This window comes from Bubalus bubalis, chromosome 21, assembly GCF_019923935.1.
Source record: "Bubalus bubalis isolate 160015118507 breed Murrah chromosome 21, NDDB_SH_1, whole genome shotgun sequence".
Lineage (NCBI taxonomy): Eukaryota > Metazoa > Chordata > Mammalia > Artiodactyla > Bovidae > Bubalus > Bubalus bubalis.
Window position 1 is genome coordinate 60,311,040 of NC_059177.1, and position 251,402 is coordinate 60,562,441.

The 251,402-nt window shown below is 57.8% G+C and overlaps 9 protein-coding genes and 1 long non-coding RNA gene across 33 annotated transcripts; 5 read left to right on the forward strand and 5 right to left on the reverse strand.

Annotated features, from left to right (window-relative positions):
• The first annotated feature begins 1,956 nt into the window (after nucleotides 1–1,956).
• C21H3orf22 (chromosome 21 C3orf22 homolog) lies at nucleotides 1,957–10,430 on the forward strand. 2 transcript variants are annotated; one of them, XM_025273003.3, is made up of 4 exons: nucleotides 1,957–5,053; nucleotides 8,614–8,743; nucleotides 9,194–9,325; nucleotides 10,100–10,430. In XM_025273003.3, exons 2-4 carry the CDS (start codon nucleotides 8,655–8,657, stop codon nucleotides 10,365–10,367), a joined length of 489 nt encoding a protein of 162 aa, XP_025128788.3. In that variant the 5' UTR covers nucleotides 1,957–5,053; nucleotides 8,614–8,654; the 3' UTR covers nucleotides 10,368–10,430. The 2 variants fall into 2 exon arrangements, with proteins under 2 accessions (XP_025128788.3, XP_025128786.3); XM_025273001.3 differs by lacking the exon at nucleotides 1,957–5,053 and adding an exon at nucleotides 5,063–5,343.
• A 903-nt stretch (nucleotides 10,431–11,333) lies between these two features.
• On the reverse strand, nucleotides 11,334–18,251 carry CHST13 (carbohydrate sulfotransferase 13). Its single transcript, XM_025272998.3, has 3 exons — nucleotides 18,012–18,251; nucleotides 13,224–13,306; nucleotides 11,334–12,525 (listed from the first exon to the last, which is right to left on the reverse strand). Exons 1-3 carry the CDS (start codon nucleotides 18,106–18,108, stop codon nucleotides 11,683–11,685), a joined length of 1,023 nt encoding a protein of 340 aa, XP_025128783.2. The 5' UTR covers nucleotides 18,109–18,251; the 3' UTR covers nucleotides 11,334–11,682.
• Nucleotides 18,252–21,269: 3,018 nt separating this feature from the next.
• UROC1 (urocanate hydratase 1) lies at nucleotides 21,270–48,733 on the forward strand. 9 transcript variants are annotated; one of them, XM_025272996.3, is made up of 20 exons: nucleotides 21,272–21,462; nucleotides 25,769–25,899; nucleotides 26,202–26,295; nucleotides 27,360–27,419; nucleotides 27,679–27,807; nucleotides 27,915–27,976; nucleotides 29,281–29,347; nucleotides 29,425–29,568; nucleotides 30,232–30,320; nucleotides 31,685–31,747; nucleotides 32,006–32,185; nucleotides 33,145–33,242; nucleotides 33,416–33,488; nucleotides 34,589–34,710; nucleotides 37,728–37,798; nucleotides 38,902–39,000; nucleotides 40,284–40,383; nucleotides 43,029–43,110; nucleotides 46,896–47,064; nucleotides 47,712–48,733. In XM_025272996.3, exons 1-20 carry the CDS (start codon nucleotides 21,337–21,339, stop codon nucleotides 47,847–47,849), a joined length of 2,097 nt encoding a protein of 698 aa, XP_025128781.2. In that variant the 5' UTR covers nucleotides 21,272–21,336; the 3' UTR covers nucleotides 47,850–48,733. The 9 variants fall into 9 exon arrangements, 5 of the variants coding, with proteins under 5 accessions (XP_044790145.2, XP_044790146.1, XP_025128781.2 ...); XM_006078823.4 differs by having other exon boundaries at nucleotides 21,274–21,462; nucleotides 46,896–46,995; XM_044934209.2 differs by lacking the exon at nucleotides 21,272–21,462 and adding an exon at nucleotides 23,852–24,656.
• Nucleotides 48,734–52,956: 4,223 nt separating this feature from the next.
• ZXDC (ZXD family zinc finger C) lies at nucleotides 52,957–75,205 on the forward strand. 5 transcript variants are annotated; one of them, XM_025272337.3, is made up of 11 exons: nucleotides 52,957–54,101; nucleotides 56,329–56,481; nucleotides 56,567–56,645; nucleotides 57,424–57,554; nucleotides 64,071–64,241; nucleotides 67,698–68,344; nucleotides 69,183–69,245; nucleotides 69,759–69,843; nucleotides 73,301–73,425; nucleotides 73,941–74,042; nucleotides 74,979–75,205. In XM_025272337.3, exons 1-11 carry the CDS (start codon nucleotides 53,090–53,092, stop codon nucleotides 75,063–75,065), a joined length of 2,655 nt encoding a protein of 884 aa, XP_025128122.3. In that variant the 5' UTR covers nucleotides 52,957–53,089; the 3' UTR covers nucleotides 75,066–75,205. The 5 variants fall into 5 exon arrangements, with proteins under 5 accessions (XP_025128122.3, XP_044790077.2, XP_044790078.2 ...); XM_044934142.2 differs by lacking the exons at nucleotides 73,941–74,042; nucleotides 74,979–75,205 and having other exon boundaries at nucleotides 73,301–73,940; XM_044934143.2 differs by lacking the exons at nucleotides 69,183–69,245; nucleotides 73,941–74,042; nucleotides 74,979–75,205 and having other exon boundaries at nucleotides 73,301–73,940.
• A 134-nt stretch (nucleotides 75,206–75,339) lies between these two features.
• SLC41A3 (solute carrier family 41 member 3) lies at nucleotides 75,340–96,942 on the reverse strand. 9 transcript variants are annotated; one of them, XM_025272818.3, is made up of 11 exons: nucleotides 96,653–96,942; nucleotides 93,467–93,510; nucleotides 83,743–83,850; nucleotides 82,899–82,970; nucleotides 80,825–80,969; nucleotides 80,251–80,397; nucleotides 79,962–80,106; nucleotides 79,426–79,505; nucleotides 78,223–78,357; nucleotides 77,068–77,216; nucleotides 75,340–76,498 (listed from the first exon to the last, which is right to left on the reverse strand). In XM_025272818.3, exons 3-11 carry the CDS (start codon nucleotides 83,827–83,829, stop codon nucleotides 76,289–76,291), a joined length of 1,170 nt encoding a protein of 389 aa, XP_025128603.1. In that variant the 5' UTR covers nucleotides 83,830–83,850; nucleotides 93,467–93,510; nucleotides 96,653–96,942; the 3' UTR covers nucleotides 75,340–76,288. The 9 variants fall into 9 exon arrangements, with proteins under 9 accessions (XP_025128603.1, XP_025128602.1, XP_006078874.1 ...); XM_025272817.3 differs by lacking the exon at nucleotides 96,653–96,942 and adding an exon at nucleotides 96,614–96,630; XM_006078812.4 differs by lacking the exon at nucleotides 96,653–96,942 and adding an exon at nucleotides 96,377–96,527 and having other exon boundaries at nucleotides 93,467–93,719.
• Nucleotides 96,943–107,743: 10,801 nt separating this feature from the next.
• Nucleotides 107,744–133,111, reverse strand: ALDH1L1 (aldehyde dehydrogenase 1 family member L1). 2 transcript variants are annotated; one of them, XM_006078811.4, is made up of 23 exons: nucleotides 132,959–133,111; nucleotides 130,337–130,486; nucleotides 128,909–129,143; nucleotides 128,221–128,386; nucleotides 126,972–127,073; nucleotides 126,347–126,436; nucleotides 124,648–124,785; nucleotides 121,988–122,113; nucleotides 121,560–121,651; nucleotides 120,834–120,981; nucleotides 119,430–119,549; nucleotides 118,500–118,627; nucleotides 117,842–117,992; nucleotides 117,621–117,691; nucleotides 115,592–115,697; nucleotides 114,025–114,112; nucleotides 113,557–113,650; nucleotides 111,559–111,658; nucleotides 111,391–111,489; nucleotides 110,734–110,899; nucleotides 109,638–109,743; nucleotides 108,989–109,188; nucleotides 107,744–108,218 (listed from the first exon to the last, which is right to left on the reverse strand). In XM_006078811.4, the coding sequence occupies exons 2-23, from the start codon at nucleotides 130,461–130,463 to the stop codon at nucleotides 108,163–108,165; spliced, it is 2,709 nt and encodes a 902-aa protein (XP_006078873.3). In that variant the 5' UTR covers nucleotides 130,464–130,486; nucleotides 132,959–133,111; the 3' UTR covers nucleotides 107,744–108,162. The 2 variants fall into 2 exon arrangements, with proteins under 2 accessions (XP_006078873.3, XP_025127768.2); XM_025271983.3 differs by lacking the exons at nucleotides 107,744–108,218; nucleotides 108,989–109,188; nucleotides 109,638–109,743; nucleotides 110,734–110,899 and adding an exon at nucleotides 110,925–110,951 and having other exon boundaries at nucleotides 132,959–133,088.
• A 3,070-nt stretch (nucleotides 133,112–136,181) lies between these two features.
• LOC112581226 lies at nucleotides 136,182–138,332 on the reverse strand. Its single transcript, XR_006547281.2, has 3 exons — nucleotides 137,807–138,332; nucleotides 137,548–137,714; nucleotides 136,182–137,461 (listed from the first exon to the last, which is right to left on the reverse strand). It is a non-coding gene; the product is annotated as an uncharacterized LOC112581226 (long non-coding RNA).
• Nucleotides 138,333–145,916: 7,584 nt separating this feature from the next.
• Nucleotides 145,917–161,687, reverse strand: LOC112581173. The gene is made up of 6 exons (XM_025272384.3): nucleotides 161,655–161,687; nucleotides 155,670–155,736; nucleotides 155,355–155,520; nucleotides 149,510–149,659; nucleotides 148,629–149,277; nucleotides 145,917–146,661 (listed from the first exon to the last, which is right to left on the reverse strand). Exons 1-6 carry the CDS (start codon nucleotides 161,685–161,687, stop codon nucleotides 146,518–146,520), a joined length of 1,209 nt encoding a protein of 402 aa, XP_025128169.3. The 3' UTR covers nucleotides 145,917–146,517.
• Nucleotides 161,688–165,144: 3,457 nt separating this feature from the next.
• Nucleotides 165,145–177,533, forward strand: KLF15 (Kruppel like factor 15). 2 transcript variants are annotated; one of them, XM_025273052.3, is made up of 3 exons: nucleotides 165,145–165,303; nucleotides 168,967–170,028; nucleotides 176,505–177,533. In XM_025273052.3, exons 2-3 carry the CDS (start codon nucleotides 168,980–168,982, stop codon nucleotides 176,665–176,667), a joined length of 1,212 nt encoding a protein of 403 aa, XP_025128837.3. In that variant the 5' UTR covers nucleotides 165,145–165,303; nucleotides 168,967–168,979; the 3' UTR covers nucleotides 176,668–177,533. The 2 variants fall into 2 exon arrangements, with proteins under 2 accessions (XP_025128837.3, XP_006078872.4); XM_006078810.4 differs by lacking the exon at nucleotides 165,145–165,303 and adding an exon at nucleotides 166,044–168,015.
• Nucleotides 177,534–203,550: 26,017 nt separating this feature from the next.
• On the forward strand, nucleotides 203,551–229,170 carry CFAP100 (cilia and flagella associated protein 100). The gene is made up of 18 exons (XM_006078809.4): nucleotides 203,551–203,739; nucleotides 204,104–204,214; nucleotides 204,553–204,661; nucleotides 210,473–210,547; nucleotides 215,229–215,329; nucleotides 217,197–217,383; nucleotides 219,473–219,540; nucleotides 219,612–219,775; nucleotides 219,963–220,043; nucleotides 220,342–220,523; nucleotides 220,738–220,770; nucleotides 220,851–220,977; nucleotides 222,817–222,868; nucleotides 222,941–223,092; nucleotides 225,914–226,049; nucleotides 227,019–227,224; nucleotides 228,004–228,097; nucleotides 228,888–229,170. The coding sequence occupies exons 3-18, from the start codon at nucleotides 204,574–204,576 to the stop codon at nucleotides 228,999–229,001; spliced, it is 1,860 nt and encodes a 619-aa protein (XP_006078871.3). The 5' UTR covers nucleotides 203,551–203,739; nucleotides 204,104–204,214; nucleotides 204,553–204,573; the 3' UTR covers nucleotides 229,002–229,170.
• The last annotated feature ends 22,232 nt before the right edge of the window (nucleotides 229,171–251,402 follow it).

Genomic DNA, 251,402 nt, shown 5'->3' on the forward strand with positions numbered 1-251,402 from the left:
GGCAGCCTGGTGGCCCGCAGGAGACGCTGTTGGTTCCTGCATGTGGGCTGCCGGCAGGCGGACAGGGTGTAACACCAGCAGAGCATCTTCTCTTACTTGTTGGAGCGTTTTCATGACGGCTGTTTCAGCACCTTGGCCAGCTAGTACTGCTGTCTGCGTTGTCTCGGCCTTGGCATCTAGTCACCGTCTCTTCTTCAGGTAGATTTTCTCCTAGGATTGCACCCTGTAACCAGCTGAGATCTGTGTCTGGAATGCAAGAATGGCTCAACACGCAGAATCCAATCGGCGCAGTATACCTCATCGGCAGAATGAAGGGAAAAGAGTCACATGATATCAGTTGATGCTGAAAGAGCATTTGACTAAATTCAACACACTGTCCTGATTAAAAAGTACTCAGCGAACTAGGAATAGAAGTTTTGTTACCTCTGTGTAACAAAAGCCGTACGTGAAAGCCCACAGTGATCAGCTCACAAGGCAAGGCCGCCCCCTTTTGCACTTCTGCTCACCAGAGTCCTTATTAAAAGTTCTATGCAGAGCAATTAGGCAAGAAAAAGAAGAAGAATCGTCTCCACTCACAGATGATGGGTTGTAGATGTAGAAAATACAGAAGACGCCTCACGCCCAGACACAGAAGCTGCTGGACCTGGTGAATGAGCTCAGCAGGTTGCAGGATGCGAAATCAACTCCAGGAAGTCCGGTGAAAGCCTGTACACCAACCGTGATCCATATCGAAATGAAGAAAACGATTCCACTTAGAGTAGCCCCCAGAAGAAGAAAATTCATAGGAACTAAATTAACCAAGGAGATGGAACAGTTGTACAATGAAAACTACAAACTGTTGAGAAAAGGAAGACAAATAAGTGGAAGATCAGCCTGTGTTTGTGGATCAGGAAACTTAATGCTGTTAGAATGTCAGTTGTGCCTGAAGCAATCACACATTCAGGTTCTGTCAAAAACTCAGCAGTGACTTTTGCAGAAATGAAAGAACCCGTCCTGAAGTTCCCATAGAACCTGAAGGGGATTCTGAACATTCAGAACAACCTTGAAAAAGCACAGAGATCACACACTTTCTGTTTCAGGGTTTACTGCAGATCCTCAGCTGTGAGAACAGCGTGGTCCCAGCTCAGAGTGGGGCGTGCGGAGAACAGGGAAGTCAGGCCTCACGTGTCAGGTTGGGGGGACCGTGGAAGCAGCGCTGAGACCCTTTCATAGCAAAGCGTCCTCTTTCTCCCGCTGGCGCTTGGAAACCACGCCAAAGGGCAGCGTCAGATCTCTGCTAACATCGTATACAGACGTCCGCTGAAAGTGGGCCAGGGACCTAAACGCAAAAGCCACAGAGCTCACAAGCAAGCCCAGGGCCAAGCTCCATGACACTGAGTTTGGCAGTGACTCTTCTATGCGGCCAAAGGTACAGGAGACGAGGTAAATGGACAGACTGGACCTCAGGGGTTAAAACTTTGTGCAGTCAAGGGCACCAGGACACTGTACAGAGCAAAAGTTAAAGCCCAGAAGGAGAGGGGAGATGTCCAGACCACACGTCTGAGAGGAGATACGCTCCAGAATGCAATATCTGGAATATACTGAGAAACTTCCAAACCCAGTGACATAGAAACAAACACGCAGGTTGAAAACGGGCAAAGGACTTCAGCAGACGTTTATCCACAGAAGATGCACAAACGGCCAGCACATCATGGAGGAACGGAGATCAGAGCTCACTGAGCTGCCACCCTCGACCATCAGGCTGGTTGCTCAGCTGCTAAGTCACGTCTCTTTGTGACCCCCTGGACTGCAGCACACCAGGCTTCCTGGCCTTCACTGTCTCCCAAAGTTTCCTGACATTCATGTCCATCGAGTCGGTGATGCCATCCAGCCATCTCATCCTCTGTTGCCCTCTTCTCCTCCTGCCTCCAATCTTTCCCAGCATCAGGGTCTTTTCCAGTGAGTCAGTTCTTCGCATCAGGTAGCCAAAGTTTTGGAGCTTCAGCTTCAGCTTCAGCATCAGTCCTTCCAGTGAATATTCGGGGTTTATTTCCTTTAGGATGGACTGGTTTGGAATTGAACATACACTTTAAAATGGTGAAGACGGCTACTTCCTCGTGCATTTTATCAGGATTTCTAACTGCATGTAATTGTGTCAGTTATGCCTTAATAAAGTTGATCTAAAAAAACGAACCAACAGCTTTAAAAAAAAGCCCAAGACCAGATGGTGTAATTCTGTGAAACGTTAAAGAAGTATTAACAGCAATTTCTCTCAAAATCTTCCAAAAAGCTGAAGAAGAGAGACCACTTCCTAAGTCATCCTACGCATCACTGTCACAGGCTACCACAGCCGGATGGAGGCCCAGCCAGCACACCCCGGCCAGCACCCGATGGCCAGTGCCGGGCCCTCGGCAGGGTGGCACACCCCGGCCAGCACCCGATGGCCAGTGCCGGGCCCTCGGCAGGGTGGCACACCCCGGCCAGCACCCGATGGCCAGTGCCGGGCCCTCGGCAGGGTGGCACACCCCGGCCAGCACCCGATGGCCAGTGCCGGGCCCTCGGCAGGGTGGCACACCCCGGCCAGCACCCGATGGCCAGTGCCGGGTCCTCGGCAGGGTGGCACACCCTGGCCAGCACCCGATGGCCAGTGCCGGGCCCTCGGCAGGGTGGCACACCCTGGCCAGCACCCGATGGCCAGTGCCGGGCCCTCGGCAGGGTGGCACACCCTGGCCAGCACCCCTCGGCAGGGTGGCACACCCCGGCCAGCACCCGATGGCCAGTGCCGGGCCCTCGGCAGGGTGGCACACCCTGGCCAGCACCCGATGGCCAGTGCCAGGTCCTCGGCAGGGCAGAAGTACCCGACTAGATACAGCAGATCTCTAAAGGACTATATGCGAAGTGAGTTTTGTTCCCAGGCTGCAAGGGTGTTCCCCAATAAGGAGCTCACCCTATGAGACACCACATTAATAGAATGACAGGCGGAGACCACGTGACCGTCTCAGTTGGTACAGAAAAAGCATCTGCAAAATCCAACACGATAAAGCCCCGTGTGAAAACCCCACAGATCACGCTGTCCTCAGTATTGAGACTAGACCGAAAGGTTTTTTCCTCTAAGATCAGGAACAAGATAAAGATGCTTGCTTTGCCTGCTATTCATTCAACTCGCCCTGGCATTCTAGAGAGAGTAATCAGACAAGAAAAAGAAGCGAAAGGCGTCCACACTGGAAAGGAAGAGGCAGACCTGGGTCTGTTCACAGACGACACGAGACCGGCTTTGGTGGCCCCCTCACTGCGTCTTCTCTGTGGGCCTGTCTGGTCGTGGGCGTTGTAGGATAAATGTCCAGGTGATCGTGAGCCGTCAGAGCCTCCTAACCCGAGGCCCTCTCTGCCGTGCGCGCTCTGCTCCGGACGCGTGTCTTCAGTTCCTGTTAATGTCCCAGCGGCGCCCGCACCCCCGTCCAAGGCCAGGCGTCACGCACCTGGACCGCAGACCCAGATGTTTACCTGCCCACGTCGGGGCGGGAGCCCCGCAGAAAGAGAGGCTGACCAAGATGGGACTCGTGCCCTCGTGCAAGGCCGCGCCCACTCCCCATGGTGGCCTGCGAGCCCCTTGTGGCCTCGGTGTGCACAGCAAGTGGCTTTCGCCCGAGTGTCCCTCGGGCCCGCCCCATTATCCACCGCCTCCCTCCAGGGACCACGTCTCTCCTTGCATGAGTTTCTGCTGGCCACCGGGTCCACCCCAGGGCTCCCGGCCTGCTCGCCTCCTTCTCCGCACAGACGCCTGGTGTTTCCACGCACACCTTGTCGCGGCTGTCTGCACTGAGCACCCGGAGCAGCTGCGGCGTCCCAGGCCGCGCTTTCCCAGTGGAGGCCTCCTCTCAGCGCTGGTGTTAGACTGTCAGGCTGCCACAGAGGGGCCAGGGCAGAAGCAACCAGGAGCACGGAGTCCCACCTGCCCACAGGCCTGCCGTCACCTGGGCCAAGCCCCGGGCCCCTGGGCACCGTGACCTCACCAGTGTGCCAGGGCCCCTGGGAGTCCCTCCCACCTGGCCACGGGGCGCACACAGGGCTCTCCAGGAGGGTCGTGAGCGCCGGGCCCTGGCAGGGCGGGCGGGGGGCTCACCTGGCACCCCTCACAGCTGCAATCCCAGGCAGGTGGCCCTCGGCCCTCCCTGGTGGACACTCTCCTGCCTGCGCTCCTCAGGATGGGCCCAGCCCATGGGGACCTCCAGATGCTCAGGGTCCTGCACAGCTGTGGGCCACCTGGGGGCTCCTGGGGCTCCACTGGCTGCAGGCCTCCTTCCCCATCTTGCTCGCTCTGCCCCTCGGTTCGTTTCCATCTTCGAGAACAATGGGCTTGGCCCTGTGCGCACCTCTGGACCCCAGCAGGCTGCTGCCCTCTGCCCACCGCTGCGGGGCTGACTCTTCACTGCTGAGCCAGCGACGGGATGCCTCCCAGCCCCACCTGGAGTGGCTGCCCCGCCTCAGGGCAGGAAGTGCTGAGGGAAGGGGGTCCCCGCCTCAGGGCAGGGACGGCTGAGGGGCGGAGGGACCAGGAAGAGGGGTCCCCACGGGGCTCCCCTCAGGCCTCATCCTGCATCGCACCCCCAGCAAACCCCTGGACAGGAGCCCCACGTCAGGGCCGCACCGCGACCCTCCGGGTCAAGGCCAAGGATGTGAGGGCGGAGGCAGGCCCTGCCGTCTGCACCGTCTGCTCCCCTCCTGCCCCGGTCCTCACACTGAGCTGGGGTCCCCGCCTGGCAGGCTCCCCGCTGCTCGTCCGCCAGCAGCCCGGTCGATTCCCAGCCCAGTGGGGTCTCCATGGGGCAGCAGACCCCAGAGCTGCACCCTTACGCCTGCGCTCCTCAGCCCGGCCGCTCCTGGGCTGCAGCCAGGGCTCAGGTCAAGGTCAGCCATGAAAGGAGCTTCTCTTTACTATTTCTCCACATCGCTTGGCACCTGGCCCCTTAGGTCCAAACCAGGGGTGGAGCCTGTGCCCCCTGCATTGGGAGAGTGGAGCCTTAGCCACCAGACCATCAGGGAGGCCCCGAAGAAGGAGCTTTATTTCCACCAGGTGGGTTGTTCGCTGCTTGCAGGCCCCGTGTGTGCTCTCCTCCCACGCATGTGGCTGTGGGTGCTCCCACGCAGGGTCCTTGGAGATGGGGTGCCCACCAGCCTGGCTCCACACAGCCCCTCCCACGGCCCCTCCCTGGCCAGGAGTCACCGATTGTGACCTCGGGGGCTCTGATGCTGGGTGAGGCTGCGGGCCTGCCCCCGCATCCTGGGCCCAGAGCCTGGTGGCGCATGGCAACCAGGACCATGGCCAGCATTCGCCTCCCCCAGGTTCATCACACAGGGCAGCCAGTGAGTACCTGGGCCTGGGCTCTGCTCACCCCCACCTTTCTGGCTGCAGGGGGGCCAGCCCTCACATCAGCATCCTCCCGGGCCGGGTCACTGCCGGGTGCTCTGACCCACACCAACAGCATCTCCGCTGGGATGGGGGTGGCAGCCTGAACCCACGGGGGCCCCCCTGCCTGTGGGAGCAGGCTCCCCGCAGTACACAGGCCCAGGCCCACGACCGAGAGGGTCCGCAGGCGACCCGGGTGGGGTGTCGGGGCCCCTACCCGCCCCCTCCAGGCCCTGGGTTTCCGCGGCAGGGCCGTGTCCTCTGTGGTCACTGCTGGGATACCCTCTGTCGCCCAGCTGCTCCAGGACTGTGGGAGCCATATGGCCTGGACACCACCTCTTCCCCACACACTGCAGGGTCGGGGGCAGAGATGCAGGCAGGGCAGGTCCCCGCAGAGCCTCGGTCTCCTCACCTGAAGAGGGCAGTAGTGGCCTGTGTGCCAGCAGGTGGGGAAGTAGACCAGGGCCCACAGAGCGGCACAGACACCCCGCAGGCTCACCCGTCCTGGACCTGCGCCCCCTGCCCGCTCCCTGCATCCCAGCCTGGCGCCCCGGGAGGGGCTGAAAGCCGTGCCCTTGTACCAGCCCAGGTCCGTTGCCCAAGGCCTGCCCTGGTGCAGAGGGCTGCCCCATCCCCAGGGGACCAAGGCTCCTGGGGACCCAGCCCCTGCCCGGAAAAGAAGTGCTTGTTTCTCCAAGGCTTCTCTCCGGTTTCAGGAGATCCGACAGCAAAGTGTGGTCACAAGAACACAGCTGCTGCGACTCAAACTCAGAGAAGCAGGGGGCAGTGCCCACCCCCCAGAGGGTAGACGGGCGATGATGCCGGCCCAGGGCCCCCGGGAGTTGTGTGCAACTCAGAGAAGCAGGGGGCAGTGCTCCCCCCACAGAGGTTGGACGGGCGATGATGCAGGCCAGAGGGCCCCCGGGAGCTGTGTGCCCGCGTGTGTGTGTGTGCTCAGACCGGTGCTGGGGGCCTTCGTGGCTTTCGCCCTCAGGGCCTGTGGCTCAGCGGCTTCCACGGTGGGGATGGGGGGACAGGCCCCCACTGCTGCGAGACACCATGTTTGGGAGCCGCTGCCTTGGCTCCGTGGGGCTTGGGGTGAAAAGGCAGTGAAGAGGCCTGCCGTGCTCATCCCCCGGCCCCCCAGGCCCTCCAGGGGCAGTGTGGTGGGGAGCAGCCTCGCAGCTGTCCCAGCCGCCCCATCCCTGAGACACCAGCAGGGCCGCTTCAAGGGCGCCAGCTCCCGGGAAACCTGTCGCCTGGTGCGGTCGGTCCTGCCGGTGTCTGCACGGCCCCCCGCCTGGAACCAGGGCCCCCCACGCCAGGAGGGGCCTGGCAGGCGGCTGGCTTCAGCCCGCGATGGTCACGGGACGGTGATGTGGCTGCATGAGCACAGCCACTGGGGCGAGGGGCTCACGAGCCCCCGCGGTCAGCCTTGTGCCCAGTCCTGCTCAGCCCCAGCTTGGGTCGTCCTTACTCTTATCTTATCCTTTGAAAGAGAACTACCCGTGACTGTGGGGCAGGGAAAGTGGCCCAGCCGCTCGGAAGCCCGGGGCAGATCTCTTTAAAACTAAAACAACGGGCTTCCGTCGGCCCAGCGACTGCATTCCCAGCGCGTGCAACAGAGAAACAGGGATGCATCTTTGTGCGGAAATCTGTGCGTGAACATCCACGGCAGCTTTATTCATGATGACCCAGCCTGGGGGCTCCCGGGGCCCAGGGGGAGATGGGCAGTCCAGCCCAGCCCCGGGCAGGAGCCCCTGCAGACCCAGCCTGCAGACGGCACAGGGCAGCCCGTCTCCTGAGGGTGCCGGCTGCGCCTTTCTGCCTGTGCTACCTTGTGCGGCCACGGCCCCACATGGCCCGGAGAGCTAAGGTGGCCCCGGCTGGGCCGCATGGGGTGGATGCTGCTGGAGGGGGCAGCATCTGGGACCTGCAGGGCCAGTCAGCCGAGGGCTCCTCTGACTGTGGGGGCCACTCAGAGCCCACGCTTGGTGTAGAGCTGTGTGCACACACGTGTACACACACACATACACAGACTGTAGGGGCGACTCAGAGATGGGCATGGTGTAGAGCTGTACACACGTGTACACACACACATACACACAGATTGTAGGGGCGACTCAGAGACGGGCATGGTGTAGAGCTGCACACACGTGTACATACACATGTGTACACACACACACACACAGATCGTAGGGGCGACTCAGAGACAGGCATGGTGTAGAGCTGCACACACATGTACACACACATGTGTACACACACATACACACAGATTGTAGGGGCGACTCAGATGGGCATGGTGTAGAGCCGCACACACCTGTATACACACACGTGCACACACACACACATACACACAGATTATGGGGGGCGACTCAGAGCTGCTAATGATGTAGAGCTGCATGCACACACGTGTATACACACACGTGCACACACACACACACAGATTGTAGGGGCGACTCAGACGGGCATGGTGTAGAGCTGCACACGTGTACACACACACGTGTACACACACATACACACAGATTATGGGGGGCGACTCAGAGCTGCTAATGATGTAGAGCTGCATGCACACACGTGTATACACACACGTGCACACACACACACACAGATTGTAGGGGCGACTCAGACGGGCATGGTGTAGAGCTGCACACGTGTACACACACACGTGTACACACACATACACACAGATTATGGGGGGCGACTCAGAGCTGCTAATGATGTAGAGCTGCATGCACACACGTGTATACACACACGTGCACACACACACACACACAGATTGTAGGGGCGACTCAGACGGGCATGGTGTAGAGCTGCACACGTGTACACACACACGTGTACACACACATACACACAGATTATGGGGGGCGACTCAGAGCTGCTAATGATGTAGAGCTGCATGCACACACGTGTATACACACACGTGCACACACACACACACAGATTGTAGGGGCGACTCAGACGGGCATGGTGTAGAGCTGCACACGTGTACACACACACGTGTACACACACATACACACAGATTATGGGGGGCGACTCAGAGCTGCTAATGATGTAGAGCTGCACACACACGTGTACACACACACGTACACACAAGAGCAGGCCTTGTGGAGCAGTGTGCTGAGCACTGGGGGGCTCACAGCCCTCCTGGGCGCCCCATCTCCGTGCGCTGTCAGGGAAGCCTTGCTGTTCGAGTCCTAACCCTAACCCTCCGGCCTCTCTTCCAGCTCCTGCTGAAGGGCGCACCCCAGTGTAGCCCCCTTCTGTGATGGACCCGAAGGGCCCCAAGAAGTCCCGCCAGGGAAAGAAAAGTAAGGCCAGGACACAGGAGAAGTTTGCCAGGAAATTTCCATACAGGTAGTAGACCCTGAGCCCGAGCCAGGAGGGGCCCCCCTTCTGCAGGCCCCCACCCCAGGAGCACCCTCTGGGAAACACGGCGGGAGCGGGTGGGGGTCTCTGTCCCCTGAGCTGCTCCGTGCTCCCTGATGGCGGGCTCCACACCACCCCTTCACCCCTGAGCTGGGCCCCCCAGAGCCTCGGCTGGCTGTTTCCTGTCGCCTGTCCAGCACGCCTGCTCCTGTGGGGGGTGTGATGGGGTCTGGCTGTGGGGGCGGGGCAGGAGCCCGCAGAGCCCGCAGGCTGGGAGGCCTAGAGCCTCTGCCTGGCGGCCTGTTTCTCTGGGTTGAGGGGTCTGGGAGGGCTGAGGGCAGCCCCGAGCCCAACCTTGGGGGCCACGGCCTCCTCACGGTTGCCCGCGGCAGGGGCACCTGCCCTCAGCTCACAGCCCCGGTCTGTCACTGCCCACAGGTTCTCCTGGGTGACAGAGACCAGCTCGGAGCCCCTGCGGCCCTGGGCGCTCACGAAGATGAGCAGCTTGCTGCGGGAGCAGCTGCCGCTGCAGAAGACGCTGCTGCCCACGAGGTCCATCCCCGTCCGAGGGTGAGTCTCAGCCGCAGGCCCCCACGCGAACACAGCACGTCTGGGCCGAGTACGTCGAGCCCCGGGGAGACTTGCACTCACTCCCACACACCCTGCACACGGAGGACACACCCAGACCCCACACACAAACGCAAAGATGCACAGACACTCGCCCTGACCCAGACTGTCTCTCGGAAGGGCCCCGCCCGGCCCCCCACCCGCACCGACGTGAGTGGGCGTAGGGCCTCGGGGCTGAGGCTGTGTCTTCTCCACTGTGCTCCCGGGCCTCTGAACCTCTGCTCCCTGGGCTGACGGGCTGGGCTGCAGCTTCTCCCGTGGAAGGGTCCATCATGTCGGGCCCTCTGAGGGCCTTCAGGCCGTGTGGCCAGGTCCTTGTGTGGGGGGCAGGGGGCGGGGGCTGAGGCCTGCCCCCAGGACCGCCCTGCCTCGCACCCTGAGCCCTGGCAGTGGGCAGATCACCCAAAGCTAAAGGCCGAGTTTATCTGAGGATAACGGAGGCCCTGAGATGGGGGAGCTGGAGGGGGGAGGGTGGTCTCAGGGGGAGGTGGCCACCGTGCTGGTGGCACCCGCTGTGGCTTGCCCCCAGGCTGGCAGGCCCGTGTCTGGGCTGGGCAGAGGATGGGGAGGTGTCCGCTGCTGGACGTCTGGGCAGGGGGCAGCCAGGGAAGTGTCTGCCCTGGGAGCAGAGCCGTGGTTGCAGCCCCGGCCAGCTCCTCTGGCCTGAAGCCAGGCCGGCTCCCTGGGGCCAGCGTGGGGCTCTGTGTGATTCTCCAGGCTGGGGGCCCCGGATTTCCCACCTCCGTCCTGCCTCCAGCCACTGCCATCGCCACCAAGAAACCTCTGGGAGCTGGCGCTGCTGACCCGCCGCTTCCCCAGGCTTGCAGCACCCCTGCCCACCCCCCGAAGCCCCGCTCTGCACCACCAGTCTCTGGGCCACTCAGCCCCCAGGCGCTCGAGACAGTGGCCACTGGGCAGAGGTGACCTATGGGGAGGCAAGGAGCCCTGGAGAGGTCGCCCGCGGATACACGCTGCAGGTTCATAGCCCTGGACGGTCGTCTGCACGCCGGCCCCACATTCTCATCCATAAAATGCGGTGACGGTCAGATCTGCAGTGTGAGCGTCATTTCCTCGCGTTTACCCCCAAATACGCTCAGGCGTCTGGGATAGCCGGGTGGCGATACTCTGGAGTCCTGCTTCGGGGGAGCGCGTGTGAAGGCAAACCTCCTGGTATCGTTAGTGGGCGCCTTTTTGCCATGGCTGCGCCTGGAGGAGGAGCAGGAAGAGGCAGTCCTTCCACCCCAATCGGGACAGTCTAGGAAGGGTGCTCAGGCAGTTCTTAAAGCACAGCAGAGTCTAAATGCTGGTGCCAAGTGTGTGTATTAGGAAGTGGTGTGTGTGTGTGCGTGTACGTAGGGGTGCACGCCTGTGTGCTGCACGTGTACACGCCTGTCAAAACTTGGGTAGAAAAGCACGCACACCAGGGCGGCGGCGGCCCCAGGCACAGGGCTTGGCTGAGCTGGTGTGGCTTCAGCGCTTGGCCCAGGCAGAGTGAAAGGATGGGTTTTCCCCAGTATCACTGCCCCCCTGGAGCCAGAACGTGGCAACCCCCCCAGGGTGTCTGCGCTCCTTCTCTCGGTCCCCACACAACCTCTGACACCTGTGCCCTGATGGGAAGGTGATCCAGGCTCAAGACCAGACCACCTCAGACGCCAGAACAAATGGCAAAAGGAGACACAAACCCATATTTCACAAAGTAACAAAACACATTTATTTCAAACACATGAGCTCCCCGGCTCACCAAGGTCCTGTCTAGTCTGCTCCTATATTGCCTACTCAGCTCTGTTAATGGTGGACCACCCAGCATCTGGCTGGACTGAGGCCAAGAAGGAGCCAGAACAGGCCCCCCCCGCCCCAAGGTGCACCGTGTGGTGGGGTCCTCAGGGTGCCCAGGTGGCAGGTCACCGCTCACTGAGGCAGAGACAAGGCCGGTCCGGCCCTGGGTCTGGTCGGGGTGGGGTGCAGGGGGAGGCGTCTCTCCGTGGCGGGGCCGCAGTGACCAGGGCAGGTGAGATGGGAGGGCCCCTGGGGGTTGGAGGCCAGCACAGAGCCAGCATTCTAGTCTTGTGCCACGTTTAGGTTCAGGACAGACGACAAAACACAGACCCTTGCAGCCTAAAAGCCTATTATTCCGTCCTCCAGGGTCCTGGGGACGCGCCCGCCAGCCAGCGTGCTTCGACGAGGCCGGCGTCAGGCACCCAGGGGTCCAGCCCCCGGAGGCGAGGCGGGCTGCGCCAGGACGCGGTCCGCCCAGGCGGGGCGAGCACGGGGCCGTCTCGGCGCGCACCCCAGGCCGCGGGCTAGCGCAGCCGCAGGTAGGAGGGGACGGAGTAGTTGAAGAGCAGGAAGTCCATCTTGTAGAGGCCGAAGAGGCGCTGCTGGTAGAAGGGGCTGATGTCGCGGAAGAGGCGCTCGGCCCGGTCGCGCGCGGTGGCCCGGGCCCCCGGCGGTGGCTCTGGGAAGCGCAGGCCGGACGCGCCCGCGAGGCCCAGCACGAAGGCCGCATCCTCAGCCAGCGTCTCGAACTTGCCCACCACGTCGTAGCGCAGGCGGCATGGGTGGCAGAGCGCGTGGGCGCGCTCCCAGTGCTCGTTGAGGGGTCCATCGCGGCGTGTGCGCGGGTCCAGGAGGTAGGCCAGAAACTCGGCGAAGCGCACGTCGTGGCCGCGGGCCAGCGCGTCTGGGCTTGGGCGCGGCCGCAGGCGCCGCACGATGTCGGTGCCGAAGCGGCGCTGGAAGGCGGCGCCCCAGGGCCGCTGCAGCTTGTTGCGGTAGGCCGAGGCCAGGCGCTCGAAAGGCTCGCGCACGAAAAGGAAGGCCAGGTAGGTGCGCAGACGCCGGTTGACCTCGGCCGGGCTGAAGTCGGCCAGCGAGGGCAGGCGGCCGGGCGCGTGCGCGTCGGGCGCGGGGATGGCGCGCGGGTCGCCGGGGCCGCGGCCGCTCAGCGCCAGCAGCACGCGCTTCCAGTTGGTGCAGGCCACCTTGGGCACGTAGCAGTAGAGCAGGCCGCGCGCGTCGTCCACCAGCACGTGCCGCAGGTCCTCGGGCCGCAGCAGGCGCTGCCGCCGGGTGTGGCGGCTGCAGGCGCGGTGCAGCAGCTCTCGCCGCTGCCGATGCACCTCGGCCAGGGCGGAGCGCGGGCCCTGCGGGGACAGGGCCACAGAGGGAGCCCGGGTGAGGGGCCGTGGGCCTACCCGGCCGAGGGGCAGGGAGGATGCGACTGATCGTGCGCAGGTCCTCACTGCCACCCCCACCCACCCCCCCCCCACCCCCGCCCAGGGAGGGGTCTCCACCTACACCAGGCCCTTCGCATCAGCACCACAAGGGCAGAAGTCCAGGTGAGGCTCCTGCCTTCGCTCCCTGGCCTGGAGCAGGGCCCGTACCTGGCAGGTGCTCGGTAGAGCTGAGGGTACCTTCAAGGGCGTGTGTGAGCTGGGCCTGTGCGCTCAGTCGGCACACATTGGGAACAGCAAGTGGCCCCTCAGGCTCGGGGGTGGAGGGTGGCATGCCTGGCCCGTCTCCCTGTCCCAGCGGCACTAAGCCTGGGGCTTCCCTTTGCGTCCCTCCTGCTGTGGTTGGCACACAGCGCGCTGCTCATTATGTTCCCCACGCGGAACGCCGCAGCACAGAGCCGGGCATCGGCCACGCCTGGAGCGCTGGGCGGGCAGAGGGGCGGCTGGACGCCCCCAGGTCTCTCCGCCTGCCCCCAGCGTTTGCCCCGTCACAACCTGGCCTTCGCTCCCTGGCCAGAGCCCGAGGCGGCCACAGCCCCCGGACAGCAGGTCCACACGGGCTCCGGCCACTTTGGCTGGAGGCAGCAGGGGGAGGGGGGTCCGCCTACCTGGTCCAGGTCGTAGAGCATCTGCAAGGGGCTCCTCCTCTTCCCGCCAAGCCAGCTTGTGCCCACAGCGTTGCTCTCGAACACTGGAGGTGAGAGAGAGGTGTTCGCCGCGGCACCAGACTGACCGTGGCCCTAGGGGCTTGGCCAACTCGCCTGGGCACACTGCATCCACCCCTGGGTCTCGGTACCCCCGTGTCCCGCCTGCCTCGGGGGTCACTGACAGACTGAGTCCCTGTCACCAGGGCAGGGAACTTGCCCTCCAGAGCTTCAGGGGCTTGGGCGGGAGCAAACAATGGGAAAAGGGGAAACCACTGCCCTCTAGGAAGGCCCTGACCACCCAGCCCCACCTGCCTCCATCTCACACCCCACCTCTGCCAGCCACGTCCATGCAGCCTGAGGGTGAGGGCCCAGTGGGGACGCTGGGCCAGCCTCTCCCGGCCCTGGGGGCAGGCAGCAGCAGGGGTCGCACTGCCAAGCTGCCGGCTCTCTGGTGGCAGCGCAGGTGACCAGGTCAGGTGGCCACTGGGGACGCCTGCAGGGGTTCTCCCTCTCCTGCTGGGGTGTGCCCCACCTCCCAGTACATTCAGGTTTCACTGGCAGCGTCCAAGTGTAGCAACGCTCTTCCCCAAACAGCCACAGTCTCATATTTGTCTTAGATATGATTACACTTACCAATAAAATCTTAACAAGTTTTAATGCCTTTAAATATATCACCCAAATTGTCAAGTCTTTGGTTAGACTGATCAAGAAAAAAAGAATGAAGACTCAAATTACAAAAAAATGGAAATGAAAGAGGTGATGTTAGTACTGGACCTTATAGAAATAGGGCTTCCCCGGTGGCTCAGACGGTAAAGAATCTACAATTGAGGAGATCCGGGTTTGATCGTTGGATCGGGAAGATCCCCTGGACAATGAATGGCAACCCACTCCAGTATTCTTGCCTGGAGAATCCCATGGACAGAGGAGCTTGGAGGGCTACATCCATGGGGTCACAAAGAGTCAGACACGACTGAGCGACTAACAGTTTGACTTTCATAAAAATAATATAGCTAAGAACATTTTATGTGACCGAGGTGTGCAAATTTAAATGTATTTAATGGCTGTCAAGAATGTATTGAATTCGTAAGAATATGGAATATTCACAAGAATATCTTTAATAATTCAGGATCACATTAGAAAATAATACATTCATAATAAAAGGAAGTTTTCAATGATCCTTGGCTTTCAACAAACTGAGGAGTCTTAAAATGCTGCCAGGATTCAAGCGTTTTCCTTAAGACAAATCTTTGGCACACAAGCCAGCTTGAGCAGGTTGGTACCCTGCTGTGCTGGCCAGCTGACCACAGGCAGCGGTTCCCAGGCTTGAGCGTGCACGGGGCCTGGCCCACGTCCAGAGGTTCCGGCCCCCGGGTGGGGCCTGTGGTCCGCATGCTGACCGTCCAGGCTGCTGAGGCCTGGGAGCCCCCTGAGCACCGCTGAGCACTGCCTGGGGGACTTGGTTAAAGGAACAAGTCAGTGACAGGCAGACCGGCCTTGCCGGGCCTGCAGACCCCTCTGTGTGCACCCAGCTCCCTGCCGCACCTCTGGCAGCCCAAGGGCCCCTGCCCACTCCAGTGTCCCCAGAATAAGGGCCGGGCTCAGCTGTGACCAAGGCTTTTGGAGGGGTGAGGCCCACAGGGCCTGCCTGTGTCCTCGGGATCATCAGTGACCCGCAAGACGAGCCGCCCTCCTCTGGCTGCCCGCTGGCGGGGAGGCCCCAGGACCTGCTGGCCCCACGCTAGCCAGGCACCTCCCACAGCCCTGGGAGGAGGGCTTTGCCTCACCTCTTTCCAGTGGGGGTGGAGGCCCTGAGGCGGGACGGGGAAAGGCTGGTGTCCCCCGGGGGGGCAGGCAGAGCAACAAACCAGGCCGCCTCTACCCCAGGCCCACGACTCAGAAGCACCCAGCCTACTGGAAACACCAACCCTTGGGTGGAGCCTCTTCTTTCCCAGCCAGACCGAAGCCTGAGGGAAAGCAGGTCCCACACCAGCCCCCAAGAGCCAGTGGGTGGAAGGGGAGAGGCCCCAGAATAGCCAGGGGCAGTGATTACGGGGCTGGGCCGCCCCTACCCGGCTCCACCCCGTCAGCGCAGGAGCAGAACCCTAGTCCAGCGGGCGGGCAGGCCAGCATGGAGGAGGATGAAAGGTCCCTGGGTCCAGCCCCCCCGACCCCCCCACACAGCTGGAGGCCGGGGCTCTGAGGGTAGGGCGGTCCCCAAAGGGCCCCATGGAGCTTCCTGCAGCCTCCTCCCTGCTTGCCCTAGTCCCCCACCTGTGTCCTCAGGCCCCCAGTCCCTCCCAGAGCCTCCGGGTCCCAGGCCTCCCAGCAGAGGGCCAGGGAGCAGCCTGGGCCAGCCCAGGGCAGCCACTTGGGCAAAACCACAAGTGGGTTCTGCTTTGACAAAGGAAACAAAAATAGCAGGAGGTTAGAGAGAGAGAGAGAGAAGGGGGGGAGCGGGGAGGGACTGAGTGGTGTCAGAGACAGAGCTTCCTGGAGGGCAGGGATGGAGGCTGGGAGAAGGGGAAACAGACACACGGGGAAAGCGGTCTGGAGTAGCTCAGAGCAAACCAGCTGGGTGTGAAGGGGCGGCAGGCCGAGGGAGGGCGCTGCCCTCAATCTGGGGCTGCCCAGTGGGCCAACCCCGGCCTCCCAGGCCCGCTGCACGTGGGCTGGCATGTCCCGGGCAGCACAGGAGTGGCCGGGAGACCGGGGAGCAGGCAGGAGCGCACAGCACCCCTGCTCTGCTCACTGACACCATGCCCCCAGGGGTCGGAACTACCGTTATCCCATTTGACAGATGGGAAAACAGTCTCAAAAAGGCAAAGAAACATGCTGAGGCCTCCCAGCAAGTAGGGGGCCAGGAGCAGGCTTGACACTAGGCCCCGGTGAGAGTGTGTCCTTAGCTGCCGAGGCCTCCTGGAGCCACTGTGCCCGCACACCACCCTGCCCGCCTCACAGCACCACAGGCAGGGGGGCAGCATGCCGCATGGGAAGCCAAAAACAAGCCCACCCTAAGGACAGGCCCGGCGCAGCCGCACTGGGCTCCTTGGGGCTGGCCCTGCGGGACGCTGTGCTGGGTGACCCCCAGCCCAGGGAGCAGAGGTTACCACACAGTTTTCTGGTTAATAAGTTCTAGCCAGGCCAGTGTCGCAAGACCAGACCGGCCAAGCAGCACGGCCTGGCCGGGTCAGCACCCCTTGCTGACCTGCAGGCCCTCCAGGGGCCAAGCCCTTCAGAAGGAAACATCGATCCTGCCTTTTTCCCTTGGAAGAGTTGTGACCTCTCCACCCTGAGCTCCGCGGCCCCCGGCACAGAGCCCTGATTGGGTGGATCGCTCTGCCCGGGACGGTCACAGGCTTCACTCCTGCCTCGGGCACCGGGTGCCGGCAGAGCCCAGGCCACAGCCTCCTGCTGGCCGCCAGCGAGTCCCGTTCCCTCCAGGGCCTGCCCGGGCCCCCCGCCCCCTCGCTGTTCTGCTGCTCTGTGAACACCGGCGCCCTCTGCCCGGGCTGCTTCTCCAGAAACCTCTCCTCTGTGGGGCCAAGACTTCTTGTTAGGATCTCAACTCAAGCATCCCTCCAGAAAGGGGGCCTCTCCAGTGGCCAGACTGCTGTTAGTTTATTCATGGCACTCGTTACTGCTGAGACCATTCGATTCGTGTGGCGGGTGTCTGAATGCCCCAGGGGGAGTCAGCTTAGTGAGGAGGGGACCATCTTGTTTTCCTGTAACCCCTAGACCTCGCCTGGCATCTGGGTTGCTGTTCAGTCGCTCAGTCATGTCCGACCCTTTGCGACCCCATGGACTGTAGCACGCCAGGCTTCCCTGTCCTTCACCATCTCCCAGAGTTTGCTTAAACTCATGTCCATTGAGTCGATGATGCCGTCCAACCATCTCAGCCTCTGTCGTCCCCTTCTCCTCCCACCTTCAATCTTTCCCAGCATCAGGGTCTTTTCCAGTGACTTGGTAGTATTAAAGACTGATAGCCCCTTCCGGGCCGTGCGGAGAGCACCCCAATTCCTAGCCTGCCACTCAAGGCCACTCATGAGTGGACCTCAACCTACCTTCCTTCCTGGCCTCCACCGCTCCTCATATGCACACACACACACACGTGCACACATGCAATCATGCACACACACTGTCACACACACACCCACAGCCGGGAAAGGCAAGGTCAGGACAGGCCTCTGCCTGGGCACCTCCAGACCTCCGGGGCCTGTGCAGCCAGCAGGTCAGCGGCCCACGGCCCCTCGGCCTCTGGAGTGAGTCAAGTCGCAGCACATGCTTAGCAGGCACTCCGCACGGCTGGCACGACGGGCTGCCTGTTTCCCACACCCGACCCTGAGGAGGGTGCTCCAGACCGAGTCCTTCCTGGTGCAAAGTGTGGTGCGCGGAGGGACCCACCTGGACCGGAGCATCAGGCCGCCACCCACCCGCGGTTGTGGACACTGGGGAGGGGGGAGCTTCCAGGCGCGAAGTGGGGCGAGGCAAAGGAGGCAAAAGACCCGGGTGGCCTAATGCCCTCCTCGGCCCACCGCTCACCTGGTCCCTGGACAGAGGCTGGGAGGCCCGGACCGTCCCCCTCCCGGCCTTGGGAGACCGCATCGCAAGCCCTTGCGGGGACCCGGGACGCGGGCGCAGCTTTGAGTCTTTCTGAGCGCCCCCTCCCCGCGCCTCCCCCGTGCCCTAGCCCGGGAAGAGACCGCAGGTGCCCCCACCCGGTCGGGTACCCCACCCCCGGCAGGCACTCACCCGGACACAGGGCGCGGGGCGCGGCGCCCAGGAGCAGTAGCGCGGAACCCAGACACGCGGCCGCCAGCGCGCGCCGCCGCCAGCAGGGGCTCGCCATGCTTGCCCGGAGCGCGCCGCGCTCGGCCAGGCCCAATGGGGCCCGCGCTGGAGTGGGACCCGGGTCACGACCTCCGTCCCGCCCCTGGACCCGCCCACGGGCTCGTGCTCAAACCGAACCCAAAACCCAGGGCCGCGCTTGGATCCGGACCCGGGACCCTCCCGGCAGCGTGTACACCACTCCACCCGCGAGGCGCGGGGGTGCAACGGCTTTGCTGTCTGGAGGCGGGCCGGGGCGGAGGTGGGGGGTGGACTCGTCCAGTCTGCCCGGCCCCTACCCCGTCCAGCGGGGCAGTGAGCAGCCGCCCAGGGCGCGAAGGGTGGAGACCGGCGGAGAAGCCCTGTCGCCGTCGCGGTTTCGCCCGCTTCCGCCCGCTCGCCCGGGCGCCGTCCTCCGCCGACGCCGAGCACCCTCATCACAGCGGGTCGGGGCACCCGGTGCCCCCTTTGCTCTTTTGCTGCGTGAAGCCGCCTGTACGAGATCCCCGCTGACTCCCCCAGCCCCAGAATCAGGCCAAGGGTGCCTCTCCCTCACCGGAGCCCACCCTTTAGCCTTGTTCTCCATGGGGGTCTCCAGGTCCTGCCTTGCAGGTGGCAGCCAGATGGGGGGAGGGGGGGATGTGCTGAGACGGGGGTCTCCTTCCGCCTCTGGACATCAGGACTCCTGCTCCTTGCCTCCTCCCCACAACTGTTGCAGACCCCAAGGAAGCACTCAGAACTCACTGAGGACTCCTGAGTGCAGGCTGGTGAGAGTGAATCCCACCTTGAAAATGCACTCGCGCAGCGCCCCAGGGGGCTGGGAGAGACTCCAGACCCCAGGGTCCAGCTGCCCACCGCGTGTGCAGATCTGGGTGTGTGTGCGTGAACCAACCCTGAGCAGCGTGAGTGTGTGGGAAAGGGGTGCATCTCAACTGCTTCCAGCCCTGCCGGCTTCTGCTTAGCTGCTGTGTGTGGTCAGGAGAGCTGCCTGACCCCTCGGCGCCCAGTTCCCCCGCGCAGTGGGCTTGCAGTAGGACACACTTCACCGTGTGGTGGGAACCGAATGAGACCCAGGAGACGTTCGGCAGGGCACTCAGCCAGTGCCGGCCAAGTACACTGGTGATTAGTGTATTACTGCTAGTGTCCGGCAGGTGGCGCTGGCTTCTGTTAAGGTGGTGGCATAAAAATTCCTTCCCATTACTTAGGGGACAATATTAAGTAAATAACGGTTCTGCTGTCTTAAAGATAGGGCTCCAAATTCTATCCTAGGTCTCAAAGAGCAGAGGGCAGGAAGCAGCCCAGGACAAACCAGGAGCTCTGTATTGTGACTTTCCGGACGTCTGGGACAGAGGGCCTTGGGGAGCGTCCAGCTCACCCCAGAATAACCTGAAGGCAGGGCTGCTGCTGCTCTGGGCCTGGGCCCCAGATTCCGGGTCATCCACTCGCCCAGCTGGTTCTGAACCTCCCCTACCACGTGCTTGAGGCTCTGGGTTCTCTGCAGTCCCAGCCGCAGGCACCCTTAGGCAGGAGTCCCGGGCCCTGTGCTGCCACCTGGTGGCCACATTTAGAACATCTCAGCCCATCCCGGTCCAGGAACGTCCAAGAGGCCCCCAGCACTGCATTGGGTCTTGGGATGGGAGGGCCCACATGCCCAGGGCTGGGGTGGGCACGGGTGAAGGAGCGAGTGGGCACGACCATCACAGGCACCAGGTGCTGAGATGAGTCCCGCAGCAGACAGCCGTCAAGGAGACCCCGAAGGGAGAAACCGGAGAGGCAGACAGGGTGTCCCTGCTCCCAGCCTGTCGTGGCCACGTTGGGGCTCCTGGTGGACCACGGCGGGCAGGGAGGGGTGGGGCCCGGAGGGAGGCTGTTCATGGTCAGGAGGGGGTGGTCTCGGGGTGCAGGCTCTGTGTTGAAAGTGGACGGATCTGTGGTCAGGGTGCGCAGAGAAGGCCCCCGGGCAGGAGAGTGGAAGCGGGAAGGAAGGGACGCAGGGAGGGGCAGATGGCCCCGGGCGCGAGGTCTTGCCTGGCAGAGACGGGGGCCCAGCGTGGCCTGGGTGACGGTGCCAGGCGGGCATGGCTGGGCTTGCGGTGCTGGTCCCCAGGGGAGAGGAAGAGAGGCTGGCCCAGACAGGCGTGGGCCTGGGGGAGAATCCAGCGCGAGCACTCGATGCCAAAGAGGACGGGCCGCGTCCAGGGTCAGGGCCTGGGGCTCAGGCCCGGGAGGCATGCTGAGGGCCTGCCGGCCTTGCTTGGTGCCTCGTCACTTCCACATTTTTTACTTGGTTTGTCTGTGGAGCACAGTGCGAAAGCCCCAGAGTCCTTCTGGATCAACGTCGAGGCCAACGGCAGCCCCACCAGGACTAGCTGTGTGGCTGTGGGCAGGCCCCGCACCCCGCAGAGCTCGGTCTGCACCCCCACATGATGGACACTGAACCCCGCAGGCCACCCGCGGGGGCGGGATGTCCAGCTGACGCAGGTGTCCCCGGGCGCAAACAGCGGGACGCGTCAGGCTCTTGCATACGCACCAGGCGTGGGCGCTCACACGCTTGTGTGTGCATTGGGACAGCGCCCAAGGCCGAGGGCTGGCTGGCAGCCGAGCTGGGTCCACGCCCAGGGCTGTTGCCCACCCCCTACCTGGGGCCGCTGGGGCTCTAGGGTGCCTCTTCCCAGCTCTGTGAGTGGCCCTGGGCCCCATCCAGAGCTGGGGGGAGGTAACAGGCACCCCCTCCCCCAGAGGTGACGACGGGGTCTCCTGAGAGCCGGGGAGGCCTGCACCTCTGTGGGGGCATTACTGCCGCTGGGTGGGCTCTGGCCAATGTGTCACTCACCGGGCGGGAAGGAGGGAGGTGAGGCGGCTACATTCAGTACCCCGGTCAGTGTCACAGGCCCCCATCGTTTGCATACATTGCCCCTGATGATGAGGCGTCCCCCCGAGACCATGGGGCAGACCCAACCCAGAGCCCCCCTCTCCCCATGCTGTGTCCCAGAAAACTCCCAGCAGGCCAGCACCCCGCGGAGGGGTCACACAGACTCACCCCCGGCATCCCCAGCTCGAAGCCTGCCTCGCCCAGGACCCTGCCCCCCGGTCAGCGCTGCCCTGACCCCGACCCTCGCCCTGGCCTGGGGCCCAGAGAGGGCCGGAGGGGGTGGGCCCGCGGCCCGAGGGCTCCGCCCCGCTGGACAGGATACCCAGTCTCTCCGCGGCCCCCACACACAGCGGGCCTCCGCCCCAGCCTCTGCCAGCCATGTGCAGCCTCCAGGAGCTGTGCTCCGGCCTGCCCTTGCGGCCCCTTCCAGAGAACCGGGGCCGGTGGGCCGGGGTGCCCCATGCCCCAGTCAGGACCCCCGGCCTCAGCCCCGCTGAGGAGCAGGTGAGAGGCTGGGCCCCCCCCGCCCCGCAGGACTGCTCAGCCTCTGGGAGGTTTGGGAGGGCTCTTCCCACCAGCTGCTACCTGCCACCCCAGCTATGGGGGCTCCCAGTGAGGGTGGCTGCGGGCCAGGGACCCCTGTGCCAGGCTCCATCGCACCCGCCTTACTCCTCCCGGCTGCCCGGGGGGGCGTCGGCCTCTGGTCTCCACTGACTGAGGGTCCCTGAGGCTCGAGGTCACAGGTGGGTGCCATCACCTCGACCTTGGGCCCCCAGGGCCCAGGAGGTCTGCTGCCTGCTCCTCCCGGGAGCACCCACTGGCCTGGGACATGGGGGTGGGGGCGGGGCCCTGGGGACTGGGGAGGAACGGGTAGGTGGATCCCGTCACCTCCTCCTTCCTGCTGCCGTTTGCTCTTTGACCTGGTCTTTGACACCGAGCTCCCAAATGGGCTTCAGTTCCCTGGGCGGTGGGGGCTCCTGGCGGAGCTGGTCACCGGGTCCAGGCCCTGATTACACGCTAGGCCTTTCTGCCCCACCCCCAGCCTCCCAAGAAGGGTGGAGGCCAGGGAATGAGGGAAGGAGTCCTTGCAAGGCCGCTCCCCAGGGTTGGACCGTCCGGGTCTGTGAAACGGAGCAGGTGCTGGGGTAGTGGGCGCACCTGGGAGCTCCCCCAACCCCGGGTTCCTGCTCATCAGCTCACCCTTCGTCACATCCTTTCAATAGAAAAACCAAAGAGAGAGTGTCCTGAGTTCTAGGGGCTGTGCTAACAGATTACCAAGCCCTAGGGGCTGGGACCCCCAGTTCTCACTGGCTGTTCACGAGCACCGGTGACGACTGGGGTATGTGATCGGGGGCTGAAGTGGGGGTGTCTCGTGGGCCCGAGCCCTCAACCTGTGGCCGGGGTCTGGGGGGACTCTGGTCGACAGCACCCCAGCGGGACTGAACTGAGGGCCGCCAGCGGGGTGGGGGGAGAGGCGGGCCCTGGAGGAACCATACATCCAGTCCCCGGGGGGGACGCCTGCAGGAGGACCCTCGGGGGTCTCCTGGACCATCCCAAACCTGGCATGGCATCCTCGGCCACAACCTTCACACTTTCCTGGGGCTGCTTTTCTGTTTTATTTAAATGTCCCTTTGAATGTCAACATCAGCTTTTAAAGGTAGTTATAAGAGAGACAAGTCACGTGTTATAACATTCTATAATTTTTGGTGTCTCCCTCCAGACGCGTTCTGGCGCACCCAGATGTGTGCATCCTTCCTGACCCTCTGAGTGGGAGCTGTGCACACAGGGTGTGCGTGCTTCCTGACCCTCTGAGTGGGAGCTGTGCACACAGGGTGTGCGTGCTTCCTGACCCTCTGAGTGGGAGCTGTGTACACAGGCTGCTTTCTCTTGAGGCTGTTCCTCATCAGTGTGTTTTGATGAAGTTCATGGTCTGGATGAATGAAAATGTGCTCCCCTCTTAGTTCTTTTGTGAGTAGTTGTTGTTGAGTCGCTCAGTCGTGTCTGACTCTGCGATGGACCGCAGCACGCCAGGCCTCCCTGTCCATCACCAACACCCGGACTTTACTCAAACTCATGCCCATCAAGCTGGTGATGCCATCCAGCCATCTCATCCTCCGTCATCCCCTTCTCCTCCCGCCTTCAATCTTTGCCAGCATGAGGGTCTTCCCCAGTGACTCAGCTCTCCGCATCAGGTGGCCTAAGCACTGGTGCTTCTGTAAGTAGATTTCTGGTCACCTGCAGAGTGTGCTCGGCTGTGGTGCAGAGGGAGAGTCCTCTCACATCCGTCAGAATTGTCCCCGCATCCCTCCCCCGCCATGCAGCTGCTCTTGGTGACCTCACCCCAAACCACACCCTACCCTCGGGAGCTGTGCTGGACCTCACACCCCAGGTCCGGAGACCTCCCACACTGCGGACACAGTGCCCGCAGCTTCTGGAGAGCGGGGCCCAGGGGGCTCACTTCTGGGTCTTCGGGGACGCCAGAGTCTTCTGCCGAATGAACGAACAAGAGTGTGTGCCGAACCAACACCCTGAAAGAGCTCAGTGGGAGAACAAACCTAGAAAGGCTTGTTGGATGAGCTGGTCTTGGCGCCAGGGGCAAGGTTCCCAGACTGGGGAATCTGAGCGGGAGGCTATTCTGGAGGTCGTGAGTGACCACGCAGAGACGGGTCTGGGCAGAGCAAACTGGGGTGGACGAGCCCTGTGTAGGCCCAAGCTGGGTGTGGACCTGGGAAGCCAGGCCCGGCCTGGTCACAGAGAGGCTGAATACCACCCCTGGGCACTGCGTCAGACGGGCTGGCCCGCTGGCCACAGAGAGCGAGGCCCACATGGAGCTGGGGGTGGACAGACACCATGCGTGGAAGCCGTAAGCATGGAGACGGTCACTCTGGCATGCCTGCCAGGTGCTGCCCACCACTCGGCCGGGTCCCCAGGCAGCCCTGTGAGGCGGTGCCTTCTGCTCGTCTTCCGAAAGAGGAGACTGCAGTTCAGAGAGGTGCGTGTGCGGGTCGGGGACCCACAGGGACAGACTGGGGTGCAGGGGTCTGGGCCCCGAGGCACAGTCTCTGGAGAGGCCCCCTGCCCTGCCAGGAAGAGCCTGACTCACAGTCTGGACCTGGCGGGCCTCACTTTGGCCCGGTTCTGATGAGGACCCCGTGGGGCTGGGCTCCAGGGGTGTGGGGGCTCAGACAGGCCCAGTCTATCAGATCGTTAGAAAAGGGAACAGAGGAAGCCAGAGTCCGGCGGGATGTGTTCGGGCCCGTGTAGTAGGTCGAGCGCCCCACCGGGAGGGTGACTGTGTGCCTGTGACGTGTTGCTTTTGAAACTTCTGTCAAGCTTTGTTTTCGCTTGCAAGCTCTGATTACAGGCTGTTCACTGATTTTAAAAAAAAGCATGCAGTCTCTGTGTCATGGGCCAGACCTGACCTCGAAGGGCTTGACCTCCAGCTCACGCCGGGCCCCGCCTGCCCTTGAACCCGAGTCTGCAGCTTCCTGCCGCGTGCCCCACTGTGCCCCCGTGCCCCCCTCTGCCCCCCGTGCCCCTCCCACCCCGTTGCTGCGTGCAGCTTGCGCATCCCTCCTCGGGGCCCTCTGATCGTGGCTCCCTCCCTGGAGCGCTGGACCAGCAGTGGCACCAGGAACACGCCAGAAACTAGACTCAGAGACACTGCGGGTGGCCACCCGATGCGCCTGACCCTCTGGGTGAGCCCGGGAGCCCCCTGCGGGCAGATTCCCAGCCACCTTTTGCGAGGGAGAAACACACATTTCTGATCATTTTTCCCCAGAGAGCAGGAACAATGCGCTCTTATTCCACGTTGAAGTCACCCAGGGACTCGCCATGCAAACCTTTCAAGTTCCCCTCACTCCTGAGCTAGGGTTTCCTTGCTGCGCTTCTCGCCCTCGACTTCTTCCGGAATCATCTTTCCCCCACCCATCCCATGCACCCCTCGGCCCCAGGGGCACTCTTGATGTGTGGTGCTGGACTTGGGGCACACAGGGCAGGCTGTCCCCCCCGGGGGCTCTGTCCTCAGCCCCCCAGGCACCTGGCTCTGGCCGGCCCAGTTCTCTGTCTCCGGGGCGGCCCTCTGCCCTGCCCATAAGCTGGTGCCTCGGGGACCAGGCCTGGCTGCAGGCTCCTCTCCTGTCGCCTCTGCGATCCCCTGTTCAGTGTCTTGTCCGAGGCTCGAGCTCCCTGCCCCCTCGGTGGATGTGTGTCGAATGAATACGTTCACACCGGCTCCTTATCGCGCTCCTTAAAGGAGTTTGTTCTGCAGGGTCGGCTGGTTGAACGCATGGCCTCAGTGTCCACCCCTAACACCCGGGCGTCACCCCACTCTCCTGCCTTCAGGCCCCTGCTGGGTGCTGGGAGGGAGAGAGCAGGGTAGGGGGGTCTGGCCAGACACCCACCCTCCTTGAGCCCAGGGAAGACTAAGAAGCAAGGGAACAAACTCACTCTGGAGCATGTGGAGATGCTCAGCCCGGGGAGGGGGCCCCCAGGGAGGCAAGCAACCCCTCACACTGTAGCCCAGGCAGCAGGCCATGTCCCTCTCTGGCCCTTGCCAGGCCTCAAGCGGCCTGGTGCCTGGTGAGCACGCAGAGGGAGGGACTGGAAGGCTGCCGACAGAGAGCCGCAGGACAATCAGGGAAGGCTTCCTGCGGGAGGCAACAGGGTAATGGCCTAGGGTGTGAGCAGGGCAGTCTAGGGGCTGGGCCCTGGGCCTCCTGAGTGGAGCAGGGCACATCCGGAGGGCGGAGCTCCGCCTGGAGCCTGCACACGCTGCCACCCTCACCACTCCCCCCCACCACCCCGCCAGCTGGCGCTGAAGAATGCCCTTCGCTACTTCCCCCCGGACGTCCAGGAGGTGCTGGCCCCTGAGTTCGCCCAGGAGCTGCGGCTTTACGGCCACATCTACATGTACCGCTTTTGCCCCGACCTGGAGATGAGGTGAGTGCCGCGGGCTCGGCTTGTCCCCTTAGAACAGAGACCTTGCGGTGAAGTGCGCCTCCTCCGGGCTGGAGCCTGTCCAGTGGTGGGGAGGGGCTGGCTGGTCTGGAGCTGGTCCAGTGGTGGGGAGGGGCTGGCCCAGAGCACCTCCTGCAGGTGGGAGCTCCAAGCGGGGGCGCCTTCTGCTGATGCCAGGGCTGGCCGTCCGCACCGGCAGGGCCAGGGGCCAGGCCGGGACGAGGTGGGACCCAACATTCCAGGCGCCTGCCCCTCGACTGGCCTGGCAGCTAGACCCCTTGCAGGGCCTACCCGGTGGAGCGATATCCCTGCCGGACGAGGGCGGCTGCAGCCATCATGCTTATGATCATGAACAACCTGGACCCGGCCGTGGCGCAGGTAACGGTCCGGACGTGCGGGCGGGGTCGGTAGTGGGAAATCAGCATGCGAAGCACACCCAGCACTCACAACACTCGCAAGCTTTCTACTTGGAAGCAGTGAATCTTATATCAAATATAAGATTAGATATATACACAAGTCGCTTAGTCGTGTCCAACTCTTTGTGACCCATGGACTATACAGTCTCCAGGCCAGAGCACTGGAGTGTGTAGCCTTTTCCTTCTCCAGGGGATCTTCCTGACCCAGGACTGGAACCTGGGTCTCCTGCATTGCAGGCAGATTCTTTACCAACTGAGCTATGAGGGAAGCCCCGAGGGAAGCTGCAGAACCAGCGCGGGGAGGGCTCATCCGTCTCCCGGGCGCTCCCTCTTTGGTCGTTATGGCAGCATCGGCACCACGACACCGGCCTTGGCGTCAGAAGGCGTCGCTTTACGTCTGAGGCTTGCGTACTTAGTCGCTCAGTCGTGTCCGACTCTGCGACGCCCTGGACTGCAGCCTGCCAGGCTCCTCTGTCCATGAAATTCTCCAGGCCAGAACACGGGAGTGGGTAGCCACGTGAAAACTGGAAAGGAACAGACTGAATGCTGTGGTTGGTTGCAGTGTATCCAAAATACCACAACATGTAATCAGTATAAAATCAAGATATTTTATAGCGTTCTTTCCCTACCAAGTCTGAAACCAGCGGTGGGTGTCATGCCTAGAGCTTGTCCCGTGCGCTGTGGCTCAAGGCACAAAGGCTGCTGGCAGAGCAGGCCTGTGGCCCTGCTGGTCCACGTGGGTCTGGCCACACGTGCCTGTCCCGGCGTCCTTGTGCGCCAGAGCATCCTGCAGCAGCCTATTCGAGAGAGGACAGCCTTCAGGGGGACCTGAGAGTTTGCTTGAGGGCAGGAGGGTCCCAGGATATGAGCGCTCTGCTGAGCCCTGACCGGGTCTCCCCCCCAGCCCCCCACTCCTCCTCCAAGGGCCATCAGCCACTTGGCGGGGGGCCATGACCCCTGAACCCTGCCAAGCTGGGGGCCTCCTTGCCCACACCCCCATCTCAGGCGGCCCCGCATCCTCCACAGTTTCCCCAGGAGCTCGTGACCTACGGAGGAAACGGGCAGGTGTTCAGCAACTGGGCGCAGGTATGGACCCTGGACTGTGCGGGCAGGCGGGGGGTCCCCACCACAGGCCGGTCCACCACCTACCTCCGCCCCGGCCTCCAGCCTGGAAGCGCCTTGCAGACTGGCTCAGGGGCTCGGGCTCTGCCTCCCTGATGCCCGAGAGCCCAGAGGTCAGAGGTCCTGTGGTGGGGCCACTGGAGGGGAGTCGGGGGCCTTGTGGGGGGACTTGGGGCCAGTGTGGGGACCCCCCTCACCACCCCTGTGCCTTGTTCTCCTGCAGTTCTGGCTGACAATGTCTTACTTGGCCCAAATGACCGAGGAACAGACGCTGGTCATGTACAGCGGACACCCGCTTGGCCTTTTTCCCAGCAGCCCTGAGGCCCCCAGGCTGGTCATCACCAACGGGATGGTGGGTCCCGGGGCCGCAGGGAGGTCCAGCCGTCACCCGCCCACCGAGCCGTCGCCCCCAAAAGCCACGGCGCGGCCCCCAGCCCACCGCCCGCCCCTCTCTTGCAGGTCATTCCCAACTACTCCTCCAGGACAGAGTACGAGAAGCTCTTTGCCATGGGGGTTACCATGTAAGTGCTGTTGGTTCATGATGCAGCCTTGCCCAGGCCCTATGGTTAGGGCAGCGCAGCGATCATGACTTCAGCTCTGAGAAGCCCTCACCATCAAAGCTCCATAGCACAATTCCGTATTCACGCATTTCCCGCTCGTGTTCATGTATGTCCCTGCAGTTGTTATACATGTGTGAGTGAGCGAACATGCAATTTGAATCCTATTTTTTGCAAGGACTCAGGTCCTGGCTGCAAAGGGGGCGTGGTGATGGCTCTGGCCCCTGAGCTGTGTGAGAATGAGTGGGATACCGCCTGAGTGGATGGGACCCCGGGGGAGCACGCCCCATGGCGGGCTTTACCCGCCTCCCTGGTGGGTGTGTATCGTGTCTGCACAATCGTTCTATTCACGCAAGCTTGCACGACAAGGATAACCCATGCCCCATTTATCAGAAGAGGAAGTGGAGGTTCCCAGAAGCCCTGTGCTTGGCCCAAGTTCTGGGATTGGCTTGGAGTTTGGATGTGTGAGATCCAGGATCCGCCCTCAATCCAGAGGAGAGAAAGGACCGGGGAGGCTGCTGGGGGCTGGCAGACCGGGTACTCGCAGTCATAGGGGAGTGCACTCTCATCTCCTGTCACGTGGCCGAAGACGCCGATGCTGAACAGCCACCGCGCGGTGCACGTGGATGCCTCCTCCCACGATCTAGCCTAGAGCGCTCAGCAGGCCGGGGGCTCACTCCCGGGAGCCTTGTTCTGTGGCCCGCCGAGCCGCCCGCTGACCGGCAGAGAGAGCAGCTCCTGCAGCCTGCAGTGGGGCTCACCGCGGGTGCTGACGTGTGGAGAGGTCCCCGCCGGCCTGGTCGTCAGAACCGGGCCCTTTGTGTAAATGACAGCAGCCTCTCGAGTGCTGTGCCCCGACTCTGCCAGAAACTAGGGGACTGGCCTTTCCTACAGGCTTCTGTTTTGACTAATTAATGAGCTCATCTTTGGCTGCGTGGTGTTGCTGCGCGCGGGCTTCCTCCAGTTGCCACGAGCAGGGATTGCTCGTTGGGGTGGCTCCGGGGCACGCGGGCCTGGGTGGTGGCTTCAGGAGTTGTGGTGTGTGGGCTCACATGCCCTGAGGCACGCGGGATCCTTCCAGACCTGGGATCAGACCCACGCCCCTGCCTTGGCAGGTGGACTCCCCTGGACCAGCAGGGAAGTGTCTCCTTTTGTTGTTTAAGGAGAACGCCGACGCATGTGGGGGCAGCAGAGCTCCTTAGACCCCAGGGAGTGGGGTGGGGAGATGCCACGCCGGCACCTGCTCACGCCCCTGCGTACGCGGTCAGGTACGGCCAGATGACGGCAGGCAGTTACTGCTACATCGGCCCCCAGGGCATCGTCCATGGCACGGTGGTGAGTGGCGGGCCGTGGGGCCGTGGGACTGGGGGGCTGAGCGAGCGTGGGTGGTGACTCCTCCTCCTCCCCCTCAGCTCACTGTGCTGAATGCGGGGCGGCGCTACCTAGGGCTCCAGGACCTGGCGGGCAAGGTCTTTGTCACCTCCGGGCTGGGCGGCATGAGTGGGGCTCAGGCCAAAGCGGCCGTCATCGTGGGGTGCATCGGTGTGATCGCAGAGGTGAGCCCACAGGAGCAGCCCCCCACCCCCTCGAGAGCCCCCCTGCCGCCCTCGCCCTCCCTGCTCTTGCCTCTGCCCTCCCCTCCCATCCCAGCGTGGGTCCCCACGGCAGCAGACACCCCTGCCTTCCAAGTGCCCATCACTGCCAGGCCCGGAGCCACGCTCCCAGGACCCAGCCTCCCTTGCCTTGGGGCCCTGGGGTCCAGCCAGGAGATGGTAGACCTGTGAATAAGTGAGCAGAGACCGCCCCCCCCAGTCTGCACAGAGCTGTCAGGTCAGGGGGAAGAGTGGACAAGGGCCAACATCTGTAGCCTCTTGAGCTTCCCTCCTGGATACAAAGTGGCTTCCCCAGCTCCAGCCACCTCATCTATGTTCAAGGCAGACAGAAGGGGAAATGCCAGCAATGGCTGACTCTAGCAGAAAAATAATGCCATAGAAACTCGTTTTCCCACGTTGGTCAGATGGGCTCACATGGATGTTGTCATCTACGAGGGTGGAGAGAAGGCGTGAGAGGGCAGTGGGGATTAGCTGGGAGCAGAGCGTCTCCCTGAGTGAAGTCAGGGTTTGTTGACATGGAGGCAGGAGGCAGCTTGCAGCAGCTCGTAGGGTCTGCCCCGCCCTGTTGGGAAGGGGGTGATCTTCACCCCCGCCCCGCGGTCCCAGGTGGATGGCGCGGCCCTCATGAAACGCCACAGGCAAGGCTGGCTGATGGAAGTGACTGACAGCTTGGACCGCTGCATCGAAAGACTCAGGTGTGATGCCTGGCGCGGGGGGAGCGTGGGCTGGGAACCTTTGATCTCTGCTTCTCACTGGTGGCTCCTGGGAGTGTGGGGTGCCCGGGTGCGTCCGCGCTGCCCACCCATGCAGTCTCACAGATGTCCGTCATCCTGCGGGTGGCCCCTCAGCTCAGCCCCGGTTTGGCAAAGACCGTGTCTTGCCTTTCTCCCTTCTGTGCCTCGGTGCCCAGCCCAGAGCCTGGCACACAGGAGGTGCTGATCGGAGCTGCTGAACGTCCACAGGATCCATCCGGACCTGCAGCTTCTCCCCAGGGGGGCCAAGGCTGGTGCGGGGTCCCAGGACCCTTCCCAGCTGCATGCCGTCTGCTGAGATTTCTCGATGGGGACAGGAAGGGCCACCAGGAGGCCGCTCCTCAGATGCTGTCTTTGAAGCATTCTCTCAACTGACTGCTCTGCAGAGCTGAGCGCCTCCTGTGTGGGGAGTTCGCCTCGGCACAGAGGGCTTCACCTGCTGTGATTAGACCTGCCCAGGGGCGCAAGGGAACATAGGTGACACTGTCAAGAGACACAAAGAGTTTAGAAATACTCCCATTACTGAGACTGGAGACTCTTTTGACACAGATCTTTGAAAACTTGCTGAAAACCCTGCGTTCATTACTGGAGAAATTCTAAACTCCTCGTGTGGCAGAGAGGGTCTTAACCTGATCTGGCTCTGACCCTGTGGGTGCATCTGGAACACAGGTGCACACGCACACACTTGCACACACGCACACACTTGCACACACGCACACTTGCACACACACACACACACTTGCATGCTCATGGGCACGCACACACACACACGTCCGACCACTGTGACGTTTCTGTCATCTCTGAATTTTTGTCACTCACACAAAGGTTGGGCACTTAACTCTCACAGTCACGCACAGAAACACACACAAAGTCCAAATCAGAGTAACAAATGCTTCCGCAGCCGCTTTCGTGTATTCAGGTCTCCTGTCCCCCAGACATGCTGTAGTTTTTCCAAATCAGGGTCAGAATCATCTTTCAAACCGTCTGCAACTTGAGGATCGCCTTGAGCAACTTCTACCAAGATCCTTGTTAGAGCCCTAGGAGCAAGGGCCCTAATGCTCCGGATGGAATTCTAGGCCTCGCAGGGGGTGGGGCTGCACCTCTGTCAACAAGTCCTCAGGGAGGGCCCCTGGTCCGCTGTGCCCCTCGGCCGGGGGCCTCATAGGTCCCCAGGCGTTGCAACACTCACGCGGTGCTGTGGGTGCCTCCCGGGCCTCTGCGTCCTCACCAGCTGGGCACCGGGGTGTGGGGTGTTGGGGTGTTGCCCTGGGCAGGTGTGACTGGGCCACCTGTCCTGCCCCTTGCAGGGAAGCGAGGAAGAGGAAGGAGGTGCTCAGCCTTGGTTACCATGGCAACGTGGTGGACCTCTGGTGAGTGGGGAGCTGGCCGCCTTGAGGACCCCCGGTGAGCCCTCGGCCGCGGCCCCGATGCTGGTCTGGGGCTCCTGGCTGTCACGGCCCTGACCCTTGGACAGCTCGCAGCAGACCCCCCCACCCCCGCCAGGGGGTGCAGGATAAGCCCCGTGCCTGGATACGGGGCCTGTGGGCTGGGAGCACCTTGCGCCCTCCTGGCTGGGCCCTGAGCTCGGGTGCTGGCAGTACCCGGCCTGACCGGCCGTCTCCCCGCAGGGAGCGCCTGGTCCACGAACTGGACACGACGGGGGAGCTCCTGGTGGACCTGGGGTCCGACCAGACATCCTGCCACAACCCGTTCAACGGTGGTTACTACCCTGTGCAGCTGGGCTTCGCAGAGGCCCAGAGCCTCATGGCTTCTGACCCCACTGCCTTCAAAAGCCTGGTCCAGGAGAGGTGATGCCGGCCGGGGCTGCCCGCGCAAGGGGTGGGGGCACACAGGGCCTGCTGGGGCTGTGGACGGGGTGGCTCCGGCCTCCGCCTGGTTCTCCCACAGCCAGCTGTGTGGCCTATGCCAGACCCTTAACCTCTCTGCTCCTCTGTCCCGCCTCTGTCAGACAGGGTCATGAGTGTGCTGTTCTGTGGGGATGCTGGGGACAGGCTGCGGTGACATTTGCAAAATACTGGGGGCAGCTTCCAGCACCTATGGGTGCTAAGTAGATGCTGGTAGAGGGCAGCGCGAGGCGCTTCCAGAAGAGGTCATTGCTTGTTCAGCACGGAGCCTGGGCCCCGCGCCTGGCTGGCTGGGACCTGTAGGCACTAGCTGAGTGACTGCCTGCAGTGTCTCCCCTGAAGGGGGAGAGGCTCTGAGGAACCCCAGGGGTGGGTGGCTTCCCAGTGGGAGGCGCTGGAGGTGCAGCAGGCAGGGGCGGGGTCAGGAGGGTAGGAGTCGGGTGGGGTCAGGAGGGGAGGAGTCAGGAGGGAGGAGTCCGAAGGGGAGGAGTCAGGAGGGGAGGAGTCAGAAGGGGTGGAGTCAGGAGGGGAGGAGTCAGGAGGGGAGGAGTCAGGAGGGGAGGAGTCAGAAGGGGGTGGAGTCAGGAGGGAGGAGTCCAAAGGGGAGCAGTCAGGAGAGGTGGAGTCAGAAGGGGGTGGAGTCAGGAGGGAGGAGTCAGAAGGGGTGGAGTCAGGAGGGGAGGAGTCAGAAGGGGGTGGAGTCAGGAGGGAGGAGTCCAAAGGGGAGCAGTCAGATGGGGGAGGAGTCCAAAGGGGAGGAGTCAGAGGAGGAGTCTGATGGGGTGGAGTCCGGAGGGGAGGAGTCCCATGGGGAGGCGTCGGCAGCGAGCAGAGTCCGAAGGAGCGGTGTCGGCGGAGAGTGGTGCTCGCGCTGGCGCTGACTGCTGACCGCTCCTTTGCAGCCTGCGGAGGCACGTGTCAGCCATCAACAGGCTGGCCCGGGAGCATTTCTTCTTTTGGGACTATGGCAACGCCTTCCTCCTGGAGGCCCAGAGAGCCGGTGAGAGAGGCAGGAGGGGCTCGGGCACACTCGCCTCGCTGCAGGCCTGGCCGGCCCGTCGGTGTGGCCAGCAGGATGGGCCCTGGCATGCCTTCTGGGGGTGGCCCTGCCGGGCCTCCGCCTCTATGGGCCTCGGTCTCTCCCGGTGATTCTGGCCCCGTTTGTGCGCACAGGGGCCGACGTGGGGAAGCCAGGCGCCAACAGGACAGAGTTCCGCTACCCCTCCTACGTCCAGCACATCATGGGGTGAGTGGGGACGCTCCCGGCGTCTGTTCTTAGACACGCAGGTCAGCAGATCTGCTCACACTGCCCAGGCTGCCTGCTGAGACCTATACTTGGTCCCAGGTGGCCATGGCCTGGGTCATGGGGTTTCCACCCCAACAGGCAGGGGGAGAGGAGCTGAAAACGTGAGAGTCTGTGCAGGGCCTCAGGGAGAGGACGGGGGTGGGGGCCATGCCTAAGGTCACCTCTGGAGAACACCCCAACCTACGGGTGCTCAGGGCTGACCCACCCCCCAGGTCCTGCACGCTGTGGCCGAGGAGCTGTGCATCCCCCAGGCACGCCCCAGCCCTGAGTGGGTGGCCGAGGGCCCGATCCCTGCAGTCCTTCTGCTTTTCTGGCCACCGGGGGCCTGAACTCGCGGGGAGAGGGCAGCTGCTGCAGGGAGAGGACAGGGTGGAGTCCGGGCTGGGGCAGCCGGGCGGGGCAGGAAGCCCCCGGGTCTGCAGCAGAGGGGACCCCGGCGGGGGCTGAGGTGGGTGAGAGAGGCCAGCACCCTTCTCAGGTTCACTGTGGGAGGGGACAGGGCCAGAGTGGGGCCACGACCACAGGCCTGGGGGGCGGGGATTGCCCAGGGGGCAACAGGAAGGGAGCCCAGCAGAGGCTGGGTGGGCACGAAGCCTAGGGAGGGCCTGCGCCCCTCTGCCTGGAGCCCCCTTGAAGGTCGGCTCACAGCAAATGGGGCCGAGTTTCTGTTTATTGTGCATTCTCATTAGCACTGCCTGGTTTTCGGGTTGTCTCTAACCTCGATTTAGGAAGCTCTGCTTGTCTGTGTCCTGGCTCCCTGCTCCTGCAGCCAGAGAAGCTGCAGCTCTGGGAGGGATGCTGTGGTGATGGAGGGGGCAGGCAGGGTGGGGACCGCTGCACGTGCTGGTTGAGAGGCTTCTGGCAACCTTGCCGGTCGCCGATGCTCTGACTCACGACACAGGCCCCTGCGCATATACCCACTTCATGCACAGCCTTCATCCCATCAGTTCTGGAGCATCTGTGGCCTCCCTGACCTTGGACCATGCCGACCCCAGCCCCAGCCCGGCCAGCCCCAGGTGACGAGCCATCTGCCTTTGCAGGGACATCTTCTCCCAGGGCTTTGGGCCTTTCCGCTGGGTGTGCACCTCGGGAGACCCCCAGGACCTGGCAGTCACAGATCAGCTGGCCACGTCTGCGTTGGAGGAGATTGTTGCTGCTGGAGGTGAGGCTGCTGGTTGGAGATGCTGATGTGTGGGTGGCGCCCCTGGCTGGCAGTGCTGGGAGCCTGGACGCAGGGCCCCCCGCCTGGCGCCGTGGGCCCGGGGCACGTTCTCAGGGGTTGCCTGTCGACGGTGCTCGGGCTCCTGCAGCCGGCCCTGTGCTGCACCCTCCACGTGTCCAGGCCACTCTGCTGTCTCCACGTCAGAGTGCCCCAGGCCATCTGTGGACACAACGTGGCTCTGCCCCGCCCTGGGTGGCCCCGGCCCAGCCGCAGACCCTCCTTGTGTAGTGGACGGGGCAAAAGGACGCACCTCTTTATGGCACCTCCCCGGCCCCTGCCTGTCACAGCTCCTGCCCTGTTGCTCTGCGGCTTCTCCCTGGGCCCAGGCAGCCTTCTCTGGGGATTGTGGGTCAGCCTTTGCAGCTTGTTGTAAATCCTCCGGGCCCAGTTTCACCCTGCCGCCCACATCTGGGTTGAGTGGGCTGAGTGGCAGGGGCTTAGGGTCAGGGGACTCAGGGGGAGAGCCTGATGGGCGGAGCCAGCTTGTGGATGGGGCCACCTTGTGGGCGGAGTCACCCCTCCTTGCTCGGGAGGAAGCTGAGGCAGTTCAGTTCAGTTCAGTTGCTCAGTCACGTCCAACTCTTTGTGACCCCATGGATTGCGGCACGGACAGTCCTCCCAGTCCATCACCAACTCCCGGAACTTGCTCAAACTCATGTCCATCGAGTCAGTGATGCCATCCTACCATCTCATCCTCTGTCGTCCCCTTCTCCTCCCACCTTCAATCTTTCCCAGCATCAGGGTCTTTTCCAATGAGTCAGCTCTTCTCACCAGGTAGCCAAAGGTTTGGAGTTTCAGCTTCAGCATCAGTCCCTCCCATGAATATTCAGGACTGATTTCCTTTAGGATGGACAGGTTGGATCTCCTCGCAGTCCAAGGGACTTTCAAGAGTCTCCTCCAACAGCACAGTTCAAAAGCACCCATTCTTCGGCGCTCAGCTTTCTTTATAGTCCAACTCTCACATCCATACATGACTACTGGAAAAACCATAGCTTTGACTAGACGGACCTTTGTTGGCAAAGTAATGTCTCTGCTTTTTAATATGCTGTCTAGGTTGGTCGTAGCTTTTCTTCCAAGGAGTAAGCGTCTTTTAATTTCTTGGCTGCAGTCACCACGTGCAGTGATTTTGGAGCCCAAAAAAATAAAGCCTCTCACTGTTTCCATTGTTTCTCCATCTATTTGCCATGAGGTGATAAAACTGGATGCCATAATCTTAGTTTTCTGAATGTTGAGTTTCAAGCCAACTTTTTCACGCTTCTCTTTCACTTTCATCAAGAGGCTCTTTAGTTCTTCTTTGCTTTCTGCCATAAGGGTGGTGTCATCTGCATATCTGAGGTTACTGATTTTTCTCCTGGCAATCTTGATTCCAGCTTGTGCTTCATTCAGCCCAGCGTTTCTCATGATGTACTCTGCATAGAAGTTAAATAAGCAGGGTGACAATATACAGCCTTGATGCACTCCTTATCCAATTTTGAACCAGTCTGTTGTTCCATGTCTGGTTCTAACTGTTGCTTCTTGACCTGCATACAGATTTCTCAGGAGGCAGGTAAGGTGGTCTGGTATTCCCATCTCTTGAAGAATGTTCCACAGTTTGTTATGATCCACACAGTCAAAGGCTTTGACATAGTCAATAAAGCAGAAGTAGATGTTTTTCTTTCTGGAACTCTCTTGCTTTTTTAATGATCCAACAGATGTTGGCAATTTGATCTCTGGTTCCTCTGGCTTTTCTAAATCCACCTTGAACATCTGGAAGTTCATGGTTCACATACTGTTGAAGCCTGGCCTGGAGAATTTTGATCATTACTTTGCTAGCATGTGAGATGAGTGCAATTGTGTGGTAGTTTGAGCATTCTTTGGCATTGCCTTTCTTTGGGATTGGAATGAAAATTGACCTTTTCCAGTCCTGTGGCCACTGCTGAGTTTTCCAAATCTGCTGGCATATTGAGTGCAGCACTTTCACAGCATCATCTTTTAGGATTTGAAATAGCTCAATTGGAATTCCATCACCTCCAAAAGCTTTGTTCACAGTGATGCTTCCTAAGGCCTACTTGACTTTGCATTCCAGGATGTCTGGCTCTAGGTGAGTGATCACACCCTCATGATCTGGGCGGAGCCTCCTCCAGCTTCCGGATGTTGGTGCAGCTGCAGACCCTCAACCTGCCAGGCGACTACTGGTGTTCCCATCATAACCACCCTCCAGGGGTGATTTCAAGCAAGCGAGGCTCCACGTGGAGCCGGATCAGGGTGTCCACCAGCCAGAAAACCTCGGGGCACAGCTCCTAGTAAGGGGCAGGGACGTCACTAAGTGATGTGGGAACATTACTTTCATTTTTAATACAATGTTTTCAGTTTATTTGACTGAAACATTATAGTCATCTGTAAACCACAGGCTCACAGAATTCCTGCAGATTTAGCAATCTGTTCCCACGAGCACCTTGGCGGACCCCCCTCTCCAGCCCTCCACTCTTAACTGCCAGCCTGTCCTACCTCGAGAGGCCCAGCATCTGTCAGCCTCGGAGCCTCTGTACTTGCTGCCCCCTCTGCAAAATGCTGTTACCTCAATTCCATGCAGCTGGCTCCTCTTCAGCATTTAGGACTTGCCTTGAGTGTCATCTCCCCACAGAGGCCTCTGGTCCCCCTGACCCCCACCCCAGTCTCAACTGCACTTGTTTCCTTCTCAGCCCACAGTAGTCTTGGCTCTGGTGCCTGGCACGCAGCAGATGCTCCTTAGATATTTGCTTCGGGTCAGGCCCTGACTCACCCGATTGCTGGCACTGCCATTGTCGGAAGTCGGATGGGCTGGTGGGGAGCTGGGGATGGGGGCACCCCGACTCTGCTCGGGGTCCAGTGGTGGATGCAGATGGGTGCCTCAGCCCAGCGGCCTTGCAGTGGGAGTGTGCACCCCCATTGTGGGGCAGGGGCTCTGGTACCTGTGACACCCCCTCCCCTGCCTGCAGTGACCCCGGCTGTGAAGCTCCAGTACGTGGACAACATCCGCTGGATCCGGGAGGCTGCCAAGCACCAGCTGGTGAGGGCTCCAGCTGGGGGCCGGGGGGTGGCGGTGTGGGCCTTGCCCCAGGTGAAATGCTGCTCACCACCTGAACAGCTTGGGGAGTCCCTACTGGCCACCTTGCCCAGGGGCCACTGTACAGAGGAGCCCGGGGCCTTTCAGAAGGTAGCTTGGACTCTGAGGCACCGACCTGGGTCAGGTAGGTCCTTCCTCCCATCATTGCCCGGCAGGGCCCTGAAGCCAGGCCTCCTGATTTCTCAGTTGTGTGACCTGGGGTGAGTGGCTTGGCCTCTCTGGGCCTCCCCTCCTGTCTGCACAGTGGAGATACTAGACGTGGTACGGCCCCTGGCTGTGGTGCGGGGCTTGGAGCACGACCTCTGCAGGGCCAGGGCAGGGCTGATGGGTGTTTCTGTGCCTGTGAGCGTGACCACAGATCAGATGACCCGGGGAGTTGGGGGTGGGGGCGGTGTAGCAGAAGGGTGTCTCTGAGGAGCTGACTTGCAAGTTCAGGCCTAAGTGGGACTGAGTCGGGGGGGTGACAGTTGGGAAGCAGAGGGACCAGCCAGTGCACAGTCCTGGGGAGGCAGCTGGCCGGATGCGCCCAGACCAAACAAGGGACGGGCATTTGGTTCTGATGGCTGGACGCTGCCACGTCTGCACCAGTGGGTCCTTGGCCTGTGGTTCAGCCGCGCCTGCCCCAAGCGGTGGCCCCCGTCCTGGGCTTCCCAGTCCAACCTCACCCACCCAGACTGCCGCCGCTGCCTGTACCAGTGGTTGCACGTGTGTTTCTCCACGGAACCCCTCATGCCAACCACCCAGTGCCTGAGATGTCCACAGCGATCGCCGCTGGACTTGAAGACCTGGGCCTGGGGAGGGTGGGGCAGGAGGTGGAAATGGGGGCGGGGCCTGACGGAGACGCACAGTAAGTCACCTCCCAGGAGACGGCCGGTCAGCCTGGGGCCCCTGCGGCTAGCCCTGCGGTGACCGGTCAGGAGGGACATCTGCACTAGACACCCCCAGAGTGCACTAGGCACACGGGCCGGGCGTGGGGGCCGGACTCCAGAGACTGCCTTCCAGCGTCTGGGGGTCGTGTCTCCTGAGCACCACCCTTCTCGCCACAGGTGGTGGGCTCCCAGGCCAGGATCCTGTACTCGGACCAGAAAGGCCGTGTGGCCATCGCCGTGGCCTTCAACGAAGCCATCGCCCGTGGGGAGCTCAAGGTGGGCGCCCCGCCAGGCCAGCCCTCAAGCCCGGGCTCTGCTGTGGGCCCTGCCGTGAGACTCTGGGCAGTCAGGGGCCATCTCTGAGCCTTTGTAACCTCAAAGCGTGGCTTCCCCTCCAGTGTTTCTGGCTGTCTTTGTTTAACTGTCCCTTTCGCATCACTGCAACCCCAACCGCGTCTCCGTCTCCCTAGCGGTCAGCCCCGCCTACCTCGCTCAGCGCATGCGCACATGGCGCTACAGCTGTGGGCTGTACAGCGGTCTGGAGCTGCAGCTCCAGCGCTTCATCCCCCCTCCCTCTCCGCCTCCTCCTTCCTCGCCCCTCCTTCCGGCCAGCCCCGCCCACCTCCCTCGGGCACATGCGCACATGGCGCCTCTTCGCCCCCTCCCATCCTCCACCACCCCCTTCCTCCCGCCTCCTTCCACCCACCTCGCTCGGCGCATGCGCGCAGAGCGCCTCTTCGTTCCCACCTCGCTCTCCGCCCCTCCTTCCTCCCGCCTCCTTCCACCCACCTCGCTCGGCGCATGCGCGCAGAGCGCCTCTTCGTTCCCACCTCGCTCTCCGCCCCTCCTTCCTCCCGCCTCCTTCCACCCACCTCGCTCAGCGCATCCGCACGCGGCGCCTCTTCATCCCCACCCCTCCCTCTCCGCCCCTCCTTCCTGAGAGCCGCCCCCCACCCACCCAGGTGCAAGCCTTGCTCCCACGCGGGGCTCCGGGCGGAGCACAGGGCAGACAGGGTCCCGCCCGGTGCAGGTGGAGGGACACTGGATGCGCGGGCAAGGCCATCAGTCCACGGTCTCTGAGCGCGTGGCGCTCCGCGGATAAAGTCAGCGAGGAGCGCGCGTAGGGTCAGAACTGGGCTCCGTGCTGCAGGCGGAGCCGTGAGTGTCCCCCGTGCCAGCGCACTGGGCTGGGGGTCCCGTGCAGAGCGGGGTCAGGCCCGGCTTGTTGAAGCGCAGGGAAGCCCCTGCGACCTCCGGTGAGAGCCGAAGCCCCTGCTTGTTCTGCAGCCCTGAGATGGGGGCTCCGTAAAGTGGGCGTGGTGACTGGACACGGTAGCGGAGACTCAGAGCCAGCACCTGGGGGCGTACGGGCTCCGGGTGGACAGAAGGGGCATCTCTGGGCGGTCGTGGGGGGCGTTGGAAACCCCCTGCGCCCTCCTGCAGAGGGTCTGCTTCCCAGGGAAGTCCAAAGGGCGTCTGGCGTAGCCTGACCCTTGAACTCTGCCCCGGGCCAGGCAGTGGACACCGCCTTTGACCTTTCATGCCCTTCCACACCGCAGGCGCCGGTGGTCCTGAGCCGAGACCACCATGACGTAAGTGGCACCGACAGCCCCTTTCGGGAGACCTCCAACATTTACGACGGCTCTGCCTTCTGTGCAGGTGAGGAGGACAGAGCGTCTAAGCTGTGTTTCTTTCTTTTGGATTTGAGTTTTATGTAAAAATCAAGTGGTTCATTCAGTCTGTCACGGTGCTGTGGAAAAGGTTGCTGGCTTCTGAGGGGGCAAGGCCCAGGGTGACCAGCCCATGATGGAGGCGGCTCTGGGACACGGGACGCGGTTGTAAATGTGAGCAGGAGCCAGTGGACTGGGCCAGGGCATGCCCGAGACCTGGGCACACCCCATCACGTGCCAGGTGGTCTTCAGAAGGTCCTCAGGGTCCTCCTCTGTGACGAGGAGCCAAGAGCAGGTCCTTCTTTGTTGTGAAGGATGCACTGAGTTTGTGTGTGGGAGTCACGTCTGCTCCCCCAGGCCGGGTTCTGTGAGGGGCTGTTAACCACCACACAGAGCTTCTGCCTTCTGCTCCTGGGGGCTTTCTTGTCCCCAGCACCCAAGGCTCCTTCGGTCATGGATGGGATCCCCAGGGAAGGAGTGGACACCCAGGAACACCAATCCACATCACTTTGAGGAATAGGTCCATTTCATATAAGTTGTGAAATTGATGGGTATAGAATCATAATCCTTTATTATCTTTCTAATATTTGTGGGGTTCACACTGTCTTTCCTGATGTCAGTCTTTTCTGTCTTTCTCTTTCCTTTATCAGCCTGGCTAGGCATTTTTTAATTTTATTGATCTTCTCAAAGAAGTTTTTAGTTAGATTTTATTCTATTACTTTTTTGCTTTCAAATGGACTGATGTCTACTCTTATTTTTACTATGATCTTTTTCCTATTTACTATTTGGGTTTAATTTGCTCTTCTTTCTCCAGTTTCATGAAGTTTTCTTTTCTAATAAAAATGTTTTAATGTTAGGAATTTCCCTCTAAGCGCTGCCTTAGCTGCATCTTACTGATTTTTTTAAAAATATATTTTTGTTTTCATTCAGTTCAGAACACTTTTAAATCTCCTTTGATACATCCTCTTGGAACCATGGATTATTGTGAAGTATCTTTTTAAATTTTCAAGTTTGGGGAGATTTTCCAATTATCTTTCTGTAACTGATTTCTGAGTTAATTCCATTATAGTCTGAGAGCTTTATACTCATCCTGTTATTTTAAACTTGTGTTAAGGGTTGTGTTGTGGCCCCGAAGGTGATCCCTCTTGATGCCCCTGGGAAGAACATGTATTCTGCTGCTACTCAGGGCCTTGTTTTTTTTCCTTTTTAAAAATTTTAAGAGGTTTTTTGATGTGGACCATCTTTATTGAATGGGTTATAGCACTGCTTCTGTTTTATGTTCTGGTGTTTTGGCCGTGAGGCACGTGGGGTCTTAGCATCTCACCGGGGATGGCACTGCACCCCCTGCATTGGAAGATGACGTTTTAGCCACTCGACCACCAGAGAAGTCCTGGGGGCTTGTTCTCCCATTTCACCTGGGTGAAGCCGGTTAGTAATGCTCTTCCTGTGGTCAGGATCCTTGCTGACCTTCTGCTGCCCTGTCCCCTAGATGAGCGAGAGTGAGAGGAAGCAGTGCCCGACTCTGCGCTTGTCTGCTCCCTCCGCAGCCCTCGCACGCGTTGCCGCGGGCGCTTTAAAGCCGTGCTGTCAGCTGTGCCCTTGTTTATGTGTATTGTCTCTTCTTGGAAAATTGACCTCTTTACCATCATGTGCCGGCTCTCTTTATTTTAAAACATTTTTTGGCCGCATCATGTGACACGTGGGATCCTAGTCCCCCGATCAGGGATCAAACCCCGGGCCTGCTGCATTGGGAGCGCAGAGTCTTAACTACAGGACCACCAGAGACGCTCCTCTTTACCCTTGATGATACTGCCGGCCCTCATTCTCACGTTCTCTGACGTTAATGTAGTTTACATTGGTATTCTTCGGCCAGTGTAACAGCTGACCACAAACTTAGAGGCTGGAAGCAGCAGGAGCATGTTCCCTGAAGTTCTGAAGGCCCAACGTCTGAAATCAGTTTCTCGAGGCCTGGGTCAAAGTGTGGGCAGGGCCCCGATGTCTCAGGAGGCAGCCAGGGGCGGGTGGGTCGCTCCTTCACCTTTGTCAGGTTCTGGAGCTGTTCTGGTGCGTCTCACAGTCCCATGCTAGACGGAAGTCATTCCCAGGACCCCGCCTCTTCTCTGGGGGGGCTTTGGGGAAGAGCCCACCAGGGGCCAAGCCCTTTGTCCCTGGCCCAGGGGCGTGGGTCTCAGGGCAGCTGCAGCTCTCTCAGCAGGCCCTTGGACAGAAGTGAGGCTTGCTTCCCTTCTCTCCGCGGGCGCCTGTCTCCCTGCAGAGTCCTGTCTGGTTACCTGCCCCAGGGCCTCGCCCAGTGATGCCCAGGAGCAGTCTGCGGTGTGCCACTTGCCTGCACCGTCGGCGTGCTTCTCTGAACGACGGGACTGATGCTGTTTGTCACCTGAGCGACAGTTCCTCCACCCTCAGTGCCTCTGGGGTGCTGCACCTGTGCCTGTGCTGGGCAGGTGGCAGCGGGGATCGGGCACTCGTTCGGTGCTCCCGCTTCACTGGGCTCTGAGAACGCAGTGTCCGCGGTTCCTACAGGCGCCCTCCCTGGTTCCTGTCTGACCGCCCTCGCCCCGACCCTGGCCCAGGCTGGCTGCCTTGCCCGGGGCTGACCGCGCTCTCTTTCTGCAGACATGGCTGTGCAGAACTTTGTGGGTGACGCGTTCCGTGGAGCCACCTGGATCGCTCTGCACAACGGCGGGGGTGTTGGCTGGTAAGAAGGTTCCCGAGGGCCAGTGGCGGGGGTGGGGGCTCCCTGGAAGTCTCGGGGGGCCCTCCCAGGTCCTGCACCTGTCTCTCTGAGCTCCCTCTGCTGAGGGCTCCTCGTGTGAACTGGACGTGGGGGCCTTGCCCAGCCTGCACCTGTGCAGTCTCCTGCCTCTCGCAGGATGCCGTGAGTCATCTTTTCCCATGTGGTTCTGCTGCTGCTGTCACAGATGTTCTCCAGGGAACCCTCAGAGTCATCCTGGCCCCGTCCTTTGACGTCGCCAGGGCGGCTGGGCTGAGCGGTGGGAACCTAGATCTGGGCTCCCTGGCTCCTGGCCCGCACTGCCCAGCCAAGCCTATCTCCAGCCCAAGCCACGGACCAGCTGGGGTTCTGGGAGGCTCCCTCCTGGGCCATAGACGAGTGCCCTCATGAGGTCGTCCCTAATTCTGCACCAGGTTTCAGCCTGTGGGCGTTTCCAGCACCGGGTGTCCTGAAGCTAAGCTCAGCTCCGGCCCCATGCTTTCAGCCTGGAGATGACACCTCATCCCACAGCTGGGGGCTCAGTCCCTCAGGGCCAGCCCCCTCCGCCCACCACCCCATTTCCTGACTCCAGTCGCAGGTCCGCAGCATCACTTGTGCTCCCCCGCCCCTCAGCTGGAGATCACAGGTCCCTTTGGCCCCCTGCTCGGTTCCTCTGCTTTGCTGGAGCAGCTCACAGAAGGCAGGAATTTCTGAAAAAAATTACAAAAGTGTCAAAGGGTGTGAATCAGTAGCCAGAGGAGGAGACACACGGGGTGAGCACGCAAAGGACCACCTGATGGTGGGGGCCGCGGCAGGCACGGCCGCACGTGCCTGTGTTCTGGTTCCCCAGCCAGCCACTCTCAGGCCCCTCCTTTGGGGCTTCCCTGTAGGATTCCTTCCATGGGTGTGACTGACTCCATCACTGGCCACGGGTGACTGGTTCCACCTCCAGCCCTTTCCCCTCTGCGATGGTCAGTGGCTGGGCCCCAGGTTCCAAGCGCGGGTCACAGGGTGGCCCCTCTGGCAGCCAGCCCTGCCCCCTTGGGTGAATTCCCAAAGTCACCTCATCAGCAGGATGAAAGACACCTTCACCCCGCTCATCACAGGAAATTACAAGGGTTTAAGGAGCTCTGTGCTGGGAACCATGGACAAAGACCACATGTTTATTTCTCATTATAAGTAACGATGTCCCATTCGCTGCTGAGAAAAACAAACAACTGGTGTCCATCCTAAAGGAGATCAGTCCTGAATATTCATTGGAAGGACAGATGCTGAAGCTGAAACTCCAATCCTTTGGCCACCTGATGCAAAGAGCTGACTCATCTGAAAAGATCCTGATGCTAGGAAAGATTGAAGGCGGGAGGAGAACGGGAGGACAGAGGATGAGATGGTTGGATGGCATCACTGACTCAATGGACATGAGTTTGAGTCAACTCCGGGAGTTGGTGATGGACATGGAGGCCTGCCGTGCTGCAGTCCATGGGGTCACAAAGGGTCAGATATGACTGAGCGACTGAAGTGAACTGAACCGGTGTTTATTGCAAGTAGACACGTGGCAAGCGTTTGGATCTCCTCCCACCTAATCTCAGAGAAGAAACACCCAGATGAGAAAACTGAGGCAGGGGGCGGCTCAGGCTGCACCTGCCAGGGCGCCCTGGCTGGGGGGCGGGTGTCGCCTGGGCGGCTCTCTGGACCCCTGGGCCCTCGCAGCAGCAGGGGGCGCTGTGGCCCTGCACAGCAGGACAGCTCTCCAGACCAGCTGCCTCTGAAGTGACCTCCCAGCCTGTTTTGGCCGGAGCAAGCCTGGCCATGCCTTCCGGAGCCCAGTCCTGCACGCTGCAGTCTCCGGAGCATCCTCGTGGGCCAGCTTGGCCTTGGGCCCTCTGAGGCTGGAATTCTGAGCCTAGCCCAGTCAGGTGGCCCGAATGAATGGAAAATGTGACCGGAGCGCGTGGCCGGAGCAAACCAGGAAGGGAGGGATTGGGCCCCGTCACTGGGCGCCGGCCTTTCGGGGCTCAACTTGCTGAATGGGTTCTGGAGACGACGGGATGCCTCTGGCGGGGGCCAGAGCTGGCAGTGGAGCTGGATCTGGATTCAGATCTGTCGTCCCCAGATTCCTGAAATCGGAGCCAGGGCGGCAGAAGGCAGGCGGGGCAGGACACGAGGGCCTCGGGGCACTGCTCGCTGTGGGGGACCCCGACTAGGCTGCCCCCCAGGCTCTGATGGCGCAGCCCATGAGGCGCTGGCACCGAGGCCATTAGTCGTGACACCCTAGGGGGCTACTTTGGGAAAGTGCCTCAGGTTCACTGCAGAATCCGTGCATAATTTAATCCAGCAGATACTCCTGTAAACCTTCCCGGAAACGCAGTGGGGAAAACCACCACCCCCCGCAGTCCTCCTTCCAGCTTCAGCTGCGTCTCTTGCTTCCAAGTCATGGTTTCCCCTGACGTTTCTCGGTTCGCTCCAGGTTTCTCCACTGCATGTGGGCTCCCTGTTTCTGAGCCGATCCGTGTCAGCACTGGGTCCCCTGCAGGCCCCGTGCCCTGCCCCGTCTGTTCGTCTGTTCTGACCGCGTGCTGGGGTCTGGCCCATGCCGTCTGCCCCACAGTCCCAGCTGGCGGCTGCCGTGTAGATGGGGACCGTGGGCTGCAAAGCGGGATACTCAGCGGTCAGGCTCTGCTCCATAGAGACAGTGGACCCTGTTCCCTCCCGGGAGGGTGTGCAGGTCCCTGCGGGCGGGACCAGCCCCCAGGCCCACGTCTCTGAGGAACAGATGCACTGTCCAGGTTCGATCCCTGGGTCAGGAAGATCCCCTGGAGAAGGGCATGGCTACCCACTCCAGCATTCCTGCCTGGAGAATCCCATGGACAGAGGAGCCTGGCGGGCTGCAGTCCACCGGATCTGGGACACGACTGAGGGACTTCGCTTTATCCGGATACTAACACTGGTTCTCCACCAGAGCACATCTTGAAGCCAGCTGTGTGTGGGCATCCCTGAGGGGCCTGTTAAGATGTGGATCCCGACAGCAGGTCTGGAGTCAGGGTGCGGAGTCCGCGTCCCTGCCCAGCTGTGGGTGATGGTGCCATGGGGCCCCTGGGGGGTGGCAGCCTGGGTTCTGAGGTGACCTGTCCGCTCAAGTCTCACTGTTTCTTGGGGACAAACGGCTGCGACAGCTGCATACTGCTCAGGCTGCTAATGGTGAAGACCCGTCACGGGAGCCGCGGTTCCTGCAGGGCCCACGCCATGCACGGGGTCTCCCAGGACACTTAACGTCACTTCCTGTCATCAGCTCGATGGTCCCACCTCAGAGGCAGCTGCACCCAGAGCTTGACTCTGCAGACACCGACTGCTCGGCCACCGTTCCCGAGCGAGGACTCCCGTTTGCATAACCTCCCCAGCCCCGGCCGCTATCACGTGTCAGACCTGGGGCCGTGGTGTTAGTGGCTGAGAAGTTCCGACCCTGTTGTTTGGCCCTGAGTTGCTCGCTGCCTCCAGGGACTCGTGGCTGAGTTCTGCCCGCTTTTCTGCTCATCTCACGGTGTCGAATGTCTCCTTCGTACAGCCAGCACCAACCTTATGTGTGACCTTCTCCCCAGGACCATTATCTGGCCAGCATCTGCTCCACCACACGAGAGGGCTCTCCCTCTCTGGTCATCCTCCTGGCCCCAGGGCTCCTCCGACTGGGTTTGCAGAGGCCACCTGGAGCTGAGCACCTTTGCCCCAACTGTCCATGCCTGGGAGTGACCCTGAAACCCTTTGGCTACTTGCAGGGGTGAGGTGATCAACGGGGGCTTTGGCCTCGTGCTGGACGGGACTGAGGATGCCGAGCAGAAGGCCAGGCGGGTGCTCAGCTGGGACGTCGCCAACGGAGTGAGTGACCGCCAGCACCTCCCAAGGCTCTCCCCTGTGCAGACTGCAGACCCTCCTCCTTCCAGAAAGGTCTGCGGCCCTCCTGCCGCTGCGGTGTCTCCCCCCAGCCACTGCCAGGGTGGCCCTCCATGGCAGACAGCCCGCGTTTCACCCGGGCTGTTTCCTGTCCAGCCTGTGTCCACCGGGCCCGGGCAGTGCGCCCCTTCCCGACACTGCCTCTTTGCGCATCTGAGAGCACAGCTGCCTACGCTAGTGTGCGTCCTGACGCTGTACGTGGTGCGGGGCCCATCCCTGAGGGACCACATATCAGGGCCTGAAAGGGGAAGCATGACAGATGGGGGTCGGGGTGATGGGGGTGGGTTTACGGGATGTAAGTGAAATGGGGAGGGGGCTGGGGAGCCCAACTGCAATGGTCCAAGGGTTAGACCAGGAGGCCTAGGAGAGCCGCCGGGCGACTCTCCGGAGCCCCCAGCACGGGGGCTGGGCTTCCTCCTGGAGGCCGGGAGGCTGGAGGGAACGGGTGGGGCGGGTGGGGTGCCAGGGCCATGTCGGGGGGCCCCTGACAACACAGGCCAGATGGGAGGAAGGGAGCGGCTGGGGAGGACCTGAAGCGGAGCCGAGGTGGTGTGCTGGGGGGGCGGGGAGGGTGGGGGGCGGTACGGACACGCAGGCTGGGCAGGGCCTGGCACTGAGGACACGCCCCTCCCACCCCTCAGGTAGCCCGCCGCTGCTGGTCCGGGAGCCCCACGGCCTACGAGGTGATCTGCCAGACGATGCGGGAGGACACTGGCATGGTGGTGACGCTGCCGCACGCCGTGGCGGACGAGCGTCTGCTCCAGGCCCTGCGGCTGTGAGAGGACTGGGCGTCCCGCAGTGCCCTGGCCCCCGGGTCCAGCCCTCACCTCACATTCCCCGCCCCCTCCACTGCTCGCCGGGCTCCCCTGGGTCCGGAGATTTGCACATGGGCGTACGTGGACGCGTGCACACACACAAGCTTGCACGCACACGCACACAAGCATGCCCTCTCCGTCTCCCCACCCCGGAGGCAGTCACTGCGTCCCCATTTTACAGACCAGGCAGCGAGGCGGGGCCCTCTGCTCTCACCACGTGGCTCCCCTGGGGACCTGGAGGGCAGTGAGGGTCTCGTTCAGTGCGGGGTGCTCAGGCCTGCCGTGGAGGGGACTCCAGGGGCTGGTGCCCAGAAGCCTGGCTGAGTGGGGCGCTAGCCAGCCCCCGGAGCCGCCTGCATTCCTCTTCCCCCCAGGCGCAGAGTTCATTTGGCCAGGTTCTCATCCAACGTCTATGGCCCCCCAACCCCTGACTAACTGTCCACACCAGGGACCCACAACTTCGGCTCACAGGCCAGCCTGGCTCTGACCATGTTCCTTATTCTTTGTCCTCCCAGTCCTGCTGGGCCCATGACAGGCTTAAACTGAGAGAGACTTTGGGGATGGGTCTCCAAGGAGCCCCCAAAAACCTGACCCCCACCCCCCGCCATGTCTAGTTTCAACCACGCAATATGGCCTGTCTCCTCCCCACTGGCCATTCTGCCTTTGCCTGAGCTAACAAAACCCCAGTGTTGTCTGTGTAGCAATATACACAGAAGGAGTAGTTGATTTTCCAGCCTGCCTAGTAATCAAGAATAACCATTGACCTGGTTCCAGCCCAGCAGACTGTGGAAGTCTGCTGGATGGGTTTGCTGGGAAAGCTGTAATAAAAATGGACTGATATGGCTGTATCACAGTTTTGCTTTTGCCCCTTCTTTCTGCCAGAATCTCAGATGTGATGCCTGGAAGCACAGCAGTATTGCTGTGACCATGAGGGGATCACTGAATGCGTGGAGGCTTGTAGAAAGGCAGAGGTGCCTGGGCTCCTGGAAGCCTGGGTGCTGCTGAGCCAGTCCTGGGCACTTCTCCTCTCCTTGGTCCTCACCTGCTCAAGCCATCCTTGCAGGCTTCTGTTGCACATGGCGAGCGTGGGGTCCAGATGTGGAGGAGGCTCCACTCTGTCACCATGGGCTTTCCAGAGGGGTCCCCTCTCCTAGAGTCTGGGGCCAGAGTCCTGGGGTTGAAGATTTTTTTGGCCCCCCCCTTAAAGTTTTTTGACTCTGTCACCAATTTTTAGAAATTGGGAAATTTCACTTAAAAAAACAAACCCAGGTTTTGAGTTACTTGAAGTCAGGAGAGTAAGTGATACTTGATACAAGTGTGCTTGAAGGTCACCCTGTTGTGTGTATCTGCACAAACATTCCCTGTTTCTCGGGGGAGACAAATGTGTGTTCAGTTTGAAGACCAGGACCTCCCGTCATCCTTTCTGCCCAGCACCCTGAGTCCTTCAGGACGGCCAGGGCCCGGCCAGCCTCAGGGCAGGGTCTCAGGAGGCTTGTGGCCATGTTTGAGGGCTCCAGACCCTCCCTGGGCTCCCACCGAGCCCACCAGTGAGCATGCCCCCCCCACCCCCTCGTCTCTGCTGCCAGCAGGGAGAAGGGATGGCTGCCACCACCACCGGGCCCAGGAGGGCGGCGGAGCAGCCGACCACAGACTCGGTAGCCGTGGAGGTGCCAAAGAAAGCGTGCCACCCCCACCGGCTCTGCAGTGACTGAGTCCCTAGCCACTGACCTTCAGCACACCCGCAGCTTTCAGGGCGAAGGTCAGGACGCGTCTCTCCGGGCTCCGGGAGAACTGGCGCCGCAGGCCCTCGGTAGTCAGATATTTCCAGAGAAGTTGTTTATGGACCCGGGTTCTGGCCTCTTACCGCAGTTAGGAAAGCACTAAAAGCCACTAGCTTAGGTTCCACTCTCCACAACCTGCATCCGTCTCCTGCCAGCCTTCTGTAAGAAGGCAGGGGAGCGTCGTTCACTCAGCAATGTGTTCATCGAAACGATGAAGATAGGAACCAGTTGGTTCTGGTGGGGGTAGGCCTGGCTGCCTTGAGAACTGCGGAAGCCTCAGGGCCCTCCCTGGTGGCCTGTGCTCCCTGCCACCTAAGACTGCCCGGGACAGACTTTCCCTGCCAGCCAGCCCAGGCCAGGGCAGGAGGGCTCCACGCTGTTGCCCTGGGCTTTCCAGAGGGGACCCCTATCCTGGGTCTGGGGCCAGACTTGACTTGGGGTTGCGTTTTATTTGCCCCCCATACCTTTAAAATTTGACTCTGTCACCAATTTTTAGTTATTGGGAAATTCCACTTTTAAAAAAAATCCAGATTTTGAGTTACTTAAAAGTTGAGTTTAGGTGACAGCGTGCGCTCACCACCCCTGCTCAGTCATCACCTGGAGGGCCCTGGGGCCTGGGCTTGTTTTATCCAACTTGCCACAGTCCCCACCAGCCTCTGGGGCTAACCAGGGTGCGCGAGCGGTAAAGAAGCTGCCTGCCCGTGCAGGAGCCAGAAGAGACATGGGTTCAATATCTGGGTCGGGAAGATCCCCTGGAAGAGGAAATGGCAACCCACTCCAGTTCTCTTGCTTCGAGAATTCCATGGACAGAGGTGCCTGGTGGGCTACAGTCCACGGGGTCGCAAAGAGTCGAACATGACTTAGCGACTTAGCTCACACACATGCCACCAGTCTCTGTGGTCCAGCAGGGGCAAGGCCAAGTGTGTCTGTTGTTTATTCCTGGACAGGAGCTTTCTATTTCTTACTGGTGAGCAGGCCACCTCATGACCGGAGGGATGAACTTCCAGTGTTCCACTTCAACCTCCAGGGAGGGGAGGGGGGCTGCCAGTATTTCACTTGGCACAGGATCCTCAATGTTTATCCACGTTGTCCCGTGTGTCAGCATTTCCTTCTTTTTTAATAGTGAATAATCTGTTGAATCCATAATCACACTTTCTTGAGTTGGCCAAAAAGTCCACCCATTCTGGACATTTCATACAAATGGAATCACACAATATGTGGTTTTCGGGGTCTGGCTTCTTTCCCTTGGTGTGTTTTCAGCGTTCATCTGTGTGGTAGCATGCATCAGTACTTCATCCCTTTTTAAGGCCAAATAATATTCCTTTGTATGGATAGGCCATATCTTGTTTACCCCTTTGTCTGTTCATGAACACTTAGCTGTTTCCATTTTTTAAACTGTATCAGTATGCTACTGTGAACATTCACATACAAGTTTTGGGATGGGTTTTGGATGGGTGTGTATGGGTTTTTGGATGGGTTTTCATTTGTCTTGGATATATGCCTGGGAATGGAATTGCAAGGCTATAAGGAAATTCTTCCCAGGTGGTGCTAGTGGTAAAAAACCTGCCTGCCAAAGCAGGAGATGTAAGAGATATGGGATCAAGTCCAGGGTCGGGAAGATCCCCTGGAGGAGAGCATGGCAACCACTCTAGTATTCTTGACTGGAGAATTTTCATGGGCAGAGGAGCCTGGCAGGCTGTGGTCCATAGGGTTGCAAAGAGTCAGACAGTACTGAAGTGAGTTGGCACGCAAGGAAATTCTGTCTTTAACTTTTTGAGGAACTGCCAACCTTTTTTTACACAGTGACGTTCTCTCCAGAAATATAGGAGGGTTCCAATTTTTCCACACCCTCACCAACACTTTTTCTCTGTTTAAAAAATTGTAACTATCCTAGAAGGTGCGAAGTGGTATCTCATTGTGGTTCTGAGTTGCATTTCCCTGATGACTAATGAAATTGAGCTTCTTTTCATGGGCGTATTGGCTAGTTCTTATTTGCAAAAATGTTTATTTAGATCCTGTGTGTATTTTTAAATTGGGTCGTCTTTGTGATTGATTTAGTTTTTAAAAATATGTTCTGGATAGTAGATCCCCACCAGATACACGATTTGCAAATTTCCTCCCATATTATGGGTTATCTTTTCACTTTTTTGTTCCAGTTCTTGACTCAAGTTTTTTAATTTTCACGAAGCCCAGTTTGCTTCTTTGTGCTTTTGTTTTCACATCTGAGAAGCCATTCCCTCATCCAAGGTCAGAGAGATCTTCAGTTATGCTTTCTTCTAGCCATTTTATAGTTACAGCTCTTAGGTTAGACCTGGGATCCACTTTGAGTTCCTTTTTGTGTCTGGTACACAGGCAGAGGTCCAAACCCTCTCTGCTGTGTGTGACTATTCAGCAATCCCTGCATTATTTATTGAAAAGACTGTTGCCTTTATTGAGTGGTCTTGGAGCAATTTATTTTTGGCACAAACATAGATATATATGTAGCTTCAGTTCAGTTCAGTCGCTCAGTTGTGTCTGACTCTTTGCGACCCCATGGACTGCAGCACGGCAGGCCTCCCTGTCCTTCACCAACTCCCAGAGCTTACTCAAACTCATGTCCATCGAGTCAGTGATGCCATCCAACCATCTCATCCTCTGTTGTCCCCTTCTCCTCCAGCCTTCAATCTTTCCCAGCATCAGGGTCTTTTCCAATGAGTCAGTTCTTCGCATCAGGTGGCTAAAGTATTGGAGTTTCAGCTTCAGCATCAGTCCTTGCAATGGATATTCAGGACTGATCTCCTTTAGAATGGACTGGCTGGATCTCCTTGCAGTCCAAGGGACTCTCAAGAGTCTTCTCCAGCACCACAGTTCAAAACCATATGTAGGTGTGTTTCCTATTCTTTTCAATATTGTTGACGTACTTTTGGGAGGGCTGCACCTTGGGGTTTGGGGGGATCTAAGTTCCCTGACCAGCTGTGGAAACGAGTCCTAATCGCAGGAACTCCAGAAGTCCCTTATTCTTAAGGTGATTTTAATAATAAAGCGGTCACCAACGCAACCCACGTTGGCGGAGCCTCCAGTGCTGGCCTCGGGGGTGAGCTGTGGAGGGCTCCCCAGAGTCTCCGTCCTCAGGGGCCACACAGGAAAAGGGACGAAGAACACCAGGGCGCCGTGGACACAGACCCTGCGTGGATCCCGCAGGAGCGGGGGGCGGTGGGGCGGTGGCGGGACGTCCGGCGAGGGAAGCAAGGGCCGGCAGGACCGCTCGGGGAGGCGGCGAGGCGGCCGCGGGGTCATCGGCCTACGCGCCGGGTTGGACGACGAGCCAAGCGGCAGGCTCGCCCTCAGCTAGTGGCCGCCGGACGGCTCCGCCCCTCCAGGCAGGCTCCGCCCCGTGTGACGTCACGCTCCCGGCGGGCCCTGGGCACCGCCCGCCGGCCGCGCATGCGCGCCTGGGACGCTCCGCCGCGCGCTTGGGCGCTGACCAGCCTGCGTCGCGCACGGCGTCGCGCACGGCGGCCAGCCTGCGTCGCGCTCGGCGGGTGTGCGTGCGGGGCGGTGCTTCCGGCGAGGCGGTGGCTGGACGCGCCGCGGCCCAAGATGGACGAGTCGGCGCTGCTTGCCGCCGCGGGCCCGGACGCGCTCGGGCCCCAACTCGGCGGTGTCCTCGGCCGGCCCCGCAGAGCCCCGGGCCCCGCGCGCCACCGCTTGCTGCTGCTGAGGGAGCCCGAGGGCGGCGCGCGGGGCTCGCGCTGCGGGGAGGCCGGACCGCCGGCCGCCGCCGGCGGCGACTCTCTCGTGGTGCTGCTGGACGTGGCGCGCGGCGCGGCCGCGGCCCCGGGGCGGCGGGAGCCGGAGCCCGAGCCCCGCGCCGCCTCGAGCCCGGCCGGCCGCCCCGCGCAGGCCCCCGGCGCCGCGCCCCTCGGGGGCCCCGGGGCCGCTGGCCCCCAAGACCTGCTGGTGCGCCTGGAGCGCGGCGTCCTCGCGCTGGCCGCGCCGTCGCAGGGCCCGCCCCCCGGCCAAGAGGCCGGCAGCCCGGCCGAGGCCCGCCGCGCGCCCGCCGGCCCCGGCTACCGATGCCCGGAGCCGCAGTGCGCGCTCGCCTTCGCCAAGAAGCACCAGCTGCAGGTGCACCTGCTGACGCACGGCAGCGGCCAGGGCCGGCGGCCCTTCAAGTGTCCGCTGGACGGCTGCGGCTGGGCCTTCACCACGTCCTACAAGCTCAAGCGGCACCTGCAGTCGCACGACAAGCTGCGGCCGTTCGGCTGCCCGGTGGGCGGCTGCGGCAAGAAGTTCACCACCGTGTACAACCTCAAGGCGCACATGAAGGCGCACGAGCAGGAGAGCCTGTTCAAGTGCGAGGTGTGCGCCGAGCGCTTCCCCACGCACGCCAAGCTCAGCTCGCACCAGCGCAGCCACTTCGAGCCCGAGAGGCCCTACAAGTGCGACTTTCCCGGTGAGCGGCGCGGGCGGGGCGCGGTGTCTCCTCTCCTTCAGACCCGGGGTCGCGGCGGCTCCCGGACCCCGGCGTGGCCGCGAAATAGCTCGGGGAATCTCGGAGCCCTCCCCCGGGTGCGGGTGCGTCCGATGAGCGAGACCACAAGGCGTCTTCCCACCGACAGAGCCGGAGGCAGGTCTGGTCACTGGGAAACGCTCAGTCCGGCTTGCGGGCGCGCACCCCGGGCTGCAGGAACGCTGGGCCGCCCTGCAGCCGGGCGAGACTTTAGGGCGCCCCAGGGGATTATCGCCCGGCGCGGCGCATCCGCTTTTTATGCCGTTAAAACTTTTGTTTGGTTTGGACTTCATTGTTGTGTGAAGTTCTGAAACTCGTCTTCATCTTCAGATGGAGAGTCCCGGCGAGGTGGGTCCGGTGGGTGAGTGTCCGTGGACTCTCCGCCCGGATAGGCGGCTCCAGCAGTGGAGGGCGTGTGCCGGCGAAGGAGGGGCTGGGGGGCTGGGGCCTGCTGCGGAGCCAAGGCAGGGAATGTGGGCAGGTGGGAGGCTTCTGGAGGGCCTTCCTTAAAAGAGAAGCTGGAGTGTGCGCCCGGCAAGTGGTTGATGTGTTGTGGACCGGGAGTGCGCTCTGCATAGTGTCCAGGTTACGGAAGTGTACTGGAATGAGGGATTTTGAAAGGGCGGAAGAAATGTCAGATGTTAGGGAATTCTCTCTGATCTTCCTCTGTGCCCTGGCGGGTCCTGTGCACCCCGTCTCCGTGGAGAGCCTGGGTGGAGGGCACTCTCTCTGTTCCACACTCGGCACCTGAGGGCGGCTTACAGGCTGCTCTAGTGAAAAGCTCAGAGGGCGTCCATCTGAGCACAGTGCTAGCAGGATCAGGGATCCACCTGCTTTGGGCACGGGGTCACCCCGGGGGTTTTGAGGTGAATGATCTGTGGGTTGTCTGTCCCGGGTGGGCGGAAGGAGGAGTGGAGTGTTCCAGACCGCAGGGGCCTGAGGGTTGACCCAGGTGGAGGCTGTGGGTCACTGAGCGGCTCCAGCTGGGGAGGATTGAGACGCTGGGTCCTGCGGCTTCTCTGTCGGTCGGGGGAGGGTGTGTCTTGCTGAGGCAGACTTCCAACTTTGCTTGTTTAGATGTGTCTACCTGACCGAGGGGGAGCCCAAAGTGAGGATTGGCCAGGGCCGCTGGGAAGGGACAGATGGGTACGTGAGGAGGGGTGGGGGCCGTTTGGGGAGATTAGCGTTTCCCTGCTCATTATCACTGCAGAGAGGAGGGGCGACAGGCTCTGTGCCCATGGCGGCCCCGGGAGGGCTTGAGAGGGGCCATAGCGCCCACTGCTCACAGACATCTTGCAGACTCGTGGGTCCTACCCGGTGTGAGCACTGACCTTTTCTGTCGAAGGAGAGCTGGTTGTTTAGTAGCTAAGTCGTGTCCAGCTCTGCTTCTCCATGGACAGCCTACTTTTTCCACCAGGCTCCTCTGTCCATGGGATTTCCCAGGCAGGAATACTGGAATGGGTTGCCATTTCCTTCTCCAGGGGATCTTCCTGATCCCGGGATCAAGTCTGGGTCTCCTGCACTGCAGGTGGATTCTTTACCAGGGAGCCACCAGGGAAGGAGCTGATGGCTTCTAGCTCTCCCCAGTGGAGAGCTTAGTGATGTTTGAAGTCCCGTGGGTCAGCCCGGTTGAAGATGCAGATGGGAAAAGGCCATGTAAGCGCAGATGAGCCCGGTGACTCGTGACAGAGCAGGAAACCCCAAGGAGACAGGCCAGGGGGAGGAGGAGCTCACGGCAGGGGTCGGTCTGCCTCCGGGAGGGTGTGCCCAGGGATGGGGGGTTGTGCCTGATTCCGCAGGTGGGGGAACCTCAGGTGTTACTGCGGTGGCTGGCAGCCCTTTCAGGCTCAGCCCGACCACACAGAATCTGGTTCCTTAGTGTCTGGTTCATCTTGTTGGCTTTACGGGTCGTTGAGTTCCCGCCACGCCTGGAGGGTCTGTCGTGCTGAGCTGGGAGCTGATGGGTGCATCGGAGGACGATCGGGTGGCCACGTGGGGCAGGTGGCCTGTGAACTGCCCCGCACCGCCCCGACTTCAGCCTCCAGGGAGGCCCTCGAGTCGTCCTCCTCCTGTGTGCCCCGGTGCCAGCGGTGCCCGGGGGGTGACCGGGTTAGCTCTGTAACGTGCCTTCTGTCCCGCCAGTGAGCAGGCTCTGTGTTTCTCTGTTCAGGCTGCGAGAAGACATTCATCACCGTGAGTGCTCTGTTTTCCCACAACCGGGCCCACTTCCGGGAGCAAGAACTCTTTTCCTGCTCCTTTCCCGGATGCAGCAAACAGTACGACAAAGCCTGTCGCCTGAAGATCCACCTGAGAAGCCACACAGGTAACGAGCCCGGGACGTCCGGCCCCCGCCCGCCATCTGCGCAGTTCCCGGTTGTGATCACGAGGTGTGGTTTTCCTTTCCTAAGGTGAAAGACCTTTTATCTGCGACTCTGACAGTTGTGGCTGGACCTTCACCAGCATGTCTAAGCTCTTGAGGCACAAGAGGTAACCTTTACATTTGGGTTGAATTCTTCGTCTTGAAAAAGAGTGAGTTATTGGTTAGTAGCAGGAGCCTGTGGATGGGATAATCTGTGGATTTCTTTAAGTTATGAAAAACAAGGGTGGATAACTTGGAAAATTCAGAAAGTTTATAAGAAGAAAAACACACAGAATCCGATCACTTAAAGTTAGTTTTTTCTGTGTGTACTTGTTTTTAAATTTAGTTAGTATGCTTAACATTCAGCTTGATTTTTAGAAAAGATAAGGTTATGGACTAAGCCTTCCTCGTGCCATCATCACTTCCGTGCTTGTGGTGACCCCTTGAGGGACTGGGCCTTGTGCAGGTGACCCTTGGCGCTTGGCCTTTGTCCCGCGTCCGGCCTCTCAGCAGCTCTGACGCTGAAGCGCTTGTCCTGTTTTTCCTGGGGACCCAGAGAGCTGGGAGGTTCTGTCCTTGCACAGCGGGGGCTGAGGGCATCTACACGGAGAAAGACCGTGTGCATGTCAGGCGAGGTCCCCTGCCGCAGGGACAGCCTGTGTGGTAGCGGGTGACTGAATGGGGGAGGCGGCTGCTCCTTCCTGCGTGGAAGCTCTGAGTCTGACTGTGATCGGCTCCGTCAGGCAGGAGGGCTTCTGCCCATGAGGGTTAGGCACCAAATCCAGGCTCTTCTGAGATGTGTCGTTTTCCCCTGTGACGCGGAGAGCGCGTGGGTGGGTGCGTCTTGCAGAGCTGTGGCCGCAGCAGTGACGTGCGTGGTCACCCTCGCTGCCGTCTGTCCCGCAGGAAGCATGACGATGACCGCCGCTTCCCCTGCCCCGTCGAGGGCTGTGGCAAGTCGTTCACCCGGGCTGAGCACCTGAAGGGCCACAGCGTCACCCACCTGGGCACCAAGCCCTTCGCCTGTCCCGTAGAAGGTGGGTGTGAGCAGCCCCACGGCTGCCTGGCGCTGCGGGTGGAAGCGTCTGAGGTGCCAAGTGGGCCGGGGCGTGGGGTGTGGTCTTAGCCGGGGGCGTGCGTCTTGGGAGCAGAGTGCTAGCAAGCAGGTGCGGAGTCGGACCGCTGGACCTGGGGCCTGGGGCTGTGGCTCTGCCGAGTCCCCGCCGGCCGAGTCCCCGCTGGCTTGACGCTTGTGAGGATTTGGCGTCATACTGTGGGGAAAGTGCTGTTCAAAGGAGACACTGCAGACCCACCTGAAGCCGGTGGTCTAACCAGACACAGACCTGCGTCTCCGCAGGGCTGCAGTCGGGGGGCAGGCCACAGGCGCACAGCCAGCGTGTGGGGTGCTGGGGACATGACGGCAGTCACCCAGACTGTGCTGGGGTGGGCCGGGGAGGGGTTGGAGACAGAAGTGCCGGTGGCGGGCTGAAGACGGCCTGGGCCTGGCAGGGCTTCTCCTGGTGCAAGTGTGTGCGGCCCCCTGGGAAGGTGGGCGGGAGCTGGGGTCCGCAGGGAAGTTTGTCGCGGGAGGGTCGTTGCTGCCTTTCCCTTGGGCAGGGTAGCTTGGTAGAAGCGTGAGGACTGTGGGAATGTCTTTGTGAAGAGGTGACGCGCGTCTCGGTAGACCGCTACACTCAGGAAGAGGTGGTCGTTGACACACGTGGACACGCGCGCGTGCTGCTGGGCATCACGGAAACCCGGGCAAAAGTGAGATCCTTTGGGCTGGCCAAAAGTTTCCTTCAGCTTTTAAGTAAAAATAAAAGACACATTTCTCACATTCACCAAGAACCCTATTGAGTTCCTCACCATTTTGTTCAGCTACCCTGTGCATTTCTCAGCTGGCACCATAATTCCATCTTCCCCAGACTTTTTCCCCCCACGTAGCATTCTTTATTTCAAGGTCTCGTAGCCCAGTAAGAACACGGTTGCTGGCATTTACAGCGTTTGGGGAAGCCCTTGTATTCTCCTCCAGCCATACTCTCTGGTTTATTTGCAGCAAGAACATCAAAACAAATGCAGCTGGACAGTTCTTTCCATTTTGTTTAAAAACTGGAGCAACCCGTTTTCCCACATTCTACAGTAGCCTCATTCCATCCAAACACCAAACAGAAGAGTTCTCAGCGCGTCTTCATTCAGGTTCTGCACGCGCTCAGTCTTCCACTGGGTCCAAGGGGCGGTGGGTCATTGGAAAGCCGCTCGTGTCAGCAACTCTTGTGAATCAGAATTACATTCTTGAGATGTGGTCCCATCAGCAGGCCAGCATTTCCTTGTGCCCCCTGTTCTTTCTTCTTTAACTTTTCATTTTATCTTGGAGGCCACTTCATTAGTCCTTAGCAGCGTTGTGAGGGTTTCGGGTATATGACGAAGGGTCCGGACGCGCACACACACGCGTGTCCCTTCTCCCCCAGCCCCCCCAGGTGGCCCTGTGACCCTGAGCGGAGCCCCGTGTGTTGTGCGGTGGGGCCTTGTTGCTCACGTGTGTGAAACACGCAGCGTGTGTGCAGGGCTCTCCGTCCTGCCCCGGCACGCATAAGCTCGTTCTCCAAGCTTTTGAGTTTGTTTCTGGTCTGTGAGTGAGCGAGTTTGTACCGTTACTTTTTCAGACCCCACATATGAGGGGGTCACGTGATATTTCTCCTTCCCTTCCTTCACTCGGCAGGAGACTCTGGGTCCTCCACGCTGCTGCACGTGGCATCGCTTCATCGTGTTGAGTGGCCGCGTAGTAGCCCACGATGGGCATGTCCCACGTCTCCTTTGTCCACTCCTCTGTCGATGGACAGCTCACCCCCACGTCCTGGCTCTTGCAGGCAGCGCTGCAGTGAACACTGCGGTGTGTGTGCCCCTTTGGATCGTGTTTTTCTCCGGACACGTGCCCGAGCGGGCTGCAGGGTCGTGTGGTGGCTGTGTGTCTAGTTGTTTAAGGGCCTCCACACTTGCAGAGCGGCCGCACCGTTTACATCCCGCCAGCAGTGCCGGAGGTTCCGTTCCCGCCACGTCCTCACCTGCATTTACTGTTTGTGGATTTGATTGGCTGTGTGCCTGTGCGGGGCCTCTGTTGCCGTGCGGGCTTTCCCTAGTGCGGCGAGCAGGGCTGCCCATCGCTGCGGGGGCAGCGGCTTCTCTCGCTGTGGCGCGTGGCCTTCAGTGGCTGCAGCTCCTGGGTGCTGGAGCACAGGCTCCGTAGTCGTGGCACATGTGTGGCCTTAGTCGCTCTAAGACGGGCGGGATCTTCCCAGGCCAGCGACTGACGTTGCCTCTCCTGCGCTGACAGGCGGCTTCCTCACCACTGAGCCGTCAGGGAAGCCCTGTGTGTGGACTTCGTGATGACGGCCCTTCTGAGTGGTGTGAAGTGGTCCCTCCCTGTGGTTTTGGCTTGCATTTCTCTGATAATTGGCGACATTGAGCACCTTTTCATGTGCCTCTTGGCCGTCTGTATGTCGTCCTTGGAGACATGTCCACTTGGGTCTTCTGTCCATTTTCTGGTTGGGTTCTCTGTTTTGATGATGCTAAGCCTCGAGAGCTGTTTATAAATTTTGGAGACTGATCCCATGTCAGTTACATTATTTGAAAATATTTTCTCCCTTTCTGTGGGTTGTCTTTTTGTTTTATGGTTTCCTCTGTTATGCAGTAACTTTCGAGTTTAATTAGGTCCCTTTTTTTTTCAATTTTTGTTTTTATTTCCATTATTCTGAGAGATGGATTGAAAAAGATACTGGCACAATCCATCTCAGAGGATGTTCTCTGTTTTTCTCTGCTGCTGCTGCTAAGTCGCTTCAGTTGTGTCCGACTCTGTGCGACCCCATAGACAGCAGCCCACCAGGCTCCCCCGTCCCTGGGATTCTCCAGGCAAGAACACTGGAGTGGGTTGCCATTTCCTTCTCCAATGCATGAAAGTGAAAAGTGAAAGGGAAGTCACTCATTCACGTCCGACCCTTAGTGACCCCATGGACTGTAGCCTACCAGGCTCCTCCGTCCATGGGACGTACCAGGCAAGAGTACTGGAGTGGGGTGCTGTTTTCCTCTAGGAGTTGTATAGTGTCTAGTCTCACATTTAGGTCTTTAATCCATGTGGAACTTATCTTTGTGCGTGGTGTTAAAGAATGATCTAATTTTTTTTTTTTTTTTTAGCATGTAGCTGTCCAGTTTTCCCAGCACCATTTGTTGAAGAGACTGTCTTTGCAACATTGTGTAGTCTTGTCTACTCTGTTGCTGATTAATTGCCTGTTTAGTGTGTGGGTTTATTTCTGGGCTCTATCCTGTTCGTTGATCTGTAGCCCGGACCATCCTGCTTTGATGCCTGTAGCTCTGCAGTGTGATCCGAACAAAGTCAAGGAGCTTGAGTCCTCCAGCTCTGTCTTTCTTTCTCAAGATTGTTTTGATGATTCAGGGTCCTTTGTGTCTTTGTACAAATTTAAAACTTTTTTTTGTTATAGCTCTGTGAAAACTCTTGTTGGTGATTTGATAGGGATTGCACTGAATCTGTGGACTGCCTTGGGCAGTATTTTGTCACTTTGACAGTATTGATTCTTCTGCTCCATGGATGTGGTACATCTGCTTGTATCTTACAGGCTTTGGAATACGCGTCTTTCGTCTCTTTAGGTAGGTTTGTTCCTGCGTAGTTTATTTTTTCTAGTATGGTAAATGGAACTGTTTCTTGAGTCTCCCTTTCTGGTCTCTCCATGTCAGTCTGTAGCAGGGTAGCAGGTCGCGGTGCATGACTTTTCTAAGCTGCGGCTTCGCCAGATCCCCAGGCGAGCTCAGGCAGCCTTATGCTGGCATCCTTAGGACCTTGTGTGTGTAGCGTCGTGTCCTCTGCAAACAGTGACAGTTTGCATTCTTCTTTTCCGGTTTTGAATTCCCTTTGCTTCTTTTTCTTCTGATGGCCCTAGCTCGTACTTGCAAAATTGTGGTGAATAAAAGTGGCAAGGGTGAACATCCTTGTCTTGTTCTGATCTTAGAGGAAATGCTCTCAGCTTTCCGCCATTGAGTGTGGTGTTGGTGTGTCGATGAAGTGATGGTGTGTATGCGGCCTGTATTATGCTGAGGCAAGTTCCTTCTGTGCCCACCTTCTGAAGTGTTTGTCATAAATGGATGTTGAGCTTGTCAGCAGCTCTTTCTGCATCATTGAGATAAGTGTGGTTCTGCTCTTCACTTGCGGGTTGGTGTGTCACACTGGTGGTGTGTGGGTCCTGAAATCCTTGCGTCACCGGGAAGGATCCCACTATCGTAGTGTATGACCCTTTTAATGTGTTGTTGGATTCCAGTTGCTCACTTTTTATCTTTTTGAGCAAAGAGTTCTTCCAGATGCCTTCTACAGTCTTCCAGGGAATTGAAATTTCTTCCACTGAGAGAGTTTTGTGCAGATCGAGTAAATGGAGCCCTGAAGGTGCGGTGTCTGGTCAGCAGGGACGGTGAGTCAGGACTTCCTGGCCGAGCTGTGACAGCTTTTGTCTGGTCATCGAAGAAGCGCACGGTCTCGGTTGTCCTGAGGGAAGAGCGTGTGTTTGCTGCTGCCGGCTCCGCACGCTTTCTCCTCGGGTGCTGCTTTCAGTGGGCCTTGTTGGGAGCAGTGCTCGTTGGAGTGAATCGTCTGGTTTTCTGGAAGAAGCCCGTAACAGAGGACTCCGTTCCAGTCCCACCACAGTCACGACACTGCCTTCTAGGGATGAAGACCAGCCTTGGCGTGGCGGGTGTTGGCTCGTATCCATGGCTTGCCCCATGACCTCCTCCGCTCCACTTTCTCATACAGCACACACTTGTCATGGCTTGTCGCATGTGCTTTAAAAGTGGAAAGTTTTCATTACGTTTCAGTAGAGAATCCCATGTAGAATATGGTCAGGAAGGTTTGTGTGTTTGTGTGAAGCCCAGCCTTCAAAGCAGTGACCGTGACCGAGGCGGCCCCGACGCCTCTCGCGCGCGGGGTAGGTGTTCTGAGTGTGTCTGCTGTCCCCACGTGGTGCACCGTTGGCTGTCTCAGTGTTTGAGTTTGGTTGCTTCATCTTCAGCCGATCTCCCAGCCGTGGCGCGCTGTCCGGCCAGGAATCCCCGCGTTTGGTCGTCACTGCGCCGTCTCCACACGCTGCACAAAGCTCCTTTTGTGTCTCAGTTGCATTTTTATTTTTCTTGAAATGACAAAGCACGGTATGCTGGAGTTGTTACTTCCCCTCCATGTTCAGTATTAGAGTGGCGACACAGAAATTCACGCATCTCGGCGCCTTTGTTGCTTTTATGCACCGCTTTGACACCTGTCACATTCAGTCCAACAAAACTGTTTGGATGAAGTCACAGACAGCGAAGCGCTACTATAGCCATCTTAGGGAGAAGGTCGAACAAACCCTTTGGCCACCCGACAGCTTGTTCTCTGTTGAATTCGTAAGTTTCTACAGCTGGAAGCTGCCTTCTGGCAGGAGCCGGGAGGACGTCCCTGCTGTGGTCAGGCCAGTCCTCAGGAGAGCGGTGTGACCGAAAGTGTGCTCAGCACCGCTGCCGTGTGGCCAGCCTCTGTGAGGGTCCTGGCTGGAGGGGTGGGAACCCAGCACGCTCACCCTGGGACCCCTGGGCCGAGGCCAGAGGGGTCTCTTCTATCTGTTGTGTTTCCCAAGTGCCCTGTCCTGGGTCTGACCTCAGGAAACGGGTTTGAAGTTTTGTTTGCAAATGACCTCAGTTCAGAACTCTTCTCAGAGGCAGCCGACCCTGGCTCCTGCGGCTGTGTCCTCGCTCCAGAGCCTCTTTCCCTGCAAGAACCCCTCCTGCCTCGAGCTGTCCTTCCTGACCCGGGACCCCCGTCCCATCCCTGCTTTATGGACAGACAGCACACGTGGGGCCATCAGGTCCCTCCCACCCCACTGCAGACCCTCGGCCTCAGGCCTTCGTGGCTCTGACAGGCCTGCCCCTCGTCACCTGGAATGTGACGTCTCTCCTGAGACCTGTTCCTGCCCCACAGGTGGACACCGCCCTCGGGCCCAGAGTGCTGGGCAGCCCAGCCCTGCCCACCTTGGTGGGCTGCCGTCCGCCTCAGCGAGGGCAGCTGGCCGCCTACCGCCATGCCGACCTCCAGTGCTGGGGCCTGGGCCGTGGCGGCTGGGCGATGGCCTCTGCGGGTTGCTGGTTCCCTGTGCCCCAGCACTGTCCATGCTGTGAGACCCTGGTGGGCATGGGCCGCCAGCCAGGCAGGCCCAGCTCCAGGCCCCTCCTCCTGGTTCCCGGCCGTCTGCCTGCCCCACCTGGCTTCTCAGTGGTGACACGGGAGGAGGTTGCTTCTGGGGTCAGTGGGGACGATCTGTAGCCTGGATGTCTCGGAGTCATGGGTTTTCCTCCGGTAGCAGCATAGCAGAGGTGGTCGGTGTGGCTCGGACGTGGAAGGCGGGAGATGTTGGCCCTGAGGCTGGGGGGCAGCTGCGTGTCACACCCGGGGCGCGTGAGGCCGTTGGGGTGTCTGGGCGCTGCCCGGGGCGGGGGCCCTGGTGCCTCACACGGCTGTCCTCTCTCCCCAGGGTGCTGCGCCAGGTTCTCAGCGCGGAGCAGCCTCTACATCCACGCCAAGAAGCACCTGCAGGACGTGGCTGCCCCAAAGAGCAGGTGTCCAGTGTCCAGCTGCGACCGGCTCTTCGCCTCCAAGCACAGCATGAAGGCCCATGTGCTCAGGCAGCACCGCCGGCCCCCAGGTGGGCCCCTGGCGGCCGCGGGCTTCCCCCGCCTGGCCTGGGCAGTGAGGGCCCTGAAGCGGGCCTTGACCTCGCCCTCTGTGCCAAGCTGCCCCTCCAGCCCCTCCTGTCCGGCCCTGCCCGGGACAGCCGTGGGGACAGAACAGACCGTTCCTGGATGAGCACGGGGGCAGAGTGCAAACCGTGGCGGGTCCCGCGGGGACCCTGCACGTGGCCCTGGCCGTCCTGCCTTCTGGGCGCTGAGCAGCCTGCCTTTCCGACCGTGAGCCCAGGCCCCCAGGCGTGGCGTGCAGGGGCTAGGTACCGACAGTGGCCTCTCCCGCAGCCATCCCGCCGCCTGCTCCCCGGAGCCTGGTGGGTGTGGTGCTCCTGCAGCGCCTCGAGGGTGAAGTCCTGGCTGCAGGCACCCGGGCAGCTGCTGCTGGACTCCGTTCAGGGCTGCCTGCCCGCCTTGGGCATAGCCCCCGCCCTGCTCTGTGATCCTGGGACGGGAACTGGAACGCAGGGCACGTGTCAGGAAGGGGACTGGGAGTGTCCACGTCTGTGACATGACGTGGTCTCGTGTCGGGCGTGGACGTCCCGGGTCTGTTATGTGACGTGGTCTCATGTGAGGCATGGACGTCCCGGGTCTGTTACGTGACGTGGTCTCGTGTGAGGCGTGGATGTCCCGGGTCTGTTACATGACGTGGTCTCGTGTGAGGCGTGGACGTCCCGGGTCTGTTACATGACGTGGTCTCGTGTCGGGCGTGGACGTCCCGGGTCTGTTATGTGACGTGGTCTCATGTGAGGCATGGACGTCCCGGGTCTGTTACGTGACGTGGTCTCGTGTGAGGCGTGGACATCCTGGGTCTGTTACGTGATGTGGTCTCGTGTGAGACATGGACGTCCGGGTCTGTTACGTGACGTGGTCTCGTGTGAGGCGTGGATGTCCCGGGTCTGTTACATGACGTGGTCTCGTGTGAGGCGTGGACGTCCCGGGTCTGTTACATGACGTGGTCTCGTGTTGGGCGTGGACGTCCCGGGTCTCTTATGTGACGTCATGTCAGGCGTGGACGTCCCGGGTCTGTGAGGTGACATGGTCTCGTGTCGGGCATGGATGTCCCGGGTCTGTTACGTGATGTGCTCTTGTGTGAGGCGTCAACATCCCAGTTCTGTTACATGACGTGGTCTCGTGTGAGGCATGGTCGTGCCAGGTCTGTTACCTGACGTGGTCTCGTTCGGGTGTGGACGTCCCGGGTCTGTTATGTGACATGGTCTTGTGTGAGGTGTGGACGTCCCGGGTCTGAGGTGACGTGGTCTCGTGTGAGGCGTGAACGTCCTGGTCTGTTACGTGATGTGGTCTCGTTCGGGCGTGGACATCCCGGGTCTCTTACGTGACGTCATGTCAGGCGTGGATGTCCCGGGTCTGTGAGGTGATGTGGTCTCGTGTCGGGTAGGTGAGGGAGTCTGTTGTTAGCAGGCAGGGATTCACAGCTCGACGTGACTGTAGGTGCTGGAGAGTGTGTGTCTGTCGTGGAGGAACCCAGCCTGGCCCTGGAGGGGTTGGGTCCCCTCACGGTGGTCCTGAGTGGGGTCACACTGCGTGGAGGTGAGGCAGGGCAGTGCTGGTGTGGAGGGAGCTGGTTGCCTTCATGTGGGCGGTGTTAATGTTTGTGTACAGGTTGTGAATGTCTGGCTCTTGCATATGGTAGGTCTCCAGTAAACTTTTATGGAATTAACAAAATGCTAAATAGGAAATTTATGAGCAGGTTGGTGTTTCTTGATGTTTGCCTGGATTCAGTTCAGTTCAGTCGCTCAGTCGTGTCCGACTCTTTACGACTCCATGGACTGCAGCCCACCAGGCCTCCCTGTCCATCGCCAACTCCCAGAGTCCACCCAAACTCATGTTCATCGAGTCAGTGATGCTATCCAACCATCTCATCCTCTGTCGTCCCCTTCTCCTCCCGCCTTCAATCTTTCCCAGCAGCAGGGTCTTTTCTAATGAGTCAGCTCTTTGCATCAGGTGGCCAAAGTATCAGAGTTTCAGCTTCAACATCAGACCTTCCAATGAACACCCAGGACTGATCTCCTTTAGGATGGACTGATTGGATCTCCTTGCAGTCCAAGGGTCTCTCAAGGGTCTTCTCCAACACCATAGTTTATCAATTCTTCAGCGCTCAGCTTTCTTTATAGTCCAACTCTCACATCCATACATGACCACTGGAAAAACCATATTATCATTCTTGATATTTTCATAGGGAGCTGAATCAGCAAGGTTGTCTGGGAAACTGGAAAGTTTTGAGAAAGAGGCGTGCTTCCGTTTTTACTATCTTCAGAGAGGCCCTGCCATCTCTCCAGAATGTTCCCTGGTGCTAGGTGATCGTCAAGGCCCCGATGGGCCGGCCCAGCGTCTGAGCTCCGTAGCAGCACAGCCGCGGGCAGAGGCTCTCTGCGTGGCTGTCCTCGTTTGCTCGGGGACGGCATCTGGCAGCTTTCCTCCCTGGGTCCCCAGTGGAGCCTTGTTGCTGCTCTGCCGCGGCGTCCACAGGGCGGTGTGAGCTTGGGGCTCGCTCCGGGTTGGGGGTGCTGGCGCTGCAAGAGAGGCCTGTCGCGGTCCCGCTGGCTCCTCTGCCGATTCTCCTGCTCCTGCCTCCCTGGTGGCTCGGCGCCTGGCGAGCGCTCACCAGGATTTGGAATGGTGGGTGTTCTTGTGTCTGAACTCCAGCATGAACGTTCAGCGACGTCGTTTGACGTCGGCATCGTCCCTTCTCCCAAGGGTGACCTCGTGGCTGGCGTTCCTTCACCGAGAGCAGGTGCCCGAGTGCTGGGCGCAGGCCCCGCTGTCGCCACGGGAGGCCGCTTGGGGGCTGGGCCTGGCCTGCCGCAGGGTGGGGCGTCCGGGAACTGGGCGGCTCTCCAAGCCTGTTGGGAGCCCCTCGGTCCAGAGGGCCGGGGCCTGGGCTCAGTGCACGGGGCCTACCGTGTGTCTCTGCAGGCCGGCCGGCCAGCTGGTCCCCACCGTCCTCCTCGTCCTCCCCCTCAAGCTCGGGAGAGGCAGAGACCAGGCTGAGAGGTGGCCTGACGCGGCTGAACCCAGAAGGGTCCCCGAGCCGCGGGGTCAGCGCGGCCTGAGGTCGGTGGTTCGTGCTCTGTGAGGGGCTTGGTCTCCATGGGCTCCACGGGGCCATGCGAGTGAAGGGTGTGAAGCCTGAAAGACTCGGGGTGAAACCTTCTCTTACTGTTACTTGGGGAGCGTCAGTGGCCAGGGGAAGACCCAGGGGCTCGAGGCTCTGAGCCCCTACGCGGGGCACCCGTGTGTCCCCCGCGGCTCCTTCCTGCGGAGCATGGCACCTTTGGGGGTTGGCAGGGGCTGCGGGGGGGCATCCGTGTCCCCTCAATGTGTTCTGTCCACATCTTAAGCGCAGACAGCCCTCCCATCTCTGGTCACCACGGTCACCAGTGTTCCTTCCTTTTCAGACCTCTTCCCTCCGCTGGGGGCTCCGAGCACGCTGATGCCCGGCGGTGACCCTGGCAGCCCTGGGCAGGGCGAGTTCAGCCACGTGGACCTTGCGGTCCTCTTCTCCGACCCGCCGGCCGACGGCAGTGCCGCCCCTGGGGCCCCCGACGCGGCGCTGGGCGCTGGGATCCTGACCGTCGACCTGACTCCTGCAGGCACCTCTCTTGGAGGGGACCTCCCTGCTGGTCAGGCTTCCTTTGGGCCGATGGACCCGCTGGTTTTGGTGGCCCACAGCGACGTCCCGCGTGGCCCGGACAGCCCCCTCGTCCTTGGGACGGCAGCCGTGGGTTTCCAGCAGGGCAGCCTCGCCACGGACGACATGGCAGCCATGGGCACAGGGGCCCTGGGCTGTCTGGTGGCCGTGCCCGTGAAGAACTTGGATCAGGACCCCCAGGCTCTGACCCCGGGTGGCCCCCGGGAAGCCAGCAGCACTCTGGAGCCGCTGGTGCCCATCAAGGTGGAGCCAGACTCGCCCCCCCGCGCCCAGCCCGGCTGGCAGCAGGAGCCGGGCGAAGGGGCGTCGCAGCCTGCAGAGTCCAGCCCCGCAGAGCAGTGCAGTCCTCGGAGAGACACCGGGCTCGCGGCAGGGACCGGCGGCTTCTACCTGGTACGAGGCGCCCTGGGGTCACTGGCTCCTAGCTCGGCTCCTACCCCGCCGTGTGGTGTCCTGGATTGACCGTCTACTGCAGACGCTTCCTAGGGGCCTGCGAGAGCATGGAGCCCCGGCTACAAGTCTGGAAACCTGAATTCCCGTCTCGAATCTGGAACGGACTAGTGTTTATGACCTTGAGCAAATCACTTAACTTGTCCGAGCCTTCAGTTCTCAGTTATTTCTGAAATGAGGGGCTTCGACACGATTTCTAAGGTCTTTTCGAGTGCTGTGGTTTTGGTGATAATGTGTCTTTTCCTGAGAAAAGCTGGGATGTTCGTAAGGTTGACATGTCCTGGTGTTTGAGCGTATCACATAATGGCAGGTCCTCAGACGGACTCCTGACTGAGAGGAATTGCGACATCAACGGTGTCTAAAGATTCATGGACGTGAAGACCAGGAAAAATTACCAGTTAGAACTGACGAGAAAAGGAGAGTGGTCTGGGAGCTGTCTCGGGAGGGTCATGGCGCTTCCCCGCTTGTGAGGCCTGACGCTGGCGTGCTGTAACGGCGCTCACGCCAGTTACGACTTCACTGCAGCTCACGGTGACTTAAGCAGAGTCTCGGGACGGTCTGTTTCCTCAGCCTCGGGTGGGAGCAGTCACGTAGGTTTCTCTGTGGTGCAGGTTAAAATCGATAGTGATGTTTATGTTCAAAAAGTTAAATCTTACTTGGCCACGATTTAACGAAGAGCTAATCTGTGGAGTCAGCGTCCACCGTGAGGGACGCAGAGATGGCCAAGGCCCAGGGCCAGCGGCGCGTGAGGCTGACCCGACCCTGTCCGTTCTCTCGCTAGCTGTGTGACTGGGGTCGGCCCGGCGTCTGGGAGCCCGGAAGGCACACGGAGAGGGGCCTGCAGGTAGGCCCGAGCCCCCCGGGGATGAGGGTCGGCCATGTCCTCACGGGGCTCCCAGGCCCGCGCCCGCGGACCGGGCCCCTCACGGCGCTCGCAGCCCCGTGCCCACAGACCGGGCGCTTGTGGAAGTCCCGCCCTCCCTGGTGCACCAGCCACTTCGCCGGCTGAGGCCCCGTGTAGCCCCGGCCCTGGGCGGGTGGAGGGCTGTGCTGAGGCTGTGGGGCGGTGGTCGGGTCCTGGTCACCAGGACTTGGGCTCTGTTTCAGGCAGCAGAGGGGTCTTCAGCTCACGACAGGCTGGTTTCCCTGTGAGGTGTTTCATACGTTTTAGACTCCGGAGCAATAAGCATTGCTTCTCCAGATCAGAGGCATGTCGCAGCTGCAACTCGGCGCCCCCGTTGCCCGACGTGGTGTTCGGTCTCTGACCATGAAACGGACCCTGCGCTCAGTTGCCCCCTGTTTGGGCAACTTTGGGCTGTTTGGGTCTCGACTGATGACGCTTTTTTTTTGGATTCAGGAAGGTGGAGGCTCAGCGAGAACTGATTCCCAGTCCGTCCAGCGAGCCAAGGAGAAGAGGCAGAGAGGCGCCGGGAGCCATGCGGGTGAGGCTGCGTGTGCTGGGCCTGGGCGGCGTGGGGACCCCGGGCGGGGCACTTCCGGTTTTAAGACGTCAGCCGCTTTGTGGAGTTTCTAAAACACGCCGAGTGGACTGCACGGTCCATGCTGGTTTGCGAACTCGTCCGTCTGTCCGGGGCAGCTGCACTTGGTGTATTGTGAGGCTGATACTGGCCTCCTCAGAAAGCAGCACGTAAGATATTTAACTACAGCTTATTTCAAAAGCATCAAGAGGAGTGTAGGGTCCGCGTACAGTCGTCCGTCTGTCTCTCCTTAGAATGATGATGACGTGCTCTTTCTTTCCTGTTGGCTTTCTTCACGGAAACACTGCCCCGTGGTGCCTGCGTGTGGTTGGTGTTCACGGGGGACGAGGCCCCTGGTGCTCGAGCCCCGGGGTGGCGGGGGCTGCAGGTGGGGGCACAGACGGGGTGGGCCCGTGCAGACAGAGCTGCCGGGGCGGCGTCTGTAGAGCGGTTTTCTTTCTTTGTTGTTTTTGTTAATACTTTAGCGTTATCTTTTTAGAAGTCAGGACACTTAGAAACACACCAGACGGGGTCATCACTTGGTTAGACGTTACCAGTTTGCTTTTCTTTCGAGTTGGCGTCTAGCACGTGTCCAGTTTTCAGTCATAAGCGCCGTGAACGTTTGTGTGCTTCTGTTTGCTCGTGTCGCCCGGGGAGGCTTTGTGTCTCGGGCCTCCCACATGCGGCACCCCTTCCCTCGACCTGGTCCCTCCCCGTGTGTGTGTGTGCGCATGCACGCACTTGCTGCAGAGTTGGGACAGTGTGTCCGCAGGCCGGCGGGCCTGTCAACGTGCAGGTCCCTGTACCGCATGTCTCCAGTCACCGGACTGGAGGCTGTGCCCTGGCGAGTTGGGCCTGGGGGCTCCATCCGGCCCCCGAGGCCTGGGCTGTGGGCCTGCCACTTCCTCAGGGCTGCAGAAGACGCTGACGTGCCCGCACTCACTTTTGGCTAGAAGACTTCTGCTCACTCAGGCAGGGCAGCAGAAATGTCCTGAATCTACCCGTGTTCAGGACAAGGAGCCTGCCGGCTTGCCTGTGCCCTCCAGGGGTGGTCGGGTGTATTTACCTGCTCAGTGATTCAAGCACTGTATTGGCTTTCCAGACGGAGCCTGCCAAGTGTCCAGGCTTCCCATATGAGGCCGGGGGGGAGCGTCTCCTTGAGTGTGAAGGCTCCCACCCCTACCCCCACCCCCAGCTCGAGGCCCGAGACAGCCAGCAGGAGGAGGAGCGTAAGTACATGCCCACTGTCCCTTTTCCAGAGCCCTGGGCCAGCCGTGCGTTTCCCCGGAGCTTTGATTTTGGTGGAACTGCAGGCATGTAGAAATGCTTCCCTGTGCTTTGTCCCCAGCCATGGTGCCTGACACGTCACCTCGCCTCCCCCGTGTGGACCTGTCCTGGGATCATGCATGTCTACACGGCTCGGGAAGGGCCGGGCCGTGGTCCACTGATGGCTTGGATGTTCTCTGCCTGGGAGAGGGGCCCCTGGGTGAGAAGGGAGAAGGGGGTCCCCCGGGTGAGAGAGGAGAAAGGGGCCCCAGGTGAGGGAGAGAAGGGGGCCCCCGGGTGAGAGAGGGAAAGGGGGCCCAGCCGAGCGCCCTCCGTGCCGGCGGCAGTGGCTCCTCTGGCGGTGACTGTGGCGTCTGCGGGACGCAGGCCCTCGTGCGGGCTGAAGGCGCACTGAAAGGAGGGTTTGTGTGGCTTCGCTTAGTTAAGTGTGTGCTGACCTGGCAGGCCGAGCTCACCGGGCTTGAGCTTGTGAACACACAGGGACGTGCTAGTCGCTCACTAACACTGGGTGGTTTTTGAACCCTGTGGACCCGTCCGTCACCAAGCGTGAAACAGGCACTCAGTCACGACGTCTAGAAGAACCAAGGGGGTTTATTTCTGATCCGTGCGCGGGTTTTCCCTTTATTCCCGCGTTTAGGCGGCACGTGTGCACACAGCTGTGCGTGGAGGCGGAGCGTGGCTCCCAGCTGGGCTCTGAGGCGGCGCGGCTCGCGCGTGTCAGCGTCAAGGAGGGCGCTCAGACTCCCTGCGTCTTTATGATGTGACTTGGTGATGAGTAGGAGACACACGTCGTGTAAACCTTGCCTACTTTAAAAACGTTGGCCGTGCTGGGTCTTAGCTGTGGTGCACACGGGCTTCGCTGGGTCACACGGGGTCTTTGTTGTGCACACAGGCTTTGCTGCTCCACAGTGTATGGGATCTTAGTCCCCCGACTAAGGATTGAATCCCCACCCCCTGTACCGGAAGGCAGATTCTTAACAACCAGAGACATCCCCACATCTTGTCTGCTTTTAAAAGTAACTTCAAAAGATGCACTGTTTGGGGCCTGCCTCCATTCATTCCACAGTGGTTTCGTGACGGGCTTCCTTGATAGGCCTGGAAACGTGAGTTGGCATGCAGGTGCCCATTTGGATGTAAAGTGGAGTTAGACCCTCCATCAGCTTGTGTCTGACTGTACCACGTGGGCTTCGTCTAAAGCAAACGAGCTGAATGTGCAGCTGCAGAGTTGGGTTGAAGGTGTATTTAAAGCACGTGAGCTTTTTGTTAAAACATGGTTTCCACAAGTCTCCAAGCGCACGCCGACACGAGCTGCCTGGGAGCACGCCGGCAGTGCCCCCTCGCCGCGCCAGCGGGCTTCCCCTTTGCGTTTCGTAGTTGCCGTTTCACGCGTCTTCTCCTTGATGCTCTGCCCTGCTGATAACTGCAGTGCCCCTCAGCTGCAGATGAAGAACGTTCACTCCTAGAGAGTGCGCTCAAATAAACTTTAAAAATAAGTGGAATTCCCATTTATGGACACGTTTGTAGCAGGAAGTGTGCTGGGGTGATGGAAGACTTGCAGGCGTGCCAGGGACTCCCGAAAAATTCCAGCGGAGGCCAGAATGTGGACCCAGAGGCGGCACGGGGCCGGGGCGGGGCGTCTGCAGTCAGCCCCGCAGGCGTGGCCATGCCCGTGGGGAGGCTTGTCTTCTGTGCCCGCGTCCACCAGTTGCCCGGGCTCCTCGCCCTGGCACTCCCGGACCTGAGCGTGTCTGCCTGCCCCACCGTCCAGGGTCAGGGAGACTGGGCAGTGGAGCCAGGCGGGGCCGTGTTCCTGTCAGAGAAACCCTTTCTGGGGTTAGGAAATGCTTTCTGGTCAATGTTTTTTTAAGTGTATTGTTATAAAACCAAGACAGTGATGGTTTTTCTGAAAGAAGTTGGACCGAGAGAGCCGCTTAGCAGGTGTGAGGGTCGGGGGGTGGGGGAGGGGGAGGCAGCTTCCGTCCGTCCTCCTCCTGAGAGCTCTGTGCTCCACGTGTCAGGGACCCTGCGTGCCCCTGGCTGGTGGGTGTGCAGGGTGAGGCAGGGTCCGCCCCGGAGGGCGGAGGGCCCGAGCGCCGCGTGCGTGGAGGACACAGGAGGTCATTCTCTGTTTCAGGAGCCACTGGGGAGTCTGCACCAAGCCCGGGGGACGGCGACATCTGTGCCGGCCCAGGAGCCTGGCTGTGGGGCAGCCTCGCTGTGCCCGGCACCCTACCGTGTGTCCAGGTACAGCTGCTGCAGGTGAGAGCTCGCGTCACACAGACACAGAGAGACGGACACACGGACACACACCCAGAGAGACACAGACACCAGAGACACAGACACAAGACACACACACACACCCAGAGACACACACACACACAGAGACACAGACAGCACCCCCACACGCCCCTCCTGTCGCGCCCCGGTGTCGACACTTTCCCTGGTCAGGATCTGGGCTCCCGCATGTGGCGGGACGCGGTCACCTTCAGCCTTGCCTTCTGGGGCTGGCAGGGGATGGGGAGGGGAGAGGCGTCCACTCCAAGGACGCGCGGCTCTGACACCCGGCACGTCTTCGCTGGGCGCCTCTGTGTCCGTGGCTATGGGCCTCAGGGCTGAGCAGGGCTGTGGGAGCACGGAGGGCAGGCAGCTGACCCCCGGCCCCGGTCAGCGTGGACCTCGGGCCTCCCCGGAAGATGGGCTGGGCCGGCGCTGCCGCATCTGGGGGGTGGCCTCCTGGGGCCAGGGTCCCTGACATGGTGCTTTTCCTTCCGCAGGATGAACCCTCGGGGGATGGGGTCTCGCCTCTGGCACTCAGCCCGCAGCCTCCTGCCTTCCACCCCCTGCTTGCTGTTGACCTGCCCGTCTATGTCCTCCAGGTTCGGTGCCCCTGTTCTCTGGGTTGGTCGAGCCCCATGCAGCTTCGGCTCCCAGGCTCGTCCCTGAGGTGGACTCGCCCTGGGTCCCCTGGACAAGTGGCCAGGGTGTTTTCTGGAGAAGGGTGTGAGGGTTTGAGCAGTAAAGGCTGAGCCTGCAGCTCAGGTTCGTACGTCTTGGTGGGTGAGGTGGGGTTTCACGTATTCAAGTTCACGTGTTCAGGCCTGTGAGAGTTGGGCTGGCCGGGTTTCAGCCTGTGCAGAGACAGGCCCAGACAGGTTAAATGGGTTGCTGGAGTCAGGGGTTAAGCTGCGTGTGGGTGGCAGTGGATAATTCAGATTTGGAGGTAAGGGTGATCTCTGTACTCTATCAGATTTGAAACCCATATGTAAAAATCAGACATATGGTTTAATTTTACACATGTGTAAACCAAAAACGCAACTTTGGTTTTCTTAAATTCAACTTGGGCTGTGGTGTTAGAAGTGGACGTTGGATGGAGCTTGGAGGCCCCTGGTCGCAGCGTCCAGAAGGCCTCACAGCATCCCTCCTCCCGCGGGGCGGCCCTCGTCCTGGGCTCCTTCCTGGGGCGGCGGGGGGTGGGCGGTGATCGGTGTCCATGGCCGCCTGGAGCCCGGTGCCAGGGCGGCTCCCTGGAGGCGGCGGCCGGGGCCCGTCCCTGTGGGGCCGGCCAGGGCGGGGTCCCCCCTCTGAGGAGAATGGAGCCCGTCCATGCGGGGCTGGCCGGGGTAGGGAGTCCTCCTCTGAGGAGAATGGAGCCCGTCCACATGGGGCCGGCTGGGGTGGGGAGTCCCCTCTCTGAGGACTTTGTGGCGGGGATGGAGCTCAGCTCTCCTGTATGTTGGTGTAGAAGCCTCTCCTTGAAGTGACACGAGCTTAAACTGGGGGAGGGCGAGCTCACTGTTGTGCTTGCTTTGCAGGAGGTGCTGCCCGCGGGCGGAGGTGCCGCGGTGCCCGAGGACGTGCCGTGCTCGGGAGGCGCGGCTGGTGTGCACGCCTGGCCGTGACCCGCCCCGCTGGGCCGGGGGCGCCGCTGGGCGGCCAGGCCCGTTCTTCAGCGACGCCGGGGCAGTGTTGAGTGCTTGTGTTCCGCTCTGTCAGGGATGGTTGGGGCTGGGCCTCCCGCCCCGACTGCGAGAGCAGGTGCTGGTCTCACTGCTCCGCCGAGTGCAGCCCCTGAGGACGCGAGGGGCCCCCAGCCGACAGGCCGAGGACATGGGCAGCCCCCCAGGCCCCGCTGCAGCCCCCACACCGGCCGAGTGTCGAGTTAAACTCACAGAGTGAGCTTTCTTAGTTTTTATTTGGGTGTCGGTACCTCGTGGCAGCCGACAGCGGTTTGTGAGGCTGTCCTCCGAGCACTGGGGTGCGTGCCGGGCCCTGGCCCTGGCCCGGGCCTGCTCAGGTGTACACGCGTGCGTGTGCTGGCTCTCAGTGCACGGCCCGCCCTGCGAGAGGACGCGAGCTGTGACCGTGCGCGAGTTACCGCCCGCTGGGGGCCTGGGCGCGGGCCCGGAGCTGGTCCCTGTGCCTCTGCAGCTGGTGTCGTTCAGACGGTGGTGGTTCCCACTCTGCTTTCTGTTTGTGTCCTGAGGTGGGGGCCTCGGCCTGTGAGAATGACCCCGCTTTCCACGGTGACCCCCGGTGTCCTGCGGGGGTGGGGGGCTGCATCCTCACTGTAGGTGGATCTCAGCCGCCTCACCAGCACCTCGGCTCCCCCCTTGTCCAGAGTGCCCTGGACACACAGCCTCTGGGCCAGGGCTGGACCTTTGTCCCCCGAGGTGCTCAGGACCGGCTTCCGTTTCCCAGGCACTGAGGTCCCTGCTGCTGTTGGGCCCAGCTCCTCGTGCGAGTGAATAAAAGTTTTTGTAGCCGAGCCAGAAGCCGGGCGTTCTTTCTCTCAATTGCAGCTCTCGCGTCCTCTCCTTGCCGTGGTGTGGGCCCGATTCCCTCCCCTTGGGGTGGGCCTGGGGTCCGGTCTCACCTTTACCCTCCTCTGGGGGTTTAAATCTAAGCACAGGTTTCTGCTGATGACCACAGATGCTGGGAGCAGAAAGGGGAGCAGGCCCGTCCCCAGAAGAGCGGGGAGGACGGCCCTGCAGGCTGAGGGTCCTGCCCCCCGTGCGCCCTGCCCCCGGCACGTGTGTGCAGGACAGAGACCGCCCCAGCCCCGGGGTCCGGCCAGAGGAGCCGCATCAGGTCTATGGGCGCGAGGGAGGGGGCTCCTGGGCCCCTAGGAGGGTCCAGGTGCTGGGTCCATGGGGCCGCTTGGCCGCACCCCAGTCCGCAGCAGCCCGTGGGCGAGGAAGCAAAGTGCCAGCAGGCCGGTGCCCAGCAGGTCGCCGAGCCCTGTGAGGTATGGGATGCAGTGGTCGTCCGGGTCCAGGGCCCGCCGCCACGCCAGCCGGACCGCCACGTCAGCCAGGTGCAGCAGGACGGTCACCTGCGGGGGAACAGGCAGGGTGATGGCCGTGCGGGAGGGGCCACGGTCCTCTGGGTGGGCGTGCAGGGGAGCGTGGCGCCCCAGGCCCCGTGCCAGCCCTGGCTCCCCTCAGCCCAAGGCGCGTCTCAGCCTGGAGCCTCAGGCTAGCTCTACCTCTCAGGCTCGCTGGGAGCCTGTGTGGAGGCGCCCTGCGCGCGGTCAGGCCTCAGGCCCTGAAGCCGCTTGTCCAGGCCGTCCTGCCCCGGCGCCACCCTGGACGGCCTCCCGGGCTCCCTGCCTGCCCTTTGGGGTCAAAACCATGCCAACACACCCTCATGGGGCCACCCCCAGGGCCTGGGCCAAGTGGGCTGCCAGCAGAAGCCCACACACACTTGTAGGAGCCCCTGGCCAGCCCTGCCCATCGCGGGACCCACCCTCTGCCGCTGTGCTGACCCTGCTGGGGAGGAGCAAGCAGTGCCTCTGGACACGGCCCCTGGGCCGGACCAGCTGACCGAACCTCCGAGAGGCGGGGGCTACGTCCCGTTTGTCCAGGGACCCCTCCCAGGGTGGGGCACGGTGCCCATCCTTACCTGGACCAGGCCTGCCAGCAGGTACAGGAGCACAAAGGTCCTCTCGCTCGGGACCGACTGGCTCTCCAGCAGGGAGACGATGGAGAAGAAGGCCAGGTGGCCGGGCACCACGAGCACCAGCAGGACGCGGGCCGACGTGGCGTTGATTTCTGCGGGAGGCAGGGCCGTGGCTGAGTGGTGGCTGCAGAGGCCTGGGCGGGAGCCTGCAGCGCAGTGGCCACGCGCACTTCCCGCCGCACGTGTCACGGAGCTGCTGCGTGTCCTCCGCCCGGGCGCGGCCAGCACTCCTGGGAGCCGGCGTTGGAGCAAGACAGCAGCAAGCAGGCCGACCAGGAGGCGGCGCGACCCGCTGTGAGGGGGAGGTGGACGCGGCGGCTTCCGGAGGCCACCGTGCGGACGCGCTGGGACCAAGGCCGGGGCCGCCTCGGCACGGTCCTCAGCAGCTGTGCGCGCGGCTCTGAGGCTGTGAGAGACATGCTTTCCTGCCAAGACTGCAGGCTGTAGAGCCAGCCCGTAATGTGAGGGTCGTGTCGGGCAGAAAGGGGCCTCAGTGAGGGCCAGGCTCCATCTGCGCTGAGTTAACGCGGCGCCTCATCAGCTGGGTGGGGAGGGCAGCACAGTCGCGCGGACGCAACCATGAAACACCCTGGAGAGGCTGCGCCAGACCTCTTCCACGGCGACAAACCGTATGAGGCCTTATGTATAGGCCTTATTTAACCGTATGATTGTTAAAAAGGATCTTTAAAACAAAAAAAAAACTTACAAAGGGAAAAGATAGGTGTTACTATCGGCAGATGGCGTACAAACTCAGGAAAATGCGCTGAAAACTAAGAGTTACACACATTTCCCCCCAAAGCTCTGTGCTGTGCCCTGACCCCCAGGGGTGGAGCCACAGGTGACGAGGTCACGGGGTGACCCCCCAAGGGCGACCCCCACCCCGGGGAGTGCTGGTCCCTGAAGAGGCGTTGGGAGGGCGTCTGCGCAAGGGTGGCCGGTCAGACAGGGCGGGGCCGACGGCCCACCCAGGGGCCTGGACGGCGTGCCTGGGGTGCAGGGGCCTCCCCTGTGCTGGGGGTCGGGCCTGGTGACACAGACTCCAGTGATGCCCTCCTTGAAAGAGACGACCACGTGGTCCCTGGAAGGCCCGGGACCCACCTGAGCTGCAGAACGTGGAGCAGGGGCTGGGCCAGCACTTCTTCATCCAGAGGGGCAGGACCCCGGGCGTGCCCCACAGGTGAAGATGCGTGGAGATGCGGCTGGTCTGAATGGCCACCAGGTTGCCACCAACACCTGCAAGGCAGCCCGGTTTCCCCTCCTTGACGTCTGTCTCGGAGCTTGTCCCTTAAGTTCAGCTTCTCCAGGAAGCCGATGCAGCACTTGATTTCCTCTCTTTCCCTCACACTTAACCACAGGCCTCGTCTGGCTGCAGACCAGGCGGCCGGGACCTCGCAAGGGAGGCATGCAGGCAGCAGCAGGGTCCCCTGGACAGGGCGCCTCTGAGCGAAGGGGGCGTGACCAGCAACCTCGGGGTTCAGTGGCTGATGCCCGGGTGCAGGGGTGGGGACGGAGGGAGGGAGGGGTGGTCTCAGGGAGCCGCTGGAGGAAGGATCCAGACCGCGGGCACGTCTGAGGTAACATCAGGGCCAGAAGGAGAGGACAAGGGGCGGGGCGGGGCAGGGTGCACGCTGCTGAACTGGGCTTGAGGGGCTCCTGGCATTGCCGGGAGCTGAGCGTGCCGGGGCCAGAGGCCACTGGGCTCCTGCGGCCGCAGGTCGGGGTTGGCCCCCAGCCACGGTCCCTCCCCTATTCTGTCGCCCCAGCCCTGGAGGACCCCTCCCCGGGCCTCCCAGGGTGGAGGCCCACTGCCTGGGCTGCTCCGGAGGACTCCGAGGATGGCAAAGGCGCCTTCAGATGGAGCCCGCGTGCGCTGGCTGCGCCCCTCACTGCTCCCCACTGCCCAGCTGTCTCCCTGTGGGGCCCAGTGCTTGGCCCCCTGCAGATGCTGAGCGGGGACTCGGGGGCCTCCAGGATGTGAGCTGGTACATCGCGGCCTCACTGCGCAAGAAGACAGGAACCTGGGCTTTTAATTGTAAATGTCTGAAAATGTTTCAGTGCCGTCAGTGAATCTAAAAGGGAAGCCACATGGGGCCACAGGTGCCAGCAGGTGGGTCCGGGTGACGGCTAGCAGGCATGGGCTCAGCCCTGGCCCGGGTGCTCCGAGGGCAGCGGTGCCCCAGGGGAGCCCCTGAGGACCGCAGCCTGGCCTCCCAGCTGCGTTCAGGGCCGAACCCGAAGCCCCGTGGTCACTGTTCTCCCAGCCCCTGGCCCCGAAGCCCCAGTGATGGCCACAGCACCTACCACACATGATGGGAGCAAAGACTGCCATGCCTCTGAACTGCGGCTGGGACAGGGTCTTGTTCAAGATGAGCCCCCCGAGGCTGCGGGCAGACAGCAGACGGTTAGCGGCACGGGCGCCCCCCACCCTCAGCACACAGGCTGCCCCGTCACCCCCAACCCCGCCTCTCCCGCACCCTCTGGACCCCTGTGTGCATTTCCACCTGCGTCCCGAGTCCCGCCTGTCCAGGGCACCCAAGGAAGATGTCACCCCCTAAGAACACCCCGGACCCACGCCAGGCGCCCGAGCGGGCCTGGATGTGCTGACTCCCCAGAGACGCTGCCAGGGCTTGGCCTGCGACCCCGCCACCTCACAGAGACCCCACGGCCTCCGCTCCCCTCCCCGCGAATCAGCCAGGAACGCACGTCAGAGGAGCGGGGCGCCCGGGGCGCGGACTCCTCCGCCCTGAGGGGCCCACTGGCGGCCATGCAAGGGAACGGCGCCCACAGAGCCGCGGTCTTGGGACCCGGCCCGGGGCGACGGACAGAGGAAGGCGCACCTGCTGACGAGCATCGCCAGGACGATGGGGAACCAGCCGAACTTGAGAATCCTCACGACGGGCGGGTTCTGCTTGGCGATGAGGACGCAGGCGGGGGTGAGCGCCGCAAAGCCGACGCAGACCAGCGGCGTCAGGTACTGGCTGTCTGCGGGGGAGCGGGGCGGAGCTGGGGTGGCTGCAGCCTGCACTCTGCCCCTACTCCTGACCGCGGCCAGCGCTGACCTCGGCACCTCGGGTGCCTGCTCCCACCACCCACTCAGCCGGCCGGGACTTCAGGCCTCGGGCGCACCTCTGTGTCTGTAGAAGAAGCTGCTGACCACAGCCAGCAGGGAGAGCGTGATGAGGTCGCCCAGGCTGGCCGCGATGGGCGTGGCGATGTTGTCCGGGTTGACCCCCAACTTCCGCGCGCCGACCACGATGCAGACCATCAGCGTCCCTGCGGGCGGGGACGGTGAGCGGGTGGAGGCTGCCCAGGACCTCACTGCGCCCACCCAGCCATTCCTCCGCAGGGTCAGGCCCTCCAGGCTGCGACTCTGCCTTGTAGCTCCTGCGCTTGACACCGGAGCAGCCCCAACGCGGACGGCCCTGAAGCGCCAGGCAGGTGGTTCCGGGGCTCCAAACCCCTGGGGACCTTGGGCCTCGGGGAAGACCCAAACGCAGGTCCTGGGAGGTGCCGCGGCCTCGAGGGAGGGGTCTTGAGCCCACAGCCACGGTCCCCGCCCCTCCCTCTAGGGGCCGCCTGCACTGCGGCCCCGCCCCAGACCCCAGACCCCGCCCAGGCCCAAGATGTGCGGGTCCAGGTCACGGTGGGCGTGAAGACCGAGGTGCACCCCATCCCCTGCAGGACCCCGAGGGCCACTCACCCAGGGCGCAGGCCGCCAGGGAGGCGGTGAGGACGCTGCTGGCGCACAGCACCTGGGCCTCCACCACATCCAGCCGCTGGCCCGAGGCCAGGCCCAGCAGCAGGGCCGCCACGGCCGCCAGGAGCCCCACCACGGCAGCCTGCACCTAAGGGCGGGGACCAGGCTGAGGCAGGCCCTTCCCTCGCCCGGGAGTGGCGACCAGCACCCACCTCAGCCCCATGCCCGGCCCTCCGCCCTGACCTTCCCCAGCGTCCTGTGTTTATCCTGGGTCAGCTCCCCTCTCGCGGGTCTAACCTCCAGCAGCACCCCCATCCCCTGGGGCCCCAGGACACGCCCTGGCTCGTACACAGAATTGCAGCCAGCATTCCAGGACGGCACCCGACAGCTCGTTTCACAGTCACGTGTCACCAGAACGAGTACGTGTGCCAGGACAGCCAGGACAGTTTTGAGAAAGAAGATGGAGTGGCATCTCATTTTGTCATTTTCATTGTGAGTATGTGTGTTAAAGCTACAGGAATGAAACCTGGGTGGCTTGGCAGAAAACAGACCAACAGGTCGGCAGGACAGAGCAGGGTCTGGGGAATGACTCGTGAGTACATGACCGTTCGCTGTGATAAAAGGCGCATTCCCATCAGGATGGAGTAAACAGGGTAAGAGAAACCGCACATTTGCTTGGGGAAAGGATACGACTCGGACTCTCGTCATTCACACACATGTACCTGAACAGGAAAACCTAAGCTGAGACATAAAAAAATGGAATAGTACGTTTCAGCTTTTGGATTAGGGAAGGCCTCCTCCTTCCTATAACATGCCAAATCTATAAAGAAAACTACGGATAAAATGTATATAAAGTGCCAAGTATGACTTGTGTGACAAGAGACGGCACCAAAGAAGGACCGGGACAGACTGGGAGAAACCACGTCCCTCACGCAACTGGTGAAAGGCCCCTACCACGGACTTCCTGCGGGCCCAGGGGTGGGTGCACGCCACGCTCCTGATGCGGGGCCGGGGAGCTAGAGCCATGTCATGCCACAACGAACAGCTTGTGCAGCCCAGTAATTGTTTTAAAAAAGATCCGCATCCAGAACTTGTTGAGACGTCTCATTGAGACGGAACCATGAGTCTGTCTCACAAGTCAAAACCAACCATCACGGTAAAAGGGGAATCTGATAGGGTGATGCCCAAGCAATAGGACAGGTGACTCACGGAAAGGAATTGCGTGCGGCTAAGAAACAACAATCGGATCCCCTCTGTGATCCTCCCGGGAAACGTCTAGAGCTGCAGACGGTTCTCACCCTGTGAACTTGCGGGAGTTCTCTTCAGAGCACCCAGTGCAGTGAAATGTCTGCTACAGAAGCCTGGGAGTGCAGGCCGCCCCCGCCCCGCCGCCCGGGGTGATGGGTGTGTGAGGCTGGGCCAGGCTGGGTGGGTCTGCACAGGCCCCGCAGAGCCGGCCCCCAGCGGCTGCACATCTGTCCTGCCAGTGACGTTCCAGGTGGTACCATTGTCAAAATGCCAGTTGTCAAGAATTTTAAATGTGATTCTATATTTTTGTGATAGGATATGCTGAAGTTATCCAAAAAGCTTAATTATGCAGTGAACAGCATCCTTTATGCTTTGATGTTAAGCTTTTTAGAAAAACAGGAGACAGGATTGCATCCACGCTGTGCTGGGACCGCGTGCCCACCTAGGGCCTGCCTGGAGCAGGAGCAGATGGGATGCTGGTTACGGAGGATTCAGGAGGAAACAGCAAAGCAGAGCCAGTGAGCGTCACCGAGGCAACTGCGACCCAGACCCTGAGCCGGGGACCCAGGCTGAGCCCTGGCCATGGAGCTCCCCGTGCACGGGGCAGGCAGCCTGTGGGTAAGCGGCGGCCTCGCCTGCAGGCCCGCGGTCCTGCTCCAGGTTCCGCGTGTGGCCACAGGCTGCCCCAGCCGGAGGAACTGGACACAGACGCATCCTGTCCAGAGGCACGCAAGCCAGGCCCGGCCAGAGACTGTGACCCCTCCACGAGGAAGACGCACGGGTTTGCAGTGACGAGCGTGGAGCGTTCAGGGGCCAAGGGGAGGCTCACCTGCACGAGGGCCAGGTTGCTGCTCACCACCCTGTACTGCTCCCGGGGGTCATCGATCTGCCCGGTGTTGGCCTGGACGGGGAGAGGAGCCGACCTGAGTCCCCTGGGCGTGGCCGAAGGGGTGCCCCCTCCCTGGAGGCCCCGGCAGGTCAGCGGGGGCCCCCTCACTGCCGCCAGAGCAGATGGTCCTGCCAGCTGTCAGAGGGCAACTTGGGCAGAGGGGTGGGGACGCGGGCCCCTGGAGACCAGGAGCCTCTCGCCCCGACCTGGGCCAAGCGTCCTGCTCAGGAGATGTACCCAAGCCCCTCTTCTCTTGTGATAAAAAATTCAGGTCAGAGACGCGCTCCCTCCTTGAGAAGCCGTCGCCGCTCCCAATGTCACGGCCTCTGCGGGCCAAATTCAATACAAGAAAAGGTTCAAAGAAACTGCATCTCTTGGTTCCTGTGTACTGAGCTCAGTTACTGAACGCTGACTTCTCACTCCTTGTCTGTTCTTTTCCCAGTAAACACTCCAGGTTGAGAAAGGATTGACCTTAACCGTCTTTCTCCTTCCTCAGACTGGAACACAGGCAAGACCTTTCAGGCTTTTATTTTCAAATAAATTGAGGCTTTAGAGTTCCAGAGTTCGTGAGAGCCCCCCAAACCCCCATCGCCCGGCCTCCCCGACTCATGGCTCACAGGCCGCAGGTCAGCCCCCGGCTTCGTGACTGCGTGTCTGCACCGCCCAGCTTCCCATCTCCGTCCCGACCCTAGATGTGGGCGTGGCCGCCGAGCGACCTCCACGACCACCCGGGACCCCACTGGGTGTTCAGAGCCTGGCCCCTCGGGCAAGCAGGGTTGCTCACCGCGGTGGAGAGCCTCGAGGCCAGCGTCATCTCCAGGTTGCCCTTCAGGCCCACCAGGGGCGGCACCAAGGTCAGCAGGTCCTTCATCTCAGTGAACACGGGCCAGTGCTGCGGGGACGGGCCGGGCTCAGTCCAAGCTTGCGGACCGCGTGTCCCTGCCCCGGGGCCCACCCCTCGGGCACCCCCTCTCCCCACGTGGCTCCAGGGCCTCAGACTGTGCCCCGCAGCCCCGCTGAGGGCTGCTGGCCCTCCTGTGGGACTTTTACTGTGTTTTTCTGGAAGGTGCCGCATCTATTGAAGGCTTATTTCCCGTAGACTGTCGCTTCAGCACCGGGGAGTCACCTGCTCCAGACCCGAGTCCGTGCTGTGACGGCGGAGCCCTTGCTTCTCGGCCCTCCCCTCGCTGTGTCTACGTCCTGGGGACAGAGTTTAGCTCTTCGTTCCTGCTCTGTAACCACAGTATGACGGACGTCCGCTCTCAGCCTAACTGGGCTCAGCCTGCGTGTCACCGCCCCCTTCCCGACCTTCTCCAAGATTACAGTCGAAGGGACTTGTTTCCTCCCCCAGGCAGGAAAGCTGTGAAGTCTAATAACTACCTCTCTTCCTCGAGACGGGCGCAGATGTCTCAGCCCCCGTGAAAGTCCCCACCCCCACCCGCCCTGCGGGGACTTGCCCTGTCCACCTGGGGCCGCAGCGCCCCCAGGCCGTGACCTTCCACCCCGACCCCCCTCCTGCTGGGGATCTGTCCTCCCAAGCCCACCCCCCACCCCACAGGGGGAGCAGGAGCTGAGCTGTTGGCTGCGACCCATCCTCCCCTCAGGGGTCACCTGGACCGGGAGGTGGACACGGCCAAGGAGGGTCGGGAAGTGGGGTATAGACACGTCTGGACAGGTGACCTCCGGGGGCTGTGCAGGGACAAAGCCAGCGACGCCAGGCGCCAGCAGGATGGAAGGCCAGGGCCCCGGGCGCCCGGGTCCAGGGGAGGGGCTGGCTCGGAGCTGCCTGGCCTGCAGACCCCCAGGGGGACCCTGGAGGCTCGGGGGTCTGCTGTCCAACCCCAGGGCACCTGCCCCCTGGCCTGACACCTGCCCCGGCCGTAGACGTCCCCTGGGCCCCTGTCCCCCCGGGTTCCACACCTCCAGCCCCCAGCCACCCTGTGGCCTTCAGCCACACGTCCGGGTCACGTGGGCCTGAAAACTGGCAGGACGAGTCACTCAGCCCTGATGACGCCTCCCTGCGTGCGGTTCCAGTCCTGCACACACACACGCTCACGTCCCATGGACACACACGGGAACGGGCAGGCGGGCGGGGAACCCGGGCTGTGAGCTCTCAACCCGGCTGGCTCACCAAACTGCGTGCTCCTTGCAGTCGCCTCCCTCCCGTGCTGGTCCCCGTGAAGCAACATGTGTGTGTTTTAGAACAAAGAGCCAGGATGGAGTCAAGAAGGCTTCGCCCTCAGCGTCTGCATCCTGGCGCCCTGGCCCGCTCCCCTCTGTCCACACGCAGGGTCCCTCACCTGGAGTGTCCGCTGATGCTCACGCCCCCCAGAAACACCACCCTGAGGCCCAGCAACGCACCCGCCAAGTCTCCCACCCGCCGCCTCCCTCCCCACCTCCCCGCTGCCCTGTGTCTGCAGGGGGCCCATCAGCCAGGACACAGACACCAGGACGGTGGGGACGCCTCCGTCTGCTCAGGGTTCAACCAGATATGCTGGAGGAACCGACCACAAGTGGCCTCGTCCACCTGCCCAGCACGTGGCTCACCCCGATCTGAGAAGAGCAGACACTGTCCTTGGGGTTCCCGGTGCCCACGTGCGCAGTAAGCCCCAGGGAGGTCTGGGAGGGGCCACAGGATGGGCAGCAAGGGGCCCACAGGGGTGTGGCCAGGGCTTAACCTCGTTTTCGTGGGGAGAAACGCCGACTCCCCACTTGGGTGGAAACAGTCTTGGGACGATACCAGCTGACACTCCAGCCCCTCACAGGCCTCAGTCCCCAGACCCCCAAACAGGCTCCGGGCCCCAGATGGCGCAGGTGACCCTGGCCCCGGCCCATCACACGGCCACCTGGGGCCGTCCATGGGGCCGGCTGTCAGGCCTGAGGCCGGGCGTGCGTGGCTCCAGGCAGCACAGGCCTGCACGTCCCAGGGCTGAGCCAGGCACACCCCCCACCACGCGGGCTTCCCCCTGGAAGCCCCAAGGCTGCAGCAGGGGGCGGAGGTGAGCAGGGAGTGTGGAGCGAGGGAGCCCTCACACACCGCGTCTGCCAAGCGGGGCGGGCGGAGAGGCTGTGATCGCCAGGGCCGCTGGCCCTCCTGAGGGCTTGTGCTCTGGGCCTCCTCCTGGACGGGACCCCAGAGAGTCGGGAGGGGTGTCCTGCCATCCAGCCGGGCTCTTCCAGCGTCCACAGGAGGGTGACCTGGGAGGGTGACCTGGGGGGCAGCTCCAGGGAAAAGCAGGAGGTGGGGACCCCGCTCCAGCTGGCAGCAGTGGAGCAAGGCACCATCCAGCGGGCACCGTGCACTGGGCTGGGCGGTGGGGATGTCCCGAGAGCCTCGCTCAGAGCCGGGGCCCCCAGCGGGGACGTCAGATGCCCCTCCAGCCCAGGGAGATGGGACGCCACCTGATGTCCCCTTGGCTGACTGGGTGTCAACCCCAGTCGCGTCTGCACACAACGCAGTGTCATGCACACGCCACCCCCCCAAGGTGAGAGGTGACCCCCACCCTGCATCCCCACCCTACATCCTCACGGACGTGCCCAGTGTCTCCATGACACACACTCCCTGCCTCTGTGACCCAAAGGGGGCTCCTGGAGCTGACCTGGAACGCATAGACCCCCCAGCCTCTCAGCAAACACTCCTGATGAAGACCCCAGCTCCACATGCCCTGTCCCACCAGGACCCCTGCCGTGCTCAGCACCCCGCCCCCCTGCCCCGAGAGGCCCCCCGGCACCCTCGGGCCACCAGGCTAGCCCCACAACCCTGCCCAGCTCACAGGCGGAGATGCTGAGGCAGGGACGCCTGACCCCCCTCGAGAGGGGACAGAGGCAGGATTTGAGCCCCCGGCCCCGCGTCCAAGCAGTTCCAGCTCCCAGGCTGTGAGTCCCTGCAGGCCGACTGTGCAAGGGCGTCAGGAACTCTGGACCTCAGGTGCCCACATCCCCAGGAGGACCCGCGTGCCCGCCCCCAAGCCCGGTCCCCCCGCCTGGCCCTGGGCCTGTCCTGCGGGGTCTGACGCCTGGCACCCCCCGTACGCACCTGCACGCGGTTCATCAGCAGCCCGGCTGCCACCACACCCAGGCCGGACAGCAGCACCGGCACCAGGACCTGGCCCACGATGCTGGCAGCGGGCTCGGGGGGCGCCCCCCGGGGCCAGCGGGCAAGCTTGCAGCGCACGCCTCGCAGCCTCCCGCCCTGGAAGCAGAGCTCCAGGCTCAGCCGGGTGACCACCATGGCCAGGCTGGGACAGCCTCCCTGCCCGGAGCGCCCACACCAGGCTGTGTCTCCCAAGGGGTCCACGCGGGTGGAGCTGCCGGCCTCGGGGGCGGTCCTTACCACCCCTCGGCCAAACCCGGAGTGAACAAGTGGGGAACAAAGGCGGCGCCTCAGCCTGGGGCCGCTCCTGCCATGCACCTCCGCGGGCCAGGCTCTCCCCGCTACAGGGGCCGCCGTGTCCACGACAGCCTCCCCCAGCTGGCCGCCCACACAGATACTCCCTGTCCCCCCGGAGCGACCTTGATGGCAGCCAGCTGCCCGGCCCACGCTGGCCGGGGCTGCACCAGGGAGCTGGGCCACGTGAGGCCAGCCTGGCTGAGAGTGTGCGGGACCCGCCCCCCAGGCAGCTCTGAGCCCCTGAGGCCTGTCACCCCTCAAGATCCAGAGGCCGCATCCCACGGCCACTCAAGCCCGGTGTCCGGGGCTCACGGCCACAGTGAGGCTGCACTCACAGAAGGAACGCGGCCCTGCTCTCCCGAGGGACGGAGACCCGGAAGGGGCTTCCAGGGCCCAGGCTCGCCGGACGTGGTCAGACCAGCCCCGACCCCGACCCTGAGGGCAAGGGGGTCCTGACATGCAGAGAATGAGGGTCCGCTGTGCCTCCCACAGGGGCCGGGGCAGCATCCAGGCCTGGAGGCAGGCTCAGCAGGGTCAAGGCCACAGGGCACAGAGCCTGGACCTGCCCACGGCAGGCCTGATGTTGGCCAGAGGGGTCCCCGGGGCCAGCCAGGCCCACGCCATGGAAAGGGGAGTGGAATCGTGACCGCGACGAGGACAGGATGCTGTGCACTGCGACTTGCAGGGGGAACAGTCCGCCGTGACCCCGGCGACGCCTCGCACCCTTCACATGCACACAGGCCACAGCCCGTCCATTACCAGACCCTCAAGACGTCCCCAGGAAGCCCGCCAAGAAAGCACGGCCTCCAAAGGCCCTGAGATGGCTTGGCCCACAGCCACCCCCAGGGAGCAGCCCAGGGGGACCAACCCTGATCCAAGTTTGGCACCCCCCGACCCCTGTGACCGCCTCTGAGATGAGGGTCAGCGTGTCCACATGGGCAGGGGGCTGAGAGTGCGGCACGTTTCTAAGGACAGCGGGGCAGGGGCTGAGTGTGAGGCCACTGTGTTCAAGACAGACCCCTTTCGGCAGGCCCTGTCTGGACACTGGCCGCCCCAGTCCCCAGGCCGGCAGCTGGACCGGGCCCCCCGCAGCCACTAGTGACCACCTTCCGGCCCTAGCACCTCCTGTGATCTCTTTCTAGTTCTGTCCATGGCCCAGCATCGTGATCCACCTGTAATCATGCACCGTGGGCCTCTGAGCCACTCCCATCAGGACGGAAGATGAGGAAAAACAGCCCTTTGCGTGTTTCGTACAGGAAGAGGCCCCCAAGGGAGCACATTATACATCATTACAACAACGTTTCTCATTTTTGTTCAAAAAATAATGAGAAATGAACACACACACACAAGCGGTGAACAGTTCAGAAGGCTATACACCAAGGCTAAACGTGGGTGTGCCTTGGGGGTGGGACCCTGAGTGACCTTATTTCAAAACTTCCTGCGCATCTACCGTGGCTGCTGGCTTCTAGGAACCATCAAACGCACTCCACTAAACACAAATGAAAGGAGACGTTGTGTGCGGGGAGCTATTCCTTTCCCGGGCGGCCTGGGAACAAGACGTGTCCTAACCCAGGAAACCAGGAATGTGATTCCAGCAGGAGCTCAGCTGGACTCCGGGCGGTGCTGGGCAGCAGGAGGAATCTGGGTGACCTTGAAGGGTCCTGCCTTCCTTGGGCCTCTGACTGCCGCCCCAGCCCCCCAGGAGGGTCTCAGTCCCCTCTGTTCAGAACCTCCCAGGAACGGGAGCCCAGCCCCCGAGGGCCCAGAGCCATCATGTCAGAACCACCCCGCCCCTGACTCACCAGCGAGGGCGATCGTCTCGGGCTCCTCAGTGGGGACCGCCTTTTCCCGGGAGCACAGCCTCCCCACAGCCTCCCGTCCTGAAGGTCACCTTGAGCCCGGGCTGGTTCTGAGCAAACTGGTCACTCTTAAAGGCCTGAATACCCCCAGCCCGTGCGGACCCAGTGGTCAAGGCAGTCACGTTTTCAGTAACCAACAGGAAGGTGGTCTTCATTTCTGCTTCCGCCGTGGCCAGCCTGGCCCACCTGTGAACTCGCGGGACCGAAGCCTCCAGCATGCCGGCGGCCTGCCCCCTCGTCCGAGGCCTTCCCCCTGGCCCCCCACCCAAGGCCACCCAGCCACCCCCACAAGGCTGCCGCCACCCAGCTCCACCCCCTTGTTCCCCCGGAGCCCAGGGGCCCCGCCTGGACCCCGACCAGCCTGTGGCATCAGACGGGCCAGTCACCCCTCGGGGGAGCCGGGCACACGCACCTACAAGCCTGCCCCCCAGGCAGCTCAGACTCCTGAGCTCAGCTCTCACAGGCAGGACCCTCCCAGGCTTGGGGAGTGTGGCTGAGAAACAAAGACCTCCTCCTCTGCCCAGGGTGAGGGGGCGGCCACCCCCGGGACGCCCCGACCCTGACCCAGCTGCTTTCCGCTGACTGACCAGATCCCAACATGGTGAAGGCCCTGGGATGGAGCCCTGGGACAGAGGCCAGCTGAGTGGCCACCCTCCCTCTGAGAGCTTGGTGTGGCCTGTTCTTAGTCCTGGACAAAAACAGACAGCCTCACCGTGGACGATGACAACCCTGCAGCTGGCATCCCATCCGAGGGCCCACAACCAGCACCCGGGACTGGGGAGACGCTGAGCCCCCAGACGACAAACCCTAAGTGTGCCTGCTGCTGGGGGTGCGGTGTCCACGCTCTGCCCAGTGCCCAGCTCAACAGCCTCTCGGGGCCTTGCCCTTCACTTCTGAAGGTCAGCCCGCATCTCCCGGGGGGCCTGCCACCACCTCTGGCGTCACCACCAGCCAGCGATGGGAAGATGCCGGTCCTCGGACGTGTTGTCAGCTGGCGGTGACGCCACTGTCCGCCCGCGCAGTTGCCCTGCCCTGGAAACCGCATTCTGGGAGACGCCAAGTTTCCTTCTGACCCTGCCCACATGAGCTCGGGTTTCCTGGGACCTGCCGCGGCTGAGACCGCCCTGAAACAGCGGCGGGAGCCGGGTGCTTGCGGGCGATCCAGGGCCTGGAGTCTACCCATGAGGTGGCAGAGAAGGCACAGTGACGGGAAGCCTGGGGAGACCTGTAGCAACCCAGTTGGGCGCCTGAGACGGGCCAGAGGAACACGACAGGGGTCTCAAAGTTTCTCTGTGGAGCTATGGTTCTGGGGTAGGTTCTTACACATGAGCACGGCACTACAACCCAGGTGGTCTGAGACCTGCGGCTCCAAGTACAACTTATAAACTGGCGTGTGTGCAAGGGATTTATATCTGTGTGTGTGAACATACAGATATGCATCCACGCGTGTGCAAATACACATGTGTACGTGATCTGCACACCTGTGCGTGTACCTGCTCGATGATAATATATTGGTATGAACATGCAATGAAATAGGCTTTTTGAAAATCTCTGGGATACAGAATAAGACTGCAGGGCAGGCGAAGAGGCTGGCGGCAGGGCGTGGGGAGGAGGTATTTTGCAGGGGAGGCCTTGGGGGGCGCTTCGGGGCATGGATGCCCCCTGGTGCTGACTCACCACTGATGCAAGAAGCGTGTGGGGCTGGAGGGCACCAGGTCATGGAAGGAAGGAGAGGGCAGAGGGTCTGGAGCTGAGTCAGCCGGGGGCAGAGACTCTGGCATCATAGCAGCTCTGGTGGGGCCTGACGAGTTCCACGAGGAGTCTGGGGGGCAGCCGGCTGCCATGGGGACCTGGACAGGGCCTGGAAGGGCCACTGAGACCCCCGTGGTGGGGAGAGCAGGTAGTGGAGGGAAGTGGGGGACATGCAGGATGGACAGTGGGGACTGTGGCCCCGGAGAAGGCAGTGACCAATCACTGTGGCCACGAGGGAACATGGGTCCATCATCAAGAAGGGTTGCCAAGGTTTCAAGAGCAAAGAGGGGTCTGAATCTTTACGCGGCACCTCCTGATTTTTAAGTGTTGGTTTAAAAAATGTTTGTATGTGAGAGTTGGACTATAAAGAAAGCTGAGCGCCAAAGAATTGATGCTTTTGAACTGTGGTGTTGGAGAAGACTCTTGAGAGTCCCCTGGACTGCAAGGAGATCCAACCAGTCCATCCTAAAGGAGATCAGTGCTGAATATTCTTTGGAAGGACTGATGCTGAAGCTGAAGCTCCAATACTTTGGCCACCTGATGCGAAGAGCTGACTCATTTGAAAATACCCTAATGCTGGGAAAGATTGAGGGCAGGAGGAGAAGGGGACAACAGAGGATGAGATGGCTGGATGGCATCACCGACTTAATGGGCATGAGTTTGAGTAAAGTCTGGGAGTTGGTGATGGACAGGGAGGCCTGAAGTGGTGCGGTTCATGGGGTCGCAAAGAGTCGGACAAGACTGAGCAACTGAACTGAACTAAAAAAGTTTAAAGCACCAGCCTTACCAGCTAAGTGGCAGACTAGGACTCAAACCCCGACTGGATCCAAATCAGTGAAAGGCAGGCCCAGGTTCCCTGGTCATGGGACCCTGCCACAAACAGGAGGCAGGGGCCAGCCCGCCCCATCTGGCCACCCATCCCAGATGGTCTCTGTTCTCAGCTCCTTCCAATCAGCAGGAATGACCTGGCTGCTAACGGCTTCAGGGATCCTTGGGAACCAGGCCCTCCCAGGGAGAGACTGCACTGATGCAGGAACGGGGCTCTGACAGTCAGAGAATGAGAGAGGGGTGGCGCGCTGGCTACTTTGTCGTCTGGTTCCTAACTGTACGGTGGTCTGTTAGGGTAGAAACCGAGGGCCCTGCCTCCCCTCAAAGACTGACGACAAGAGACGGCAGCCCTCAGGGAGTGATAATCAGAACAGGAGTGGACACTTGACGGCAGGGTCAATTCTGAGAGATTCCACTGGGAAGAGGAGAGGGTGGGATGATTTGAGAGCAAAACACCAAAGCACGCACAGTGCTACACGCAAAACGAAACCAGCGAGAGGCGACGCGCAGGGCAGGCCCCCGAAGCTGGTGCTGTGACGCCCTCCAGGGTGGGGGCGAGGGAGGCGGGGGCACAGGGTGGAGGGGACACGGGTACGTGCTATGACGCCCTCCAGGGTGGGGGCGAGGGAGGCGGGGGCTCAGGGCGCAGGGGACACGGGTACGTTCTGTGACAACCTCCAGGGTGGGGGCGAGGGAGGCGGGGGCTCAGGGCGGAGGGGACACGGGTACGTGCTGTGACGCCCTCCAGGGTGGCGGCGAGGGAGGCAGGGGCTCAGGGCGGAGGGGACACGGGTACGTGCTGTGACGCCCTCCAGGGTGGGGGCGAGGGAGGCGGGGGCACAGGGTGGAGGGGACACGGGTACGTGCTATGACGCCCTCCAGGGTGGGGGCGAGGGAGGCGGGGGGCTCAGGGCGGAGGGGACACGGGAACGTGCTGTGTGTGCTCAGTTGCTCAGTCGTGTCTGAGTCTTTGCGACCCCATGGCTGTAGCCCACCAGGCTCCTCTGTCCATGGGGATTTCCCAGGCAAGGCTACTGGAGTGGGTTGCCATGCCCTCCTCCAGGGGATCTTCCCAACCCAGGGATTGAATCCAGGTCTCTCACGTTGCAGGCGGATTCTTTACCAGCTGAGCAACCGGAGAAGCCTGGACACATGCATACCTATGGCTGATTCACATCAATATATGGCAAAACCCATCACAACACTCTAAAGTGATCATCCTCTAATTAAATACATTAATTTTTAAAAGAATTGGGGAGACTAATAATGGGTTGACAAACAAGTCTCTTGTTTTTCAAGAGCATGTATACAAAGCATTGACACCAAAGGCCACCCTCCCCTCTATGCATAGAGTCTTGCTTGAACATGAAACAGAGCTGAGAGAGAAAGAGCCGGCACTCTGATACCATTTAAGCACCTGGATCATGCCATGCCTGAAATCCAACCCCTCAGCTATTCCAATTATATGAGCTAATGATTGTCTTTTAAAGCATACCCTGGGTCAAAGTTCATCTCTGTCCTCAGTAACTGAAAGAGTCCTGCCCAAATGATAGAGAAGTGGTGTGCGAGAGCAGAAGGCTCCACCCCCTGACCGCAAGCTGGACCCTGCGCAGCGCCTCCTCTCCAGGAGGGCGCTGGACAGCTCCTCACCCCCAACACCCCCATCTGTCCCCTCCTACCTGGAAATAGTGCAGAAGGATGCCTGCTCCAGACAGCCCCAGGCCTGCAAACAGGAAGGGCAGGGTCACCTGGCTGCCGATGGACCAGGCGGTCTCCCTGCTGAGCTCGGGCCCCGGGGGCGTGGGGGCCGCCCTCGGGCTGTCGGGGCCGCTCCCTGCGCCGAGGGCCTGCAGCAGCCCCAGCTCCTCCGGCCGACGCTGGCGGGTCTCCATGGCGGCCACAGGAGCACAGCTGGGCCCTGACAGCCTCAACCTGGGGGCACAAGCGACAGACGCAAAGGTTGGAGAGGATGAGTAAGTCAACAAGCCTGTGGCTGACCAAGAAAGACAGACTCAGGTATTTAGGAGGGAACATTACTTCCAAACTTAAAAATTTTTAAATAATTATGAGGGAATTGTAGGTATGCTGACAAATTAGAAAACCTAGATGAAATGCACTAATTCCTAGAAACATACAGACTAACTAAAACAAAACTTTTAATGTAGAAGACCTGTAACAGTAGACTGAATTAGTCATGAAAATACTCTCATAAAGAAAATTCCAAGATCAGACGACTTCAGTGGTGAATATCAAGCACGCAGGCTGAAAAGGAAGTAGTGTAACTACGTCCATGTAGAAATGGCATGTGCTGTACACAGAAAACCCTGAGGAATACGTATACACACGCACACATACATGCACACATATGTATACACACATGCACACACACAACTATTACAGCTGATAAACAAGCACATTAAGGTCGTAGGATACAAAATCGTTAGAAAAAAGTTGTCTTATTCCTATACACTAGCAACAAACAATCCAAAAATTAAGAAAACAGTTGCATCTGCAATAGCATCAAAAAGCATAAACTACTTAAGAACACATTTCACAAAAGAAGTGTAAAACTTGGACCCTGGAAACTGGAAAATACTGTTGAAAGAAAATGTTATAAACCCAGCAAATGGAAAGATATTCCATGTTCACAGGTCAGAAGACTTAATATTTGCTAAGAGGGCAATATTTTTCAACTGATCTACAGATTCAGGGCAATCCCTGTTCAAATTTGGCCTATTTTGGTGAAAATGACATGATGATCCCAGACTTTATGTGGAAAGGCAAGGGACCCAGAACCGTAAACAGCCTTGGAGGAAAGTGTTCAGAGTTAGAGAACACGCACTTGAGTTCAAGACTGAACCATGAACTAGAGTGAACAAGGCCAGACGACAGTAGGGTAAGACTAGAAATAAGGTCAGTGAGACACAACTGAGGATCCTGGAGAAAGCCACACACCTACGGTCAGCTGATTTTCAACAAGGAGGCCCGCGCTATTCAATGTGCAAACAAAAATCTTTTCAACAGCCCCACGGTGCTGAGACACCACGTGCATAGGAATGAGTCTAGATCCTTACCTCAGATCATACACAAAAACTAACTCAGAATGGGTCAGAGACCTAACCTAAGAGCTAAAACCATGAAACAGAAGAAAACATAGGTGAGAACACAGGGACCTTGGATTAGGCTCTGGTTTCTTAGATGTGACATCTAAAGTACAAGAAACCAAAGAAAAATTAAGTAGAATGGGGCTTCATCAAGATGTCAGAGTTTGATATTTCAGAGAACTCAATCAAGAAAGCGAAAAGACCACTCGCAAAATGAGAGAGGATATTTGCCAATCATATATCTGATTAGGGTCTGGTTTCCAGAATACAAAAAGAGCAGAACTCAACAATAAACCCAACTTAACTCTGGCATAGGAGTTGAATTCCCCAAAGAAGATTACACAGCTGCCACAAGCAAGCACATTAAAAGACGCTCAGCACTAGCTGTTTGGAAAATGCAGAACAAAACTACAAGAAGATGCCACTGAGGGTGGCATTTTCAAGGGTGTTCCATGTTGATAAAGAAGTCAGCACGCCATTCCTTTTTAAGGCTGAGTAACATCCCATCGTGTGGCTGGATCACAAATCGCTTAGCCCCTCGTTCCGGCTGTTGGGGCTAATGCGGCCCTGAACATTCTCGGGCAAGTCTCTGTGTGGACAGGGGCTCTGTCCTCCTGAACTGGACATTTCAAAGGGAGATTTTAGGTGATTTTACATCTCAGCAGAAAGTATATATGAATCACTTACGAATTAAGGTCAAGGAGCAGAACGCCCCCAGCCTCCCCAAACCCCGAGCCCCTCTCTGAAACACCAGCTCCCCACCAGCGCCCACACCTCCGTGCCCTGCCCTTAGCTCCCCCAGCACTAACATCAGGTCTGGGACCGGATCACTCACTGGTGCTCGTCCACAGCAGGGGGGCAGGGCCACTCCTGACCACTCACTGGGCGCGAGATACTGGACCCAGTAGCTGCCTTCCCACCCTGCTGGCCTTTGCTTCAGGGAGCCCTGGAACCCGGGGCCCGGAATCCCAGCTCCTCCTCCCCACACACGCGTGTCCTCGGAAGAGTCACATTTCTGTGCTTCCACAGGGTGGCGAAGAGGTAAGGGAATAAGATGACCTGCATCGCAGGACACGTGGCCTGCCCGCACACGGCACAAGCTCTCGGAGGCTCTGCGGTTTCAGGTCAGCGCTCTTTATTCCGGTCTCAGGGGAGCGCCTGGGGGCCCTTAAAGGCCGGCGGCGCCGGACCCACCCGGGCGCTTTCAGATCCGCGGCGGGGGAGGGGCGCGGGTCTCAGAGCTGCCCGAACGACAGCGCCCCTCTCCCGCTGCGAGCCGGGGGATGCTCTCCTCCCCTGGCCGGGTCCCGCGGACCGAACCTGCAGCCCCCAGCCCTGCCTCTTCCGCGAGCGCGCTGCTCCACCCTCCCCGGGCCTGGACCCGCGTGCTGCCCACTTCGTGCACCCCGCCCAGGGCCTCAGACTCCCCTGCTGACCGCTCCGTGCACCCCGCCCCGGGCTCAGCTGGCGCAGCGCCGCACTCACCGGATGCCCTCGGCGGCGGCGGGAAGCGGCTCGTCAGGAGGAGCAGCGCGGCCGCCGGGGCCACCGAGAAGGCGGGACGGCGACAGTCTACCCAAGCCCGCCCAGGACCTAGAGTCCCCGCCCCCGGACCTGAGTCCCCGCCCCCACCACGCCCCGCCCAGGACCCAGAGTCCCCGCCCCCGGACCCGGAGTCCCCGCCCCCGCCCCGCCCAGGACTCGGAGTCCCCGCCCCTGAACCTGAGTTCCCACTCCCGAACCGGAGCCCTGCCCCTGAACCTGAGCCCCCGCCCCAGTCCAGGGTTCCTCTGGTCCGGTGCCGCCCCGCAGGCCTAGCGGACCAGGACTCGGGCGGGGGCTGGGGGAGGATCGGGCCCCGGGGCGGGAGCTGGGGGAGGGCCGGGCCGCAGAGCGCCTTCCCCCTCCTCGAGCGGTGACGCCGGGTCCTCGGGACTCTGGCGCCGAGACCCGCCCAGCGCGGGGGTGGGGAGGGGCTCGGCCGGGGCGGACGCGGGGAGCCGGTCGACCCGGGGGAGGGACGTAAGGGCCCGCCTGTCCCCGCCGGCTCGTCCCGGAAGCGCTCGGGAGGCCTGGGCATGCGCTTCACTGCGCCCTTTTTCCCCCCTCTGAATCCCGCCCCCGCACACATTTTTGTTTTTCCTCCTGCAGTCATTTTAAAGCATCCAGCAGACGTGTTACACCTGTACATCAATTCAGTCCAGTCGCTCAGTCGTGTCCAACTCTGCGACCCCATGGACCGCAGCACGACGGGCCTCCCTGTCCATCACCAACTCCCGGAGTTTACCCAAACTCATGTCCAAGTCGGTGATGCCATCCAACCTCTGTCGTCCCCTTCTCCTCCCGCCTTCAATCTTTCCCAGCATCACCTGTACATACTTAAGTCTTTAGTGGATAAGGCCAGACATTCCCATAAAACCAGCATCATATTGACAAAGTTGACAACACCCAGCGGTTCAGTTTTCCCCGATGGACTCAAAACTGTCTTTTGACCATTGGCTTGTTCTGGCCAAGGTGGGAGGAAGGGTGAGAGACGCCCCCCGCCTCAGGGGGGGTGTCAGGCGCCACTCACCTGCAGGGCTTCCTGGGAGCATGCTCAGGGTGGAGCCAGAACGGGGCTACCCTCTGCAGGGAGGGGAAGGGTGCAGCCCGGCCCCAGAGTGACTCCCTCAGGGACTTGAGTTTCGGACCTGCTCGCAAGGGAAGCCCACCTGCCCTTCGGTGCCGCTGCTCAACGGACCCCCGGAGCGTACGGCTGCCCCGCCTCCTTAAGGCTCAGCGGACCCGGGAGTGTCCGGCGCTCGTCCTCAGCCTTCCTAGCTCCTTGGAGGCGTCTTGGCCACGTCCCTGTGCTATATTAAGGAGGATATTTTTGCCTCTCGCACTATGAATTCCCCAGGGGACTCTGTGGGTTCATCCTCTGGTTCCCACCTCCAGAAAAGACCTGGCAATGAGAGTATCTGGGAGGTGGTCCCAGGAATCCCTATAGGACAGTGCAGGTTGGGCAGGCAGGGGAGGCAGCCGTGGGCCCCCGGAGCTCAGCCCTGTCCTGCTGGGATGCTGGGGGCCTCAGAGTACCCCCACCCCAGGCCCTGCACAGCTCCCATCCTGCCCATCCCTAAGTGAGGGCTGGTGTTTACTGGACTGCAGTGCCCTGGACCTTCAGGCCAGGCAGGTAGGTGGCTGCCCCCTGGCAGAGAGCCCTCCTGGGAATCCCCGAAGGTCCCATGGGCCGGCCGCAGAGGTGCAGATGGCATGGTGTGTGCTTTCCGGACGTCACCGCTGACCTCCAGGGCCCCCCTGTGAGCTGAGGAAGAAACTCGGAAAGAGTCACTGCACTCGCCCAAGCCCACGCCTGGAGAGGCAGAGGCAGGTCGGACCGCTGTCTCCACCGGCCAGCTCTGTGGACAAATTCAGGACCTAGGTGAGCAAATGCAGGACCACCCTCTGGTCACCCAGGGTCTAGCTGAGAGGTGACTGCTCCGTGGGTTACCTGGCTTTGGTATTCAATTCATATCACATGTATATATGAATCAGTAAAATTCTCAGAAATGAAATTTGTTCTCTGATGACCCTGAAAACACGTCAAGGCCCTCGCATTTCCCACCTCCACCCATGAGGAGACAGGCCTGCTCTCCAAAGCATCCCGCGGTGCTGGCTCCAAGGTGGGGGTGGTCAGAGGTGGGGGACCCCTGCCCCTGCCATAAGGCTTCCCAGGGCAGGCAGGCAGGGGGTTTTCTCCACCCTACAGGCCAATTCCCAAGCAGGAGGACTTACCTGCCAGCAGTAACAGGGACTCAGGTGTGGCTGAACTGCGGGTTCCTCCTCGAGCTGGGGTGTCAGGAGCGATGGTCCAGCTCCCAGGTCCCAACCTGGGGAGCTGCGGAGGGAGCAGCTGCCGGGAAGATGCCCCAGGGCCCTGGACCTGAAGGATCGAGGTGACAGGGCCGCCACCAAAAATAGTCTCACAGGTCTGGCTGACTTCATGTTGCAGAGAGGCTGGCAAAGGAGGAGACCTGGGGTCACTGAGAGCCTGTCCCCTGGCGCTGCCCCAAAGGCAGCGCCCTGGTGTGGAGGTTGGCAGGGTGTTAAAAAGATGAACGCCAAGTGGGCTTGTCATACATCGTCAGTGTCAGGATCTGTGACAGTGTGATTTATTAGTAAGACACACACTTGGTTTTTGTCTGCGGTTCCCAGCAAAGAGCTCCTTAAACCCTTGGAATTCCTTTTGGTGAGCGGGATGAAGGTGTTTTTTGTCCTGCAGATGAGGTGACTCTGGGAAATCTTACCCAAGAGGAGGGGCCACCGGCTGCCAGGGGAGCCACCGTGTGACCAGAGCTCAGAACCAGGGTCCCAGCCCCTGGCCTTCGGGGAGGGGAGGGGCTGGAGGTGTGACCAGTCGCCAGAGGCAAGTCAGTTATGCCCGGGAAGGAATCCTCCAGGGAAGCCCCAAAGGAGGGGCCCAGAGAGCCTCCGCAGGGGGGAGACTTCGAGAGAAGGGGGGGGCCTGGGGAAGGTGTGGGAGCTTGGAATCCTCCCACCTGCCACTGTGTCTCTTCCACCTGCATGTTCCTGAGTCACACCCTTTTATTAATATAAGGAAAAAACCTCTGATCTAGCAAGTAAAGTGTTCCTGAATTCTGTGAGCTCCTCTGGCAAAGTAACTGGACCTGCAGAGGGGGTTGTGGCGGGGTGGTCGGCGGGGGTGGCGGGAGTCACTCTGCTCTGCAGCTGGTGGGTCAGGACCACACATGCCCACCTGAGGCTGGGGGCGGGGAGAGCCTCTCAGGACCACACCCTTATCCTGAGGGAGACAGTGGCAGAACAGAGCTCCACTGAGGACCCCCAGCTGGTGTCTGAAGTGGGAGTCTCTTGGGGGCGAAGTCTCGCTGCGTCCAGGGAGATGGAGTCAGGACTGGCTTGAGCTGACCCAACTGTGTCTGAGAACCGCCGGTGTCTGGGGACGCCCTCCACACATATTGGCTGCAGAACCTCTGAGCGTGGAAGCGAGAACGCTCAAAGCATGCTGCAACGTGGCTGTGCTAGGGTGGCGCCGCGACCTGGGTTTCTGACGGTTCTGGGCTGTGCTGTGTCCTGTGTAGCGACCACGCACGGATCTGCGGTGGGCAACGCGGGCCTTTTCCCTCCTGGCGGAAGTGACAGCTCAGCTCCTTGATCACTGAGACTCGGTGAGTTTCGGTTCAGCAAGATGAGAGCGTTCTGATGCTGGTGATGTTCGTTTACATTTTTCTCGTCTTGCCTTAAAATGTGGATTTGATTTCATCACCACCACCCTGTGTAAAATCATATAAGACTGAAGAAGGAATTCATAGGGCCTGGACTCCATCTTAGGCCTGTTCATGCTCATCATGCTTGGCCACCTTTCCAATGGACTCTGAACTCTGTGTTTAGTGCCTATGAAAACAACAACAGAAGGATAAGACCCCCTCCAGACCGGGGAACCTTGAAGACCGTATCTAGGTTACTCATCGCCTAAGAGAAAACATACACTAATCACCCCTTCCTCCAGACAGGCCATAAATTCTTCTGTATCTATCGGAGTGTAATCTCAGGTTTATTGATTATTGGCTAATTGTTTGACTGTTTGAGCACATGAGCACATAGCACGTGAATGATGGGGTTATTGGGATTGTATTTTCCTTGGTTTATGTAAGTCTCAAGGACTTTGGAGTGGTGGGTTCAGACATGTACACGTGGGGTATGAAAGATTTTCACAGATGCTGGTCGGGGTCCTTGGCTAAGAGGAGACTCTGCCTTGGGCCCGCCGGTGTAATAGACTGCACTCCACTATCTGCATTGTCCTTCTGAGTGAGTTTGTTTCCCGGAAGACGTGGCTACAACATTTGGTGCATTGGCCGGGAAACTCCTCACTTTGAGGAGACAGGTCTCATTTGAGGCCACCCCGAGGCTTTGCGGCTTGAATCTCCTAGAGGAGGGAAGGCGCCTTGCCCCCCTGGAAGAATTCAGCCTTTTAACACCTGGTTTCTTCGCTGTGGCAGGTAGTGAACAGCAGCAAGGGAACTGAGCGCTCAGGTGAGGAGGAACCCACCCGGCAGGGTGGAAGAGGGGGCCTGATCACCCCCCTGGGAGGGACTAGAAGGAGTGGGGACCCACAGGAGCCTGGAATAGGCAGGTGGCAATTGCTTGGTACACAGGTCGACGAGTGCGTTAGGGCTTAGGAAGGAAATTTGTGAAGATCATTTAGGAGGTGGTGTCCACACTGTCTTGGGGAAAATTATTACCAAGCAATCGCCAGGGGATTTTTAGGAGAAGAAACTTGGTCCTTGTGTGCTCATATTCTACCCTCCCCCAGGAGGTGTCCCATCTGCTGTGAAATTCTTGACCCCCTCGGAATTGTCAGGCTAGAATGAGGGGAATACATAAGTGAGTATGAATTGGCTTTTCCAGAGATGGCCTGGGACATGGGATATTTAACCCATCTGTGTTTTCATCCACACCTGATCAAGTCCACCAAAGCAGAACTGACTTTGAAAGTTAAGGGAGAAACAGTCTTGGACCACGTGGTGTTCTGGTTCGGCTGTGCTGACCGGCAGGTGAAGACACGCCGATCCCCCTTCTCCCTCTGGGATCTGGCAGGTAAGGCTCTTCTCACCCCACTTAGGAAGGAGGCAGAATGGCAATTTAAGTGTTTGATTGAGTGGAAATATCAGAAGTACATAGGGTACCGAGAGCTTCATAGACAAAACGAAAAGGAAAAGTAGGAGAAGGTCTGAGAAGGCAAGCAAGAGGGGGGAAAGTGAATCTAAGGCAGCTGTATTGAAGTGCATGATTAAAAATTAAAGGAGGGATTAGGAGGAGATTATGGGGTGAAGATGAAGCCTAACCGCCTCCACAGACTCTGTGAGGTCGAATGGCCCCCTGTGGGAGTAGGATGGCCAGCAGAGAGCACCAGGAACTTAAAAATAGTGGAAGCCCTATACAGTAGTCATAGGAGAGGCAGGACACCTGGATCAATATCCATATATTGCCTCATGGCTAGGGTTAGCTCAAGACCCTCCTACTTGGACAAGGTTCTGTATCCAGAAGGGAAAGGGAAAAATATTAATGGCACAAACATTGACTGATGATAAAAAGGAAATTCTACAGGATTTGGACGGGACGACCTGACCCCCTCCCCCATGCTGGATAATGACGCGCCTGCCTCCTAGTGCTCCACCAGGACCGGAGACGCCTTAACGCTCCACCCAGGGCCAGCTGAAGCCGCTGCCCCTCCGCCAGCTCTCCCCGGGGTCATAGAGCCGCCACCTCGGCAGGCTCCGATCCCGGTGACAGGAGCCTCTGGCCAACACTTCCAGGATCCGACTCCAGCCGGACTGCCCAAGCTATACCCGGCTCTCCCGGTGAGGACTGACAAGAAGGGGAGGGAGATGTTGGAATTAAGCAGAAACTGCGCTCTGCCAGAGAGCCAGAGGGAACGAAAGAGGACAGACAAGAGATTTGCAATGCTAGCTGGTGCTCTGGGAAAGTCTATCTCGGGCCCTCCCGAAAACCTCCTCTGCCCCAGGGACAGGACAGCCCTTCAGCCGGTCCCAACAGAAGCCCTGGGCCCCGTTACAGCCACACCAGTGTGCCCAGTGCCCAGCGTTTGGCCACTGGAAGAATGAATGCCCTGAGGCAGGGAAGGAAGACGAAGCTCCCGCAGTGATGGGGCTTGCTGACTTGGAAATTAAATAGGGCTGCCAGGGCTCAGAGATATCAGGTCCCCGAGAGCCCACGGTAACCTTAAAAGTGGGGGACCAAAACAGTGCCTTCATGGTGGATACAGGAGCGGAACTGTCGGTAGTAAAACCTGTGGCACCACTGTCCAAAAAGACCACCGCTGTAGCTGGGGATCAGGAGAAGAGACGGTTAAATCGTTTTGCCAGCCCGGAAAGTGCCAGATGAGGGGGCACCAAGTGCTTCATGAATTCCTCTGTGTCCCTGAGTGCCCAGTACCCCTGTTGGGAAGAGACTTGCTCTCCAAACTCGGAGCACAGGTGACATTCTCCCCTGAGGAGAGACCCACCTTCCAGATGGACACTATGACTTATTTGCTCTCTCTCTCAATACCACCCCAAGATGAGTGGAGGTTGCATGAGCCTCCAAAGGCAGAGCCGGGTGGGCCGGAAGAGCATGCTGCTGCTGCTGCTGCTGCTGCTAAGTCGCTTCAGTCGTGTCCGACTCTGTGCGACCCCATAGATGGCAGCCCACCAGGCTCCTCTGTCCCTGGGATTCTCCAGGCAAGAACACTGGAGTGGGTTGTCATTTCCTTCTCCAATGCATGAAAGTGAAAAGTGAAAGTGAAGTCGCTCAGTCGTGTCTGACTCCTAGAGACCTCATGGACTGCAGCCTACCAGGCTCCTCCGTCCATGGGATTTTCCAGGCAAGAGTACTGGAGTGGGGTGCCATTGCCTTCTCCGGAAGAGCATGAGACAGAGCTAACTTAATTATTCCCTGAGGTCTGGGTGGAAGACAACCCCGCCTTCCCCCAGGCTGGCTAAACATCAAGCCCCAGTGATAATAGAACTCAAACCAGGCACCATCCTGGTTAGAAAGCGCCAGTACCCGCTGCTGATAGAGGCCTGGGCCGGCATACTGCCCCACATCAATAGATTGAAACAAGCGGGCATTCTAGTAGAGTGCCAGTTGGCTTGGAATACACTGATCCTGCCAGTCAAGAAGGAAGGAGGACAGGACTAGAGGCCTGTACAGGATCTCAGGCTAGTCAACCAGGCTACTGTGACTTTACACCCCACTGTTCCAAATCACTATACCTTACTTAGCCTCCTCTAGCCGAGGACTAAAGTTTATACTCGCCTCGATCTCAAGGATGCCTTCTTCTGCGTACGCCTCGCTCCAGCGTCACAGCCCATCTTTGCCTTTGAATGGGAAGATCAAGTTGGGGGCACCAAGGAACAGCTCATCTGGAGTTGCCCACAAGGGTTTAAGAACTCCCCAGCCATCTTTGGGGAAGCCTTGGCTTCTGACCTGAACTCATTCCATCTGAAACAGTATGGATGTTGGCTCCTACAATATGGGGATGACCTGCTGCTGGCTGCCGAGACCGAGGAAAAATGCTGGAAAGGGACAGAAGCACTGCTCCAGCTGCTGATGGAAGCAGGTTACCAGGTTTCGAGGAAGAAGAAGGTGCAGATCTGCAAGGAGGAGGTAAGGTATCTGGAGTTTGTTTTAAAGCAGGACGCAAGGGTCCAGAGCCTAGTTGGGCTGGAGTTTGTTTTAAAGAAGGACGCAAGGGTCCAGACCCTAGTTGGGTCCTATATACTGATGGCACTAGCCTGATATAACAGGACAACGGCTGTCAGGTTAGCCAAAGCAGAAGGGGCCATCAAGACTGAAAAGGGATGGCAGGAATTGCCAGGTGGCAAATTATTGGTACCAGAGGAGCTGGCACACAATCTGGTAAGCCAAACACACCAAGCGACCCACCTAGGCCATGCTGCCCGCTCACAGGTTAATGCTGCCTCTCGGGTATTCAGACAGAAAGCTCTGGGGATTCAGCTGAAAGGCACGCTGCCCTTTGAACAACTGGGAGCGGACTTCACTGAAATGAAACCTCACTGACATTACCGTTACCTGCTGGTCATGGTCTGTGCGTTCTCGGGATGGGTAGAAGCTTTTCCTACCTGGACTGAAAGAGCATCAGAAGTAGCCCGGTGCCTGCTTACGGAGATAGTCCCCAGATTTGGATTTCCTACCAGCATTGGTTCAGACAGTGGCCCGGCTTTTGTAGCTGATTTAGTACAACAAGTAAGCAAAACTTAAAACATCAAATGGAAACTGCACACTGCATATAGGCCCAGAGTTCTGAGATGGTGGAACGGACCAACCGGACATTAAAGAGACTCTCTAAGCGGATCATAGAGACTGACTGCTCCCGGGTGGACTTGCTTCCGACGGGTCTACTCAGACTCAGGATTACCCCACAGTCCCAAGGCTCTTCTCCATACGAAATTGTGTACAGGAGGCCCCCTCCCATAATAAAAGAGGTGTCAACACGTTTGCCTCAGGTAAGGGGGGATAGGATTTCACAGCAGATGGAACTGGGTAAGGTAATAAATCGGGTAACTAAGTTTGTACAAGAAAGGGTGCCGTTCGCCCTTGGGGAACAGATTCCTGAGTTTACGCTTGGTGACCAAATATTGGTCAAAGATTGGAAACATGATTCACTAGCCCCGCGGTGGAAGGGCCCTTATGTTATTCTAACTACCCCTGCTGCTGTTAAAGTTGCAGGGATTGCCCCTTGGATCCATCATACGAGGGTGAAGAGAGCATACCATGCAGACCCAGAAAACGCTGAGTGGACTGCACAGAGGGACCCCGCTGACCCTCGAGAGACTAAGACCATCCTTAAGAAGAAGGAAAAGAAGATCCTGGACAAGCCCCTTCAGGATGAAGCCGCACAATCAACTCCTGCTGCTCGGCCTCATCAACGTGATTTTGAATTTAACTTCCATTTCAACTCAGGACAATGTTTTCATCTCATGGGCATATTCCTACGCGGACTTCCACAACACCTCCAACTGCTGGGTGTGTGGGGCTATGCCTCTGTCTGTGATGGATGGACTTCCTTGGTGGGTGTCACCGCTCTGCCAAGGAGAGTTTAAACCACTCTGCTCTGCTCTGGGATAACAAAAAGAGACTTTCCTCTCTCTTGTCAACCATAACCTCTCCTTGCTCTCTTGGTGTAAGACCTGCAGTCAATAGACTCGGGTCCTGGGGTCACACTTGCTATAAATGCCAATGTAACAAAAGCCTAGCCTACAGCAAGCCCCGGTAACTCTACCTTATTTACCTGCTAGGTGGGCAAGATCCGTGTTTCAATGGTATGAGTATATTGCTGCCTTATTTGTACCCTCTATAGGGACAACAGATATCATGATTAAAGTAGAGGCCTTGACTAGTTTCACAAAACAGGCCCTCCTAGATAGAACAAATGCCATCCAAGCCTTAAATGAAGAGCAAATCCAAATGAGAAAAGCGGTAATTCGTAATAGAATGGCTTTGGACATACTCACAGCTGCTCAAGGAGGGACCTGTGCCATAACCAAGGTTGAATGTTGTGTATACATTCCTGACTTACCTGGCAATGTATCAACTGCTTTAGATGACATGAAAAACCGGGTAAAAGCACTGTCAAATGAAAACATTCCTTTCTGGACTTCGGTCCTATCTTGGATGAAGGGCGATTGGTGGAAAATTATATTTACCATTGTTATAGTTGCCTTGGTAGTTCTGCTTTGTGGACCCTGCATTTTACAATGTATTATGAACTTTGTAACCTGAAGGTTGATGTCATTCTCCCAGATTGGCGGTCGGAGAGCCAGGGTGCAATATATCCCTATGAATGATGCTCATACTATGAGTTAAGAGCATCAAGAGGGGGGAATGAAGGAGGAATTCATAGGGCATGGACTCCGTCTTAGGCCTGTTCATGCTGATCACGCTCGGCCACCCTTCCAATGGACTCTGAACTCTGTGTTTAGTGCCTATGAAAACAACAACAGAAGGAAGGATAAGACCCCCTCCAGACAGGGGAACCTTGAAGATCGTATCTAGGTTACTCATCGCCTAAGAGAAAATATTCACTAATCACCCCTTCCTCCAGACAGGCCATAAATTCTTCTGCATCTATCGGAGTGTAACCTCGGGTTTATTGATTATTGGCTAATTGTTTGACTGTTTGAGCCCATGAGGACATAGCATGTGAATGATGGGGTTATTGGGATTGTATTTTCCTTGGTTTATGTAAGTCTCAAGGACTTTGGAGTGGTGGGTTCAGACATGTACATGTGGGGTATGAAAGATTTTCACAGATGCTGGTCGGGGTCCTCGGCTAAGAGGAGACTCTGCCTCGGGCCCGCCGGTGTGATAGACTGCACTCCACTATCTGCATCATCCTTCTGAGTGTGCTCGTTTCCCAGAATGCGTGGCTATCCACTATCTGCATTGTCCTTCTGAGTGCGCTCGTTTCCCGGAACGCGTGGCTACAAGACGGTGGTCACCACAATTTTAGGAGGACTAATACGTTTCAGAAGGACTTGTAAGATGAATTTCTTTCTCTCCTCCAGAAAAGCGAGTCTGTTTCTGCCCCACGGACGCCGTGGGTCAGGTCGCTGGCCAGGTCTCCGCCTCCTCACGGCAGCTGGGACCCTCTGACGCTTCTCCAGCTTTAGAAGCAGGCTGAGTCTCCCCGTGGGTGTCTCCTGCACACCGTCCCACTGCACACGCTCTGCCCTAGTTCACTCATGAGTATTTTAACAGAATTATTTTTCTAAACTGCCTGGAATGCTTCTGTTAACACCGTGAGGATAAACACATGTAAACATTGTACAGAGTGGGGGCAGACTCACTCTCCCCCAGGACAGGCTGCGGGCGGGTCCCCTCTGTGCCCGCGGGTGTTCAGTGGTGTCTTCCCCCTCACCCAAGCCCCCTGCCACAGCCACATCTGCTTGTTAGGAAAATGCTCATCACGGGGTCCACGCTCACCCCGGGGGGGACGGCCTGAGCCCTGACTCCCCTCAGAGCCGGGCCTCGGGACGGGCAGGCTCCACGTCCCCTGGAGCTCTGTCCACTCAACGAGGCGCCATGACCACCACCTGGGTGCAGAGGAGGCTGGGAACTCTGCCTCCTTCAGGCATCCATGAGCCCAGATAAAATCCGGGAGTTAGGAAAGGAGGAATAAAGGCAAACAAATGTAGATGACTCAGTCTGTGCTCCTTCCTGTGAGTTAATAGAGACTGCCCACTGGCCCCTGCCCCCAGGTCCTGGCAGTCAGCCCCCGAGCCCCTGCCATGCCCAGAGTGACAGGGACACCAGCAGAATCTGTTTATTGGGCAACTCTGGGGGCTCCGGGTGGGCTGCTCACCAGAAAGACCCAGCCAGGACCAGGAGCTCCAGCTCTCAGTTCTGCCCTGACCCCATCCTCCAGAGAGGGGAGACAGGACTGGAAAGGCAGATCACACCCCCTCAGACAGGGTGGGTTCCCTCTAAGGCTCGTCTCCACAACCAGCCCCAGGCAGGGGACAGAGCCCGAGAGGCAGGGCTCGTGGGTGGGTGGGGACACGGGTGCTGGCCAGGACCTTTATTCACATGGGGTCACTTCCTGACTGAGCCGGAGGTCACACAGATTGGGCAAGGTGGGGGTCCCAGATGGGGACAGGGGTGCAGTCCAGAGGCTTCCACCGCATTCAGGGTCAAGCCCACAGCCGGGGACGGTCCTGAGACCCTCCTCAGTACTCGAAGGTAACCGTCTTGACCCGCAGGTACTCGTTCAGGGCTGCCTCGCCTGCAAGAAACGCCGTGCCAGGGGCAACATCACAGTCCCAGCAGCTGCTCTGGCGGGCGGCGCTGGTGTGCCCAGCGCTGTGGTCATCTCAGAACCTCCCCTCCATGTCACCTCCCAGACCCGCTTCTTCCATGGCTCCGAGGGGCCCTGCTGCTCTCCCGCACGTTGCTGCCCCCACCAAGCTGGGCACCAGAGCTGATCCCCCACAGAATCCAGGCCCCAGCTGCTGGCTTCCACAGTGGCAGAGTGGGGGGTGGGAGCCACCCCAAGTCATGGAGCGGCCAGGGAAAGGGGGGCATCTGGAAGAGGTCTGCTTCCCCAGGAAGGCTGGGCCCAGTGCCACCCTTTCTGCCTTGGCACTCACGTCATCCTCTCGGGTTCGCCCAGCCCCCCACGGGCTCCCTCTATGAGGATGAAGCCTGAGCCTGATTGGGGCTCCCAGGCCCCCTTAATCTTGCCCTTGCCCACCCCCCGGCCTACTCGAACACTCAGCCTCTCTCTGTAGCTCCAATAGCAACTCCTCCAGTCGCTCAGGTCTCAGCCCACTCCAAAAGGCCCATCCAGTCCCCAGCTAAAGCCACTGTCCAGCCTCCTGTTCAGACCACTGGACAGCTTCTAGCAGGATCTGACTCCCTGCCTTGGTCACCAGCTTGTCAGCTCCCAGAAAGAAGTAAGTGGCATCTCATCAGCTCTAGCCTGGCCCCTGGGCTGAGCGGCCTCTAACAGGTGTTTGTTGAATGAATAAATGAAAGCAGGTATGGCTGGCTTACCCAGGTCTTTGCCGAACCCTGACTGCTTGAACCCTCCGAAGGGAGCGGCCACGTCAGTCTTGTTGTATGTGTTGACGAACACGGTGCCAGCCTCCAGCTTGTCGCTGACATACAGGGCCTTGTTGATGTCCCTGGTGAAGACTCCAGAGGCCAGGCCGAACTCCGTGGCGTTGGCCCGAGTCAGCACCGCGTCTACGTCGCTGCAGGGAAAACCAGGAGGGCCTCCTTGAGGAGGGCAAGGGGCCAGCCCTGGACGGAGAGCACCAGGAGGTCTGCACCCCCGGCCCAGGCGGAGCCCGACACAGCACAGGGCCGAGAACGGTCAGGCCTGCCAACCAAACTGCAGATTCACGAGCGACATAAATGACTGCTGTGCGCGCCCCTGAGCCTTGGCCAGTTCACGATGCAGCCACTGGGACTCAAGGCGGAAGCCAGAGCGCTGTGGAGCTGGAGAGACGCGGAGGACACCCCCGGAGGGCCTGAAGCCCTGCAGCCACCCCCAGCCGGGGTCTCCTCCTCTGTGCCGAGAGGACTCTGTGGGGGTCCAGCTGCGTCCACAGCCCCACCGGTCTGAGCTCCCTCCCCGCAGCTCACGTGAAGACCCCGGTGACCAGGACAGGCTCTCAAGAGGCCTAAGCGGGACCCCTACCCGTCGGCAAACCGGGAGATGATCATGACGGGCCCAAAGGACTCCTCCCGGGCTATGAACATGTGGTCCTGCACGTCTGTGAAGACCGTCGGCTCGAAGAAGAAGCCTGGGGGGAGACGAGGGATTCGAGACCCGCTGGTGTCTCCCCTGCACCGCACGCCAGCCACAAGCCTCGGGGACTTTCAACCACACGCCTCAATGGCAGAGCTGCTCTGTCCACCACCAGGGGCAGAGCTGTCGCTGGACACACCTCCTCCCATCCCGACCACCGCCCCACAGGCCCTACACTCCACAGAAATGTTTCTGGTGTCAGAAAGGCTTTCTCTAACTATTTCACCTCTGGACACAGAGTCGTGGGCCCTGAGAGCCGTTGGACTGAGATTGAATTTGGCACAATTCAGGGAAAATCAAGAGACTTGAAATGTTCTCTCTACTGTTTCGAAGAACAACAACAAAAAGATGAATTTAATAGTGTTGTTAGTTGCTTAGTTGCGTCTGACTGCAACCCCATAGACTGTATCTCACTAGGCTCCTCTGTCCCTGGGATTCTCCAGGCAAGAATTCTGCAGTGGGTTGCCATGCCCTCCTCCAGGGGATCTTCCTGATCCAGGGATCGAACCCATCTTTACCCTCTGAACCACCAGGGAAGCCCCTATTAATTTAATAAAATATTCCATGTTTGCATATATTTACAAATTATAATGGCAATTATAATTTTTAAAACGTGTGTCATGTATGGACACTTGTTGACTCACAGGATGTGGGTGTGGCCTGTATTCACTTGTCTGCAAAGGAAACGTGCCCCCCAGCTCTTGGAGCTCCACAGGCCAGTCTCTGCACCCTGCTACCCCATCCTGCTCACACCCCTCTCTGCCCCCGCCACAGATAGCTGCATGCTGGGGTCTGACCTCCAGCTGGGAGGAGGCTGTATGCAGGCCCTACACCTGGTCTGGCAGGTGTCCCAACAGCCAAGCTCTCCAAGCCCTGAGATCCTAGATGGGAGAGCAGAAGTCTGGGAGCCCAACTGCAGGGGCCTGGGCCCCAGACACTGCCCCAGAGGCCATGCCACCTGCTGCCCAGTCCTCAGGTCTCTGACCTGGCCGAGGAACCTGCTTCCCGCCGCACACCAGCGTGGCCCCCTCCTCCACGCCACGCTGGCAGTACTCCAGCAGCTTCTGCAGGTGGGCCAGGTGATTCTGCGGCCCGTGGTTGGTGTCCCGATCCAGGGGATTGCCAATCTTCATCTTCTCCACCTCCTCCACCTGCAGATGCCCTCAGTGTTGCCTGGGCTTTTGACCGTGGTCACCGCCTGACCTGCTCCCACATACATATCTTTGGTGACCAACCACTGGGCCCTGAAGAAAGTGCACACTCCAGACGCTGGCCTCTGGAACCATGTTCTGGTTCCAACCTGCCTTCTGGGTTGAAGCCTCAAATGCACCCTCTGTTCAAGGGCATCTGGGCTTGGTGTGGGAGCTGGGATGGTGCAGGTGTGCAGGGAGGGGGAGGGCAGATGTGCGGGGAGGGAGGGCAGGTGTGCAGGGCAGGGGGCAGGGAGAGGCAGCATGTGGGTTGGAGCCATGGGGCTGCTGCTTCTTGCTGAAATACTAAAGTCCAGGGAAGACTTGCCACGGCTGCCCCTAGGGGTCCGGGACCAAGTGGCTGGTGCTGGACTCCACTGCCCGGCCCTCCCTGGCCCTCAACGCCCTGTAGCTGGCAAGCACGCAGCACCAGGCCCGGCGACGGGACCTACCACTCTCCGCACAAACTGGTCATGGATGGAGTCCTCCACAAAGAGCCGGCCGGCGGCGATGCAGTTCTCGCCTTTGTTGAAGAAGACGGAGCTCATACCCTGTGCGGAGGGGAGGACAGCACTGGGTTACGACCCCTGGGGCAACCCCCCGCCCCCCGCAGTGCTCACCATCTGCACGGCCTTGCCCAGGTCACAGTCCGCGAAGATGAGGAGGGGTGACTTCCCACCCAGCTCCAGGGAGACCTTCTTCACATTGCTCAGGGCGCAGCTGAAAGGGACAGGGAGAGATGGGCTGGGACACGGGGTGGGGGACACGGGACACGGGACATGGGACATGGGATGGGGGACATGAGACATGGGACATGGGACACAGGATGGGGGACACGGGATGGGGGACACAGGACATGGAATGGGGGACATGGGACACAGGACATGGGACACGGGACACGGGACATGGGACAGAGGACACGGGACATGGGACATGGGACACAGGACACAAGACATGGGACACGGGACACGAGACATGGGACACAGGACATGAGACATGGGACACGGGACATGGGACGGGGGACACGGGATGGGGACATGGGACACGAGATGGGGGACACGGGACACGAGACACGGGGGCTGAGGGCAGCTCCAGTGCAGGGTCACTCGGAAGAGCAGCTGAGGATCTGAGCTGGAGGGTCCCTGTGAGGCCAGGTCCGCACCTCCTCCCCTCCCCAACCCCGGCTCCCCCACACCGTCCCAGCGCAGGCCTTGCTGTCGTGGCCCCTCCACCCCCCCACACCTTCTCTCCTTTCAGGCTGACCCCAGAAGGAGGTCATGGAGCCCCACTGGCCTGCGACCCCTGGCTGCCGGGAGCCAGCACGGGAGTTCCCACCCATGACAAAGGTCATGCGGAGAGGACCTGACATGCAAAGGCGAATCAGGACTCGAGAGGCCCCCTGGACCTGCCCGAGCACCTACCCCAAAACCAAAATCTGTCTGTTTTACTATTTCACGACTTTCACCAACTCTTCTGACATTAACGGGGGGCTATCCCCGACCACCTTTCTCTGAAGAAAATCAACTTAGAGCTCTAGTTAATAATTCTCCTGGGCATAATAGGAGTGTTTCAATTCAAACCTCTCTGATGACTTTCTAGCTTGCCTAACAGGTTTGTTCGGACTCCTGCAGCTACGTATGTGATTGCTCACAGCCTCCCAACTACGAGAGGCACGGGAAGCTTAAGATATTCTAACAATGCAGAGCTTCTCAGAGAGCTAAAATTGTTCGAATAGAACTAGTAGAGGATTTCTTTGTTGAGCTAATGCTTGCTGCCAAGTTTCCATATCCCTTACCTACTGTGTCCCTGGGAGTGTATTGATTAATATAGTTGGTATATAGAAATATAAGTAGTAGCTTTAATGTTTGTAACCTTGGACCCTTGAGTTAATTCTTTTCTTGTTATAGCCCAGCACACTTTTGCCCTATAGGAATGCAACTTTATCTAATGCTTTTGGAGGGTGGCGCCTGACTTTAGTATAATCACCTTTAGAGAAAAATAAGTTTTCTGAAGAAAGGGTCATAAAATGTTAACAGGCTTCCTGGCCAGAAGATGATGTAAATCACCTAAAGCTTTTGCATATGATAAGTTTGCAGAAAGAAAGCCTGGCTTCCATAAGGATCAAGGACTGCTGACCTTGCATGACTCCCCCTACCCCCATTATCCTCTATGCACAACTTAACGTATAAAAACTACTTTGGAAAATAAAGTGCAGGCCTTGCTCACGGAAGCTTGGTCTCCCCATGTCATTCTTTCTCTTTCCTTTTCCTTTTCAGGCTGATTCCCTGGAGTGCAGGGGCCCTCTGCGTTCACTTTCCTGCCTGGGCTTCTAAGACCCACTTGAGAAGGTGCCTAAGGTGGGGCACCTTCAGCTATTCGAGAGGATGCCTGCAGCCTACGTGAACAGAGCAAGTCCTGTGCTGGGGCTTTATTGGCTTTCTGCATAAACCAAGGAATATCAGCCTCTTTTCTCTCCTCTGTTTTCTTAACTGCAAAATTCTTTCCTTATCTCTTGCTCTATTTCTCTCAGTCACTGACGCTGTCCTCCCGAGGGAATCCCTGGATCCAACCGGGGCTGGACCCCGGTACCTGGCCCCTCTGCCCTCTCCACCACCTACCTTTTCATAATGTGCTTGCCGACCTCGGTGGACCCTGTGAACCCGATCTTCCGCACGTCCGGGTGATCTGACAGTCTCTGGCCAACCAGTGAGCCTTTGCAGGATGGGCAGGGGGAGGGATCAGGGCAGCCATGGAGCCTGGCCACCCGTCTCCAGCCACCCAGGGCCAGACACCCCCGTCCTCCCCAGGGGCTCAGAACCTCCACTGGGAGGTCTTCTAGCCTCTCAAATTCAGCGTGTCTGAGACTCAACTCCTAAGCTTCCCCAGGCCCGCTCCTCTTCCTTGTTCTCCATTCAGTCAACAGCCTCTCCTCGCAGTCAGTGGTTGCAACCCACAGTCACGCTCCCCAACCCCCATCCAGGAGTCCCCCAGTCTGGGGCTCCCCCAGGCAGCACTCCCACCAGGGCAGCCCCCTTCATGTTGGGGCGCATCACACGGCAGGCCTTGTGCCCCGTCCCCTGCCATACCGGATCCCGGCAGGACGTTGACCACGCCCTTAGGGATGCCCGCCTTCAGGGTCAGCTCTGCAAACTTCAAGGCCGTGAGTGGGGTGACCTGAGGACACAGGACAGGTGGTCAGGTCCAGAGGGCTGGGCAGTGGGAGCTGGGCACCAGGCTGCTCGCCTCAGCAGCTTCCCCTGCAGCCCGACGCCAGGCCTGGGCCCCCTGCACCTTCCCCCGCCTCCACCTGTTTGTGCCAAGCCCTGGGGCGCCAGGGCCATGCCCAGAGGCTGAGGGCACTCCTCTCCCTGGCCCTCAGGACCACCGGCCCTCCTCTGCAGCTGCCCATGCCCCCTGGCCTCCGAAAGCTCCCTGGTGCCCAGCCTCACCCGCCCGCCCTGTGTGATGCTGCTGAGGCCAGCCTGCCTCCATGCCCCGCAGTCTGGGGGAAGCCTGGTTCAGGGGTCTGTGCCCCCCACTCCACCATCGCTGGGCCTCTGGCTGAGCAGTGCCTGGGTGGGTGCTCAGACCCTGAGGGCCTGGGCAAGTGGACTCTCCAGGGACTACTGCCTTGACCTGTCAGCAGCCCCCCAGCCTCAAGGGAGAAGTTAAGGGTCACCTCAGGGGCTGCAGCGATGCTTCCGTGAGCAGATGTGTGTGGAAGTCAGTGGGGAATTCATTGTGTGTTAAAGTGCCTGAGGAGTGTGGGCCTCTGGTGAGCCAGAATCATTGCACTGATTTCCATTATGTTAATACCGTTGAGGCCCAACCACCCCAAAGGTGCTGTGGGAGTGAGACGCCCCAGCCCACTTCCCCAGCATCAGCCCTGCCGCGCCTAACTGATCTCTCTGAAGTCCAGACGAAGGACGGCGGCTCGTGTGGTGACCCCACCACAGGCCACCCTGCACAGGCTGCTCCAGTGCAAGGACCCCGTCACGTGGCTTCTCCGAGAAGGACCCCGTCACGTGGCTTCTCCGAGAAGGACCCCGTCACGTGGCTTCTCCGAGAAGGACCCCGTCACGTGGCTTCTCCGAGAAGGACCCCGTCACGTGGCTTCTCCGAGAAGGACCCCGTCACGTGGCTTCTCTGAGAAGGACCCCCACGTGCCACATGGCTTCTCCAAGAAGGACCCCCATCAAGTGGCTTCTCTGAGAAGGACCCCTAACACGTGGCTTCTCTGAGAAGCCCAGTTGGTGGACATACAGGAGCTTCCCCCGGATGTTTGGGGTTTGAAGCTCCAGCTTTAATGGTAGACGCCCCAAGCTCACAGCCCAGAGTTGGGTCCTGGGGCACATGGAGGGGGCACACAGCTCAGGGGGGCTGAGCTGGTGTCCCCAGAAATGACGCAGATGCTCACCAAGAGGCTGCACGCACATCCTGGTTAGCCTGAGTGGCCCCGAGACCCAAACACACCAAGTCTGCCCTGTGGGCTGGCCCTCGCAGGCTGCTCTCACCTGCAGAGGCTTCTCCTTCCCGCCCGTGCGGGGTTGCGGGGGAGTGTGGGGGTTGAAGGGGCCTGTGGCCTGCCCCTGCCCTGCCAGGTAGCGCCCATGCCCTCCAAGCCCTCAGGCCCCGGGCTGCGCCCGTACCTACCTGGGCAGGCTTGATCACCACTGTGTTGCCCGCGGCCAGGCAGGCGGCCGTCTTCCAGGACAGCATCATCAGGGGATAGTTCCAGGGGATGATGATGCCGCAGACCCTGTCGGGGAAGGAGGCCAGCCTTCGTCTGTCTGCGCCCCCGGAGGCCCTGGCTGAGCCTCATGGCCGCCTCCCTCCTCTCCAGGCCAGGCCCTGCTCAGGGCCAGCGTGCAGCTGCCTGCCTGGGCAGGGTGGTGTGCCCAGTCTGCGGCAGCCCCTTCCCAGGAGGGGTAATGGCAGAGGACGCTGCGGTCTCTGCTGGGACACCTTCTAGGGACACAGCCTGGAGCCGCCCAGGAGGAGGGTGACAGCAGGCAGGCACGGGTGGGGACAGGCAGGGCCTGGGAGACGGTCTGGGACCACAGGGGTGGACAGGCGGCCACAAGAGCGGGTCAGAGGGCATGAGTGTGGGCAGGAGGATGTGAGAGACGGCCAAGTGTCACTTGGGTGGGTGTGGATGAGGGTCCTCCTGGGCATCAGGCCAGGGCCGTCGCCATGGGAACAAGGAGGATGTGGTCCATCTGGGGGCCTGAGGAAGCCCGCACGCTGTGCGCTGAGAGGTGGTGTCCTGCGTTGGTGCCGCCCAGTGTCCCAGACAAGCCTAAGGCTGGGCAGTGTCTCCACGGGGGGACCCCCACGTCCTAGAGGACTACTGGTGGCACCGCGGGGCCCTGCTTCCTCCTGACCCTTAAACCTGGGCACGGCAGCCCCTCTCTGCGGGTCAGTGAGACGAGCTCATCCCCAAGGGGGCCCCTTGAAGACCAGGCGACTGCCGTTTCCTCACTCCCACTGCTGTCTCCATCACCGTCTCCACCACCGTCTTCACCACCGTCTTTATCACCTTCTTCACCATCATTTTCATCACCATCTTCTCCATCGTCATCAGAGAATGGTTCCCCGAACAACGACAGCCTGGCTGAGCCCAGCAGTGGGAGGAGGGTGCTCAGAGACCAAGGCAGACAGGTCAGTAAGGAGCCACTTGGCCGGCAGAGCAGGAGTGCAGTGCAGACTGGGGCCAGCCTGGGGCCCACACACCTTCCTGGGAGTGGTGGGGTGTGCTAAGGGGTTAGGAAAGCTGGTGCCCACCCCAGATACACCCAGCAGACCCAGAGGGACTGAGCTTGAGAGGGAGCAGGGCAAGAGCCCTGGAAAAGAAGGAGAACTGCGCTGGAGGCTCCAAAGCTGAAACCCTGCAGAAACTTGCTGCCACCAGGGCTGGGTCGTGCCTGCGGCCCTGCCTGAGGGGGTGACCTTATCTGGAAACAAGGTGTCTGGCAGGCGGGGTTTGCAAAGGAATGAAAGATAAAAGTGAAGTTGCTCAGTTCAGTTCAGTTCAGTCGCTCAGTCATGTCCGACTCTTTGCGACCCCATGAATTGCAGCACGCCAGGCCTCCCTGTCCATCACCAACTCCAGGAGTTCACCCAGACTCACATCCATCGAGTCAGTGATGCCATCCAGCCATCTCATCCTGTCATCCCCTTCTCCTCCTGCCCCCAATCCCTCCCAGCATGAGAGTCTTTTCCAATGAGTCAACTCTTCTCATGAGGTGGCCAAAGTACTGGAGTTTCAGCTTTAGCATCATTCCTTCCAAAGAAATCCCAGGGCTGATCTCCTTCAGAATGGACTGGTTGGATCTCCTTGCAGTCCAAGGGACTCTCAAGGGAGTCTTCTCCAAGCCCACAGTTCAGAAGCATCAATTCTTCGGCGCTCAGTCATGTCCAACTCTTTGTAACCCCATGGACTGTAGTCTACGAGGTTCCTCCATCCATGGAATTTTCCAAGAGTACTGGAGTGGGTTGTCATTTCCTTCTCCAGGGGATCTTCCTGACCCAGGAATTGAACTCAGGTCTCTAGCATTGCAAGCAGACGATTTTACCATCTGAGCCACCAGGCAAAGGAATAGCTCTCTGATAAACATGTGGCCGGGAAGAGACCTCTGCACCCCCACATGCATTCCTGGGAAGTGCCCAGCCCATGACTCACCCGATGGGCTCCCTCCGGGTCATGGTCAGGTTCCGGTTGGGTCTGGCCTGGTTGATGGGGATGGTGGAGCCCTGGATGAAGCAGCAGTGGCATCACTGGGGGGTCTCTGGCCACCTCCCACCGGGCAGCTCCCTGCACCCAGGCCCAGGGCGGGACGGGACTCTCTGTCCCGAAGCCCCAGCTGGAATTGGACAGGATGGCTGAGGTGCTCAGAGCTCCACCTGGATCTTGTCGCACCAGCCAGCGAAGTAGCGGAAGGTCTGGATGGACATGCCCACATGTGTCTTCAGGGCCAGCGTGTAGACCGCACCTGCGTCCAGGGCCTCAATGGTGGCCAGCTCCTCCTGGTGCTGCTCCATGAGCTCTGCCAGCCTGGAGGGGGCAGCAGGGGTGGGGAGGGGGGGCGGGCCTCAGGCTGGCACAGCCCGCCTGCCCTCTCAGGGGTCTGCCCCCGACTCAGTCTCTGGCCTCAGTGTCATTATCTGGAGGGGCTGCTGTGGGCTCCTTGGAGGTGGGATGCCCCTCCATGTGAAGGCCTCACCTCTGGGAGCAGGGTTGGGGGGTCAGGTGGAGACCACCCATCCAGAGCCGCCCTCAGGCTTGAAGGTGGCTGACCCGTCCTTCTGCTCCAGCCACCGGCAGGCCCCAGCACCCCAGTCTGCTCCCAGCTTGTTGGCCCCCCAGGGACCCCCAGGGAGGCAGCCCCCAGCTCCTGTCTGGCTGAGCGGCCATGAGTGGGAGCACCCCGAGTCCTCCCTGGGCTTCACCGGGAGGGGGCGTGACATGGGAGACTCCTCCCTGAGGCCACCATGTGCAGTAGCAAGTCCTCCCAGAAGCGCCCCTGCACCTGGGGAACGGGGATGGGGGCGGGGCTCGCACCTGTACAGGAGGCGGCCACGGTCCCGCGCGCTGATCTTCCCCCACAGTCCGTTCTCAAAGGCATCCTTTGCAGCGGCCACGGCCTTGTCCACGTCGCTGACCTGGGCCAGGGACACCTGGCAGAGGACCTGCAGGGGCGCCGAGCCCTGAAGCCCTCTGGGCCCCCTGGGCGGCCCCGTGGGGGAAGGCCGGGCTCATTCGGGGGGGAGCGGCCGGCAGGAGGGGCTGTGTTTCCACGTCCCCTGGGGTCTTCGCCACCCCGACCCCAAACAGGGCAACAGATGCAGACTGCTGCTCAGCGTCTTTGACCAAGAGCAGAAGCAGACCCACATGCTGAGGGGGTCCCAGTTGGGAGGTCTGTTTCTTAATAAGCCTGCCTGAGCCCCTGGATCCTTTGCCCTGAGGGTGCCCACCTGCCCTGCTGCTCAGGCCTCCACCTAGACGGGCCGGGGGTGGGGGTGGGGCTGAGGCTGGCGTCTCCAAGTCCATGGCCCAGGAACCCGCACGGCCTCCCGCCCCGGGGTCCCCAACAGTGGCCTGGAGGTGCTGACAGCCCCTGACGGGCTCGCTTGGGGGTCCTTGTCTGGGTCCACACAGCCTGCCTGTTACTCTCTTTAAACCCCCTCAGGACCCACGTTCTGCATCCCAGTCCTCTGTAGGTGTGCGTGTATAGGAGTGTGTCCATCTCAGAACGTGTGTGTGTGTGTGTGTGTGAACTTGACTGCCTCTCCTCTGATGTGATGCCCGATGGCCACAGCCAAGGAGTCTGAGAGCCTGGGATGCTGAGGGCCTCGGCGAGGGGGGGGGCCTGATTCGGGGGGGCGAGGGGGAGGGGGGGGCCTCCAAACACGGGAGGGTGTAAGTGGACAGGAGAGGGCCCCGAGAGGTCATGGAGGGTGGCGGGGGCCGAGGGTCCGGGCCTGCACTCACACTTCCGTCTGTCGGGTTGATGGTCTCGTAGGTCTTGCCACCCTCGGCGTCCATAAATGTGCCCCCGATGAACAGCTGATGGGGCATCCGGAGGGTCAGCTTGTTCACGGCTTTTTCCACCTGGGGGGCAAGGACCTCAGGCTGGAGCTACAGGGGCATCCCTGACAGGCAGGGATCCCCCCCAGAGACATGGGGACTACTTGCCCCACCAACCCTTCAACACACAAGCAGGGGCCTGGGGTCTTCTCACCGATCTAGCCCTGCTGCCCGGGGCCGTCATGCAGGGCAGAGGTGACGGCTGAGACAGGGACGCAGGGCCAGCCTGCCGGCCGAGCCGCCCTGGCCCCAACCCCAACCCTTGGGCTCCACACTCAGGAAGTGGCACGGCCCTTGCCGCATTGCACTCACATGGGGCCTCGGGGTGGCTTCTCCCCTAAAGTCCACGACCCAAGGCCAGCCTGGCGTCCACCCCGGTCTCCTCTCCTTCTTTCATCAGCCTTGTCCCCAACTCCCAGCCAGACAAACCATCACAAAGCCCATTCCTATAGGAGCTGTATCCTAACTAGACACCCCAAGGGTGGTTTTTGCAAAGTTTCTTTACAAATAGGTCTGCGTTACTTCCTCACACTTCACACACACGAGCTGAATGTACAAGGCTGTTTGTTTTCCTTCTTGGAAGCGAAAGCGCGAAAGTTGCTCAGTTGTGTCCGACTCTTTGTGACTCCATGGACTCCAGGCCAGGATACTGGAGTGGGTAGCCTTTCCCTTCTCCAGGGGAGCTTCCCAACCCAGGGATCAAACCCAGGTCTCCCGCATTGCAGGAGGATGCTCTATACCAGCTGAGCCACCAGGGAAGCCCTTCTTGGGAAACCATTCCCAATTCCTCTCTCTGTCCCACTCGGTCTCTCTCTCTCCTGCGTCAACCAAAGGCCTTTAATGCAGTGACTAGTCGCCCAGGTGATGGAAGAGCCGGAGGCTGAGCCCAGCAGGAAGCTGCTGCCAGTGCTGAATCAAGACGAAGGGAGGAGGTGGTGGAACCCGAGCGAGGGGTGAGGGTCAGCAGGAGGTGCAGGACGGGAGCTGGAGGCCACACTAGAAAACCGCCAGTGGAGAAGGGGGCGGGAGAGACGCACTGTGGACATGTCTCCTCGACACCGTTTCGTGCCCTGAATCTTAGACAACAGTGTCCTCTGTAGAGTCTGCCCCACGTCCTGGCATCTTTAGGCTGCTCAGAGTTACCAAGGGGAGCTTGATCACCAAAGGGCAGGCTCTTGGAGTCCTGGCCTTCTGGATGCCCAGGCTTCCCCGGGTATCCCCGTGGACCCACTGATGTGGGTGCCTGTGGGTGTGCAGGCTCACACAGCCCGTGCGCCCAGGCCTGCCTGCGGGGCTCCCGGGACTCACGTAGTCGATGGCGCACTCGGCCTCCTTGTCGTCCCCTCGCAGCTTTCTCACTAACAGCTGGATGAAGTCCCCGAAGGTGGTTGCCATGTAGACATCTTCATTTTCCAGTTCCAGGCCGTCACACAGCTCCTTGACTTCCTCCACCAGCCTGGAGGACAGAAGGGGGAGAATGGGAGCCTGGACAAGGCCCGGGGTCCTGCCCTCCTCTTAGCAGAGCTGGTGGTTCTGCTCAGCACCCAGAGCGTGGGTGTTGGTCTAAAATCAGTCTTGAAAGCCCAGTTTGAGGATTCAGAGGCTCTGGGCTCAAGTTCCGGCTCCATCAGTACCAACTTGTGGTCAGTTGCTTGGGAGGGCTTGCGATTGCTTTAAAACTGCTCCAACACAGTTTGCTCTTCCTCCTGTGAGGGTGGGGGTCTCGGCCCCCTGCCCTGCCCTGTGCCTGCCGAGACCTTCTGGGGTGGTGGTCCTCATCTCTCTGCTTGCTGGGCTCCCGCTTGCAGAGCCGTAAGCAGCCAGCTACATGTCCAGGCCCAGAGTGGCCACTCCGGGGCCGTGACCCCACCGGGGATGGACACGCCCGCCCACCAGCTGTCCCACACCAGATGGGCACAGGCCTGCACACCCTCGTCCTTTCTGGATCTCTGACCCACACAGTGCCCGCTCCTCAGTTTGGGGGTGACTTCGGACTCAGAGACCCCGGGGCTCCACCCCCGCCCCCCACCTCACCTGACAACGTCCACGGATGCGGCCCCCGACTTGAAGAAGTCCGTGGACTCGTCCACCTCCGGCACGCTGGGAAGGATCCGCTTCCAGGCACCCTGGAGGGCCGGGCAGTGAGAACGAGCCCCCAGGCCCAGAAGGCAGCCCCTGGTGCAGCCTGGCCCCAGGCGGGCCTGTCCCCTCCGGGCTTTGCTGCACCCAGGGCCGGATGGTCCTTGGGTGACCACCTCCCTCCCAGTGCCTGGCCACAGGCCCTCATGCCGTTGGGCGGTAGGACTCAGCAGAGGAAGGAGGGCCAGGGGACACCCGGAGAACAGAACCACAGCGTGCCTGAGGCCAGGACATACGGACTCCGAGTGTGCACGCCCCGCCCCCAGCAGAACACACACCCAGTGCACGCACGCCCCCACCACAGCAGCCCGCCGGCTCCTCACCCGCACAGCCTCCGCGGTGCCCAGCTCCTCCTCTGTCAGCTCCAGGGCGCTGCTCTCTGCCCTCCCGAAGAAGTGTGCGGCTGGGACCATCTTCCCGTCCTCCAGCTGGATGTTCTTCACCAGCAGCTGCGACGGGAGGGCCATCAGTGCCCCGGGCTACCCCGCAGCGGGCACGCACTCGCCCCCATTCTCCCCTAGGCAGGCCCGGATGCAGGCAGGGCATGAGGAGGCCAGACGGGCGGGGGTGCGGGCAGCGGTCGCGGGGACCCGTGTCCACCCCAGCACGCTCTCAGGCTTGGAAACCCACGATGGCTGTATTTGAAGAAGGAAATGGCAGCCCACTCCAGTATTCCTGCCTGGAGAATCCCATGGACAGAGGAGCCTGACGGGCTGCAGTCCATGGGGTCACACAGAGTCGGACATGGCTGAGCGACTCACAACAATGGCTGTATTATTCTATAAAACCAATGCCTGCGTGTGAGACGGAAGGCATCCCAGCACTGCCTTGAAGGCCAACGGAGAAAACAGGTAGTCACCCAGCACCCAGCACCCAGCTTGCGGAAACCGCGTGGAGGCTGGCCCCGGTCATGAGGCTCCCTCTGGGTGGGGGAGCGTGTGCGCTCACGGCAGAGAATGTGTCTGCCAGGTGAGACGCTCTGTGAAGAGCGCCCCCCGCCCAGAACCGGAGCCGGGTTCCCTGCTCACTGCCCCCACCCCACCGACTGCTGCCTCCCTGCTCTGGAGCCCCAGCCCAGCCAAGTCCAGCTGGACGTTCCTGAAAGACCCTCAGCCAAGGGCCACCACGACTGCCGCTTGGCCTCGCGCTCCCTCAGGGATGTCAGGGAGATTGCGGCCCAACCCACATGGCTGGTGCCTTCCTCCGGCGGCTGCTCCAGGACCTGCACCCAGGCCCGTCGTCCACCGCTGCTGGCAGCTAAGCTCGGCCCCGGCTAGCAGAGAGGCCCGCCTCTCTGTGACCACCATCCTCTTCTCGGTCTGCCTTCCTCCATAATCCTGCCTGGGTCTGCTGCGGGAACCTGGCCCGAGACAGATGCCCTCATTCAACTGCAGCACCACCCACGAAGGGACACCCAGGCGCTGTAACCCTCAGGTGGCCTCGGGCCAGCAGGACAGGCACCCAGAGTGAGCTCTCACCGGTCCAAGCTAAGCTGCTCCCTGCCCTGGACTGTTCGCACGGCCGCCACCACGCATTCAGCATCCGCAGCGTCCCCTGAGGTTCCCCCAGTGCTCCAACACCCCTGCCTGCCCTCCTTCTTCACTGGCCCTGGTACATTAGGGCCCAGGCCACCTGCCCACCACCTCGTGTGGTGAGTGTCACGGTGAGTGGCAGGCCCGAAGCCAGTGGGCAGGGCCGGAGCGCAGCTCTGCCGCGGATGCGTGTGGGTCAAAATAGACAGGGATCTGAATTTCTTTGTTTCAGTTTTCTACTTGGTAAAATGGTGAAATGCTAACACGGATCTCATATAGCTGTGGGGAGAACTGAATTGTTTTAAACAGAGCGTGGCTCTCAAGCACACATCAGTATTTAGTTGCATAAATCCTGGGTGTCACCCTGAGCTGCAGTTGCTAAAGTGGGTCAGAGCAGCTTATGTGCCCGGCGGGACTTCTGTTCAAAGAGAAGGAAACTGAGCTCGCTCTGTGCACGTGGACTCTGCTGGGCTTAGACAAGGCCTGGGCACAGGGCTCCCTGGACAAGACCCCCTGACTCTGATGCCCCCCAGGGCCCCCAGCTCAAGACCCTCAATTACGCCCAGGCACAGGGCTCCCAGGACAAGACCAACCCTGACTCTGATGCCCCCCAGGGCCCCCAGCTCAGGACCCTCAATTACGCCCAGGCACAGGGCTCCCAGGACAAGACCAACCCCAACTCTGACACCCCCCAGGGCCCCCAGCTCAGGACCCCCAATTATGCCCAGGCACAGGGCTCCCAGGACAAGACCAACCCCGACTCTGACGCTCCCCAGGGCCCCCAGCTCAGGACCCCCAGTTACGCCCAGGCACAGGGCTCCCTGGATAAGACCCCCCGACTCTGACGCCCCCCAGGGCCCCCAGCTCAAGACCCCCCATTACACCCAGGCACAGGGCTCCCTGGACAAGACCAACCCTGAGTCTGATGCCCCCCAGGGCCCCCAGCTCAGGACCCCCAGTTACGCCCAGGCACAGGGCTCCCTGGATAAGACCCCCCGATTCTGATGCCCCCCAGGGCCCCCAGCTCAAGACCCCCAGTTACTCCCAGGCACAGGGATCCCTGGACAAGACCCCCCGATTCTGATGCCCCCCAGGGCCCCCAGCTCAAGACCCCCAGTTACGCCCAGACACAGGGCTCCCTGGACACGACCAACCCTGACTGACCCCCCACAGGGCCCCCAGCTCAAGACCCCCAATTTCACCCAGGCACAGGGCACTCTGGACAAGACCCCCCAACTCTGATGCCCCCCAGGGTCCCCAGCTCAGGCAGGGCACCTGGCCAGTAAGAGTCCAGGGCAAGTCTGGGACGGAAAAGTGGCCGACCCAGCAGGTGAGGGTCTTCCCTCCTGGATTCTGTGGTCTCCTTTCCCTGTTTTCTCCAGAATGGCCGGGAGTCTCCCTGCGGGGCCCGAGCCCACAGTACAGACCAGGAGTCGCAGCAGCACCCTTACCATCCGGCCGTCGTTCCCGAAGAGGATGAGGCCCGCTTTGGTGACCACCCCTGGCCGGTGGGCGCCCGGGATGGGCAGGTCCTCTCCCTCAGGCTCCAGGCCCGCAGTGCTCAGTGTCGAGTTGAAAAACGTCAGCTTCTGTTGGGGACCGGAAACCAGAAGGTGGAGATGAGGGGGGGCCCCTGCGGCCTACCGGGCAGTGCTGAGCGGGCTGGTGATGACGGGCTGTGACGGCATGGGGCCAGGACAGCCCAGGTGTCAGTGCCCGGAGCACAGATGAGACCTGGGCAGGCGGGAGGCCCCAGAGGGGGCCCCTCCCACCTCACATGGGACCGTGACCTCCAACCCCAGGGTCAGACACCTGCAGAAAGTGTGCTCAGCCAGCACCGAGGGAGGGCCTGCCTGGGGACGCGTCACGGCCTGGCCGCGGTGCACAGGGGGCTGGTGGTGGCAAGGCCAGAGACCCTGGACGGTCTGGGAAGCCCGCCCACGAGCAGTGGTTCAGATGGTCAGGGGCTTCGTGGAGGACAGGGCTGTCCTTGAAAAGGCCTGGCTGAAGCCCCCTCACCCTCAAGGCGAAGGCGAATCAGGGTTGGACTGGGGTCTCTGAAGGCTGCTCAGTTCAGTTCAGTTGCTCAGTCATGTCTGATTCTTTGTGGCCCCATGGACTGCAGTATGCCAGGCCTCCCTGTCCATCACCAACTCCCGGAGTTTACTCAAATTCATGTCCATCGAGCCAGTGATATCCTGCAACCATCTCATCCTCTGTCATCCCCTTATCCTGCCTTCAATCTTTCCCAGCATCAGGGTCTTTTCCAATGAGTCAGTTCTTTGCATTAGGTAGCCAAAGTATTGGAGTTTCAGTTTCAACATCAGTCCTTCCAGTGAATATTCAGGACTGATTTCCTTTAGGATGGACAGGTTGGACCTCCTTGCAGTCCAAGGGACTCTCAAGAGTCTTCTCCAACACCACAGTTCAAAAGCATCAATTCTTCAGCATTCAGCTTTCTTTATAGAGCAGCTCTCACATCCATACATGATTACTAGAAAAGCCATAGGTTTGACTAGACAGACCTTTGTTGGCAAAGTAACGTCTCTGCTTTTTAATATGCTGTCTAAACGGAGACCGGCCTTGGAAAGCCCGGAGCAGATGAGACAGCTCAGTCACACAGCAGAGCTTAATTTAGCTTCTTTTGCAAGACAAGCAAGACCAACTTGACCTCAGTCACTCCTTGCTTGTGTCTCTGGAAATCATAAGCAAAGTTTAAACTGTTCCTCAAAATTGAAATTAAGTGACCTTTAGCCAAATCCCTATCATTTAAGAAAACTCCTGTGGCAGCCAGTCACTGCCTCCTCACTGTGTAGCCTGCTTCGTGTCAGCAGACTGCGCGTGGTCTGGGGGCTCCCGGCTCCAAACCGTCTTTTGTGTGAGTGCTCAGCACCCAGGTACTAAGCACCACGTTGGTGATTCACTGCTTTCAGTTCTGCTGTTTCAGAGCTTTGAGCGCCAGGGGTGAGAGTTTGACCCCAGAGCTGCTGCCTGGCCTGGAGGCCTCGTGCGTGCAGACCCCACCCTTCCAGGACCCGGGGGGCTGGGGCTGGGGTCTGCCAGTGGCTAGTGATCACGTAGTTCACACGTTCTGGCAGTTCAGCAGCAGGGGGCCCAGGAGCACGGCCCGTCCCGGCCGTAGGGACACACCTGCCCGCAGGCCTCCGTCCAGGCGCCCGGCACCTTGTCGTTCCCACGGATCCAGTTATGAATGGCCTCTGCTGGCTGGTCCCAGTCGATCTGCAGGGCAGGACGAGTGTGCTCAGCGGGCCCTCCCTGCGCTCCAACCACCAGAGCCCAAGCCCCGGCCTTCCCTCCTCCCCATGGGCCCTCCTGACGCTGGGTGGAGCCTGGGAAGGGGCTGAGGAGCCTGGCTTCCTCTGAATCCCAGAGCTGGGCCAGCCTCCCCCTGGGGCCTGGCTCTGGGTGTGCGTGGACCCTCGGTCTTTCATGGGATGTGAAGGGCAGGATGGTTTGTGGGGAGATGACGCTCTGTGGTCACAAGGACCAGGGCCTGACACACAGGGCCACCCCCCAGTTTAGGGCGGCCCCACAGGGCTCACCAGGTCCCTGGAGAGCACCCCCTGAGCCCCGATCAGAGACCCAGCCCTGCACCCCCCGGGATCCCCAACCGGGGCAGCCCCCAGGAGCCCAAAGCCCTCCCGGGATTCATCTGGCAGACGACCGCCCTCCCGCCAGCCTGTCTCCCTGGGGCCCCCGCCCTCCCTAAAGAGGAACTGGGGAGAGTGCAGACACCCAGTCCCTTGGCGCTCACCCTGGCCGTCTCCTTCCTCTGAATCCCCTCGTAGGTGGCACCCTCCTCGGGCTGAGGGAGTCTGGGGGCTTTGCCCTCGGCAATCAGCTTCACAGCCTGAACCTGGGAGGCAGGGGCAGGGGGTGTCTGAGGCATCGGGACCCTCCTCTCAGCCCCGGGCTCACAGTCTGAACTGTGGGATTGTGTAGACCCTCCCAGCACCACACCCGGCTCGGGACAGGCACCGCGGGATCTGCTTTGGGAACAGGTGGATCCGTGGCTGAAAGCGGGGCCCAGGGCTGAGGGGCGGCCCCCTCTGTGCTATGGAGACGCCCCCGTCTGCCCCCTGTCCCGCCGCCTCCCCTGCTGGACACGCTGCCCCTTGGGGCTGCACAACAGCTCCGACATCAACCCTTCGAGTCTGCCTTCCACCTCCAGCTCCTCAGAACCTCCTCGGACTTTCCATTCATGAATTCTTAGGGAAAGAGGGTTTCTTGTCCCCTGGAATCAGGAGGTGTGGACCTTGAGCCACCAGGGACAACTTCTCCTCCTGACCAAGGGCGCCCAACCTGAGGAGGAAGCTAATCAGACGGGAGGCAGAATCAGGGTGAAGAAACAGAACCCCCGACCGGCCTGAGCCTCTGGGCTCAGCCAGGCTTGAAGATGTCCCAGTCTGGAGTCTCCTCTCGGAAAGGAGCCCAAAATGTGCCTTTTTGGGCAAGGTTTGTTGAGTTGCTCTGACAGCTGTAAGCAAGTCCCATTTAATAGAATAGTGTCGTCGTTCAGTCACTCAGTCGTGTCTGACTTTTTGTGACCCCATGGACTGCAGCACACCAGGCCTCCCTGTCCATCACTATCTCCCAGAGTTTTCTCTGATTCATGTCTATTGAGTCAGTGATGCCATCCAACTATCTCATCCTCTGTTGCCCCCTTCTCCTTTTGCCTTCAATCTTTCCCAGCATCAGGGTCTTTTCCAATGCGTCAGCTCTTGGCATCAGGCAGCCAAAGGATTGAAGCTTCAGCATCAGTCCTTCCAATGAATATTCAGGACTGATTTCCTTTAGGATGGACTGGTTGGATCTCCTTGCAGTCCAAGGGACTCTCAAGAGTCTTCTCCAACACCACAGTTCGAGAGCATCAATTACATGTTCTAACCCTGCCTCTGTGAAACCCTGAACTGAGAGTCCCTCCCACCTGCAGAATCCTAGCCAGCTCAGGGCAGTAGCTGGCTCTGGGGAGCCCTGGGGTAAGTGTGCGGCCCTGCCCTTACCATGCCTTTGACGCCTTCTGGGAAGAGAAAGCGGTTGTAGAGGGAGCTGACAGTGTCATCTGGGAGGACCTCACACTCCTTCTGGAGCAGAAGGTCCCCGGTGTCCAGACCGTCGTCCGCCCAGAAGATGGTAAACCCCCCTTTCTTGTCCCCATGGATGAGGGTCCTAGGGACGGAAGAGTGACACCTGAGTCCAGAAGGAAGGACCATAGAAAAGGGGGCCTGGGGGCCTGGGGCCCCTCCCCGCCTCCCCAGGGAGGATGCAAGAGGGAAAATGGCGTTTACTGATGCAACCGCATGCCAGGTATCGGGTGGAAGAAGCCCTAATGCTTCTTCCTTTATCCTTTCTGCCGTGTAACAGCCTCGCACGCCCCTTCTACAGATGCGGAGACTGAGGCCCAGTGAAGCGAGGAGATGTGTCTGGAGGTCAGGGGGCTGGGTCCCCACCGGTCCAGCTACAAGCCTGCCCTCTCTTCCGGCTCAGATGCCTGCCTCCCTGATGGTGCCTCCAACAGCTCCACCCTGCAGACCCGTGCCCTCTCCTCTAGAGCTATCTGCTCCAGGTGTCTCTAGTCCGTCTCTCTCTCTCTCCAGGTGGCCGGGCGGGGGTGGACGGCGTCTGGCAGTGCTGAGCCCTCGGGGGCCCCGGAGCGCAGCCGCGGAGCCCGGGGTTGCTGGCCTCTCTCACCAGTTGATGGCAGAGGCGCCCCGGTGGCGCGGCAGCAGGCTCGGGTGGTAGATGATGGAGCCGTGCCGGGGGGCGCTGATGACCTCCATGGGGATGAACTGGCTGCAGAAGGGCAGCACGTTCAGCTCAGCTCCCAGGGCCTGGTACTGCGCCACCACGTCGGGCAGGGCCCGCCCCTTGGCCCGCCAGCGGGGGAACTTGAACACTGGCACACCGTCCTGCTCAGCCTGCAGGCCTGCGGGACAGCGGGTGAGAGTCCACCCCCAGCGTCCGAGCCCCTGCCTGCGGGGTGGGGGGCTCCTGCACCCCTCTCCAGACCTGTCCCTCACAGCACCCCCGCTGCCCAGCCGGGCTCTGCTGGGCAGCATGGAGCCATGGCCCCAGCCAGGGCCAGCCTCTGGGATGCCTTTGCGTGGACTGACCCTGCCGACTGCCAGGACCTCTGAGCGCCTGTCTCCCAGACACCATGTGGCCCGTGACCTCTTTACCTACAGCCCCACGAGTGTGTCTCCCTGCCCCCTGGCTCCAATGCGCGGTCCCCACGTCTCCAGGTTTGAGGATGTAGCCCCCTCTGAGTCTGCCCCACCGCCCCCCTGCCCCCTGCGGGCATGATGCCCTGGGCTCTCTCCACGGCCTGCACCTGTCAGCTGCTCCCTGACAGGTCTGGGGACAGGTGTGGCAAGTGTGAGAGCTGCATCACACACAGCTGCCAGGTGGCCCTGGTGAGCCCCGGCCTCTGCCCTGGGTGCAGGGAGGCAGGTCAGCGTGAGTGGTCTAGACAGCGACCCTCTGAGGCCAGGTCGAGCAGCAGCCCCAGGCAACGGTCACTGTCACAGGCCGCACTGGGTGATGCTCCATCGTGGGAGCCCCCTCTTCCTTCGGAGCCAGGTCCCGCGTTCTGAAACATTCAGCCCTGAGAAGGACCTGGGGGCCTGAAGGCCCAGCCCTTGAGCTGAGGCCCCAGCTCAGCAGCGATTCTCACACCATTTTCCTTCTGGAGAAGTGGTGTGTCCCCGGGAGCTTGTTGGAAATGCAGACTCCCAGGCCCCATCCCATCCTGGGGGCAGAAACTCCAGGGCCGGGCGTTGGGGGGCAGGGGCCTCTGCTCAATAGCTGCCCATGCCGGAGACAGGGTGCAGGGCTTGCTCACATCCAAGAACCCGGCTGCGGTGATTCCCACCTGGCAGCCCTTTCAGAGCCTGGGTGAGGGGAGAGGGGAGCTCGGGGTGTTCAGACTGTGGGGTCCTGGGTGCAGGCCAGCCTTCTCCACCACCCTTCCCTGTGATCCGCTTTCTTCCAGAAAAGCGCGGCGGTCAGTGGGCCCTGAGCAGGACCCAGGGTGGACCGCGTGTGATCACTTCAGGCCAGGGACACCCACACAAGGCCCGCAGGCTCCGCTGCCACCACCGCCCGCCAGGCACCACTCACCGAGGGGGTCTGCCTTCCCGTCCTTGTCGGGCACGGTGAACACGCCCACCACCTCGTGGCCCTCCTCCCGCAGGCGGCAGTAGACCTCCTGGCCGAACAGGCTCTGTCCGATCACTGCGATCTTCATGGCAGCGGGCCGGGCGGGGGGACCTGGGCAAAAGGGACACAGCGTCCCACAGGGTGCGCTGGCCCAAGGGTGCAGCCCGCCTGCTCCACCCCACCCCCGGGCCCAGCTCTGGGCACCCTGGGTGGCCAGCTACTGTGGGGAGTGGTCCACCTGAGGGGCGGAAGGGGAGGCCACAGGGCTGAGTGGGGTGTGATCACAGACTCCGGACCCCCCCTGCCCGACGCCCGGAGCCCCCAGCCCAGCACCCAGCGCTGTGTGCGGTGTCCTCCCGGGTCATCCGAGCACATCTCTGCAACTAACCCGCCCTGTGACCTCAGTCAGGTCACATCAGCTTCCGTCTCCTCATTTGCTGATGAGGAAGCTGCTCCTCAAAGGCTTCCAGCCGCAGGAAGCAGCGCGGGGCTGCGGACTTGGGGCCTGTCCGCTCCACGGCGCCTTTGGATGAACCCAAGTTCTTAAACTGAGCACAGTACCCCGGACCAAAGTCCCCCTTTATGCTGAATGGGCTTTGTATCCTGTTTAACAAATCTTTGCCTCCTCCAAGTTCCTGCACACCTTCTCTTCACCTTCCGGTTGTCTGACAGAGGAGCAAAGGCAGTCTCCTCTACAAATGTTGCTGGAACTGCTAGACACCCACGTGCGAAAGATGAGCCAGACACACATCAACAGTCTTCACAAAAAGTAACTGAAAATGCACCACATGTGAATGTAAAATGCAGACTACGAAGCTTCTAGGGGACAACAGAGGAGAACACCTAGTACGTGGTGCTTTTCAGATTCAACAACAAAGGCATGATTTAAAAAGAAAAAAATAAGCTGGACATCATCAAGATTAAAAACTCCGCACGAGACGCTGTCAAATGAGTGAGAATGGTGTGTATATGGGAAGTATATGTGTGTAGTGTGTGTGCGGTGTATCTGTGTGTATGGTGTATGTGCTGTGTGTGTGGTACATGTATTTGCAGACATGTGTTTGGCAGAGTAAAGCCTGGAAGGACTCGCACAGAAATATTAAGAGTCACCAGGCAGGCTTTGGGGGGTTTGAAAGTCTTTTGATAGCCATAATTATCTTTTTCTTACCAGAATGTTGTTTTTGAAAATATTGGGTGTATATTACTTGTGGAAAATTAAGAGGACAAAGAAGGTCCCTCTGGAAGCAGGGAGGCAGGGTCAGGAAAGCCACTGTGGAGCTGGTGGGCAGGAGCCCTGGGTGGGGCAGCCCTCCTTGAGCTTTGGTGCAGGGAAGGTCAGGTTGGGGGACGGCAAGTGGAGGAGGGAGGAGACCACAGCCCCTGTGGGACCTCCTCCCCAGGTGGCACCTTGGTTCCCTCCTCCCGCGGGGCTCAGGGACACTGCGAGGCTGCACCTGCAGCAGGGGGACCTTCGGGCTCTCCAGGCCCCCTGCCCAGTGGCCAGGCCCTGCTCAGGGCCCCTGTTCCGAGCTGCGGTCGGAAGGCCCTTGAGCTGGGCAATCAGCCACAGGCGTCAGTCCCAGCTGCCCTTTGCTGGCCCAGAGCCATCTCATGCCTGCAGTCATTCCAGCTGGGCACCTGGTGGTCCACACGCTCGTGACCCCCTCAGCCTGTGAGGTCACACTCCATCCGCGACCCTTCCCACGGTCCTGGGCAAGGGGATGGGCCACCGCGTAGCTGCCCTGGGTTCAAGATTTCCTTGTCTCCTAAAGGGACAGGGGCATCTCCCAGCGCCATTGGGAAGGTTCACGGAGGGGAAATTTGCAGAGGGTCTGCGGCCAGTGGCGGGCAGAGGCCCCAGATTTTCAGAATCAGCCTCAGCCGCTGAGGGCTATTATTATACCGCCTATCAATTTTAGCCCAAGAAACTAAGATTCAGGGCTTAAGAAAGTTGCCTGATTTCTGGAAAATTGAGGGAGCAGGAGAACTGGGGTACCTGGTGGGGGTGCCTGCCTCCCCCAGGCAGGTGGCAGGTGAGGGGTCCTGACAGACCCCGGAAGGGCATGGGCTGTGAGCAGCTTGAGTAACGCAACACCCAGACCAGGAAGGGGGCTACCCTCACCCCCCGGCTAGAGTCTGGGGTCCCGTCTCCTCCCCGTGGGGAAGGACCGGGCCAGGTGGACTGGAGCTGTCCAATCACGAGAGGTCCTTGCGCCCGGCCCCCCAGCTCTGACCAATCAGGTAGGACCATCCCCAGTCCCGAGAATGGGGTGAGGGCCTTAGGAGGCGGCAGGACCCTCTGGTCACCTCCCCCTCCAGCCTCCGTTTTCTCTTCTGGAAGCGGGACTGATGATGCCCACGGCCCACGGTGCGGCTTCGGGAAGCACTTTTCTCTACTCGCCCTCCCTCTCGCGCGATCCCCCCGGCTCCGGGCCCCTCAACACAGTCCTTGGGCCAAAGGACCCCCAGCCAGGCTGGGACACTCCGCAGCCCCCAGCGGAATCCCACCTCGCTCCCCGCCGCGGCCGGGAGCCCCAGAGCGAGAGCCAGGGCAGCCTCCCTGCCTCCCTCCAGGGGACTCACCACGGAGGAGCGCAGGCCTGACTGTCCAGAGGGACCTCTGAGTCCAGGTCCGGGCAGGGGACGGCGCTGGCGCTGACCCGGCCTGGGCGGTGAGGAGAGGTGGGGCTGGTCCCCGCCAGTCCCGGAGCCCCGGCCAAGGCCAGAACCCCAGAGGGGAGGGGCGCAGGGCTGGCGGGAAGCCACGGCCCCCCACCCCCACCCCGCGGAGGCGAGGGGGAGGGGGAGGGAGGGAGGGAGGACCCTTCCAGCAGTCACGGGCTCTAAAAGGGCCTGCCCCGCGGTTCTACGCAGGGCTGACTTGATCTGAGGACAGTGGCCCGCAGAGGCCGTAAGTTCACTCAGTGGCCTGGGAACTTCACACAGAGCTGTCATGTCTTTCTGGGGTGACCCCCTGTTCCTCGGGAGGCCTGTACTTCAAGGTCACATCCTAAGGGAAGCTTTCCCCAACCACACACCCACTAAGACAGACCCCTCCCTCACCACATGACACAGAGAGCTTCAGGGTGCTTCTGCACCCTCTCAGCCACAGGCTTATCCCAGGCTCAGAGATCACCTGACCAACCGTCTCCCCCACTGCACAGTCTGCAGGAATCCCCAGCACCCAGTGCCTGGTGTTTCTGCAGGAATCCCCAGCACCCAGTGCCTGGTGTTTCATGTTCTTATTCAGTTGCTAAGTCCTATCTGGCTCTTTGCGACCCCATGGACTGCAGCACACCAGGCTCCTTTGTTCTCCACTATCTCCTGGAGTTTGCTCAAATTCATGTCCATTGAGTCGGTGATACCATCCAACCATCTCTTTCTCTGTCGCCCCCTTCTCCTCCCACCTTCAGTCTTTCCCAGCATCAGGGTCTTTGCCAATGAGTCAGCTCTTGGCATCAGGTGATCTAAGTTTTGGAGCTTCAGCTTCAGCATCAGTCCTTCCAGTGAATATTCAAGGTTGATCTCCTTTAGGATGGACTGGTTTGATCTTCTTGCAGTCCAGGGGACTCTCAAGAGTTTTCTCCAGCACCATGGTTTCAAAGTTATCAGTTCTTTGGCACCCAGCCTTCTTGAGGCTTCCCTGGTGGCTCAGACAGTAAAGAATCTACTTGCAATGCAGGAGACCTGGGTTCAATCCCTGCGTTGGGAAGATCCCCTGGAGAAGGGAACTGCTACCCGCTCCAGTGTTCTGGGCTGGAGAATCCCATGGACAGAGGAGCCTGGCAGGCTACAGTCCATGGGGTCGCAGAGAGTCAGACACACTAAGCAGCTTTCAGTTTCAGCTTATTTATGAGCCAACTCTCACATCCATACATGACTATTGGAAAAACCATACCTTTGACTAGACAGACCTTTGTCGGGAAATTGATGTCTCTGCTTCTATAACACTGTCTAGATTTGTCATAGCTTTCCTTCCAAGGAGCAAGCAACTTTTAATTTCAGGGCTGTAGTCACTGTCTGTAATGATTTTGGAGCTCAAGAAAATAAAATCTGTTGCTTCTACTTTTTTTCCATCTGTTTGCCATGAAGTGATGGGACCAGATGCCATGATCCTAGCTTTTTTTTAAATGTTAGCACAGATCACACCATAATGCACTTTCCATTGGCTTGTCTCTTTTCACAGCAGAAGACCCCTGAGGTGGAGACAGGGTCTCAGCTGTGTACTCCAAAACCCTAAGCAGGGCTTGCATCCAAGAGGGGTGAGCGTAGGTGGACGATGCTCAGCCCGCGGTGGCCGGGGGTGGGAGGGGGTGGTCAGGGGTGCAGATAGTACAGTGAGGGCTATCTCAGCCTTCGTTGTGGGTGAGGGGCAGTCTGGCGGCAGCTTAGAGGGAGAGTCTGGCTCAAGTCAGGTGGACAGGTGGCCTGATGGAGGCTCTTTCTGTTGTGTAAGGATGATTCAGCGGTCCTCTAGGAATTCGGGAGCCAGTGTTGTGTGTGTGTCGGGAGGAAACATTAACTCGGAGGGTGTGTGGCCTCGGACGGTGGCCGCGTGACCCGTTTCCCTTCCAGCTCAGGCCGCTGCTCCCTCTGGCCGGGTTCTAAGGTCTCCTGCTCAGGGGCATGCTGCGGCTCCCCTCTGCCTTCCCCTCCCCCCGCCCTGCTTCTACTTGTGAGTTACTCACAGTGGCACCAGATGCCAGCCCCCAGTGGCAACCGATAATTCAGGATGGCTCCCCGCGATATTCCCTTGGGATGGGCAATGTATGATTTTACATGTTGCCTTATTCAGGCTGGGGACACAATGCCACAGGCTGGGCAGCTTACAACAACATCCACTCATTGCCGGGGGCCTGGAGGTCTGTGGTCAGGGTGCCAGCCTGGTCCCATGAGGGCCCTTTTCTGTGTCCTCACATGGCAGAGGCAGCGAGGGGGCTCTGGGGTCCTTATATGAGGGCGCTGATCCCACTCTTAGGGCTCCACTCTATGACCTGGTCACCTCCTGAAGGCCCCCCACTTAAACCATCATATTTGTGGTTAGGAATCAACATATGAACTGGAGGAACGGGGAACAGCCCTTCAACCATAGCACAGAGAGGTGATATCGGAGGGAGCCTTCATACAGCTCTAGGCTTGAACCAGGATCTACCCAGCGACCTGGAAATACAATCAGGTGTTTCTGGAGAGTGGGCCGAGGCGTGCAGAGTGCACAGCTGTTCTCCTGAGAAGGCCTCCCATGGGAGCCTCTTGACCCTTCTGGAGAGTCAGATTCTGGGTCTAGGACAGGGCCCGGCCAGCAGGTGCATCCCCCACCCCAGGGCTCATCACAGGGAACAAATGAGCACTTGGGCAGCTTGGGGGGTGGGGCGCAGGGGCCCTCCTGGAGGTGCTGTCAGTCCAGTGATGGGGGCAGAAACCGAAAGCTGGGGGTTGCGGTGATGAGGGGGGAGGTCAGGAGAGGGGTCTGGGGCCCTTGGGGCCATCAGGGGGGACAAGGTCTGGCAGGACTTGGGGGAGTTCAGTTAGAGAAGCAGAGCAAGGCTCCAGAGGAGAGACAAGTAAGAGTGCAGATGAGGGGTGTGGGCGGGGCGCGAGTGTGGGATAAATGGGGACGTGTGGGGGCGGGGCCTGCGTGGGGGCGGGGCGTGGGCATGTGGGCGGGGCGTGGGGCGGGCTGGGCACAGAGGTGAGGCGGTCTCTAGGAAGCGTGAGGAAGCGTGACTCGCCCATGGTGGCTGGCTGATCCCTTAGAAGCTGCGTACAAGGGGAGTCTGTTTCCCCCTGAGGTCCAGTGGTGGCTGGAAGAGCCATTTCATAGGCATTTGGGCAACTGACATTGGGTGGCTAGCTTTATTTTGCAAAGTAAGAACGTCTGAAAAATAATCAATTTCCCAGAATACTATTAGGTTTAAACAGGAAGGAAGCCCCGACATGCCACGACATGGAGGAAGCTTGAAGACACTCTGGTCAGCAGTGCAACAAGTCAGTCATGGAAGGACAGCAGGGCGTGATTTCACTTACATGAGGCCCCAGGAGCATGCAGATTCATAGTGACAGAAAGTTGGATGGTGGGGCCCAGGGCGGGGGGAGCCGAGCGGGAGCTGGTGTTCAATGGGGACAAAGTGACTGTTACAAAGTGAAGCGTTAATTGGGTTGGATGGTGGTTGTAACCGCACAACAATGTGAATGCGCTTAATGCCACTGATCTGGACGCTTAAAAGTGGTTAAGATGGTACATTTTGTGTTATTTGACCAGGATTAATTTTTTTCAAAGGGCTTCCCTGGTGGCTCAGACACTGCAGAGTCTGCCTGCAATGCAGGAGACCCAGATTCCACCCCTGGGTCTGGAAGATCCCCTGGAGAAGGGAATGGCTGCCCACTCCAGTATCCTTGCCCGGAGAATCCAGCCACTCTCCTCACATGCTCCGTCTCCCTCCAGCACTCTGTGGGTTGGGTGACCGTAGGTCAGGGCCAAGAGGCTGCTGGACGCGGTCTTTCCGGGTCTGACTCCAGAGCAGCGAGGGAAGGAGGAGGGTGGGGAGCCCAGCAGGTGAGCAGGTCCGGGCCAGTCAGGAGAGAGCCCACTGGGCGCAGTGGAGGAAGCCAAATGGGCAGCCACAGGCACGAGGGCACCAGGGGAGCTGAGAGTGCAGACAGGACACGGCGAGGCCCCGGAGGGCAGCAGACAGGGAGACACCACCCGCAGGCCAGGTGGACCAGGGAGGCCCAGGTCACAGGACAGGGCCGGTGCTCGTGCCTCCTCCTGTCCCGACGTCGGTGTCAGCCACACGTGCGTGTGCGCTCAGTCGCTCAGTGGGGTCCAACTCTGAGACCCCATGGACTGTAGGCTCTACTGGTCAGTCAGACAGCGGCTGCCTGGGATGAGGTGCACTGGCTGGAAGGGCACTGGGGGGCTTTTCTAGAATGACAGAAACATCCTAAGCTCTCTGGAATGGCAGCTACACAGGTTGTGCAATTGTCAAGCCCCATCAAACTGGGCGCAGAAGATCTGTACAGAAGTCACACAAAGGCTACAAGTTCACCACGGAAGTAATATGTGCTCAGCACGAACTGCGAAACAATCTGAAGATGGGTAAAGGAAGAGTTAAAAGTCCTCCCCACCACAGCTCCTCTGCCCCTCCTTGACCCTGACCCTAACCATCCCAGACCTTGAGCCACAGGAGTCCCCAGGACTGGTCTGGTCCCTCTTCCCGGAGTCCAGGGTAAACCTCAGCGTTGCCCGCCCCTCCCGCTTCCAGCAGGACGTGTGTGCGCAGCGCCCCGACACTAGCTCTCCTGTGCGGTAGGACACGCCCCTGAGGTGCAGCGCTTGTTTCTGCAAAACACAGTGGACACACTCAGGGCCGGAGGTGTTTCTCCGCCCCCCGCCCCACTCCCCTCCCGGAGAACCAGGAGGACAGTGGGCACCTGTCAGGACGAACTGCAGAGCCGATCACGGGCCAGCAGGGGGCGCAGAGGAGCAGGCCTCGCAAGTGCACACGCTTATCCTTTGGATTCTGAACTTTGTAAACCTATAATCTCCTCCAAAACCTTAATTAAAGGGGAAGAGGGCACACGGAGCACCGGGGCTCTGCCGTGCGCCGCACACCCCACCCCGGCGCTCCTCCCTCAGCCCCGAAAACCCAGCCTGGAGTCACACTTGGGGCTGAGACTCACGCAGGACTTGGCCGAGCTGCTCTGTGCTCATTTGAATGCAGGAGAGTCCTGCTGCCCTGGCCGGTCCTCCGCGGCCGCCCTCCCAGAGGGGCCGAGGACAGCCTGCTTGTCCTGCTGCAAAAACAATGGGGCCGGAAACGTGGGGCGGCTGGGGGAGGGGCCCAGCCGGCGCCCCCCAAAACCACCTGCCACAGTCTGCCCCCTGGAGACCAGGGCTCCTCCAAGGGCTGCCTGCTCTGGGACTGAGGGCTGCCTACTTCTCCGGCCACTGTGATGACCCCTCACACACATCGGAGCCCACACCTCCCCCCCGCCCAGCCCCCCACTCCCTGCTCCCCGCCATCCTGTCTGCCTGCACACCATGTGGCCGAGGTTCCGGGCCTACAGCCAAAGTCATTTTGCCCCAATTTCAAAAGGGCTGTCTCCCAGGACGTGCGCCTTCCTGCCTGGGAGCTCCGGAGTCTAAGCCACAGGGGAAAGGCCTTTGTGGGTCCTGGAGAGATTCCATCCCTGGGGCCCTCAGTGGCTGGGACGCTTGGGCCTGTGAGGCACCGCCTCCCTCCCTGATGAGCTCTGCAGGCCAGGCCGCTCCCTTCCTCCTTTCTGCATGGGTGGACCTCACAGGCGTGGTCAGCCTCTGGTGGTGCTAGTGTTAAAGAGCCTGCCTGCCAGTGCAGGAGACTCAAGAGATGCCGGTTTGATTCCTGGGTCCAGAAGATCCCCTGGAGAAGGAAATGGCAACCCACTTCAGTGTTCTTGCCTGAAGAATCCCACGGACAGAGGAGCCTGGGCTACAGTCCAGGGGGTCGCAAAGAGTCGGACACGACTGAGTACTCACACACAGGCATAGTCTTGAATTCTCACTTATATGAGAACAGCTGTGGAGTCCATTAAATAAAATACAAAGCCAAGCAGAACTCATCTACACAGCGTGGACTGGGGTGGACGTTTGGGTCCGTTCCCTTGGTGCAGGCACCTGGGTGGGGGTTGTGTGTCTGGATCCGGGTGCCCTCACACCAATGTCCATCACATAACTCTCCACGCACGTGTAAAACTTCATCACCCCGCCACATGGGATTTGCTCATTCTGCCAACCACAGCCACTCCTGCCCTCTTGTCCTCAGCAGAAGCCGGTGACCAGCTCTGGCCCGTGAACAGAAGCAACGGCCAGTCCCCCTGCTGGCCAGCAGTGAGACGTCACCAGTACTCTGCCTCCGGGTGCTCCAGCTTCCTCACCTGCGCCGTGGGCATGGTGGTGCTCCGAGGTCAGACGACTATCACGAGATTCAAATAAGGACTCCCTGCTGGCGCGGCGGATGAGAATCTGCCTGCCAGTGCAGGGGCCTTGGCTTGATGTCTGGGCAGAGCCCATGCGCCGTGGGGCAGCTAAGCCTGTGTGCCCAACCGCTGCGCCCCACCTCTAGAGCCCGCGCTTCACAGGAGAGGAGCCTGCACTCGCCACAGCCGGACAAAGCCAGTGCACAGCAGGGAAGACCCAGCACAACCAGGAAGCAAAATATTGTTAAAAAAGAATATCAAATAAGGTAATGTGTCTGAAGCGTAGTACTTTTTTTTTAAAGCTCTAGAAAGACCTCAAGATGTGTCCCCAAACCTCCAAAATGGTCTTGAGGTTTCCAAATGGTGTAGGTTATTTCTCCTCATTTTCTGGAAAAGGAGTGTGGGGCGCAGCTGCAGAACTTGCATCCCTGTGGGGTAAGACACATCCAGGTCACCAGCTACACTGCTTGGGCAGGGGGGTGTCTGTTTCCAGCCTCAGACCTGCTAGGTTGAAGGGATCAGGAGGTAGCTGGAGATGAGCAACTCTGGAATTCAGCAAGCAAGCAAAAAGCGTACGTTTTAGGTGGATTTGTAGAGTGAACCAGGTGGATTTGGTGTGAACCAGGTGGATTTGTAGTGTGAAACAGTGATGGAGGCATGCAGGAGGAAGCATGCTGCTCACCAGAATGTAAAGACGATAAGAAAGCTAAAGATGCTGCCAGAAATAGCTCCTGTGCAAGACACAGCTCTAGAGATGGGATTATCTGGAGAGAGACGAAAGCTCAGTTTCAGAGTTAGTGCTCAGTAACAAGTAGCCTTATTCCAAAACCCAACCCAATTTTTGCCACTGACTGCTGAGGCTCTTCTCTCCAGCCAGAGAGCCTGAGCCTGTGATGAGCTGAGAGTGCAGAGGCCCTCGGCCGAGACCCTTGGGAGCAGCTCTCCTGGTTCTTCAAGGCCACCTTGTGTGCACACTTGTCGGGATGCACCCCTGGGGGGCAGGACACCCCGAAATCAAGCACATGGGAATCTCAGCAGGCAGACGTCCTCACCCAGGTGTGCACCTGAGGCGTGTGAACAGCTGACATGAGCTCAGGTCAGGGTTTGCTTCCCCAGGAGTGTGCCACAGACCTATGTAAGACTTGAAGATTCTTGGCAGATACAGTATTGAAGACCTGTGCTGTCAATCAACATTGCCCACAAAATTTCACATAACGCAAAAAGACAAAGAAAAGAGGCAAAACCTTGGGCCGGGAAGGAGACGGACGTGTCATTCTATCCATTGTCTGTTTCAAAACAATACGAGCGTGCAGATGCATTTCAGTTGCACTTTTTAAATTTTGTGTTTCATCTATGACTGTAACATGCGTGTGCACATGGGTGTGTGTCTGTGCACATTTGTGAAAATGGGAGCGTCCTTCCTCCTCTCCCAGATGGAGGCCGAGGACGGTAGCGGCCCTTGGCTGGCCAATGCAGTGCTTTCTGGACTGCTCGTTTCTCAGGCTTCCCCTGCGTTGCCAAGGGAGCTGCCTGCAGAGGACAGGGTCTGTGGGCACTTTCTCAGCTGCGAAGCCTGAAAGGGAAGCAGGAAAAGACCAGACGAGATAATAGTGAGATTTACTGGGTCCCTGGAGGGGCTGTCTCCTTGCTAATTAAGAGGCAGTTAGGAGCCGCTTCCTTCCTCAGGGTGGCAAGAACTGACATTGGTCGTGAAGTGTGCGACTATGCTTAACCCAAGAGCTACTTCTGTACCACGCACACATTCATTTCTAGAAGGATTGCACATTTAAACACGACAAACTAAGACATAATTTCAATAAGATACACAGTAATCAAACCAGTCAATCAATCCTATAGGAAATCAACTGTGAGTACTCATTGGAAAGACTGATGCTGAAGCTGCAATACTTTGGCCACCTGAAGAGAAGAGCCAGCTTATTGGAAACTGCCCTGATGCTGGGAAAGACTGAAGGCAGAAGGACAAGAAGATAGCAGAGGTTGCGATGGATAGACAGCATCACTGATTCAATGGACATGAGTTTGAACAAACTCCGGGAGACAGTGGAGGACAGGGGAGCCTAGTGAGCTGCAGTCCAGAGTTGCACAGGACTTAATGACTTAACAACAACAGAAAGTACAGTAATCGTTCTAAAAACAGAGTGAAAAGCATTTCATGCCTCAGAAGTCAGAAAGGAAAACAGATTTAACTATAGAAAATGTGAATTTTCATGCTAAAAAGTACCACAAATCTTAAAAGAGGATGAAGTCACTAGTGAAAAAACTCACAATCAACACAAACATTGCCGAGTGCGATGGCCTGGGTTGTATCCACCCCACAAGCTGAGGTCGTAACCCTCAGCACCGCACGACGTGGCCTGGCTTGGAAATGGGCTCTGTACAGGGGCAATCTAGTTGAAGTGAAGTCACAGGGCCGGCTCCAGTCCCACACCTGGGGTTCTTATAAAGAAGAAAATTGGATGCTGAGACAGACACGCAGAGAAGTAGCTTGCGTACACACAGCCTGATGGAAGGTCAGGGCGATGCCTCTTCCAGCCATGGAAGGCCAAAGGTCGCTGGCCACCTGCCCGCAGCAGGAAGAGGCGAGGAGGGCGCAGGCCCCGCCAGCATGTGGACCTCAGGTTTCTAGTCTCAGGATGGAGACAGGTCATTTCTGTTGTTCTCACCCGCCCAGGAAGCTAATACAGGGACTTGGTGGCATTTAGGTATAAAAACTCACACATCAGTCGTCAAAAAGATGTTGATGCAGTGTAAGCGTGATCACAGGACAGAAACAGTAAGCCAGCAGGGCTTCCCTGGGGGCCCAGGAGTTAAGGGTCCACCTGCCAACGCAGGGGACACAGGTTCGATCCCCGGGCAGGGAAGATGACACATGCCACAGCTAAGCCTGTGTACCACAACTATTCACCTCGTCCTCTAGCCCCCCGGGAGCTGCGACCACTGAAGCCTGAACACCACAGAGCCTGTGTGAGAGTTGTTGCGATGAGGAGTCTGTGTACCACAGCAAAGAGTAGTCCCTGATCGCCACAACTAGAGAAAGCCTGATTGTAGCAACTAAGACCCAGAACAGTGGGGGAAAAAAGAAGAGGAGGATAGCAAAAATATCTTCCAGGCTTCCGGGGGCTTGGGTCAGCTGGGGCTGGCTTCCAGGGTGGTGGAGAGCAGGGTGTCGGGGCGGCTTCCCCCGCCTCGCTGGAGCCATGGGGTGCTCTCCCATGAGGCCAAGGTCCCCGCCGGGGCTGCCCCGTGTGCCTGCAGACCTCGTGGGTCCAGGACTCACTGCCCTGCGGGGCTCCTGAGCTGGCGGGGGGAGAAGCCCCCCTGCCTCTGCCCTCCTCTCTGCAGATCACCCCCTCCCAAACCGTGTCTCCCGCTGAGACAGCACCTGTGGACTCCTCATGACAGAGGTGGCACCTGGGACCCCTTCCTGCAGTGCTTACACCTGGACAAACGTCTTTTTGAGCAACGATACAAAGAAACTATAAGATAAATAAAAGTAAATAAAAGTGTGCATGTTCAGTTCAGCTGCTCAGTCCAGCTGCTCAGTCGTGTCCGACTCTTTGCGACCCCACAGACTGCAGCACGCCAGGCCTCCCTGACCATCACCAACTCCTGGAGTTTACTCAAACTCATGTCCTTCAAGTCGGTGATGCCATCCAACCATCTCATCCTCTGTCGTCCCCTTCTCCTTCTGCCTTCAATCTTTCCCAGCATCAGGGTCTTTTCCAATGAGTCAGTTCTTTGCATCAGGTGGCCAAAGGATTGGAGTTTCAGCTTCAGCATCAGTCCTTCCAGTGAATATTCAGGACTGGTTTCCTTTAGGATGGACTGGTTGGATCTTCTTGCAGTCCAAGGGACTCTTAAGAGTCTCCTCCAGCACCACAGTTCAAAAGCACCCATTCTTCGGCGCTCAGCCTTCACTGCACTCAAGCCCTTGTGGAGCCTCTGCACACTTCACGGTGGCTGCAGCCGTCTGGGGAGCTGAGAAGCGCTGGTGACCCCCGAGGGTCCTCCCAGAGCCAGAGGCAGCCTGGGGTGCAGACAGCGCTCGGCCTGGAGTTTAGCACCTCAGTCCCGGGCAGCTCCAGCCCCCAGCTGGCCTCGGTCTAGCAGGGAGTAACTGCCTGGAAGGTTTAAAGCCAAGGCTCCCAGCCCACCCCACTCAGAGAGGCTGCCGGATCTCAGGGCCACATTCGTCAGGGGTGAGGCGTGGCCACTTCTGTGGCTCAGCACGTGGCCTGTCACCAGTGTCCTCCTGTCCCTGACCCCATGGCTATAACCACTGTCCCAACAGGGATGCTTTTTGTGAAGCACAGTCCTTGCTTCTCTGTAGGACTTTCTGGCTCCAGGGAGGGGTCAGCTCTGTGACTCGGGCGAATGGCCAGCGTGGATGGAGAGACAGTGGTGACTGATGACCCGCATGTGGGATGGAGGCTCAGCAGAGAGAAGGAGGGGGGCTGGGCTGAGACAAAGCAGGGGATCCAGGGCCCAGGCTGCTGAACGCAAGCTCTGACCCCCAGGGGATGGGGCCGGCTGAGTGGTGGATTTCGTGGGGCTTTCGCCCACGTGCTCTGCCTCACCACCCGTCCACATGAATCAACCTTTCTGTCTTTGTCCTTCCCAGCCTCCAGAAATGGAAGAGACCCCATCAGTGCATCTTTTCCTGGAGGCCAGGAAGGTTCTTCAACTGCCCTGAATCTCAGCGTCTAGAAGAGCTCCAGAGAAGGCAATGGCACCCCACTCCAGTACTCTTGCCTGGAAAATCCCAGGGACGGGGGAGCCTGGTGGGCTGCCGTCTACGGGGTTGCACAGAGTTGGACACGACTGAAGCGACTTAGCAGCAGCAGCAACAGCAGAAGAGCTCAAAATTTCCCGGCCCAAGAGCTCCAGGTTTAGCTCAGTTCAGTTGCTCAGTCGTGTCCAGCTCTTGGCGACCACATGGACTACAGTACGCCAGGCCTGCCTGTCCATCACCAACTCCTGGAGCTCCAGGTTACAGATGGAGAAACAGGCCCTGGGAGGCCTCACAGCGCCGGACACTGCAGGGACACAGGACAGTGCAAGAATGGTCCCGGTGAAGGAGCAAGGCAGAGAGCGCACAGGGAAGATGGCGCGGGGCACAGGCCTCCCCTGCGAAGACCCTCATAGAAATAACAACGGAGGGGCTACAAGCCACCCTGGCCTCATCCCTTCGCGGGGAAGGCCCCGCGCCCTCACTTGCAGACTGGACCAGAGCCAGACCTGCGGGCGGACTGGCCAGAAGGGGGCAGTGGCGCGCAGCAGACCCTCTGGAATCTGGTTCTGCTGGAAACCTCTGGGAGGGAGGCAGTGCCCCCAGGGTCACGTTCCAGGGTCTGGGCGGACAGGTCCAAGGTCCCACGGAAGACACCTGCGAGTGGCTGGCCTGGCTCAGTCAGCACGTGCCTCTGCGATGGGTCAGCATGCCACCCAGCATGGGGGAGCCCCTGGGGGGCCCCCAGATCCCCCAGGATGGAGACCTGCTGCTGGAGACCAGCTGGCACTGCCTGCACTTGCTCCACCAGAGACAGCGGTGGACAGAGAGGAGCACTCGGGGGAGCACTCAGTAGGAGGACTCAAGAGGAGGACTCAGGAGGAGCAGTCACAGGGGACACTCAGGGGGAGCACTCAGGAGGGGCACTCAGGAGGGTGCCCCCTCTCCTCCCCAGCCACGCTCTCCTGGGCTCTCGGAGCCTCATCGCCTGCAAGTGAGTTTGACGGCTTGGCCCCGTTCGATAGATCGACAGATGGACCGTGCATGTCTTGCCCTCCCTGGAGGCCCTGTCATCCCATTGCACAACAGAGACAGGTTACATCACCTCAGCGCCTGGCCAGCAAGAGAACCAGCATTTCCAGGGCTTTCTCGGCTGCCTCCCAGGCTTGAGGGGCAGCGGAGGAGGGGTCTGAGGAGACCCTCCTGCCAGGAGCACGGCCCTGAGATGTCCCAGCCCTTGCTTTGGCCTCACAGTGCCTGTGGCCACTGCCTCCTCCTGCACTGCTGCCTGGCCAGTCCCCGCTCCAACCCGAGAGTCTCTGAGCAGAGAAGGGCCTGTGCAGGGGGCGGGCTGAGCTCCCCAGGCCGAAATTAGGAGTGAAGCTTGAGAGTACAGTGCTGTAAAAGAAGTGAAATCAGCAAGGTTTTGATGGAATGAAAAGTTAGAGATAAGTCCATGTGTTCAGGATGAAGCTTAGTCCACAAGGAAGCACAGGTCTTCAGTGGGATTCATCAGGCAAACTCCACCCTTCCCATCGTTGTTGTTCAGTCACTAAGTTGTGTCGGACTCTGGGCCCCCACGGGTTGCAGCCCACCAGGCTCCTCTGTCCTCCACTGTCTCCTGGAGCTTGCTCAAATTCACGTCCATTGAGTCGGCGATGCCATCTAACCCTCTCATCCTCTGTCGTCCCCTTCTCCTCCCGCCTTCAATCTTTCCCAGCATCAGGGTCTTTGCCAATGAGTCAGCTCTGTGCATCAGGTGGCCAAAGGATTGGAGTTTCAGCTTCAGCATCAGTCCTTCCAATGAATATTCAGGACTGATCTCCCCTAGGATGGACTGGTTGGATCTCCTTGCTGTCCAAGGGACTCTCAAGAGTCTTCTCCAACACCACAGTTCAGAAGCATCAATTTTTCAGCTCTCAGCCTTCATTATGGTCCAACTCTCACATCCACATGTGACTCCTGGGAAGACCAAAGCTCTGACCAGATGGAACTTACTCAGAATCCTCGTCAGTTCAGGAACACGCCTCCCCTTCCTGGGGCCTCCTCCATCCCCTGTGTGTTGGGAGGGAGTCAGCACCGTGTTCATTCTGGCGCTGACTGTGGGTTCAGGAAACCTGGAGGCCAAGATGCACGCGTGCGTGACCGTGGTCTCACACCACCCATGAGCATCGTGGGATAGGCAGAGGGGCAAGCCCGCCCTAGGGCCAGGGGAGGGAGGGGACCACAGGCGTCTGGGACGCACGTCCACTTTCCAAGGGGCCTGTGGCCCAGACGTGAGGACACAGACATGGGGCGTGAGGGAAACCGGCAGACTTCTTCAGGTGCTGTATTGCGAGAAGGGGACATAGCCGACCCACCCAGCTGCATCACACTGACCGCGGGCAGGACAGTTGGCAGGCGTCCAGACCTCTGGTAGCACTTTTTCCAATCATCAGAACAAAGAGACGAGCGGATGTGCAGGTGCTGGGCCTGACCAGTGTGGGTAGTTGGGGCTGGGGGGCATGTCTGGGTCACTCACTCGGGCTCTGGACCTCAGCCTGCAACCAGACGTCCCCTGATGAAAGCAGAGGATGACCTGAAATACAGAAATGTGGGCAGGTGTCGTCAGCTACTCAGGCAGGCAGTGCCCGGGGCTCCGTGGGATCAGAGCTGCTGGGGTGGATGCCCCTCATCTGAAGCCTGGCTGTGCGGAGGCCCTGGGGGCGTCGCTGACCGCAGAAGGCAGCGTTCCTGTGCGGCTTCACGCGAACTCAGCGCCTGAGATGTCTCACGCTGCAGTCATTTGTGAAGAATCCGAGGCTCGTGATTCCCACTGGCTTCTCTCCCGAAGCACGTGGGCTCCCTGCCTGCCTCAAGGTGAAAACAGTCTGCCCAGAGTTCCAAATTAGGGGAGTCTGTCCGGTCCCTCCAGCGACTGGGGGCTGTCCCTGCCCTGACTGCGGGGGGGCATGTCCCTGCTCTGACTGCCAGGGGGTGTCCCTGCCTCGGCCAGGGGGGCCCTGCCACCCACCCCGGGCTGTCAGAAGGGGGCATCTGGGCAGGCTTTACATCACAATTTACCCATTTTTCCAAAAAGGCAGAAATCTGGGTTTTTTCTAGGAAATCAAAGGTTTGAAAATCACAGCAAGGCCAAACAAAGCCTGTCTGGGAGCTGGACCATTGCAGAGGGTGGGGGTGGGGCCTGGGGTGTCCCGAGTGAAGGGGGTGGGGTGCCCAGCATGACCAGGCACTCAGCAAGTACTCCTGGATGGATGGATGAATGGGGGGATGAATGGATGGGTGATGGGTGGGTGAATGAGGGTTTGGCAGGATGCCCGGTTCCCATGGGGCCCAGAGGTTGTTTACCCTGTGGCCCGTGGGAGAACACGGTGTCCAGCCGGAGCCGTGTTCACGGAGGCGCTGGAGCTGCAGGGCCTGAGGGCTGGCCGCCAGCCAGGCAGTGAGAGGCTGGGCAGGAGGTCGGACGGAGCCCTGGGCTCGGACCCGGGCCCCTGACGCTCCATTTCTCCATTTCAGGTAGTGACTGCCTCTCCTTAACCCCCCATCATGGTTCAACACAAACACAAAAACCTCAGTTACTGCAGCCCCTGAGAAGCCTGGCCCCCAACACCCTCTGGTGCAGCTCTTCCCAGGAGGCCTGGGGCCCCCGAGTCCAGGCCAGAGGGGCAAGGGCTGGGCTGGGTCAGAGAGGAACTGGAGTGCCCTCGTCTGGGGGCGCTGGCTGTGTACTCTGTGTCCAGGACTTCAGGGCCCGCTGCCTTTGGCTTGTCTGCACAGGAGACAGGCTGCTCAGGCCAGGCCTCCCTCCAAGTGTGCTTGGGGGGGTCTCTGTGAGCCCTCCACTGCAGTGCGTGTGTGCATGTGTGTGCAAGCCTCCTGCCCGTGAGTGCATGGCTGTGTGTGTGAGCACCCTTGCTCTCTGTATTTGTGGGGAGCACGGTGGGGATGGTATAGACCTCTGTGCGTCGCACATGTAGGGTCTGCCGGTATCCTTAGTGCGTTCGAGAGCGTGCGCCCATCCCCACCCGCAGCAGCGCCCCTCGCCCGCCCTGCGCTGTCAGTCTGGGCGGAGCGGAGCGTCGCCCGCCCTGGGGAGGTCGGTGCATTCCTGCGCGCTAGGGCTGGAGTCGGAACATTCCATTCATAACAGTCCTCAGAGCGGGGGAGGGCGGGTCGGGCGCAGAGTTAGTGATTAAAGGGAGGGACAAGGAGGCTCTGCGTGGCTGGGCGCAGGCCGGCGCTGGAGGAGAGGAGCGCGTGAGCCCTCCTCTTCTGGAACCCGCGGGAGCTCACCGGTCGCACCCAGCGCCGCGGTGCCCTGGGCCCAGGGGGCAGTGACCGCCCCAGATGGCCTAAGCACGGGGAATCGTGCCCCGCAGGCCCACCGCAGATTTTGCTGTTACTCCCATTCTACCAGATGGGGAGACTGAGGCTCAGAGATGAAGGAGCTTGTACCCTTCATCATCAGAGTATCATCAGAGCAGTAGGGGCCTTTGCAAAGCCCTGGCTTGTTCAGGGGAGCTTTGATTGCCTGATACTCACATCTGCCTTAGCTGGGTGGGACCTGGGTGTGCTGTCCCATTTGCCTTTGGTTGTGGGGTGGTGGTCTTGCTTCCCAGCTAAGCCATGCCTTCCCCAACAACAGGGCCCGAGTCCTGCCTGTGGGTGGGGGTCCACCTGGCCGGCCACAGCCCTACTGGAGACCGTGGCAGCGAGAACAGGAGAGAAGCCCCGAGTCCATCGTGGCTCCAGATGGACAGGGAGGTGGGGGGCAGGAGGAGCCCTGGCTGAGGGCACAGCTGTGGCCTCATTCCAGGGCGGAGCAGGGTCGAAGTGGAGAAGGCGGTCCGTTCCCAGGCCTGCTGGCCCTGGCCGCTTGGGTGCAGGCTCTGCTGAGTGTCTGAGGGTGGCCTTGGGGAGCTGGGGAATGTTGGGGCCGGTGGCAGGGCAGCTCCGGCCCGGGGAACTCTTTGGGGGGCACTGGATGGACCTTAGATTCACGCAGCAGGCAGACGGTGGGTAGCGGAGGCCAGTCCCAAAGTCAGAGAACAGGGAGACGTCCACCTTTCCACTGCAGGTCTCATCCAGCTGGGGCTCTGTGACCCCCGGGCTAACCTGAACGGTGATGCGTGGAGGCTCTGTGATTAACGCGGAGCTGCTGGAAGCGGGCGGGCGGGGAGTGCGGTTCCCGCTCAGTCAGCCAAGCATCAGCCAGGGCCCCGGGTGGGGCTTCTCCCGGGCAGGCATTCCAGCGCATCACTGTCCAGTCAGTCTCTCCTCTCCTCGCGGTAAGCAGTGGTTGTCCTGCTGTCTCTGGAGCAGGGTTACTGGAGGCAGTAGCGGGGGGCACTCAGCAAACACGCGTGCTCCCCTGGTCCCCAGCCCTTCTCCCCCCGGGCCCTCATCACGGTGGACTCCCCAACCTGGACTCCTGGGGCCGGAGCCCAGCCTCTCCATCAGTGCTCACAGAGGCCCTCCTCAACGGTTCAGAGACTGCCTGCGGCTGGTCCTGCTCGCGGTGGTCCTCGTGGTTGGTCCAGAGAGCTCTGGTCCCCAAGCCTCCTTTGGGGGGTCTTTGGGGTGATAACCACGCTCATGGCGGTGCCAGGAGGCTGTCCTCCTCTCTGGTCCTCTGCTGAGATCTCCCCAGCATCTCCAGGCTGACGTGTAGGCTCAGCGCCGACAGCCGATGGAGCCATGTCTCCTTGGCTTCAAAATCTTTCTCATGAAAATCGTGTGTCTCAGTCGCTCAGTCGTGTCCGACTCTTTGCGACCCTGACTGTAGCCCGCCAGGCTCCTCTGTCCGTGGGATTTCTTAAGCAAGGATATGGGAGTGGGCTGCCGTTTCCTTCTCCAGGGGATCTTCCCGACCCAGGGATGGAACCTGGGTCTCCCGCATCACAGGTGGATTCTTCACAGCCTGAGCCACTGAGGGAGCCAATTAATTCATTTAAAAAGGGATCTGGAGACCAAGATGTTTGAGAATCACCTGTTTAAACCAGATTCTGACCCAGGATCTGTCTCTGAACGTCTAGGAGCAGATACCTACCACGAGGGCCTGAGGCTCCTCTTCTCAAGATGGGCAAAGTGGTGCCTGCTTCTGGTGCCCACCGGGCACGTGAGACTGGAGATGGAACACGGCGGCTGGCACACCCAGTGGGGAAACGCGCAGGGCTTGGCCTCTCCCAGGCCCCTCCGTCCTGGGGGAAGCTGGCTAGCTCCCTCCAGGCCCCAGGCGCCCGTGGGGTTTGGAGGGACTCTTAGCAGCTTTTCCGAGTCCAGCAAACAAGACGCGGTGCAGCCCCTGCCCAGCGCATTCATCTCGCCTGGCACCTTCCCCAGGCGGGCACACGGCCAGCTCCCTGCACACACATTTTCCTGCATGTCCGAGGTGTGAGAAAAGTAACACGTTGTTGCTAGTCTTGCTGGAAAAGGCCTGGTTTTAGAGAGCGCTGGGCTTTGAGCTTGTCGCAAAGTACACTCTGATTCCTGACCGAAATACCAACTGACGTAACAGAAGCTTCCTCACAGACAAAACGTTTTGCTTGGAGACGGACCCCTTGGTGCTGACGGCCAAGCCAGGGCCCTCCGAGGGCCAGGGCCATCCTCACTGCCCGGCTGTGGCCTCCCAGGGGAGCCGCTGGAGAGAGGCCGTCCCGTGGAAAAGAGAATTCAGTCCGGTGGCCAGTTACAAAATAAATACACCAAGCCTGTGGCTTGCCCAGCTCCCCAAAATAACTATAACAACATATGCTGGAGAAAAGATCCCATTCACAATTCAATGAAAAATTAGGAATCCCGGGAAGAAACGAAACCAGGAAACACACAGGACAGGAGACGCCCGCTCTCACCTGAGAAATAAAAATCACCGAGTCGGCAGGGAGAAAGGCATGGCTCTGGGGAGAAGGCATGCTATTTTTCAAATGTCTATTTTGTAGTAGAAATACTTGAAAAGGAAAGCAAGTGGGTGGGATGGTCAGAGATGAAAATGAAAATCGTTTAAACCTTGAACTCCTGATGCAAGAATGGAGTGGAAAGCCATGTAAAAATCTACAGATCAGCCTGAAGTTACACAATCATTTCACGCATGGAAAGATGACCTTTCGAATCAGCAGGGAAAGACAGAGCCATTTTCAATAAACAGTTTGGGCAAATGGCCAACCCCTTGAAATGAAATAAAATAAGATTCCTGTTCTGCGTTTCTAGATGGATTAAAGATTCGACTGTAAGGTGAAGCCAAGCAAACACTAGACACATATTTCAGTGAATATTTGTGTGATCTTGGGGGTGACGAAGAACTTAATACACATGAAACCAGAGATTAAAACAATACGGAAAAGGTAACAGGTTTGACCAGAAAAATTTCAAAACTTCATTGTGTCAATAAATACAAACAGATCTTCCCTTTAGAAACAGACCGAGGAGGTCTTCCAACTCCTCGCCGACACAGGAAGAGAAACAAAACCTGCCACATTCATCCAGGCAGCAACTCTCCATCTCCAGCCGTGAAAACAGACAGAAAAGCCCCTGCCCTAGAGGAGTTGACATCCGTGACGAGAGACCAACATGTGAAGGAGCCGACCACGGGGGGCGTCCCTGGTGGTCCAGGGGTTAAGAATCCTCCTGCCAATCCCGGGGAAGTGGAGGGTTCGAGCCCTCGTTGGGGAACCATTAATGGATCCCAGGGCCACAGGGCAGCTAAGCCCAATTGCCACAACCAGAGAGCCTGGACGCCACAGCCAGGACCTGATGCAGCCACAGAACAATAAATAAATAAATAGCAATTATTTTAAAAAAAAGATCCCCCACTCAAAACTCAGACCAAAACCCAGGCCAGCGGCTGGAGAAGCTGCCGGCGGTGAGGCAGGGCGACTGCCTCGTCTTCTGTGGTCCTTCAGGTCATCTCAGGGGCATCTCCCCTCCTAAACCGTTCTCCCCTCTTTGGTGTGTTTCATCCCTCATGCTGCTTCACCCTCACAAGGCTGAGGGTTCACAGCGCTTCACACAGATGCCTAGAGATGAACGTGTGGTCTAAACTGGTGCTGGGAAGAAGTGTCCTGATGGCAAGTGGTCCTTGGAAGGGGTCCTCTACAGTTTAATAGCTATCTATTTATATTACAGTCTATTAGGAAAGCACTGTTTTCTATTTATGGGACGCCTGTGGCATTTCCTTATCCTGACTTCTAGGAAAAATTTTTTGACTGAACCCTGTTGCATGTGAGCCACGCCACATGTGGCATGTGAGTTCCCCCTACCAGGGCTGCAACTGTGAAAAGCAGAGTTTTAACCACTGTACCTCCAGGGAAGTCCCTGGCATTTTCTTTTATGTAAATATGTTTAAAAAAAAAAAACTACGTTTAAGTAGGCAGCTGGTGTGAGACCAAGGTTATGTGCATGATGAAACACGGGGTTCCAACACGGGCCCGCTGTGACCTTGAGGGAAGCGGCCGCTTTCTGGGAGAGCAGCTGTGGCCGGGGCCCAGACCTCCAGGCAGAAGCTCCAAGAGGTGAGGGGTCCCGGATGGAGCTGAGCAGGACGCAGGCAGGGTGGGGGGTTGAGCCATGGCAGGAGGGAGGTGGGGTCCTTGTGGAGGGACTGGGGGAGGATGAGGCATCTTGGCTACTGTGAGACCTCGGAGGGGTCCCCAGAAAGGACCCTCGGCCCTGAGGGCTGATGCTGGGCTCCCGGGTTCCCACTGTGCCAGTCCACGCAGGGTCACTGCCTCACCCAGGGGACCTCCAGGACTCCCGCGGTCCCTGCCCTGGGTTCGAGGCTCTCTGGCCCTGGGAGGATGGACCGATACCCACATGTCTTCCCCGCCCCCGCCAGGAGGGAGTGCAAGCCACCCCCGAAGGCCCACTAATAGGTTGTCGGGCTGGACTTGGCTTCTCTGGGTGTGAAACCAGACCGGGGGCCTTGGTGCAAAGGTAACTCTGCACGCAGTGGGTGTGTGGCAAGCGGTGAGCAAGAAAGCCTGGGGACCAGTGTCAGGAAAGGAACCAGACTCAGATCCAGTGTTTTATACAGACCCATAGATTCTCACTCTGTCCTTTTGTTCCCGGTAGCCTCTGTCTACGTTCCTCCTCCCTCCACCCTTCTCTTCTGTTTTAAAATACATTCGCTTCAGTATCCAGAGAGTTGATAGCAACGCTTCAGTACTTGATGACACAAGCCCCCCCGAGACATCACAGAGGCCATGCCTGTGAAACGCAGCAGAGTTTCGACAGTGTTGGAGTTGGAACGATTGCCCAAGGCCCATCCGCGGCTACCCGCCCCCCGACGTGTGTGCCCGCGGGCTGCGTTCAGGGTGGTGGGTGTCTGGATGGCAGGGGAGCCCTGCAGGCTGCTAGGAGCTGCAGGAATGCGTTTCTTCACAGAAGGACAGGATTGAGGGGCGGGGGGCACTCTCAGGACAGCGGGGGCTCCCGGAAATGTTAGCGGGCCAGGACCGGGGGCTGTGTTAACCCACCTGCTCATCAGCCGTCACCCAGCCCCCTGCACCCCAAGACCACGCGTGTCCCCCGTGCTAGGGAAGGACCACGGCCGCTGGGGCCACAGCCCCCCAGGGGCAGGTGTGCTGCACGGCTCTGGGGCTCGCCTCGTCTTCTCCCGCTGCTCCATGTGTGTTGGCTGGACTCTGTCCGTAAGGAGACGTTAACTCGCGTCTCAGCATCAGTGATTAAGCCACACTCCCTGGCCGGAGCCTGGCCGGAGGGAGAGCGAGGCTCCCAGGACCAAGTTCCCCCGGCTTCTCCCGGCTCTCAGCCTTCACCCGACAGCGACCATCTCCACGGCACAAAGCCCCCAGTCTGCGTCCTCTGGCATGTCCCTCCCAGTAGCGAGACCTGCCTTCTTCTTGGTTGAGGCAATCTCTCAGAGCTGCACCCTCTGTTCCTACCTTGCTGTACCTTCTCATGAAAGTGAAAAGTGAAAGTGTGAGTCGCTCAGTCGTGTCCGACTCTCTGTGACCTCATGGACTGTAGCCTGCCAGGCTTCCCTGTCCATGAGATTTCCCAGGCAAGAGTACTGGAGTGGGTTGCCGTTCCCTTCTCCTGGGGATCTTTCCGACCCAAGGATCAAACCCATGTCTTCTGCATTGGCAGGTGGTTTCTTTACCACTGAGCCACCTGGCTGCGTCTCTTACAGCCAGCGGCTTTGTGGGGGTCCATCCCCTCCACACACACATGTGCACGCATATAGGCCTACAATGCACACATACATACACAGCCCCCACAGGTAGACATGCATGCGTGCACATACATAAACACAATGCACACAAGTGTGACACGCACACACATACATGTTCTCACTGTACATGTTAGGGCATTGTTTTTAAAATTCAAACAGTAAAAGGGCTAACAGCAGCCCAGGCAGTCACATCTCCCCTGGCCATCTGCCTCATAGGGGCGTCAACGACCAAGGCCTGGGGCCTGGCTTGAACACGTGACACAGCCTTGCCGCTCTGCTCAAAACTCAAAGGAGTAAAGACAACGGAAGTCTAATTTTTACAAGCTGGACGCAGATTTGAACAGACAGTACACCAAGGAGGATATAAGGAGGGAAATCGAGTGCATGAAGAAGCTGGCAGTCAGGCAGCTCCAGGCCCCGACACCGGCCCCCGAAGCTGCTTTCACTGCTCCAGCTCTGGAGTCTTTCCACACACATGTTGGAACTAGCCAGTGTCCATGAAAAGCCGGCTGGGAAGTTGAGTGAGACTGCATTGACTCTGTGGATCAATCTGGGGACAAATGTAACAGTGTCTAGTCTTCCGACCGATGACGGAGGCTATCTCTCTATTTACTTGGGTCTTTGTTGAGGAGCCTGGTGGGCTGCAGTCCATGGGGTCGCTGAGAGTCGGACACGACTGAACAACTCCCCTTTCCCTTTCTTTCGTTGATTTCTCTAAAATTGTTTTGCAGTTTTTAGCCTCTTCGATTTACTTTTAGGTTTAGTATTTTTTTCTGACTATAAATGATGTTTTACGTCAATTTCTGATTGTTGCCACTATAGAGAAATGGAGTGGGTAGCCATTCCCTTCTTCAGGGGATCTTCCTGAACCAGCTCAAACCTGGGTCTCCGGTGTTGCAGGCAGATTTTCTTACCATCTGAGCCACCAGAGAAGCCCAAAAGGAAAGTGACATCTCAGGCTGGACTGTGGCCCGCCGCTCTGCGGCTCACTGCACGTCTCCGGGCACATAGCGTGTCCAACACGTGGCTGTGTGTGCTGCTGGACAGGGTGCATTCCCAGGGTGCCTGCCATGCTCTACCCTTGGGGCCACACCGTAGCCCCCTTGCCCACCTGGGCCCCAGGTGCCCTCCCCACCATCCCGGCCATCAATTCGCTGAGATGGGCCAGGAGGCCCTCGACCCGAGAAGTCAAGGCCGCAGTGCCCCGGCCTGCTGGGGCCTGGCTCTGCAATCGGACGCTGGTAACTGCTCAGCGCAGACCTCCGTTGGTCAGGGGGGGGGCGGGGGGCGGGCTCTGCAGACTGCTCAGCGCAGACCTCGGGGCAGGGGGCGGTGCTCTGCTGACTGCTCAGTGCAGACCGCGGGCAGGATTCCTGTGATCACTCAGCGCAGACCGTGGTGGGGCTCCAGTGGGGAGGCCATCGATTCTGGCTCCCCGTCCCAGGACGGCTCGTCTGTTACCTGGGCCGGCGGCAGTGCCCAAAATGGCCCCGTCTGACCCCTTGCCTGGTAGCTTCTCCTGAATCCTCTTCTAAAGGCAACGCCCTCTGGGACAGGCTCACCCATCAGAGAAGGAGAGTTCTCTTCCCACAGGTGGATTGAGAGTGCCCAGGCCCACGGGGCAGGACCAGGCACCGGGGGCTCCTCCTCACGCGTCTCCATCAGAATAAAGAGGCCAGTGGAAACACTGGGCTGGGACTGTGCAGGGAGGTGACCTGGGAAAGTCTGTGTCCAGCACCCAAGAGCACACCACCAAAGGTAGGGTCCGTGACAGCATCTCCAGGCCACGGCAGCCACACCTGTGACCACAGGATCTATATACCTGCACACATGTGCATTCACACCTGTGACCACAGGATCCACACCCTGCACACACGTGCGTCCACACCTGTAACCACAGGATCCACACCCTGCACACACGTGCGTCCACACCTGTGACCACAGAATCTATATACCTGCACACACGTGCGTCCACACCTGTGACCACAGGATCTATATACCTGCACACATGTGCATCCACACCTGTAACCACAGGATCCACATACCTGCACACACGTGTGTCCACACCTGTGACCATAAGGATCCATATACCTGTAGACACATGTGTCCACACCTGTGACCACAGGATCCACACACCTGCACACACCAGTGTCCACATCTGCCAGGAGGAAGCAGCTTGGTGTGGTCCCAAGAGTGGAGGGCAGAAGTGGGCAGAGCACAAAGAATCGCACCTGCCAGTGGAAAACAATCAAACCACCAAACACACTCAACTGTGCTAGGAATGCAGGGGGCACACAGGCTTTTGGAAAAAAAAAAAACTATCCCTGTCAAAAACTGACCCCAGAATGCATCACTTTTTATAAAGTGATACCATAACTCGATGCTGAGAAAGATACAGGGCTTTCTGATGGCAGGGATCCCACCCGATCACAGCCTCCGGAGAATGAGTCGGCCACGAATATCAAATCTAATGACACCCTTTGAGTGAGATACCTCACTTTCCACATTTATTTGTAAGAAGTTGTAGAATAAGGAGACAAACATGTGCCCACTGGGGAGATTTGTTGCAGTTTTGTATAGAATGGTAAGAGTTGAATTATAAAGAAAGCTGAGCGCCAAAGAAGTGACACTTCTGAGCTGTGGCATTGGAGAAGACTCTTGAGAGTCGCTTGGACAGCAAGGAGATCCAACCAGTCCATCCTAAAGCAAATCAGTCCTGAATATTCACTGGAAGGACAGATGCTGAAGCTGAAACTCCAGTCCTTTGGCCACATGATGCAAAGAACTGACTCATTAGCAAAGACCCTAGTGCTGGGAAAGATTGAAAGCAGGAGGAGGAGGGGATGACAGAGGATGAGATGGTTGGATGGCATCACAGACTCGATAGACAGGAGTTTGAGTAAACTGTGGGAGTTGGTGATGGACAGGGAATCCTGGCGTGCTGCAGTCCATGGGGTCACAAAGAGTTGGACACAGCTGAGCAACTGAAGCGAGCTGATAGGATTGTGAAAACCTGGAAACCACATAAATGTCCTTCAGGAATGGATCTGCTAAATAGATTATGATGCAGCCACTTCTACGGAAGAGCAGGCGATTCTTGTAAACAACGGCTACTAACCTGTCATTGCTGTTGTTCCGTCGCTAAGTCAGATCTGACTTTTTGTGACCCCACTGCAGTGTGTCAGGCTCCTTTTGTCCTCCACTATTTCTCCAAATTTGCTCAAATTCATGTCCATTGAGTCAGTGATACCACCTAACCATTTCATCCTCTGTCATCCCCTTCTCCCACCTTCAATCTTTCCCAGCATCAGGGTCTTTTCCAGTTCTGATTCTGAAGAATCAGTTCTTCACATCAGGTGGCCAAAGTATTTGAGCTTCAGTTTCAACAACAGTCCTTCCAAAGAACACTCAGGGTTGATTTCCTTTAGGATGGATGTGTTGGATCTCCTTCCTGTCCAAGCGACTCAAAAGTCTTCTCTAGCACCACAATTTGAAAGCTTCGTTATTGGCATAGGAAGAAGCATACGTCTATTGCTGTTTTTAAAACGCTCCGGAAGCACCCCCAGGTGTCTCCTGATGGACGAATAGAACAACAATGTGATCTATACACACGATGAAATATTATACAGCTGTGACAAGGAAGGAAGTTCTGACACATGTGACAACATGGCTGAACCTTAAGGACATTACGCCGAGTGAAGAGAGCCAGTCACTAGATGAGAAATACTGTGCGGTTCCCCTCACATGCGGTGCCTGAAGCAGGCAGGTGCGTGCAGCGGGGGCTGCCCGGGGCTGGGGGCAGGGAGGCGGAGCCAGCGTCCAGTGGGGGCAGGGTCTCAGCTTGGAAAGAAGAAAAAATCTGAAAATAGATGGTGCTGATGGTTGCCCCACAATGTGAAATCACTTAGCACCACAAACTGTACACCTGAATGGCTCAGATGGCAATTTCATATCATGCACTTTTAGTCCCATTTTAAAAAAAGGCTCCAAAGCAGTTTAATCTTCCGTTTTTGTAATATAGCAAGGAATGTTAAAAATGGTGTGATTATGAATGTCCTTTCTTTTTTTATACTTGTCTGTACTTTCTGATATTTTGGACAGTAAGAACAGTAACTTTTATACCATTTTAAAAAGCTATTTCAAAAATAACACACTAAATTGCACAATCAGACATACTGGGTTGACCAAAATGGTCATTTGTTTTTTCCTGTAAGATGGCTCTAGCAGGGCTGGCTGCTGCTGCTGCTGAGTCGCTTCAGTCGTGTCCGACTCTGCGCGACCCCATGGACGGCAGCCCACCAGGCTCCCCTGTCCCTGGGATTCTCCAGGCAAGAACACTGGAGTGGGTTGCCATTTCCTTGTCCAATGCATGAAAGTGAAAAGTGAAAGTGAAGTCGTTCAGTCGTGTCCGACTCTGTGCGACCCCATGGACGGCAGCCCACCAGGCTCCCCCGTCCCTGGGATTCTCCAGGCGAGAGCGCTGGAGTGGGGTGCCGTTGCCTTGTCTGTTAGTAGAGCTTAGTTGTCTCTAATTTCAGTCGAAGCGATTTGACGGGCTGCACTGTGACAGCTATCATACCAGCATGCATTAAAAAAAATCAAAATTTGTGCATTTTTGTGTAGCTATTTTAATATCAAAGATGGAAGGAAAAAAGCAACGTTTCTGGCACACTATGCTTTATTATTTCACGAAGGTAAAAATGGAACTGAGACGCAGTATCTGACTTGTGCAGCGTCGGGGGTGGCACTCTGACTGACGGAATGTGTCAAAGGCAGTTTGAGAAGTTCGTGCTGGAGGCTTCTCCCTCGACAGTGCTCCACGTCGTGTAGACCAGCTAAAGCTGATAGCAATCCAATCAAGATATTAATAAAGAACAACCAACATCGTACCACACAGGAGACAGTGCCATACTCAAAATATCCACATCAGGCACTGAAAATCATCTGCACCAGCTGGGTGACATTCTCACACTGACGTCTGGGTTCCACACAAGGTAAGCAAAAACCTTCTTGACCATATTTCTACATGTGATTCTCTACTCAAAACATAATGAAAATGTTCCATTCTTAAATTGTGATGGGTGATAAAAGTGGATACTGTACAGTATCGTGGAGCAGAAGAGATCGTGGGGCAGGTGATGAACCATCACCAAACACCAAGGCCGGTCTTCATCTAGAAGGTGATGCTGTGTATGTGGTGGGATTGGAAGGAGTCCTCTGCTATGAGGTCCTGCCAGAAAACCAAACAATTAATTCAAACAAGCGCCAATCCCAATTAGACCAACTGCAAGCAGCACTTGATGAAAAGCCTCCAGAGATGGCCAGCAGAAAAAGCATAATCTTCTCTCTCAGAATAACCAAGAGTGCATGCTTCTCTGATGACCAGACAAAACCCGTTACAGCTCTGCTGGGAAGTTTGTGCTGGAGGCTTGTGATTCATCCTCTGTACTCACCAGCCATCGCACCTTTGGATGTCCATCTATTCCATCTTTACAAAATTTTCTTAATGGAAAAAGATTTCAATTCCCTGGAAGATTGTAAGAGGCACCTGGAGCAGTTCTTGGCTCAAAAGATAAAAAGTTTTGGGCAGATGGAATTATGAAGCTGCCTGAAAAATGGCAGAAGGCAGTGGGACAAAATGCTGAATATATTATTCAATAAAGTCCTTGGTGAAAATGAAAACAGTGTGTCTTCTACTTGGACTTAAAAACTGGAGGAGTTTTTGGCCATTACCCTACAGCAGAACCGTATTTTTTTCTGGTTATAGAAGTAATATAAATTCATTCTAGAAAATCTGGAAAAGTGAAAGAGATAATGCTTTAAAAAAGAAACTATAATTTCATCACTTCCAAGTAAATAGTTTGAAAAATTGTCACTGTAAATACTTTGATATATATTTCTTTTTCTACAAATTTTTTTTCTTTAAATAATCATATCCAGAGTAATACCTTTATAGATTTTTGCATCCTGCTTTTTTTTCACTTTAACTTTCATCAAAAAGTCTTTTAAAGAACGGAGAAGTTTTTAAACTATGGCAACTGACCCCAGTATTCTTGCCAGGAAAATACTATGGACAGAGGACCCTGGTGGGCTACAGTCCATGGGGTTGCAAAGAGTCAGATACAACTGAGGACAAAGGCTGGAGAAGACTTTTGACAGTTCCTTGGACTACAAGGGGATCAAATCAGTCCATCCTAAAAGAAATCAACCCTGAATATTCATTGGAAGGACTGATGCTGAAGCTGAAGCTTCAATACTTTGGCCACCTCATGGGAAGAGCTGACTCACTAGAAAATACCCTGGTTTTGGGAAAGAGTGAAGTTGGGAGGAGAAGGGGACGACAGAGGAGGAGCTGGTTGGAGGCAGGACTGACTCACTGGACGTGAGCTGGAGCAAGTTCCAGGAGATGCTGGAGGTCGTGAGTTGGCGCAAGTTCCAGGAGACGCTGGAGGACAGGGAACGGCGCTGCTGCAGTCCGCGCGGTGGCAAAGAGCCGGGCAGGACTTACTGAGTGAACAGCTCTTTTAAAATCCTGATTGAAATGGACAAATGGTACTCCGCTGTACAGACGGTTCATCATCATCTTTTCCTTTCATTGGACTTTAGTTGGTTTCCAATTTTTCTCAAGTGTTAGTAATATTGAGAAGAAACCTGTTCATAAATCTGACTGTGCGTCTGATCATTTCTTTATGCTCAGGCTCTAGAAGGACATGTACTGACTCGGGAGTGCTGTGCAGAATTCAGGGCTGCTTCCTGGGAAGGCAGCAACTTCCCGTCTTTCCAACAGTAGAATCACTCTAAAATATTCTGATCAATTGGATGAAAGGGTATTTGGCGTTTCTGGGCTCAGTGGTGAGGTCAGACACTCACTTTGGCAGGGACGTGCTATTTGCATGCTCTGGTCATGTCTGTCTTTCACTTGAGCCTGTGCTGCCCTCACTGTTTTGAAGGAGGAATCCCGCCTGACTCTGGCGGGGGTGTCGACCTCGGGGTCTTCGCATCAGCCCAGGGCTCTTGTAGGGTGCCTCCTCAGTGGGAAGCCCCCTGTGGTAGTCAGTTCCCAACTCTTGCTTCCTTGTGGTTTGCTCAGAAAAATGATGGCCAGTGAGCCGGGAGAGGGGATGGGAGGCGAGGCTTCGGCCGGTGCGCCGTGCACATGCTGACCCTGGGACTTTAGCTAGGCGGGAGTGACTCATTAACTAGTCACCCCACCAGCGCCCCTCCCCGAGGAGCGCCCGGGCGGTGGTTTCCCTCTTCCTTTTTCTGAACGTGAATCCGACTCCTGCCCAGGGGACACTGAGCTCCGCTGTGGACTTGTACACTTTCTGTCTGTCCTTCGATGTGGTTTTCAGGTATGTCCACTCTCAGATCAGCCTCACCCAGGTTTCCGTGAAGATGATGCTGCTCTCCATCTTCGGGAGCTCTCCCTGGCTCCCCCACAGCTTCTGTCTCGTCGTGGCTGGCCTGTGTCACAGAGCGCACCCCAAGGGCTGCTGCCATCCCCCCGGGCCTCAGCCGGTCTTGTCCTTTCTGCCCTTCTTTCCAGTCCCACCAGGCTGTCTGATGCACTGCCGCGCGCGGTGCCTTAGTGGACAGCGTCCTCCATCATGGAAAGTTCTACTGGACACACTCCCCCTGCCCCAAGCTGGGTACTGTGGGCTTCCTGGGGCGACTAAGAAATGGCCCAGCCCCCCAAAAAGCTCAGCCACCCATCTGTCAGGCACTCATCGAGGCCCTTCCAGGCAGGAGGATGTTGTGAAACCAAGACTCGTACACTTCCTGCCTTCACAGAGCTTGGGTTGCCAGGGTCCTCACTCACTCACTCATTCAGTCCACACACATGTCGAAGCCCTCTCATTCCAGGCCCTGGGCCACGAAGCACAGGCATGCAAGCCTGACCCAGCTTGCGGTGCGAGGCAAGGCTGAGATGGCACTTGAGGGGCTGCTGATACCTGAAGGGTGAGAAGGTCTGACCAGAAGGGGAGAATGAGCCAGGTAGGGGCACCTTTACTGAGCAGCCCCATGGAAACTGGCCAGGGGTGTTCTGGGTCTCTGGGGAAACTCCCAAACTCCCCAGTGACCAACTCCTTAACCTGTTTGGCAGCAATTCCTCAGCGCTGTTTAATTTCTCCCAAGCTGACCACATTTAAGTCTTTCAGAAACTCATTAATTCCACAGTGGAGCACTTACTGAGTGCTTGGTGCTGGAGATATGAAGGGACAGAAGGGACAGAGATCACTGCTTTGGTGGAACTTACATTCTTTGGAGGAGACAAAAAGCAAATGAAACAAAATGCAGAATATATAATATGTTAGCAGGCAAGAAGCACCAGGAAGAAAAGTTCAACAGGATAGAGGAAGAGGAAATATCAGGGGAGTGTGAACATTTGAGACTGGGCGGTCAAGGCAGGGCTCCCTGAGAAGGTAGTGTTAGTCCCTTATTTGTATCCATGGGGTTTGTAACCCCATGGACTGTGCCTGCCAGGCTCCTCCGTCCATGGGATTCTCCAGGCAAGAACTCTGGAGTGGGTTGCCATGCCCTCCTCCAGGGGATCTTCCTGATTCAGAGATCCAAGCCGGGTCACCTGCATTGCAGGCAGATTCTTTACTTTCTGAGCCACCACCAGGGAAGGTAACATTTGAATAAAATCCCAGAGAAGGCGATGGAGCCCTGGGGACGTGCTCACACAAGCAGCAGGAGCAGCAAGTGTGAAGGTCCTGAGGTGGGATCGTGTCTGAAACATCCGTGGAGCCGCAGGGGCCAGTGTGGCCACAGTGATGTCAGCAAGGGTGAGAGGAGAGCAGCGAAGATCATGGTCAGGTTGGAGGCCAAGCCTGCGGGGCACTGCAGACAGTGGGAGGCGGGAGCCACTCAGTGTTCGGAGAAGCGACATGATCTGATTCAGGCTGTAAGACAGCATCTTGACTGTTCTCCAGTTTCTTTATTTTTCTCCAGTTTTACTGAGACATAATTGACACATGTCATTACATAAGGTGTACAACATAATGGTTTGACTTACACATGTTGTAAAGTGATTATTGCGATAAGTTTAGTATGTATCTCATATGGATACAATAAAAGCAAAAGCAAAAGGAGAAAAAAAGGTTTTTGTGATAAGAACTCTTAGGTTCTACTCTCTTAATGACTTCCATAGATAACACACAGCAGAGTTATTTATATTTATCATGCTGTATGTTACATCACCGACTCAATGGACATGAGCTTGAGCAAACTCCGGGAGACAGTGAAGGACAGGGAAGCCTGGGGTGCTGCAATTCATGGCATCACAAAGAGTCAGACATGACTTAGTAACTGAACCACAGCAACGTAACATCCCTGGCTGTTTATCCTTACCTAGAAGTTTGTGCCTTCTGATCACCCTCCTGGAGTTCCACCCCTCACCTCCCTCTGGTAAACTTCATCTCTTTTTACTGTTCTTCAGTTGCTCAGTCGTGTCCGACTCTTTGCGCCCCAGGGACTGCAGCACACCAGGCTTCCTGTCCTGCACCGTGTTCCCATTCTTGCTTTCCACATTAAGTGACAACCGTACATGCCTGTGCAGAAGCTTCCTGGTGTGCTGAAGCCATGGATGCACCTTCGTTTCCAAGCTTCTTCTGACCTTTCAGAGTGATTGCCAGTGAGAAGATGGGGAAGACTGGCCTGAGAGTGTGTGGGGAGCAAAGGACCGATGACAGGCAGGGATGTGCCTGCCTCTCACTTGCACAGAGACCAGGCAGTGAGCCTGAACCCTGCAGACCTCCGTCTCTTCTATAAGAAGGAGCGAGCTGGGTCTGTTCTGCAGATGCTGGCCAGGGCCTGCATGAATGTTGAGGTGGTGCAGACGCACCATCACCATCCTCCATCTTGAGGCCAGTCTCCTCCAAACCCTCCCACCGAGCCCCAGTTTAGCCCCTGATGGCAGCCAGATTTGTATGCCTGGCTTTGGGGCGTGCATGGGGAGGGTCCCAGGACGCAGGGTCCAATGTCCCGCATAGTCTTAGGAACCCAGACCCACAGCACTCCGGAGAGCCTAGACAGGTCCCAGCTATCAGTTCTGGCTCTAGCAGTGTCCTGGAGAGGAACAGAACCAGAAATGCTCTTTGCCTCCCACACCAGGAGGTAAGGATGCGCGCTCTGTAGAAGACACTCCCAGGCTACCATCGAGGTTGTCTGGAAGATGCTATCTGGGCGGCGAGGATGGACCACCAGGCTTGCTCATCCGCCTCCCTTCTTACCAGCTGTGTCCGGGTGGACCGCGGCCTCAGAGTCCTCTTCATCCGTAAAATGTTGGCTGAGAAGACGACAGGTTTGTGTAAACGGCACGCAAGATGCCACCCTCAGCGCACGTGTCTCCAGGGCTGGTCACTCAGCGTCCCGCGCCTCCTGTCCCCCGGGGGCTGCCGCGGACTCGAGCGAGCGCGCTGTCCCAAGTGGGCTGTTGACTCACCGGACGCTCGCCCGCATTTCTCCAGCAACGTCCCGGACAAGTCCCAACTTTGCCTGTTGGCTGCCCGGGGCTGCAGACGGGAGCGAGGTAGGGAGGGTCGGGCCGAGGCTGTCCGGAGGCGCCCAGCCCGCGTGGACCCTCCTCGGAGCCACAGGCCAGGCCTGCGTTCGTTCTCACCTGGGCTAAAACCTCCTGAGCGAGCCGCGGCCAGGCCACTGCGACTGGAGGGGCGGGGCAGGGGCGGGGCCTGGACCTGGGAGGGGCTACTGGGCGGGGCCGGGCCGGGAAGGGGCGTGTCTGGGGGCGGGGCAGGGGGCGGGGCAGGGGCGCGTGACGCGCGGCGCGGGCCAATGGGGCGCGCGCCCGAAGCCGAGCCTCCTGCGAGCCTTCGCGGCGCCCGGCGCGTCACGTGAGCCCGGGGAGTGAGCGCCGAGAAGCGGCGGCGGCGGCGGGGGCTCGGCCGCAGCGACGCGGGCCGGGCGAAGCGAGTGAGTGCGGGACGCGCGGCCGCCGCCCCCAGCGCAGCCTGCGTGGGCCCGGGATCGTCGGGCCTGGCCGCCGGCCGGCCGTGCCGAGTTCAGGTGGGAGCGCGCGGCGAGGACGGGCGCGCCTGGACCGGGCCCGGAGGGGGCGCGGGGGGCCCTCTGCGCTTCGGGCCGGGCGCCCGCACGGCTGTCCCGGCTCCGCGAGAGCGTCAGGGGAGATGTCGGCGGAGCGGGGCCCTCGGCGCGGGGCCGGGGCCGGGGGCGGGCAGGCGGGACGGCGATCTCCCGTGCCCACCGGCATCGGCCCAGTCCCCGCGCCGGCCTCGGCGCCTGGCCCCACGCGTCCGCGCGCCCCTCGCGGGCCGGCCACCCATATGGCGGGCGCGGCGGGGCCTGCGGGCGGAGGGGTTACTGCCGGTCACCGCGGCCGGCCCGGGGGAGGCGGAGCCCGGTTCCCCCCGCCCCTTCCCACGCGAGGCCCCACGCGCGCCAGGGCGTCGCGGGGCCCCCGCCCGGCCCTCAGCGCTCCCCGCACGCGCAGTCACGCGGCAGGAGCTCGCGCCCCCGCCGGCGCCCCCGCCCGCTCCTCTGCGGGTCCCTTTGGGCCTTCCCTCCACCCCTGCTGTTTGCCGGCCCAGGCCCCGGGAGTGACGGGTCCCCGGGTGCCTGAGGCCCTGCAGCCACTCCGCCGCCTCCAGGGACCCGGCGGAGCGCGGGGAGCCCCGCCGCCCCACAGGTGCGAGGCCGCGGCCCCGGGACTCTTATTTTGAAGGGCGGCCCCCCCGCCGTGGTCTGCACGCTGACCCAATGGAAGGCCCTTGGCCGGCTCTCGGCTTGTTATCAATTACATGTTGTTCCTGCGGCCGCCGTGTCCCCGGGAGGATAAACAGCAGGCCCGGCCGGCCGGGCGGGGAGGGGCGGAGTCCGGCCGCGGCCGGGGACGCTGCCCGGGACAGGGCGTCCCCCCCTCCTCGCGGCCTGCGTCGCTGGCCGGGCCACGTGCTGCTGTGTTTCAGGGCCGGTCCGGGCGCCCCGCGGGCCCCGTGGGCTCTCAGTGTCTGCGTCCTCCCCGCCGAGGAGCCCTGCCCGAGGACCCATGCGGTCTGCTGCGGGCCCCACCTCCGGGCCTTTGCACTCATCAGCAAAGTTCGGCCAGGGTCCTGTTTCAGAGTCGGGGGTAGACAGTCCAAATGGCTTATATTCTGGTGGGGACACCGAGAACGAAGAGCATAAATACATAACTGCAGTCGCAACTGTTAGGAAGACTAGGATGCAGGGTGGTATAGCAGCGGGTGGTGGGCAGGTAGGGAGGCTTCACAGCCAGTGACTTCGGAGCTGAGGGATCTAAATCGGGGCTCCCTCCTAGAGGGCGGGGAAGAGGGGTCTGTGGAGAGGGAAGTGCTGGGGCCCTGGCCTGGGGCGGTGAGGCTGGTGAGCTAGGGCACAGCCTGTGAGTGGGGCAGGTGGAGCCGTGGTCTGGGGCAGACAGCCTTCTGGGAGGAGACTGGGTCCCTTCCTTTGGGACTCTCTTAAGTTCCTGCCTCCCCCGTACTGCTTCCCTGTACTCCCCTGTACTGATTCCCCTCTTATTTGTTTTTATATCATTTAATCTGTAGATATCTGAGTTTATGTCTCTAAAATGTAAGGCCTCCTTTGAAAAGTATGTACCAACCACAATACATCATCCCATTTAAAAATATTGACTGTAATTCCTCAATATCATGGAATAGTCAGGTAGTGATCACATTTCTGGGGAGAGTTTCAAGGGCAGGGACAAGGCCCAGTCTGCCTTTTCTGCCTGGTTCCTGCCTGGTTCTAGGAAGACCGGAGTTCCCGGGTTTTTCAGCATGGCGGCAGAGGGGAGAAAGAGCACAACCTCACCCTTGAGGCTCACCCTGATGGCTGGTGCTGCCTGTCTGCCCCTTTAGCGAGTGCTCAGCTTGTGTAAGCTCATTGGTCTTACAAAAACCCAGGAACTAGGCACAGTTGTCAGGATGCCCACCCAACGCATGGCACAGGTTGTACTGCCTGCCCGAGGTCACACAGCTGACAAGCTGCAGAGACTTGGAGCTCAGTGTGGGCGACGGGGTGGAGGTTGGGGTCTCAGGCTGAGTGTGGGCTTTGTTCTTCACATTATCTGGCATTTTCATGCCTTCTCAGCACCTGATTCAGTGAATAGTGTGTATTTTAAAACTCCCAGCTTTAAATCCTTACCTAAAAAGCCAAACTTCTCCTGCAAACCCTGCCCTGGATGCAAACTTGCACCTTATTTTCCTGGGGCTCTGTGAGGCTTCCTGGCCAGGTCATTACACATGGAACAGGTGGGGACACTGGGGTTTGGGGGAGCAAGGACTGGCCCCAGGTCACGGCTGAGGATGGCCTGGCCCTGGGAGGTCCTGACCACTGGCTGGGCCTGCTGACCGTCGGGCAGTGCTGACCGTCGGGCAGTGCCGGGCCCGGGCCGAGTGCTTGAGACAGAGATGGTTGTAGTGGGAGCGGACGTGGTGCCCGGCGGCCAAGACTGTCTGCTTTAGCTGCAGATCGTTCCCCTTCCTCAACTCAGTAAACACCCGCCGTGGTCACTGGGTGGGGACAAAGGTCTGCAGAGGTGGGCCTGTCACAGCCACTGTTGACTCTCCTTGGACACCGACCCGCATGGCCTTCAGCCTGCCCCTGTCCTCTCTGCTGATGTGCCCTGAGCCCCTCCTGGGCACCAGAAGCCTCACCAGGGGCTGGGAACACAACCAGAGGCGACCGCCCAGCCTGCACCACAGGGCCCTGGTCTGGTAGGGAGGCGGCGTGAGCTGGGTGAGTGCTCCACAGGGTGCTGGCCGGGGTCTCATCGTCTACCCGGCAGCTGTGAGTCAAAGGCAGGAGTAGCTGGGCCCCGGGACTGGGGTGTGTGCTCCCTGAGTTGTCATCGCAGGGCGATGGTGCCCAGGCCAGTGGAGGGTGCTTGGTGGAGGCCCGCCCCTAATTCACTGCAGAGGCAGCCGAGGTGGGGTGGGCCCGAGGACCGGGTTGTGGGTGGGCTGCCCCCTTTCAGGTGGTCAGACAGCCCTTGAGAGGGAGTCTTTAGTTTATGCCTCAGAGTAGACTTGTCTGGTTGAAATACAAACTCCTCATTTATATTTGAGTTCTCAGATGAAACAATTTTTTAGTATAAGCCTGCTGTATCCAATGTTTGGACATACTTCTGTTAAAAGTTGTTCATTTTTTTAAAACTCAGTTTCAAGTTGAACTGGGTGGCCTTTATTTTTATTTGCTCAATCTGGCAAACCTACCCAAGCTGCAGCAACAGGGGGTCAGAGGGCATGTGGCCATCCTCCTCCCCCGCCAACCCCCGCCAGCAATTCTGCAGGAACGGGACCAAGGTCAGTTGTCCAGAAATGATGGCGACTCTGCTCAGCTGGATCCCGCCTGGCTGTTCGGGGTGCAGAGCGCCTCCTCACACACGCACCCTCTCCCTCACATGCACTTACACTCAGACATGCGTGTTCCTTCTCAGAATTGTTCTGAAAAATCTGTGTGAAGCCGCAAGAGCCGGGTTGTGCAATGGGCTTGGAGAGCACTTTTACAAACAGGTGGTGCAATTTCGGAAAACAAGCTTGCAGCGTTCCGCCATCGGATGGATGGAGGCAGGATCCAGGCCTGGGGTGGCGGGAGGCTGTGGCTGGCCACGGTGTGGGGCCAGGCGCCTCCAAGGAGCGGGTTGACTGCGCTGCTTTCCTGACGGGGCCTTTTTGGTTTTCTCTGCAGCCGCCAGGCCAGCATGGTGGACCACTTGCTCCCAGTGGACGAGACCTTCTCGTCGCTGAAACGCCCCGTCTGTTTTCTGGGTGATGGGCGGGCGTACCACATGCTACCCTCGCCCCTCTCCGAGGACGACAGTGACGCCTGCAGCCTGTGCTCCTGTGCCAGCCCCGACTCGCAAACCCTGTGTTCCTGCTATGGAGGCAGCCGGGGGGCTGAGGGCCAGGACAGTATCCTGGACTTCCTGCTGTCCCAGGCCACCCTGGGCAGCGGCGTTGCGGCTCATGGCAGCCCCATGGCCTGGGGGACCTGGCGGAAAACACCGGCCCCCGTGAAGGGGGAGCATTTCAGCTTCCCCGAGTTCCCCGTGGGCAACCCCGATGATGTCCCTCGGCCCTTCCAGCCCACCCTGGAGGAGATCGAAGAGTTTCTGGAGGAGAACATGGAGCCAGCGGTGAAGCAGGCCCCAGAGGGCAGTGGCAAGGACTTGGACACCTGTGGCCAGCTCTCCGCCGGGCCGCACAGAGGCCACCTCCACCCCGGGGCCGGCGGCAGAGAGCGCTGCACCCCTCCGCCGGGGGCTGGTGCGGCTGGCAGCCAGGGCCCAGCTGGGGGCCCTGCCCCCGACCCCCCAGCCCCCCTGCTGCTGCAGATCCAGCCGGTGCCGGTGAAGCAGGAGTCGGGCGCCGAGCCCGCCTCCCCGGGGCAGCCCCCGGAGGCTGTCAGGGTGGCGCAGCTGCTGGTCAGTATTCAGGGCCAGACCTTCACGCTTGTGCCCCAGGTGCTGCCCTCGTCCAGCCTCAGCTTGCCGTCCAAGTTCGTGCGCATTGCCCCTGTGCCCATTGCCGCCAAGCCCCTTGGGTCGGGACCCCTGGGGCCTGGCTCCGCGGGCCTCCTCGTGGGCCAGAAGTTCCCCAAGAACCCGGCGGCTGAACTCATCAAAATGCACAGGTGCACTTTCCCTGGCTGCAGCAAGATGTACACCAAGAGCAGCCACCTGAAGGCCCACCTGCGCCGGCACACGGGTGAGAAGCCCTTCGCCTGCACCTGGCCAGGCTGCGGCTGGAGGTCAGTATGGCAGCGGCGGCCAGGCATTGCGCAGGGCCTGCGCGCCTCTGCTCCCGGGGTGTGTGGCCAAGACTGCGTCCTCTGCCCTTGGATAAGGCTGCTTAGGGCAGGGAGGGGGTGGGCAGGCCCAGAGGTCCCCTTGTGCCTCCTAGTGCTGGAGTCCAGTTTCATGGTGACCAGGTGAGGCTGCGGCTGTGCCGGGGAGGGGCTGGGCCATGCTAAGGGCTCCCCTGATGGCGCCTGGGCTGCTGAGAGCCGCAGAGGGTGGCTGCACACCGTACATCCCCGCGGCGTTCCCGTGCCGTGTATGTGCGTGCCGCGCAACCCCACGGCACCCCAAGGGTAAGTACCACCTCTCGCCTCCCTTCATCGCTGAGCGCACGGAGGCTGGAGCAGCTTTGTAACCGGCGGGCACACGGCCCTTTGCTGATGGGGTTGAGGCCAGGGGCCAGAAGCAGCTGCCTCTACAGCCTGAAGGCCCAGCCAGTTGACAGCCATCCTGGGGGACCTGGCGCTGTGCTGGGGACTCCAGAAAGGCCACCGGGGGGGCTCCAGGCTCGGGTGCCAAGCCAGAAGCGGGAGACTGCTTCCAGGCTGTCTACTCGGTGCACGGTGGGGGACCCAGCTCTCAAAGCGGGGGTGGGGGCTTGCCCAGGGTCACCCAGCCCCTGGGCAGGCAGAGCGGGTAGGACCCCCATGGGCCACCCCCAGTCCCCCCGGGCGGGCTCGCCCTCTTGGGAGGGAACTTTTTCCTGAGGCTCTGGCACAGGTCAGGGATGACATGCTCAGGACACCCCCTGCAGGAAGCTGGCCAGCCCGGGAGGCACGTGTGCTCTTGCACACTCGGTCCTGCCTAGTGTGGCTTCCGTGTGAGGGGGTGGGAGGCATGCTTGGCTTTGTGCAGACCGGAGCCTCACAAGGGGCACGTGTGGCCACACGTGATTGTGCACACTGCATATTTGTGCCCCATGCGTGTGTATGGGTGCACACGACACCCGGTGCTTCCTGACGGCATTGCTCCTGAGAGCAGGGGAGAGCCGGCCCCAGGCTGGAGGTGCTGGCCTCAGCGTCGCGGCGGGCTGAGGCTGGACGGATGGGAGCCCTGTGCCCAGCGTCCTGGGTTGTGAAGTGGTGAGCTGGCCAGAGAAGGGACTTTGCCTTGACACCCACAGCCCTGAGGGCTCCGGGAGCCCAGCTCCAGCCCTGCACTGCCCACAGCATCGGGCAGAGTCAGCCGGTGCGCTTCAGGGCAGGCCTGCCAGCCGGCGGGAAAACCAGGGTCAGTGGGCAGACCTGGGGCCCTGCTGCGGTCCAGCCGCAGCAGGGGAGATCCTGACCCCGGGGGTGGGGCGGCTGGTGGCAGGGCGTGGACCCCGGTCCAGCTCTGCCCCATGGCCAGTGCCCTCCCGTGGTCCCCTGGCCAAGCCTCAGTTTCCTCATCTGTTGGGTGGAAGGCTTGCTTGCGGCCTCTGTCCCCCAGGGCTGTGTGTTCAGGGATCGTCCGGGTCATGTGCCATTCTTGGATGAGGTCAGAGTGTGAGGGACCTGGGGGGGTCACCCCGCTTCCACTGGGCGGCACCCACGCTGCAGGTGGCACCTGGAGACCCCCGGGGCAGTGCTGTCTTCCTGGTGGGGGTGGAGCCATGGGCAGCCTCACAGTCCTGGGCACTGTCCACCCCCCCAGAACTGAGGCTGGGAGGAAGGGTGTAGTCGTGGTCAAGGCTGCCCACTCGGCCGCTCCCCCGGGAGAAAAGGACCTGAGTTCCGGGCTATCCTGGAGGGCAGACAGGACCCTCGGCCCAGGGCATCGGGGGGCAGGTCGTGAGTTCCCCGTGGGGGGAGGTGTGTAACCCAGAGTGGAATTCACGGTGGGCAGTGCCTGAGCCCTTGCGTGGTCTTGCCCAGGACCCCTGAGTGGGGGAGGGACAGTGGGAGCCTGGCACCGTGAGGTCTCTACAGAGCCCTTGGGAGCCGTGTCTGCCATCAGCCAGGCGGGAGGCTTCTCCTGGGTCTGGCCCTCGTGGGTCACGTGTGGCTCACGTGAGGCAGAGGCCCTGCCAGGCGGGGAGCTGAGGGCGCCTGCCCCTTGCGGGGGCTGTGTCTCGCTGGTTAGTCTTCAGGGATCATGAACTGCTGCTTACGGGCCCGTGAGTGAACTGTCCTGTCCACGTGGTCATAGCTGGCAGCCGAGTGGCAGAGGGGCATCCTTCCAGCATGTGGGTGGGAGGGTGGACTGACTTTGGGGTAGCTCCATCAGGACAGGACATGGGGGAAGGTGACAGTGGCCAGCTCACCAGGCACTTTCTGAGTGCCAGGCACTGTCCCGAGGGTCTTAGAGCTGGGCTCCCCTCTGCAAATCCCCACCTTGGCTTCCGTGCTTCCTTCCACGGGGGCCTCATTACCTTTCCACCCCTCAGGACTTCCGCACCCCCAGATACGCTTAGATTCCTATCCAGACAACTCATTTTGGACCGCAGGCTCATACGGTCTGCCCGCCATGGTCCCTCGGGCAGCGCGGGCTGGCACGGCCCCCAGTGGCCTGTGTCTCCAGCACTCTCCTCCGGCGGTGGCTGTCGCTGGTCTTGCCATGACTCTGGCTCTTTCCTTCCCACATCCTGGTCTCTTTGAGGCCTCCCAGCACCCCTGTGGTTTGTTGGCACCATCTCGTTTTAGGTAGGGGGAAACCGAGGCCCAGAAAGACGCAGTCATCCTCCACGGGGACAGAGCACACCCCGCCGTGGTGAGGCCAGCATGTCTCTTCCACGTGCAGCCCCAGGGCTGGGCTGGCCACCACCTCTCACTGGGCAGCGCTCTCGTGTGCCAGGAGTCCTGTCTCTTCCCCGAGGTCATCAGCCTCCAGGCATCAGCTCTGGGCCGGGAGGAAAGGGCTGAGGAGTGAGACAGTGAGACACAGCTCCGGGGTGCTGGGTGGGCGCCCCGCGTCATCCTGAGCCCGTGAGCAGGCGTCAGCCTCTCGTCCCACTTTCGTTGTTCAGTCACTCAGTTGTGTCTGACTCTTTGCGCCCCCATGGACTGCAGCACGCCAGGCTCCCCTGTCCATCACCAACTCCTGGAGCTTACTCAGACTCATGTCCGTCGAGTTGATAATGCTATCCAACATCTCACCCTCTGCCGCCCCACTTTAGAGAAAGGAAACGTGGCCGGAGCAGGCAGGCAGTTCTCACCATCACCCAGCTGGGAGGTGGCTGAGGCAGGGGCTTGGCCCAGGCTCCCTGCCCACCCTACCCCACCCCACCCCACCCCACCCGGCAGGCTGTAGGCCTGGCCCGCCCTGCAGCAGCCCCTCCACACCTCCAGAGGGGGTGGGCCACCCCCTGCGCCACGCCTGCCCTCCCAGTGGGCGCTCTGCGTCCCAGACCCTCTCCTTCCTGGTGGTCCTGGTGAAGAGCAGCTGCCTGTCTCTCTCTGGCGCCTGTCCTGTGTCCTGCTCACTGAGGGCCAGGAGCGCTGTCCCCCAGGGTCATCTCTGGCCTGGGCGACCTCCCGCCACTTCCTTCGGTGTCTGATCGTGGACCCTGGAGTCCCTGCTCTTCCGCGTAGGGACGCGGCTCCGGAGGCCCGGACGGGGCTGGGGCCGGATGGGCCTGCTTGAGGCCACGCGTAGGATGTGCTGTTGGCCTCTGCCTAGAAGTTACCGCTTCCCTCTTGAACACCGGCCTCCCCTGTTCTCTGCAGAGGGACGTCCTGTCCCATCCGAGGAGAGTGCCCTCCTGCCTCTGCTCCTGGGGCAGTGCCGGCTCCCCGCGTGGTGGGGCCTGGGTCTCCACGGTGGACGGGGAGGCCGGGATGGGGCCGGGGGCTGCGACAAGGCCCCGAGCCCTGCCTGCGGTTGCAGCCCCACGCTGTTTCTGGCGCCATGTCCCCACCGCTGCCCTCGGCCTGGGTGCTCACAGCGACGGCTTTCTGGCTGACGGAGGGCCCCCTGGACCTGTGCTTCCCTGCAGCCCAGCCATGGGGATCGTGGTTGACACTAATCAGGGCCCAGCTCGCGCCCGTGGGCCCCGCACCCGCTCTGCACCCTCAGTCCTGGCACCTGGTCTGCCCTTCCCTGTGCCTGGGGAGCATCTCTGAGAGCTTGGTGACTTGCCAGGTGGTCAGGCAGGAGGAGCAGGGTCTGCTGCCCGCAGAGGCTGAGAAGTAGCCGCCCGCCCCATCCCGTGTGGCTGTGGTTTGGGAGAAGGTGGGCTGGGGTCATCTGGGAGCTCAGGTCACAGGACCCTGAGAGGGGAGGGGGCGTGCGGGGGCCGGGGCTGCTCTCGGAGCCGCTGTCCCTGCTACGCGCCCCTCCTAGGCATCCCCCGACCAGAGGCCGCTTGCCTTGTGTGTCCACTGTGGCCTCTGAGATGAGCCTTGGAAAGTCAACAAGAACCCCAAGGCTCCACTGGAAGAGAGAGGACCCTGAGGACCAGGATGGGCCCGCATTTGCTCGGGGCTACACGGGCTCGCACCGAGCCATCCGGCCTCCCCACGGCCCCTGTCGTCGCACCCTCCCCGGGGTGGCATCTCCAGTGGAGCTGGTCTTGGCTCCCTGAGTGGGAGGGTGAGGCTGACCCCGTGCTTTGTGCTGGGGGAGGCGGGGGCTCGGGGCCGTCGCGGAGCCTCCTCACCGCTGTCCTGGGGGCCCTGACTCCCGCTGGGGTGGGTGGTCCCGGGCTGACCCCTGACGGTTGGAACCTTGGTGCTCCTTCCAACCGCTTGAGCTGCAGGGTACGGGGCACCCTGTCCACTCTGGGGGAGGCCAGGCTGCCTGTGGTCACCAGGACGGGAAGACCTGGGTCTGGCCCCTTTTGCTCTGGCCTTGGCCGCTCTGTGGCCGCTGACCCTGGGTCAGGGCCTCACATCTCTGTGCCTCGGTTTCCTCTCATGGCAGATGGGCCAGGGTCTTATTGCCAAAGGTGCTGACGGCACTGTGCCCTGCGCGCAGGCACCCGGGCTTGAAGTGAACACCAGCTTCCAAGCACAAGAGCCTGGACGCGCTCTGGGCACCAGGAGAGTGAGGGAGGTGGTGCTTGTCCTCCACGCCTCTGGGCTGAGGCCCCCACTCAGTCTTCCCCGTACAGGTGTGGGTCCCGGGCTTCCACCCGGAGGGTCAGGCCCGGCCGAGCCTCTAACTCCTCCTTGGCGGGGTGGGGACGGCTGCTGCAGGCACCACCCCCCTTCCTCTCGTGCGTGGGTCCAGGAACAGGGGTGCTGGGCCTGATGCTCCTGTGTGTGTGTGTTCACGTGGGTGAGCGTGTGCACACGTGCATGTGTGTGCCCCATGCTCAGTCGTATCCGACTCTTTGTGACCCGTGGCCTGTAGCCTGCCAGGCTCCTCTGTCCATGGGGATTCTCCAGGCAGGAATACTGGAGTGGGTTGCTATACCCTCCTTCAGGGGATCTTCCCGACCCAGGGATGGAGCCCAGGCCCCCTGCAGTTGCAGGCAGAGGCTTTAGTGTGGCATGCTTGTGTGTGTGCATGTGCCCTGGGTGCTTGTACGCCCCGGGGCTGGCGAGGGCTGGCTCTCTGACAGCTCTCCGTCCTCCCGAGGTGCTGCTGTGTCTGCTCTCTCACTGACGCATAGACCAAGCACCCTAGGCACCAGGTGCTGGGCTGGCCGCGGGGCACATGCCTTTCCTCATGGAGCTGACGGTCTAGTGGCTCAGACTGACGTTCATCAAAAGCTTGGAAACTAAAGTTGCTGCAGTGGCAGAGACAGGAAAGAGAAACGCCTAGTGCTTCTCGGCCCCAGCTGTGGGTGGGATGCAATCCTGGAGGGCTTTCCTGAGGAGGTGACATTTACGCTGAGGGCTAAGGGATGCGTGGGAAGAGCCTTCCGGACAGAGGGGACGGTTTGGGCACGTGTCCCAGGGCAGTTCGTGTAGGCAGAGCGCAAAGCACAACCGTGTGTATGCACAGGGTGGGGTCTCGCTGCCAGGACCAAGCTCAGGAGTGGGGAGAGGCTGGAGTCCCTGAGGTCTGCCAGGGTCCGTGGCCGCTGCTCCTTCGCAGCAGCTGCTGGGGCTGCGACAGGGAGGCAGCTGGGCCACCGTGGAGGCTTCTGAGCACCTTGCAGGGCGTGGTGTCGTCCTGGGACCTCTCAGCTGCTGGGAAGGCAGGCAGGGTCCAGGAGTTGTGGGGTCAAGTCTGAGGACCCCTCCTCTGCTGTGACAAAGGCCCTTCCCCTGCAGGCTGGTCAGGGCCTCCGCCCCGGCCTGCGCCCCCGGTTGGGGAACTGCGTGGAGGATGCTCCCAGGAGCCCCACGCTCTGGTCTGAGGGGCTTGAGGCACAGCTGCAGTTGGGGCGGCCTGTGGGGTTACCAGCTGCCCTCAGGCCACTGCACGGGGACCAGCCCCTCTCACCTCCCTGGAGGGGCGGCGGGGGAGGGGCAGGGTGGGCTCGGCGCCCTCCCCGCGGACCCCACGGGCTCAGCCGGGCGGTGGGGGCGAGGCCGCTGACCGCCCTGTCCCGCAGGTTCTCGCGCTCGGACGAGCTGTCGCGACACCGGCGTTCACACTCGGGCGTGAAGCCCTATCAGTGCCCCGTGTGCGAGAAGAAGTTCGCCCGCAGCGACCACCTGTCCAAGCACGTCAAGGTGCACCGCTTCCCGCGCAGCAGCCGGCTGCCGCGGCCCTGACCCGCCCCCGCCCCCACCCGCGCCCCCCGAGCGGCCGCCTCCGCCAGGCACTGTGTAGCAATAAGGTATCAGCCCCCGTTGGAGGGACGTGACGCCCATCTGGGCCACCTGGAGCCCTGGGGTGCGGACTCAGCACCGCCACCTCCCCGGGGACCCGGCGCCCAGCGCCGGCCGGAGGCAACCTGTGTGCCCCGCGCCGGGCTCCCCGCCTGGGCCTGGGCAGGGGCCAGCACTCGATTGCCGGGGAAGAAGTGCGCAGTGTTGAAATGTCAGTTCCCGGAGGGAGCGTGCGGGGAAGAAGGAAGTAGGCCAGAAGTCCAGGCTGCACTGTGGCGTGGGCGGGGCTCCATCCACGGCCTGACCACCAGAGTACGCGCGCAGGGCGGTGCAGGGGCGGGACCTGGCCGCTGGGTGAAGAAACCCCTCTCGGGAAGGCGGTAGTGCATGTGCTTGAGTTAAACGTGCAGGACAGATGGACAGACGCAGGTCTGCCCCAGGGTGACGGTGCCGCGTGGCCCAGCCCCTCGTCCTGCTTGCAGACAAATCCTTCACCGTCAGGAAGAGAGGGCTGATGTAGAGAGCTAGTAGAGCCTCCCAAGCCCTGATCTAGAAGTGCATTCCTTATTTTGTCTAGAAATTAATATCAAATGAACTAGCTTGTTTTGAGAGGTTTATTTCACATCCTATGAATGTATGTAAATAAAGTGTACATAGGTGCATCGACATAAAATCTTTTAATAACATATCAACATTGTGTAAATTTGAAATAAAATCTATAAAGCTGGTGTACATATGTTACAATTATGTATATTTTCTTTGGTTCTTCATAAAAATATATTTGCCAATAAAAAGAAAAAAGAACTTGATAAGTCTGGCATTGGCATGCTGTTTTCCTTGGCCCTGCCAGGAGATGGAGTGATTCTGGGGGCTGAATCTGGTTTGCCACGTGGGGGGGACCCTGGTTTGCACCTGGAGCGACACAGGGGCTCCGTGGATGTCCGGCCCCTGGTCCACCAGCGCAGGGTCCCTGCACCCCCACCTCCACGCCTGAGGCTGGGTATCTGCTCCTTCTGTGTCTTGAGGGCTGTCTGCTCCACAGACCCACAGCTGCCCGATTCCAGCTTCATTTGTGAGAAGAGACCACAGGCGGGCCCGGCCCACAGGGCCACCACTCCGCTGAGTTCCTGTCTGAGACCCTTGCTTGGCACTTCCTACCTTGTGTGCAGTGTACTGAGCATTGATTATGCACTCACTGTATGCACCGGGAAGGGGGCAAACCATTTCCCGGCCACAACTCCCCTGGGGAAATGACGCGTGATGCCCGCTTGCAATTCTGAACAGATCAGGCATCTTGACCAGGCAGAGGCAGTGCCTGGCGTGAGCTCTGCGGACGAGGCCTCGACCACGTGCCCCGGTGGGCCAGGAGGGAGCTGGCCGGAGGGGCTGGGCCGCCCACCGGCCTGCTTCTCTGTCCACATGCCCTGGGGGCTGTCAGTGACAGCCTCGGACCTGGAGCCGGTGGGGGAGCTCCGCGGGTCTGCGGGGGAGACGTGAGGGAGGCGTGTGCGTGTGCGCCATGTGTCTCCTGCGGTGAAGGCCCTCATCCCCGCTGACCTGGGAACCTCCTGCTGCAGCCGTCTGTCTGTCCAGTAGAGCACAGCACAGGTGCAGAACGGACACCCCATCCTGCCCGGCCCTGGTCCTGGGGAGAGGACCCAACCTTGTGACCTGTGCCCTTTGACCCTGACTGGACACACTCCCTGAGGGCAAACATGCCCTGGGGAAGCGAGGCATCGATCTCCCCAGAGGTGCCTTCTTCATCCATAGAGAAGCAGCCCAGTTACAAGGGACCCAGGGGGTCAGGACGGTCACACTGGAGGATCCGTGAGCACATGTGTGTATACGACTGGGTGCCAGCTGGACACGGCACGCCTTTCCATGTGTGTACCCAACAGCCGCCTGCGGGGGTCCTCAGCCCGGGCGGCCTCTGTCCAGGCCCAGTTAGGCGAACACTGGAAGGTGTGCAGTGCTGCCTGCCACTGCCTGTGTCCCCGGTGCCCCAGAGATGCCTCTGCCTGTGGGAAAGCAGTTTAGAGCGCGTGCTTTACTTGCTGTCCATAGACTGCGCCATGCGGACGGACAGGCTTTGTGTCAACCCAGATCCTAGAATACGCACCATCATGCTGAGCTGCAAATTCTGGTCTCTGGGCACCACGATTTACTTACCAATTAAATGTAATGGTAAATACCACTAACTAGCTTTAAGATTGTTCCCGCATGTTTGCTGTGATACGTAATGACACGGAAGAGAGCGGACTTGCACAGCTTCTTGTACAGCTTTCAACGGTGGGTTTTCTGGGTCAGAGAGCAGGCCAGTAACTTTTGCCAAATTACTATCCAAAAATCAATTGCACTGGGAACATAATTTACTCACACATTCAGTGTATTATCTGTTCTTCCACACTAGAACATGAACTCGGGAAGAAAGGTTTTGCCTGTTTTGTTCAGCACTGTAAGTCCAGCTCCCAAAACAAATATTTGTTGAGCAAATGACGTGGGTGGTAAGCAAGTGCTATTGCTAAAATTGGGATAAGATATAGAGGTTAAATATACAATTTAAAGTTAAAAAGTCGTCAGCAGAATATTGGTTCCAAGGATTGTTGTTGTTCAGTCGCTCAGTCGTGTCCAATTCTTCATGACCCCATGGACTGCAGCATGCCAGGCTTCCTTGTCCATCACCAACTCCCGGAGTTTACTCAAATTCATGTCCATCGAGTCGGTGATGCCATCCAACCATATCATCCTGTGTCATCCCCTTCTCCTCCTGCCTTCAATCTTTCCCAGCATCAGGGTCTTTTCAAATGAGTCAATTCTTTGAATCAGGAGGCCAAAGTATTGGAGTTTCAGCTTCAGCATCAGTCCTTCCAATGACTATTCAGGACTGATTTGCTTTAGGATGGACTGGTTGGATCTCCTTGCAGTCCAAGGAACTCTCAGGAGTCTTCTCCAACACCACAGTTCAAAAGCATCAATTCTTCAGTGCTCAGCTTTCTTTATAGTCCAACTCTCACATCCATACATGACTACTGGAAAAAGGAGAGATTATCCGGGATTATCTGGTGAGCCCGAGGTAGTCACATGGGTCCTTTAAAGCAAGGGTCCCCCCTACCCCCCAGCCACACATGAGGTGAGCGTGGGCAAATTAATGGGGCTCTGTCTATATTTATGGCCATTCCCCATCGTTGGGGTTTCCACCTGAGCTCTACCTCCTGTCAGATCAGCGAGGGCATTAGATTCTCCTAAGAGCTCAAACCCTACGGTGACCTGAGAATGTGAGGGGTCTGGGTTGCGGCTCCTTCTGAGAATCTGAGGCTGGACGATCAGAGTCGGAGCTGAGCCGGTGATGCTAGCTCTGGGGAGTGGCTGCAGGTACTGATGATCACGATCACAACATGTGAGGCGCTCGAAGCATCTGCAAACCATCCCTCCCACTCCAGTCTGTGGAAGAATCTTCTTCCTCGAAACAGGGCCCTGGTACCAAAAAGGTTGGGCATTGCTGCCTTAGAGTGGGTCAGGAGGAGAGGTGGTGGGCAGAGGTCAGAGGGAGCTCCCACTCTGCTGACTGAGGAGGGGAAACAAGGGGCCGCAAGCCGAGGAGCAAGGCGCCCCTGAAAGCGGGAAGAGGAGAGCAGATGTTCTGCCCTAGAGCCTCTGGAGGGGACCAGCGGCGGGGACAGCTTGATTCTCCATCTGACCTCAGAACTGGGAGCGGAGGAATGGGTCTTGTTTCGAGCACCATGTTCCCGGGAGTTTTCACAGCGGCAGTAGTAGGAGACGGATGCAGGTGACGCAGGACAATCAGCACAAACATCGATCCCCAAACACTGTGCTGTGCAAGAAAGAGGTGGAGGCGGCTGAAGGCGCCGCTCTCCTCAGAGTCAGCAGCTGAACACACAGGCCATTTAGTTCCAGCTACGGGAGGGGGCACTGAATCCTAGGATGCAAAGTACCACCTCCTGGGTGCGGGGCATGGCCACGTGACCCCCACAGGCATCCCTGTGACCCCCGCTCTGGCACGACGCCCCCTGACTTGCTCTGAAGGCTCCTGGCAGCGGTGCCCACCCCCCTGGAGGTGCATGGGGGCAGTCAGAGCCTGCCGAGCTCCAGGCCCAGGTGAGCTGGTGGGGCTGGGCTGGCGGGCACACAGGAGACAGAAGTGTCTCCCGGGGACGCGCTTACATCAGCCCCAACACAGGCGGCCCTGCCCACAGTGGGTACCAGAGTCTCCAGGCATGCTGTATGCCCCTCTGCCCTCTAGGTCTCTGTGTGTGCTGGGCACAGCTCCAGCCCCGGGCCAAGGCCCGAGCACTTTGCGGGGCTCCTCGCCTCGAGACATGACTTCCCTAGCACATCCCTGCTCTAGAGCCTCAGCTTCCTCGCCGGTCAGTGGGAGTTGGCAGGGTCCCCTGCCAGTGGAACTTCAGGTTTCAGGGGACCCTTGGGAATGACTCCTCCTGGACCTGCGGGTACTGAGGGGCTCGGCTACCCTGGGTCCGTTGCTGGGGGCAGCTGGTGGCCGGGCGATGCGAGGGCCATGGGCTGAGCTCCTGCCCTTGGTGGCTGGCCCCTGGGGAGACAAGCCCCTCCCTGGGTCCCACTCTGCTGACTGCCCAGCAGGTGTGCGCCCTCCTGCCTTTCGGGGGGGTCAGGGCAGATGAAGCAACGACAGTCCGACACCCCAGCAAGGTCTGCAGCGGGCTGGGGAGCTGAGGGCCGCATGTGAGTTATTAGGTTTGTGGTTCCGTCCACACACTGCGCTGCCAGACAACAGGAGGATCCGGTCTTTCCGCCTCTCTAACTGGAAACGCTCTAGAAAGGGAATCCTAGCGAGAACTTTTGAGGCCAGCCAAGTCGACACAGAACGTTTCAGGAACACAAGCAAAGCTTGACACTCCCGTTTCAGGTGGGCCCATTACAGAGGGCCCCTCGGAGGAGGTGACGTCAGGGGAAGGAGCCTTGGGAGGAGCAGACGGAAGGGCAGTCAAGCCAAAGAGACAGCAGGTGCAAAGGCTCCGGGGCAGGAATGGGCCTGAGTGTCTGAGGCCTTGAGCCAGGCGGCGAGGAGGGGGTCGAGGGCAGGCAGGGCTCCCCAGTGTGTGGCCACCCACAGTAAGACGTCACCTTTTGACTCAGCCAGCTTGCATGTTACCAAACAAGTGCTGACTCGGGAGTCTCTTTTCTGTTCCCTTTTCTGCTGTTCCCTCTGCTCCAGTGTCATTTACACAAGAGAGAGAAAGAAAGGAAAAAATATCCAACCCGGCCACTTAACCCCCTGACTGCTGATTTAGCCACACTCTCCTAGGGGGTAATAAAGACTTCTGGGTTCTCAGCGCTGTGGTAGTCCACTGCTTCAGCGAGGGAGGGACTGGACCAGATTCAGGCTTTCAGGAGGCCCTACCATCCTGTGCAAAAGGGTGAGGCCCGCAGTGCTGACCCTGGTGTCCCGAAGAGTAAGACAGCCCACCCAAAGCGGCGGAAGTCTGTGACCATGACTTCATGACAAGACTCCTGGGTTGGGGGGCAGGCGGGACAGGGCAGGGGCTGGGGGGCATGCCAGGAGCCATTCCGCCCTCTGTCCCACCCCCTGGCCTGCTGGGGCCTCCTGCTGGTTGAAGCCCCAGGGGCGCAACCCAGCAGTTGGCCTCCAGGACCTGGCCGAGGCCCCAAGGGTGACGAATGTCCAGTGACCGCCGGGAGACAGGAGTGGACCGAAACAGGGCGGAGCTTGAGGCTGCGTGAGCCCGGTGGTGGGTGGTGGCGAGGGGGCGAAAACGGCCTGAAAGTGCAGGGGCGGGCCTCGGGACTCACTAGCAGGTTGGATGGGGGTCGGGAGAGGCTTGGATTTCCTTGTGGTGACCCTTTGGAAAAAAACAGATGATGCAAAAGTGTGGTAGAGAGACAGGCAGGGTGGGGGGAGAGACCAGGTTTCAGGGCGCACAGGCCTTGAGCCGAGCAGGGCTGGACAGACAGGTGGTGATGCTCAGAATCCTTGCGCGCCAGGAGGGCGCAGGCCCCTGGTCAGGACGGGGCAGAGCTGGCCATGTGAGGTGCCTCTTCCCGCTTGGGGGCCACAGACAGTCCAGCGCCCCAGCGCTGGGCCCAGGGCAGTGGAGGGGCTGAGGGCTCCCCCCTCACAGTGGACTGTTTTCCGAGCTGGTCCATCTGGCCGGGGCATCTGGGTTCACCACCACCAGGGCTGTCGTCTGGGATGATGGCGGGTTAGGCTGGGGTGATCTGAAGACAAAGCACAAACGTAGCAGAGGTGGTGCCCAGCTGGGGTGCCAGTGAGCGAGGCCAGCACCGTCCCTGCCCCTGGCAGTTCCACGGACACCTGACGATGAACGGGGGCCAGAGGCTGAGGCAAACAGAGAGGGGGCAGCAATGTTCCCTAACTAATGTCTTAATTAGGGGGCACTGCGGTCAGGCTTCTCGTAAGGGCGCCCGGGTGGGGCCCAAGGATGAGAGGCTCGGCTGAGCTAGGAGTCCCGCAAGGGCTTCCTGGGCCAGAGCCGGCACGTGCAAAGAACCTGAGGTGAGACAGACTGAGAGGAGGTCGGTGCATCCAGAGCACGGCCAGTGAGGGGACGGTAGGCAGCAGGCCAGGGAGCGGTTGCTTCCAGTGTGGGCAGAGGGAGGTTGTGCGGGGCCTCAGCCCCCCACCCGCAGCTCCTGGGCCCGCCGGGGTCCAGCACCACGCTCCTATCACATTCTCACAAGTGGGCCCTCCTGGCTTCGAGACAGAACACACTGTGTCCACCCTGTGGGGAGCCTGGGGCAGGCGCTAAGGGAATGGGGTGGGGTGGCGAAGGGATGCCTGTGCGGTCTGTTCCCGACAGCTGCTTGAGACTGTCTCCAGCACAGCAGAGTCTTCTGTGAAATCCATGCACAGCGAGGGAGCCCACGGCACAAAAGGTGGAGCGCTGGCGTCCCTGGCCAGCACGCTCCCCCCAGAGGCCAACTCCATAATATGCTGAGCGCAGAGGCACGTGCACTTTTAAAACACAAAAGAGACCCTCACGCACACGCACTGGCTTAACAGTCTCCTGTCAGCCCTGCCGGCCCCTGGCTATGGGGAGGCCCTTGCTGCCACCCCTGCCCCAGGTACCCCGTGGGAGCAGAGAGGCTGGGCAGCTGGGGGCAGGGATTAGGTCAAAGGTATTTGCATTTTTAAAGTTGGATTAGTGTCTGCAAGGAGTCCTTGACAGTTGACTGGAAACCCAAAGACAGAGCTGGTGGTGGTTGTTGTTTAGTCGTTAAGCTGTGTTAGACTCTTTGTGACCCCATGGACTGCAGCACACCAGGCTCCCCTGTTCTCCACTATCTCCCAGAGTTTGCTCAAATTCATTGCTATTGAATCAGTGATGCTATCTAATCATCTCATCCTCTGTGGCCCCCTTCTCCTTTTGCCTTCAATCTTTCCCAGCATCAGGGTCTTTTCCAATGTCAGTTCTTCACATCAGGTGGCTAAAGTATTGGAGTTTCAGCTTCAGCATCAGTCCTTCCAGTGAGTACTAAGGACTGATTTCCTTTAGGATGGACTGGTTGGATCTCCTTGCAGTCCAGGGGACTCTCAGGAGTCTTCTCCAACACCACAGTTCAAAAGCATCAATTCTTCAGCCCTCAGCCTTCTTTATGGTCCAACTCTCACATCCATACATGACCACTGGGAAAACCATAGGTTTGACTAGGCGGACCTTTGTCAGCAAAGACATTAAGTAACTCTAAAGCCCCTCCCCTGGAAGGCCTGCTCTGTCTCTCCTGCAAGGTTGGGGGTGGGGCGCGGGGTGGGGCGCGGGGTGGGGGGGGGGGCGGGAATCACTGCCTGCCTCCATCCCCCGCCCCCAAGGGCCTCCTCCCTGACTGGCTCAGGGTGCCTTCCAGCCCAGCTTTGTGGATCTTCCCGTGTCTTCTCTTCCCACCCCGCTCGCTAGCCTCAAGCCGTCCTCCTTCCTCAAGACCAACACTTCTTCAACCACCTGAAAATGAGCCTTTATCTGTCTCAGGTCTGGCTGACTGGTACTTTTTCCATGCCTCTGGCCACTTTTTGCAAAAGCAGATGGTTTTCATATGGCATTGGGCATGTAGCCACTGCTGGAAGGCCAGGGAAATCCAGAGGCTTGAGCAGCTCACTGGGGCCCCAGGAGCCCGAGGTGGTCTGTGGTGGGGTGCTGGGGTGTGGGGATCTGGGGTGCGGTCACCCCCGTCCTTTGCTGCAGTGGCGGTCATCTTACACGTGCCGGCATCAGTCCCAGCTGGCTGGCATGTGTGTGCTAACTTGCTTTAGTCGTGTCCGACTCTTTGCAACCCGTTGGACTGTAGCCCGCCAGGCTCCTCTGTCTATGGAATTCTCCAGGCAAGATTACTGGAGTGGGTAGCTATTCCCTTCTCCAGGGGATCTTCCTGATCCAGGGATCGAACCTGTGTCTCTGTGTCTCCTGCATTGGCAGGCGGGTTCTTTACCACTAGCACCACCTGGGAAGTTCAGGAGGTTAGAGTCTCAAACCCCACCCCGGAAGGCTGATTCTGGGCCTGGGAATCTGCATTTTCAGGAGACACCCAGCTGGTTCTGAAGTGCACAGTTGGGTCTGTCAGGGGAATGTGTAATTTCCTTGGTTCTATCTTGCTTCAGCAAAAATTTGAAGCAATGGATGGACAAGTCTTACAGCTCCACGTTACAGCTGAGTTTTATTTAGAAAGTAAAGGAAAATACATCCTCAAGGTGTGAGGGTGCGTTGACCCAAAAGACACAAAGAGAAGAGAGGCCCCGGCCCAGTTTCGCTCCCTCTTTATGTGTTTTCTCTCCTGCCCCTGGGCCTGCCCTGTGTAACCTGGGCTGGCCAGGAGGGCTGTGTGTTTCACCTGAGGTCCTCACTCAGGTTCTCAGGCCGACCTTTGTTCTATGTTCGTGGGCTTTTCCCTTCTTGGTCCTTTAGCCACCTCCTTTCTGGACGTGTTTTTCCTGTTCTAACTATCTAACATTCCCCCTCAAGAGACGGGAGGCCCAAGTCTTGGGGAATAGGGGCATCGAGGTCTCTCTGGCTACTTCCTGCTGAACTTGGATGGTGAGGGGCATTGGGCCTCCCCTCTTGCTAGTCTTAAGCCTCAGAGTCCTTATAGCGGTGTCCATCTAAGCGTGAGTGATATTTTCTGCGGTCGGCTGTAGTTTTATATATCCTTGTTGAACTGGCACTGCATGTTATAGCTTGTTGACCTGGGCAGAGACAAAATGCGTTAGACAACTGATGATACATGGAGCAATCATAAACAGCACCAATATGGTGATGACAGGGATTAGCTGGGGCATTAGCCAACTCCAACCCCCCCTTGCCAGGAGGATTCCCCAAAGAGAGATGGTAGCCACCCCGAGAACTCTCCAGCTCGTTCTTTGAGATCCTGTGGGGTCTGAATGTTTTTCCTGAGCATTGTGAGTCTTTCTTTAACTTAGCTGGAGGTATTTACCCAGAAACAACACATCTTACTCAATATGGCTCAAGTCCCTCCTTGTTCAGGACTCAGGAGATCTAGCTCCCGTCTGTTTTGGAGTGCAACCCCTGCCAAGCTGCATTGGCTCTTTAGAGCTGTCCTGAGAAATCTTATCCCTGAAACTTGATTTTGGGGGTGTTCATTAGAATGGCACCTGTTTGTAGTCCTGAATAGGTATCTGAGATCCCCCAGGGGCTCACAGGTGTATTGAGTGTCCTCTTCTGTTTCCTTCCATGGCTTGACTTGTGAGTAGTGAATCCAGGAGTCATGTCCTGGTCCCTTGACTGCTGTGGGTGAAGAAAGTATTACAGGGAAGGGACCCTTCCATGTGGGCTGGAGTTGAGCCTTTGGGGACCCATCTTTTCAGACTTTAATTAGGACTTGACTTTCTGGAGCATATAGCGGTGACTCTTTAGAATCTTTTGGGTCCTGGTTGACACCCCACAAGAGCATATCCTGTTGGAATTGCCCAATGGCCATGGTATAAGACCAGAGGGTCTGAGCCTCTGGATCTAGGAAGAGGTCATTGACATAAACAAAACGTCTCCCATATAGCATCTCATAAGGACTAAGATCAACCTGTTCCTTAGGGGCAATATGGGTGTGGAGGAGAGCCCCTTCCATCTGAGGGAGGTCTCCTGGGTTATTTTTTTTTATTGCTGATTTTAAGAATTGGTTGGCTCTTTCTACTTTTCCTGAAGACTGAAGGCTCCAGGCACAATGGAGATAATGAGTAATGCCCAATGTTTTCGAGACCCCTTGGGTGACCTTAGAAGTAAATGATGTCCCATTGTCCCTTTGTAATGACCTGGGCAGACCTAATCTCACAATGATTTCATGAAGCAGTTTTCTTTTTTTTTTTTTTAAACCACCTCCTCAGCCTTCTCAGTCCAGGCAGGAAAGTCTTCAATCCATCCTGTGAATGTATCTATCGTGACTAATGGGTACTTAAACCCTTGAGACGGAGAAGGCGATGGCACCCCACTCCAGTACTCTTGCCTGAAAAGTCCCATGGATGGAGGAGCCTGGTAGGCTGCAGTCCATGGGGTCGCTAAGAGTCAGACACGACTGAACGACTTCACTTTCATGCACTGGAGAAGGAAATGGCAACCCACTCCAGTTGTCTTGCCTGGAGAATCCCAGGCACAGCGGAGCCTGATGGCCTGCCGTCTATGGGGTCACACAGAGTCGGACACGACTGAAGCGACTTAGCAGCAGCAGCAGCATACCCTTGAGAAACTGGCACCTGGGTGAGGTCCATCTGCCAGTCCTCTCCTGGGTAGGCCCCACGTTGTTGGATGGGCTGGGTCAGCTGGGGTCTTCGAGCTCCTTGGGGATTGTTTAATGGCAAGTGGGACAAGAGGCGGCCACTTGCCTTGTAGTCGTTTGGAGGCCTGTTCCTCTGAAGGACCTTTCCAGTAATCTTTGGAGGGCCTTTTCCCTAAATCCCTGGTGGCTCAGAGGTTGAAGCGTCTGCCTGCAATGCGGGAGACCTGGGTTCGATCCCTGGGTCGGGAAGATCCCTCGGAGGAGGAAATGGCAACCCACTCCAGTATTCTTGTCTGTAGAATCCCATGGACCGAGGAGCCTGGTGGGCTACAATCCACGGGGTCCCAAAGAGTTGGACACAACTGAGGGACTTCACTTTCACTTTCTTTCACTTTCCCCTAAATAAGTGGTGGCATACAAGGAGTTAACCAACTTTCATTGGAGGTTCCCAGGTAGAAAAAGGAGTCCCTCCTTTTGGAACCACACATATGATCTTCTTGAAAGCCCTCACTCTTAGCTTTAAGAGTCTCACCTTCAGCATATGAAGGAGTTTCTGGCAAATTAGTCTGTGGAACTAAGGTGGCCACCCCTGTTAGGTCATGGTTCTGTAACGCTGCTCTCTCAGCTGCCTGATCAGCTGCTTGGTTCCCTCGTGCCACTTCCGTGCTCCCTTTTTGGTGTCCTTTACAGTGGGAGACTGAAACCTCAGTGGGCAGATGCACTGCCTCCAAGAGCCTAAGGATTTGATCACCATGTTTGATTGGGGACCCTTGGGTGGTCAATTGGCCTCTTTCTTTCCAAATAGCAGCATGTGCATTTAACACCAGAAAGGCATACTTGGAGTCAGTGTAAATGGTTGCTCTTTTTCCTTTCCCAGCTCTAAAGCTCGAGTCAGGGCCAGGAGCTCAGCTGACCAGGCTGAAGTACCTGGTGGCAGAGGCTTAGCCTCTGTGGCCTCAAAATTGGAGACTACTGCATCCCTGGCTCTTCTTTTTCCATCCAAGACAAAGCTGCTTCCATCAGTGTACCAGATTTCCCCAGGATTGGTCAGAGGATCTTCTGACAATCCCTCTCGGGGTTTTGTCCAGTGGTCCAAGGCTTCTAGACAAGAGTGAAAGGGGAGAGAGCTCTCGGGGGTAGGCAGGAGGGTGGATGGGTTAAGAAGCTCACAAGGGGATATAGTGAGGCCTGGATTCTCCATGAGCACCACTTGCCAGCTGAGGATCCTTTGATCAGACATCCATAGATGGCCTGTCCCAGTCAAGCGTTGTTTCACTTGGTGGCTGGTGAAAATAGGCTGCCCCCAAGTGAAGGTTTTAAAGCATCTTCTATCAGGACTGGAATAGGTGCAAAATTTCAAAGGCAGGGAAAGATCTCTTTTCAGTAAGGGAAAGGCACTCAGGGACCAACAGAAACTGGTGGGAAAAATATTTGTCCATCCCAGCAACAAAGAAGTGCTTGGGTAAACCTTTTTGTAATTGCTTTTCTTGTAGCACCCAAAATGGTACAGGTTTGGGAGGAGAAGGCTTTGGAGTAAGAGGTCAGGACAGAGTAGGTTGCCCCTGTGTCACCCAAGAAATTCTCGATCTACCTGCCACATCCAGTTGCAGCCTTGGCTCCAGCCCCGTGATGCTTATCTGTGACAGGCGGGCTGGCTGGAGCGGGCCGCTTCAGTCCTCTTGAGCCATCGTGAGGGAAGGCTTGGTGCTTGACCTTGAGGCTCCTGGGTCCCGAGGGCAGAGTGCCGCCCAATGTCCCAATTGATGACATTTGTAGCAAGCCATTTTAGAAGCCTTGTCACTCTTTGGACGCCCTTTGGCCCCATGTCCTGCCCGTCTACAGATTAGGCATTTGCCCTGTGCCTTGTCCTTCGAGGACTCGGGGTGCCATAGGGTTTCCCTAGAAGGCAGCCAGCATCTGGGCATGCCTTGTCTCTTTCCTTTTCTCCCTTTCCTGGCCCTTGGCTTCCCTCTCCTGTTCTCTGTTATAAAAGGTATTGGTGGCTGTCTGGACCACCTCGTCCAAAGAGGCAGCAGGATCCTGCTGCTGGAGCTGTTGGAACTTTATCCTGATGTCTGATGCACATTACGACAGAATTTGTCCTTTAAAATCACCTGCCTCTCATAAGAGTCTAAACTCATGAGATTGGTAAACTTTTGGAGAGCCTCTTTTAGACTTTCCAGAAAGGCAATGGGGTTCTCATTGGATTCCTGAGTTATTGCTGAGACTGGGCACAGTCCCACAGCCGATAGGCTTACTTCTATTTCCATGGGTGGACTTCCTCAGGGGTGAGTCTTTTTAAAGCTTATTCTACCCAGTACTGTTGCAACCTGACAGCCAGGTGTCCCTGGGTCAGGGTGCAGATCCCTAAGCAGGCTGAGGTGTGACAGCCTCCTGGAGATTGAATCCTCGGGCAGGTTGAGGCAGGCCAGCCTCCTGAGAATTGGATCCTGGGACAGTTCGAATCATGTTGACCTCCTGGGACCCCTGGACTGGAGTTGGGTGTCCGCAAGGTCTCCAGCGTGACCAGTGCTGGGTGGGATTAAGGGGTTGTAACCTTAACTCATTGCTGGCTTGTCCACCACAGATGTGAATAGATACCATGATGTAAAGCAGTCCAAGCCTGTGCCCTGAAACTGGGAACCTGGGGAAGCAGCCACCAGCCTTATCCTCTTATTGCTCTGAGGGATTGTAAGTTACTGATTTCCTCCCCTAGTCCTCCATAAGAACAGTTTAGGGTGTCTCCAATGGCAAACATTTCATTGTCATAGACCCACTGTAGGTAATAACAGAAGTAATGACAAAGGACGTAGAACAAGGCTGGTTCCAAACAGGAAAAGGAGTACGTCAAGGCTGTATACTGTCACCCTGCTTATTAACTTACATGCAGAGCACATCATGAGAAACGCTGGGCTGGAAGAAGCACAAGCTGGAATCAGGATTGCCGGGAGAAATATCAATAGCCTCAAATATGCAGATGACACCACCCTTATGGCAGAAAGGGAAGAGGAACTAAAGAGCCTCTTGATGAAAGTGAAAGAGGAGAGTGAAAAAGTTGGCTTAAAGCTCAACATTCAGAAAAACGAAGATCATGGCATCTGGTCCCATCACTTCATGGCAAACAGATGGGGAAACAGTGTCAGAGTTTATTTTTCTGGGCTCCAAAATCACTGCAGATGGTGATTGCAGCCATGAAATTAAAAGACGCTTACTCCTTGGAAGGAAAGTTATGACCAACCTAGATAGCATATTAAAAAGCAGAGACATTACTTTGCCAACAAACGTGCATCTCGTCAAGGCTATGGTTTTTCCAGTGGTCATGTATGGATGTGAGAGTTGGACTATAAAGAAAGCTGAGCACAGAACAATTGATGCTTTTGAACTGTGGTGTTGGAGAAGACTCTTGAGAGTCCCTTGGACTGCAAGGAGATCCAACCAGTCCATCTTAAAGGAGATTGGTCCTGGGTGCTCATTGGAAGGACTGATGTTGACGCTGAAACTCCAATACTTTGGCCACCTGATGCAAAGAGCTGACTCATTGGAAAAGACCCTGATGCTGGAAAAGATTGAGGGCAGGAGGAGAAAGGGATGACAGAGGATGAGATTGTTGGATGGCATCACTCACTCAATGGACATGAGTTTTGGTAAATTCTTAGAGTTGGTGATGGACAGGGAGGCCTGGCCTGCTGCAGTTTATTGGGTCACAATGAGTTGGACACAACTGAGTGACTGAACTGAACTGAATGACAAAGGAGTGGGTTATCTGGTCTTGTTAGGTGCATTTGAGATTTTAATAATAGGCTGCATGGAGCAATGTTGCCTACAAGGGGGCAGGGTCCTGGTTGTATGAGTCAGTAAGTGACTTAAGGACAAAATGATGAGAGGCAACAGACCAGATATTTGATAAAAGTGGAGTGGAGATTTGATCCAGCGGGTATGTTTGTAACTTTAGGAGAAGGGTGGTAAGGATTTGGGCCCAAACGGCCTGAAGTGCTAACTCCCAAAGTGGCAAACTAATGGCAAACTAAAGGAAATCAGTCCTGAATATTCTTTGGAAGGACTGATGTTGAAGCTGAAACTCCAATACTTTGGCCACCTGATGAGAAGACCTGACTCATTGGAAAAGACCGTGATGCTGGGAGGGATTGGGGGCAGGAGGAGAAGGGGATGACAGAGGATGAGATGGCTGGATGGCATCACTGACTCAGTGGATATGAGTTTGAGTAAACTTCAGGAGTTGGTGATGGACAGGGAGGCCTGGCATGCTGCAGTCCATAGGGTTGCAGAGTCAGACACGACTGAGCGACTGCACTTAACCAAAAGGCATAACATAAACTGATTAAAATCAAGTGGGTCTAAGATGACAGACAACTCAATTTCAGCTAAACCTTGATCCTCAATCTGCAAGCCAAATGACACACCCAGGGGTGCCAGGACAGTTCCAAGGCGCTGTCAAAAGAGCGATGAGTGGGTGCTCCTCTGCTGTTGGAATGATCCTCTGACTCATTAACATATGAAATCACCCAACTCACTAAAACTCACAACACCACATTCCACGGCCACCGTGCATCATCTGTGATGGCCCACACTCTGGAGTGTGTTTATCTCTGAATCCGAACAAATCTACCTCTTACCTATTGCTGGGTCTCTCACAGAATTTATTTTGCAACGAGACATCAGGAACCTGAGCTTCATTAGATCCTGAAAGCAAGCGCCGTGGATTTTGCCCTGGCTCAAGTCCTGGTCGGACAAAACTGAGTGACTAAGCATAGCACAGAGTCCCTGACATGTGGGTTTGAGTCCCAATCTTAGGTAAACAGTTTCAAACACAATTTTTGGAAATGGAAAGATGATGACCTGCCCAATACTTTGTAAACAGTGGCATAAATGGAGACAGGAGCTGAAGGACGGGAGGAAAAATAGGTGGGAAAAATGTGCCTAGGAATCCCCTTAATAACTTGCTGGAAAATGTTCTAAATACCTGACCTGTGCTTACAGTTTTCATTGGCGTGATCCTTGGCATAAAGGAGGTTAAGGACAGAAGAACCTTCACCCACTTGGGCAACTGCTACCAAGGCACAGCAGATAGCAGAGCCTTTGGGACACCCTGGGGCACCCACTGGCGCTCAGCTGTTTGCCGGGGGTTCGAGGAAACAAGGAATGAGAGATTGTAAAGGAATCAAGATTTTGTTGGCCATATGTCCTTCCAGCCATAGAAGCGAGGACTTCCTACCCCAATGGGAGGTCTTCTGGACTCTGAGACGGAGCCACCTCAGCTCTCTGCCGCGTTCATTTTTGCTGTCCTGTGTCCAGCACCCTTGGCTTCTTGTCACTTGCCCTGTGCTGGGTTTTCTTCACGTTCAGCTCCACCGTGGGAGCTTTTGCCGAGTTGGGCTTTTGCTCTGTTTGGCCTCTGCCTCGTGGGAGCCGAGCTGAGGTTGTTTCAGCCAGGTTAAATCCAAGTCACGGCATCGTATGTGTCGGGGAAGTTTGTAATTTCCTCAGTTCTCTCTCGCTGCAGCAAAAATTTGAAGCAACGGACGGACCAGTGTTACAGCTCTGTGGTACAGCGCAGGTTTATTTGGCAAACAAAGGAAAACACACCCTGTAGGCGTGAGGGCGGGCCGGCCCAAAAGACGCGAAGAGAAGAGAAGCCCGTCCTCTAGGCTTCCTCCTTTCGTACATTGGTCTCCTCCCCTGAACCTGCCCTGCGTAACCTGGGCTGGCCAGGAGGGCCGTGTGTGTCACCTGAGGCCCGCACTCGGGTCCGCTTACCTTCCTTGCTTCTGTGTTCATGGGCTCTTCCCTTCTTTGTCGTTGGCCACTGCCATTCTGGACTGCTTTTCCCCATTCTGACCACCTAACAGGTCAGGACCGCGCAGAGGCACCGCTGTGTGCCAGGTGCTGCCTGGACGCTCGGGCCGCAGCAGCAAGCGCACAGGGAAAGACTTCGGGCCTTGGAAGCCTGCTTTCTGCTGCGGAAGATGTCACAGACAGTGCGAAGGCTCAGGCAGGAAGCGGGAGGCGGGTCAGGAGGGAGACAGGCGGGCGAGATGAGAGGAGGGGGCAGGGTGTGCCGGGGGCAGCTGCAGGCGTGGGCGCAGGCCCGGGAGAGCCGCGTGGCCTTCACACGCCTAGACCTGTCTGGGCCTCGGTTTCCTCATCTGTGAAACAGAGGAGGACACACCGGCTTCCCGAGGAGCCTCATGGCCTCTGGATGCATCTCCATGGATGGCTGCCTTGGGCACAGACAAGCCCGCTGGGCTGACTGTGGGATGCTATGGTCCCGTTTGTTCCCCCGCAGGAGGTGTTTGTCACTCCCAGGCTGTGGTTTACAGGTAAGTTTGAGACTCTTGCCTTTAAAAGTAATTTCTAATTCCCAGGAAGCCTTCAGGGGTTCGGTGTTTTATCTTAACACACAAAACAAAGCCTGGTGCGCATTATCTGCTGACTTTCATTTTGTGTTCATTGGTGCATCGGGGGTATTTTCCAATGCACGAAGCCCCTTCCTTCCTGGCTCCCTGAGTTTTCTTCCAAGCTGCTCTCCCCAGGCCCACCCAGCGGCCCCCTGCCCTGCTCCCCCTTGGATCCCAGCTGCCTGGAGTCCCCTCCCCCTCCAGGCCGCCGCCTGTGCCCTCTCCCTTCCGCCTCTGCCCAGGGACACCTGCCCTTCGCCATTGCTGTTGTTGTTTAGTCACTAAGTTTTGCCCGGCTCTGCGACCTCATGGACTGTAGCCAGCCAGGTTCCTCTGTCCATGAGATTCTCCAGGCAATAATACTGGAGTGGGTTGGCGTTTCCTCCTGCAGGGGGTCTTCCCAAACTAGGGATTGGACCTGTGTCTCTGGCTTGGTGGGTGAATTCTTTAACTTCTGAGCCACCAGGGAAGCCCTCCCCTGGCTGAGCACTGTTCAGAGAGCCCCCCGCACCCTGCTGCCCTCCCAGCCCCCTCAGGCTAGCTGAGCCCCACTGCCTGTCTCCTGGCCTGTGCGCACTGGGCTGTAGGCAGTGTCTGTCTCTCCCCAGAAGGTTAGCTCTTTGAGGGGAGCGACTTCTGCTTCTTTTGCTCCTAGCTGCACTCCCAGCATGCCTAGTGGAGGTAAACACTCAGTAGCGACTCTTCCTTGAGAGATGGAGGGAGACATCTCGCCCTGCGCACCTGCCCAGGCTGGGGTCCACCCCCGGGGGATAGTCCGAGGCCCCGTGGCTGGTTCCAGCTCCAGCATTGGCTCAGACCTGGGGCCGGGGCGGGGGAGGACTGGCCGGACAGAGCTTCCCGCACCCCCAGGCCGGCTCCCCACACCCTCCCTGGGGGTCCTCCCCTTCCTGCCGGCTGCATCTGCAGTCCTCCCTAAGCTGTGATGGGCCCCGCGGGGCCCCTGACCCCGAGTCTCGTCTTCTGAGGTCTGAGGGGTGGTCCTCCAGCTCAGCCGGGTGACAGCTGTCTGAGCTCTGGGACCACCTGCACTCGGGAGGAAAGAGGCTGCCTTCGCCAGCAGCTCCCGGGGCGCCAGGCCAGGGGCGGGCAGAGGGGCGGCTGCAGCACAGACAGCCACCAGCACAGGCCTCACGGGGCTTTGCCCTCTGTTTTCCCATCACCTCCGGGTCACCAGCAAATCTAGCCGATCTCACCCAGAGAAGCAGACACCCCACTGGTCCCCCATCTTTTGGGAAGGCTCAAGCGTGCTGCCATAAACAGCAATGGGCACCGGGTGCTGGGAACCTGTGAGATGCTCACCTTCTTTTCAGTTCAGCTCAGTTCAGTCGCTCAGTCGTGTCCAACTCTTTGCAACCCCATGACTGCAGCACGCCAGGCCTCCCTGTCCATTGCCAACTCCCGGAGTTTACTCAAACTCATGTCCATTGAGTCGGTGATGCCATCCAACCATCTCATCCTCTGTTACCCCCTTCTCCTGCCTTCAATCTTTCCCAGCATCAGGGGCTTTTCCAATGAGTCAATTCTTCACATCAGGTGGCCAAAGTATTGGAATTTCAGCTTCAGCATCAGTCCTCCCAAAGAACACCCAGGACTGATCTCCTTTAGAATGGACTGGTTGGATCTCTTTGCAGTCCAAGAGACTCTCAAGAGTCTTCTCCAACACCACAGTTCAAAAGCATCAATTCTTCAGCCCTCAGCCTTCTTTATGGTCCAACTCTCACATCCATACATGACTACTGGGAAAACAATAGCTTTGACTACACAAATCTTTGTTGGCAAAGTAATGTCTCTTCTTTTTAATATGCTAAGTTGGTCAAAACTTTTCTTCCAAAGAGTAAGCGTCTTAATTTCATGGCTGCAGTCACCATCTGCAGTGATTTTAGAGCTCAAAAAAAATAAAATCTGTCACTGTTTCCATTGTTTCCCCATCTATTTGCCAGGAAGTGATGGGACTGGCTGCCATAATCTTAGTTTTCTGAATGTTGAGTTTTAGGCCAACTTTTCACTCTCCTCTTTCACTTTCATCCACAGGCTTTTTAGTTCTTCTTCCCTTTCTGCCATAAGGGTGGTGTCACCTGCATATCTGAGGTTATTGATATTTCTCCTGGCAATCTTGATTCCAGCTTGTGCTTCTTCCAGTCCAGCATTTCTCATGATGTACTCTGCATATAAGCTAAATAAGCAGGGTGACAATATACAGCCTAGATGTACCCCTTTCCTGATTTGGAACCAGTCTGTTGTTCCATGTCCAGTTCTAACTGTTGCTTCTTGACCTGCATATAGATTTCTCAAGAGGCAGGTCAGGTGGTCTGGTATTCCCATCTCTTTAAGAATTTTCCAGAGTTTGTTGTGGTCCACACAGTCAAAGCCTATGGTGTAGTCAATAAAGCAGAAGTAGATGTTTTTCTGGAACTCTCTTGCTTTTTCCACGATCCAACGAATGTTGGCAATTTGATCTCTGGTTCCTTTGCCTTTTCTAAATCCAGCTTGAACATTTGGAATTTCACAGTTCATCTTCTTTCACATTACTTTAAAAGTTATATACAGCTTCCCTGGTGGCTCAGAGGTAAAGAATCTTGCTTCCAATGGAGGGGACACAGGCTCGATACCTGATCCAGGAAGATCCCGCATGCCACGGGGCACCTAGACTCATGCATCCCTACTGAGCCCGTGTTCTGAGCCTGTGCTCCACAACGAGAAGCCACCGCAGTGAGAAGCCTGTGCCCCAACTAGAGTGTAGCCCCTGCTCTCCGGAGCTAGAGAAAGGCTGTATGCAGCAACGAAGACCTAGCACAGCAGTAAATAAATATATAATTTTTTAAAGAAGCTCAAACTCCAATACTTTGGCCACCTGATGCGAAGAGCTGACTCATTTGAAATGACCTGGATGCTGGGAAAGATTGAAGGCAAGAGAAGGGGACGACAGAGGATGAGCTGGTTGGATGGCATCACTGACTTGATGGACATGAATTTTGAGCAAGCTCCAGGAGTTGGTGATGGACAAGGAGGCCTGGCATGCTGCAGTCCATGGGGCTGCAGAGAGTCGGACACAACCAAGTGACTGAACTGAGCTGCACATTCACGTGAAGTGCTGGCTGGACCCCCGTCTCTGTAGGAGCAGGGCTCACTGCTGTGTCCTCAGCTCTGCTCTGCTGGTAGCTGGTGTGAGGAGGGCCATTCTGTCACACAAGCTACATTGCAAATCCCGGCAATTATTTTGCCAGGATTATCAAATTATCAAATCTTCCACTTGAGCAGGTGTGGAGGGGGCAGTCTACTTCTGCACCACTTGGAATCTGCTGGTGATTTGCAGCCTGGAGCCTGAAATTATCTGAAAGTTTGGTGACTCACGCCTGGGATGGATGCTGCCTCCAGGCTGAGGCCTCAGCTGGGGTTACCAGCCAGGACACCCACATGTAACCTCCCCACGTGGCCAGGGCTTCCTCAGAACGAGGAAGCTGGTTCCAGAGCAAAAAGTCCAGGAGAGAGAGCCAGGAGGAAGCCCTCTGTCTGTTGTGACTTATTTTGGAGAGTTACTCCACCTGACTCCCACGCCTGCTGTTTGTCAGGGCGTCCTGAACACCTGCCAAGGTCCGAGGGATGTCCTGGTGGAGAGCAGCGGGGTTCTGGAAGACCATTCAGGACTGGACGTGCTGTTCTGGCTATTTCTAGAAAATACTATCTGTCATAAGGGGCTGCAAATGCCTTTAATGTCCCAGGAGAAAAATTACTCCTACCTAGAATTCTGTACCCTGCCAACCTATCAATCACGTGTTTGAAAGTGCAAGCTCTCAGAAGTTCACTCCCGTGACGGTCTCAGAAAGCCTCTAGAAGAATGCTCCACCAAAACAAGGGAGGAGAGGAAGTGTGCAGAAGACACTGTCCTGCAGGGAAGAAGGAAGGCAAGTCCTAAAGTGACGACTAACCAGGAGGCCAAGAGATCAGACGACATAAGAGCAGGAGGGCATGGTATCCCAGGAGCATCTGTGCAGGAAAACACGCACTCCGAAGGCGCTGACGCAGCACCCTGTGCACCTGTCACTAGGAAGTGATATTCAGAACCACTGTAGTGATGAGTGATCACGACACAGAATGAAACAGATGACAAGGAGACTGATTGAATCAAACAGAGCCGGGACACAGGGTATGCACGGATACTTCACATGTGGCCACGATCAAAGTGCAGATAGAGGAATTACAGACCTCGGTGTTTGGCAGTAATCCATTAGCCAAACAGGGGAAGAGTGAAACTGAGCCTCTGACATACTACAGAAACACACAAATAGTTTCCAGGAGGATTAAAGACAAAAACGTGGAAGGCATGTCTGTAAAGTCTTTAGAAAATGGCGATATTTGTCACACACATAACTGACCAGGGATGGTCGTGTGGTGTTTTAATTGCTAAGTCGTGTCGGACTCTTTGGGACCCCATGGACTGCAGCCCGCCAGGCTTCTCTGTTCATGGGATTTTCTAGGCAAGAATACTGGAGTGGGTTGCCATGCCCTCCTCCAGGGGATCTTCCCCACCCAGAGACAGAACCCACACCTCCTGCATTGGCAGATGGATTCTTCACCACTGAGCCACTAGGGAAGCTCTAGGCTTGATTGCTGTTGGTTTCAGAAGTGCTCACACGGTAAAGCGTCTGCCCACAATGTGGGAGACCTGGGTTCGATCCCTGGGTCAGAAAGAGCTTCTGGAGAAGGAAATGGCAACCTACTGCAGTACTCTTGCTTGGAAAATCTCATGGACGGAGGAGCCTGGTAGGCTACACTCCATGGGGCCGCAAAGAGTTGGACACGACCGAGCAACTTCACTCACTTTTCACTAAAGGGCCCAGCAGAGTTGGGGTAAAAACACCTTGGGTTAGACTTTGGGGAGGATGGGGTTTAAACTGTTTCTGAAACAGGATTCTGAATAAATGAGGATTCCTGTGGAGCCGGGGCTGGGCAGGACTGCAGATTTCCCGACCAGGTTTAAATCGGGCAGGTTGGAGCGGGAGGGGGTGGGCCTGTGGGCACAGGGGCCGCATAGACTTTGATGTCCACACCCCCCATCCCTCTACCGCTCCCCCCACCCCGCCCCGCGGCGGTCTGCAGCAGTCCAGGAAGGGGCCCTGGGGTCCCCAGCAGGACTCAGTGCCCGGAGGTGGCCGCGGCCTCGTCCGCGGGCGCGCAGAACAGCGATCCGGGCTCCGCCGCGCGCTCGCCCGGCCACAAGGTCGCCGTTTGCGCCTGACGTGGGCCCTCCGCTCAGCTTGTTTACCGTCCTGCGTCACCGGGAAACGTCCGCCGCGGCCTGGGACAAAAGGTTCTTCCCTGGTGAGTCTCGCCGGACAGAGGGCATTCGGGGGCGGCGCGCACACCGCCTTCGGGCGCCGCCAGGTGGCCGGTCGGACCGCGCGCAGCCGCCGCTCTGCCCGCCTGCCCCAGCGTCCTCTGATCCCGGGAGCAAATCTGATCCCGGGAGCGATGACAGACTCCCATCACGGCGGGAACAACATGCCAACCCTGGCAGGGTCACTCCCGTTCCCTATGCTCCGCAGCGTCCTTGCTCCCCCAGGGCCTTCCCAGGACCCTGTTTAGACCCTAGGCATCCTCGAACCCGTCCCAGACTCATACCTTGGGCTCCAACACCTTGCCTATAACTCTCTGAACACATTCTCCTGCAGCCAAATGTGGATACCAAAAGCCGCCCTGTTTTCTCCCCAGGTGCCAATGAAATTACCTGCCCATCTGCGCTGTCAGGCAAGCAATCCGATGACAGTGAGGGAAAGAGCAGGCTAGTACCAAGCACTGCCAGGGCAGGTGAAGGCCCTGGGGTGGGAGGAGCCTGCAGGGCAGGTGGAATGCTTCATACTCCCTTCCAGGGCCTGGTGGCCTCCCTGGATGGGCCCACAAGAGTAGTGTGGACCACAGCGGGACTGGAGCCAGGTGGCCCCGTGTGGCAGGCCAGTGAGGTGGAAGCCGTGCATAGGGTCCGTATGGCCCACGAGAACTCTGGCTTACCGCGAGGCAGACTTTCTCCATGTCCTGCAACCTCTGAACCTGAGGGAAGGAGAAAGGGAAATCCAGATGCAAGTGGCCGGGGAAGGCACCCGTCCAGCCCCAGTGGGAGCTACTGAGAGCACCCCTGGGTTTCTGTCGGCTGCATGGCCGCTCCTTCCCACTGCCACTGTCAGCCTCCAGACTCCCGGGGCAGCCATGGAGGCGTCCCACGTGGTCCATGTCCATTCTGCAGGAGACGATTGGCACCTGGGGGAGGGGTTCTAAACTTACACGGGCCCAGACGTCAGGCCCCCTGAGGCCAAGAAGCACAGGGAGGGACCCTGCCTGGCTGAGAACCCACAGGGTCCATCCCCAGCTGTGGACTCCCTAACCTGGCCCTCCCCAGACGCCTGGGCACCCTGTCTCCCCAGGCAGGGGCTGGGGTGGGGTGGGGTGGGGTGAAGGAGGCACAGGGGTGATCACGCTCCGGGCTGTGCAGTCAGACTGCCCGGGTTTGAGTCCCAGTTTTGCCTCTTATGGGCTGTGGTCGTGGGCAAACACCTTCCAGTCTGACTGTCAGCTTCCTTGTGGAAATCACCACCATCCTGCTGGGGTGTCCTGCAGACCTCTAGTCAGGATACCCCTCTGACCACCCTATGACGCAGGACGCCCCCCTGGCCACACTGTGACCCAGGACACCCCTCCATCCACGCTATGACACAGGACACCCCTCCAGCCACACTATGACAGAGGACGCCCCCCCTGGCCACACTGTGACCCAAGACACCCCCCCGGCCACGCTATGACAGAGGCAGACTGGCATCCTGAGCTAGGTACTGGGTTCTGTGCTCTCACACAGCATCTCCCCCAGGTGTTCTGTCCCACTTTTTAGGTGGAGAAACTGAGACCCAGAGCACTGAAGTAAATTGTCCGACGTCGCACAGCCAGAGAGGGTCAGCATGGATCCAGCCCGGCCTGATGCCACAGCCTGTCCCCTTGGCCACCAAGTTCTCCTGTCTCTGAGCAGTGGGTGGGGGTCAGGCTCTCATCTGCAAAACAGAAGCCCCGGGAGTTTCCAGGAGAGGAAGTTGAATATAGGAAATGTGTTACGCATGTGACAGAAGTGACTCGATGTCGAAATGGGGCTGAATGGTGGGGCCATGGAGATTAGCCAGGGCTCCTGGCCAGGCTGGAACCACGCAGGCCTGCCCAGCCCGCCACAGCCGAGGGGCCTTGAAGGCAGAGGGAGGGGACAGATGCTGTGGCTCCAGCATGTCCCCGGTCTCCAGCCTCTCCCCCGCCAGACCCCTCGGGCATCCAGAGGAGGCAGGGCTAGGCAGTGTTGGCGGAAGGACCTGGAGGATGTGGGCCGTGACGGAACAGAGCAGCAGGATGCCCTGTTCCAGGGACATCTCCCAAGGGTCAGCCCCGAACTGAGTCTTGAGAAATGTAGTGGAACCAAGCAGGACCCTCTGGGGCCTTCCTGGGACAGACCTACCCACTCATGTCATCCACCTGCCTCCTGTATGTAGAAAAACGTTAGCCAAAGAATAAATGTGATCAGAGAAATGAGAAAACACAGAAAGGAAAACAGTCAAGTAAGACAAAATAATAAGAGGTTAGTCATTAAACTAAGCACAGCACAAAGTCAGGGACCTTTAGATCTTCCTCAAGGACTGTAGATAATATTTTGAGCCCCACCCCTTGAGCTGTTTTGCAGACACCGAAACCCCTGCCCGATGGGAGAACTTAACTGTGTGCTGCCCACAAGATGTGGACCCCAGACCGGATGGAACCAGAAGGTTGGTGATGCTGACCCTGGTTACCTCACAATTGGAAGAATGTCCATGCGCTGATCATGGCCCCACAACCCTCTGCCTTGGCATAGCCCCCTCCCACGTGATCTCCAAGCAAAACGCAGGGAGTGAGTTGAGTTTTGGACATAAGTCCACCTTCTCCCCAAGACTGCCAGTTTCCCCAATAAAACCATCTTTCCTGTTACCTAACACTTGTCTCTCAGTATTGATTTCTTGATCGACCTGCAGCTGAACCTGAGTTTGCTAACAGTAGGAGTTTGACATCAGAATAAAGCTCATTCCAAAAAAGGGGTGAATAGAAGCCCAGGCACAGAGTCGGTTTTGTAGGAGTGACCTTAGACCTGCTGCCATGGAAACATACCAGCTCCTGTCCTCCTGCTGGACCACCTGTGCCTCTGACAACCACCCCCCCACGCCAGGCTGGGGACCCCTTCTTAGGAGCCCCCACTTCCTTCCTGCCTCTCTTGCAGTCAGGGTGGAGGCGGGACCCTCAGGGTCCTGCCTATCAGACATAAAGGCAGGCAGGTGACCCAGGTTCTGCAGGTCAGAAACACACATCAGGACCCCCTCATGGCCAGGGTCACACCTGCTGCCCGCTTTGGGCTCACTCCTGACACCACCATCTGGGGGTGGCTGGCTCCCACCCCCTGCAGACTCAGGGAGCCCCCCTGCTCTTTTCGTTTTTAATTGGCTACAGTTGATTTCTGTATCTGTTCTCAAGAACTCTGTCACACCTTCTTTCAGGGGGAACTCAGCTCACATGTTGTTAACAAGGGGTTGGGTTTTCTCCTTTTGAGATGGATATTTTCCAGACTCCTAAAGTTTAGTTAGAACTCATGGTGCTTGAGATGAGCGCTCTCAGAACAGTGCGCTTTCCTACTCAGTCACTGGTTCACACAGTTCAAACAGTCGTGTGGACCCCAGGGAGGCAGGGCTGCAGGCTCAGGCTGGCAGCTGGATCATTGGGACTGTAAGTCTCCCCCTACTTTGGGCAGACCCAGAACAGACCAAAGAACTGCTCCCGCCTCAGGCAGAGCCAGGAGTTGCAGGGACTCACTGGCTCTGCAGTACTGGCCTGCGGATTGTCCAGAGGTCCCCAGTGGCCCCTAAATGCCTTATATGTGTTAGTCACTCAGTCGAGTCCGATTCTTTGCGGCCCCATGGACTGTAGCTTGCCAGACTCCCCTGTCCCTGGGATTTTCTAGGCAAGAATAATGGAGTGGGTAGCCACTCCCTTCTCCAGCAGATCTCCCCAAAGCAGGGATAGAACCTAGGTCTACCTGCATTGCAGGTGGACTCTATGTCTGAGCTACCCTTGTCAATCTATAAATCCCTGAGATGAGATGTGTGGGCAGAACTGATGGCCATGGTCAAATCTCAAGGAGGGGCCTCCTGCTGTTTGGGGGATAGTGGACCTGGTGGGGTGGGGGTGGGTTGGGGGTGGGGGGTGAATCTCGGCGATCGAGCGCGGACCCCTCCCTGTTACTGACAGGTGTGCCACCCTGCCTTCATCATGCGTCACATGCAGCCTGTGGAGCGGCGGATCTCCACTCGAGTCAGCACTGAAGTCACCTTCGCCAGGTGGGCTTGTCGGCGCGCAGATTGCCGGGGCCGCAGCCCGGGTCCTGCAGAGTGTTGGCTTCGCGAACTAGTTCCCAGCACGTGGGATGCTGCGGCCCGGGACCACAGCTGTCAGAGCCGCCCCTCCAGACTGTAAGGTTCACTCGGCAGGAAGAGGCAGGTAGGTGGTGCAGGTGAAAAACTCAATCAGGAGAATGACGGAAACAGCAAGAGGGGCGCAGACTAGGAAGGAAGCCCGCGCATGCTGGGCGGGGCGAGTCCTCTTACAGCGCAGTCCCCCTGCAGCGCGGGCGCAGCGGGGAGGCCGGAGCCTTTGTGACATCACAGCCCCGCCCGCCGGGGGAATGGTTGCCATGGCGACGTAAACCGAAGGCCTGGGCTCGCGAAGCCCCGGGGCAGCAGCTCAGAGGCTTCGGAGCCAGCGCCGGCGTGCGGAGCGGGTGGGTGCGCTAGGGACCTGGGCGGGAGCCACGGGAGGTGTCGGGGCGGACACCTCGCGCGCCCCTCCAAGCCCCTGTCGCAAGGCCCCCTGTTCCTTACTCATCGCATAGCCAGCCGTCTAGCAACCCCTCTTCCCTTCCGGCCCATGCACCGTCGCCACACGCCCAGACGGGCCAGACGTGGGTATGCGGAGGCCCGGCCCTGCTACAAGCCGAGTACCCCGATTCGTGAGGCTGCAGCAGGCATGCGGCTGGAAGGGTGCAAGCTTTGGAGGCAAGGAATCCTGGGCGGGATCCCAGCCTCGGCCTTTCCTGGCTGTAACTTTGGACCGTTTGCTACTGTTTCCTCCTCTGCAAAATGCAGGCTAGCTCCGCAAATAGTGAGAAAAAGCGCCGCGGTGGGGCCGAACGCTTGATGAGCCACCAATCAGTGCCTCCTCTGGTCCTCAGGGAGCTTACCTTCTAGGGGAACTAGGTAATCGACCGTTGTTAGAAGGATACACCAGCTATTGGCAACTGGTCAAAGGGAAGAGGATGGGGTGGTGGGAAGATGCTTCTGGGGAGGGGCGGGCCTGAGTGCTGGTCGAGGGTGGGAGGGGCCAAGGCTCGGGCTGGCCGTGGGTGGGCGGCTCTGCGAGCAGGACTAGCCCTGGGCGGCTGGAAGCACTCGGGGGAGAGGAGGGAGGCGCGGCGGGTGGGAGCTGCAACCGTCCTCGTGGTGAGCCTGGGGCAGGCGCCCGCTGTTCTCAGCAGCCGTCGGCGGAGGGCGGGCTGCGGGCTGGACCCACCGGCTCAGACGCTGTCTCTCCCTAGGTTGGGAGTCTCCTCTAGCCGATGTCAGGTTTCTCGGTGCACGCTTCCTCCTCGGCGCCGATGTCCGAGAACCTGCCTCCTATGGTCTCCAAGAGCGTAACTTTCAACAGTAAGTGCTGGGCCGGGGAGGGCTTGCGCAGCGTCAGAGGCAGCCTTGGGGGGCCTGGGGCGGCGGGTTCAAGGTGGAATCAAGGCGACAGAGATTCTAAGCCAGGCCACGGACCAGAAATCACAGGCTTTGCCGAGTTCCCTAGAAACTCCATGCTGTAATCCCTAGGGCTGCTGTAGCCAAGCCCCACCCCAGCCTGGGGCTTAACCCCCAGAGTTTATTGTTTCACAGCTGCCGGGACCAGGAGTCCCGGGCAGGGATGCTTCCATTCTGAGGCAGGAGGGGTCCCTGTGCCCTGTGCCCTCCCAGCTTCTGGTGGTTTGCTGGCGCCCTCTGGTGGTCTTTGGCTGGTAGGAGCATCACCTTGGTCTCTGGCCTTGGTCTCTGGCCTCATCTTCACTCCATCCTCACGTTCTGCGTGTGTGTTCCTTTATTCCCCTTCTTATTAAGGCTGTGCACACGCCCAGCGTGACCTCACCGGAGGTACATCTGCAGCCACTCTCTTTTCAAACAGGGTCGCATGCTATGGTGCCGGGCGTTGGGACTTCAGATCTTCAAAAGCATTCATTTGAGGGGGGAACACAGTTCACCCCAAAACAGGCCTCTAGGAGAGTGCCGCAGTGGAGGTGGGGCTCGCTCAGCCTTCCTGCAGCCTCAGCTGCTGGCCAGCCCCTCGCACTGGAGGCCTGCGCTTCCTCCCCAGGTCTCCCGCTGAGTGGCCCCGGGCGTGGCCGCGGGGCTGAGGGGCAGAACTGGCCACACACCCTCTGCTTCGGTTTACTGCTCCTGAGCTTCCGATTCCAAAGGGTGTTGAGAGCCCCCGTGTGAAACTCCACCTGCTTGGAGGCTCCGCTGTGTTCTCTCTCCCTCCAAGCCTGACGCCTGCCGTGCTCACACCCTGCACACATCCACACAAATGCACGCATGGCCTGTCCTTTTCTCACACCAATGGCCACACAACAGAAACGCTCCCTGTGCCTTCTTCCCCATTAATCCAGATGCTGTGCAGACTGCTCCTTATCAAACCTCGAGCTCCCGTAAACCTTTAGTGCTTCCAGCAAAGGCGCCTCCACGTGTGCGGGTACCAGTCTCTGCTGGTGGCTGCAGTCCCTGGCTGTCCCTGTCACCCTGTGTGCTTTACCCCCTCCCTTTTTCTCATCCGCTCTGCTCCGGCGTAAACTGAGAAATGAAGAAAGGTTGAACTGGGGTTACCAGAAAAAAGATAGCTTTGAAATGTTTACAGATAACAAAATAATTCTAAATGGGATCACACAAAACGATGCAACATAACGGTGCTGTTGACTGAAAAAGTATTCACAACCTACAAGTTCAGAATTAGGTTTCAGTCCCTGGGGATATTTGGGCTTCCTGGGTGGTGCTAGTGGTACAGAACCGCCTGCTAATGCAGGAGACTCAAGAGACGCAGGTTCAATCCCTGAGTTCGGAAGATCCCCTGGAGTAGGAAATGGCAGCTCACTCCAATATTCTTGCCTGGGGAGTTTCGTGGACAGAGGAGCCCGGCAGGCTACAGTCCATGAGGATGCAAAGAGTCAGACATGACTGAGCACACACAAAGGCTGAGTTATGTTTTATTCAGTGAGAATCTGTAGGACTTCAAGCCTGGGAGAAACATTTAGAGAACTGCTACGAGGAGGGGAGGGGAGGAGGCAGGTTATATGGAAGTTCTGCAACCAAGAGCAGGTAGTCTGAACATCAAAAGATTATTGTTAATGAAAGAAAACCAGATAGCCTGGGTTAAGGAATTTAGCGCTTTTCCAAGTGTGGGGAGATGCGAGAGTCTGGGCTCGCTGAAACCGCTCCTGTCTGTGCCTGTCAGCTCCCTGGGGCCAGTGTCCCTCCTTTACCATTGGCGCTGGTGCCCTGGGATCGCAGGGACTGCTCTCCTTCCTGGGTGCCCTGGAGGGCAGGAGTCACTTTAGACTGTGACTTCCTTGTTTATTGATGTGGCGGAAAATACTCCATTCTCAGAGGGGAGGGTATTCTAGGCCATGAGCTGGGGATGAGGTGAGGTGCTAGAGGAAGAGACAGAGGCCAGTGTGGACCAGTGTGTAGGGCCCTGTGGGCAGGGGGAGGACTGTTTGGCTGTGCTGGGATGATGGAGACAGCCCAGGTATACGAGTGTGTGACTGGGGCACCATTCCTCCCACCTTGAGCGGGGGTAGGGGTGGGGGAAATGGCCACAGCTCCATCGAGACATGGCTAGTCTGTGCCCTGGCATACAGGGCAGAGGACCTCGGTGGGGAGCTTGGCCTGGAAGGGGGGCTGGCCACACCAGAATGGTACCCAGGCTCCCCAGGCAGGGCTGGTGGGAGCAGGGCTGCAGGACCCCTGCTTCTGGGAGACGCAGACTGTGGCTGGTCCCCCTGTTTCTGGGGGCTCCTGGCATGCAGGCCAGAACCCGCCTGAGCCTCTTGGGTCGAGTGGTGGATTGGGGGGGAGTGATCACTGAGTGGATGGTGGTATCTCCTGAAGGTGAGACTGGGCGGGGCGAGGGGTCATTCCTGGTGAAGGAAGCTCACTGCCAGGGTCTAACCTGAGCAGGCTGGGGGGGGGGACGTGCTCCCCCATGTCTGCACCTCCCGAGCTGGGGACGCCCCCGCCCCGCGTATAGGCATCCCTTCCCCCGTCCGCTGCTGACTGTGGGGGTGGGGCTGGATGCAGCCCTTTAATTTGGTGATTTAGGGAACGTGGTTTTAAGCGCCCCAGTCTTAGTCTGGGGAGCTGCAGAATCGGGCTGTCCAAAGCCCGGGCTGGGGGCTGCATGTGGGCGCACCGGCTCTGTGCTGCATGCAGTACAGAGGTCAAGGGCACAGAGGCAGGCCCACTCTCAGAGGGCTTGGGGCAGAGTGACCTGCCGCTCTCCTCTCTGCTCCTCGGACAGGCCAGGCAGTCCCTACACAGAGTGCCCACCCGGCCCCCCACGAGCTTACTCAGTAAGCCACCTCCCCACCCCACCATCCAGGGCTTTCCTGGGGCGCCCACACCTTCCCCACCCTCCTCCTCCTCCAGCTTTATCTTCCAGTAGCCCTGGCCCCGTCCCCCGGCCGGTAGACTGTCATCTGCCTGAAGGCTGGGGGCTCTCTGTTTGCCTCTAAGGCTGCTGTCTTTTCTAGAACCTGGTATACAGGAAGCCCACAATGAAATTCTGTTAGGCTGCAAGCTTTCCCCAAGGGTTAGGACCTTCCGCCACTGCTTTCCAACGCCATGCTGAGTTCAGCTAGAGCGTTTAGATGGGGACGGAAGAAGCAAGACTCTCTGCTCACAGATGACATGATCCTGTATGTGGAGAATCCCTGGGAAAGCTGTGTGCTCATAAATGAATGTAGCAGCATAGGAGAATACAAGATCAACATATGAACATGAGTTGTGTTTCCACATTCCAGCCACGAACAGTCCAACTTGGGCATTAAGGGCCAGTTCCATTCACGATGGCATTGAATAGAATAGATATCCAGGAAAGGGGTGATGTCGTGGGAGATGACCAAGCTAGAAGACCTGGGAGTCAGTCTCTCCACCAAAATGACTCTTCAGCAGGCGGGCGCTGACAGAACCCCGGACAGGAACTCTCCAGCTTCCAGGAGAGAAGTTAATGCTGAGGCGGGGGGATTCCGGGGGATTCTGGCATTTTGTGGTGTGGCTCCAGCCTCCAGCCTCCAGTCCAGCAGTGGTGGGGAGGGCGGCCCGAGTTCAGGAACTCTGCAGCCTCCAGTCCAGCAGCAGTGGGGAGGGCGGCCTGAGTTCAGGAACCCTCCAGCTTCCAGGAGAGAAGTTAATGCTGAGGCGGGGGGATTCCGGGGGATTCTGGCATTCTGTGGCGTGGCTCCAGCCTCCGGCCTCCAGCCTCCAGTCCAGCAGCGGTGGGGAGGGCGGCCTGAGTTCCTTGCGTGGCTTGCTGGTGCCAGTGTTGGAAGGAGAAGTCAGTTCTGACTCCACGTTGGAACTGTTTCTTTGACTTACTTTCTGTCACTTTTGCTATTATAATCATACGGAATGGCCTGCCTCAGAGAATCCTGCCCCTCTGCCTGGCTGTTAAACAAGTGCCTTTGTCCAGAACTCTGTCCACCTGTGGATGGCAAGGAAGAAACTGACACATCCCCCTGCCTGAGACTTGCCATTCTAGGAGACATTTGCAAGATTAATGGCCTTTTCACGTTGCTTCCTCATCTCCTGCCATCTCTGATCTATAAAAGAACCTGGCATCCAGACCCCATTGTGTGGTTCATTCACTCAATTGTGTCCGACTCTCTGCAACCCCATGGACAGCAGCATGCCAGGCCTCCCTGTCCATCACCATTTCCCAGAGTTTGCTTAAACTCACGTCCATCGAGTCGGTGATGCCATCCAACCATCTCATCCTCTGTCATCTCCTTCTCCTGCCTTCCCAGCATCAGGGTCTTTTCCAGACCCCACAAGATGGTTATTCTGAGGTGCCAGCCTACTGTCTTCTTGATCTGCTGGCTCCTGATTCAAGTCTCTTTCTCGCCTCAGCCCCTCGTCTCTCAGCTTCATTGGGCTCTCGTGCGGTGAGCAGAGCTAGTTGCACTTGGAAACACCAGGGTGGACAGCAAGGATCGTCCTCCACGTTGGGCTGTCTGATTGCTGAAGGGCCACACAGAGGCTGGAGCCACTTCTCTGTCACGTCTGTTGGTGGAAATTTAGAAACGGGACCCCTTCTTTTGCTTTGGAGCCAGTGTCTTAAGGAAATTGCTTTTACAAATTTTATTTATTGATTTATTTTTGGAGAAAACCCAACCCCCGTAGCAGCCCCATCAAGGAGCACAGACCCGCGCCTTTCGCTTGCGGCTCCTGGGCCATGGGGGTTTCTGGAGGGCAGGAGTGCCCAGGCTTGGGGCAGGTGGGCGTCGGGCCTGCGCTGTCCGAGCCCACCTCCCATGTCTCGGTTTCGTCTGTTACCAAGAAGCAGCAGCGTCTCCCGAGTCTTGAAGGGACCGCTCCAGAGCTGACCCAGGGAGGCCCCGGGTGGGGTGAGCTCCCGCCGTCCTGGACAGGCGGGCACGGGGAAGATGCTGGGAAGAACCCAGATGAAGGAAGGGAGTGTGGACAAGCGCCATTGTGGCGAGAAAGGCACCTCGAAGAGGGACACAGAGCCTGCACGGCGGGCTGGGCCTCAGGAGTCAGGGCGTGGGGGCCATGGGGGCTGGTGAGGACAGGTGCTGAGCAGAGGAGGAGGGCCTGGCTGCGGGGGGACGCTCGAGGCATGGATTTTGCTGAGCTCCAGGCTCCTGTAGGGCCTCTGGGGGATGTGCGGTGAGTTGTGGAGCATTGGGGGAATTCAGTGCTGAGCGGGGTCATCTCCACAGACCAAGTGACCAGTGGGTAACGGCAGCCACCCACCTGCTCTCTCCCTTTGTTGCCTGCCTGCCTCAGGAGGCGCCATGGTGTCAGCTGACAGGGGAATGGCAGGAACGGGGTCTCCGCGTCTTCCACTGCAGCCCCCGGAGGCCTGAGGAGGCTGGGCGGGCATCAGAGGCGCAGAGCCTGTGGCCTCTGTGAAAAGCCGTCCTGCTCTGTCCTTAGGAGCAAAGGGGAGGGGTGCCCAACGGGAGTCACAAGATGCCGTCATGGGTCAGGCACATGTGCTGGAACTTTTGTGGCCCTTGTTTTGCTCAGTCCTCAAAACTTCCTGGCAAAGTCAGTATAATCATCTCAGGTGTGGGAGCTAAGGGTCATCTGGCAGGTGAGGCCCTAGGGCTGGGGCCCATGCCGCGTGCACAGCTGTCCCATGCTGCTGCGTCCCTTGCTGTGGCTGTCACTTTTGTGTCTCCCCAGAGCATGGCCCAGAATCCATGGACAATAGTTCTTCAGTCTCTGAAGAAAAGAAGAAGCATGCAAAAAAAGGCAAAGGTAAATCTGGACCTGGGGGTGCACGGCCATCAGCGGGGGGCGAACTCTCACCCTCAGGGACCTGGGGGTGCACTCCCATCAGCGGGGGGCGAACTCTCACCCTCAGGGACCTGGGGGTGCACTCCCATCAGCGGGGGGCGAACTCTCATCCTCAGGGACCTGGGGGCGCATGCCCATCAGCAGGGGGCGAACTCTCACCCTCAGGGACCTGGGGGTGCATGCCCATCAGCGGGGGGCGAACTCGCACCCTTAGGGACCTGGGGGTGCACGCCCATCAGTGGGAGGCGAACCCTCACCCTCAGGCCCCAGATGGCCTCAGACGTAGCTTCTGGTGGGAAGGACAGTGAGAAAAGCTTCTGTTTTCATTAGAAACTGGATTACTGAGACCTGAAGTAACAGGAACTGAGCAACGAAGTAGGATTGAGTTTTCCTCTGGTAATGAGAAGTGTGGAGGCAGGCCAGGGCTCTGTGGAGCTCTACCAAAAGCAGTCCTGCAAAATCTTCCAGGTGACCAGGTTCTAAGTCTTTTTGCTCGACCTTCTTTACTTTCGGGTCTTTAAACCACAAGGTTGTTGCCTGGTCATAAAATGGCTGCGGTAGCTCCAGCCATCACATCTGCTTCCAGACAAGGAGAAGGAGGAAAGGGAAGGGCTAACTCAGCTGTCCTTGGGAAAAGATCTTCCTCAGAAGCCCCACCCAACAGTTTCTTACCACACTCCATTTGTTATGGGGCCATCAGTATCTGCAAGGGAGGCTGAGAAATGTAGCTTTTCAGTGAGTTGCAAGGTTGCCACCTGTTAGGAGATAGAAAGGGATGCATCTGGCAGCCACACACCCTGTCCTCTGGGCCCTGCTGTGTCCTCCATGCCTTGGCTTCCTGGACTCCCTCTTGGTTCCTAGGCTGTCCCAACCCCCTACCAGGCCCCACAAGCCAGTCTGCTGCTCCTGCAGAGGTGTGCAGCTCTGAGCATATTCCCTGAACCTGCCTTCTCTGGCCAAGCTCCCACCCTGGGGCTGGGCTTCCCTGTCCACCCTGCCCACCCCCACTTCCTCTTTCTTTTAGTTATCAAAATCCAAACCTGCCTAGTACAGACTGAAGGTCAGTGAACTCGTGTGCTCGTCACCAGATAGGAAGCAGATAAGCTTTAGTCACGTTTGCTTCACCTATTCTTCTCCTCTTTTTTCTTTTTTTGTCTTTGCCAGAATATTTTACTGTTTAAAAATTTGTTTTTTTTTTTTTTTTGAAGTGTAGTTGAGTTACACTGTTGTGCTGTATAGCAAAGTGATTCAGCTATATACATATATACATTCTTTCTTATATTCTTTCCCATTATGGTTTATCCCAGGATATTGACTATCTGTGCTGTACAGTGAAAGTGTTACTCACTCAGTCATATCTGACTCTGCGACCCCATGGACTGTAGCCCGCCAGGCTCCTCTGTCCATGGGATTCTCCAGGCAAAAATACTGGAGCGGGTTGCCATTTCCTCCTCCAGGGGATTTTCCTGACCCCGGGATCGAACCTGCGTCTCTCCCATCTCCTGCGCCTCTCCCGTCTCCCGCGCCTCTCCCGTCTCCCGCGCCTCTCCCATCTCCTGCGCCTCTCCCATCTCCCGCATTGTAAGGTGCGTTCTTTAGCACTAGTGCCACCTGGGAAGCCCTTTTTTGGGTGCGCTGGATTTTAGCTGGGCACACGAGATCTTTGTCTTCATGGTGGCACACAGGGTCTCTAGTTGGCAACATGTGAACCCTTAGTTGTGGCAAGTGGGATCTGGTTCCCTGACTAGGGATCGAACCCGGGCTCCCTCCTTTGGCAGCACAGAGACTTAGCCACTGGACCACCTGGGAGGTCCCTGTGGCCTATGTGAGATGCCACGTCTATGGGATATCATCAGGTATTTGTCTTTTTCTTTCTGACTTCACTTAGTGTGATAATCTCTGGTTGCATCCACATTGCTGCAGATTTTGCCAGGATAAACTCCAGACGTCATTTCATTCCTGCAGTGTGCATTTTTCAAATATCAGGATCTTTCTCACATGCCCAGAAGCAGTGAACCAGACCATCGTCAGATTTACCCAGTTGTCTCAGGAACGTCTTCCCACAGATTTGTTCTCGTCCACAGTCAGTTGAGATCTGAGCGCCTCAGTCTTGTCTAACCGAGCAGCGCAGCCTCCACGTCCTTTTGCTCCCTGGGCTTCTGGCGGAGAAACGGTGCTGCTCATCTGATAGCCTGTCCCTGTGACGAGCACGTCTGCCCCCTTCCTGGTGGCGTCACTGAGGCTGTTTCTGTGGGTCCTGCATTTCCTCTGGCTCAGCGTTAACCAGGCTTCCTGAGAGAACCTGTGTTTGCCTGTGTGTGCACAGACCCCTTCCCAGTGGGCTCTGTGATCTCAGCTGCCCCCCTGGAAGGCACCTGTGAGCTCTGGGTTCAGCCTGATACTGCATTGCCAATCCCAGCTGTTTACCCAACAGTCTCTTCTACCCATGATGCTTGCATTGAGCTGAGCATGACATTAAGGGTCAGGGGTCTGCACTGTGGCTTGCTGTCTGTCTTCACTGAGGCACCATTCCTATGTAGTGCGGAGACAGCCTCCAGGTTACAGTTTCATCCATTTTGATGAATGTGTACAACTCTGGGTACAGCCTCCACCCCGTTTGCCATCTAGAACGTTTCCCTCCTTTCTCCCGAGGATGGCTGATGGTCTGCTGTCCCCATCAGTTCAGTGCAGTCCAGTCGCTCGGTCGTGTTGGACTCTTCACAACCCCATGGACTGCAGCGCACCAGGCCTCCCTGTCCATCACCAACTCCCGGAGTTTACTTAAACTCATGTCCATCGAGTCGGTGATGCCATCCAACCATCTCATCCTCTGTCGACGCCTTCTCCTCCCACCTTCAATCTTTCCCAGCATCAGGGTCTTTTCAAATGAGTCAGTTCTTCGGAGCAGGTGGCCAAAGTATTGGAGTTTCAGCTTCAGCATCAGTCCTTCCAATAAATATTCAGGACTAATTTCCTTAAGGATGGACTGGTTGGATCTCCTTGCAGTCCAAGGGACTCTCAGGAGTCTTCTCCAACACCACAGTTCAAAAGCATCCATTCTCCCATGCTCAGATTCCTTTATAGTCCAACTCTCATATCCATACGTGACTACTGGAAAAACCATGGCCTGCCTGCCACTGGCCAGCTGCTGGGCACCCTCGGAGCCCCTGAAGCTCTCCTTCTGTCGTTGTTCATCTCCCCACCAGTGACGGGGCTTCACTGGCGGCAGGAGCTCCCCTCCCTTCACCGCCCCTAAAGTACGGGTCCTGTCGCCCCTCCTCTTCCTTCCTTCTCTTGTCCTGCCTGGTCACATGGGGTCCTGTTAGGAGTCTGAGGTCCTGGCGGGTCCAGCAGGGGCTCTGTGGCAGCCCTTCCATGTGCACACGCATCGCTGATGCGTCTGTGGGGAGAGATGGACTCCATGTCCCCCTCCTCATCCACCACCTGCTGCTCTGAGGCTATTTCCCCCGCGCGTACCAGGAGGACTGGAACTGCTGCTGGGATGTTAAACTTCAGAAGTTGTCATGAACATCTACCAGAGCGACTGTACCATCTCACAGCCCACCACCAGGTGTGAGGGCTCCGGTCGCTTCACGCCGCTCCAGCCCTGGGCACCAGCCCTTCCTTTCTGGGTTACCTGGGCCGCTGGGCATGCGTTAGCATCCCGTGTTCCCTGTGACCAGCGAGGGGACGAGCTGTGCTTACGGGGCATTGATGATTCTGTGCTATGAGGCACCTGCCTTCTGCCCACTTTTCTACTCGGTTGTCTGTCTCCTTATTTTAATAATTGCTGGGCTTCCCTGGCTGCTCAATGGTAAAGAATCTGCCTGCTAATGCAAGAGACATGAATTCGATTCCTAGGTTAGGAAGGTCTCCTGAAGAAGGAAACAGCTAATCCATTCCTGTATTCTTGCCTGGGAAATCCCATGGACAGAGTCCATGTGGTCGCAAAGAGTCAGACATGACTGAGCACATACAAATTTCCTTTTAATTTGAAGATTATTTTTTTTAAATGATGAACCCTGTTTCTTCTAAATCGAGGGTAGTAGGAAAGCAACCATATTTTTAAGCCATCAGGTTGGCGCCCTCTGTGTTCCATGTTCTCTGACACCTGGTGAGCTGGGCTGTGGGAACATCTCCCTCATGCCTGGGTTGGGGGCAGCAGGACTGGGGTCCTTGGCAGCCCCAACCTCCCGAGCAGCCCGGCACTCTGCCCTCGCTGCTCCTGGTGGCTCCTGCAGGGACGGAGCCACTTTGTTGGCCTCCCTGCCCCCTGCAGCCAGGCCCCGCACACTCCAGGGTCAGTCGGTTGCATCACTTACAAAGGGCAGGTGGAACTTCTCTTCCTTATGGCCCCAGGGTTCCTGAGACTAAATGCAAGGACAGAGGGCCAGGAATGTAGCAATATCTGTGTTACACGGTCTCTCAGAGGCCAGGGATGGAAGCTGAACAGGCTAAACCAAGCAGGTAAGTTTATAGAGCTGGGAAGTCCAGGCACGGACTTCAGGCACAGCTGGATCCGAGAGAGCATCTGCTTTTTGCGCCTGCTTTAGTGGGCACTTCCTCGCTGGGCGGCGGGGACGCCAGGACCCTGGAGGCACAGATCACCCCTGGTTCTCTAACGGGACCTCTCCCTCCCCAGCGTCCAAGAATGTTCCTGACCAGCCAGCAAATCCTTTCCACATGTCTGGGGATGTGGACTTCTTCTTGCTCAGAGAACAGGAGCGGAACAAGTCTCTCTTGGTGAGTATCTGGGGCGGGGCCTGCCCGCCTCAGCCAGAGCACTGGTCCCCCGCACACTCGCTCTAGGACAGTCGATGGCTCACACTGCCTGTGAAGGCGCCTTGACTCCACGTGGCCCCAGGTCTCTCCTCCTACTCTTGTACCAGCATCACCACTGCCATGCCCGGGCTCTCGTCAGGGGGGCCCCAGGGAGCGTCTGTCCCAGAGGCTTAGCCAGTGTGCCTTATCTTCTGTGGAACCTGGTGTAGACGCCATCCCCTCCCGACACCCTCTCTGAGCCCCAGGCCCTGGGAGACCTCCTGCATGCTCTAACCTTGCACAGTCCCCTCTCACTGGACTTCTTGGGGGCCAGACACATGCACACACACGTGCACACACACAGCTGTGTCTCTGCAGTGCGTGGGAGTCTCAGGATCAGCCCTGTCCCCCAGCACACACTGTGTCTTCACGCCAGCAGAGTCTCTTGCACCCCTATGTGCCCAGCTAGTCCACCCCTCCACTGCCCTGCAGCATGACGGACCTCACCCCGCCAGGCTGAGGGGACTCACCCAGTGGCCGTGTTTCTGGGACACTTGGTCAGAGGCGCAGGCGTGGCCAGTGTCCCGGGCTCCCTCAGGGGTTGCCTGTGTGCCCCCGGCTCAGGGCTCAGCCTCTGAGATTCCTCAGGCAGCGGCTCCCTCTGCCACCCCGACCAGGACCAAGGACACTTGGGGATGGGTAGGGCCTCCGGCTCCAACCCAGACCTGATCAGGATTCCATGGGGTGCCAGTCTTGCTTCCGCTTCCCACCTGGACGGAGGGGCGACAGACCCTGAGCCAATCTGAGAGATGCTCGAGACAGTGCACCCGCACACGCGCGCACACATGCACCGTCGTGCTCACACACTCTCAAACACACAGACACGTGTGCACACCCCCACACGAATGCACACTCACGCATAGACACACACACACTCATACATGCACACACACACACACCCCGACACACACTTCCCCTGCATCCAGCAGCAGTGCAGCCTGGACTTCCTTCTCCCAGCCTGGACCAGCCTCAGGGACCCTCTGCCTTCCTTCAGGGCCCTCTGCCCGCCCTTCCCACCCCACCCCCCCAGCACAGCCCCAGCCTCCTCACACTAAGGAACCTCCCAGTGCCTTGAAACTGCAGACCTTTTCCGACTGGAATCCTTGCAGGTGACACTTTCCCAGTTTTGTTGTACCAGGACACACAAGTACGGGCCCACCACACATTAGAGGGGAACAGGCATTGTTTCTGGCAGGACCAGTGGGATGTCGGATTTGACCAGGGGAAGCCACATGCAGGCTCGAGCCAGCAGCATCCTCAGGGCCTGGGAGGCAGGAGGGGTGGGCACTAAGCCACCGGGAAGAAAGCTCCCCCCCCCCGCGTCCTGAGACCCCCCCCAAGTGAAGGACTGGGGCGCTGCTGATCCCCAGTGACCCCCAGCCCCAGGTCACCCCCAGTAAGTAGCGAGCTTCCTTATCAAACTTGGAAACTCTGAGGATCCAGCTTCTCTGAGACTTGGTTTGTCAGAGTTAGAAATCACAGCCCAAGACACTCGGTTTAAGTATGACCTTCAGACAGACGAGGCAGTGAGCGTGTCCCTGCACCCCTGGACTGGAATCGCATCTGAACAGGGTTCCCCAGTTCCTCTGGTGCCCTGCCTGCCTGCAGCCCGTTCTCCGCATGGAGATGCTCCTCACCCCGAGCGCTTACCCTGCACAGAGCACACGCGCGGGCCCCCACATCCCTCCAAGCCTGCGCCTCCGCCTGTGCGTGTCCTGACGGACAGGCGGCGGGGAGGGGCGGTCCGTCCGTTCCCACCCAGCCCTGCCCTCCCTCCCGCCTCCCGCAGGACCGCGAGCAGAAGAAGCAGCTGCGGGTGCATGAGAAGATGACCTACTCGTCCAAGGTGTCTGCCAAGCACACCAGCCTGCGCCGCGAGCTGCAGCTGGAGGATGAGATGGAGGACCAGGAGGAGCGGGCCGAGCAGCTGCGCAGCTTCCAGGAGCAGGTGGCCTGGAAGCTCGCCATGACCCGAGGTGCACCCCGTCCCCGCTCTGTGCCCCGCCCCGCGGTCCCCGGCCCCGGTCCCCAGGCCCGCCTTTGCCCTTCCTGTAGAGCAGTGCTTTTAGCGGGCTTGAGCCATGCGGGGTTGTGGTGTGTGTGTGTGTGGTGGGGGACAACGGGCCTTCTTTATGCCTGACCTCTGCCTCCCAGGCCGCAAGGATCAGTTCCAGATGGACTGCCTCCCTAGCAGCCTTTAAACCCTGGTGGTGTGTGCAGTCGGAATGCTGCGCTGCATCGTGGGGGCAGGCTTCACTGTGTGTCAAATGTAGCATCTCACTTGGCTTGTCTGTCCTGGGCAAGTCAGCTTTCTCCTGCCGCTGCCTCTCCTGCTGCTGACTAGCCTCGTGGGTCCCGGGGTCAGCGTCTTCACTCACTGCACGTAGTGGGAGGCAGCTGTGTGTGTCTGACTTGGGTCTGACTTGAGTTGCTCTTGCTTGTAGCACCCTTCTCCCTAGAATGAAGCTCTGGACACCCCACCCTGGAAGTTTCACGTGGCTGGATGTCATGAGGAAAGGTCTATTGGCCAGGACAGTAACAGGATGGGGTGGTGAGAGAGAAAACAAGGCAGCAAGATCTCTAGTTGGGGCGCCCTAAGCCTCCAGCAAGGCTTCCCAGGTGGCACTCGTGGTAAAGAATCCACCTGCCAAGGCAGGAGATGCAAGAGACACAGGTTTGATCCCTGGGTTGGGAAGATCCCGTGGAGAGGAAATGGCAACCCACTCCAGTGTTCTTGCTGGGAAATCCCACGGACAGAGGAGCCTGGGGGGCCACAGTCTACAGGGTCACAAAGAGTCGGACACGACTGAGGGACAAAACAAGGAAATCTGAAGTACTAAACATATGCATCAGTGTTCTCCCGGTGAAGTATAAACCAGTAAGCTTGAAAGAACCAGTTGAGGTCAGAGTCCTGGAGCCCTTGGCCCTACGGGCCCTGAATGTGAACATGGAGAGAGCCCAGCCTCCGCCCCTGACACCGCGGCTTCGTGTGTGGGTGGGAAGCCCTGAATGTCTTTGACGTGTCGAGTGTGGCGCTCTATCTGTGTCTTATCTCTGCCTCCACCGCCTGTTATTGCTAAAACCCGGCAGTAGCAGGGGGCATCCAAGTGGGCAAGACGGGACCCAGCAGGTCTGACTTCCTTGAGGAGTTCAGGACGGCCAGGCCAGGCGTCTCGACTTAAAACAGGCCTCCTGGATGCAGCATGTCTTTCTGGAAAGGAGCGGGTTTGAGGGACAAGGCTGAGAGCCCACAGTTGCATCCACAGTGGGGGCACCCCAGCCCATGCTCTCAAAAAGGCCGGTAAAGAGGCCCCATGGGCCTTGACCCCAACTGCAATGCCTCGCTGCTTGTGCTCCAGAAGGCGGCCCTGATGCCCACCCCAGCTTCCTCCCACCCGGCTGAACCCTGCCAGGGTGGACTTAGCCTCTGGGGGCTTGTACGTGTGCTCAGATGCTCAGTCGTGTCCGACTCTTTGTGACCCTGTAGACTGTGGCCCCCCAGGCTCCTCTGTCCGTGGGATTTCCCAGCAAGAACACTGGAGTGGGTTGCCATTTCCTCTCCACGGGATCTTCCCAACCCAGGGATCAAACCTGTGTCTCTTGCATCTCCTGCCTTGGCAGGTGGATTCTTTACCACGAGTGCCACCTGGGAAGCCTTGCTGGAGGCTTAGGGCGCCCCAACTAGAGATCTTGCTGCCTTGTTTTCTCTCTCACCACCCCATCCTGTTACTGTCCTGGCCAATAGACCTTTCCTCATGACATCCAGCCACGTGAAACTTCCAGGGTGGGGTGTCCAGAGCCTCATTCTAGGGAGAAGGGTGCTACAAGCAAGAGCAACTCAAGTCAGACCCAAGGAAGGACTTCCCACCTGGCCAGACTCCAGCCATGAAGACTGCTCTGTATCTGCACAGCCTGGAGGCAGAGCTCGCTCCGTTGTGGTCCCTGTTCTGACCCAGGCCTCAGGGGGGCGTAGCGCGCCTCCTGGCTCATGGGTCTCGCCCACCGCCTGGGGCCGCTGCTCCCGCTGCCCGCTCACCCCCAGATGCCTTGTGCCTTTCGCTGCAGAAAAGAAGCTGGAGCCCAACAACATCAACAGCTACGTGGACCAGAACCGGCAGATGTTTCTCATCCAGGTAGGCTGGCTGCCCCATGGGCCCCGCGCCCTGTCCCTGTGGGGCCCGCATGATGCCGCTCCCACCCTCAGTACGCCCTGGATATGAAGCGGAGCGAGATCCAGCGGCTGGAGAGCCTGGCAGCCCAGGAGGAAGCCGAGCTGGAGCGGGCGGAGAAATTCCTGGAGAAGGACGCAGCCCTGTTCGATGAGTTTCTCAGGGAGAATGACCGCAGCTCCGTGCAGGCGCTGAGAATGTGAGCCCCTGCCCGGGCCTGGCCCAGGCCTGCACGCCCACCACTCCCCCATCCCACCTGCAGCGGCCGTGGACAGACCCCTGCCCTCAGTTCAGGCCCCTGATTGGCAGCTTCCCTGCCTGCAGCCCTGACTGAAGGCAGCGTGGACGCTCCCCTGAGCCCCTTCCCCTCTGCCCCCCTCCCCCAGGGCTGACAAAGAGTCCAAAGCCAAGATGGAGAAGATCCTGGAGATTCGTGAGCTGACCACCCAGATCATGAACATCAAGAGGTGAGTTCAGGGGGCGCACTGGCCCCTCTGTGTCTCCCGGGGCCCAGGGAGCTCCGTGTGGCACACCGCTCTGCACCCCGATCATGTCCAGGAGCCCCAGCCTTGCGGGTGGCCAAGGCCGAGACGCGGGGCAGGGCTCACCCCAAGGCCCTTTTGCCCTGGGAGTGGCGGTGACCTAGGGACTGAGCTGTGCTGCCCCGCAGGCCGGCCCTCTTGCCCACATGCAGGGTCCGGGTTGCCTCCCCTCCAAGGGGCCCAGGCATGGAGCCTGACCTCACCTGTCCCCTCCCGGGTGCAGTGAAATCTCCAGATTTGAGGACATGCTGCAGCAGTACAAGGTCTACAAGGACTTCCTGTACAAGCTGTCACCCAAGGAGTGGCTGCAGGAGCAGGACAAGAAGCACTTGGCTCTTAAACAGGCCAAGGAGGTGGTGGAGGCCTTCAAGGACAGCCTGCTGCTGTCCTCGGTGGGGGACAAAGGTAGCAAGGAGGGGCGGGTGCACCTGTGTCCGCTGGCCAGGCCTCTCCATCCCCCAGAGCCCCCACAACCCCCACTGCTCAGCCCACACAGTCTGGGAGGTTGGCCAGCTCTCTGAGCAGCCCTGGGGAGAGGGAGCAGCCCTCTCTCTCTCAGCCTCTTGGGGAGACCCTGGGCAAGTGATTGGGACCCTGAGCGTCTCCTGGCTTCCCACAGAACCGGAGACCAAGGGCAAGCTGAGCTCCAGAGGTATGTGGCAGCCCCCGGCTGGAGGAGCCTCTGTCTGGGCGGGGGGTGGGCAGGTGGACAGCCCCCTCTGCTTCCTCCAGAGGGGCAGAGCTCCAGGAGGCCTGCCAAGCTCCTGCAAATGATGCAGCTGCACCAGGCACTGTCCACCACTGCCAGCCAGCAGCAGGGCACCCTGCCCAGTGTGCCCAGTGGGGTGGAGTCCAAAAGGTGAGTGGGCGTGGGGAGGGAGTGGTGGAGGAGACTGGCCTGCTGGGGGGTGGCCCCCAGTGGCACCAGCTTGGGGTGCCTGGAACAGGGGAGAGGCTGAGGAAGGGCCATGTCCAGCATGGAGGGTCTAGAGTTCAACGTAAGCCTGAAAATCGAGGTGTTTCCTGAGCAGACACTTACGTTCATGTGATTTGGTGAACTTGACCTTGGGGTGGCCCACGGGGGTGCTGCTGGGACAGTCAGAGGTGCATGGAGGAGGCAGCTGGGGGGATGCCTGGGAGAGGACCCACCTGCCTGGACCCTCAGAGTCCAGAGTGCTGGCTGGGGGCTGACAGAGACCTTAAACCTTGAAAGGGAAGCAGGAAGTCTGGATTTTCATATACAATATCCCAAACTTTAATTGTGACAGTTATTTTCAAGTCTTGTACGAAACACGGTAAGGGACAAACCAACCGGCCAGATCCAGCTCCGGTGACTCCCCTTGTAGCCCCTGCAACACCCCCTTGGGGACCAGTGAGCCGCCCTGGGACCTGGCCTCAATGTCTTCCTGCGAGTCCCCTGACACCCCTGCCCCCACCCCGCCGCATGCCGTGATGACTGACCACAGGACACGCCTGCCCCACCGCTGCCTCCGGGGCCCCTGCTCCTCCAGCGGTCACTGTGCACCCCAGCCTCTCCGGGTGGGCTCCCCACGAGGTGTGGAGGGGCGAGGGAGCCTGACAGCCAGGTAGGGCTGCACCCTCGCTTTGCCTCGAGTCCCCGCCCTGGGGTCCAGGGCTGCAGAGGCCAGGAAGTTTCAGCAGGGCGCCGACACGATCAGACTTGGGTCTTGTACCTTTTTCTCTGATTTTGTGGTGCACTTGGCGAATCACCAAGCGCACAGGCCAGGCACGTGCAGAGGTTAGCTCTGGTCCCTGTAACCCCTCTGGGCAGGGCTGTGGTCTCCAGCTCTGGGGTCGGATGTGCGTGCCTCCTCTGGCGAGATGTCCTCAGCCTTGGAGCTCCCGGCGGCAGGGAAGGTCCCTGGGAGCAGAGATCTGGGACCTCGGCCTGCCAGCCCCGTGACCATGGCCACTGTGCACATTTGGGCAGGTCGCGGGCCGCACAAGGCACTTGGCCGGGAGGGCGAGTCAGAGCTGAAGCCCAGCCCGGCCCCAGGCTGTGTCCCAGAAGGAAGAGTCTCGGAAGGGCACCTTCCAGGCCAAGGGTGACCCGGGCAGGCAGCCGGCTTTCTGATGGCAGGTTCTCATGTGGCGATTCAGTGGCATCATGTGCAGGGGCCTTCCCTGGTGGCTCAGGCATTAAATCTGCCTGCCGATGCAGGAGATGCAGGTTCAGTTCCTGGTTTGGGGAGATCACCTGGAGGAGGAAATAGCAACCCATTCCAGTATTCTTGCCTGAGAAATCCCATGGACAGAGGAGCCTGGTGGGCTGTAGTCCATGGGGTTGCAGAGTCGGACATGACTCAGTGACTACACAATAAAATCGATGTGCATACAGCTGTGAGAGGGGCCAGCGATGACACGTCCTAAGAAGGGAGCGGGACAGCGAAGGCCCAGGTGTGAGGGAAAGAGCAGGGACCAGGGAGGGGCCTGGCAGTGGGAGCCATGGGTCTGAGGTCGGGTTGGCTCTTGGATTGCAGGAAGGAGCTGCTGGGGCGGGAGCCTTGAGGTGGGAGCCGCGCTTTATTCTAACTAGAGTGAGAGGGACTGACGGTGCGGTGTGACTGCTGGGGGCCGAGAGGAGGCTGGAGCCATGGCCTCAGCTGCCTGGGGGACAGAGTATGGGACAAAGGCTGCTTGGGGAGGTGCCCCAGGCCCTGACCCCGTGTCCCCGCAGGCCCAGCTCCACCCTCCCTGTGCAGGACGACCTCGACAGCGATGATGGGGAGGTGAGTGCCTGCTCCTGCGGGGCTGCGGGGCCGGGCCCGCTGAGCGGGGGCCTCACCTGGCTCTGCTCGCAGGAGCTGGAGCTATACTTCACAGATCCTCAGCAGCTCCTCGACATCTTCACAAAGCTGGAGGAGCAGAACCTGTCTCTGGTCCAGAACACCCAGGAGATGGAGGAGGCCCTGGAGGAGCTGAGCTTCACCCTGAAGAACACTCAAACCCGCATGTAGGTCTCAGGGAGGGCTCCGCGGCTGGGCGGCCCACCCTGCCCTGTCCATGGTGCTGGCCCTGCTGGCTCTGGGGAGAGGCCGTGTCCTCTTGGGCCCGGACCTGAGGTTCAGAGTGGGCCAGGCGGGTGGAGCCCTGAGGGGCTGACCTCTCCCCACCCTGGAGCAGCCTTCAGTCAGAAGGGGGCATCTCCACGAACACCCCCCAAGGTGGTTTTGTAATGTTTATTTTACCCAGCAGTTAAGAATCTGCCTGCAATGCAGGAGCTGTGGGTTCCATCCCTGGGTCGGGAAGATCCCTGGAGGAGGAAATGGCAACCCACTCCAGTATTCTTACCTGGAGAATCCCACGGACAGAGGAGCCTGGTGGACTGCAGTCCATGGGGTCGTAGAGTCCGACAGGACTGAAGCGACTGAGCACATGTGCATTTATTTTACTAACGATTATAAAGATTAGCGCTGTTCTTTGTTATTTAATAGTAGTAATACGGGCCAAGCTACTTGACTGTCCAGCCTTCGTCATGTAGTGTTTCTGCCCAGCATTGGCTCAGAGTAAGTTCTCTGGAACAGAAAGGCGTCGGTTTTGTTGTTGACACCAAGCCCTGCAGACCCCGTTTGGGCAGGGTCTGGCTCCAGGTGAGGCCAGCTGGGAGCAGGAGATCACCTCTTTGCTCCCGAACCTTGAGTAAGCACCCATTCTGGATCAGGCCGGGGTCTGGGCCCTTCATGAATAAGGTGAACCGTGCCCCATGAGCTGGCAGCCCAGGGGAGCCGACTTAGAGGCACACAGATTTGCCATGTGGGTAGTAACACATGCTAGGAGTAGAGAGTCCTATGAGGAGGCTGAAGTGGCGGTTGGCGGCAGATGGGAGAGGGTAGGGGAGGCTCCCAGGGAAGGTGTCCTTTCAGCCACGGACTTCCTGAGTGATGGGACACCACAGGGACTCTTGGGGGAAGAGGGAGCACGTGCAGAGGTCCTGAGGTGGAGACAGCCCACAGCTTTGACTGTGTGCTCACGTCCTGTTGACCGACATCCTGCCTTGGATAATTTCCTATCAAGAGTCTCTAGAATAATGCTGAAACATGAGCTCTCAGGAAAGACTGTGTTTCCTGCCAGTGCAGAGATACAACAGACTCAGGTTCGATCTCTGAGTCGGGGAGACCCCCTGGAGAAGGGAACAGGTACCCACTCCAGTATTCTTGCCTGGAGAGTCTTGCAGGCTCCAGTCCATGGGGTCAAAAAGAGTCGGATGTGACTGAGCACATACACAGTGGGGAAAAGGCATCTTTTTATCCCAAACACCTGGGAAAGAAATAGAAGAACAAAATCACCCGCCCCCCCAACAATCCGGTCCATGTAGAAGGAGCGCTGGCTGCAGGGCCACTCTCGAGTCCAGGCACTGGACGTGGAGGAAGCTCTAAGGAACAGGCTGGACTCTTGGCAGTCAGGTACCACTAGGCGATGTCCTGCTGACTCTGCAGTGGACACTCAGGGTTGAGGGAGGTCCGGCCTCTGTTCTTATCCTAGGTGACCTGCTTGCCCCCCATAAGGGCCCAGGCCTGGAGGGGGGTGTGTGTGAGCTGCAGGTGGTCCCCCTGGCCACTCATCTCTGAAAGCCTGGGGGGGCTGGGCGGGCCAGCTCCACCCCCCTTACATTCAGGCTCCTGGCCTCAGCCCCACAGCCATGGGGCTTCAGCCTGGAGGGCTGTCATGGGGCGGAGGCCTGCACCCCGGCGCCCATGCTCGTGACAGAGGGCAAAGGAACAGCTCCCGTGGCACTTTGCCTAAACACAGGAAAGTGTCGGTAGTTCTGTTCACCTGGGTGGAGCTTCAGAACCCCCACAGGGAACGGGGCACCTCTAGACCCCACAGGCACAGCTGGCTGAGTGACCAGTGTCCTGCTCACTCTGGTCAGGACTGGCATGCTGCTGCCCATACTGGCCAGACCCATGTCAAGTATAAGAGCCCGGGTTCCTGCTCCAGAAACCCCAGCAGATAATGCATGTCTGCCATGAACATGAAAGACTTAAGAAAAATTTAATATGTTTCATATAAAAGGTGATTGTTGCAATCCTATTCCTAGTGAAAATGAAAGTCACTCAGTCATGTCTGACTCTTTGCAACCCTGTAGACTATACAGTCCATGGAATTCTCTAGGCCAGAATACTAGAGTGGGTAGCCTCTCCCTTCTCCAGGGGATCTTCCCAACCCAGGGATCAAACCCAGGTCTCCCGTACTGCAGGCGGATTCTTTACCAGCTGAGCCACCAGGGAAGCCCCTAAGAGGATTATAAACTTGGGCTCGCAAAACCCTGCCCAGTGAACGTCCACAGCAGCATTGCTCCCAAGAGATTAAAGGTAGAAACTGCCTAATGTCCACTGAAGAATGACTCTGGCAAAGCTTGGTCTCCCACACGGTGGACCACAGTGGTCATAAGCAGACGCGAGGCTCTGACCAGGCACGTGACAGGACAGACAGACCTGAACACACAGCGCCGGGTGACAGAGGCAGGAACGAAGGGACAGTGCGAGGGGCTCTGTGTTTATGTCCAGGAGAGACGGAGTGGAGGGGGTGGGCTTCTCTCCAGTTAATGACACTGTCCTGAAACCAGATTATGATGGTCATGATAAAAATTGGACATTTCAAAAGAATTTTATGGAGAATTATATACCTCAATAAGGCAGATTTTGGCCCCCCTCCTTTTTTTTTTTTTAGCATGGATTGTTAAAGATGTTAGATTTCCCCTGCGTCTCACCAGGGCCTCTGAGGCTGGGGCTCTCGGCAGGGCCAGCAGGCTCAGAGGTGCTGGTGCCCTTCAGGGACCGGGAGGTGAACCAGCTGAAGCAGTGGATCACCACGCTGATGATGTCCATCGCCAAGGAGGAGGAGACGGCCGCGGAGCTAGAGCTCAAAGCCCGCGTCTTCCATTTTGGCGAGTTCAAGGGTGATCAGGAGGTAGGGCCCCTGGATGGGCAGATGGCAGCGGTGGGCACGTGGCCATAGCCCCAGTGGAGGGTGGAGTCATCCCTGCCAGAGGGGCCCAGACCGCGGGAGAGCCAGCCCGGAGGCAAGTGGCTCTCTGGGGCTGCCGTGGTCCTTGCCACTCGCCAGGCTCTGGGCTTGACCCACGGGCACTGCTGGACAAAGCCCTTGGCCCCAAATCACAGCCAGCCATGAGTCTACGCCCCATGAATGGGTAGCTCCCCAACACCCCTCCTCCATCCCTCCTTCCTTCCGTGAACTTATCTGCTTCTTAAACACTCAGTGTGTCTGGAGGTGACCCTTCAGGGAGGCAGGCAGGCATGTCCCCAGCCAGGCCGGGAGGGTAAGACTCAGAGCACAGAGCCCAGGGGTCCGGGGCCTGCACCCAGCTTCCTAGGTCATTCGGTTGCTGTTGAGAGCCTCCTGCCTGCTGGGCACTGGGCCAAGTACCTGGAGCCCCGAGAGCGGGCTGGGCATCTACCCCCAGACTATCGGGAGCCAGCTGTGCCCTCTGCCCTCTGCCCCTCCCCCGCCCTCTTGGCCACCCCCGGGGACAGGGGTGTTGTGTCTTCTGAACATCAGAACAGGCTGGGGTTGGGTGGGGGGGCTGATCTAGCCCAGCACTATAGAAAGCAGGCCACAGAACGTGATCCCGGGGGGAGCTGAGGGCAGCGCAGGGGCAGAGTAGGTCACAGGGCCTCAGAGGGCACCCCGGGTCCAGGCAGGAGCCCCAATAGGCACTGGACCCGGGATCTGGCTGACCATAGAGCCCCAGGGCATGGACCTCTGCCCAAGAGAAGCCCAACTGTCCAGCTCTGTGCCCCCTGACTTCCCGAGCACCCCCTGCCGGCTCGGCAGAGCCCCAGGAGGTCAGCTGGCTGAGGCGTGGGGGCAGCCCGGGCCCGCGCGGCCCCGCTGGAGGGAGGCCTGCCCGCCTCACAGGACAAGCTGCTGGAGAGTCTGAACTGCAAGGTGCTGGACGTCTACCGGCACTGCGTGGGTGGCCAGCAGGAATCCAGCCTGGGCACCGTGCAGATGCTGGCTACCATCGAGCACCAGCTGGACGAGCTGCTTGAGAACCTGGAGCGCGTGCCCCCAGCCCGCATCGAGCAGGCCGAGAAAGCCAAGGAGAAGGAGAGGCGCCTCCGGTGTGTGTGGGGGGCCTTGCACACCCCCGCCGGCTCTGGGCTGGCTCTGAGGACAGGGGCACGCCCTGGGGCTCCCTGCTAGGAGGGGGGTGTCTGGGGTTCAGACGGGGCCACAGGCTCAGCCCAGTGGGGAAGGTCCCTCCATTTGGGAGAGGCATGTGGTGGCCTTAGGGACCCCGGGAGCGAAGTGATGGGTGACCCCCCCACCTCCCACACCCAGCCGCCAAGGAGAAGGGAGAGCAAGAGGCACTTTCCGGGCAAAAGGCTGTACTGCCAGAGCCCAGGGAGGGAAAGGGCCGGCCTGAGAGCCGCTGAAGGGGAATCAGCAAAGGGTGTGCCCCATGGGTCCGGTGGGGTGCAGGCCAGTTCCTGGTCACCTGGGTCATTCGGTCCCAGCAGAGTCCTGAGGCACGGCCATCTGTGATCAGCCATGTCTTTCCCACACACAAGGGCTCTCCCCCTGGGTCCCCAGACCCTGCTTAGGCAGGCACTGGACAAAGGTTTGGTGGCCTCAAGTACAGACAGGAGGACTTGGGACTACTGTCCTTGCTGGGGCCTGCGCTTTCAAGGGTGGCGATGCATCAGTGACAAGGGAGGGGAAGCCAGGAACCTGGGCCTTCCAGGGGGAGATGAGCCCGGAGCCAGGCCCTCCCAAGCAACCAGGGCCAGAGCCAGCAGGGAGGTGGGGCGGAGCGGCGCAGAGGCCTGAGGCTGCGTGGGGAGGAGCTGGTAGCCTTCTCCGGGCCTCTGGTCGTTAACCTTGCCCTTCCTGCACCCAGACTCCGGGAAGAGAAGGCGAAGCTGCAGAAACAGCTGCAGGAGGAGCGACTGCTGCGCGCACAGGCGCGGGCCCAGGCCGAGGTCAAGAAGAAGGTAAGAGAGGCCCCCGAGGAGGCGTGGCCCGGGGGCGTGGCGGCCCCGAGGGGCGTGGCGGCATAGAGGGGGCGTGGCTTGGAGGGCTCCTGGCTGCAGACCCGCCAGGCCTCGCCCACTTTTGTAGATACACTTGCTGGGGTCCTGTGGGGAGACGGGTCACCAGAGCAATGTCAGGGTGGAGCCAGGGTCCCCATTCTCAGGCCTGCCCCGCCCCCCGCCCCTGAGGACCTGCTTCCTCCGGGCAACCTCCCAACCCTCCCAAGAGCACTAGTGCCCACAGCTCAGTGCCCCCCTGGGGGTCCCACCTACATTCCAGCCAGACCCCAGGCCAAGGCCATCACCTCTCACTCACTGAGGGTCCCCCAGCCACTGCGTCTCCCACCCACAGCGTACGGGCCAGAGTAGCCATTGGCCTGCTAGACTTGTGGTCCCTAAAGAGTCCCGATCCTGACCCTGGCCCGAGGACCAGTGTGGATCCCAAGGGGTCTCTCCTGATCCTCGTGGCGGGAGAGATGTCCCTTTAGCCTGGCGTCTCCCGAGTCTCCAGGTGCCTCCTTCCTCCCCCACCCCCACTCACCCAGCACCCTGGCGTGCAGGCCAGATAGATTTCCCTACCCCGGCCATCTCGGAGGCCCTGGCCCGCCCGCAGACCACACATGACCTCAGCCACCGGAGAGGCTGGGCTGGGCCTGGGCCCCGGGCTCCCGTGCGTTCAGGGCAGGTGTCCAGGCCTCAGCCCGGGTGCAGTGAGGCCGGGGTGCAGGCTCACGGGGTCCCCTCCCCGCAGCGGGGCAGGAGGCTAGTGTGGCGATCCCGGCCACCTGCCCTGAAGACCAAGGAGCAGTCCAAGCACGAGCTGATGGACAAGGACAGGGAGGAGCACCTGTTTTTCTTCACGTAGTGCGCGGGCCTCCTGCTGGCTGAGCAGAAGCAGACGGAGGTGTGGGGAGCAGAGGCAGAGTCTGCACGCCTGCACGGGCCCCTCACCCTGCACGCTATGCCTTCAGACTCAACTGAAATAAAAGCTGTGTCGCTTGGGTACTGTGTCTTGGGAGGCAGACACAGTAACACAATGTCAGTCTCCCCTCATTTGTCACTTAAACCAGGAAATGATAAGGAATAGAGGAAGAGATGGTTAGATGGCATCACCGACTGGATGGACTTGGGTTTAAGCAAACTCCAAGAGATAGTGGAGGACAGGGAAGCCTGATGCGCTGCAATCCATGGGGTCCCAAAGAGTCAGACGTGACTTCGTGACTGAACAACAATGATAAGGGATGAGCCCATTTGGATTTCCTCTCAGTCAGCTGCTGAGACAGATGTGGGTGGGATCAACTGCAGTTCCACACAAGGTGAGATGGGAGATCAGCTGCATGTTAGCCTGAGGTGACGGGGTAAAGGCTCCGTGTAAACCGAGGTGCTGTGTGAGATCCACCCTGGATCCACCCTGGGATCTTCTTCAGCTCCAGCCAATGCTGATGGGCTGTAGGATGGCTCCTAGCTGCCGAAGAACTCAAGCGTGGGAACAAGCACTGCTGGGCTTGAGGTGAGGTGTGGGCTGAGGCCCGGGCCCTCTGAGATGAGTCGTGCGGTTCATCCGTTTTCTACCTGAGGGATGTAGAGGGTCCTCTCTAGGTGGGGACTGAGAGGAGGCGTGGGGTCAGCTCATCTCCACCACAGGGTGAGGCGTGCGGTCAGCTCATCTCCATCGCAGGGTGAGGCGTGGGGCAGCCCCGGCTCCACTGTGGGGTGAGGCGTGGGGTCAGCTCATCTCCACCACAGGGTGAGGCGTGGGGCAGCCCCAGCTCCACCACGGGGTGAGGGGTGGGGTAGCCCCACTGTGGGGTGAGGTGTCGGGTCAGTCCCCTACTCCTCCATGGGGCTAGGTTTCAGGTCACACCCAACGCCACCATGGGGTGAGGTGTGGGGTCAGCCGCCAACTCCTCTGTGGGGTGAAGTGTGGGGTCAGCCCCAGCTGCACCAAGGGCTGAGCTATGGGGTAAGCCCCACCGTGGGATGAGGTCTGCTCCAGCTCCTCCATGTGGTGAGGTGTGGGGTCAGGCCCAGCTCCACCGTGGGATTAGGTGTGAGGTCAGTCCCCAGCTCCTCCTTGGGGTGAGGTGCTGAGTCAGTACGAACTCCACTGTGGGGTGAGGTGTGGGGTCAGCCCCCAACTCTTCCGTGGAATGAGGTATTGTGTTAGACACCAACTCCTCCGTGGGATGAAGTGTTGGTCAGCCCCAGCTCCACCGTGGTGTGAGGTGTTGGGTCAGCCCCACCGTGGGGTTAGTAGTGGGATCAGTCCTAGCTCCACCATGGGGTGAGGTCGGGGTCAACCTCATCGTGGGGTGAGGTGTGGGGTCCGCCCCCAAAACTTCCGTGGGGTGAGCTGTGCAGTCAGCCCCAGCCCCACTGTGGATTGTGGTGTGGTAAAGGAAGAGGAGAAGCGGACGACAGAGAATGAGATGGTTGGATGGCATCACCTACTCAATGGACATGAGTTTGAGCAAACTCTGGGAGATGGTAAAGGACAGGGAAGCCTGGTGTGCTGCAGTCCGTGGGGTCGCAGAGTGTGGGACACGACCTGGGGACTGAACGACAAAGGTATTCATAAGCAAAACTCTTAAGGTTGCTATTGCAGGGTATGGCCACAAGGCGGCAGGATTTTTTTCATGCCCAGTTGTGATTACCTTGGAAATGAAAGCTTTTGAGTTTTAACTCAGGACTGTAATTTAATACGGAATGTACTTGAAGAAACACCCAAAAGCTTGTGTTCTTCCTGAACATTCTTATGTATTTTAATAATTTTATTTATTTATTGGCCGTGCCATGCAGCTTGTGGGATCTTAATTCCCTGACCAAGGATCAAACCCTCAACCCCCGGCTTTGGAAACAGAGAGTCTTAACCACTGGACTGGAGGGAAGTCCCCCGAGAATTGTTTTTAAATTAATCTTTATTTTTTTTGTAGTAACATTGATATACTATGTGTTGGTGGCAGGTGAACCGAATGTATTTTCTATTTTGTTGCTGTTATTCAATCGCCAAGTCATGTCTGATTCTTTTTGTAGGAGCGTTCCCTTTTCGCCAGGCCCTGTTACACCGGTAAAACATCTGTTTGTGTATACATAAGTGTACATAGTTATAAGTGTCTAAATACATAGATATATAAATGTCTATATGCATAGATATATAGATATATAAACACTTAGATATATAGAGACATAAATATCTATGTACATATAGACAAAAATATGTACATACAGATAAAACATCTATTATAGATACATATAGACATAGGTATTTATATACATAGACATATAAATATCTGTATACGTGGAAGATGGTCACACAGTGGAAAATGCAAGAGACAACCTTATAGACAAGTTAGGTGATACAGATAGAGGTATTTACAAGACCATACTAGGAGAGAGAAACATAAACGGTTTCAAAATAAAGAGAACAAATCTAACCATGATTCATGTAACTAGTTGCAACCTGGTGGCAATAAACCAAGTCTACAGGGGAGTCAGTAGATGATGGCAAATTCTGGAAGGGTCAGATGGTGAAAACAAGTTAAATGTTTCACTTTTGTTTACAAAGTATACCTTATCAATGTATGGATTCATACTTGTTGATACCTCCTAAGTATGGATCATCCTGTATATCCTCATATGCCCACATCCAACTGTCTCAACTCAAATCATCCAAGCATAACTCCAACTTGTTGCAACTCTGGTCAATTGTTGCAATTTCATGAAAAAGACACATTGTGATTCATTTGTATAGACCAGTAAAGGCAAGATTTCTGTCTAATTTTTTTTAGAGGCCTTAAAAATCATTTAAAATGTCATCTCTTCTCCTTGCTTCACTTTGTTCTGATTCGATTGACATGGGAAAAGCTCTGGAAAGGGTGTTTAATATAATCTGAACTCACCAGGTGTATCTATTATTTGGTGTACATGAAGATCTGAGAAGTAGATTTTGATGGATATAAAAAGAAATATTGTGGATGTAGAACATAGTTAGAAATTGCGAGAATCATTTGATCAGAGAGCAATCACAGTGGATCAGCTTCATCTCCCACACCCATGAGGACAAGTTTATCTTGGTAATAACACCAGCAACTGAGGAGTTAAAAGTATTATCACTGTGAAAAATGATTATGAAAAGAAATCTATGAAATGTTTTCATAGATAGAACACAACTTTCCAAGAGGCTTTAAATTTCAGGTAGATGTTTTATGATTTGAATCTTGAGTGGATTACAGACTGTAAGTTTTACAGACTGTTCAAAGTAACATTGTGTTCCGTCCTGGAATGAATACATTACCTTTTGACCACGCTCTTGTGGCACACCTAATCACACTTAGAGACGGCCTGTGTTGGAGAGTGCTCTAAACCAGTTTGTGCACACCTGCAGATCTGACAAGAAACTTTACTCTCATGCTGTTGCTGCTGTTCAGTTGCTAAGCTGTGTCTGACTCTTTGTGACCCCATGGACTGCAGCACGCCAGGAATCCCTGTCCTTCACCATCTCCTGGAGATTGCTCAAACTGCTGTCCGTTGAGTTGGTGATGCCACCCAACCATCTCTTCCTCTGTCGTCCCCTTCTCCATTTGCCTTCACTCTTTCCCAGCATCAGGTCTTTTCCAGTGGGTTGGCTCTTCACATCAGGTGGCCAAAGGATTGGAGCTTTGGTTTCAGCATCAGTCCTTCCTATGACTATTCAGGACTGATTTCCTTTAGGATTGACTGGTTTGATCTCCTTTCAGATCAAGGGACTGTCAAGAGTCTTCAACACCACAGTTCAAAAGCATCTGTTCTTCGGTGCTCTGCCTTCTTTGTGGTCCTATTCTCACATCCGTACGTGACTACTGCAAAAACCAGTAGCTTTTACTCTCACATATGGGATATCAAATTTGTTTTCACACATTGCCTGCTATATTTAAACTCTTGGTTCGCACTTCATGTAACCATGTAGTGTTGTATTTAAATCCGATTTGAAACAAAGCTTTATTTTAAGAAGGTTTTGCCTACCAGCAGCGTTATTTTCACCAGAACCTCTTACCTTGTTGTGAAATCTCAAAGCTCAGAAACTCTCATGTGTTGGTATGATATCAATTTCACTTTAGCAGAGTTTAAACAGAGAGGTGAAAAAACCAGGGAGCCCATTTTATCAGGTTCCTCCAGGCAGAAAATTGAAGCTTGGTGTTGTTCAGTCGGTCAGTCATGTCCAACTCTTTGTGGCCCCATAGACTGCAGCACTCTGGGCATCCCTGTCCTTCACCATCTCCCAGAGCTTGCTCAAACTCATGTCCATTGAGTCGGTGATGCCATCCAACCACCTCGTCCTCTGTTGTCCCCTTCTCCTTCTTCCCTCAGTCTTTGAAACTGAAACTGTTAGCAGGCAGAGTTCACGCAGCCTGTGGGCTCCTTGACTCAATTTTTTTGCAGGAATTTTCTTATGTATTTTTTCAAATGTGACCTTTCCTTCCTATAACAGCAAATAACAGAATTAGAAGAAGCTAATTTGAAATGATGGATTGTTTCTACCCTGACAATCTGAACACAAAGGAACCAGTGGGAACCACAAAGATCTGGGGGCCAGGCTTTTAAGAATATTTTAGGTTGGCAAATGATAACTAGTATGCTTTAAATTTTAACAATTTTTATTCTGATAAAGAATATCCTTTTCTAGAAGGCTTCCAGTGTGGTTGCCTCCTGCTGGAAGCCTTGGATGATAGAATCAGGGTACTTCCTGTCTGTCTGTACAGGACCCCGGGCTCAACTCTAGAAATCCCTGGATCTCCCCTGGATCCTGACCACCACATGCCTAAAGATACTGGTAACAGTTTTGCTCTGGCTGTTGAACTGTTTAATGACAAAGATTCTTTCAGTTTCCTGATGTGGGTGATGTGGGAGCCCAGTGATGATTTCTTCTTTAAGAAACTTACACGCTAGCTCCTACACGAGGGTGAGCCCCCTGTCCAATGATGAGAGACCCTGCCTGGGTGTGACCTGTGCCTCCAGGGAGAGCAACCTTATGCTAGTTTAAGCCTGACCAAGTTCTGTCTACATGGTGGATTTAGACCTCTCTGTCTTATTTAGGGGCTTCCCTGGTGGTTCAGATAGTAAAGAATCTGCATGCAGTGCAGGAGACCTGGGTTTGATCTCTGGATTGGGAAGATCCCCTGGAGAAGGGAATGGCAACCGACTCCAGTATTTTTGCCTCGAGAATCCCATGGACAGAGGAGCCTGGAGGGCTACAGTGCATGGGGTCACAAACAGTCAAGGCGATGAACACTTTGACTTTTCAATCCTGTCTGCACTGATTATGTTTAGACAAGACTGCGTGCTTTCTACAATGAGAATATTTCCACCTGACTGTGTTCTGTGTGCACTTGGACGTGGAGACCTGGGTGCAGACTGGGCCTGGCCTCTGTCCTGGAAAACTCCATGCCTGTGTCTGAATGTCAGCGCTCAGATGTCTGGGGTCTGGAGCTGAGGTGGTTTCTCTGGGTGACGTGCCCTCCTCTGAGTGGGGCTCCATGGCCCTCCCAGGGGTCAGTGCTGCGGTCGGGCTCTCAGTCTTTCCTCCTGAGGTTCCCCTGCCCTGGGGCTCATGGAGACCCCTCAGGTGGGCTGCCTGGTTTGCCAGCACATTCGGTTTGAGTAGGGAGGCAGCTTCACCTGGTAAATTGATTCCAGGGTGCAGGGATCCAGCAGAAAGCCAACGGGCAGCAGGTGAGGTTGCTATGTGATCGCCTTCCAGTTGGCCATCCCTGCTCAGCAGAGCCCAGACCTGCCCCTCATCTTCTTGCCCCGTGCCTGGTGTGTTTTCTCAACACTTCAGTGGGAAAACAAAGAGCTGAGCCTGCTGGAACAGAGGTAGTGTGTTCCACATACCGTGACAGCTGTGAACAGAGCATCAGCACCGAGGGCAGGACAGGAGGGCTGCTCACGGGCAAGCATGGCGCGAGGAGACCCACCCTACACTTCTTTCTACCATCCCAGGAGGTTCCAGGAACCCACTCATTTCTGCCGTAGGGGCCCAGCCATCAGAGACCTGGTGTCCTAACCAAGGGTCGTGCGACCCCAGATGCAGGGTCTGGGGATTGGGTGGGTCTCACCCCAACCACGTGGGTCCGGATCCTGTGCCCGGAGACCCTGTGTCTGCTCTTCACCTCAGTGTATCTTGCCCCTCGGAGATCCCCAACATCTGAATTGAGGGTGTTGCTCTAATTAACCAGTGGTCCTTTTTCTTCTTTTCATCTTGGGACATTCACATGAGGTGAGGCGCCTTTGAATGGGTTGCTGCTCTGTGTTCTGCTGAGTGAAAACCTTTGGTGGTGTCCTGTTAATGGCATAGCGTATCACATGTCAAATCCATAGGGTCGCCACTGTCTGGGGTTCCCTAGATGGATTTCAGGTAATTTAATTTTTATTTTCTATTGGAGTCCAGTTGATTTCTATTGTTTTGTTAGTTTCAGCAGTACAGGAACTTAATTCAATTTTACATAGAAGCGTATCCATTCTTTCTCCACTTTTTCCCTCATGTAGATTATTGCAGTCTGTTCAGTAGATTTCCCTGTTCTATTCACTAGGTCCTATTTGATTGTTAAATATTAGTATGTATAGTTAATCCTAAACTCTTAATTATCCCTTCTGTCTAACTTTCTTTTGATAATCATAGTTTGATTTTCTCAGGCTCTGAAGTCTGTTTTGTACACTGGGTCATTGGTATGAATTTACAGATTGCACCCGTAAGTGAGATCTCATGATTTGTTTTTCTCTCTCTGAGTTCCCTCACTTACTGTGATGATTTCTTGGTCCATCCGTGCTGCTGACTGCACCTCATTTCCCTGTTTTGTGGTTGAGCAGCATTCCAGTGTACAGATGTACCACATAGTCTTCATTATTCCGTCAGTGGACCTTCTGGTGGATTCCATGTCTTGCCTGTTGAAATAGTGTTGCCCTGAAAATCAAGGGGCACATGTCATTTTGAATGGTGATTTTCTGTGGACCTGCACTTCCCTCGTGTCTCATCTGGTAAAGAATCCGCCTGCAATGGGGGAGACTTGGGTTTGACCCCTGGGTTGGGAAGATCCCCTGGAGAAGGGAAAGGCTACCCACTCCAGTGTTCTGGCCTAGTGAATTCCATGAACTGGATAGACCATGGGGTTGCAAAGGGTCAGACATGACTGAGCAAATTTCACTTCACTTTCTCTGGACCTAAGCCCATGAATGGGATTGCAGGGTCATGTGATACCTCTATGTCTGTGTTTCTTGGAAGCTCCATGCTGTTTTCCACAGTGGCTTCACCATTTACATTCTCAAAAAGATTGTAGGAGGATTTCATTTTCTGTACATTCTTTGCAGATCTTTTATTTTATTTATTTATTTTATCTTTATTCTTTGTAGATCATTTTGATGATGGCCATTGTGGCCAGCGTGAGGCGATGCCTTATGGTAGCTCTGAGTGGCGCTGGTTTAATGACTATTGTTCTGGAGCATCTCTCCATGTGCTTTTATTATTTTATACTTTGTGTGTGCAGTTTACCTCTTGAAAGAGGCTTCCTGAATCTCGGCCCTCCTTTGGAATTCTTTTCTGATGAAATACCCCAGGACATTTCTTGAGGGCAGATGTCATTTAAAGCCCTGTCAAACTTGTGACTATTTAGAGCCCTTTGGCACCTGTTTTATGGCTTCCCTGCTTGCTCAGTGGTAAAAGAATACACCTGCAATGCAGAAGACTTTCAGGAGACCTGGGCTCAGTCCCTGGGTTGGGAAAATCCCCTGGAGAAGGAAATGGCAAACCACTCCAGTATTTTTGCCTAGAGAATCCCATGGACAAAGGAGCCTGGCGTGCTATAGTCCATGGGGTTGCAAAGAGACATGACTGAGCAACTAACCAACCACAACAGCACCAGTTTTAACAAGTACGTACTGATCTGTACCAGCTAATTACTCCCCCACCCCCCTGCCACCTTTCCATTTTGGTAACCATAAGTTCTAAGCCTGTGAATCTGTTTGTTTTTTGTAATGAAGTTCATTTGTATCCATGTTTAGATTCCACCAGAAGTGATGCTCTATATTATCTGTCTTTCCCTTTCTCAGTTACTTCACTTAGTTTGATCACCTCAAGTTTCTTCCCTGTAACTAGAAATGGCATTATTTCATCCTTATTTATGTCTGAGTAATACTGCATTGTGTATATGCATCTCATTTTCTGTATCCATTCATCTGTCCTTGTACACTTAAGTTGCTCCTCTGTCTTGGCTGTTGTACCTAGGGCTGCCATGATCGTTGGAGTGCAGGTGTCTTTTAAAATTTTGCTTTTTATTCTGGATCTACTTCTAGGTATTGGATTTCTGGGTCACTGGGTACTTGCATGCTTAGTTTTTAAAAGAACCTCCATAATGTGCTTTGAACTGTGGTGTTGGAGAAGACTCTTGAGAGTCCCTTGGACTGCAAGGAGATCCAACCAGGTCCATTCTAAAGGAGATCAGCCCTGGGATTTCTTTGGAAGGAATGATGCTAAAGCTGAAACTCCAGTACCTTGGCCACCTCATGCGAAGAGTTGACTCATTGGAAAAGACTCTGATGCTGGGAGGGATTGGGGGCAGGAGGAGAAGGGGACGACAGAGGATGAGATGGCTGGATGGCATCACTGACTTGATGGACATGAGTCTGAGTGAACTCCGGGAGTTGGTGATGGACAGGGAGGCCTGGCATGCTGTGATTCATGGGGTCGCAAAGAGTCGGACATGACTGAGTGACTGAACTGAACTGAACTGAATGTTCTCCCTAATGGGTGTACCAATTTACATTCCCACCAACAGTATAGGAGGGTTCCTTTCTCTCCACACCCTCTGCAGAATTTATTGTTGTAGGTTTTTGATGTGGTCATTCTGATCAATGTGAGGTGATACCTCATGGTCCATTTGATTTGCCTTTCTCAAAGAGCTAGTGATGCTGAGCATCTTTTCATGTGCTTTATGACTGTCTCTATGACCTCTTTAGAGGAACATGCATTTAGATCTTTGGATGATTTTTTTGTTAAGTTTTTTTTTTTTAATTTTTTTATTTAACTGAACTGTACTAATGCTTTGTATGTGTTGGAGAGAAACTCCTTGTGGAATCAAAGCTGAATATTCATTGGAAGGACTGAAGCTGAAGCTCCAGTCTTTCAGCCACCTGATGCAAAGAGTTGACTCATTGGAAAAGACCCTGATGCTGGGAAATATTGAGGGCAGGAGGAGAAGCGGGCAGCAGAGGATGAGACAGTTGGATGGCATCACCCACTCAACAGACATGAGTTTGTGCAAACTTCTGTAGATAGTGAGGGACAGGGGGGCCTGGCATGCTGCAGTCCATGGGGTCACAAAGAGTCAGATATGACTTAGCAACTGAACAACTACAAAACCCTGGATCCTCCTGAATATTAACTGCTTCACAGTTCAGCTGGCATCTAATATTCAGCTGCACAGTATGAAAAGACAGAAAGATATGACACTGAAGGACGAACTCCCTTGTTTGGTAGGTGCCCAGTATGCTACTGGAGAAGAGTGAAGAAATAAATCCAGAGGGAATGAAAAGGCTAAGCCAAAAGGGAAACAGTTGTGGGTGTGGCTGGTGGTGGAAGTAAAGTCCGATGTAAAGAGCAATATTGCATAGGAACCTGGAATGTTAGGTCTATGAATCCAGGTAAATTAGAAGTGGTCAAGAAAGAGATTGCAAGAGTGAACATTGACATTTGAGGAATAAGTGAACAAAGATGGGTGGGAATGAGTGAATTTAATTCAGAGCCAAAGCAAAAACAATACCCAGCTGTGGATGTGACTGGTGATAGAAGCAAGGTCCAATGCTGTAAAGAGCAATATTGCATAGGAACCTGGAATGTCAGGTCCATGAATCAAGGCAAATTGGAAGTGGTCAAACAAGAGATGGCAAGAGTGAATGTCAACATTCTAGGAATCAGCGAAGTAAAATGGACTGGAATGGGTGAATTTAACTCAGATGACCATTATATCTACTACTGTGGGCAGGAATCCCTTAGAAGAAATGGAGTAGCCATCATGGTCAACAAAAGAGTCCGAAATGCAGTACTTGGATGCAATCTTAAAAACGACAGAACGATCTCTGTTCGTTTCCAAGGCAAACCATTCAATATCACAGTAATCCAAGTCTATGCCCCAACCAGTAATGCTGAAGAAGCTGAAGTTGAACGGTTCTATGAAGACCTACAAGACCTTTTAGAACTAACACCCAAAAAAGATGTCCTTTTCATTATAGGGGACTGGAATGCAAAAGTAGGAAGTCAAGAAACACCTGGAGTAACAGGCAAATTTGGCCTTGGAATATGGAATGAAGCAGGGCAAAGACTAATAGAGTTTTGCCAAGAAAATGCACTGGTCATAGCAAACACCCTCTTCCAACAACACAAGAGAAGACTGTACACATGGACATCACCCGATGGGCAACACTGAAATCAGATTGATTATATTCTTTGCAGCCAAAGATGGAGAAGCTCTATACAGTCAACAAAAACAAGACCAGGAGCTGACTGTGGCTCAGATCATGAACTCCTTATTGCCAAATTCAGACTTAAATTGAAGAAAGTAGGGGAAAACCACTAGACCATTCAGGTATGACCTAAATCAAATCCCTTATGATTATACAGTGGAAGTGAGAAATAGATTTAAGGGACTAGATCTGATAGATAGAGTGCCTGCCTGATGAACTATGGAATGAGGTTTGTAACATTGTACAGGAGACAGGGATCAAGACCATCCCCATGGAAAAGAAATGCAAAAAAGTAAAATGGCTGTCTGGGGAGGACTTACAAATAGCTGTGAAAAGAAGAGAAGCGAAAAGCAGAGGAGAAAAGGAAAGATATAAGCATCTGAATGCAGAGTTACAAAGAATAGCAAGGAGAGATAAGAAAGCCTTTCTCAGTGATCAATGCAAAGAAATAGAGGAAAACAACAGAATGGGAAAGACTAGAGATCTCTTCAAGAAAATTAGAGATACCAAGGGAACATTTCATGCAAAGATGGGCTCGATAAAGGACAGAAATGGTATGGACCTAACAGAAGCAGAAGATATCAAGAAGAGGTGGCAAGAATACACAGGAGAACTGTACAGAAAAGATCTTCACGACCCAGATAATCATGATGGTGTGATCACTGACCTAGAGCCAGACATCCTGGAATGTGAAGTCAAGTGGGCCTTAGAAAGCATCACTATGAACAAAGCTAGTGGAGGTGATGGAATTCCAGTGGAGCTCTTCCAAATCCTGAAAGATGATGCTGTGAAAGTGCTGCACTCAATATGCCAGCACATTTGGAAAACTCAGCAGTGGCCACAGGACTGGAAAAGGTCCGTTTTCATTCCAATCCCAAAGAAAGGCCATGCCAAAGAATGCTCAAACGACCGCACACTTGCACTCATCTCACACGCTAGTAAAGTCATGCTCAAAATTCTCCAAGCCAGGCTTCAGCAATATGTGAACCATGAACTTGCTGATGTTCAAGCTGGTTTTAGAAAAGGCAGAGGAACCAGAGATCAAATTGCCAACATCCGCTGGATCATGGAAAAAGCAAAAGAGTTCTATAAAAACATCTATTTCTGCTTTATTGACTATGCCAAAGCCTTTGACTGTGTGGATCACAATAAACTGTGGAAGATTCTGAAAGAAATGGGAATACTAGACCACCTGACCTGCCTCTTGAGAAATCTGTATGCAGATCAGGAAGCAACAGTTAGAACTGGACATGGAACAACAGACTGGTTCCAAATAGGAAAGGGAGTATGTCAAGGCTGTATATTGTCACCCTGCTTATTTAACTTCTATGCAGAGTACATCATGAGAAATGCTGGCCTGGAAGAAGCACAAGCTGGAATCAAGATTGCTGGGAGAAATATCAATAACCTCAGATATGCAGATGACACCACCCTTATGGCAGAAATTGAAGAGGAACTAAAAAGCCTCTTGATGAAAGTGAAAGAGGAGAGGTGAAAAGTTGGCTTAAAGCTCAACATTCAGAAAACGAAGATCATGGCATCTGGTCCCATCACTTCATGGGAAATAGATGGGGAAACAGTGTCAGACTTTATTTTTGGGGGCTCCAAAATCACTGCAGATGGTGATTGCAGCCATGAAATTAAAAGATGCTTACTCCTTGGAAGGAAAGTGATGACCAACCTAGATAGCATATTGAAAAGCAGAGACATTGCTTTGCCAACAAAGGTCCATCTAGTCAAGGCTATGGTTTTTCCTGTGGTCATGTATGGATGTGAGAGTTGGACTGTGAAGAAGGCTGAGCTCTGAAGAATTGATGCTTTTGAACTGTGGTGTTGGAGAAGACTCTTGAGAGTCCCTTGGACTGCAAGGAGATCCAACCGGTCCATTCTGAAGGAGATCAGCCCTGGGATTTCTTTGGAGGGAATGATGCTAAAGCTGAAACTCCAGTACTTTGGCCACCTCATGCGAAGAGTTGACTCATTGGAAAAGACTCTGATGCTGGGAGGGATTGGGGGCAGGAGGAGAAGGGGACGACAGAGGATGAGATGGCTGGATGGCATCACTGACTCAATGGACTGTGAGTCTGAGTGAACTCTGAGAGTTGTTGATGGACAGGGAGGCCTGGCGTGCTGCGATTCATGGGGTCGCAAAGAGTCGGACACGACTGAGTGACTGAACTGAACTGAACTGAATTCAGATGACCATTAACTACTGTGGCCAAGAATCCCTTAGAAGAAATCGAGTAGCCCTGACAGTCAACAAAAGAGTGAAACGCAGTACTTGGCTGCAGTCTCAAAATAGAATGATCTCTGTTCATTTCCAAGGCAAATCATTCAATATCAAAGTAATCCAAGTCTATGCCCCAACTTCTAATCTTGAAGAACCTGAAATACCAATTCTATGAAGACCTACAAGACCTCCTAGAACTGAGACCAAAAAAGATGTCTTCTTCATCATAGGGGACTGGAATGCGAGTTATCTATGGGAAATCTCTACTTTTTTCCCTGGACTTTTTGCCTTAGAAGGTTGAGCAGAGTGGTGAGCATCGGGTCCTTGTGAGTTATTTATATCAGATACACTTTTCTGTGAATATAAACAGGAAGATAGTGAGAGAGTCACTTCCTAGGCAGGTTAATAAGAAATCCAGGGGTCCCCAAGGGGAGAGGGGTCTGGAGTTCTCGAGGAGGAGGAAAGGACACACTTTTCCCTCCTACATTCCTTAGCCTCAAACTGATGATTACACAACAAACAACTCAGTGTAGACTCTGTACTCAGGATCATATGACAACAATGCATCCTGCTCGAGGACAGTTTCTCCTTCCTGAAAACCTGGCTAATCCTGTTATCTTAAAATGTAAATTATGAGAGTGGGTCTAGTAGATCTTCACAACCTCCAGACATTCATTTGATTCATTGTAATAACTAATTATGGAGAAGGAAATGGCAACCCACTCCAGTACTCTTGCCTAGAAAATTCCATGGATGGAGGAGGGGTCAAAAAGAGTCGGACACGACTGAGCGACTTCACTTCATAACTAATTAAAAAGTATATAACTCCCTTGCTAACACTAGAGAAGGGGGCACTGTTTCTGCCCTCTTCTGATGTCTATGTCAGAAGCTTTCTCTATCTCTTTTATACTTTAATAAAACTTTATTACACAAAAACTCTCAAGCCTCATCTCTGGCCCCAGGTTGAATTCTCCGGAGACTGAGAATCCCTGTGGCTTTTATGGTTCAGCAACAACCTTTCAACAGGAGATAAATTTTATGAATTATCTCTTAGAGATAAAGATTTCTGTGCATATGTCAAAGGAAGAAATGAAGGAAGGAAGGCAGAAAGAGGATTATCTTCATGGATTGCTTGTTAGATATATTGATTTCTTGTCAATTTAGGTTCAGTTCAGTTCAGTTGCTCAGTCGTGTCCATCTCTTCGAGACCCCATGAATTGCAGCATGCCAGGCCTCCCTGTCCATCACCAACTCCTGGAGCGCATTCAAACCCAAGTCCGTCGAGGCGGTGATGCCAATCCAGCCATCTCATCCTCTGTCGTCACCTTCTCCTCCTGCCCCCAATCCCTCCCAGCATCAGAGCCTTTTCTGATGACTCAACTCTTCGCATGAGGTGGCCAAAGTATTGGAGTTTCAGCTTCAGCATCAGTCCTTCCAATGAACACCCAGGACTGATCTCCTTTAGGATGGACAGGATGGATCTCTTTGCAGTCCAAGGGACTCTCAAGAGTCTTCTCCAACACCACAGTTCAAAAGCATCAATTCTTCGGCGCTCAGCTTTCTTCACAGTCCAACTCTCACATCCATACATGACCACTGGAAAAATCATAGCCTTGACTAGACAAACCTTTGTTGGCAAAGTAATGTCTCTGCTTTTCAATATGCTATCTAGGTTGGTCATCACTTTTCTTCCAAGGAGTAAGCATCATTTAATTTCATGGTTGCAATTACCATCTGCAGTGATTTTGGAGCCCAGAAAAATAAAGTCTGACACTGTTTCCACTGTTTCCCCATCTATTTCCCATGAAGTGATGGGACTAGATGCCATGATCTTAGTTTCTGAATGTTGAGCTTTAAGCCAACTTTTTCACTCTCCTCTTTCACTTTCATCAAGAGGCTTTTTAGTTCCTCTTCAATTTCTGCCATAAGGGTGGTGTCATCTGCATATCTGAGGTTATTGATATTTCTCCTGGCAATCTTGATTCCAGCTTGTGCTTCTTCCAGTCCAGCATTTCTCATGATGTACTCTGCATAGAAGTTAAATAAGCAGGGTGACAATATACAGCCTTGACATACTCCTTTTCCTATTTGGAACCAGACTGTTGTTCCATGTCCAGTTCTAACTGTTGCTTCCTGACCTGCATATAGGTTTCTTAAGAGGCAAGTCAGGTGGTCTGGTATTCCCATCTCTTTCAGAATCTTCCACAGTTTATTGTTGTTCACACAGTCAAAGGCTTTGACATAGTCAATAAAGCAGAAATAGATGTTTTTATAGAACTCTCTTGGTTTTTCCATGATCCAGCGGATGTTGGCAATTTGATCTCTGGTTCCTCTGCCTTTTCTAAAACCAGCTTGAACATCTGGAAGTTCACAATTCACATACTGCTGAAGCCTGGCTTGCAGAATTTTGAGCATTACTTTACTAGTGTGTGAGATGAGCGCATTTGTGTGGTAGCTTGAGCATGCTTTGGCATTGCCTTTCTTTGGGATTGGAATGAAAACTGACCTTTTCCAGTCCTGTGGCCACTGTTGAGTTTTCCAAATTTGCTGGCATGTTGAGTGCAGCACTTTCATAGCATCATCTTTCAGGATTTGAAATAGCTCCACTGGAATTCCATCACCTCCACTCGCTTTGTTCATAGTGATGCTTTCTAAGGCCCACTTGACCTCACATTCCAGGATGTCTGGGTCTAGGTAAGTGATCACACCATCGTGGTTATCTTGGTCATGAAGCTCTTTTTTGTATAGTTCTCCTGTGTATTCTTGCCACCTCTTATTAATATCTTCTGCTTCTGTTAGGTCCATACCATTTCTGTCCTTTATCGAGCCAATCTTTGCATGAAATGTTCCCTTGGTATCTCTAATTTTCTTGAAGAGATCTCTAGTCTTTCCCATTCTGTTGTTTTCCTCTATTTCTTTGCATTGATCGCTGAGAAAGGCTTTCTTATCTCTGTTTGCTATTATTTGTAACTCTGCATTCAGATGCTTATATCTTTCCTTTTCTCCTTTGCTTTTCACTTCTCTTCTTTTCACAGCTATTTGTAAGGCCTCCCCAGACAGCCGTTTTGCTTTTTTGCATTTCTTTTCCATGGGGATGGTCTTGATGCCTGTCTCCTGTAAAATGTCACGAACCTCTCTCCATAGTTCATCAGGCACTCTGTGTATCAGATCTAGGCAGGGAAAAGCCTAATAGAGTTTTGCCAAGAAAATGCACTGGTCATAGGAAACACCCTCTTCCAACTACCCAAGAGAAGACTCTACACATGGACATCACCAGATGGTCAACACTGAAATCAGATTGATTATATTCTTTGCAGCCAAAGATGGAGAAGCTCTATACAGTCAGCAAAAACAAGACTGGGAGCTGACTGTGGCTCAGATCATGAACTCCTTATTGCCAAATTCAGACTTAAATTGAAGAAAATGGGGAACACCACTAGACCATTCAGGTATGACCTAAATCAATTTAGGTACAGACCTAATTTGTTCCATCCCTTCACTTCAGTTTTTTTTTTTTTTTTTTTTCCTGGAACCATTTGTTTGACTTTGAATCCTCAGAGTCTCTTTCTGAATTGTAAATTTGTTGACTGGAACATCCGTTTTTCGTTTACCTGGACAGCACCGCAGGCACCATGCCCTACGTCTGCCTGCCTGAGTCCCCGCAGTGTATGACCCTTCAAAGTCCACCTGTGACTACCAGAGTCACAAGTCCCTAACTGCAGTGACAGTTTTATATGAGTGAGAAATAGTCTACCATATAGGTGTAGCACATCTTCTTGTTGTTCGGTTGCTCAGTTGTGTCCGACTCTTTGTGACCCCATGGACTGCAGCTCGCCAGGCTTCCCTGTCCATCACCAATGCCCAGAGCTTGCTCAAACTCATGTCCGTTGAGTCAGCGAGGCCATCCAACAATCTCATCCCCTTTTCCTCCTGCCTTCAATCTTTCCCAGCATCAGGGTCTTTTCCAATGAGTCAGGTCTTTGCATCAGGTTACCAAAGTATTGCAGTTTCAGCTTCAGTATCAGTCCTTCCAAAGAATATTCAGGACTGATTTCCTTTCGGAGGGACTGGTTTGGTCCTGCATTCCAAGGAACTCTCAAGAGTCTTCTCCAAGACCACAGTTCAAAAGTATGAATTCTTTGGCGTTCAGCTTTCTTTTATTGTCCAACTCTCACATCCATACATGACTACTGGAAAAACCATAGCTTTGACTAGATGGACCTTTGTTGGCAAGTATTGTCTCTGCTTTTTAATATGCTGTCTAGGTTGGTTATAACTTTTCTTTCAAGGAGTAAGCATCTTTTAATTTCATGGCTGCAGTCACCATCTGCAGTGATTTTGGAGCCCAAGAAAATAAAGTCTGTTACTTTTTCCATTGTTTCCCCATCTATTTGCCATGAAGTGATGGGACCAGATGCCATGATCTTTGTTTTCTGAATGTTGAGCTTTAAGCCAACTTTTTCACTCTCCTCTTTCACTTTCATCAAGAGGCTCTTTAGTTCTTCTTTGCTTTCTGCCATAAGGGTGGTGTCATCTGCATATCCTGAGGTTATTGATATTTCTCCCAGCAATCTTAATTCCAGCTTGTACTTCATCCAGCCTGGCATTTCTTATGATGTACTCTGTGTATAAGGTAAATAAGCAGGGTGATAATATACAGCCTTGACATGCTCCTTTCCCAATTTGGAGCCAGTCCATTGTTCCATGTCTGGTTCTAACTGTTGCTTCTTGACCTGCATACAGATTTCTCAGGAGGCAGTTCAGGTGGTCTGATATTCCCATATCTTGAAGAATTTTCCACACTTTGTTGTGATCTACACAGTCAAAGGCTTTGGTGCAATCAATTAAGCAGAAGTAGATGTTTTTCTGGGATTCTTTTGCTTTTTCTATGATCCAACGGATGCTGGCAATGTCATCTCTGGTTCCTCTGCCTTTTTAAAATCCAGCTTGAACATCTGGAAGTTCACACTTCATGTGCTGTTGAAGCCTGGCTTGGAGACTTTTGAGCATTACTTTGCTAGCTTGAGATGAGTCCAGTTGTGTGGTAGTTTGAACATTCTTTGGAATTGCCCTTATTTTGGGTTGGAATTAAAACTAATCTTTTGCAGTCCTGTGGCCACTGCTGAGTTTCCTAAATTTGCTGGTGTATTGAGTGCAGCACTTTCACAGCATCATCTTATAGGATTTGAAATAGCTCAACTGGAATTCCATCACCTCCCCTATCTTTTTGGTAGCAAGGCTTTCTAAGGCCCACTTGACTCTCATTCCAGGATGTCTGGCTTTAGGTGAGTGATCACACCATCATGGTTATCTGGTTCATGAAGATGTTTTTTTGTATAGTTCTTCTGTGTATTCTTGCCACCTCTTCTTAATATCTTCTGCTTCTGTTAGGTCCATACCATTTCTGTCCTTTATTGTGCCCATCTTTGCATGAAATGTTCCCTTGGTATCTCATATTTTCTTGAAGAAATCTCTAGTCTTTCCCATTCTATTGTTTTCCTCTATTTCTTTGCACTGATCACTGAGGAAGGCTTACTTATCTCTCCTTGCTCTTCTTTGAAACTCTGCATTCAAATGGGTATATTTTTCCTTTCTCCTTTGCCTTTCACTTCTCTTCTTTTCTCAGTATTTGTAAGGCCTCCTCAGACAACCATTTTGCCTTTTTGCATTTTTTTTTCCTTGGGAAAGGTCTTGTCCCCTGTCTCTTGTACAATGTCATGGAGCTCTGTCCATAGTTCTTCAGGCATTCTATCAGATCTAATCCCTTGAATCTATTTGTCACTTCCACTGTATAATCGTAAGGGATTTGATTTAGGTCATACCTGAATGGTCTAGTGGTTTTCCCTACTTTCTTCCTTTTAAGTATGACTTTGGCAATAAGGAGTTCATGATCTGAGCCACAGTCAGCTCCTGGTCTTGTTTTTTGCTGACTGTATAGAGCTTCTCCATCTTTGGCTGCAATGAATATGGTCAATCTAATTTCGGTATTGACCATCTGGTGACGTCCATGTGTTGAGTCTTCTCTTGTGTTATTGGAAGAGGGTGTTTGCTGTGACCAGTGTGTTCTCTTAGCAAAAGTCTGTTAGCCTTTGCCCTGTTTCATTTTGTACTTCCAGGCCAAATTTGCCTGTTACTCCAGGTGTTTCTTGACTTCCTACTTTTGCATTCCAGCCCCTATAATGAAAAGGACATCTTTTTTGGGTGTTAGTTCTAGAACATCTTATAGGTCTTCATAGAATCTTTCAGTTTCAGCTTCTTGAGTATTATTGGTCGAGGCATAGACTTGGATTACTGTGATATTGAATGGTTTGCCTTGAACAGAAATCATTCTGTCATTTTTGAGATTGCACCCAAGTACTGCATTTTGGACTCTTGTTGACTATGAGGGCTACTCCATTCTTCTAAGGGATTCTTGCCCACAGTAGTAGATATAATGGTCATCTGCATTAAATTAATCCATTCCAGTCCATTTTAGTTCACTGATTCCTAAAATGTCAATGTTCACCCTTGCCATCCCCTGTTTGACCACTTCTAATTTACCTTGATTCACTGACCTAACATTCCAGGTTCCTATGCAATATTGGTCTTTAGAGCATCGGACCTTGCTTCCATCACCAGTCACATCCACAACTGGGCATTGTTTTCACTTTGGCTCCATCTCTTCTTTCTTCCTGGAGTTATTTCTCCACTCTTCTCCAGTAGCATATGGGGCACCTACCGGCCTGGGGAGTTTATCTTTCAGTGTCATATATTTTTGCCTTTTCATACTGTTCATGGGATTATCAAGGCAAGAATACTAAAGTGGTTTGCCATTCCCTTCTCCAGTGGACCATGTTTTGTCAGAACTCTCCACCATGACCCATGCGTCTTGGGTGGCCCTACACGGCATGGCTCATAGTTTCATTGAGTTAGACAAGGCTGTGGTCCATGTGACCAGTTTGGTTAGTTTTCTGTGTTTGTAGATTCTGCCTGAACTATCTATCTGGATTCTACCTGAACAAAAGCAAAAGGGCTTGAGTCTCACTACTGTTTCCCCATAAAGCATCACGCAAACACCCAACCCAGACTAAGCTTTTCAGGGCCCACAGTACACTGCTGAGGGTGCTTATATGCCAGGAGGCAGCACTGACAGGAAGCAGGCTTGAGCTGAGACCCCAGGACCAGCAGAAGTGAAGACTGGCTTAATTTTGCCTTGAAATTCCCAGCGGCCTTGATCCCACAACATAATGTTGTCCCGCCTGACACAGCACACACTAAACCTTTAAACATTGTTCAGTGAAGGGCACCGTGCCAAACTGTTTTGACCTCACCCCAGTTCAGCAGTGGGACTCAAGCCTGCTCGGCCTCCAGGGACGGGATAGCGTCCCAAGTCAGGGAGGTCGGACATCATACATTAGGCACTGCTTTCCTCCCCTTTTCTTTAACATCTTGCCAAGACTACCCGCAGCATATCCAGTCGACCTGCTGTGACGGTTGTCACTTTACTGTCGCCTGATTCAGGTATGAAGTCATCTGTGGGTTTTCTCTATGGTTCTAGGGGTACTATCTGCCTTAGGAGGTCGAGCAGAGTGGTGAGCATCAGGTCTTTATGCCTTTTCTACCTCAGATACCCCTTTTTTTGCCAATGGAAAGCAGGAAGATAACCGATAACTGGTCTGGATAATCTCTTAGAGCTACAGAGTTGTACATCTGTGTGGATGGAAGGGAAGAGGAAAGGGTACAGTCCACGTGGGTGATTCATTACAGGGACAGATCTGCTTTCGTTTTGGGTAATTACCCGCTGATTTGTCCCAGGCCGTGCTCTTTCTTTCTTTCTGAAACCCTCTCTTTGACTGAACTCTCAGCATCTCTTTCTGGGATGTCGATTCGTTGGCTCCTATGTCTGTCCTCACTTGGCCTAGACTAGACTTCATATACTCGGATCTTCCTCTGCCTGCCTCACTACTCTTGCCCTCCTACCCTTCATGGGCCATCCATCCGTGTCTCCAGGGTTAGAGTTCTCTACTTTCTGTGTCTTTTTTCTGAGTGAGAAACCATCTACTGGATCTATGTACAACACTTTGTTTAAGCTTCAGTCTCTCGTTGGGGGTTTTGCGACGTGCGTGTCTAGGCTCCTGAGGAAGCAGTGCTCGAGGTTAGTTGGGGTGATGTGCCTTTTGATCCATGGAGCTCTCAGGAAACAGGCCAAGGTGCAGGAATGACCTTAGGCTGACTTGAGAGGGTTTCTTTCAGAGACTGTCTGTCTGCATTCTAGAGGCTGCTGTCAATGGGTGTTTCCACCCACAGCCTAGGGCGATTCTCCTTCCTCCAGACTCTCTTCACGTTGATTGCCTATAGCCGTGCCATGTTGGCATTAGTGAGTGTTGCAGTGTGACTTCCCATTATCTTTTCGATCTGCATTCCTGCAGTAATCAGGGATGCTGAGAGCCTTGTTTGGTGGGGGAGGTTGGGTGTGTCTGTGCTTTTCTGGTTTTTTCTTTCTTTCTTCTCCTTTAAGGGTGTGAGGGCAATTTTCTTTTGGCAATTGGCTTCCTGAACATCCACTGCCATTCCCTGGCGGCAGCTGGCTCAGAATCCCAGGCCTTTTGTATTGAACTGAGGTGTCTGTGGTCATGTTGTAGTTACGGGAAATGTCCACAAGGAGGCAGCACTTTCCCATGCCCTCCTTTGGATCCTGGGGGCAAGCGGACCCTTAGGGCCAGCTGGCCTCCTGGGCTGTGCAATAAATGAGTGGGATGTGCCTGAGCAAAGAAGACGGCCTGAGTCTCACTCCTTTCCCCTACAGCATCTCACAAACAGCAAGTCCAGACGAGTCCCTTCAGGGCTCACAGTGCACTGCTGGGAGTTCTTAGGTGTCAGAAGGCTGCATTCTCAGGCAGGAGGCTGGAACTGGGATCCCCAGCACCAGGAGAGGGAGAGGCTGCCTGAAATAATCTCAGATACGCAGATGACAGCACGCTTATGGCAGAAAGTGAAGAAGAATTAAATAGCGTCTTGATGAAAGTGAAAGAGGAACGTGAAAAAGCTAGCTTAAAACTCAACATTCAAAAAACGAAGATCATGGCATCCAGTCCCATCACTTCATGGCAAAAGGATGAGGAATCAATGGAAGCGGTGAGAGTGGTTTTTTTTTTTTTTTTTTTTTTTCAGCTCCCAAATCACTGCAGTTGGTGACTGCAGCCATGAAATTAAAAGAAGCTTCCTCCTTGGAAGAAAAGCTATGACCAATCTAGACAGCACATTAAAAAGAAGAGACATACTTTGCTGACAAAGGTCCATCTAGTCAAAGCTATGGTTTTTCCAGTAGTCATATATGGATGTGAGTTGGACCATAAAAAACTGAGCTCCGTGGAATTGATGCTTTTAAACTGTGGTCTTGGAGAAGACTCTTGAGAGTCCTTTGGACTGCAAGGAGATCTAACCAGTCCATCCTAAAGGAAATCAGTTCTGAATATTCATTGGAAGGACTTTTACTGAAGTTGAAGCTCCGATACTTTGGCCACCTGATGCGAATACTGACTCACTGGAAAAGACCCTGATGCTGGG

Excerpts from the sequence above, each read along its gene's own strand:
- C21H3orf22 (XM_025273003.3), top strand. The coding sequence starts at position 8,655 with ATGGACCCGAAGGGCCCCAAGAAGTCCCGCCAGGGAAAGAAAAGTAAG. Across the intron at positions 8,744-9,193 it reads GCCAGGAAATTTCCATACAG|GTTCTCCTGGGTGACAGAGA; the intron begins GTAGTAGACCCT and ends CACTGCCCACAG. Across the intron at positions 9,326-10,099 it reads AGGTCCATCCCCGTCCGAGG|GCTGGGGGCCCCGGATTTCC; the intron begins GTGAGTCTCAGC and ends GTGATTCTCCAG.
- UROC1 (XM_025272996.3), top strand. The coding sequence starts at position 21,337 with ATGTGCAGCCTCCAGGAGCTGTGCTCCGGCCTGCCCTTGCGGCCCCTT. Across the intron at positions 21,463-25,768 it reads TCAGCCCCGCTGAGGAGCAG|CTGGCGCTGAAGAATGCCCT; the intron begins GTGAGAGGCTGG and ends CCACCCCGCCAG. Across the intron at positions 33,243-33,415 it reads CCTGGAGGCCCAGAGAGCCG|GGGCCGACGTGGGGAAGCCA; the intron begins GTGAGAGAGGCA and ends TTGTGCGCACAG.
- ZXDC (XM_044934142.2), top strand. The coding sequence starts at position 53,090 with ATGCGCGCCTGGGACGCTCCGCCGCGCGCTTGGGCGCTGACCAGCCTG. Across the intron at positions 56,482-56,566 it reads CCACCTGAGAAGCCACACAG|GTGAAAGACCTTTTATCTGC; the intron begins GTAACGAGCCCG and ends TCCTTTCCTAAG. Across the intron at positions 57,555-64,070 it reads CTTCGCCTGTCCCGTAGAAG|GGTGCTGCGCCAGGTTCTCA; the intron begins GTGGGTGTGAGC and ends CTCTCTCCCCAG.
- LOC112581173 (XM_025272384.3), bottom strand. The coding sequence starts at position 161,687 with ATGGAGAGCAGCATCATCTTCACGGAAACCTGG. Across the intron at positions 149,278-149,509 it reads CTCCGGCCCCAGGAGTCCAG|CGGGAACCGCACTCCCCGCC; the intron begins GTTGGGGAGTCC and ends TGGCTGACTGAG. Across the intron at positions 146,662-148,628 it reads CCCACCCAGCTAAGGCAGAT|GTCATCCTCTGCTTTCATCA; the intron begins GTGAGTATCAGG and ends TCTGTATTTCAG.
- CFAP100 (XM_006078809.4), top strand. The coding sequence starts at position 204,574 with ATGTCAGGTTTCTCGGTGCACGCTTCCTCCTCGGCGCCGATGTCCGAG. Across the intron at positions 210,548-215,228 it reads GCATGCAAAAAAAGGCAAAG|CGTCCAAGAATGTTCCTGAC; the intron begins GTAAATCTGGAC and ends CTCCCTCCCCAG. Across the intron at positions 222,869-222,940 it reads TCGACAGCGATGATGGGGAG|GAGCTGGAGCTATACTTCAC; the intron begins GTGAGTGCCTGC and ends CTCTGCTCGCAG.
- SLC41A3 (XM_006078812.4), bottom strand. The coding sequence starts at position 93,679 with ATGGAGACCCGCCAGCGTCGGCCGGAGGAGCTGGGGCTGCTGCAGGCC. Across the intron at positions 82,971-83,742 it reads CCTCGAGGCTCTCCACCGCG|GCCAACACCGGGCAGATCGA; the intron begins GTGAGCAACCCT and ends CTCCCCGTCCAG. Across the intron at positions 79,506-79,961 it reads CTGGCGATGCTCGTCAGCAG|CCTCGGGGGGCTCATCTTGA; the intron begins GTGCGCCTTCCT and ends GTCTGCCCGCAG.
- KLF15 (XM_025273052.3), top strand. The coding sequence starts at position 168,980 with ATGGTGGACCACTTGCTCCCAGTGGACGAGACCTTCTCGTCGCTGAAA. Across the intron at positions 170,029-176,504 it reads TGGCCAGGCTGCGGCTGGAG|GTTCTCGCGCTCGGACGAGC; the intron begins GTCAGTATGGCA and ends CCTGTCCCGCAG.
- CHST13 (XM_025272998.3), bottom strand. The coding sequence starts at position 18,108 with ATGGCGAGCCCCTGCTGGCGGCGGCGCGCGCTGGCGGCCGCGTGTCTG. Across the intron at positions 13,307-18,011 it reads GCCCCGCGCCCTGTGTCCGG|TGTTCGAGAGCAACGCTGTG; the intron begins GTGAGTGCCTGC and ends TCTCACCTCCAG. Across the intron at positions 12,526-13,223 it reads TGCTCTACGACCTGGACCAG|GGCCCGCGCTCCGCCCTGGC; the intron begins GTAGGCGGACCC and ends CTGTCCCCGCAG.
- ALDH1L1 (XM_006078811.4), bottom strand. The coding sequence starts at position 130,463 with ATGAAGATCGCAGTGATCGGACAGAGCCTGTTCGGCCAGGAGGTCTAC. Across the intron at positions 111,490-111,558 it reads TGGGCAAGGCCGTGCAGATG|GGTATGAGCTCCGTCTTCTT; the intron begins GTGAGCACTGCG and ends CCCTCCGCACAG. Across the intron at positions 110,900-111,390 it reads ACCAGTTTGTGCGGAGAGTG|GTGGAGGAGGTGGAGAAGAT; the intron begins GTAGGTCCCGTC and ends GGGCATCTGCAG.